Source organism: Physella acuta, unplaced genomic scaffold, assembly GCF_028476545.2.
Source record: "Physella acuta isolate Inbredline_101_S28 unplaced genomic scaffold, ASM2847654v3 ptg000454l, whole genome shotgun sequence".
Classification (NCBI taxonomy): domain Eukaryota; kingdom Metazoa; phylum Mollusca; class Gastropoda; family Physidae; genus Physella; species Physella acuta.
Genome location: NW_026731973.1, coordinates 184,892 through 447,500, shown reverse-complemented (window position 1 = coordinate 447,500; position 262,609 = coordinate 184,892). Strand labels below are relative to the sequence as shown.

Here is a 262,609-nt window from a genome sequence, read left to right as displayed (position 1 = left end):
AAACATAATCTAAATGTGTCAAACTTGATACAAATTTTCAACTGCACGTTTTTAACTTTGACAATAATACAACCAGAGGTTAATGTGTCTGGAGATACCCAAGTAGAAAATATTCAAGCAACCATATCATCTCATATGCAGAATCAAAAAGTCGAGACTCAAAACATTAAGGTATAGTCCATAGCGACTTCAGAAGACACATATTAAGAAAACGATAATGGATACAAATCTGCAATATCCAAAAGATCCTTTTTGTTTTGTGAAACACCCGTAACACCGGATCTAGTACGTTCATTACTTGAGTTTGGTCCTTGTCGACTAGGCCTCAAAGATAGTTAAAAAGATTTTCCCAAAAATTTAACTTGTCGACACTTTAGTGCTATTTGGTACAAGAAAAAAACCATTCGAAATGTTGTTGGCAAATAATACCGCATTGGTTAGTATATTCGCCCAAGGCAAATAATATGATTTATTAAGATTGTTGTCTTTTTACAAACAAGTCAGACACTTGGGTTGATCCAAAATTGGGTTGTAAGAGCTTTACAAAAGGTTCTTACACATTTGACAAACATAAAAACTCTGAAAGTCACAAGATTGCCGAGAGAGATTTTTCAATTAAGAAATTATGACTATATAAAGACAGAACCATAATTTGTGACATTTGAAAATGTCAAAAAAACAGAGTAATTCTAGAAAGAATTATAGATTGAGTTCTCTTTTTGGGAAAACGGGGATTGGCGTTTAGAGGCCATCGTGAATCCTTAAATTTAGGAGAAGCTACACTAAATAAAGGAAACTTTTTGAACTTATTAAGTTTCTATCTAAGAAAGATGGTCTGCAAAAACAACATTTAACTTTAGATGGCAGAAATGCAACATACTTAAGTCTGAGTGTGCAAGATGACTTTAAAAAGTCTACATCAGCCCAAATTTTAAAGAAGATAGTAGGTGAAATTAAATTAACAAAATAATTTGCTGTGATTTTAAGATTCAACTATTAGCATTAGCAGAATGGATCTATTTTGTCTATCCTATATGTTACTGAACATGGGGATGCCATCAAAAGATTTACTCAATTCTGTGAGCTTACTAAAGCTAGTGCAGATGTTTTTTTCAGAACGATTCTTACAGCAGATATAGGGCTGTCAACGACCGTGTGCTATGATCAGTCCTACGATGGAGCAAACACTATGTCTCATCAAATAACAAGTTAGTGTAAAATAACGAGCATTTTTTACACACTGCTGTGCTCAGAATTTAGTTTTAATTGTTATAGAATCTGTTTCATCTAATATTCAAACACAGCGATTCTATTTTTTATTTCTGGAAAGCATTTATTCATTTTTTTTACCGGAGGTCCATCTCGTCTCTATATTGAAAGAGGAGCAACGCAACATCATAGAAACATTTTCATTGATGTTTTAACAGCTTTTCGATTAATTCAGATTTGTGTAAATGAGATGAGAATCTGCAGAAATGAATTTGATTCACAATTTGAGCAGATTGATGACACCGCTGAGCTGGCTGAGAAATTTGATTTGTGAGCAACACAGGGTATACAAACGGAAAATATTCCATGACAAGGGTGCATAGGATACGCAGTTATCTGACACTAAGTTCATTGTTCAAACTTATTGTATGTCGCTGGACTAGTAGAAACACACGGTTTCAAAATTTTAAAGAAATGTCTTCCATGTTTTGTTGCTTGCCACAAAACATTTTGCATTAGATGACTGGTACGTTTGGAGCAATTAGGAGTGACCTACTCGGATGTTGTTGAAAGTGGAACTGAATTAGTGCAGGAATTCCTATCATTTAAAAATTTTACCAAGAAGTTTTTAGTGTAAGCAGTGTACACATGGGGTTTCAACTGAAAAGAAGCATCTGGAAATAGCGGTGACAATTAACAGCACTCTGAAATTCATGATAGCTAATAACTTGTCTTCCATGTATCCAAACCTGTCCACTTTGTATCGTTTATTTCTGACTTTACCAATAAGCAGTGCCGGGTCAGAAAGAACCTTTAGCCGTCTTAAACTCCTGAACACATACATCCGAAGACAGATTATCCAGCTTAGCCCTGATTACGATTGAATGGCAATTAGCTTCTGGTATTGATTTAAAACACCTTATTGATAAAGGATGTTGTAATTCAATCAAACGTTCCCGAGTACAGCATAATACAAAATTGTTATCATATGGGTTTACATAGGCCATAATAAATTAATGTTCAGTTAGTTTTCCATAATGTGGCCAATATTCAATGTCCGGTATATAATTCTAAAAGCTTGCACTGATTCGATTTATTTTCACCACGCTTGAGGATTTTGAGAAAAGTTGGGTCGTTGAGCACTTTTTGGCTAAACTGCATCAAGATTCAAATGGTTGGTTAATTCTCATTTTATATTTCATTTATATTTGATGCCATTTCATGATACACTATAATCGTAGTTTATATTATGCCATTATAATGTTGACAAGCTTTTGTGAAACGTTATCTTCTATATATATAATTCTCTTCTGGGAGACGCTAGAAAACAAGCTGTAAGCGCGCTCCCTACCACTCCCACCCCTACATGGTCTGGTGAGCTGTGGTTCACGCTAAATGTTTACCAGCAGAGCCGGGTTTAGGGGTAGATAATTTAGTTTGAAACGATTTCCAACGTAGGGGGGAGAGGGGTAACTAAGTGGAGTTTACTTTAACGGAGGGGTGAGGAGGGGGGTTATCGTCCTTAACGAGCTACTTGTAGTGTTTTAAAGAAATATTTTCAGTGGCAACGTTGGTACTGTCGAATTCACAAATTATGAATTACTGAAAAGTAAAAAAAAACAACAACTAAATAGCGGCGTATGATATGCCGCAGGTCGGCTCTTATTTTCTAAGCAGCGTCTACCAAATTTCTTTATATACGCTATCAAAGGCTTATAGTAGCCCGCAAATTTAAACTACATGTGAGCTATTCTCGATGACTTGTTGCACGGTAGGCGAGGTGGTTTATTGTGTAAGCGTAAAGATCATAGCTACTAAGAAAGAGAGAATGTTTGTGTAAAGACCCTTTTATTTAAAACCAGATTTACCCGTTCTAAGAGCCTTTTTATACTCAAAATAAATTTATACTTAGTAAATTTAACCCGACTGGACATTTGAACGGCCGGATCAGAGGTCACTGTGGTGAAACTTCGAATGCGATGACGAAGAGTTTTGGGACCAGAGACGTAGCGAGGGGGGGGGGGGGGGGCTGGGGGTACATATGTCCCGGGCGCCGACCTTAGGGGGCACCAAAATGGGTTGGGAAAATAATTATAAATAAAATCGAAAATTTGAGGGGGGGTGCAAATCGAAAGATAGAGAGGGTGCAAATTGAAAGTTTGAAGGGGGGGGGGGGGGTGAAAATTAAAACTTTGCTCCCGACGGGGGAGGGGGGCACCAAATTAAAAGTTTCTCCTCGAGCGCCGGGAAGGGTCGCTACTCCTTTGGACATTAACCCCCTGGACATAAACCCCCGCGACATTTACCCTCCCCCCCCCCCGGGCACCCCCCACCCCCCGCGACATAAACCCCTGGATAATAACCCCAGACTGAGGTTTATATAAGGAAATAATAACGATGATGAGAATTAATGAAAAACGAAATTAAATTAAATTAATGTGATTTTTTTTAACGACGATCAAAAATAGTTTCCACATAAATCATGCTATTAGAAAGTCAAGGAGTTTCCATGGTTGTATTAGATCAAAGATCGGGCACGGAAAACACATTAGACATAGGTCATCCACCTGTTGAAGCCGTGCGGATCAAAGCAACACATTTTTAACAATACAAAAGATGTGAGAGATTCACCGGCGGAAGCTTGGTTCACATCCACCTTGGCACACAGAAGCATGGTATAAATACGACATCAAATTTATTTCTCTACAAATCTTAATATAATTTCTGGAATAGAGTTCGTTCAATCTAATAAAGGCAATTAAAAGGTGATTTTTGAAGGTTGTGTTTACGTCAAGCAAAAAGATTTGGCGAAAACAAATAACTCAGTTGGGGGCTGGCACAGAAGTTTCCAGTCGAATATGGCATGTTGCCATCCAAATATTTAGAAATTCTTTGACTTTATTTAAAAGGAACCATCGCCCCAAGAGGTTTATTGTACACAGATTAAGTCAGGTCACTGTTTACCAAAACAGAAAAAATATATTGATAGCAGCACTTGAATTTTAAATGTTAAAAATTTAATGAGCCCACCATTATTGAGTATCTGCAAGGCATCGCTCACAATCTGTTTTTTTAAAGTTATGATAAAAATAAAACCCATTTTACTTTCTCGTATAGAGAAACTCTTGTAATCGTGCAAAAAAAATCGAGATTTTTACAAATCTCGACGTTTTACACCTCACTGATACGGAAAAATATAATTTTGCAATCGTGTCCGTATGTCTGTGTGTCTGTCTGTGTGTCAGTCTGTCTGTGTGTAAACACGATAACTTGAGTACCGTTACAGCTAGGGTGATGAAATTTCATATAAAAGTATTTTATCAAAATCGTAGATCTTGATCAACTTTTGAACGATTTCCGATAACCGAAAGTTGTACTTTTCTACTTTGAATTATTCAAAAGCCTATAACTTGAGTACTATTTCAGATAGATAAATGAAATTTAACATGTAAGTAAAAGATCTAATTCTCTACCTTCTGTCAAATTTTGAGTAATTTCCGTTGACCGGAAGTACTAATTTACGCTATTTCCGATTTCTCAAAAAATCGCATGTAAATTTATAAAGAACTAATAATATTGCGCACTTTTATGCACATTCATTTGGCGTTCACTTGGTGTGCAATTCTTTTTTCTACGAGATTTTGTTCTATTTTAAAAAACTTTAAGTATTTGAAATGGAGTTCCCATCCCCTGTTGTTTTATATAAGAATATTCGAGAAAGTTTAGGGGAGATCACTCCCGGTTTATTTTTCTTATTTTTGTTTTTAATTTAATTATTAACTTTGGTTCTCGTCATCTTTGGTTTTTCCTAATATAAATCTCAATTGGGTTCTTTTTTGTCCAGGGGATTCATTTCGCGGGGTTTTTTTTCCGTGGGGGGGTTGGTGGGGGGGGGGGGGTTGTCCAGGGGATTTTGGTCAAGGGGGTTTATAACCGGACACCACAATAAACGGTACTAAAAATATCCTTTTCATCTATACATTGTTTTATACACAATTCATACTTATTAATTATATTATAACAGTATAGGTAATAAAAGTAAGTGTCAAGTGCCTTCAAATGAAGCCACACAATCCTGTACACACGTTTGCCAATACGTAAGTTTAATTTCTCCATGGAGAACAAGTGCCGTAGCACGAAAATAAGTATAATGTTATAATGGCTAGTGCCTTAGCACCAAAAAACGTGTAACTCTGAAGAGGAAAGAAGGTAGAGTGACCGCACTGTGGCGTCCCTACCCAACAGGTCACATGTCTCAGGCTCCGCCCTCGTGACCGCAGTCCGAGGTCGAGGTCCGGTCAGTCTTACGATAACGCTGGACTCAGGTCCAGGTGTCTACCGTTACCTGTGGGGTAGCAAGAAGGGGGGAGAGGTGGAGACACCATGATAGATACTTATAATCTATCATAACAATAAAATAACATTATGTGTAACATTATAAGTAAATATTATAAATATAAAAAAACAACTATTTTAACTGATTGAAATAAAATGTAAACAAGCCAATCAACTAATTAGTCACAAGACTTACCTTCAAATTTAATTCGACCATGATATAATTGATGACCTGTTTGCCATGGCTCCATTGAATTGTATGCATAGCTTCTAGCTTTCATACTGTAATAATTTCAATGATTACCTTTACCATATCATATTTTGTAATGTAGTTCTAGGGCTTTTCTTCAACATTTTCATTATTCTCTTGAGTATCTGCATCATATTTTTCTTTTTCGGTACTGGCCTACATCAGTAGTTCGTCACACGTTGTGCCTGCTTCCTTGGTATATCAACCAGTTCTTTATATAGGTCATTACTATATCATAGTCTTTGAGAATTATCCTAGATTTCATACTTGTTATACTTCTGTATACATGGTGGCATTTTTTCTTATCTTCATGAGATACACGTCTCTTAACATTTCTGCCATTTTTTGTTAACTGTTTTTCGCTCTATTTGAATTACTGTTTTGTCTTCATTCTGCCTATCTATACCAACGTACAGACTTCCAATGGCTTCTTTTACCCCATAAAAATATTCAGTTTGTTGAGGATTCTTACGTTTTTGTTTAATGTATCTACTATTTGATACATTGCTTATTATTTCATTGTAAAGACATTTAATCTCTCTTTGAGTTTCATTTTATGACCATAGTTTCTTTGGGTGTGTGCTTTACCAGGTATGTTGTAGTTTCTTCTTCTAGTATCATGTTTAACTAATTGTAATTTAATTCGTAATTGCCTATAATTCACTTAGAAATGCATGTATTAAATTCTATATTTCTCTGTTAAATTTTTCTTAGTTCTAACCTAACTTTCTTAAATGTTAAATATATATATATATATATTTAGTTCTACCACATGTTTGCCTTTCTAGTATTACATTTTTCAGTGACGAATTTATGTTATAACCTTTTTAGGTATTACTGCGTATGCCATTTCATGACAGACTTGTATTTATTTAGTTATTGTCTTCTCGGCTCACTTGAGTCTTGGTTAACATTGAGTTTTTCTCTTGTCAAGATATGCAGTACATACAAGGTATATAATTTTTAAAGAACATAACAAAACCATTACAATGTATTTTAATTAATGTATCGACGCATATAAATCAAAAGTTAACATTAATATTAAGTATTGTAAAAGGACAATAATAAATGCATTAAAAATAAGAGCTTTAATGAAGGACCAATGCTTTTATTATATAAATCAAAACTGTGTATTTTCAAATGATTACCTACCATCCTAATATATTATCTATGAATTGCCTGTTTCTAGACCAATGTCTTCATTTAACTATTTCAATTTAAAATGTGCACGGAAATTTTTCTATCAAACACTACTTATTGCCTTTCATTCCTTCAATTGTGGACAATTAATATGTAAATGACCATCGTAATCAGCTTGGTCATGCTCCCCTTGTTGATTTTGATAATGTGAAAGCTTGATTAGATGTTTTGTTTTTATGATCGATTTTATTGTTGGATTAACGAATTCACTGTATTGCAAACTAAATGCATGTTCTCTCTGTTTCGTGTAGGTTTTATTTGCATGTCTCGCGTATTTTTTTATTTGCATGTGTTATGTTGTTGCATCAGCGTAGTGCAGTGTTGCAATCAATCTCACTTTCTTTTTTCGTGTTATTTGTTTGTTATATAAATATCTTAATGTGTAGCTCATATCTATTGTAATGTAATGTAGCTTCCTTAATCCTATGAATTAATAGGCTTGCATGGTTCTTGTCTGTGTTTCTTTACATTTTATATGAGCTTTCTACATCTATGTTGACATTTTCTTTAAACATGGTTATAATTGCTATGTAGGTATACACATTATCATCTCATTTGTTTTTCGGTGTTATGAAGTGTACTTTAAATTTTTATTTTTTATTTAAAGCTTTTTATATTATTCCGCCACTCGGTTGTTTTTTGTTTTATAAATTTTGTTGGCTATAGGGTTCGCCGAGCTTTGACCACATGTGTTTTGTCCTGTTACCAAAACACCTACTGCTATAGTGCAATCAATAATAGTTGAGTATGACATACATGTTGAGTAAAGCGGTTCTGGTTGTCCGCATCAACTTCCTCTAATTGGTGTCTGTGCAATTTTTTGAATATTTGCATAAGATTTAGAGGTTGGTTTTCATCATGCCTTCGATGAGTTAATGCTGTATGTGTTTTTATTGTTATCATGTATATATTTAGTGGCATGTTTTAATGGGAGGATTTCCAGATTTTAAAAATATCTCTTGAACAGCGTCTTTCCCCTCGTAATTTCCTTGTTTTTTTTTAAAATTGTAAATTATTTTATTGCATATTTAATAGTTCTACCTTTGCTCTGATGCCCGTGCTTTGGGCATTGTTTAAATCTATGTAGCTATCATAGTCTAATAGATTGTATTAAGTTTCCAGTATGCCGATTTACTTTTAACTGTGGGTGTGGTAGTGTACTAAAATTGATTTATGATCGATGAATGTAAGTGCTAGAGTTTATGTTTGATCTTGGTCACATGTGTGTTTCCATATTCTATCAAGCTTAAGTGAACCACGCCTATCGTGTGTTGTGCACATGAAGATTGTTGCTAATTCGTTGTTAACTTTTCGGTATGCATCTTTGCGTTTTAATTATATTTCAAGTATTATAATCTGATTTTTCTATTCTGCGCTGATTGTTTTTGTACGTCGCTGTAGAAGTGTTTCGACCAAAAAAACGAAATCGAGATTTTCAGAAATCTTGACGTTTATTTAATACTTACATTTTTAAAGCGATTGGTACAATGTTTTTTATCTATATATATAATTATCTTCTGGGAGCCGTTAGAAAACAAGCTGCAAGCGCCTCCTTGCAGTCCCCTCTCTTTCTCTCTATCACTATCACTACCACCCCCACCCCACCCCCACATTGTCTGGTGAGATGTGGTCACGCAAAATGTTTACAAAGCTAAATGTTTACAAATCGTAGAGCCGTAGAGCCGGGTTTCTATTAGGGGCAGATAATTTTGTTCGATTTTAAACTAAGAAATAACTAAGAGGAGGCTGCTTTCACAGTGGGTGGGGGGTGTACGGTCGGGGTTAGGGTAAGGGGGGGGTTTAGTGTTTTAAAGCAAATATTTTCAGTGGCAGCACAAATTATGAATTACTGAAAAGTAGAAAATAAAACAACTAAATAGCAGCGTATGATACGCTGCGGCTCGGCTCGTAATTTATAATATAATAGCCTATCCATCCCGCTCGTTGCCGCGGGGTTAGAAGAAAGTCTGACGAAATATTTAAGAAGGTTTTCAATAATGCATTACTAGTTCTATAGTCTTAGACGTGTTATATTGTTTACGAAAAATTAGTTATTTAATGTAAATAATGCCTATGCAATGTTTGTGGATCATAATTGTTTGGGCGCGAGTCTACATATACTACCGCCAAGCACGTTCCAAGGCGTGGTGTATTAAAGTCTTGAGAGTACGTTAATTAATCTTCGTAATAGTGAGGTAGGACACACTTCATCAACCGCCCAGGTGTGAAAGATGTTGAGGGGCGTTCTCGGCTACACTACCGCAGGGCTGATGCGTACGGCCCCTGGCTCGGTTTAATCATTGAATGTCGTGTACCACCGTGTCAACATTGTAGGGTGCGCCTTAAAACTAACGTGGCGCCATAGTGCTCATCGGTGAGATTGCGGCGCCAAATTGCATAAAATTGGGGCGCCGCCAGGGCAAAATTTCTTTTTCGCAGAAACCTCCACAGGATTATTCTTAACAAGTTACCCAAGTTTTACGGCCTTAGCATGAAAGGTGTAGTAACGCATAAATAAACGTGAAGGAATATATTATGGATGTTTCTTCAGTGCTTTACCAAATTATATTATTAGACGGGTGACCTAGTTTTCTAGAACTGAGTTTTTAAACGTAAACAATGCCTGTTGGGGACGTAGAGGGGTTCTCTATGGAGCCCTTGGTTACAATACCCCATTTGCTCCTCGTATGGTTCGTGGCTCCGTTTAATCATTAAATGTAATGTGCCACCTTGTCAATAGGAAAAGCCCAGCGCGCGAAATCGCACCCTACCGGGAGGCCGTTTATTACACCTCATTATGTTTTGTAAACGACTCTACTTCTCCATCTTATGCATAGTTTTACTCACTTTTTAAATAGAACGTAGGCGCCATGGCGCTCACGGGATATCCCGAGGCTCCAAATTACACCATGCCGGGGCTCTGGCGAACGCGCCGATTCATTAAAGTGAACGACTATAACGCCTTATATTATCCATAATCTATCTCACTGTTTAAAATTAATGTAGGTGCCATAAAGATCACGGGCAAGGCCGGGGCTCAAATCGCACTCTACTGAGGGACACAGTTGCAAATTTGAATTTTTTTTCGCAGACACCTTCTCGGGAGTATTCTCATGAAAGGTGACGAACCGCTTGCGACTTTTAATTTTGTATACCCCTTATCGAAAAAAAATCACAACCTCCCGGGTCGCCACCTTTGCGAAATAAAATTGAGGCTGAATATATTTTTCGAAGAAACCTCTCCAGGACTATTCTCAATGTTTCATGGCTATCGGATGAAAGGTGTAGTAATGCAAAAAAAGACAGACAAACAGACATACATTGCTTTATATATATAGATTTATCACTCACCTTAAATCAGAAAATTTACAATATTTGTAGAGTAGTAGGTTATTTACTTGTGTCGAAAATATTTATATTTAAAAGTTATTGTTTATTGTTAATTGTTTTGTAAATGGTAATAAAATTTAGAGAAATATTTAATTTGAAAATACACATTTAATTATTTAACTCGAAAACAAATGCTTTAATTCTAACGTCAATATGTTCCGACAATTTACAATTAACAGATCTTCCATTTAAGGAATATACATAAATTAATGTTTGTATTCATTATATTTTGGACGGCGACGGCGTGGCCTAGCAGTTGAGAGCTAGACTGCTGACCCGAGAATCTCGAGTTCGAATCCGGGTTCACAACTGTGAAGCGTCTCGGAGTCCATTCAGATTTGATGGGTAAGAAAGACTGCTGGGCTCAATGATGACCACACTATCCCTTCAAATTCCTAGGTCTCTGTAGCAGCTGACCTATGCTTCATCTGACCCATGTGTTTTCGGCACAAACGGGAAATGATGACGATTCATTATATTATGTACTGATCATGGCACGTACAATAATGAGTTCATTTTATTTTGTCTACTAAAAAACGAGATATAATTATAAAAACATTATATAGAGAGAGATAATTAAATGAATTATATAAGCAATATATCGATTTGTGGATTCATTAGAATAATAAGGTTTTTTGTTAATTACTATATATATATATATATATATATATATATATATATATATATATATATATATCTATATATATATATATATATATATATATATATATATATTCCGTAATAGTATGCGATTATTTACATTGATCTGTGAATGTTACCGCTAAGCTAACTGTGATGGGGGTGGGGGGTTTTTACAGGCGAGACGGATCCAATAACACAAGTTCAAGTTCAAATATAAAATGTTCTTTAATGAAATTATAAAATCAAGTTCTACCTAACTAACTAGCCTATTCTATACTCTCTACTACTACTGTCTGCCGTTTCCTAGATCTACCTATCTGAGCGTTCTCTTCACTAATTATCAACTTTTACCTAGCGAGCTTTCAAGTGGTCTATAATTACTATACTTGTGTTTGTGTAGGTGTGTTGATGGGGTCATCTGGTTTAAGGCTGACCAGGAGTAACCGTACTCTTTGTCTACTATCAAATTCTTTGTTACATATTCATCTGATTCCGTGTTCACTGATTTCTTCAATCTCAGCAATCTATTACTGCGTGTGTCGTTCTGCAGTCTAAAGGTATGAACATCTGCACCAATCTCGGTTGTCTTTATAGAGTGATCTCCTATATCCTCGTTAATTTCTTCTATCAACCTGTCCATTTTGAATCGCAACTCGCCTACTTTTGTGTCTACTTGTTCGTTGTCTCGAATACTGGGATGCTTGTTTATTTGTTGTTTGTGGCTCAAAAATTCTACATTAAGTTGTACATCTTGTTGGCGTCTAACACAATATCGTATTCTGCAATGTATTTGTTTGTGGCCTGTTCTATTACAGTAGTAGCATCTGACATTGTGATAGTCTTCTGATTGACTGTAGTATATCTGTCTGTTATGATTTCTCGTATTATATTGAACTGAATGAGCTGTATCGCGTTCTGGGGAAAATCTCTCGCTTGTTTCACTGGATGATTCATCTGAATACTAATATGTTGGTGCATATGCTATCTGATTGGTTGTTTGTTTTGTATTTAAACTTTGCACCGTTTCTTGTGTAATCGTTTCACTTCTACTTTGTTCTTGTTTGGCTTGGCAAAGTTCTTTAATTTTCTCTTTTTTTTACGAATTCTTTCTGTTTCTTCTTTAAGTCCGGCAATATATGTTTCTGCTTCTCTTTGTTTCTCTGCTCTATTTTGTTCTGCCAACAGTTTTTCGGCTGTCATTAGTCCATGTTTATAGGCTAACTCGGCAACTATTTTTGCATCTAATTCTTCGTCAGTCAACAGGGAGTCTGGATCCTTGGTTACCTTGTAATCTACAAGTCTATTGATCAAATCTTCCATAGCATCTGGGTCATCTAGAGTTTTTATGTCAAATTCTTTAACAGTTAGTAATAAGTCTCGATTTTTTGTTATTTTGTATTTTCCAAGCCTAATAATCAATTCATCCAGAACATCTGGATCCTCAATAGTTCTTGAGTTGCGTTTCACTTTGACTGTATTCTGAACCTTTGTGTCTAGTAACGAGTCAACAATTCTACCTGACTCTTCTAGGCCTGACTCGGGCTCAGTTTTAAGGACCACTTCGTACAATGGAGGCATTTTTAAGGGTATTGTGGTTGAAGAAATAGATAAGAAAGAGGCAGAAAAACCGCTGGCACCAAATATCCAGCACGGGTATAAACCCAAACGTTTAAAGAAATTTTTGTAAGGTACTTATCTTTGTGAACATGGTGACAGTTCCCTTGTGTTGGTAATCCAAACTCGTTCCGGTTGAAGAAACCCGCTGTTATGATGAGTTAAAGAAAGCTGTACACCAGATGTACTCAGTCATGAGTAAACCGATATACTCTCTTTCCCGTCCTGGACCTGCGCTCCACCAGTTGTGAGGGGGGAGGATTTTTAAGAGGCGAAACGGATCCAATAACACAAGTTCAAGTTCAAATATAAAATGTTCTTTATTGAAATTATAGAATCAAGTTCTACCTACCTAACTAGCCTATTCTATACTCTCTACTACTACTGTCTGCCGTTTCCTAGATCTACCTATCTGACCGTTCTCTACACTAATTATCAACTTTTACCTAGCCCTACATATCTCGACCGTCTCTGACCGCTTCCTAACACCTTCTCCACTCTTCCCTAGCTACGTATCAACTGCCGCTAATCTCTCTACTGACCCACGCCTCAGTGGTCAGCTGACCGTCCCACGTGACCGGTCAGTTCCCGTATTTTTATTGGTTTTATTGGTCTCTCTCTGACCAACTCGCTATAGCCTGTTTCTGTAATCACTTGACCTCTCCGACGCAACCTTGCGTCATCACACTAACCTTATCCCGTCCTCCTAGTCCGAACATTCACAAACTCGATTCTTTTATCAACCTCCAAACCCCCACCCCTCCAATCCCGCATGGACCTTAAAATGGACCTTCTAATGAGATTCGGAGGGATTCCGGATCTAAGAATATGATTTATGTGAGGTTTATATACTTTATTAACGGTGAGGTGGGCGTAATTGAATATTAGTTGTTGTGTAAAGTGCAGCCGACATACCTTTTACCAAAAGCAAATGTGGTGTCTAGTTAATACTATTTTTAAAAACGTGTTTAATTTATACAGGTACCAAAATTGGAACAATTACTGGAATATGCTACAGAAATAATGGCGGAATATGCAAGCATGGAACATTTTGAGCAGTTGCCGTTTTTTATCTACCAAAGAGCTTTGAATGTGATAGACAGTGAGATGTGTAAACGCCATATAGATACACGTTATACTTTATTCAAAAAACTTCATGATTATAAGTATCTAGGTACGTAAAATTGTTTATATTACGTTATCTTAAATCGTGTAGGAAGGGGATCGAAAGAAAATATCTTAATACAGTATTTTTATGGGACGATGTGGTCGAATGTTAGAGCATTCGACTGCTAACCAGAAAGTCTCGAGTTCAAATTTCGGGCTCGAGTCAGGACGATTCCACCCAACACTGATGTGAACCAGACACACTATCACATTAATGTTAAAGACAGGAAAGGTGGCTGCCTAGAGTGCTAATCTCACTATCACACTATCCTTACATATGCCAAGGCCATTAAAACAGGTGAAGTCTAGTTAAATGGCCCGTTTGACAATAACGTTCGGAAGGGCGTTTTATTTTTTAAAAATGTCACTAATGATGGAATTACATGTATCATGTATGATGCATTCAACAGCAGCGTAATGTGAATTTAATTTTAAATATGGTATTTTTATTTTCCTTTTTTATTATTTCAATATTATTTTGAAGATTTTATAACACAATCATCTTTATTATTATTCATTATCAATCAACTAAGACAATTTCAAAAAGCATATTGTCAATAAAGGCTATTCACTTGTCGTTTACAGAAATATCGATTTCGTATTTGAAAGAAGAAAATCTACTAGATCCAGCTTCACCTAGCTTTTCACTTTCCTTAACTCGTGATATGTTGAGTTTGTTCTTGACAGGCAGTGACGAAATACCAGATTTTGCGAAGGTAATTGCTTAATGTATCTTTCACTTTATTTTAAAATAACATCTAATAATCAGGGTGTAGTCGGCGAAAATGTGGCCCCTCACTGATAATTAAAACTAACATTTTTATTGTTTTATTAAAGTAGTGTTGTATTTCAATGCACATATAAGCAGCACATAGAAGATACAGAAGTAAACTTTAAATGTTACTTAATTTGCTATTTAAAAAATATGGCAGGCGGTTAATTTCTCGAAAAATTAAATGCATTAAGTTTGAGTAACTCCCAGTACAATAGTTAGGATGCGTGTCCAAACGAATTTCTACCTAAAAAGTTTTAAAGTCTAACTCATCGACGAAATGTCATTTAATACTAAGTATTCTATTGGAAAACACCCAAATTAATAACATTTTTCTTCTAGCCAAAGTTTGAAAATAAAATAAAATTGATGGAATTTGCATTAGGAGAGATACATTTTACGATTGGAAAGCTATTTTTAAATATTGTTGCAGTAAACGCCGTGTCACCCATTCATTGAACCCGAAGTTCACATACATGAAGATTGTCCTGTTAAGAGCTCGTATTAAGTTTAAAATTAAGACGGAATATTATAATTAGAGTATTAATATTGCAATTGTTATCAAGAAATGTAAATCTGATTGCATGATTTGACTGCTATAAAACAGTTGTGAACTGTTCGCTTACCAAAACACATACATGTAGATTTTTCGCCTTTTAAGCTAAGAACTGATTTAATATATGCTAATAGAATGCCATTGTTAAAGATTTCACTGTAGGTCTATGCATGAAAAAAATAAATACATACAATTACACGTTTATAGACGTAACGGTGAGTGGTGCTTGGAAGGGTGCTACATATCTCAAAGATTCATTGCGATAGATTACAATAAAAAATAGTATTTAACATATATATATATATATATATATATACATACAATATTTTTTCAGAAATTGGCTCTACATGGTGCAGTGGATTTCTTTACAGATATTATCTTATCATTTAGTCACATAAACGTAAGTCAGAGCATAAAATTATATTTAAACACAATCTCAGCTGACTCAGACCAATAACGTTTAAACTAAATATAAGTTGATTTTAATTTTTAAGTCAATTAATCAATTAATAAGCCATCTGACATACGCTTTATATAAACGCCCAACATATATATTGACAGATATATTAACAGTGAAGGAAATATGAAGTTTTGATATACAATTTAACTACAGCTGACATGTTTGTTTATAGATTGTAAATCTTATATTAAACTAATTGAACACTTATTATTTTATTTTATAAAAAACTCAGTTCTACGCAAACAACCAATAAGATCAAACTGTGGGCATTTTAATCTAACGTATGTTGTGTTTCATTGTAAGATGAAAAAACCGGTCTGGTGTAGGTAGTAATCGTGTACGAATAGCTGCCAAAAATGGAAATTATATTATATGGGGTTTCATTAAATACCCACCATAGTAGTTTATGAAGGGACATGGCGAATCTCATGGCAGGAAATGAATGCGGAGGCCTTACGTTTCATGGTACTGCATGATAAAGCATTTAGTGCAATTCACAAGGATCAAGAAAAAGACAGAGACGTAAAAACAGGAACATAATTGTAAATGACAGGATGGACGTTTAATAAAAATAGAAAAAAAAGTACATGATGTTGTGAATGGCTATGCTTCACACTGGTTTGAATCTGGCATTGAAGAAAAATTAGATGTCAAATGAGCAAATGTGTATTAGACTTTAGTGTGACATGAAAATTCTTTTGAAAAGATATATTTAGTCATATCATATGCGCATACGCTTCATTATATGTCCAAGCGATCTTCACAATAACATAACGGAAAAGCGCATTCATTTATTTTCTACTAATGCTGAACCAGGATTTACACATCATCACTTAAAAAGTAAACAATTAAAATGTCACTCTCTTGTATAATGTGTTATAAAAAGTAATTTGAAATGAATCTTTTAAAACATATTCGGAAAAAAGTCACGTTAACAGAATTTTCAATTTAATGAATGGTGTCTTCTGTTTATATATATGAAGAGTTGATTTTCAAAACGCGATAAGCGCCATTTTTGAAAAAAATGAGATAAGGTGCCCATATTGTAAAGCTACTCAGTTACTATTAGGAAAACTTAATTTTAATCTTCACGGCGCAAAATTTTCATTTTATTTCTATTTTTGAAAAAAACGTTTGGTTTCAAAACGCGGCATTGTCGATTTTATTTAGCGTCAAAATGCGGTATCGATTCGGACCAATCCGGGTAAATATTACTATTTATCTGCGCATGCGCATTAAGCATCTCTAAGTGAAACAATTGTTAAAATGGCGGACTTTGATGGTCACGACGAAAGTGTTGTACTGACATTTAAGTCCAGAAAAAAGAAGAGGTCATGCACAGAAAGAGAAAAAGAAAAGATCTTTCGTCATTCAGGAGAAGGAATGATCCCGTCCATTTCGTGTAATCATATTAAAGGATTCTGCAAGGTAAGTTGTAGATAAAACTGTAACTTATCTTGACTAGGCAGGCCTGAGTTTACTTTTTTTTTAAACACGGATACATAGATCTAGTATTACTAGAATTTAGATATCTAGCTTGTTCTTTTAATTGGTGAGTGAAGTTTTGAATGTAAATGTATGAATACCAGTAGGTCTAGGCTACTGTCAGCTCTAGCTTAACATTCCAAAAGTAGGGAGAGATTCTAGATCTAATTCTAGTCTAGATTATCTACTCTACTTGTCTACTACATATTCTAGATCTAGTATCTAGGCCTACTATTTTTACTAGCTAGACGAAAGTTTTAACAATTCTAGTCAATATTATATCTAAACTTCGATTTATCATCTAGGTTGTATGTCCTCGTTTGTCTAGTCTAGCAATAACTTTAAGCAAGGCAAGGGGCTAGCCCTAGCTACTAGATCTAACTAGTAACTAGTAGTATAATTTTTAATATAAAATTAAATCTTTTATTGTAGCAAAACATACATTTGTATTATTTATTTCAGGCTCAAGATATAACACCTGATGACCTGGTGAAATGCCATGCAGATTTTTACAGCAAACTGGACAAAGTGTCACAAGATGCTGCTATAGTAGCTTTGCTTGATGTGGACAACACGAAAAGAGTGAATGATCAGAGGAAAAAACAAGACACATGACGATCAAATACTTTCTTTGTAGTGATGGAAACAAGCTGCAAGTTTGCCAGGCTTCTTTTTGTTCAGCATTGTGTACGTAAATAGCTTTACCTTCAGTTTGCTATATTGGATTTGCTCGTACTGCAGTTACTGTCAATAAAAAACTGACTATTGTCCAGAGGTTTATCCGATAATGGAAATTCTATTTTTTCAATGTTACAGTGGAATTATCTTAATAATACATGGTTAATATATCCACTTTTTTAGGGAAAAACTGGGATTCATTCAACACAAAGGAGCCTGGAAAAAAGAACTGTGTAAAGGTGGCTAAAAAGACAGATGTTCTTTGTGTTCTCGAAGCCGTAGGAGTGGAGGAGAGAATAAAGATTTCTTATGAGGCACTGCTATGTGATGCTACTGAGGATGTTGCTCATTCTAACTCTGATGTAGATAGTGCCTAGTTTGTCTGAATTATTTATTTTTTCTTGCTTCACTCATTTTTGTTTTCAACCTTTTTTTTTATTTCATACTATTTCTTTTACATTTTATGATTGTAGTATAAACTAATAAACTTTTTTCTTCTTTTAAAACTATTTTATGTTGACTTTTTTAGTTCTTTAGACTTTGTTAACACAGTTCAACAGTAGAAACGACAAGCTGTACTCTTCAAATTAAAGTCTCTCGTTAGAGACTTGCATCATTTTGAAAATGGTTCAAATAACTGAAATTACTCAATAAAAACACTTTATAGTAACAGAAAAACATGGTACAATTGTAGTAAGATGGTAACACTGGGAATATAAGTGGGTTTTAATAAAATAATAAACTAAAATATTGGACATTAGATGTATTATCAGAAAAAAATGGATATACAGCGTTTTGTAGCTTAACAAAAGCTGGATATACCTCATTTTGCAACTAAACGCAAATTTTGGGACAAAAAAAAAGCATCTTTTTATGCAGGTACATTTCAAAAACCATTCTAGTCCTATTTATATGAGGGTTATGAACCTAAATTGATAAACAGTTTTAGCAAATTGTACAATGGCTTCGTGTAGGAGAAAAGTGCGATTTTCTCGAAACCCAAATTTTGGATATATTGCATTTTGAAAATCAACTCTTCATATTTATTTTCTATTTTTATACCTAAATTAATTAATTATTTTAATCCCCACCCTTTATCCATTTAATATTTATAATCGTAAGTTCCAATTTCTCCTATCTTAGAATCATTAGTTTTAAAGTATATATTATTTAAGGACAATTATTTCCAAACAACATGCTTACAATAGGTAAAACATGTTACAAATCTTGTCAGAGTGGATTGTTTTTACTCTATATTAAATATATGACCAAAATATAATTTGTCCTAAATATTATCATTGAGCTTAAACCGTGATAAAAGTAACACTTAATGATTGCTATCTAGTCAAAGTAAATTGTGTTTAAAGAAAATAAAAGTTAACAACAATTTTACAGAATTCCCAGTCGATATTTGTAACTAAACAACTGATTGCTATTTTACACAACATTGCCCGTAGAAAAGAATCAACTGAATTGGTTTCTTTTGACGGATTAATAAGGGTAAGTATGGTTTATTAACTAATCAAATAATAAGTGCTGGATGACATTAAGGTAAATATATAACAACACAATTATAAAATTCAAAGTTTGTTTTTTAACATTGCTTTGTGACTTTAAAATATCATCAGTTGATGCAATGTTCCTATTAGCAATCCATTGAATTTAAACTACTGTAATTTTAGCTTACTGATTGTCAATCGATTAATAACGTATTAAGAGTGAATGTTTATACAGAAACAAAACAATATGTATTTAGTATTCAGTTGAGGATCAATTTTGATTCTACAATATGCTAGTCAGGCATTAGAGTAGTATAATGGCAAGTTGTTATCAAGGAAACATGGGTTATAATGGTACCATTCAGACTTAGCAATAATTCTAACATAGTAAAGCACCAGTTTAACACATTGCGATACCAGCCTAATATAATCAATTTACAGTTAACCAAGTACACGGGGTATTAGCCATGTCCACTACGCATCTATAGTAATGATTTTTATTTTTCGTGTTGCCACAATTAAGCGTAAAGCAAAACATAATTATTAAAATTACAGGAGAAAATGCATCTTGCTTCTCTTCGATAGGAAAATATAGAAGTCGCTGCCACATTCCGCCCGTTGTGAAATAGTTTCAGTATTGAGTACATTATTTGGTCTCGGGAACAGAAGTCATGTTTTGATTCCATTAAATTAACATAAATGTTGCGTTGCCTGTGTTAAAGCACCGCAGTCCTTTGTTTTTAAATTACCAACGAAGTTTAAAGTAAACAGAGGAAGAAATTAGTGGATCCATAGTCACAGAATCTAATCTGATTATATGTTGTTACTTAGGATTGGGTTAAGAACACATTGTTTTTTTATCACGGGTCCAACTAGATCCAGTAATTTGTTTTCATATAATAATCCAGCTCGTCGACTAGTAAAGCCGCCTGTCCATATAAAATAATATAAATTCACAAATGCATATGTGACGTCGTGTTCGACCTAGAAATGAATAAAATGTGTAACATAGTTTTAAAATTATATTAACGATGTGATAAAAAAATTTAATTAGAGACATATGTTTTCATCTTGTATTAAAATGAATTTTCCCCCTCACATTTCGTTTGGCAAACATACCATGTTTGTGCAGGTACTGAAAGATGTAACACTTTCCAACGTTCGTGATTCACTCATAAAGAAGATGTTGCTCTCGTTGATTGTTGCAGAGTCTGATATTGTAGTAACAACAACTGGTATGTTGAACTATTTTCTTCTTTATATGAGTTATTTAACAGCATTAGTCTACTCGTTAATTCGAAGAAATTAAAAATAAATGACAGTATAGAACACATTAACATGACATAATTTGAAATGATAAATGTTGTATTTTATTTCCAAATTGTATCAAATTTTAATAATGATATCGATATGACGACACTTGTTGACATATGCATTTGTATTTGTTGTGTATAAAAGAGGAAATCAAAACTGCAATTGATTACATCAGACAAGCTTCTGCGGATTCACGTAGAACACATGGCGGCTTTCATATTTCTGAGTTACTTCAAGCTCTTCCGAAATTCGCGAAACACCCAGAAGCTCGCTTAGAGGTACTTATTAAAAAAAAATTGTTTTGTTACATGAATGTCTTACTTTTTGAATATTCAAGTAAGTGAGCGACACATTAGCACACAGTTTAATATATATTATAATAATTATTACCTGTTGGTGGCACTAGACACATGGGGCAGATGATGAATTAGATTTCATCTGTTTTAGAAACTGAATAAGATGGAAGCATAACGTTGTCATCGCTATGCCTAACCTTCTTTGCTTTTCCTATCATAACGTAGGTACGGCCTACCCATAAAAGTTGGGTGTCGAAACTTTCGGGTAAACAGTCTAAAACTCTCTATCGCTCAGCCAGGCCGTCCCACATAAAAGATTTAGTTACCCAATACTTGCAAACACTGGCATTTAAAAAGAAACAGCGCCTACTAATACAAACGTGGCATTATTGTCTCATTTCATTTAATCAATCGAACAACAAAGCAATCGTGATTCCACTGTAACAACGTGCAAGTATTAATATTTAATTGAATAAAATATAACAAATATATCCTACAACAAAATATAAGTCACGGGCAGGATTAATGTGATAATAAAAACAGCAGCAGTGTACAATTGTTATCTCGGGACAATTTCGCAAGAGGCAAAATAAGAACATTGGAGTTAACTTAAGATATCAAATAGGTCGGATAACAACGTAACTCTACATGTGTTTGCGACCATTAAAGCTAGGATTAGATACTTATTAATAACAGAAGTAACTGCATAAGTAAATGTTAATGTGTTACAAAAAATATTTTTTAACAACGGTATTATCATCATTCCTTTGTGGCCCCTAGGGGGCAAAGGGCTGCAACCACACATCTCCATTGGACTCGGTTTTGGGCTGCTCCCTTTATCTGTGCCCATGTGTGCCCAGCTGTTTTCAGCTTTTCTTCAACCGTTCTTCTCCATGTCTTCCTTGGCCGGCCCACCCGCCTTTTCCCTGGGGATTCCAGTCCAAAGCGTGTTTTGCGATGTTTTCTTTTTCTTTTTTTAATATATGTCCGATCCATCCCCATTTACGGACCTTGATATCTGTCTCTATTGGCTGTTGCTTTAAAGTTCGCCTCAGGTCTTTGTTGATATTTTGTCTGGCCATCTTATTTTAAGTATATGCCGTAAGCATTTGTTTACGAATGCCTGTAGCTTATTAGTATTTGTCTTCGTAACCCTCCAAGTGTCCGAACCATAGAGCAGCACTGTCTTGACTTTTGAGTTGAAAAGCCCAATTTTGCTCCGGAGTGACAGGGCCGTGGACCTCCACATCGTGCGCAGTGAGTTGAAGGCCCATCTAGCCTTGTTGATACGGCATTTTATGTCCTCGTCTGCTTCCGTCCTTATTGATCATGCTTCCCAGATATGTGAATGTTTTCGTTTCACATCTTCTTAGTTTAGCTGTATGGGCAGGTCCTGGCTGTTATTGATTCTGATGACCTCTGTTTTATTTTTATTGATTTTTAGTCCAACTTTGGAGGCTTCTTCAGATAGCCGATTTAGTTTGGCTTGCGTATGTTGATGCTTGTGAGATAGAAGGCAGATGTCATCGGCAAAATCAAGATCTTTCAGCCTTTTGGTGAAACTCCACTGGATTCCTGTGTCGTTTTTTTGTGGTTTTCAGCATGATCCAGTCGATTACCATCAAGAATATCATTGGCGATAGCATTCATCCTTGTCTTACTTCCGTCGTCACCGTGAATGGTTTGTTAGTTTTACCTTGTGTATTACTTGACTGGTGGAGTCTTCATATAGTTTCTGAGTGATAGATATACATTTGTTGGGTATTCCATAGTGGCTCATTAACTTCCAGATGACATCTCTATTCACACTGTCAAACGCCTTTTCAAAGTCGACAAAATTCATGTATAAGGGGGATTGCCACTCAAGAGACTGTTCGATAATGATGCGCAGCGTGGCAATGTGGTCAGTACATGACCTGTCTTGACGAAAACCAGCTTGTTCTTGTCTCAACTTTTTGTCCAAGGCATCTCTAAGTCTCTCTAGGATGATTCTTGTCAGCACCTTACTTGGGACTGAAAGAAGCATTATCCCTCTCCAGTTGTTGCATTGTGTAAGGTGTCGCTTCTTTTCTTTATCCGCTTTATCAGGTATCCCAGTTTCCAGTCAGATGGGATTATCTCTTCTTCCCAAATCGGTTTTAGTAGAGGATGTAGTATGTCTGCTGATATGGCTGGGTCTGCTTTTAGCGCCCCTGGTGGGATGCCGTCCGGACCAGCTGCTTTGCCATTTTTCGTGTTCTTTATTGCTCCTATTGTTTCTAAATTTGTGGGTGGATCTGTACACACATTTAGAAGTGGTTTGCAGGTGGTATATCAGGGATGTTTGATGAGAGAGGATGGTTTAAAATCTCATCAAAGTGCTGTACCCATCTGTCTCTCTGTTCTGTGTCACTTGTTAAGATATTCCCTACTTTATCCTTTACTGGTTTGTTGGGGTTGATATTCTTGCGTGATAGGGTCCTGGTTACTTCATAGAGCCTCTTCATTTTTCTAACAACAGTATTATTACGATACAAAACCCAAAGCGTGGCAAAGAGGATTCCAACGGGGTCCCATCTGTTTCGTGGAGAGGTTCCACAATATAAACTACGAATCTAATACCATACTTTCCCCTTATCTTATCTTATACGAGTAAATAACGTGGACAATCTGCACATTCTGAGTAGACAGTGCACCTGTACCACACATGTAGATAGTGGCACGCTGCGATTGACCGCTAAGTAAGATGACCACCGGGTAATGAGCTAAATGAGAATATTAGAAAGGAACAAAAAGGAACTTTCATTTTTTATGTATACCAGAGATCTTCACATGTGTAACATTCGCTTGAGGGGCTCAGACTCATATTCTGTTTTTTTCTTTTGTAATGTGATTTACTCCTCACAGTACTTTATCTTTAGCATCACTACCAGTATAGAAGCATATGGTAACTGCCAATCATAAATCCATTTTGCTTCTGTCTTAAGGGACTTAGCCATACAAGAGTTCGCATATCATTTGTATCTCTTAATAAGTCATCGTGTACACTTAAACATAATATAAGATGAACTATTTTAGAAACGTTTTGCCAGTTTATGGGGAAAAAATATGAATAAATGTTCTAACAAAACCCTTTTCACACAGCTTATTAGACAAGCGCTTTGTATTAACTACAGTGATCAACATAGGGACCGCAGAGAAAAAAACTAGTTTTTTTTTGTAGGTCTAATTTTGCTCGTGACTTGAATGTGTTAAAAAATTCGAAATGCGACTATTCAAATTTCATCAACCTATGTAATCACATGGCACCAGGAAATATTTAATTCATTGATAGAGCTCTATATTATAATGTGTTGTCTATAACTTCTAATATATAACTTGTGGACTATCTTACGGTTAAGATCAGGTGTCTGCAATAGCAATTTAACAATACTATCCGCATTTTAACCTCTTGGGTAGTTTTGTAAGTATAAACTAAGAACATTTCTAAAAGTTATTATTTTGTATATTAATTCACATAAATATGCTGAATGATTTTGATTAAAAATAGCCAGTAATTTATTGGATTTACTTGTGTGTTAAAAAGCATGGTAATAATAATTAAATCAGTAAGTGATCATTGAATAACTATCTTATAATTTCAACTCATGCATAACAAATGATTATATTTCAAAATATTGTAAACAAGCAATACCATTTCACTAAAATAAAACATTTAAAGTTAACGGCGTATTGATATCGACCATTAGTTACGATACGAGATTAAAGTACAAGGTCGACAATACTATTACAACGCTTGAACCATCAAGTAGCATTTAGACTCTCCTGTTTCTTTGTTTTTAATTATGCTTGAAATTAAATTAACTTTACGTTGATCATACCTGAACGATGACTAAACCAAACGATGTCTGAACTAAATGACATTTTTAGAATAACTTTACACCATTTATTGAGGACGGAAAGAATAGTTCAACACCCTAGCGCAACAAGACGCACACTGCCCTAAACTTATTCCCCCAGATTCAACGACACTACTCTCAAAGTTCTCGTACTTGCGTACCGTATAAAATAGTCACAAACTGTGTTTATACAAATACCTTTTATAATACTGATACGCTTTCTGATACCTTTCATAACACAATCTCTAAATGTGATAACAATAATCATTAAAAATAAACAATAAAATAGGTAACTTAGCTTTCATGTTAATTATATCCTTGCACAGATTATTTCTTTAATCGACACGTTGAAAGAAGTCATTGCTGATAATGATCAGGAGCAGCTGCAGCATGTAATGGACTTATTAAAAGAGATGACAATAGATAAGGTGGCCAGCGAGCAAATAATACAAAATGAAGGTCTCACGGACAGTTTGTCAAAGCTGGACAGTTCTGGAAACAGCGATATTTATGAACACGTCACTTCTATTTTTTGGAATGCAGGACAAACAGCTGAATGTTTTCCGAAAAATGCAGGTAAATGCATTGCATTTGATTATTACTTAAATTTACTCTTAATAATTTAAGTACACACTAAGTACAAAATAACGCCTGGCAGAATAAAAATAAATCATATAACGCATGCCGAGGTTAAAACCAGTTATTTAAATAACTCAACTGCATACATTTATATCCATTCTTTTTTTCTAAAACAGAAAGAGTCGTGTCTCTAGATTTCCCAAAAGAGTTTACAGTTGAAGCTGAACCGTTAGGTCAAGGAGCGTTTGGTAGTGTACATCTTGTCAGAGATACAAGTAGGCCTGAGGATAAAAAATTTGTCGCCAAAAGAATTAATTTTACAAAAGAGATGGTAAAACTGAAACATTTCATTTTATTCCACTCAAGGAACTAAAACTAATTTGCTTTCTTTAACAGAAGATTTGTTTGCTCAAGAGTTCTTTTACATATTTTAGCAAACAAAGTTTTTATGAAAGCAAACATATTAGATTTATATTCTTTTTTCAGTGCATTTAAATGATTGTTGCTCTAAAGGTTTTTTGTATTTGTTTTAATTTTTTTACTTTTTAGTGATTGATACCAAATGCAATTTAATAGCGGATGTCAAACATTTCGAATCAAGCGTGTAATATTAAAAAATATGATTATTTTTTTCATGAACACTGTAATAAAAAATTATGTTTCTAAACTTTTTTTTCCACTCATTTTTACATTATGAATTATGAAATCCAAAAGAATCTAAAAGTGCAAGAAATCTGTCAGGTATAAGCGATTTTCTTTGCGAAATCAGAAATTCTAAAAGTACTATTTTCAGTTAAGGGTAATCACTCGAAATCCAGCTTACTGAAACGTACAGTATGATCGCTATTTTAGAAACTATAAATGGAACAAAGTACAACTTCTGATTTTTTGAGAAAGTTATCGTAATCAAAGTATAATACCTTATTCTTAATTTTGTCCACCTGGATGAAACAGACATTGAGTAAAATACCACTTCCGATTACCGAAAATCGTTCAAAATGTAACAGAGATCTCCCCATACAATGTAATACTTATATGTGAAATTTCGTTCACCTAACTTAAAGTATACCCAAGTCACATGCAGCTCTTTTGTACTGAATTTATTTGTCAATGAAGGCTAATAAACATTAAAATGTACGTTTTAAATAAAAAAAAAAGAATATAGTATTAAATACATTATTTAATCTATACAATTAGATACAAACATTATATAATGTATTATTACATTTTATTACAGGAAGTCTGTAAAAAAGAGGCAGAAATTCTTATCAAGACAAAGCACAAACGTATCGTTCAATTTTATGGTTATCAGAGGAAAACAGATACATTTTTTATTTTTTTGGAATTTATTAAAAATGTAAAAAAAAAAAATAATTAAGAAGTTTTTTTTTTAATTTTACCAACTTGTTATTTAACTATTCATTTGCTGTGTTAAGGTGATATCCATGTTGATTTTCAACAAATCAAAGCTTCGGCGCTATCAATAGAAACTTTGTTTTGCTTTATTCTGTAAATATAATTAAATAAATTATAAAAATAAATATATGGTAGATCAATAACTATTTTTAAACGCAATAATAAAGAAAAAGAAATAAATAAAGAAAAGCATCGTTAGTATTAATATTTTTAAAAACATATAATACGCAAAAACTAAAATTAATATATTTATCGAAATTTGTCAGGGAAATCTTGCATCGCATATCTCTCTGAAAGGAAATCTTGATGAAACGTTGACTCGAGATTTTACGTTTCAAATTTTGGAGGGTGTCGATTACCTGCATCAAAAAGGCATACTGCATAGGGATATTAAAGGTATTTAAAAATCAATCAAACACAAAATAAATCTGCAATATAATTACATTATTTTTAATTAACCGTCTGAGACAAGTAAAATAGAGATAGAATGTTTTTTTTCCTTAATAAATCGTTAGGCAACAACATCCTAATGGAAGACGACATGAACATAAAGTTAACTGATTTTGGAATTTCTGAATATATTGATGAGGAGGGAGTGGCAACAGAGATAGGAACAGTACGATATATGGCTCCAGAAGTGATTTACACGGAAGGCGGCAAGATTATAAAGTACAAAAGCAGTGCTGATATATGGTAAGCAATATTTCTTTTACCTGTATGTAATGTTGATTATTAACGAACCACGAAAATAATGTGATTTATTTTAGTTATTTCAGTTCCAACATGAAGTTCAACTCTATATTGCAGTCAACACAAAAAATGTAAAATATTTAGATTATTACAATTTTCGCTGTCATAAATTTTTTAAAGCCCTATGTCATATGTAAAATACATGTTGTGTTACATTTCTAACCGTGATTCGATGTGCAAGCCGCCAATGCTATTTTTTTTTCTAAAATCATAGTAAGATAAAAAAAAATTCGTAAATTAAACAACGCCCTGCCTCATTTTTATCCACACATTAACAAAATATCTCTATTTTATTTGCGGACTTTATGTTCGAAATTATTGGTATTGCCAATTTTCATGTGTTTTTCATTGTGTTTTTTTCCGTGACTTTATTTCCTGTTACTGTTTTTTTCATTTTTATTTAATCGGGTATTATATCTCTGCTTAGTGCTGCTATTGACTTACTAAAAGCGAAGAGGAGCTCAACCGTCACGCTGCTATCAACATGTGTGGTTTTTATTTTGCTTTAAAATGTAACATTAAACTCGGATTTTATTTTCTACAGGAGTGTTGGCTGCACTGTTATAGAGATGTTGACAGGAAAACCACCCAACTCCTCCTTGATCTCAGCGCAAGCCCTGTTTAGAACATCCATGGGGGAGCTGCGTTACCAACTTCCTCCAACATCATCAGTTTACTTAAGAGAATTTTTAGACAAGGTTTTACACAGCAAAGCTAAAGAAAGACCAACAGCCAACTGGCTGTTGAAAAATGACCCATTTATCCTTGGATTCCAAAGTAGATATGATGAGCATGGTACTTTACTAAAACAAAACGGCGATTGAAAAAGAAATGAAATAATGTTAATGTCGTTCATCGTGTAGTTATATTTGTAGTGTGAAAACCTCGATAGGACAGGATAATCTGCATATATTGTGCGTCTATTACATTAATTCTTGTCACCAGTTATAGGCTAGCTGGTATGTCAGCAGTAAAAACTAGGATCCATGTGAAAGGATTTTTTTTTACTTCGTGTCACTTCGTGTCACAAATTTAGTTTTAAATATACATGCCTTGGATATGTAACGTCTACTGTAAGATCAGAGAGGAATATTGCTGAGATTGTTTGTTGGACAAATGTCCAGCTAGCAAGTTGGAGTATAATTATGTTTATATTCGATAAATAATGTGTTGTAACATGAATACAATATTTTTCAAGTTTAATTTTGTTAAATTACTATGGCAAAATTGTTTACGGAAATAATTATGTTAGAGTTTACAAATGTAAGTTATAACTTTATTTAAAAACTTAATACATGATAAATACAAATAAATACATAATTTAAAATAGGATTGTATACATGCATTATAAATTCCGTTTGTAGGTTTTACATATTATATATATATATATATATATATGTATATATATATATATATATATATATATATATAAACACTGTGTTTGACTATTTATGTCCTAAAGTTTTTAAGTAATTGTGCCTGTCATATATTATAATTTTTTCACGGAATGTTTTGTATATTCTCTACGTTTCAAGTTTAATATGTTTTAATACTACTACTTTTATTATTTTGAGACAGCGTATGTGAATAAAATAGCGCAGGACTGTTATTTTACAGTCGCCAGTTTTACTTTACATTGGACTCCGTATCATAATTACATAATTATCCACGCTCTTATTGGTACCTGATTTATGGAAAGGCTTGGCGTAGTTATGACCAACAAAGAAGCGGGAGGCGATACAATATACATTGTTTATCATTGCCAAACTTCCATTTGCGTTGTCGGTTTTTAAGTCCTAAGATTTTAATAATGTACATTTCACATTTTAAATTTGTATCACACAGTAGCGTACGCAGGGGGGGGGGGGGGAGCAGGGAGAGCGGCCGCTTCCCCTCTGGCCATTTTCAGCAAAGTGGCGCCTTTTTTGGAAACTTTTTAAGCTCAAAGTTTTAAACAATGATATTTGTTAAAAAATATTTTTGGTCGGCACATCTATGTAAATCACAAGATTTCTTTTCATGCAGCAATTAAGCATTATTGTACTAGTCTAGTAGTGTCTACGTATTTTAACAGCTGCATCAGTTTGCCATTCTAAAAATAACCATTACGATGATTTGCAATGTTTAAAAAACCTCTACGGGTAGTAAGACTTGGCAAGAGGGGTGTTAAGTTTAAGGAAACTGTATAATGTTTTTGCTAACGAATAATTGAATTAGAAAATGTTATACATAAAACTTCACACATAATTACTTTATATATACAGTTTGAATCGTGTGATTAATTAAAAAAAAATTACAATACAGAAACAAATACAACTGATGTGGCACCTCTATTTAAATTTACTTATGAGCAAACTGCGTAGTGGTGGGGAAATTTTGACAAAGTCAACAACGTCATCACGATGAAGTAGTAGTATTCTTACAGTTTGGGCCATAGTGATTACGATTACAAATTATATGAAACAGTTACAAGCCCCTCCCCCATGGACCCCTCTGTAAAAAAAAAAAATTGTCATAATACCAATGCTACTTATTTAAATCTATTTCTGTAATATGTATTTGTGTAATATATATATTTGTGTAATATATATGTATGTTTAGAACAGTCATCTAAAAACTGACGATATGTTCACTCTGAGTTGGTTATCTCCCCCCACCCCCCCCCACCCACCCCCCACACACACATCTCACCACCACAATTGTGTAGAGCGACATTAATGTCACACCTAGGTATACACTGGGTTTGAATAATTGACCTAAAGTGACCGGACAGTGGTGGATGAAGTCGAACCCACCCACCCCCCCCCCCCCCTTCCCTTCCGAACCCACACCGGATTGATCTGTTAAGTACATGTAGAAAAACGCGTAATGATGTACCAAAGTACAATGCCGCCAGAAAATTAGCTTTTTAAACGTAAAACTCTGTGAATATGGTTTTTGCAAGTACCAGTAAAAAGGTGTGTGATCAATACAGTGATCTAACCCATACATATCACCATATTAAATTATTATTTTTAAAGAACACAAAGATGCAGCAGTTAGTTAAAAATAAATGATCTGAACTAAAATACCAACATTTAGTTAAATGTAGGCTGTTATTCCGAGGGTTTTTCTATTATATCAAAAATTGTGGTTTTATACCAACTCTGATTCTAAAAACTTTCATTATGCTGTAATACTTTAGCATTTATGATGACGATATTAAATTCTGATTATAGACAAAAACATTTTGTATACACGAATAGTGTTGAACAATTTCATTATAATCTAAAGTAATTATTTATTTGTTTCGACATGTATAATTAACTGTGTAGATATATACATATTTACATTAAGAGAGTGATTATTTCCCCTATTTCACTTGTCTTAAAAAATTTCCCAGGAATTTATATGTAAGAAAATTTTTTTACAAGAATTACAAAACAGATTGTGTTACGTTCATTGTTTTTGGTTGTAGTATGTGTATATTTTTTTTGTTTAGCTTGATACAATTTTTGTTTTGTCGGCCTACATTGTGTGTTTTTTTCTTATTTCTTCAGTGCTACTTTCAATTTATTTTACATCATAGCGAAGTAATGATACAGCTAGTAATTATATATAAGTATATATATATATATATATATATATATATATATATATATATATATATATATATATATATATATATATTTATATATAATACACGCATATTGAACGTGTTAAAGATTCGGCGCATTTTTTGCTCTTTTCGCTCCCCCTACAACGAAAACCTGGATACGCCTCTGGTATCACATAATGTTTTTAAAAAACTATATATTTCAGTATTAATATGTTTTGATTCTAGATTTTTTTTCTTTACAAAAGGTGTCGTGTTACTTCTCATTTTATTTTTGTCTTTTTAGTGTATATGTAAAAGCTTGTTATTATAAAAATTGTATTATTAAAAAACAAATATAGTATAATATGACTACACTTTTAGCCATCTTAATATTGAATAGATACATACAGCTGCGTGTACAAATTACAAAATGTCAAAAACAATTTAAATAATATGATATCTTAAAGTTTTTTTTTCTTTAAATAGCGTTGTGTCTGCATTGGAAAAATGGTAAATAAAAAAAAACCTGCTGTAATATAGTGTACTTTAACGATTACCTCGCAGTTTTCCGTCTTAGTCGCATCGCAGTCTCAAAGGTCGTCTTATGTTACCTTGTGGTTCATTTCGGAAACATGGAAAATAGTAATCATTCATATGAAGAGGAATAATGCAAGAAATGTTTAAACTAGTTTTAAGCTTAAGCTTTAATGTAGTTGTTTCTGAAAACTTAACCATTTTAGTTTTTGTATTTTATATATATATACATATGGGAGGTCTTATATCACTTTTGCTGAAAATGCAACTGCAAATGACAGTGATTTTAAAAAAAATAGTCTACACAATTATTGTGACAACACACTTGATAACATGTTTTCAAATTATTGTGATGCCTGTACTTCATTTTATAAATCGTTGTTATATTTTTAAATTTAAAAAAATACTTGTCTTTGATTTATTTAAATTATTATTACATAATGCAGCCAAATATTATTTATTTTTCTTTTATCTGTAATGTTGATGACAAAGTAAAACAGTCTTCTAATGATTGTTTATCTGATTTACGTTGCATTTTTTTATTTTGTGACAAATACACAATGAAAGTATTATTTACAAAAAAAAATTAATTATTCATATCATAGTAATTTGTATAACCTTTCATTTAACGTTTCATTTGTGTTTTTTTTAGGTGGCATCTTTTAGAAACGTATAAAATAATGCATATTTACAAGCTTTTATTTAACTCACTTCCTCGTCAGTCGTCAGTCGTCAATCTAGATCGAAACGCTCGAGCAAAAATTCGGACACTTCTACTTGACAGATACGGTTCACAGTTGGCACGTGGGTCAAGACATGAAAAAATGCAATCTGAAATTAAATTTGACTTTATTGGATGCCTAATTAACTTTTTAAAGAATTAATTAAAATTTTGACCAAATGAGTAGGCATTTTTATCCAACCACACCACGCCCGACATCACGTTCAATAGCGCGTTATTACGTTTCAATACGCGTGCAAATGATTTTAGTCATAAAACTCTATTGTTAATAAAAAAACATGTAAAGTACTAAAAAAAGGTCATAAAAAACGTTTTAATAACAAGCTTTTATGTACTAATGCACTAAAAAGTAGAAAATAAATTATAGACTACTATTTAAATAACTATAAAGAAAAGCGGCGGGTCTCTTCCTAAACATTAGTAAAGGTATCCAATAAAATCAACCACGCTTTTCTTTATAGTTACTTAAATAGTAGTCTATAATTTATTTTCTACTTTTTAGTGCATTTGTACATAAAAGCTTGTTATTACAACGTTTTTTATGAAATTTTTTTTTGTTCTAGTTTTACTTTGAATTATGATACTTTTTTTTTCAATGTAGTCGATGTTATAATAAATTAATTTAGATAAGTAGAAGTAAGAGGTATACTTTTATTACGAATTGCGATAAAATTCAAATTTAGTATTTACGTTATATCTTGTTAGATATTGCAATTGTTACTTGCAGTGTGTTATTATATTTAGTGCTATCCCAGAATGTTAGGTTACTGTGTAATGTATAATCATGTAACCGTGTCGTTAGTAAATTGGCTATGTAGTATTTAGAAGAAGTCTTCTGTTTTTTTAGTCCTAGGATAGAAATAATGTAACGTACTCTTTTATTGTAGGCCTATATCGTAAAAACATGATTTAACTTGCAATTTAACGTAATGCAATTAAACTGATAAAAAAAGAAAATGGAAATTACTGTAAGGTTCAACCATGAGAATAATTTTAAAACTGCTGAGAAATCTGGCGAAAAATTTACTCTCATCTGCAACAATGCCAAGAAAAATAAAACATGGAAATTTTTACAATAACAAGAGTTTAAATACAATGAAAATTAGAAAATAAATATATTTTGCTTTCTTTGTGGTTAAGGGCAGATTGCTTTGGTAAATATATTCTTTCTAATTTTGCTTTTAATACACTTGATTTTATTATTTTAAATTATTATCAGTTATAGCCCATCGTAATCTTGTTGGTAACACCCCTACACTACATTATAGGGGAATAAACGTATAAAAAGTAAATAAACAAATTGTGTAATTACAGAGGCGTAGCGACCGTTCCCGATTTGCACCCCCCCTCCCGCCCTCAAGATTTTGATTTGCACCCCGACCCTCAAGATTTCGATTTGCACCCCCCACCTCAAACTTTCGTTTCGCACCCCCTCAAGATTTCCATTTGCAACCCACCCCCCTCAAACTTTCGATTTGCACACCCCTCAACCTTTCAATTTATTTTTCCAACCCATTTTGGCGACCCCTAAGGTCGGCGCCCGGGGACATATGTCCCCCCTCGCTACGCTACTGTGTAATTATACAATTACAATTAAGTAGAAAAGGCAATTTAAAATAAAATCCTTATACATAAATGCTGTAAATTGGCTTAAGAATAACTTTCGAATACCACAGCGAACGTTTACAATAACACATACACGGGTTTAGCATTCAGAGAAATGTAGGTCAGAAAAGTATTTTTTTCACGATCTCGCACTTGACCTAAATTAAACAGCGCGCGACACACGATAGGGACTGGGGAATGTGTACTATATCAATTGGCATCATATTTCTTGTTTGCGGAACCATTCACCAAAGCACGTTGGCAAAGTTCTACCTGAAACACCTTTATATCAGCCAGACTTATCCTTGCTATTTGCTTGCGCCTCATCATGTAATCTGGCCCTATCTAGTTCTATTTGTGCTTGTTCCGCAGCCTGAGCTCTAATCCTTTCTAATTTTAATTTTGAAGCTTCTAATTTTGTAGGATATGCAGATAAGTCCTCCATCAACTTACCTTTTTTAACTCACCCAGGTATTCTTTTACTCAAAACCTTCCTAATCTAGATATTGTCCAAAGTCATACAGCCTCTTTGTCTGCTCGCCACTTAAAAAATGTAATTTCAGCTAGATTGACTATAATTCTGTCAAGTGATTGTGCAAGATGGCGTACGACTGCTGGGACTGGTTTCCGCTGCCTACCACGTGTTATGATTTTAAGAGTACCGATTTTATTAGTCATACGGCAATAGTCACAATCACTTGACAAGAGGCGTGCATTTAGCTTCTAGTTTATTTATACATATGGTTACACATTTAGTTGATGCAAATAAACAATGTTTCCATCTTCCAGATGTGGATATTAGATTTCACACCATCTTTCTCACAATTCTTGGACGAACTCAGTATCCCACTTGAGCCACACAGGTCTGTAATGATCGCCGTCTGACAGCCGCAGATCAGGCGAGCACCCCGGGTTCCTTTAAGTGTAGATATAGACAGAGATCCTCTGGACAGAATGAACGCACCAGATACTACGTGGGCTTTTTAAAATAGTCTAAGGAAACGAACACGTAGGATTGATGTGACTCAAACTAATCGTAACTGACAAATACTATTTAATTTGTGTACAAATATATACAAATGACACTAAGTCAACTCCAAAGTATAATACAAACTAAGAGCAATAGTAATCCAAACAATCAACTTACAGATCTCTCAAAGTTAATGAAATAAATCTAACAACTAGATATAAAAATCACAGTTGAGGCCTTGGTGAAATAATACACCTAGGTAAAATATCATAAACACTGAAATGGCCACAAAACACCTTATAATAAGGAAATAAAATATGCCGCCACAAACTAAACAACTAAAAAAGGCGACTCACACACACGGCACTGTTTCTATCGGGAATAGGGTCACAAGCCGCCCGGAGACTTGCCGTGCACGAGTTTATGTGCAGATCAAAACCAAGGGAGGTTACTTTAATGTCGTAAAATTATTGGTCGAGGATCTGTTAAGGATCTTTTATGTCGTAAGACCACTGGTCGAGGATCTGCTAAGGATCGGAACAACCAATTAAAATCCAATCACATGACGTGACGGAGTTCAGGTGACCGAGGAGTTCATGTAGGTAATGTAGTAATGTAAATTATCTTTATTACTGTACTATTTCTACTATTGCTGCATGTTGCAGACTAGTTAGGTTAAGTATTTATTTAAGTATTTATTATTGTATTACTTATTGGTACTTGTTTCAGTATTGTGTACTGGTCGTAACATATTTTATTACACCCGTGTATTTGTGTAGCCTACACTCGGTATTTCCAGTGATGTAAACTATTGTTTACATTTCTTTTAAGACTAAAGTCTGTTTTCTACATTGTTTTCTACCGTGTTTTCTACTGTTTTTCTACGCTTCTACTGTCTACATAGCCAGTTGGCTTGGATGTTAATGTCAATAAAGCCAGTAGTTGACAACAACAGCGTCATTCCATTGTGTGCTTTATCTCAGAGTCAGCCTTTTTTAAATGCAACACCTCAGTGGGTAATAAGCCTTCTCATTTAGTGAGTATTACATTTGAATTGTTTTTACAGTATTTCAACTGTATGATATATAATTAACAGTAAAACGAAACTACTCTATTATTGATTTGTTTAAAACTACAACAATACGATATTTATATTTTAATATTATTTCTGCAAAGTTGTATTATTTTGTGTTAAGGTAAACTATGCAAATTGTAAAAACCATTAATGCGCAGACCTCTGAAATTTAAAAAAAAAAAGATTACATTAACAGCTGCCATACTCGACTTAGGGATTACCAAAGTTTAATTGTTGAAAATTAGGCCTTGTATGTCTTTGTAAGATCGGTTTTTACGTGTTGCTTCCAATAGTTAGATTTATGCATATCTGGTATAGCTCAATTGTCTGTTGTCATTAAAATGCATATTAACACGTCTTATTTCTTTTCTTTGATTACTTTATGCACAGCACTTAATGTAATTCCTTATCATCATTAAAAAATCGTGACAAGCCTGAAATAATTCGTCCGTAACTAAAGGTTCAAATGACGTCAACAGTTTCTGAATGTTTATTGATTTGTTCAACGGAGGTTTATTTTAGAAGGTCTTTTATTTAGTGTTCTATGATTTGGTAGACTTTTTATGTAGTGTTACATTATTTGGTAGCCACTTTATCAGGAATGTTTTGGCAGCCTCCTTCTTTATTACTCTATTAGTTTGTGGCCTCTTGATGTAGTGTTCTATTTGTTGGTAGCCACTTTATGTAGTGCTCTATTAGTTGGTAGCCTCTTTATGTAGTGCTCTATTAGTTGGTAGTCTCTTTATGTAGTGCTCTATTAGTTGGTAGCCTCTTAATGTAGTGTTCTATTTGTTGGTAGCCACTTTATGTAGTGCTCTATTAGTTGGTAGCCTCTTAATGTAGTACTCTATTAGTTGGTAGCCAATTTGTTTTGGAGCGACCTTTATTAGGTCTGTGCGCAATGGGAAACAACATACGAAATAGCCAAGCTAAATTGTACAGTGCCGTGACTCGACTTGGCTCTAACTAAAGCGGTTATGTCTATACCCATCTATAAATAGAACATGTAAAACATGGCTTGCTGGTTGCAGCTGTGCTAATCCCAGACGTGTATGTTGTAAAATGTGTGTAGTATTAGGCAGTAGCTTACCACGGTGGATTTGGTGAGAAGTGGTACCAAGGAACAACACTTCAAGAAATCGTAAAACTTTACATGGCCGTTAAATCGATTTTATCGAATATTTTTCTAATATTGTCCCCGTGAAATTACCTGGTATTTTAGATTTTAGATTTTAGATTTTAGATTTTAGATTTTAGATTTTAGATTTTAGATTTTAGATTTTAGATTTTAGATTTTAGATTTTAGATTTTAGATTTTAGATTTTAGATTTTAGATTTTAGATTTTAGATTTTAGATTTTAGATTTTAGATTTTAGATTTTAGATTTTAGATTTTAGATTTTAGATTTTAGATTTTAGATTTTAGATTTTAGATTTTAGATTTTAGATTTTAGATTTTAGATTTTAGATTTTAGATTTTAGATTTTAGATTTTAGATTTTAGATTTTAGATTTTAGATTTTAGATTTTAGATTTTAGATTTTAGATTTTAGATTTTAGATTTTAGATTTTAGATTTTAGATTTTATACGTTACTAAAACGTTAAGACACATGTGTCACCGATAAACACAAGCAGAACGTTCACTACATATCTATTTTATCGATTCTTGCAATGAAACTGAATATAATCGCCCTAAAAAACATAAACTAAGTCAGTCTAAGTGTAAACACAAATTCGTTAAAACTCAGAAAGTATAACTAACGCTGTGTTAGGGTAACCTGATATATACATGTAGTTAGTGTTTACACAACAAACATTGGGTGTATTTGGTCGACGGTGTGCTGGTGCTGTGTACGAGTTAACCTAGGCTGGTTCAACGCTGCACATCATTTATTGCAGGTAATTAATTTAACGTTATTTGTTTTTATATAATCGTTAGAAACATAAAAATAAACTGAAGCTAAATATCGTAAGAACTGTGTATTTCTAGTGGGTTTTGTAAACATGATACCAAAATATGTGTATATATGCACTGTATATATATATATATATATATATATATATATATATATATATATATATATATATATATATATATATATATATATATATATATATATATATATATATATATAGGAGTCCACTTTCAAAACCTGCTAAGTCACTTTTGGTTGATTTCGAAGAAATTGACTTTTAAGTTCTTTTTTTGTTAACTATTCTTAGGACTTTTGATATTTTACTGTTATATAATTTATTTTTATGTATACCTTTTTGAACAAAAATTAGTATACTACTTTAATTGCCACTTAATTGATAAGGTTTTAGGAGTAACTTATTTTCTTCAAAAAGTGTACTTAGCAGGTTTTGCAAGTGGACTCCTCATTATTATATAAAGATGGACTCGGTCGCAAACCGTCTAACTCCGAAAATGTTAATTTTACAGGAGAGATAAAAAAAACTGATTATTTCATTGTTGATCGCTTTAAAACAAATTGTTTTTAATTATATGTGCGAAGAAACTCTCTACCGTCTACATTGTAGCGTTTTAAAATGATTGGCAGAAGTGATAGTGGTCTGTCGTGAAAGCTCTATTTTTGTAGAGCTGATTGGCAGAAGTGGTAACACGTCTGACTTGATGCATGAAAGGCGAGACGATTTGGTGCCGTGTGGAATGGTATGTTCGGAACCCGTTGGATTCTGACTGTTCTGTCTTTACTTGGACTATATTCTGTACCTTTGGCTGTTTTGAACCGAGAATTTCGGTCTCAGCCGCGTTCGTTCGTTTTGTCCAATGAACGTGATTTAGTTATGTTTATGTTTTTAAGTTATAATTAACACTTCATAATATTTGGATTACATTTTTGGGCTCATATTTTAATCAGTTGAGTTTATTCTACTTTATGGGGTCATTTTAATTTTAGTAGAGATGTTTTAGTATGGCTTATCGCTTTTGAATGTTTATTCATTATGGCTGCATTTAGCACTGTTGAAGGCTATGCTTTATTTATTACATCTTTCTATTCTCACAGTTTATATTAGCAAATCTGGTGGGTGCTGGGTTTAAAGAATGATAATAGTAAAAATATAAACCTTATTGTCAGATGTATTATGAATGAGGCATAATACTTTAATCACATTAATAATGACTTAATGTTTACTTGTTTTACAAAATGTAACAAAAAATGTGTTTATTTTTTAAATTTATTCTTTGAATAAACGTGAAACGAAACAAAATGGCAACATATTTTTAAAATCAGACAAATCATCACCAAAATTTGAATTTATGATTTGCTTTTAGGTGCTCATATATGACAGCTTTTTTTTCTGCTCTTGTACAACTTGTCAGGGGCTACATATGAGATCATAATCTTACGACCCTAGCTTAGCAATTGCCAACTATCTGCTAATTCACTATGAAGTAGATAGTAGCATCATGGTTGTACTGCAGTGCACGAATATGTGTCGCATTGAATTATTGATATGTCTGACTGGTCTTTTGAGAGTGGCTGGTGTCTATTGTCTGTTATATGAGGCTGGTCTATTTTATGTTACGATTGGTCTGTTGAGAAAGGCTGGTGTCTTGTATAGTAAGACTGGTGTGTTGAGAAAGGCTTGTCCATTGTAGGATAAGACTAATCTTTTGAGAGAGGCTGATCTCTTGTACGGTAAGAATAGTCTGTTGATGTGAGGCTGGTATTTTAAAGGGTAAGATTGGTCAGTTGAGAGAGATTGGTCTTTTGTATATTAAGAATGGTCTGCTTAGAGAGACTGGTCTCTTGTTTGGTAAGAATGGTCTGTTGAGAGAGGCTAATATGTTAAGAGAGGCTAGTATGTCGAGAGAGGCTGGTCTGTTTAGAGAAGTTGGTGTATTGAGAAATGATGGTCTTTCGAGAGAGGCTGTTATGTTGAGAGAGGCTGTTATGTTGAGAGAGGCTGATCTGTTAAGAAAGGCTGGTCTGTTGAGAGAGGCTGGTATTTTGAGAGTAGCTAATCTGTTGAGAGAGGCAGATATTTTGAGAGGCTGGTCTATTGAGAGAGGCTGGTCTGTTATGTGGTAAAACTGGTGTGTTGAGTGAGGCTGCTCTGTTGAGAGAGACTGGTCTGTTGAGAGAGACTGATCTGTTAAGAGAGGCTGGTCTATTTAGAGGGGCTGGTCTGTCGAGAGAGGCTGTTATGTTGAGAGAGGCTGTTATGTTAAGAGAGGCTGGTCTGTTGAGAAGGCTGGTCTGTCGAGAGAGGCTGGTCTGTTGAAAAAGGCGAATCTGTTGAGACAGGCAGATATTTTGAGAGGCTGGTCTGTTATGCGGTAAGACTGGTGTGTTGAAAGAGGTTGGCCTGTTGAGAGAGGCTGGTATGTTTAGAGATGCTTGTATGTTAAGAGATCCTAGTCTGTTGAGAGAAGCTGGACTGATGAGAGAGGCTTGTCTGTTCATACAGGCTGGTTTGTTGAGAGAGGCTGTTCTGTTGAGAGAATCTGGTCTGTTGAGAGAGTCTAATCTATTGAGAGAGGCAACTATTTTGAGAGGCTGGTCTGTTGAGAGAGGCTGGTCTGTTATGTGTAAAGACTGGTGTGTTGAAAGAGTGGCTGGTCTGTTTAGAGAGGCTGGTCTCTTGTATTGTAAGACTGGTGTTTTTGAGAGAGGTTGGTGTCTATTGTCTGTTATATGAGGCTGGTCTATTGTATGTTACGACTGGTCTGTTGAGAGAGGCTGGTCTGTTAAGAGAGGCTTGTATGTTAAGAGAGGCTAGTCTGTTGAGAGAAGCTGATCTGTTGAGAGAGGCTGGTCTGTTAAGAGAGGCTGTTCTATTAATTGGTAAGACTGGTCTTTTTGAGAGAGGTTGGTGTCTATTGTCTGTAATATGAGGCTGGTCTATTTTATGTTACGACTGGTCTGTTGAGAAAAGCTGGTGTATTGTATAGTAAGACTTGTGTGTTGAGAGAGGCTTGTCTTTTGTAGGATATGACTAATCTTTTGAGAGAGGCTGCTCTCTTGTATGGTAAAAATAGTCTGTTTATGAGAGGCTGGTATCTTGGAGGCTAAGATTGGTCTTTTGTATATTAAGAATGGTCTGCTGAGAGAGACTGGTCTCTTGTTTGGTAAGAATGGTCCGTCGAGAGAGGCTGTTATGTTGAGAGAGGCTGATCTGTTAAGAGAGGCTGGTCTGTTGAGAGAGGCTGGTCTGTTGAGAATAGCTAATCTGTTGAGAGATGCAGATATTTTGAGAGGCTGGTCTGTTGAGAGAGGCTGGTCTGTTGAGAGAGGCTGGTCTTTTAAGAGAGACTGGTTTGTTGAGAGAGGCTGGTCTGTTGAAAGAGGCTGGTCTGTTGAAAGAGGCTGGTCTGTTGAGAGATGCTGGTCTGTTTAGAGAGGCTGGTCTCTTGTATTGTAAGACTGGTCTTTTGAGAGTGGCTGGTGTCTATTGTCTGTTATATGAGGCTGGTCTATTGTATGTTACGACTAGTCTGTTGAGAAAAGCTGGTGTCTTGTATAGTAAGACTGGTGTGTTGAGAGAGGCTTGTCTATTGTAGGATAAGACTAATCTTTTGAGAGAGGCTGAAATGTTGAGAGATGCTGGTATGTCGAGAGAGGCTGGTCTGTTGAGACAAGGTGGTTTGTTGAGAAATGATGATCTGTCGAGAGAGGCTGTTATGTTGAGAGAGGCTGATCTGTTAAGAGAGGCTGGTCTGTTTAGAGTTGCTGGTCTGTCGAGAGAGGCTGTTATGTTGAGAGAGGCTGTTATGTTAAGAGAGGCTGGTCTGTTGAGAAGGCTGGTCAGTCGAGAGAGGCTGGTCTGTTGAAAAAGGCGAATCTGTTTAGACAGGCAGATATTTTGAGAGGCTGGTCTGTTATGTGGTAAGACTGGTGTGTTGAGAGAGGTTGGTCTGTTGAGAGAGGCTGGTATGTTGAGAGAGTCTAATATATTTAGAGAGGCAACTATTTTGAGAGGCTGGTCTGTTGAGAGAGGCTGGTCTCTTGTATTGTAAGACTGGTCTTTTTGAGAGAGGTTGGTGTCTATTGTCTGTTATATGAGGCTGGTCTATTGTATGTTACGACTGGTCTATTGAGAGAAACTGATCTGATGAGAGAGGCTTGTCTGTTCAGACAGGCTGGTAAGAATGGTCTGTTGAGAGAGGCTGATCTGTTGAGAGAATCTGGTCTGTTGAGAGAGGCTGGTCTGTTAAGAGAGCCTGGTCTGCTGAGAGAATCTGGTCTGTTGAGAGAGGCTGGTCTGTTGAGAGAGGCTAATCTGTTGAGAGACTGGTCTCTTATATGGAAAGAATGGTGTGTTGATAGATTTTGATATGTTGAGAGAGGCTGGTATGTCGAGAGAGGCTGGTCTGTTGAGAGAAGCTGGTATGTTGAGAAATGATGGTCTGTCGAGAGAGGCTGTTATGTTGAGAAAGGCTGATCTGTTAAGAGAGCTGATCTGTTCAGAGAGGCTGGTCTGTTATGTGTTAAGACTGGTGTGTTGAGAGAGGCTGGTCTGTTGAGAGAGGCTGGTCTCTTTTATGGTAAGACTGGTGTTTTTGAGAGAGGTTGGTGTCTATTGTCTGTTATATGAGGCTGGTCTATTGTATGTTACGACTGGTCTGTTGAGAGAGGCTGGTCTGTTGAGAGAGGCTTGTCTGTCGAGAGAGGCTGGTATGTTGAGATCTGTTAAGAGAACCAGCCTCTCTCAACAGACCAGCCTCTCTCAACAGACCATTCTTACCATACAAGACACCAGCATCTGTCAACTTACAAATCTTAAAGGCACCAGTATCTCTCAACAGACCAGCCTCTCTCAACAGACCAGCCTCTCTCAAAAGACCTGTCTTACCATACAAGACATCAGCATCTCTCAACAGACCAGCCTTTTGATTTTGCCAAGCAGCTGTTGAATCAGTATTGTAAAAGGCTTAAATATTTACGTTCCAAAATTTTATAATATATATATATGTGTATTAATAAAAGCTAAAGATAGCACTTCGCGTATTTCCTGTACATCTACCTTTAGCGGAAATAAGCACTTCCGAAACTTTAAATTGAAAATATGTTCATTTTACTATAAATAAATTCGTATTGTCCATAAATAAATACACTTAGGTATAATTGCTAAGTCATTTAAATGCACGTTCACATGATAGTTAGGAAGGCCCATACGACTTCCCCTTTCTTAACAATAACATTGAAGATACCAATTCATATTCGCTATTAGATCATTGTATTCTATGCATTTCAATCGTTTATTATAGGAAAACTAAATGAGACATAAAAAACAACTAATTATTAGAAAATTACGAATCTAAAATATAGTAATATTAATACAAATATTTTTTCGTGACCTTTTTATATCTGTTAAACGCTTCTTTGACCTATGGATTTAGAGACCAAAAAAAAAAGATGAGTTGTACACACACACGACACTAGCCATTGTTTCCCATGTTAAGTGAATTAAAGGCCTACATATTTTTACTTTTATGCATATTTTGAAAAAAAAAAGTCATTTATAAATCGCTCATTGGTCAAAACGCTATGTGCTTACTACACTTCGAAAGATATTAGTGTTAAAACAAAGACATAACTAAATAGCTAATAATCAGACACATTTAATATAACATAGGCTACATTTACATATTAGGAAAATTAAAATCAAAGTATTTACATTATTAGTCAACACACACCATATTAAATGCACACACTAATTAAGAGACTTAAACGATTTCGTTAAATGGTCATATTATGTTAAAAAAAAAAGTAATTTGTATTAGTTTGACCATAGTAATTATATACATTTCATAGCGTATGCCTTGATAAGTATATTTATATTATCTAGATCTGAATCTTATTTTAATACAGTAGTTCATTTCTTCATATTCTAAAATTGGAAGATGACGCCATTAATGTTTAGTTCTTTTTAAGTTGGCAGGTTACGTCATTGTTTATTTCGTTCTTGTCACAGCTATAAACACTTTTCCGGTTGCATAAATTAAAATGTGTTTCTACATATGAATATTGCTTTATTTTTATTTTCCTTCTTTAAATAAAAAGTATGTTATACATTTAAAACATCCAACATATTATTTTTTAAACAAAGATCTTTATCTCTATGTTCTCCTTATATCGTAGAAATAACTGATATCTTAGTCTTGGGAAATGCGGGGAGAAAGAGAGAGAGAGCAAGAGAGGGAGAGAGAGAAAGAGAGAGAGAAGTACGTACATGGGATTTTATATATTTAGATTCAATACATTATTTTATTACACATTCAGGCAAAGTTAAAACTTACACCAGTTTGCTCCATAAAATATTTTGTCGATTATTATGTCTTAGTTGCGCTTCCTTGGTGGCTAATTACTGACCACATAGTTTCTTTTTCAATGCTCTTGAATGCGTTTTAAAGTATAATTCCATTGAAAATTTAAAATTTGTATGATTGCTCTTTAGTTGTTGTGATATAAATTAAATATTTGCTTTTCTATATGTACTAAAATATTAATTTATATTTTTCAGGTAGACCCATCAAACACGATCTAAATTAAGGCACCATTTGTTTAAAACGATGCGTTCAACAATGAAAAAACATACGTTTAAAGGCCTAATTCTGAACAGAGTTGACAAGAATGCACTTTGCAAATGTCACTTTTTTTTTTAATTTTAAACCTATCTATAATGGGCTTGAAGTATCTACTCAGACATTATTGCATATGTCCCAAGTTAAAATAATGCAATGCGGTGATCATATCATTAGTTTAAATAAAACGAAAAGATAGAATGACAATAATATATCTGAACATGTTGCTTATTGAACGTGGGTGAAGAAGAATTAGATGTTTTAATACCTTCATCAAGCGGTGGACGTTATAAATGAATAAAGCGGCCAAATATGAGTTGAAGTAAATATTGCGAACATAAAACGAATTGGCAGATATGATGGAGTTACTTAAAACAGACGGAGATGATAGTGTGGATGTTGATGGATTTGATTCTTTAATGATTGCAGCTAGAAATGGACATGACAACATAGTCGAAATGTTTATCAACGGCGGAGCTGATATCAATCGTGTGAATAAAAATGGAATTGATGCTTTAATGCTTGCTTCCACACATGGAAATCACAAAATAGTTGAATTGCTTATCAACGGCGGAGCTCATATTAAAAGTGTGGATGTAGATGGCTTGGATGCTTTAATGCTTGCATCACAAAATGGACATGACAAAATAGTCGAGTTGCTTATTAACGGCGGAGCTGATGTTAAGCATGTGGATGTAGATGGATGGGATGCTTTAATGTTTGCTTCACTAAATGGACATGGCCAAATTGTAGAGTTGCTTATCGAAGGCGGAGCCGATATCAAATGTGTGAATGAAGATGGATGGGATGCATTAATGATTGCATCAAACAAAGGACATTACAAAATAGTAGAGTTACTTGTTACAAATGGAGCTGATATTAAACGTGTGAACGTAGATGGAAGGGATGCTTTAATGCTTGCATCACTAAAAGGATATGAGAATATAGTACAGTTGCTTATCGACGGTGGAGCTGATTTTAAACGTGTAAACGCAAATGGATGGGAGGCTTTAATGCTTGCATCGAGATATGGACATGACAAAATAGTTGGGTTGCTTATACTAGGTGGGGCTGATATACGTCATGTGAAAAAGGATGGATTGGATGCTTTAATGCTAGCATCACGCTATGGACACGAAAATATAGTTACGATGCTTATCAAAGGCGGAGCAGATATTAAACGTGAGAATAATGATGGATTGGATGCTTTAATGCTTGCATCTAGACATGGACATGACAAAATAGTAACGTTGCTAATCAACGGCGGAGCTGATATTAAACGTGTAAATAAAGACGGATTGGATGCTTTAATGATAGCATCAAAAAATGGACATGACAAAATAGTCGAGTTGCTTATACTAGGTGGGGCAGATATTACACGTGTGAAAAAAGATGGATGGGATGCTTTAATGCTTGCAGCACGCTATGGACACGACAAAATTGTAACGTTGCTTTTCAACGGCGGAGCTGATATTACACATGTAGATGTGGATGGGTTTGATGCTTTAATGCTTGCATCTAGAAATGGACATGTAAAGATAGTCGAATTGCTTATAAATGGTGGAAATGATATTAATCGTGTGAATAAAAATGGATTTGATGCTTTAATGATTGCATCAAACAATGGACATGACAAAACGGTTGAGCTCCTCATCTCTTGCGGAGCTAATGTTAAACAAGTGAATAAAGATGGATGGGATGCTTTAATGCTTGCAGCACGTTATGGACACAACCAAATATTTACTATGCTTTGCAACGGCGGAGCTGATATTAAACGAGTGGATGTAGATGGATGCGATGCTTTAATGATTGCATCAAACAATGGACATGACAAAATGGTCGAGTTACTTATTAACGGCGGAGCTGATATTAAACGTTTAGATGAAGATAAATGGGATGCTTTAATGCTTGCATCTAGCAATGGACATGACAAAATAGTTGAATTACTTATCAACGGTGGGGCTGATTTTAGTCAAGTGAAATACCATGGATTGGATGCTTTAATGCTTGCAGCACGCTATGGGCATGACAAGATAGTTGAATTGCTTATTAAAAGAGGAGCATATATAAATAATTTTGCTGTAGATGAATGGGATGCTTTAATGCTTTCAGCACGCTATGGACATTACAAAATAGTTGAGTTGCTTATCAAAGGCGGAGCTGATATCAAACGAGGAAATAAATTTGGAATGAATGCTTTAATGCTTGCATCTAGACATGGACATGACAAAATAGTAGAATTACTTATCAAAGGCGGATTTGATGTAAGACATATGAATGAAGATGGGTGTGATGCTTTGATGGTTGCATCAAGAAATGGACATTGCAAAATAGTACAGTTACTTATTAAGGGTGGAGCTGATATTAAACGTGTCAATAAAGTTGGATGTAATGCGTTAATGTTTGCTTCAATAAACGGACATGACAAAATAGTGGAGTGGCTTATTAACAGTAGCGCTGATATTAGACAAATGAAAAATGATGGATTCGATGCTTTAATGCTTGCATCAAAAAATGGACATTATAAAATTATTGAAATGCTTATCAACTGTGGAGCAGATGTGAAACGTGTGAATAAAGATGGATTAGACGCTGTAATGCTTGCATCGGGCTATGGACATCATAATGTGTTAAAATACTTGCTTAAAGAGGTTCTTATAACGCAAGTTTCTGAAATACCATGCAATTTAAGATTAAGGCAATTTCATAGACATGCACGTATGGGTTATAACAAATATGTTACAAATAGCTTCACTATATATTTATTAGATATAATATTTCAAGCTTTTGAGAGTAAATTCTATGACATAATAGAAACAATATCTGTTTTAGTTCATAAACATTGTAACGAGCCAAATTCTAAATTCCTGATAAACTGTTTTTGTATTTCTAGTTTAAAAGGTAAGCAGTTTTTTATATTATCAAAAGAAAAGCACATATACGCGTTAAATTATAATCATATATATATATATATATATATATATATATATATATATATATATATATATATATATATATATATATATATATATATATATAATTACTTTTCCTTTAAAAAACATTAAATATGGGGGGAAAATATTTTTTATTAGTTTGTTTTGGTGTTGGAAAAAATCTATAATATAACGCTGCTGGTATTATGTCAGTCAATCGTCGCTAGAGATTTTGGAACCATCGGGGGAAGCCTCTCCCTATGCGCGGACGCCCGGGTAAACTTGTTGTTCGGCGGCGATTTAGATGACGATGTGAGTTCGGGGACGAGGGATGTCTTGGTGGACATTCGTGAGAGAGTTGTTTTTCTATTTTTTACCGTAACTATTTTTTGTAAACACCCATAATCACACACAAGTGATACAGACACTGAAGGATTATCCCACCCCAAATGCGCGGATATTCTCAGGTGCACAGCGCGGTAAACTCTGAGGATACGGACAGCCGCATAGCGCGGTGCGCTAAAAAAATATCACCCAATGCTGGGACCCCCATCCGCGCTCAGCGCGGTAAACTCTGAGGTAATATCCATATGCACATTTTGGAGTGATAAAGTGCGACGTAGTAGTTAAAACATTGATACTTTAAATACTGCCTTTAATTTGTTATATACACTGAACGTCTTGTTTACTAATTATTATTTTTAATCAATAACAGTTTAGAATCCGCTCCTAAATGACGTCTATGTTGACCGGTCATGGCTCGATTCGGCGCACTGGGTTATCCATGTAGAAGTCTCTACATGGGAGCGGAAGCTAAAGTAAAAAAAAAATTTTGCGGATGTTTAAATTACGCCGCGGTGTTGGGGAGGAGAAAGGATATCCGCGCGAACGTTCGTGAGAGCTTTACGCCATTTTATTTTTACCGTAATTTTCGTGAATATCATTATGCACCGTAAGGTGCAATCGCCACCCGCGCAGTAAAAAACCCCACCCCAATTGCGGTGCTCAAAGTTAAAATCCAAATCCACACTGTTGCGAAGCACGGGTATAACTTCCAAAAGTTTCACGGCGATGTGATGAGAGGTGAAGAAATGCATAAAAGACAAACACACATACATACATTGCATTTTATATATATAGATAAAAGTTAAGATTATTTGTGCTATTTTCTGTGCAGAGTTTTATATTTTTTGTTTTCATGGTCTCTTAAAATCACAATTGTATTTGTTTCTTTTGGTGTAATTTAAAGATATAGTAAATTAGAGGATGATAGAAAGGCTCTCTTTGAGTGAGGCCCTCCCGATAAAGCGTAATTTGATAAAGTGTTTGCGTCTGCTTTTGTGTTTGAGGTTAAATTTGCGTTTTTTAAGTTTGCGTTTGTTTGAGTTAGTTTTTGTGTTTGCGTTTGCATTTGCATTTGTTTTTGGGTTTGCGTTGTGCTAGCATTTGTGTTTGAAATTGCTTGCATTTTCGTTTGTTTCCTTTTCGTGTTTCCTTTTGTGTTTGTATTTGTGTTTGCGTTTGCCTGTGTGTTTGCGTATTGCGTTTACGTTGTGGTTATGTTTGTTTTTATTATGTTCCCAAGTTGGAACATTTTTTTTAAAAGATTCACCTTGGCAAAGCATGGGTATGCAGTTAGTCTATAATATAAGCCGCCAGTGTCGGTTCGCACTTTCTCCCACTTCCGTCATCGGTATAGAAACATTGTCTTCGCTAATAAAGCTGGTGGGAAACGTGGGGTTGGACGTGTGAGGAAAATATGTTAAAAATAAGCCGCGGGTCTGGTGGAGGAGGGAAAACTGGGTGGAACCCCGTGACAGGGTTGGCTCATCGATAAAGCCACTAATGGCAGCAATCTAGAAGAAAAAGAAGTTTGAAATACCTATACGTGCTGTTGGAAATGTCCTTTAATATATACGATGAAGACGAAGATCGATACCAAATGGCACCTATTTTTACATAGACCACGTGATATCTGGCCTATTTATGTAATTGTAATTCTATCTGCAACGGATGCTCTAGCTCTAGACAGTGCCCCCTTGCATAACTAGCTCCGGTACGTCATATGTATTGAATGTGGATCCTTTCTAGCTCTAAAACAGTTGTTTGTTTTTGAAGCACTTTGATTTTTTAAATTATTTAATGCTAAAAGCATACATTTTTTTACTATAACTAAAATCTACCTTCGTCCAGCAATATGAAGATATTCATGAAAACCGAGACTTGGTTAAGTTAGACGTTGAGAGCAGTGGCGTAGCCAGGATCGTCTCAAGGGGGGGTTCCAATTTTTACCCGGGGACAAACTTTCGATTTCCACCCCCCCCCCCCCTCAAACTTTCGATTTGCACCCCCCCCCCCCTTATACTTTTTCTATATACCGAGGGGTCTCCTCTGGTTGAGAGGAACGAGAAATATCGACAGTATGCTTAAAAGCTGGTTTCAAATGGTTCCGATTGTTGTTGCCAGAACGCATATTCCTTAACCAAAATTAGATATTTTATAACATGTTTGTAAATAAGTACAAAATTACTTCAAGTTTCATTAATGCTAAAATAGTCAAAGAAATAATTACTAGTAATATAATGGTAACTTAGCAAACACTTAGATTTTTAATTTGGATTAGTAGAGTCAGGGTGTTGTGAAGATTTGATATGATATATCATTTAATGTAAATGCAATACTGCGCTACACGTGATAGACCACTATGTGTATTTTTATCGTGAAAAACAATTGTTATGACTTGTATTCTTTTACTCTCCCTGGCAATTTCAATTGACTTCAAGGTGAGGTTGAGAGTAATTTTGTTTTAAATCATCAAGCTAGTAAATTAGAAAAATAATTTCAAGTAACTATAAGTAAGTATATCTAAATATCAATAAATTACTAAATCATGTATTTATATCATATACTCAGCATTAAATCTAGATGTACACTACTACACCAAAAACGAACTGACTTTCTCAATAGTCGATGAACAAAACAACACAGATTTCAACAATTTCAAACCGTAAGTAATTTTTGATACATGATATTTTATTCATAAACAATACTGTTAGAAAAAAAAATACGCCTTGATTTTAAACTGAGATAGGGACGGAGTGGTCTAGCGGTAGAGAGTTGGACTGCTAACCCGTTAGTCTCGAGTTCGAATCCGGGTTCAAGTCAGTAGACTGTCCCTGAGTCCACCCAACTCTGATGGGTACCTAACTAATGTTAGGGAAAGTAAAGGCGGCTGGGCATAGTGCTGACCACACTATCTCTTCATATGCCGAGGTCACAGAAACAAGTGAACTCTACTTTACTTGCCCCATAGACCGTCAGGTTTGAAAGGGAAACTTTACTTTTTACTTAAACTGAGATATGTAAATACATGCTAGTAGAGAGTCAGCGCTGCGTTGCGCGCAGCTGGCGACAATTGTGTGGATATTCCTTCAACTCACCGTGATGCGCGCGGGTTGCAAACCTCGTATGAACAACAAATAACTAAGTTATTAAACAAAAAGTTTTTAAAAAAATACAAATCTCGCAGAGCCATTCGGTGCATTGAGGTTTCACTCTGCCCAATTTTTTAAGTGTGAACATTGAAACGACAAAAATGTGCAATTACTGCTTAGGCTAACCCATGCAACATGAGTGATTAACTTAGGGGCTATCATTTTGACTAGGAACTATCCTATTAATTAGTTAAATATTCTGTATTATGCTAGTTTTGTAATAAAATGTATACAGTTTTAGTTGTATATCTCTTAAGTCCTTTCTTTTGAGTTTGTGCATCTGCAGCATGTGTAGAACTGTACTATACGTATTTTTTGTAGAGATAATGATTTTTTTTTTACAAAACTGTTTAACAATAATTTATTTAAAGACGTCAATTAAAGTAGAGATTTATTCAATTTTAGAAACTTGTTTAATTAAAACAAAATGACGTCACTTGCTTTGTTTAGTTATTGTTACAAAATGGAGGCTTCCATGGAAGAATATGTTGCCAATTCGAATGTTTAACATATTGTTAAGCTGCATTTTCTGCCGGCTATTAGCTTAACGATACATCTGTTTGCTATTATTTATAGTTTTCAACACTATTATTAATTTTGAAAAGGATACGCTTGACAGTTCCTCTAAATTTGATTATACAATAAACGTATCTTGCTCAACCGATAGGCCAAACCAAAATTAATAAGACTTAGTATTAGATTTATTAGTTAGAAACAAAAAAGTATTAAAAAACAATAGTTGAATTTTTTTTATTAAAATATTTTCGTCGTTAAATATTTGATATATATTCTAAATATTTGCTTTCTAGCTTCAAGTTAATCTAATTCGAGAATACAAGGAATTTATTTAGATCTAGATCTAGAGCTACTGAAGAACTAGACTAAAGCCAGTCGTAGATTGTGGACCTAGCTATATCTAGGTTCTAAATCTAGAATCTAGGCCAATAACGGGTTTCATTACTAAATTATTTCGGGCCTTAAATATTTTATATAAATCTTTTTTTTGTTAAGCAATGTAGTTGGCTAAATAAGGATACAATTTTATACAAACCAATATTCTTGTAGTTAAACTTTAGTATACGCTGGCTCTAATTAAATTAACAAACTAAATTTACACTCAATTATATGTAATATTTATCATGCGGCTGGTAAGAGTTCGAGACACATCATGTCAATGATATTGTTATTTTTTAATTTATGTAATTATAATTGGCTTTTTATTTTTAATGCACTGTGGGAAATCATAACACGCGATCGGTTATAATTCATTATTATTAGTTTGCGGTTAGTTCTAACAATTTATACATTTTTTATTTAAATATGAAGTTTGTGCTTAGAAAATATTATAGAAAGAAATCGGCGTTTTTAAAAGATAAAAACATGTATGCTGAATTGTAATTTCTATTATATGTAAATAATAAAGTTCCCTATCGAGACTTGGTGGGGTACTGTGCAGGGGTCGTCTATAAATGACGTCACTCTTTTTTGGCCATTTTTTTTACCCCGTACCCCCCTACGTCACACATCGTCACAAAAAGTCAGACCCACCCCTTAAATGACGTCACACTCCACAAACCCCCCCCCCCCCCCCCATTATTAACAACTTATCCAATGTTTTAAAATTTCTGTGTTTTGATCCCTTTCAAATTGCCGCTCATCGTTAATAATGAGAATGCAGGCCCCAAACATGAAATTATCAGGTAAACAAAAATAATTTCACTGTTATAGTTCATTGTAGTCTATATGATGGACCTAATGGATGTAATCTCTCACAGCAATAAAAATGACAAAGATTTTAATAGTAAAGACTCTCCACTAGAGTATTAAATTTCGTGTTTTACTGTTATCGAAGAGGATGTTGAAAAATGTAAAGAAATACACTGACTTCAATCTTAGCAAATTTTGAATCAACACACGATTAAATAATAATATAAATAACAGGTTATACTTAACCGACCATATGCATTCATATTTATCAATTTTAGCAAGATCATTAATCGAATTATGAGGGGTCGGCGTGGTCGCGTCAGTAAAGCTCATGCTTGCTAAACCAAAAAGTCTCGAGTTTCGAACCCTCGGGCAGATGAGGCTCGTTAGCTGGGGACAACAACTCTTCTAGGAAAGACACATCCAAAATCAAGTAACTGCTGCCTTGTAGTTTGTTCTTGGTTTGTCATAGGCAATGGAAGCAAATCCAAAAAGAAAAGCAGGCTAAAATCGGAGTCAATTGCCTCAATGGCGCATAACCAGTTGACACGTAATCCTTAATTTGTGATGGAGGCATGGTAGAGTCGGCATAGCTCATGGTTGATAAATTCGAAAAAATCTCGATTTCAAACCCTCTGGCAGATAAGGCTCGATCCCTTCCAACACTAAAAATTAAGAACGAAGAAGAAAGAAGAAGAAGAACCGAATTATCAAACAAAAACTACTTACAACAGTATATTACACTTTTGTCAAAACAACTTCTTGAAATAGCTAATAGTAAGAACATTACACGGTCTAAAAAACTGTACCCTTTTTAGTATTCGAAAGTTTAAAAACTTTCATATTATTTACCAAAAACTTTTTTCTATAAAACTCATCATAATTTTCTCGTGACAAAAGTTTTATTTTTGCAAGAAGAATAATTACTGATAATATGATGGCCGTTGTATAAAAAATAGATTGTTAAGAATTAAAAACTGCGAACTGAGAAAAACATTAAAAAGTAACGAAAAGAATTGCAAACGCAAAATCTTTTTAATAACGTAAAGAAATACATTACTTCTTTAACAGGATTTGGTTTATCAAATATTTTACACATAAACCAATTAGTATACATTTAGCAGCGTGTAAAACGTACACACGTTGGGTAATTATACCACCAGTATGCATTAGACGCACATTTTTTCCTCCTAGTTTTAACCGGCAAATAAAATTAAAATAAAATTTATTTAACAATGAAGCATAATATATTTATTGACACCCTAGAAAAATTAAACTAATTTCACTAATTCTCTGCTTACATCTAGATATACTGTCTAGATATTACACCGAACACTGACAAAACATAAAGCTGACTTTTTTTCTGCACGGTTGACTCCGCCATTGTTTCATAAGAACGAAGATTGCAGTTTTTACTTCTTATTATGTCGATTTTCAAAAATAAATACAGAAAAATACATAGGTAGTCGGTATATAGTGCATATACCGTGTCTAAATATATTGTTTAAATAAACAGGTCCATCGATTGTTATGTAAGGAGTGTTGTTCTAGCCCACAACAAACAGGTAGGAGATTTTTATTATATTTACCAGGCATATTACTTAGCTTCACTTAGGTTTAAAAAAAAACATTTGAGAATTTGAATGCTTAATTACTTGGTGGTTGACTGATCTATGGAGCGCTTAGCTTTAAACAGGAATGGAAATTTTATAGAAACTGCTGGAATGTTCGATCTTTATTACTTAAAAGGTAATAAAAACAACAAAGGTTCCCTGAATATTATAACTCATGAGTTATATACAGTGACTTTTAAAATTAATTACTACAATTTAATTAGGATACATCCTTATTTTTTAACACTAATCTTACTTAAATTGATGATATACTTCGTTATTTTCTGTTTGTGTTTAAAATAGTCTAGAATAGCTTGAAAATAATTTTTACAGAGCTATCTCTCTTGTAATATGAACGAATGACGTAGACTTTGTTTTTTTTTTCAAAAACAGTTGCTATGCTTATATAAGAAAATACGTCATCTGGACAAATGTTTTTTTTTTCAGACGGAAATAAAGTTTTTTGTTACCTGCCAGGTTCGTTACAACCTCACAAAATACCATTGGGGATCGAACGGCAATTTTTTTATATCGCTCATTTAAGGAGAATTTCACTCGTGGTATCTTTTTTTGCCCTAGCCTGCAAGCAGAGGCTGACCGATAGTCTATCCATAAGGCCGAATTATTTACCCAGGTTTATGGAAAAAATGAGCCAGACATACAGATCCAAAGTTTTTAAACATTGTTTTGAAAATAGTTATCGTTTTTCACCAAATTTACAATGTTTAAATGGGTAATTCTGGCCGAGAAGTTCTAAAGCTCATCCGGAATTTTCCCGAAGATAACGCCTATTTAATAGTAGCTGCCGCGGGTATTTCTACGACCTCATGAATTATGATTAAGTATTACGTCCAAATATTTGTCTTTACAAAAACAGTACTATTTATATATAAGGAAATATGGCCTCTGGTCAGTTAAAACATTGTTTCTGGATTTTCCCAAGGGTAGCATTATTTTTTTCTTATTCCCGAATGACGATGTACATGTCAAAGAGCTTTCAAATGGTTCCTACGTGGGACTTTTTTTCGATATATAGCTCATATAAGGAGAATTTCACTCGTGTTTACTTTTAGCCCTTGCCGTGCGAGCAGAGGTTTATGGATAAACCGATAGTTTATAGTGTACAGAGCTAAAGTTCCTAAACATCGTTTTGAAAATAGTCATTGTTTTTCACCATATTAACAATAATTATTTAGAGAATTCGGACCTGTCATTTCTAAAGCCCCTCCGTAATTTTCCTGAATATATAATAGTTTTTTGCCACCACCCCGAGGGTCGGCCTACGACATGAGTTCCCAAACTCGGGGTCGTCCCCGGGTAACTGGGGTCGCCAAGGGCTTTCTGGGGGGTCGCCAAGTGGTATACTAAACCATAGCAGGGGAAAAAGAAAACATAAATATTTAAAATATCTGAAATTCGGTTGTAATAACATCAATGGAACTTAAAGAGACAAGAAAAAATTATAACAGTGCAAACTTAGTCACTAAGCCTGTTCTAAACACATAGAGATCATTTCTAATTTTGAATTTTACGCTGTAGTGTAGGTCTGTCATAGTAGTGTACTAAATGAATAGGCTTTCTTTTGCAAATTATTTTGTTTGCGGGGCTCATTGTAATTTTTCCTAGAAGCTTCCAGGAAAAGCATGTTCAGAGATTTTTACCACACCAGAAAAAATAACAGACAACAATTTGTCACTAAGGAATAAGGGAGTAGGACAAGTCTGCACATTATTTTGCGTTTAGTACATTCAGAAAAAAGGTCTAAGATATGTTCACATAGAAAAACCAGTCTAAAACGTTTGAGTTGTGTTTATGTGTGAAAATTATTAAAAATTATTTTTATTGTGATTGCCATGTCATTATTTTAAAAATACAGTTTACTCCTGTTTTGTAATTATTTTTTTAAAATACCCTACATTCCTAACGGTATTTATATATACTAATATATAGTTATAAATACCGTCAAGAATGTAGGGCATTTATAAGTACTAATATATAATTGGGCCATTAAAAAATAGCAAAACTAAATTTCCTTCGACGTATGGTTTATGTGTACCAAAAAGAAAATAATAACACATTGTTTGAGAAAAAATTTCATTTAAAAAATAGTTCCGTAATTAAAGAGTTGATGAAATCATCATAGACAAAAAGATTTTTATATGAAAATGAATGATTTTTATTATGTTAGGGCCTTGGTTTACTGTAAGATTTTAAGCTGTATAAATTCTTAACTAAACTGTATTGTATTTGTGTAGGACGAATGCTATTTAATTTCATTGACACCCATCTAGCCAGATTTCCAAAACTATGCTCCAGCCCACATCAGCCCGACTATTTGCCTAAAGGGGAGGATAATTATGTAAAACTACCGTAATGTGAGAAGCTGGTTCCACGGCATCTGAGGGGGGGGGGGGGCTTGTATGTCACGGGTGTTACATTGGTGCTTTGTTGGATTGGTCGCGATTATGGAAAATAATCCTACAATGTTAGTCAATCACAATTTTGAAGCTCTTCCCATACTCAGAGCAAACGAACGATTCATTATTTATAAATATAACCAACAATGCATTCATCTTAAAATGTTTATAGTAACTAACGTTCACGCATAAATAAACGTATTCAAACAATTTATTACACTGATTTTATTTGGTAAGCCATGTTTTCCGGATACATTTCGTGGCGAAGAATTTCATTGTTGTGATCATATGTTAGCGTTATAATGACCTGTCTTTAAACAAAAATAGCCGTACTTATCGTCATCATTTTCCTTTGTGACCAAGACATATGGGGCATACTTAGTATGATGTTTTTGTTTCAATTACCACGGCACACAACTTTAGATCCGAACTTTAGACTAGAAACTAACAGCAACTTTTTGGAATATGTTTTCCTCATCAGTTTAGTAAGTAAAACGTAAAATACATTTTTTTTAAATTGTAGTGGCATGTGTATTACAGTTGATTGTCAGAAACGGCCTTTTTTGTTTATAATAAAATACATTTTAAAATAGCACCTATGAAAAATTTCAAAGCCACCCACCACCATTTTACACATATGGCAATGTACGTCAAAGCTTACATCGTTCTTCACTCATCCACTTTAACAACGCATGAATTATACATAATCTATAGACCCTATGTAAAACATAGGCATTACTTTCTGTTTAAAAAATATAATAATCAACTATATTATTAAAAAAAGTAGATCTTATAAAATTGATCAAGTGTGAAACTTCAAATTGTGTGGGTGCGTAAAATTCATTTTTGTAAAAAAAATATTGAAACTTTTGGTCCTTCGCACATACTAAAATATTTTAAAATATTCAAGTTTGTAATAAATACACACTCAATTAAATTTGTCTCTGACAAAACAACTCTTCGTGACTATGTTCACTTCTTTAATTCCGTCAAAAAAATATATATTCAAAAGTAGCCCTCGTCCTAACCGCTAGCAACTGACCCCTGACAACCATTCACTCCAGCTTTTATACCGCATTCGACCTTGGGATAACAATACACAAACACACCGGGGTTAACAATATTCTAGGGTAATCTCAACTCACACACTCACTCTCCCCTAATTCTAGATCATTCTATCCTAGTCTAGTCTAACCTACAACTGACACGTAACAGTGACTATACGCACCTCCAAGCATGCTCATTGTATTGCGGGCAGAAATCACGTGTGCCCACTCAAGCAACTACATCCCAAGTACACACTTTCTTTTAGCAACGTTTACTTCTTATTTTTTATTTACATTTTTCTAATTTCGTACAGCTATAAAAACTATATAAAATCTGGATCGCGTAGGTTATGAAGTTTTTTTGTCTGTAACAAAGCAGAAAAGTGCCAAATTTCTATATCATATAGAATACGGAGTATTTCTCTTTATAGCGTGTATATTGCATGTGTGTTTTAAATTGGTGCCTCTGTCAGGCGTATTACAATGTCTACTTCCTAACTTAAAAATAAATAGCAGTATTCGAATGTTTATTTGATATTTGTTCCAAAGGAGTTTGATGGTCTTTTCGGTCTAAGAATGGGGATTCATTTGGGGTTATAATACTTTATAACCGGTTATAATACTTTATAATACTTTATAACCGGTGGAGCTGGAATTATTTAACGTTTTATGTGATAAACAATACAGCCTCCAAACCGTTTACCAATGAAAAACGGTGTCGTCTATTTAAATTTTAAATTTAATTTTAAAAAATCATATTTCTATTTTACAGGCGCAGATATTGGAAGAATTAATGGATTATGCTACAGAAATAATGGCGGAGTATTCCAACATGGGAACGTTTAAGCTATTACATTTTTTTATCTACCAGAAAGCTTTATATTTGATACACGATGTGATATGTGCAAACTATATGGATAAACATTATACTCTATTTAAAAAACTTCATGAAAATATGTATCCAGGTATATTATAATGTTTTCTATACATTGTCTTAAATAACGTAACAACGAGATCGAATGAAATATATATTAAAGTAATGTTATGGAACGATGTATTTGAGTGACAAAGTGTTCGACTGCTAACCCGAAAGTCTCGAGATAAAATTCCGGCCTCGAGACTGCACGACTTCCTGAGACCACTTAACTCTGATACTATCTAGGCTCACCTTCGGGAAAAGTGTGGCGGCTGGGATCATTGCTAGCCACGAAGTTCTTAGATATACCGAGGTCATTAAAACAGGATAACAATATTCAACGTGCAGTTTGACCATAAGAATCAATGGTGCCTTTTTTTATTGTTACACTAATGTTGGAATTAAATTGTAAGTGCTTTAAAAAGCACATCAATATGAATTTAAATACTTATATGTATTTAACAATAATTTGGTTGTTTCCTGTTTTTGTAAAACATTATTTAATAATTATTGATTTTTAATACAATATTAAAATAGTAAACAATTTTTAACGCTATTTTCTTGTCTATTACAGAAATAACAATTTCATATTTGAAAGAAGAAAATCTACTAGATCCAACTGCACCAAGCTTTTCACTTTCCTTAACTCGTGATATGCTGAATCTTTTGATAAATGGCAGTGACGCAAGCCCAGAGTTTGCAAAAGTATTTGTTAAATGGTTTTCTTTAAATTTTTTTAAGAACATAAAAATTTGGTCTACTACAAACTCCAGAAAGACACTTGCCCAAATTCCTTTTGCTCGAATGGACACGTGCTCGTATGCTAAAAACGCTCAAATTAATACTTGCCTGAAAGTGACAAACGCCCCAATCGACACAAGCCCCAAATCGACAAATGCCCCAAAAAAACTTGCCACAAAGACGTTTGTAAAAACAAAATTGATATTCTATGATACATTAGAATACTTAACAGACATTCTAAATCAATTCACCTTTGACATTTTGATAATCAACAAAATTATAAGCGTAAAAACATTTTATTTAAATTTTTTTAAACGTATCTTTTAATTTTTGTTTTTAAATTAAGACATTGCAGTAATTCTTTAAAAAATGTAATACGAAGTAGGCGGTGGTATCTTTACATTCATTTAATTAATTTTTTAAATACCTTGTTTAGCCACGGCGATGCGGTGGTTATGTAGCGCTTATGACACAGTATGACACAGTGTAGGTAACGCTGCGTCTTGCTTCATTGAACAGATTTACGTTTGTGTAATTTGTCTTGTTATTTTAAACTTGTGTGGTGATACTTTCATTAAAAAATTAAGCAACTATATTGTATCTAGTCTATCATACTCTAAAAAACGAAAGTAGGCGCCTGATCCGTTTTACTCAAAGATAATTGCTGCCCATTATGTCTTTAGCCATGGAGCTCAAAGAATAGACGGGGCACTAAATTGCCTGTTCAGGCGCACTTGCCTGATTAAATTTAGTTAACCACTAAAACGCCCCATCTTATCCATAGTGTATCGCACTATTTAAACAAATGTAGGCGCCAACGCGCTAACGGGATAGCTCGTCGCCAAAGCTCACTAACGCGCCTGATTATGTTTATAGAACGACAATTATACCCTGTTGCACTGTTAAAGATTAAAGTTGGTGCCATAGAGCTCACGGGATAGCCCAAAGCGACAAACTGCAACATTGCCGGGTCGCCCGCAAAGATGCCTAGTAACTTTAACTGAACGTTTCATATACATATATATATAAATATATATATATATATATATATATATATATATATATATATATATATATATATATATATATATATATATATATATATATATATATATATATATATATATATATATATATATATATATATATATATATATATATATATATATATATATATATATACACCATCTTTTTCAGACGTTGGCTCTACATGGTGCAGTGGGTATCTTCACCGATATTATCGTTTTAACTGGTCAAATAAAAGTAAGTCAAGTTTTACAAGTATATTTAGACACAGATTCAAGTGGCTGGGTCTAATAACAGGTGAACTAACTATTATTATTTGATTTTGCATATTGAATTTATGAATAAATTAATATGCAGTCTGTTATAAACTTTACCTAGCAGCACACAGAAGTAAAAACAGTTCGCGCAGAGAAAAAAAACATGATCATTATTGGAGTCGTCTTACATGCGAATATGGCAATACTAAATGTCCAAGAGATATTTGCATTACCACAAAAGACGCACGCGTTCCTGTGTTATTTCCTCGCATGATATGCCAGAATGTACACATGATCACTTAAAATATCGTTTACATTGAAATGACATTGTCATGTATAATATGTAATAAAATGAATTTCTCTCCTTGCTTTTAAATAAATCTATGAGTAAAGTATGGACTCACGTCACGTTAAAATAATGTTTGTATAATGACGTGTGTCTTCTTTGTATCTACTTATTTTCTTTTTCATATCTAAATTAATTATTTTAATCACCACCCTTTATTCGTTCAATACTTATAAGCATAAGTTCCTCTTTCCTCTATTTAATAACTGTTTCTTTTAAAGTAGATATTATTTTAGGGCAATTACTTCCATACAACATGCTTACAATAAGAAAGAAATATCGTTCAAGTATAGTCAGACTCGATTGTTTTACTTCATAAAATTAAAGCAAAAGTCGTCTACAAGTCTCTGAACAAAATACGTCTACACCTAAAAGTTTTAGCTGAGCTTTAGCAGTGATTAAAAAAACTTAAATTTATAGTATGTATTCATAGTAAATAGTATTTTGAGAAAGTAATGTTACCAATTATTTACAGAATTCACAGTGGTTATACGTAATTAAACAACTGATATATATTTTACACAACATCGCTCGAAGAAAAGAAGCAACGGGATCGGTTTCTTTTGAAAGATTAACAAGTGTAAGTAAGATTTATTATATAGTCTCAAATAATAAGTGCCGGATTACATTAGGATAAATGTATAACAAGTGACTAATAAACATTCTTTATTATTTTAGACGTTAGTTTGAGACTTAAACGTGTCCGTGTCTGTTGATGTACTTTTATTGTAGCATTCAGCTGAGTTTAAAACAAGTGTAATATTAGTTTACTCTTTCTAAAATGATTAATGGGGTATTTAGAGTGATTTTTTTTATTGAGAAACAACTATGGATTTAGTATTCAGTTAAGGATCAATTTTGATTTTATAATATACTAATTGGATATCATAAAACATAAACTATATAGTACCAGACTGACTTAGTAATACTTCTAACTTAATAAGGTACCGTTTTATCTAATTAGGATACAAGCCTACAGCTATCCGTTTCGATCAGTCGCGTGTTGTCCAACTACACGAGTTCTTAAGTTATCCCTCTTTGCTTCTAATAGCTTGTTTATTTAAATATATGTTTTGTAAAGATAATTTAACATAAAGCACTAAAGAATTATTAAAAAGAGCGGGAGAAAAATACTTCTTGCTTCTCTTCACAATGAAAACAAACTTGCCACTCCTACCATCAGCCGGCCGTTGGGTAGAGTCTCGGGTATTCGGTACATCGTCTTGTCTCGGGAATAGAAATATACTACATTACATGTTACATTGCTTATGTTATAGCCCCGTGTGTAATATTACCAACGAAGGTTCAACTAAACATAGAAAGAAACTAGTGGCTACATAGCCACAAAACCGAAGCATATTATGTAAGTTTACTTAACTTAAAATAAAGTCAAAAACAAATTATTTTTTATCTTGGGGTCGGACTAGAGCCAGCAATTTGTTTCCTATTATAACACAGCGCTTCGACCTGTGAAACCGCCCATCCATATATAACAATATAAATTGACTAATTATTACGTACTGTCGTGGCCGAGAGCATATCATGTCTTCCATCCCTTGAGATGATGATATAAAAACCATTGTGTACGATTTTTTTTCATAACTGTCGGAAGACTTTGTCAGCAACAAGTTAGCAGAAGCGATGGTGTGTTTTTGCTAGAATGTTTGTTACTTAAAATAGGATTACACAATATTTATTTTTCTGTTGCTTGTCATATCATTTACATTGTAAAATTATTTTGGCGTCAAGAGAATCGGATTATGAAGGAATGAGCCAAGCGGTACTTTTTCTGATTGTATCTTCAATAGAGGGAAATCTTATTGTACAACACTGGTTACACTTTCATCGAATGTCTAATTTGTATGCCTTTTGTTTGTAAATGTCTGACTTATCATGGTTTTAGAATAACATTAAAAGACCATACTGAATTGAGATTATTTTTTTTTATTTTGTTGTAAAATTAACAGTAAAAAAAATAACGTTCGGGTGTTAAGAATATGACCTTTGAACGAATGAAAAGTGTCACATAGTTTTTACATTATATTAACAATAGGATTAAAACTTTTAATAAAGGTCGGCATATTTATTTTCACCTTATGTTTAAAATGCATTTCCTTTCACATTTAATTTGAAAACCAACACATGTTTATGCAGGCACTGAAGAATATAAGCCTTCCTCACGTCCGTACTTCACTCATTCAGAAGATGTTGCTCTCACTGATTGTTGCAGATTCAGATATTGTAGTTACAACAAATGGTATATTCAACTATTTATGACGATAATTATTTTAATAAAATTACTTGCAAGCATACTTTTGTTTTATAATAATGTATACACTTTTTTTTGCAATGCATTATAAAAGATGAAATCAAAACTGCTATTGATTACATCAAACAAGCTTCAGCAAATCCAAGTAGAACATACGGGGGCTTTCATATTTCTGAGTTACTTCAAGCACTTCCAAAATTTGCTAAACATCCACAGGCTCGCTTAGAGGTATTCATATTTTTCTTTTTTTTGTTATATCACTATCTTACGTTATAAACATACACATTAGTGTGCGACACATTAACACAAAGTATTATATAACTCGTTACATAACACTTGAAATCGCCTGTATTAAAAACACACAGAGTCTACGAATGCGCATTATTATGTTTCATTTTATTTATTAAATCAAGCAGTAGAATAATCTTGCATCCACTGTAACAAAGTGCACATTTCAATGCAGCCTAGTTTCGCCAAAATTAGCACTACTGCTATTTCAATACCCATAACTTAAACGGAACATGAATATTTTAATCATAAGTAACCAAGAAATTTCCTTATTTTTCCTCAGGTCTGTTTGTTCTAACATGTAGTCCTACGTTAAATAACTAAGAATAGTTGTTTTTTATTACTTAACACCAATGATATTGATGATCAGATGTTAAGTAGTGTTTAAGTCTAAACGGTTTTTTTCCTTTTTGAATAACAGATGAATTGCGTGCCACTAAAACACTAGAATAATGAGAATACTAAAATAATCAAAACTTCACATGCTTCGTCGATGAAATATCTCAAACATTTTATTAAATTTATTATTTAGTTAATGGCTCCATTTTTATTTTATTTTAAAAGACCATCAGCAACAACGATTGGGCTTATACATGCGGATAATTGTGTACTTTTTTTTAATTGACATATTTATATAAGGGAATATGGCCTCTTGTCAGTTATAAATGTTATCCGGATTTTCAAGAAGATAAGACCAATTTTTGATTACCCCTGGGGTCTATCTACGACCTCTGCAATTAACACAGTGTTTCTACATTGGCGTATTTTTGCAATTTTGGCATATTTTTTAGATTTTAGCACTTGCAAGCAAGTAAAGACTGACCAATAGTTTTTCCGTCTGGTCAAAACATTTACCCTCGTCTATGAAAAAATGGATGTTTACAACTTTATCATTCGTTTGAGGGTTCGGTCACCATATGCTGTTCCTTCTTTTGTATTGGAGACCTTCTCTTTACTATATTTTATTTTTTGATCATCATCACCATTATAGTGGCATATTGTAACTGCCCCCACATAAATCCATTTTCATTCTGTTATTTGTGTCCGAGCTATACTTTAGTTGGCATATCTTTTTCAGGTCTTAATAAGTCATCGTGTACACTATAACATATTATTAAATAAATTGTTTTAGAAACGTTGTGCCAATTTATGGGGAAAATATATGAATAGACGTACTAACAATATCTTTTAAAATAACTTTAAAAGCGTTAGTATTCGACACGCGCCTGTTTTAAATACATAGTACGATATTTAAGTAAACCAAAAAATACATTTCTTAAATTTTGATAACTTGGGGAAAAATTAGTTTTAAAAATAAAAAAAAATCTGAGGAGGAAAAATTAAAAAATATTGTCAAAAAGTTTAATAATTATACTGCAGAGAAAAAACTTTTTTAAAAAAGTAATATAGCTTTTGTCAAAAATGTGTTAAACAATTCAAAAAGCGAGAATCCAAATTTCATTAAGCCATATTTATCACATGGCACTGGGATATATTTAATTTATTGATAGCTTATTGGTTACAAATTTTAATGTATACATTATGGATTTACGGCTGAGATATGGTGTCTCAAACAATATTCTAACAAAAGCATCCACATCTCTAACGTTTTGAGGAAATTTCTTAAAATTATTATGTTGTATATGAATTCGTCTATATAGACTGAACGATTTTAATTTTAGCCCGTAATTTATTGGGATTACTCCACTTGTGCATTAAACAGCTTGGTAACTATAGCTAAATCAATAACTGATAGTTGAATCACTAAGTTATAATTTCAAGGCTTGCATTGCAATTGGCTTATTTTCTAAAATTAAAGACATGCAAAGTAAAATTATTCCGATAAAAAGCAGCAATTTAAAAATGAACTGCCTATTCATATCAACAAATTTTTAAGATGCGAGACAATATTATTACGGTGCATAAACCATCGAGTGACACTAAACCTTTGCTGTTTTAATTATGTTTGAAATTAAATTAACCTGACAATGACAATACCAATAAGGATGACTTGAAAGATGACTAAATCAAATGATGACTGAACAAAATTAATGACGACGGTAGCATATTTCAACTTCTTAGCACAACAACTGCACTAAACTTATTCCCAAGAAAACAACCATACTATTCTCAAAGTTCACGCGTCACACCGTCGTAATTTTTATTAATTAAAATTATTATACAACGCAAATTCTTATACGCTTGTACCCTTGCAATACTCTGATAACATTCAAACACGTCAGGGCGCGATTCGATTCTTCTCTAAATACAGGATTATAAAAATAAAAGACGATTACGGATTGACACCGTTCATCCAATCGCAATAAAACATTGGTAGTTGGTGTTTTGCAAAGGTGCTCCGGGAAGATGCGACATATGGTTTTATAAAAATTAAAAGCCGGATGCTGTTCGACACCGTTTATCCGAGTGCAATAAAACTTTGGGGAGTTGGCACGAATACTCGAAAAATTTCCGTGGGGAAAAAAGAGTGCGACTTGGCGCCCAATGCTTTTCCGTGAGCACTATGTCGCCTTTGTTTGTTTTAAACAGTGCGATAAAATGGAGGTGGGGGTATTTATAGTTGTTCACTTCGTTCTTAATTTTTAGTGTTGGGAGGGATCGAGCCTTATCTGCCAGAGGGTTTGAACTCGAGACTTTTTTTTTGAATTTATCAACCAAGAGCTTTGCCGACTCGACCATGTTTCCATCACAATTAAGGATTACGTGTCAACTGGTTTTGCGTCATTGAGGCTATTGACTCCGATTTCAGCCTGCTTTTTTTTTATTTGCTTCCATAGCCTTTGTCCAACCAAGAACAAACTACAAGGCAGCAGTTGTTTGATTTGGAGTTGTCTCTCCTAGAAGAGTGGCTGTCCCCAGCTAACGAGCCTCATCTGCCCGCGGGTTCGAACTCGAGACTTTACGGTTTAGCAACCATGAGCTTTACCGACTCGACCAATTAAGCACATCGGCAGGCACAACGCAGAGTGCTCTTTGGCGCCCTGTGTCATCATGTGAGCACCATTGCTACTACGTATGTTTTATGGAGCTGCGTCCCTGCGGTAGTGTAATTGGGGGCTCAAGTAAGCACCCTTCTACGTCATTGACACCTGGGCGTTCACCGACTTGTGTTTTACCTCAATATTACAGTGAGTGATTACACTCAAGGTAAACCCGTGCCCCAATAAATATGATTACCACGCAAAAAAATTATTTAAATTTAAATAACTCAGTTTTAGGAACACTACTAAGAATTGGTAACACGTTGATGAAATCCTTCTGATATATTTCTGCTACGTGTTTGGACCGCTCTGCTAATTAAAAGTAAATAACGAAAAACAGGTTATTTAGCTTTAATGTTAATTATATCCTGACACAGATTATTTCTTTACTCGACACATTGAAAGATGTCCTTGCTGATAACGATCATGAGCAGCTGCAGCATGTAATGGACTTATTAAAAGAGATGACTATAGATAAGGTGGCCAGCCAGCAAATAATACAAAACGAAGGTCTCACAGACAGTTTGTCAAAGCTGGATAGTTCTGGAAACATCGATATTTCTGAAGATGTCACTTCTATTTTTTGGAATGCAGGACAAACAGCTGGATGTTTTCCAAATAATGCGGGTATTAGAATTGCATTTGATTTTACATTAAATTAACTCTTGATAATTTAAATTCGCAAATTGCAAAATAACTCATGGCAGCAATAAAATACATCATAAAATATCAACGAATGCCGAGGTTAAATACAGTTATTTAAATAATTAAATTGCATACATGTATATACATTCCTTTTTTTTCTAAAACAGAAAGAGTCGTGTCTCTTGATTTCCCAAAAGAGTTTACAGTTGAAGTTGAACCGTTAGGTCAAGGAACGTTTGGTAGTGTACATCTTGTCAGAGATACAAGTAAACCTGATGATAATAAATTTGTCGCCAAAAGAATTTACTTTACTAAAGAGATGGTAAAACTGAAACAATGCAATTGTTTACATTTCAGAAAGGAAATAAAACAAATTTGCTTTCTTTAATAAAATCTTTGATCGCTCATAAGATCATTTACATATGTTAGCGAGCAAAGGTTTTATGATTTATTTTCTTATTTTCAGTGCGTTTAAATGCTTGTTGCCTTTAAGGTTTTTCATATTTGTTGTATCTTCTACTTTATTGACATTCCAATGTATGAAGTCAACACGACTAAAGATATTTGATTAAAAAACCATCATAAGTTCGCGAAATAAATATTCTATTGAACCACAGCTCATTAGACTTTTAGGGTGATCGCGTATATCGTAGTTATCTTGCTTTCTGTTATTCAATAATCTATCAGGTGATTTAATTTTGTAATCTCCCCTTAAATTCAAAATGGTTCCATAACCAATCAAACATCTAATTAAATTAAACAATATGTAGACTTTATTGTCATTAAAATGAAACGTATCTGGAAAGTTTAAACGAAAGGGGGTCAAAATTGCGTTAAAAGATTAGACACAAACCCATCAAAAAAATTAGACGTATAAATTTTAAAAAATTTTATTATTTTTACCTTATGAATTTAAAAAATCGAGAAATAATCCAAAATAGCATGAATCCCACTATAACGAACAATCAAAATTTCAGTGATTTTTCTTGCGCATTTAAATAACATTTTATGTTACTGTCCACTTTGTTACCAAAGCTTATGTTCGTGAAAAGTATAAAAGAAATCGGAAATTCAGTAACGTACTATCTTTTGACAAGGGAAATCACTCAAAATCCAGCTTACTGAAAGTACTGTATTATCTTATTTTTTTTTTTAGAAACCAGAAATGGAATAAAGTACCACTTTTGAATTAGTAAGATCACTTAGAATTGTATAATAATCAAAGTATGATATATATTATACTTATATTTGAAATTTCGTCATCCTAATGTAAACAGTACTCAATTGATCGTGTTTACACGAACATAGAGTAAATTTCCAATTCCGGTTACGCATATGCAAAAATTTCTTTCTCTTAATTAAAATTTTTACTAAAGTTATAGACAGAATGTTTGTATTGTATGTTTCAATGTAAGCATACACATAAAAATGTACGTTTTAAATTAAATAAAACGAATATAACATAAAATTAATTTACCGTATCCTTACAAGTAGTTACACATTATTTAATATATATATTATTACATTTTATTACAGGAAGTCTGTAAAAAAGAGGCAGAGATTCTTTTAAAGACAAAGCACAAACGAATCGTTCAATTTCATGGTTATCAGAGGAAAACAGATACATTTTTCATTTTTTTGGAGTTTATTAAAAATGTACACAATTATTTAAAAAGAGTCTTTACTTTTACCAAATTGTTTTTAATAATCATATTCTGAGTTCAGATGATATACATGTTAATTTTATACATAGTCGAAATTTTCGCGCTCTGTATATAAACTGTATTGTGATATATTCTCTAAATATAATTATATCAAATTATAAACATTTTACTATAGTAAAAATCAATAACTATTTCTAAACGGAAGAACAATTTTGATAAGTAAATAAAATTATTTCTGATAAATTAGTATTTTTGAATACCAAAAAATACGCAAATACTAAAATTAATATATTTCTTACAATTTTATTAGGGAACCCTTGCATCTTTTATCTGTCTAAAAGGCAATCTTAATGAAACGTTGACTCGAGATTTTACGTTTCAAATTTTGGAGGGTGTCGATTACCTTCATCAAAAACGCATACTGCATAGGGATATAAAAGGTATTTAAAAATTAATTAAACAGAAAATGCAATACAATTGCATTATTTTTAAATAACCTTCCAAATATTTGGTTTATGAATTGTTTTTAATTTACTTAATACAAAAACTGTATCTAAAACTAATAAATATATATAGCATATTTTCTTTCCTTAATAAATCGTTAGGTAACAACATCTTAATGGTAGACGACATGAACATAAAGTTAACTGATTTTGGAATTTCTGAATATATTGATGAGGAGGGAGTGGCAACAGAGATAGGAACAGTACGATATATGGCTCCAGAAGTGATTTACACGGAAGGCGGCAAGATAATAAAATACACCAGCAGGGCTGATATTTGGTATACAATGTTTCTTTTACTTTGATGTAATGTTAATTTTTAACGAACCATGAAAACAAATATCTTCAGCTGTTTTAGTCGTATTTGAAGTTCGTGTAAGTTTTCTTGCACGATTCTGTATTGTAGTCAACACAAACTAAAATGTAAAATATTCAGTTTATTACAATTTTCACTGCCATTTTCAAAGTCTAACGTCACTTGTAGACAACATATTGTGTTAAACTTTTAACCGTGGTTACGTTGTATGAAAATAAAGCCGCAAAATGATATTTAAAAAATCTCAATGTAAAAAAATAAACATTCGTAAATTAAGCAACGTCCTGCTTCATGTTTATACCATATTTGGGGACTTGATGTTTGATATTATAGTATTGACAATTATCATACAATTACAAATGTTGTGATTTTTTCCTGTGACTTTATTTCCTGTGACTTTTTCTTTTACCTTCTATCGAGTATTATATCTCTGCTATTGACGAATTAAAAGCGACAAGGGTTTTCAATAGTCACGCTGCTATCAATATGTGTTGTTTTTTACCCTTTAAAATGCTTACAACTAGGATTATTTTTTCTACAGGAGTGTTGGCTGCACTGTTATAGAGATGTTGACAGGAAAACCACCCAACTCCTCCTTGATTTCAGCGCAAGCCCTGTTTAGAACATCGATGGGGGAGCTTCGTTACCAACTTCCTCCAACATCATCAGTTTACTTAAGAGAATTTTTAGACAAGGTTTTACACAGAGAAGCAAAAGAAAGACCAACAGCCGACTGGCTGTTGAAAAACGATACGTTTATTCTTGGACTCCAAAGTAGAAATGGTGATGAGGTTCTTTAAATGAAGAAAAGGCGGTTTGAATTGTACTGGAATATTTATATTGCCGTTCATCATGGAATTTCATTTTGTAGTTTGAAAATCCCGATAGGCCACGATAATTTGCTTATTTGTTTGCGTTTATTACATTAATTCATGTCAACGGTGATATTCGAGCTGGTATGTAAGCGGAAAGACTGGGATCCACGTGACATGTTTATTTCGTGTCACAAAAGAAGTTTGGCATATAAAAGGCATTGGATGTGTAAAGTTGGCTGTACGATGAGAGATGTCCCTAAACTAACACGAATATTATTGAGATTGTTTGTTGGACAAATGTTCAGCTAGCATATTGGAGTATAAATATGATTATATTCTATAAATTAATTGTAACAACATGAGAACAATATTTTTCATGTTAAATTATCACGGGAAAATTGTTTACTGAAATAATATTGTTAAAGTTTTGAAATATAAGTTTTATCTTTATTTAAAGACTTAATATATTATAAATGTAAATAAATACATTATTTTTATATAGTACATGTATATATGCATTATGAATTCAGTTTCTAGTAAACAGATGTATATATATATATATATATATATATATATATATATATATATATATATATATATATATATATATATATATATATATATATATATATATATATATATATAAATATATATATATATATATATATGTATATATATATATATATATATGTATATATATATATATATGTGTGTGTGTGTTACGGTCAAAGCCCGAAGTGTGGCCTAAGCGCGGATTGGCCGGCAAATGCGCGCATTGGCCGGCTCTCTTGGCCAAAGTCCGAAGAACTTAGCACTAGGATCGTATTTCGGGACGTACTGGCCAAATTCCGAAGCACTTAAACTTGACAGCGTATTTTGTACATTGGCCGGCCAATGCGCGCACTGGCCGGGATGTCCTGGCCAATGTTCTATCTAGACTAAGTTGTGATCGCGTTTTCATTATTCTGGGTGCGGTTTCATTGTGAGTAACGTATTGTTTAGCTCTTGTTTGTATAGCATTTCTATATGCAAGGCGACATGGATCAAAAGGGCCGTCAGACCATGAGACAGACATAGCAGATGCTTGTCAAAAGAAAAAAATGTAAATCCATGTTACTTTCCATATATGGGCTACAACTGTATGTGATAGCCTCCTCCATGATGACAATCATCAAAGAACAAAATCAAAGACAGTCGGCGTCACCGACCACGTGCAACAAGACGGAACGTTCAAAAGACTTTGCCGCGTTCCTTGTAAGTTGAACAGTAGTGTCCAAGCGACTTGAGATGGCTAGGGCGTCAGAAATATTACCTGCAGATTATGTCACAACAAACAAGACATCATGGAACACAGGTCAGCAGCTCATACTAGCTTGCAAACTCAAGGTGCTAAGATGCTTAAAACATCAAATACAAAATTTAAAGATGCTGACAATGTACGCATCCATATAACAGATGTTGACAGAGGTCGCGGTCAGAGTTTCTTCCATGCATCTCTTCGGGGGGGGGGGGGGGTAAAACCCCCCGAAAATTTTTTACCGCCCCCCCCCCCCCCCCGGACCATGGTGCTCTAAAATAACTGTATGCTAGAAGTGAGTTTTCAATTCTTCACGAAAAACTGCTCTTAATATCGTCAGTTGGCACTGAGGAAAATCACTACGAACCATCGCATCTTCACAATCATTGACTGGGGGCCAAGGCTACACTCGCTGCAATTGCACAGCTAAGTGCACAACAAATCGCTGCAAGTGTGAAAATAACAAGCTACTATGTAATTCTAAATGCCATAAAAGTTCAACTTGTTGTAACAAATGATAATATTGATTGTTTGCGACTATAGTACAATACAAATATTTGAATGTTTCTGTCATTTACTTTAATTAATAATCAATAAAAACTTAATTTCATTATCCTTACGGCATAAAATAATCTGCTTATGATCTACTAATTCCGACTTTGGCCGGTCGTCCCTTATCGCATTACGTATTACCCACACATCGACACCTACACTTACACTCACAACTTTACAGCTACAAAAACAACATCAAGTACATCTTTATTTTCACTATTTCCTACATTTACAACCTCACCTGTATCTACACCAACCCCTACACCTAAATCTACAACTACATTTACTTCTTAATTCGATTTAAAACTTTTCATCATTTTAGATATTTTACTTAAAAATTAAAAATAGCTACGCGGTCTAAATATTTAACCGCTTTAGCCAACATCGTTTAAAAATTTGACTCGCCCCCTTTTCTCTTATGTTCTCCAAATTCTCCACCCCCGTGTAGCAAATATTCGTCATAATTCGATTGACTAATTTTTTTGCCTAAATGGTATAGTGTTTACTTTCTTGTACAATGAGTTATTAAGAAACAAGCCAATTAAACTCGACCTAATATGTAAGTGACAGACATAGGCTCCGCATATTTACTTGTTTACATGTTTTAGTTCTCTAACTTTTAGGGAGTTGTAATTTGTATTTCATTATTGTATTTGGCTATAGTTAATTTAAATGATGCACTAAAATTATTAAAGTACATCTAAGGTCTTTAAAATACTGCTGATAATTGTCTGCTTGTTCACATTAAATAGATATTCTTAATATTTAACCAAGCATGGTCTGCCAAAAGAGAAACCTTTGTCTATAGAGCCGCGTCGTTTTTTGAGCGCGTAGCGAACTATTGTTTCTACTATTGCAGTATTGGTATTTTTCCAGATTGTTATTTATTTTATTTTTCAGTGTGGTCCAAGTTTCTTGGTCGTTTATTGTGGGATCGCTGGAATAGGTTATTCCATAAATTCTGAGTTTGTCAGTTATTGTTATGTCTATGTGATAGTTATCTTTACCTTTCCATTTACCTATACCCATTACTTTTGATTTTTTTGCGTTTATTTTTCCCCCGCTTCCCAAAGTTGCTGAATTTTTCTATTACAGTCTGTATTGCTTTTTCTGTTTGTACTAAGAAAGTAGTGTCGTCTGCGTATGCAAGTATTTTCTTGCATACCGTGTTTGGAATGTACAGTCCTTTAATCGAGTTGTCCTGTCTAATGTTTTCTAGTAGGGGTTCTAAGCTTAGGATGTATAGTAGGGGAGATAAAGGACAACCTTGTCTAACTGATTTCTGTATGTGAAAAGCGCTTGTAACACTGTTTTTATTAATAAATGACTATGTGCATTGTTATATATTATTTTTATCCATGTTTTAAAATAGTATCCTAGGTTGTAAGCGTCTATTGTTTTCATTAACCATGTATGATCTACTCTGTCGAAAGCTTTTTGTTGGTCGATGCTAAGAATCGCTAGTTGTGTGTCTTTCTGCGTGCTATAATGTATGATGTCTCTGATTAAGTTCGTGTGGTTGTGTATGTTTCTACCTGGTATGCTATTCTGCTGATCGGGGTGTATTAATTTAGATATGAAAGCTTCGAGTTTTTTAACTAAAGTTTTTGTCAATATTTTATAATCACTGTTAAGTAAAGATATAGGTCTGTAATTTATAATTTTTGTCCTGTCCTTATCATTTTTGGGAATGAGTGTTATTTATGCCCTGTTAAAATCTGTAAAACAATCCTCTCTTTCATGTATGTCTTGAAATGTAGCGTGTAAAATGAGTATTAAGTCATTTTTTAAGGTTTTATAAAATTCATTGGTTAGTCCGTCTGGTCCTGGAGCTTTATTTAGTTTTAGTCCGTCTATAGTCTTTTGGATATTTCATCTTTAGTAATTGGCGCGTTGATTTTGGTACAGTCATCGTTGTCTAGCCTTGTTGTGTAATTAAGATAATGTTCTTGTATTTCATAGTCTGTATCTTCCTTATTGAAGAGGTTTTGATAGTATAAAGTAAACTGACGTTTTATAGTTTCCAGGTCATTTGTTATAGTCCCGTCGTCATCTGTTATGCTACATATCTGTTTACTGTTGTAGTATATTTTTTCCAAAATTGTGTTGTAATGGGAGGGGTCTTCGTTGCCTATCATGTCTATTCTACTACGTATTAGCGCTCCCTTGTGTCTATGTGTTTGTATTTTGTTTAATTCTGATTCTACTTTTTCAATTTTGTACTGCGATGCATTATGATTAACGTATCTAGTTGTGTGTCTAGTAGTTCTTCCATAATTTTCCTATCTATATTTATTTGCCTTGCTATTTTGATAGAGTATTCCCGTACCATATATTTAAAATCTTCCCAGAGCTCTAGTGCATGTGTGTTTGATGCTCTCTGTGTGAATTCTGATGCTAGCTTCCTTATTTCTGTGATGTATTCGCTATTTTCTAGATGAGTGTTGTTGAGTTTCCAATATGTATTCTTTGTTCTGTGAGTGGGGTTAATTTGTAGTTGAGCAATAACTATTTTGTGGTCTGTAAATGTAAGTGTCTGAGCGAGGTGTTTTACTTTGTTTACCGTTATACTTTCATGAGCATATATTCTGTCTAGCCTAGCTGCGCTATGATGTGTTCTGCTGTAGTGCGTTGTTTCGCTGAAATTTAGTGTATTCTTGTAGGTGTCTTTTAAGCTTGTCGTTTTTATTATATTGTTTAATGTATTAATTTGTTCTTTATCGTGTTTTAGCCTTTTCGTTTTCCTGCCATCTTGTCCTATTAGGTCTGTATCATCAATGACCATATTAAAATCACCTGCTAAAAGTATCGTCTTGTTTTTGTATTCGGTATTTATAAGTTCATTAAGCGTGTGGTAGAAATGTTTTTGTTCTTGTCTATGTGTTGGGGCGTATATATTGATGATTGTTATTTCTATATTATCAATATTCAATGTGATGCAAGCTATCCTGCCCTGTTTATCCGTGTATGTACTTTTAATTTTGTGTTTGTCTGATGTACAAAGTATACTGGTTCCTCTGCAGTTGAAACCAGTACTGTGCAGTGAGTTTTTTAATACCGATATATGCATCTAGTTTATTTGCTTCTTCTGTAGTTGCAATGTTAGTTTCCTGTAAAAGTAAGATGTCTATATTGTGTTTATTTATTATGTTGTTTATATAATGTGTTTTGTCCCTAGCCCCCCTGATGTTCAATGTTGCCAGAGTTAGCATGAGTTATTTTCTTTCGAACATCTGTTTCTGGAGGGCTGGATGGTGGTGGTCTTTAACGCCAAACTTTCCAGCCGCTGGTTTGCTATCCCGTTGGGCCCTGGTCACGACCCTTTTAGGTGGCTTTACTGTAGGTAATTGTTTTTTACTTGAACTGATTGCTTGACTATATGACAGTTGACCTGATACCTTTGTTGCTGATATACTTTGTGAGCTTTTAATTTCCTTTAGCGGTTTCGTTATGTTTTCTGAACTAGTGTTATCTTGAAGAATATCATTTATTGTTTCGTCGACTGCCTCCAAATTTTCTTGATCCCCATCTTTTTTAGACCCTGTTACTATGGAATTTCTGGTCGCTATTGTCTCCGTGGCTTCGGCCTCTATGGTGGTTTCTGCTACGCTTTCGTTAACTTGCTGTGGTGCTACAGTAGTATGATGTGCTTCAGTTTGGTCATTTTCTCCAAAGGCATCTTCTACCTCTCTATGCCTTGCTTCTCTAAGCATTTCATTTTGTCTTTCTCCGTCAACATCATAACTGTCCCAATGCTTTAAGATATTTTTATTGTTACTTAGATGCTTCCTAACTTCTTCTTTATCATATGCATCCCAAGGCTCAATTGCCCTGTACTGTCTACTAGCTGGACGCCGTCAAGAGCGCGAGTCCTCAAATGCTCACACATTTTAGGCAGGTGCCTGTCTGTGTTGCAGTGGCAACATTGCACCCTCCTCCCATTGAGGATTATAAGGACTCTGCTCTCCTTGTTGGCCTCATTTGTAAGTATAATATAGTGTGGAACACTCTCCACATCTTCTTTCTCCAGAGATATGGTGAATTGGACCACATTTGATTGGTCTATTCTCTTAAATGTTGGTGTTGAGTCCTGACTGCTAATAGATTTCAGAATCGCCATTATATCATCGTCACTTGTCTTGGAAGGCAGCCATTTCAGCATGCCGCTTTGCCCAGATTTATCGGCGTGGGTTATTGATATTCTCAATTATTCTCTGCACTCTGTATCTGGATGTTACCCCAGGTGGCAAATCTCTGTGAAATTCTTTTAGGTGCATTTTCTCATATAGTTCCTTTGATCTAATGTTGACATACTATTTACGCAGTGTCCCGTAGTTATACAGACCTTCAAATTCAGCTGGTGATAGGCTACATAACATACATAGCTCTCATTTTAGTTCGTCAGCTGTGAGGGTAGCTAAAGAAAAACCCTCTTCTATGAAAATCTCTAGAGTTTTTGGCGCATGTCCTGCCATGCCAAACTTAGGCAGGAATAGCCGTTTGATGTATTTTTCCGACATAGTTGTGCGTGAGGCAACCCGTGGCCAGGCAACACACACAAGAAATAAAAAAAAAATAGTACTTACAATGTATAAAATGTGAAAAAAATAATAACACACACAAGGTTCCAAATGGAAATACACACAAGTTTAAATAAGTAGAGATGAAATAAATCCAAAGTCATTGATAATCCCAACTCTGATTTGGACCTGAGCACATATTGAGTTCTAGTTGAAATAAACACACTGAAACAACACTAGGTAGATCTGGGAATTGAAGATAGGAGTTTTTCGTCTTCCTCTACGAAGTTAAGTGCTCTCCCTTAGTACCGCGAACCTGAATGGTATAACGCAGGGGTCGGCAACCTACGGCTCGCGAGCCGCATGCGGCTCTTTTGATGTCGAGGTGCGGCTCTTCAGTTCCATGGACAAATATTAATAATTATTTTATTTTCTTCTTGAAACTAATAAAAATATTAGCCTGCACACTCGGTAATGAACGATATAATAATAAATATAAACAATAAACACTCGCTATTCTATTTGCGAATTTGACATTTTATTTTCGCAAATATCTCCACATGAGTATTCTCAACAGCTTCCTAAAGTTTCATGGCGATCGGATGAAAGGTGTCGTAATGAATAAAAGACAGACAGACAGACAGACAGACAGACAGACACACACACACTTACATACTACATAAATTGTTTTATATATATATATATATATATATATATATATATATATATATATATATATATGTGTGTATGTATATATATATATATATATATAATATATATATATATATGTATATATATATATATATATATATATATCCTAATCAAAGATCGTTATATTAAAATAAAAATGTTAGTGGCTCTTTAAAAGCTGAAAATTTTTGAAAATTGTAACTTTTGGCTCTTCCGTCTCAAAAGGTTGCCGACCCCTGGTATAACGCTAGCCTTTCCGTGGAAATCTTTAGTAAAAGGCAACCGAGCTACACAGAGAGTTGTGTTGCAATCACAAAAAAATGTGATGAATTGTTTAAAAATGATCTTTCTCATTATATCTACAATTCAATTCTTTAAGTCAGCTAGCTGTTTGCAATTAAAATGTGAGCCTGATAACAATCAAAAATTACAAAACAAAGGCTAAACAATTATTTTTATAAGAAATAAAAGTAATTTTGTTTTAATTTACCCGGTAAACGATGTTTTGTATCTTTTAAAATTATTTATGAATTTCTTTGTACATTTAGCCATTTTTGGGAGCAAATTTATAGGTTATCCTTCTTGGTTAATTTAAATTTATAAATGGAAATTACCGTAGGCGAATTAATTAAATACATTTTCTTGATTCGGATATAATTCATCTGAAACTTAAAAGAGCAACATATACGCCTACATTTTTCATATAAAAATGTATCTATGAATATAAAGGCTAAAGTGGGAAAAATGTTTCTTAGTTTGTATTTGATAGTCAAATGTGTGGCTATGTGTTTAAAGCAAACTGACATCTTCATAAATAAAATAACATTGCTAGTTTGATGCTGTTTTTAGAGGCGTTCGAATACAGGCACTTCCTTGTCTTCTCTACAGTACCATTATATTTATACCTCTTTGTAGAGAACATTGTATGCTGAAAATAAACATATTGCTGGATAACTAATAATATTTTATTGCTTATCTCTTATATTAGCTTTTCAAAGTAATTTAACATTAACAAAGAGTTAAACCTGAACCGAGATTCTATCAACAAAACTGTCAAAATAAAAAATTAAAAAAAACAAGTTCGCTATCAAGGTATGTAATCTTTGCAGTGATTAATTTAACGCCAGTACAGTAGTATCGATCTAGTAGTTAGATTCGATATCCAACATGAAAAGTATACATTATATTTACTAGTTGTGTACCTTTTATCAAAAATGCGCTGTTTTCAAATAATTACATTTTGTGTTTGTTTTATATGGAAAATGTAGGCGTATATAAAGCTCATTTAAATTTCAGATGAATTATATCCGAATCAAGAAAATGTATTTAATTAATTCGTATAATTTTTTTCTATGGTCAAAAGTAAATAAAAGTAAAATATTTTCTCAATTTAATACTTGTTAAGCCGTCTACCTTAGTGCTGTAAAACAAGTTAGATTAACATGTAACTGAAAATATTCTTTATTAAATCAGTTGCGCTGTATTGAAATATTTAGTGCAAAATTTAAACTCAAAACGCGTAAGGTCATTAACAAGCAACCAAAACTATAGATTATTATTTTCTAATTGTTGTTACTATTATTTTATTATTATCTTTATTATTATTTACATTATTATTATTATTGGTAGTAGTAGTAGTAGTGGTGGTGGTAGTAGTAGTGGTGGTAGCAGTAGTAGTAGTAGTAGTTTAGTTTTTTTTAGCATAATAGGCATAATAATTATTATTATTATTTCTTAAACGGTATGTAACTGCAACTCTCGAAGATAGGTTAACTAGCCAACAAAAAATCTTGAATTTTAATTTAAGATTTTCTGTTGTTTTGGTAACTCTGCGTATTATTATTATGTTTTTATTTATTTTTGTTAAATACTTTTTACTATTAAAAAAGCTGATTTTAAATTAAATAGTTAAATTCCTTTCAGGGTAAATAACTCTTAACATTTTTCAGATGGTCTGGATTTTCATTATTACGTACCTTTGACCGTAGACTGCTATTCAATATAAAAACTGCATTACAACTGTTTACAACTGCATTTCTTAAATATGAATAGAATTTTCTTTGTTACATACCTTAGACCGCATTCTACCTATTATTTGATTTTAAATTCGAAAATTTGTTTATCGAGTAGTGGAGTTTACCTATTTCTTGCGACCTTGGCATATGAAGGGATATTATGTCCAGCATTATGCCGAGTCGTAAAGCTCATGGTTGCTAAACCGAAATGTCTCGAGTTCGAACAATCAGGCAGATAAGGCTCGTTCGCTGGAGAAAAAACTCCAAAATCAAACAAACAACTGCTGCCTTGTAGTTTGTTCTTGGTTGGACAAAAGCTAATCCAAAAAGTAAAGCAGCTGAAATCGGAGTCAATGGACTCAATGGCACTAAAACAGTTGACACGTATACTTAATTGTGTTGGAGGAGATCCCTTCCAAAACTAAAATTAAGAACGAAGAAGAAGAAGACAACACAGTACATCATTTTACTATAATTCAAATTTTATGCACAACACAACGTGCAATAAACAGTATTTCCTAATAAAATATATTCTTGACTTGTGTGTTTGGGCTAAACTCGCGAGTTAGATGAAACTAAGGGGAGGTAATAATTTCTGCTTGAGTTTTCTTATTGAGGTGTCATTGATTTGCTTTTGAAATATAAAACAATAATCTTTTAAAAAATTAAATGATATATTACGAAATTTTGCCATGCTTCATTATAATGTTTTACATGTGATGTTTTTTTGTTGTTGTTTTTTTTGTTCATCACAATTTAACTTCTGTTAGACTAGGCGATTACATGATAATAATGTATTCTAAGTTTGATTAAGTTTTAGACATTAAAATATGCTGTTCTAAATTTATTAACACTGTAAATAAATTGTTATATATATATATATCAGAGCAAAGGTGAAACTATGTGAGTATTCGTACCTGCATAAACTATCTTTGTACATCATGAAAAAAAAAATCAGAACAAAGGGAGGTAGGGATACATATTTTACTGAAATAAATATAAAATACACTGATAATCAACAGTACTTTAAACCAAAAAAATGGTAAATTGTGTCTTATAAACATAAAAGCCGGTAGAACATCCACGCACAGATTCGCACACAATAAAATAATACAAAATAAATCATCCATTCACCCGCTCACATTACTAAAGGGAAGTACCTATTATTATATCACAAACAGTTAATAAAAGAAAAACATGTCACTATTTTTTTATCTTAGAAACATCTATTTATTTTGTTGATATTTCATAAATATTATACCACTTCCTATAACAATATAATAATTTGTATATGTTAATTAAAAGAAATATTAATAAATTGTGGTACTAAATATTTTAATTTTTGAATCTTTAGTAAATATTTACTCGGTAAAAACACATGTTTTTCAAAGTATCAATTTAAGAAAATGTCTTTTAAGATATAAAAACAAATGTGATTCTAACGCTAAGATAGATTCAGAATATAACTAAAGTATCACCTATTTGCACACTATTTAATTGGTATGAAAATATGGAAAGCATCACAACACAACACTAGAAGTGGCGACGTAGGTATCATTTATAAAGAAACGCTAATAATAATGTTCCCAAGAGAACATTATTAATACATGATTGTGGGAAAAAAAACACAACATATAATGTTCTAACCAAACAACAGTACAATAGACTCGGCCTAAACCTAACCCCTTGTCTCAGAAATTAGAACGAGGAGATGGAGATGGCTGGGCCATGTCCTACGCATGAGCAAAAAAAGACTCCCCAACATGGCGCTGAAGTGGAACCCACCCGGAAAGAGAAGTAGAGGAAGACCACTGGGAACATGAAGGAGGGAGATGGAAGAAGAAGTACAGGCTACTGGCAAAACCTGGCATGAACTAAAGTGGCTCGCCCAGGACAGGGTGGAATGGCGGAGATTTGTTGTTGCCCTATACTCCACAGGGAGTGATGAGGATTAAGTAAGTAAGTAAACCTAACCCCAGTCCTTATCCAGCCTCGGGTTTTAACCCAACAATGTTTAATTGTGAGCTTTACCTTTTCTTTATTTAAGCATGAATACAAATGATACGTATTTTTAAAAATAAATCAACCCATTAACGCCCAAAAGAAAGCTACATGTAAAAATTACTTTTAATAGTTATTTATTATAATATATATGGGTAGATTAGAACATTTATTACAAAAAATACAGAGAAATTCACATAATCAAAAAGGTAAAGGGTGTACACAGCCGAGTACACTGAGCAGATTAGGAGTAAAATTGCCCAAAGCAAGGTCATCAAAAGCTCATCACAAAGTTTTTTTTTTTTTTCATTTTTCACATCGCCAGCGCATCCGGCAATGGGAAATAACACAATGCAATTAGTTGACAATTTACTCCGGATTATGACGATCATTTTTTTATCCACTGTAGGAACTAGTGATGATGTTGGACGACTTTTTGTACTTTTCTCTCGTAAATACATTTGTGCAGTTAATCGTTTAAATTCTCATTGATCCATTTATGGCAGCTCATCAGTCATGTTAATCAAAACATGCAGCAACCAAGCATTACAAATGGCCATATCCAGTAGATAAGTAAAGATAACCCACCACCATTTTTTTCTCTTATAGACACTGGTCAATAGTACCTGGTACATTTATTCACAACAGCAGCCATTATCCCTTCAAGAGCTTCTTCTAGCCCTATATAGTTATTTTGACTTGTACAGATACGACGGGATGCTATTGTAGAAACTGTGTAGCTTAATATTAATATTTTTAGTACAGATCTGCCCAAGTACTAAATTACCATATAAATGTCAATCTCAATTCAATTTACAATATTATCTGGATTAGTGATGACAATAAATACATTTCAAGGACAAACATTAGAAAAAAAAAATTTTGGGTAGCCAGATTTTACATATGGTCTGTGTGAGTTATACACTGCAGACAGTAGAGTTTGATCATATGATTTGAGATTCTATACCTCTAAATATAATGATTAAGGACATTTAGCAAAAGATGAAAAAGTGTTTATAAAAAAAGATTGTCTGCTCAGAAGTTTTGATGTCACTGTACCTGTTAGCCAGATGCCACTGTGACTGCTGGCCTGATGTCATTGTACTTGTCTAATGCAGGTTGTTTTACCTGTCAACCTGATATTCTGTCATGTTGCTGTATGTGTGACTGAGCTGTTTGTAAGTAGTGTAAATGTGTAAAGTTAAGAATGAGAATTGTGTAACAGTAGGGCCTACATATATTGTAAACATCTAGTAAATGTAAATAAATGAATTGAACTTTGTGTTTTATTTTAGTTAGCTTCTGTTATTGTTAATAATATGTGTAATTGGTTTGAGCATAATTAGTTCACTTCCTTGTCTCAATGAATGTGAATTGTCAATTTTATATAATGTGAAAAGAACAGGCAAATTAACTGTGTGACCTGAGCTAAACCATGCCGATATAAAAAGAAAACCCTAGGTTTCTAAAGCTATAGCTTAACTTACTTTCAACAAAAATAACACCAAAAAAGTAGGTTACATAAAGAAAAAAGTTGTACACATGCAGCTGACATAATAGGATGCTATTTCCTTTTACAGTCAGAATACAACTTCTTTTCAGAGTATGTATAATAATTGATATAGTATACTCTTTGACAAAACAACCTTTTTATAATACAAATATTAAAATTAATACACTATGGATGACTACTAGTTAAAGTTACGTGAAGAAAACAAATTATAACAAGATATTCAATAATAATTTGATCTAGAATTAATTATTTATGTTAAAAATGACATTAAATTGGTTTTTAGTAATGATGAATTTCCTGGCTTACCTCTAGAATGAATTATTTATGAGTATTTAAATTAGATAATTGACAAAATCTTTTGTGACAAACATCACATTCGTGTGGCTTGTCTCTTTAGAAAAATGTTTATGTGAAGATTAAACAAGAAATTTTAGAAAACCTTGTATGTCAAATATCACATTCAAGTAGCTCATCTCCTGTATGACCTTTTTCATAGGTAGTTAAACTAAAATAGTGAGTAAATTGTTTATAGCAAACATTACATTCATGATTAAAGTGGACTTTCTCCTGAATGATCCTATTTATGCCTTTTTAAATTAGAATTAGAGAAAACCTTTTATGCCAAACATTATATGAATGGGGCATTACTCCTGAATGAAACTTTTTATGATTTCTTAAATCAGAACTTTGAGAAAACTTTCTATGACAAACATCACATTCATATGGCTAATCTCTTGAATGAACATTTTAGTGATGTGATAAATTTACCTTCAACATAATTTTTTTTTGACAAACATCACTTTCATGTGGCTTATCTCCTAAATGAACTTTGGGAAAATCTTTTATGACAAATACCAGATTAATGTGGCTTGTCTCTTGAATGACTTTTTCAAGTGCACTTAAATAAGAACTTTGAGAAAATCTTTAATACAGACAAATGGCTTATATGCTGTAAGAACACATATGTGGTCTCTATTAATGAATTTTTTTGTGTGTGAAGATAAACAAGAAATTTGATAAAACCTTGGATGTCAAACATTACATTCTTGTAGCCTTTCCCCTGAATGAATCTTTTTATGTCTTAATAAATTAAAACTGTGAGAAAACCTTTTATAACAAATATCACATTCATGTGGCCTTTCTCCTGAATGAACCTTTTCGTGTTTTCTTAAATTAGAACTTTGAGAAAACCTTTTATGACAAACATCACATTCATAGGGTTTATCTCCTGAATGAACCTTTTTATGTGCTATTAAATTAGAACTTTGAGAAAACCTTTTCTGACAAACATCACATTCATGTGGCCTTTCTCCTGAATGAACCTTTTTATGTTTTTTTAAACTATATTTTTGAGAAAACTTTTTATGACAAACATCACATTCAATTGGCTTATCTTCTGAATGAACATTTTTGTGATGTAATAAATTTATCTTCTGACTAAACTTTTTATGACAAACATCACATTCATGTGGCTTATCTCCTGAATGAACTTTTTTATGTGCACTTAAATTATAATTAGATGCAAACTGTTTCAGGCAAACCCCACATTTATGTGGCTTTTCTCCTGAATGAACCTTTTTATGACTTAATAAATTAGAACTTTGAGAAAACCTTTTATGGCAAACATCACACTCATGTGGCCTTTCTCCTGAATGAATCTTTTTATGTATTCTTAAACTAGAATTTTGAGAAAAAATTTTATGACAAACATCACATTCATATGGCTTATCTTCTGAATGAACATTTTTGTAATTTGATAAATTTATCTTCAGACTAAACTTTTTATGACTAATATCACATTCATATGGCTTTTCTCCTGAATGAATTCTTTTGTGTCTACTTAAACTAAAAATGTTACTGTACCTTTTATGACAAACATCACATTTATGTGGCTTATCTCCTAAATGCATTTTCACATGTGTATATATTCTACATCGATAAGAAAACCTTTTATTACAAATATCACATATGTATTGCTTATCTCTTGAGTGGTCTTTTTTATTTTTACTGAAATTACAGCTTTGAGAAAGATTCTCATGGCCACCATCATATTCAACTTGCTCATTTCCTTCTTGACCTGTTTTATGTTTTTTTAAGTTAGAACTTTGAGAAAACCATTTGTATTTTTGACTAGAAACAATCTGATATCTTTTGTCTCTAGAAAACTGGAGATTTTCTTCAACTTGAAGTTCAAGCCCTTTTTGTTGTTTATCCTCAAAAAATAAAAATCCTGTCAATAAATCTGGTTTTGAATCTTTACTACTTGATAAAGTTGTGACTTCTGATTTGTTATCTTCAGATGTTGATAATGTTGATACAGTAGGCTTTTTATCTTTCCAAATTAAAAACTCAGTTGTAACATCAGGTTTAACATCTTGCAAGCTTATAAATGAATTGTTGGGTGTAAATTTATCAAAAGATGAAAAACTTGAAAATTCTGTTTCTGTGTCTTTAGAAGATGAAAATTCTGTTGTAGTATAGGGTTTAACATCTTGAGAAGCTGTGAATGTCATGTTGGGTTTTGCATCAACCATAGATGAAAATGTTGTAAATTCTGTTTTTATGTCTTTAGAAGATGAAAATATTGTTGATAGATCTGGTTTCAAATCTTCAGAGTTTAAAAATTCTGTTGTAGTATAGGGTTTAACATCTTGAGAAGCTGTGAATGTCATGTTGGGTTTTGCATCAACAATAGATGAAAATGTTGTAAATTCTGTTTCTATATCTTGAGAAGGTGAAAATATTGTTGATAGATCTGGTTTCAAATCTTCAGAGTTTAAAAATTCTGTTGTAGTATAGGGTTTAACATCTTGAGAAGCTGTGAATGTCATGTTGGGTTTTGCATCAACAATAGATGAAAATGTTGTAAATTCTGTTTCTATATCTTGAGAAGGTGAAAATATTGTTGATAGATCTGGTTTCAAATCTTCAGAGTTTAAAAATTCTGTTGTAGTATAGGGTTTAACATCTTGAGAAGCTGTGAATGTCATGTTGGGTTTTGCATCAACAATAGATGAAAATGTTGTAAATTCTGTTTTTATATCTTGAGAAGATGAAAATATTGTTGATAGATCTGGTTTCAAATCTTCAGAGTTTAAAAATTCTGTTAATTTGTGTGACTGTTCATCTACAATAGATAACATTGCAGCTAAATGCTCTGTTTCCTCTTCCATTCTTGACTGCTTTTTTATAAATCAACTGATGATTAAAAAGTTAAAGTGAAAATTGGTGATTATAAAGTCAGAATAAAGTATTATTATTAAAATGGCAAAATTAATGGCAGAAGGTCAGTTAATCTTTTCACTCAGTCTGATGTGATCTAAAAACAGATTGCCAGTAATGCCAAGGGGTTCCATGACAAATGATCTCAGGACAAATGATCTCAGACAAAATATCTCAGACAAAATATCTCACGGACAAATGATCTCATTTTATTTTTATATGTCAAAAGATACTTGTTTCATTAATTCAGCTAAAATTCTTAATATTTGTATTGAAAAAAATTAATGCTACTTTCTTAGACAATTTCTAGCCCTGACCTTTTTTTTAACTTAGCCATTAACCCTCAATCCAACCCTTGACCCTAAACTTAAAGTATATAATGCATTAGAGAAATAAAATACTTACGTCATTAGCACTAATAACAAAAAAACTCAAAACAGGTTTCAAGTGTAAAACGCATACTTGATATTTCTTCACACTAGCCATTCTACCATGCAGTGCTCGAAATAAATAGTAAAAATAATAATAATATATAAAATTAAACAAACCTCTCTTAATAATTCTAAAATATACACTTCAATTAAAAAATTCTAAAAATATGTAAGCCTACAAATAGAAGCAAAATATAACCTCAAGATGTAAGAGGATATAAAAATGATGTATTTTATCTATTGTTGGTGGCTATAAAATAAGTATTTCCATTTAATACATTATTCAAGTATCTAAAAAAATATTAGTAATTCCTAAAAATATACTTGCATGGCAAACGGTCATGTGATCTGTTTGTCTTTTTTGTACATTATAACAAGGCTTTTTAGGTGCACAAACAATTGAGCAAAAAAAATTACATAGCTTCTCATTAGTTCCCCATGATTCTTCTAGGCCTGTAAGTTATTAAAAAAAAATTGCTGCCACAAAACATAGTCTACATTTAGCGACTTTTTCAATAACATTGTCTGCTTGGAACATGTTTGCAAAAAAAAAATAATTCTTTAATTCAATTATTTACATTCAGCTATTGCATGTAGCATTTGTTTTTCAAGTTAGAGACTAAATAGTAAAGGCCAAGGTTATTCTCACCTGGTTGAGAATAGCACTATTTGGGTTATTTCCAGCAGACTAGGAATAGCATCCACTGCTATTCACAGTCAGCTGTCATTTTTGCTAAATACGACTGGGAATAGGCCTAATATTTTACGATAACAAAAGCATTTATTGTGACTGGGGAATGAAGTATCAATTACGTGTTATTGTTTTATAAAAAAAAAAAAATATTTTTAGTTTAGCCTTTAGTTCATATGTGCTGCGTAGTATGGAGGTCTTAGTCTCAGTGATCAATTATAGACTCTAACTAAATCTATACTAATCAACCAGGGCTTTCTATCTGCAAATATGTAAGCAATCATGTCACAAACAGAAAGAAAAAAAATTAAAAATTAACAATTGCAAAAAATACAATTTGGACAACAGGTGGTCTATATCACGTGGCATCCATATATAAAACAAAACAGTCATTACTGTGAATAGCCTTATTACTGCTATTCCCAGTTCAACAGTTGACTGGAAATAGACACTTTGAATAGTAAATAGACTAGATTAACATAAAAATATTGAATCAACACTAATCCTAGACTTTTATCTTATTATTTACTTATGTATATAGCTTTTAATACAATGTTAAGGAGGGAGCTTTCTGTGGCAGACCAATGTGAATGGGCAAAATAGGAAATCATGTTGTAAGCTATCACTACTCTTTCACTATCACTGACTTTCAGTGATAGTCTTTCAAGCAAGAAACATTTAAATAAATTGTTTTCCTTTAATTTCATCATGATTTGTGTGCAGATCAAGAATAGATCTAGATGTTTAATAATACAGTGTTAATAAATTCATAGAAATTAAAATTTTGTAAAAGTAGGGCCTATTGAAAATATTGGAACTGTAACAAAGGAGAGATAGCGAGCATCGGCTGTGTTTATAGTTACAGCCGCTAGATCTTTTCTTGATCTAGTAAGTTACAAACTGTGGCTTAGATTACTGGCTAATATCAATGCTAACGCTGTCCTTAGCCCTAACCCTCGTTAGTTACTATGAGTAGTTAGTCCTACCTTACGCCATAGGCCTTACATTTCTAATCATAAAATAATCGAAGTGTCTATTAACAGTCGACTGTGAATAGCTGTATTGAAGCTCTTCACGGTCGTGGCCATTTTGATAGATTTAATGTTAAAAATACCCAACTGAGCATGAAGATGTGTAGTCGAGCAGTCATGGGGAGTGGCTGTCATGCCAGAAGGTGCAGGTTCAAATCCATCAGATGTCATATTGCAATGACCCTTAATGTATGTCTTTTAATCTTATTAACAAAATATTTTTTTAACAGTTACTTGAGCTACTCATGGAAGGGTTATTTTTGCTAATTTTTTTTCTTTTGTGATGTGATTGTTGGCATATCAGCAAAAAAAAAAATAAAATAAAAAAAGACCTGTCCCGTAGATTTTTGTTAAAAGAAAAAAACAGAAAAGTGTGATGGAAACTGTGAATTATATTATAGCTGATGAAAAGGTACATCCCATTTCACCTGATATTTATTCTATGTGATAATATGAATTTTTAATGGTAATTGATAGTTGAATAGCATTGTGAACAACCAACTAAACTGATGCTTAATTAGTAGGACTATAATAGGCCTACTAATATTTATTTAAAAATTACTAGATCTATTACTATTATTCTAGTGTATAGATTTAGAGTGCATAATTGATCATCTATGACCTACGTACTAAGTACATAGCCTGTACAGATATGTCTGTTGTGAGCCTAAACTAAAAGCTTAACTTAACTTTAACCGACTTTAACTGTAATAACTTTTTTATAAAAATATAATAAAATAAAAATAGCACTGCTCTCTTAATTAGTCTTACTCTTAATCTATACCTCACTCCCCAGTCACAATAAATGCTTTTATTATTTTAAGATATTATTCACAGTCGTATTTATTTAGCATGAAATCACAGCAGACTGCAAATAGCCGTATTGGGCCATTGGGGCTATTCACAGTTGGCTGGGAATAGCCTTGCCAAGGCTTGGCCTACAATAATAATAAAATTAGTCGAGAATACTACTAACAACCCAACACACCTATTTTATGGATGAGTCTATTAATAGTATTATCAGACATCGGTAACTAAAATCATCCTGAATGAATATTACCATGCAAGTGCCAGATAATAAAATATTAAAAATAATATAGATTCTAAGTAATATAACTTAGGGTAATCTATCGTTTTGGGTACGTAAAATCGCCCGCGGCTATTTATGTACGAAAACGTTACCTCATTGTCAAGGCTTTAATAGAAGTATATTGTCATACTTTTGTGTCAAATATTATAGATAAATGAATAATAAACCTAAATCAATGGCTAAATATATCGATATAGGCCAGAAATTAACTTTAAACAGCAGTGTCTGAGAGCAAGATTTGCTATATAAACGGCAGCCATTTGTAAAATAGAGTGGCTTCCCCCTGAATCTGGCGCTAAAGCTTATAAAAATAAAACTTAGACAAGATGGCTGCTATAGTAAATGAGCATGGTTGCATCTGTTGGAAACATCGCTAGTCTTCATTTATTACGGAAAAGTTTTAATTCAATTGTTTAAAAACAGGTACATAAATGAATCAAGGAAACATTTTTGAATTTTTAAAACATAAATCCTCCTCAAAATGTGAAATAATTATTAAAATTTAAGGAGTCACCTGTTTTTCACATTACAAATCGCGGGCGATTTTACGTACCCAAAACGATAGATTACCTAACTTAGGCCTATTTATTTATAAAAATATAGGCTAACATTAACAAAATAAAAATAGCACTGCTTTCTTAATCTATTCCTTACTCCCCAGTCACAATAAATGCTTTTATTATTTTAAGATATTATTCACAGTCGTATTTAGCATGAAATGACAGTTGGGAATAGCCTTGGCCTAAAATAAAAATAATAATAAATTAATAAATTAGTCGAGAAGACTGCTGGGATTAGGTGCCATCTTTATTTTAAAATGTTAATACTGTACGGGAAAAAAATGTCAAAAATATGAACAGGAACAAGAAATACTGAAATAAAACAAATATTATTTTTGTTCGTTTTTTAGCGCAATTTCAAAAAAAGAAAAATTAATAGCGCAATTTCAAAAAAAACAACAACAAGGTAATTAAAAAGTCTAGTGACAATTTTAGCGCAATTTCCTTATGTTATCTAAAAATAGCTCTGTCGTAGCGTAAATCAAGAGCAGGGTTAGTAAAACCATTGGTTAGTTATTAAAACGTTTATTATTATTTTTTTTTCAGTATTTTACATGTTTTATTTACAATAGAGTTACATGACTAAAAACCATTGCGCGCCTAGCTACTGAACGTGATGACGCAGCCATTGAACGTGATGGCGCAGCTATTGAACGTGATGACGCGTGTGGTGTGGTTGGATAAACATGCCTACTAATTCGGTCCAAATTTTAATTAATTCAAAAAAAAATTTGTGACCGAACGAAAGGATATTTTTGAAAACTTTCTTCGGCAATATTGTTCTAAATTATGGCAGGAATCGATTGGTAAATGTTTCAAGTCGCTAAGTGGTCTGGTTTAAGTCGTATCTCCTCCTCAACGAAGCAATATCGAGGACTAGTTCCAAAGCAAATATGTTAAGCAAGTTCCGAGGATGAACATAGGCCCAAAAAATTCACAGAATTCCTTCCTGGATTTCCCGGAAAAGCCAAAAAACCTCGGGAAAAAATGCTGTTTTTTGCCCATATCTCGGCAACCAGACCACTTAGCGACTTGAAACATTTACCAATCGATTCCTGCCATAATTTAGAACAATATTGCCGAAGAAAGTTTTCAAAAATATCCTTTCGTTCGGTCACAAAAAATTAATTTCTTCTAATTTGTATTGGCTAAGATTACTAAGAATATACAAATATTTCTACCACCCAAACCAAGCACACCGGCTGAGGCAGTCGCTAGTGAGAGGTAACGTCTACACACGCTGCCATTGGCCAGACTCGCGCAGATCTCGCGAGGGGGCGGGGACCAGCTCTGCTCGTGTGGTTTAAACTGATCATCGTGTAGGAGTTTATATTTATAGGATGATTTACTTATTAACATAAGGAAATTGCGCTTAAATTGTCACTAGACTTTTTATTAACTTGTTTTTTAATTTATACAAAAACTGAAATCTCATTTAAAAACACAGTTAAGGGCATTTTTACAAGCTTTTATTTAACTTGATTCCTCGTTTTTTTTCTGTCGTTTTATATAGAAAACATATTTTTACCAGTGTCCGCTCCCCCCCCCCCCCCCCTCCGGTGAAAAAAAATTTGGAAGAAACACTGGCAGGGCCGGCGCTACCTATAAGGGCACTATCCATAGGGGGGGGGGGGCGCAAAAATGTGTAATCACCATCAGTAAAAGGTACCTCATGATTAATAATTTTGATTACATTTTTACTTTCTCGTATATACGAAGTATAGAGAAAGTATTGTAATCGTGCAAAAAAATCTCTTGAAATTTTAACAATTATCACCGTATTACACCTCAGTCCTTCATCACATCCGAAGTATAGAGGACTTATTTTAATCGGGCAAAAATTATCAATCCAGATTTTTCAAAATTAAGAGGTTTTATGCGTAATCCATTCTGAAAAACTGGGCTTTGCAATCCTGTCCGTATGTCTGTGTGTCTGTCTGTGTGTCTGTCTGTGTGTGTAAACACGATTACTTGAGTACCGTTACAGCTAGGTTGATGAAATTTCATATATAAGTATTTTATCAAAATCGTAGATCCGTATCAACTTTTGAGCGATTTCCGATAACCGGAAGTGGTACTTTTTCTACTTTGAATTTTTCAAAAGCCTATAACTTGAGTACTATTTCAGATAGATAAATGAAATTTCACATGTGAGTAAAAGATCTAATTTTATACCTTCTGTTAAATTTTGAGTAATTTCCGTTGACCCGGAAGTAGTAATTTACGCTACTTCCGATTTCTCAAAAAACTAATGTACATTTTTAAAGTACTAATAATATTGCGCACTATTATGCACTTTTTTATTTGGCGTTCACTTGGTGTGTAATTCTTTTGTCTACGAGATTTTATTCTATTTTTAAAACTTTAAATATTTAAAATGGATTAAAAATCATGTCTATAGCCCGAGTTCCCATCCCCTGTTGTTTTATATAAGAATATTAGAGAAAGTTTAGGGGAGATCACTCCCAGTTTATTTAAACTATAGACATGTTAATATACAAAGGCTGAGCGATCTATTTCGGTGCCCAGGACGAACTATCAATTTTGCATCCCCTCCTCAAGAGATGCCTGGAAGAAACTCTGTCCCCGACCAAGTTTAAACTTAGAAATCTTTTTATTTTTTAATAAAATGAAAAGAAGGAAAATCTGTATGGCATTCTAAGTGTTGTCGCACTTCTAGCGTGAGGGGGTGGGGAAATCCTAATTTGAAGTTCGGTGGCGATTTATAAAATATTAAAGTTAAAATCTCTGTTGGTGTTGTGTTAGGCGGGTTAGGGTTCGCTTGGAGTTACAATTAATCTAATTGTGTGTTAGAGGCAGTCTATATATTACTATAGATTACATATTCTAATTTTATTTAATTCAGTTAAGTTTAGTTTAGTTTAGTTTAATTTAGTTTAATTAATGTTCAGATTAGATAGTGATGATCTATGTTAGATGTATGTTTATTATAATCATACGCGTTGATATATTAGCTTGGAGTTGTGTTAGATTGTGCTTTGGATGAAGAGTTAGGTTAGTTATGGTTTTGATTATAAATATTGTCTAGTAAATATAAAGTATGGGTTGGTTTTGCTTTCAACATTGTATAAGGGGTAGTCCATAAATGACGTCACACTCGTAGGGGGAGGGTGTTATGGGTCAGTTGTAGGTTACATAGAAATAGGTTAGAATAATCAAGAATTAGGGGAGAGTGTAAGTTGAGTTTACCCTAGAGTATTGTTAAACCCGGGGTGTTTATGTATTGTTATCCCGAGATTGAATCTAATATATAAAGCTCAGTTCTGTATGTAATGCATATGTTTGTCGTTGGTCTTGGATGGATTTAAGTGTTAGACAATTATCGTGCGCATTTGTCTAAATTTATGAGTTAAAAAATTACTATTGAAAGTGTTGGGAAATAATTTTCATTTTTCAAATTATAGTAATAATTGTCGGCATGTTCATTCAACATAAGTTTTAAAAAAATATCATCTTTTACAACAATTCTAATTATGTCTTTATTTAGTCCTATAGCATTTACTTCCCTTTGATAAATTAGGAAAACACAATTACTTCCCTTTATAAAACCATTGCATTTTGTGGAAAAGAATTTACTTTTCAATTACTTTGTTTTGGTGTTGGGAAAAAAAATAATTACATAATTAGCGGGGATTGATCAAGTGCAAACGTTGTAGGTATTTTACGGATAAGCTTGGAGTATTATAATTGTTCATCAAATTGAAACAGGCGCGTTCGTTTAAGTGAGTGCAAAAGACTATGAATAAGTTGGGGTACTATAGTCGTTCATTAAGCTAAAACAGGTGATTCCGCCCCGGGCGTTTATGTTCGCGTTAGTGTTTTCTTTGTGTTTAGGTGGGTTTGCGTTAGTGGTTGCGTTTGGATTTGGTTCGTTTTTGTTCTTTCTTTTTTCGTTTTTGTTTGTGTTTTTTTCTTTGGGTTTGTATTTGTGTTTTTGGTTGGTTTTGCGTTTGGATTTGGTTTGTTTTCGTTTGCTTTTTCGTTGTTTTTTTTTTTGTTGGTATTGGTGTTTGTGGTTGGGTTTGTTGTTAGGATTTTGTTTTCGTTTGCTTTTTTGTTTGTTTTTTCTTTGTGTTTGTATTGGTGTTTGTGGTTGTGGTTGGGTTTGTTGTTAGGTTTTTGTTTTCGTTTGTATTTGTAATTGTGTTAGCGTTATGTTTGCGTTTTGTTGTTTTGGTTTTGGTTGGTTGTGGTTTGGGTGGGCAATGCCGGGTTTATGATGATTACTAAACACACAGGTGATGGTCTTTAACAGAAAGGTTTTTCACAGAAGCCAGAGCAGGGCCTGGCCGGGACGGCTAGTGCGGTATAAAAGCTGGAGTGAACGGTTGTAAGGTATTAGTTGGTAGCTGTTAGGGTGAGGGCTACTATGTTATGTGAAGAAATGAGTCCAAATAAAAGTATTAAAGTTAACCACGAATCGTTTCCTGAGTCAAACTAAACTCGGACGCAACAGAGGGGGTCCGTAACTTTGTGACGCTGTGTGATGGGGGGAGGGGGTTCAGATGGTGTGACGTCACTTTTTTTAATTATAGAAAAGCAATTGTAGAAAACGAATTTTAGCCATTATTTAGTGTTTTAGAAAACGGTTTAATAAATTGTAATAAGATTTAATAAAATACTCTGTGTTGAAAGAGTTGTGACAAGATTTTGGAAAAATATCGATCTTTTACAAAAAATTCAACAGCAATTTTGAGGGGCGCGGGAGGGGGTTGTAGGCTGAGGCGTAACGTCATTTTATGGGAGATCTGGCTTTTTATGACGACGTGCGACGGATGGGGTGGGGGTAAAATCGTCCAAAAAAAGCTTGCCGTCATTTATGGATGACCCCTAAGTCGCTTTGTTTCTCTAAGCTTCAGAAAACGATTGATATAATTTAATTTATTGTTGGTTTTTTCACGTTTATGCATGATTTGGCTTAGGGTCAATATTTGGTCACATAATTAAGTGAACAAAAAATGTATGTGGGAGGGGAGGTGTCCTTTTTGCATTATTACACCTTTCATCCAATCGACATGAAATGAAAAACTATGTGAATTTTGAGCATACTCAATCGATCAATGGGAGGTTTCTCCGAAGTGCTGCCTGGAAGAAACTCTTGATTCAACGCCGGCCTTAGTATATTACCTGCCAACTCTCGGCGGATTCGTTATTTTTTAGTTGAACATGCATATTAAATCAAAAGCCTTTCCCCATAGCGCAGCAATAGGTGCAGTTTTTCTTCCAGACTTTTTTTCTCCGGGGGGGGGGGGGGGGGTAGACTTTCTTCGGGGGGGGGGGGGGAAGAGATGCCTGGAAGAAACTCTGAATAGGTGACGGGTCAGTTAGTGCTTAGATGTGATGCATATAGCTCCGAGAACCTCACTACAATTAGCATAATTTATAGAGTAGACCCGTAAATTTAGGCGCATAAAAATCTTGTTTATCTTTAGCTTATAGCGGAAAAAAGACTTTTTGTCAGTTGTAAAATATGTAATTTATGAAGTCATTGAAACACATACGAGTTAGAAACAAAATGAGCAGAAGATTATTTTATTTCGTCATCCATTTATTAAGTATTTCACTTAGATCTAGGCCCTTCTTGTATTCTCAATCTACCTTTGCAATTATTGCGTAGCAAACATCGCAAATACTCCCTCTATCAAGCAGGTCAAATGCCGTGTGTAATAGAGGCGTAGCGACCCTTCCCGGCACCCGGGGACAAACTTTCAATTTGGCGCCCCCCTTGGGCTGCATTGCATATTTTATTTTTTACCTGTGAAATGTATGATTAATTAGCACTTTAAGAAAAAAATCTGGAATCATTTTTCTACATACAATAAAATGCAAACTTAAACATCTGCAAATGCCGCTATACAAACATAATTGTACTGTTGCTAAGTGTAAAGCCAAGCGATAAACTTGGACAAAACATAAAATTGCTATTTTAAGGGTAGAACTAATGTTACCACCATCTTGCCTACGACCCCCATCAGCTACATGTCCTATTACTTCCCCCTCCTTGGTTAACTACATACCATGGTTCATCCAACGACCTCTGACCTGGCCAATCTTAGTTGCAATAAGGGCCAATAAGTATCAATACATTTTAACAATATTTAAACAATATTTAACTACAGGCCGAAAACAGACGCCATTGAATTGTCTCGTGGTCATCAGACCTGTTTTATTTGCTGGCCCAAAACCCTTGTTGAGTGTTCATCTGACCTGGTTGTAATACATTGTTTTAGTCTGTATACTACCCACATAGAGTGTAGTCTAGTCATCGCACTTGTATGCCATTATAAAGCAAACTAAGTGTTACTTATAATTTATAGGACATGTAGATGTTACAATATTATTTTTACACGAAGAGCTTGTCCTGCTTGTGATTTAATTCACGAAGACCTAAGCGGTCATTCATAAATGACGCCACGCTTCGTCACATGTCGTCACAAAAGGCCAGAACCCCTCCCCAAAAAGGACGTCACACCTCAGCCGACAACCCCCCCCCCCCCCCAAATTGCAGTTGAATTTTTCTTAAAACATCGATATTTAAAAAAACTTGTCAGCAAAGAGTATTTTAATCACTTCCAATTGCAGTTTATTAAAATCCGTTTTTTTTTCTAAAACGCGAAATAACGGCTAAAACTCGTTTTCTAACATTGTTTTTTAATAATTCAAAAGTGTGACGTCACACCATCTCAACCCCTCCCCCTCATCACACACCGTCACAAAATTACGGACCCCCTCCCCCCTACGAGTGTGACGTCATTTATGGACGATCCCTTTCAACATCGAAGTTTCACGGAGCATTAGACGAGTTATGTTCAGAGTTCACCCCCCCCCCCCCGACAAAAGTCAGAGTAACCCCCCCCCCCCCCCTGGAGAAAAAGTCTGGAAAAAACACTGGTCATGTTATTGGTGTATTTATTATATTGGTCATTACACATATAAGAATGTTATTCTGATACTATTGACATTTATAATTTCTTGCTGTACATTGACCTTTTGAAAATTATGTTTTATTTTTTGTTATATAACATCAACACGTTTTGAAGAGCCAATTAGATATTTTAATTTTTTTAAAAATTCTTCAGAAGTAATTTTTTTCTGAAGAGCTTGATACTTACTTATATACTAACCCAACCACATGTCGATCAATGAATTCCAATTTTACATTTAAAAAAAAAATATGCACTTAATTAAATAGCTTTGTTAATGATCAAGTTAATGCCCTTGATTCTATCTGTCTCACTATTCTTCTAAAAAAGAACTCCTTACTCATTTAGCTCCCTTAAAATAAAATTAATTGTATAAACAAATGTAATAGTAGTAATCATTGGGATTGTGCACTTTATGTAGTCTAGCTATAGAAATTTATGACACAACAATCATTTTTTTTTTTAGAAAACAACCCAAGACTGCAGGATATCCCAAAGTCATTCATTTTTTTTAAATTTTATTTTACTTCTTGTTGATAAAAAAATTGTAAAACAAGCGTTTGCAATTTGAAATGTTCCACTAACAAGCATAAGTTGACCTTCACATACCTGGCACCAGTAGCGTACGCAGGTGGGGAGCAGGGGTAGCGGCCGCTCCCCCTCTGGCCATTTTCAGCAAAGTGGCGCCTTTTTGGAAACTTTTTAAACTCAAAGTTTTAAACAATGATATTTGTTAAAAAAGATTTCTTTTTATGCAGCAATTAAGCATTATTGTACTAGTCTAGTAGTGTCTACGTTTACAACACGTATTAACAGCTGCATCAGTTTGCCATTCTAAAAATAACCATTACGATGCATTGCAATGTTTAAAAAACCTCTACGGTAGTACCACTTGGCAAGAGTAATGTTAAGTTTAAGGCAACTGTATAATGTATTTGCTTACGAATAATTGAATTAGAAAATGTTCTACATAAAACTTCACACATAATTACTTTATATAAACAGTTTGAATCGTGTGATTAATTTTTAAAAAATTACAATACAGAAACAAATACAACTGATGTGGCACCTCTATTTAAATTTACTTATGAGCAAACTGCGCAGGGGTGGGGAAATTTTGACAAGGTCAACAAAGTCATTACGATGAAGTAGTAGTATTCATACAGTTTGTGCGATAGTGATTACGATTACAAATTATATGAAACAGTTACACCCCCCCCCCCTCCCCCATGGACCCCTCTGTAAAAAAATATTGTCATAATACCACTGCTACTTATTTAAATCTATTTCTGTAATATACATTTGTGTAATATATATTTGTGCAATATATATGTATGTTTAAAACAGTCATCTAAAAACTGACGCTATGTTCACTTTGACTTGGTTACCCTCCCCCCCCCCCCCCCACACACACACCTCACCACCACAGTGGTGTAGAGCGACATAAATGCCACAACAAGGTATACACTGGGTTGGATAATTGACCTAAAGTGAACGGACAGTGGTGAATGAAGTTGAACCCCCCCCCCCCCCAGCCCACCACGAACTGATCTGTTAAGTACATGTAGAAAAACGCGTAATGATGTACCAAAGTACCATGCCGCCAGAAAATTAGCTTTCTAAACGTAAAACTCTATGAATATTGTTTTTGCAATTACCAGTAAAAAGGTGTGTGATCAATACCTATCACTATGCTAAAAAATGATCTTTAAAGAACACAAAGAAGCAGTAGTTAATTAAAATATATGATCTGAACTAAAATACCGATATTTAGGTAAATGTAGGCTATTATTCCGAATGTTTTTCTATTGTATTCTAAAAACGTGGTTTTATACCAACTCTGGTTTTAAAAACTTTCATTATGCTGTAATACTTTAGTATTTATGATGACGATATATTAAATTCTGATTATAGACAAAAACATTTTGTAAACACGAATAGTGTTAAACAATTTCATTATATTCTAAAGTAATTATTTATTTGTTTTCACATTTATAATTAAATGTGTAGATATATACATATTTATATTAAGAGAGTGATTATTTGTCCTATTTCACTTGTCTTAAATAATTTCCTAGGAATTATTATGTAAGATTTTTTTTACAACAGTTACAAACAAATTACAAATGTTACGTTCATTGTTTTGGTTGTAGTGTATGTAGGCCTATATATATATATATTTGTTTGTTTAGATTGATACAATTTTTGTTTTGTCGGCCTACATTGTGTGTTTTTTCTTATTTCTTCAGAGTGCTACTTTCAATTTATTTTACATCATAGCGAAGTAATGACATACAGCTAGTAATTATATATATATATATATATATATATATATATATATATATATATATATATTACACGTATATAGAACGAGTTAAAAGTTCGGCGCCTTTTTTTCCTCTTTTCGCTCCCCCTACAACGAAAACCTGGATACGCCTCTGCTTGGCACCTACAGGCTTTGGAGCATCACAAGAGAGAAAAACATACCCCAGCATTCAAAACCCTTTGGTCTCATTGGAATTTATACATACAGAAAGTGTTGATAGAAATACAATAACAATAAAAAAAAACAATTTAGCTATTTTATTTTATAAAATGTTCATGTTATAATGTTATAATTTCTAAAGTCATTCATTTTTTTTAAAATTTATTTTATTTATTGTTGGAAAAAAAATGGTAAAACATGCGTTTGAAATTTGAAATGTTTCCCTAATAAGCATAAGTTGTCTGACACTGACCTTCACATTCCTGGCACAGTACAGGCTTTGGAGCATCACAAGAGAAAAAAACATAGCATTCAAAACACATTGGTCTCATTGGAATTTTTACATACAGAAAGTATTGATAGAAATACAATAACAATAAAAAAACAATTTAGCTATGTTATTTTATGAAATGTTCATGTTACAATTTCTTGAAACTAAGATACCAAAATGTAACAATTGCTGCTTAAGAACAAAGCAAGCATTAGTCACTGGAACAATAATGAGCATCTTGTTTATACATCTTTATGCTATTAATTGTAAAATATTTAATGAATCCACACTTGGTTCCTAATAGAAATTTAATTTATCCAGGTACTAAATTACCATTTAAAATTCAATCTCAATTCAATTTATAATAATATCTGCATTAGTGATGACAATAAATACATTTCAAGGACAGACATTAGGAAAATTTTTTTTTGGGGGGGCAGTCAGTTTTTACATATGGTCTGTGTGAGTTATACATTGCAGACAGTAGAGTTTGGTTATTCTATACCTCTCAATATAATGATTAAGGTCATTTAGCAAAAGATGAAAAAGTGTTTATAAAAAAAGATTGCTCAGAAGTTTTGATGTCACTGTACCTGTTGGCCAGATGCCACTGTGACTGCGGGCCTGATGTCATTGTACTTGTCCAATGCAGGGCGTATTAACTGTCAACCTGATATTCTGTCATGTTGCTGTATGTCTGACTGAGCTGTTTGTGAGTAGTGTAAATGTGTAAAGTTATGAATGAGAATTGTGTAACAGTAGGGCCTACATATATTAAAAACATATAGTAAATGTAAATAAATGAATTGAACTTTGTGTTTTATTTTTGTATTATTGTGTTATTGTTAATGTGTAATTGGTTTGAGCATATTTAGTTAACTTCCTTGTCCCAATGAATGTGCAATGTCAATTTTATATAGTTTGAAAAGAACAGGCAAATTAACTGTGTGACCTGAACATAACCATGCCAGTATAAAAAAAAAACAACCCTGGGTTTCTAAAGTGATAGCTCATTTCTCCTATCATTTACATTTACAAATAACACAAAAAAGGTAGGCTACATAGTGCAATGGATTACTATACAATCCTGTGGGTCTGGGTTTTTTTTCCAGACTTTACTAAGAATTTTATTATACACATTGCAAGCTAAATAAACCGGGAGTTATCTCCCCTAAACTTTATCGAATATCTATCTATCTATATATATATAAAGCAATGTATGTTTGTGTGTCTGATTGTCTGTTTGTCCTTTATGCATTACTACACCTCTCATCACATTGCCTGGGGAGGTTTCTGCGGAATTTTTTTTTTTAAATTCGCCGGGGTGGCGTCCCGGAAGGGCGCAATTTGTTTTTTCTGTATATAGGCCTACGGTATATAAAAATAAAACTCGATTTTGGTTTGACATCGTTCATCCGATAGTCATGAGACTTTGGGGAGTTCATTATAAAACTCTAGGGAAGGGTTCTGTAAAAAAAGTCATTTTTAATTTCGTAAGGGCGGCGCCACGGGAGGCTGCGATTTTTCTCTATATATGATTTATAAAAATAAAACTTGGATGCGGTTCATCCGAGTGCCATGAAACTTTAGGAAGTAGATGAGAATACTCCCGAGAATATTTCTGCGAAAAAGAAAACTAAAGTTTCTTTTGGGCGGTGCCATATAGGGTACAACTTTCGTCAATACACGGTTTGGCGCCCAGAGTTTTAGAGCGACTATATTGGAACTTGGCATCCGTTAATCGAGCGTCCTGCATAGCGAGTAAGGGGTACTACTATATTCAGCGGTAAAACTACAACAGGCTTCTAAAAATAACTTTGTAACGCGAGGAAATCCTTCTGTACAGTTTCGTCTTCTTCTTCTTCTTCTTCGTTCTTAATTATTAGTGTTGAAGGGAATCGAGATTTATCTGCCAGTGGGTTTGAACTCGAGACTTTGTTCGAATTTATCAACCATGAGCTTTTTGCCGACTCGACCACGCCTCCAACACAATTAAGCGTTACGTGTCAACTGGTTATGCGCCATTGAGGCCATTGACTCCGATTTCAGCCTGCTTTTCTTTTTGGATTTGCTTCCATAGCCTTTGTCCAACTAAGAACAAACTACAAGGCAGCAGTTGTTTAATTTTGGAGTTGTCTCTCCTAGAAGAGTGGCTGTCCCCAGCTTACGAGCCTCATCTGCCCGAGGGTTCGAACTCGAGACTTTTCGGTTTAGCAACCATGAGCTTTACCGACTCGACCACGCCGACCCCTTTACAGTTTCGTCACCTTGCCAAAGATGAAAAAATGACTTTTTGAATATGAAGAGCCTACTGTAGAGTTTCGTCACTTTGCGAATGATGCATCTATTATTAGACGATCCAGTACGCTAGTTCATAGTAGTTCTTATATAAAAAAACAACAACATACCTGTAACGGTATTCATGCTTACAGACACACATACACACAGACAAGATTGCAATATTATGTTTTTCCGTATCAGTGAGGTGTAAAACGTCCAGATTTGCACGAATCTCGATTTATTTATTTTTGCCCAATTACAAGACTTTCTCTATATTTCGTATATACGAAAAAGTAAAAATGTACACATGCATCTGACATATTAGAATGCTATTTCCTTTTACAGTCAGAATACAATTTCTTTTTAGAATATGTATAATAATTGACATGGTATACTCTTTGACAAAACAACCTTTTCATAAAACAAATATTAAAATTAATAAACTATGGCCAACTATTGGATGACCACTTAGTTAAAGTTATGTGAAGAGAAAAAATTATGACAAGATATTCAATAATAATTTGCTTTAGTATTAATTATTGATGTTAAAAATGACATTTAATCGGTTTTTAGTCATGATGAATTTCCTGGCTTACCTCTAGAATGATTTTTTAATGAGTATTTAAATTAGATAATTGACAAAATCTTTTGTGACAAACATCACATTCATGTGGCTTATCTCCTGAATGAACTTTGAGAAAATCTCTGACAAATACCAGATTAATGTGGCTTGTCTCTTGAATGACTTTTTCAAGGGCACTTAAATAAGAACTTTAAGAAAATCTTGTATACATACATATGGCTTATAACTTGTAACAACACATAGATCATAACAAATTATTCTTCTGAATCAACTTTTTGTGATAAATATCACATTCATGTGGCCTCTATCTTTAATGAATTTTTTTGTGTGAAGATAAACAAGAAATTTGAGAAAACGGTTGGATGTCAAACGTCACATTCACGTGGTCTTTCTCTTGAATGAACCTTTTTATGTATTAATAAACTATAACTGCGAGAAAACCTTTTATGACAAACATCACATTCATGTGGCCTTTCTCCTGAATGAACCTTTTTATGTCTTAATAAACTAGAACTGCGAGAAAACCTTTTATGACAAAAATCACATTCATGTGGCCTTTCTCCTGAATGAACCTTTTTATGTGTTCTTAAATTAGAACTTTGAGAAAACTTTTTATGACAAACATCACATTCATGTGGCCTTTCTCCTGAATGAACCTTTTTATGTGATCTTAAACTAGAACTTTGAGAAAACTTTTTATGACAAACATCACATTCATGTGGCTTATCTTCTGAATGAACCTTTTTATGTGTTTTTAAACTATATTTTTGAGAAAACTTTTTATGACAAACATCACATTCATATCGCTTATCTACTAAATGCATTTTCACATGTGTATATAAGCTACATTGATAAGAAAACCTTCTATTACAAACATTACATATGTATTGCTTATCTCTTGAGTGCTCTTTTTTATTTTTACTGAAATTACAACTTTGAGAAAGATTCTCATGGTCACCATCATATTCAACTTGCTCATTTCCTTCTTGACCTGTTTTATGTTTTTTATAGTTAGAACTTTGAGAACACCATTTGCATTTGTGCCTAGAACTAGAACTAGAAACAATCTGATATCTTTTGTCTCTAAAAAACTGGATATTTTCTTCACCTTGATGTTTAACTCCTTTTTGTTGTTTATCCTCACAAAATAAAAATCCTGTCAATAAATCTGGTTTTGAATCTTCACAAGTTGATAAAGTTGTGACTTCTGATTTGTTATCTTCAGATGTTGATAATGTTGATACAGAAGGCTTTTGATCTTTACAAATTAAAAACTCAGATGTAACATCAGGTTTAACATCTTGCAAGCTTATAAATGATTTGTTGGGTGTAAATTTATCAAAAGATGAAAAACTTGAAAATTCTGTTTCTGTGTCTTTAGAAGATGAAAATTCTGTTGTAGTATAGGGTTTAACATATTGAGAAGCTGTGAATGTCATGTTGGGTTTTGCATCAACAATAGATGAAAATGTTAATTCTGTTTTTATGTCTTTAGAAGATGAAAATATTGTTGATAGATCTGGTTTCAAATCTTCAGAGTTTAAAAATTCTGTTAATTTGTGTGACTGTTCATCTACAATAGATAACATTGCATCTAAAAGAACTGTTTTCTCTTCCATTCTTGACTGCTTTTCATAAATCAACTGATGATTAAAAATGTTATAAATGTTAAAGTAAAAAGTGGTGATTATAAAGTATTATTATTAAAATGGCAAAATTAATGACAGAAGGTGTAATATATTGAGAATTGTGAAGTCAAAGGAACTCTCTCTTCTTATATTTATAATGTTGTTTTGAGTGATGTCCCTTGTTTTGTCATGTGTCTTCCGGTTTCGAATAAAGCCAGATATACAATCAACGTGGCTCTATCGTCCAGTGTATAATAATAGAAACATCAATCTATAACATTTGGCGACAAGGATAAATTATCCACAGAAAAAGAGCACATGCTTACTTAAAAAGAAGCTTGCTAGAGCATATTGGCTAAGTATTTCTAGGATAATGGCGCTGTATGGCCAGATAAAAGAATTTAATTCGAATGACGAAACCATTCATGATTATCTAGATAGGTTAAGCTTTTACCTTGAAGCTAACGACGTGATGATAGAAGCCAAAAAGAGAGCTGTTTTGTTAACAGTCATAGGGCCTCAACAATTTAGGCTATTAAAGGACTTATGCGCACCAGCTAGTCTAGCTACCAAGAGCTTTAATTAACGAGCTGAGCAAACTGCTAACAGACCACCATGCACCCGCACCATCAAAGTTCCTGTGTAGAGCCAGATTTGACGGTAGGACTCGTCAACCAAACGAATCAATATCAGAATATGTTGCTGCTTTACGTCATCTAAGTGAATTTTGTGAATTCGGGGACACGCTGTCTGACAGACTATGTGAAAAGTTTGTGACAGGTGTAAACAGCCCTGATGTTCAAATACAGTTGCTTCTCGAGTCAGATCTAACATTGGAAAAAGCAATACAACTTGCAACTTCATTCCAGCAGTCATCCGAGGCGGTCAGATTTCAAGTTCAAGTCAGCAACTTGTTATAAGTGCAGTAAGCAAGGTCATATTGCCAAGGCCTGCTTTGCAAAGTCTTCGTCTGTTGCTAAATCTAGCCAGTCGAGACAGTACCGCAACCAAAGGCAGCACTATGTTCACTGTGTTACGGCCACCTGGGGTTTGTCCTGGGCTGACCCGTATGTTGGGGTAGCGACCCCACGCTCATCCATCAACCTGGCGGTGGTCAGAGGCTGACCAGTGCTGGCCGTGGGAATCTTTGGGTCGTTTCGGCCCCCACGCGGATTGGGTCTTACGCTGTGGGCGGCGCATACCTGGTGTCTTGGGGACTCGGCTGGTAACGACCAACAGCCCGTGATTTATGGCTGGGAAAGCTTTTCTGGACGGACGAAACCGTGGGGACGGTCATGTCCTGACTTGACCTGACCTGGGGGGGTCAGGCTCGATTAACTAGGTTCCCACACTAGTCAGGGACGACTGGAGAATATTAGGAGGGCGATTGGTGAGACCAGTCAGTCAGGGCATAGCAGCACACCAGTTAGGACGTGTAGTTGTATATAGTTTAGATAAGGCTAGGTGGTAGGATTTTCGTGTTGTATTTTGGTGGCGGTTACTTTTACATGTTGTATCTTTGATGTAAGAATTAAACTTGAGCAAGTATTAAAGGTGTTCATTAGTTTTGACGTGTGTTCTTGTCTACCTCCCCTCCTAGATCGAAAGGTCTAGGTAGCTCGGGGCGTAACAATTGGCGGCTAGCGTCTGGGATTGGACAGACAACGAGTTGAATAGTTTCTTTTGATGCCATTTTCAGTTGGGGGCTCACGAGCTTGTGTTTTAGTTTTAAGTTTTAGAAGTAGTGACAATAAAGTTGCTCACGGAATCAGGAGAGTTTTCCAAACATTGAGTAAGTAGCGAGCTTATCACCTTTGTATTGACACTGAGTTTATTTTTCTTGATTTTTATGTTGGTCCAGTAGAGCTGGAATCTTTATTTTTATTCAGTATAGCTGGAGGGATTAATGCCCAGTATACTTGAATGTTTTTTGTGTGGTCCAGTTGAACTGGAGTGTACGGGTTTGTTCAGTACAGCTGGAGGGTCATTCCCAGGTACGTGAATAAATTCGTAATTTTTGTTTGGTTTGCTCAGTATAGCTGGAGGGTCAATTCCCAGTATACGTGAGTAAATCGTTTGTAATCCAGTGTAGCTGGATATCTTAGTTTGGTTGGCCCAGTATAGCTGGTGTCTACCTATTTGAAGTGTCAAAGGTGATAGCCCTACTTTTAGTGTTTTAATTGTACTTGTAGCTGTGAGAGTAAGCCATTTAGTTTTGTTTTTTTAGTTAACCGCCACCGTTTAACCTTAACAATGGATATAATGAATTTTTTAGAGCGTCCAACATTGGAGGTGTTAGATAATTGTAAACGCGTAGAATTAGTGGCCATCGTGCGCAAGTTAAATATGTCTTTTAAAGCTTCATCTAAAAATCGGGCAGTGCGTGACGAGATTGTGGTAGAGCTAGTGAACCTTGGGTTGTTAGAAGAGGAGTGTCTGGACACCATTGAACAGAGTGATCCTACCTCTGAAGCTGTTAAATTAAAGAAACTTGAGATAGAGAGTAAAGAGAAAATGGAGAGGGAAAAGAGAGCTTCCGAAAAGGAAATTAGGCTTAGGGAATTAGAGCTGCAATCTTTCGCCTCTACATCTCCTCCTATAAAACTCACTTCCTTACAGTCTAGTGTTCCGAAGTTTAGTGAAGAGGATTTAGTTAGGTTTTTCAAATCATTCGAGTTCGTAGGTAGGAGTTATGATTGGCCCTTAGACAAATATACTACACTACTTAGTCCTGTGTTAACTGGAAAAGCTGCGGATGTTTTTACATCCCTTAGCCCTGACATTCAGTCCAACTACCAGCTTGTTAAAGAAGCTATACTGAGAGCTTACGAACTGACACCAGAAGCTTACAGAAGCCAGTTTAGGAGCCTAAAGAAAGCTCCAGGGGAAACTCACGTTGAGTTCCTCTACAACAAAGAAAAGCTTCTATACAGGTGGTTGACTGCTGAAAATGTAACTACCTTTGAAGACGTTTGCTCCTTATTCCTACTCGAAGAGTTCAAAAACTGCCTTCCAGGTAGAATACGAGTTCAGCTGCAAGACAACGGGGTCAAGTCGACTCGTCAGGCGGCCGAGATGGCTGATAACTACACGCTGAACCACAGGGATTACTATGAGACACCAATACAGAAAGGTTCTCATAGACCAGCCCTGGGTAGAGCAGGCAATTTCCCAGGCCAATCTTCAGTCCAGCAGCCAGTCAAATCTAGAGCAGGCAACTTCCCAGGCCAATCTTCAGTGCAGCAGCCAGTCAAATCTGAATCACATGAAGTTGATGTTATCTGCTACTACTGCCAAGCAAAAGGGCATTTGGCTAGACAATGCAGTAAACGCGTGAAGGATAATAGGGTGTACCCAACATCTTGTCTACAACAATCGAGGGATCACCTGGATCGGGATCTAGATACCACCCGAGGTTATGGCTGTATTGAACAAATTAGCCAGCCGGTAGATCTGCACAATTCTAAGGGGTGCATCCAAAACCCAGAGGACACTCAAGAAATGACAAGCGTCGAGCCTGCCCCTAAGCCCATCCACAAAGCTGTGAATGCTCATGTTGGTGTGGCCGGTGATGGTATCACAAGCCGTGAGGCAATATCAGTCGAAACATTGCAGAGGTTCCAGCCTTTCATCTTCGACGGGTATGTGTCAATACCCGGAGATGCATCGCCTCCACGACCCATAAAAATTCTTCGCGACACCGGTGCCTCCTTGACCTTGCTACGGGAGGGAATCCTTGCTGGTAATTCGTTTACTGGTGACAACGCTATCCTACAGGGCATCGAGTCAAACCAAGTGAGCGCCCCTCTCCACACCATACGGCTAGACTCAGGTCTAGTTACAGGTGATGTCGTTGTTGGAGTGAGGCCGCACTTACCCCTGCCAGGGATTGGATTACTCCTGGGGAATGATCTTGCGGGACACAAGGTGTTTCCAGATTGTTTTTATGGTGAACATCCGCTCACCCAGTCCACCAGCGATAACACCAACAAACAGTACCCTTCATGTGTGTTAACTCGTGCGGGAGCTAAGAAAAGAGAGTCACCGCTGGAAGTGACGAGCGAGGATGAGGCAGTGAATTTAAGTTCAACCTTCTTCGATAGAGTCACTGATCTCTCTCTCCCTCGTGATCAAATTCGTGACACTCTCTCTCCCTTGAGAGTCTCATTTGACGATTTCGTGCAGGCGCAACAGAACGATTCGGAAATAACTGAACTGCAAAACGAGGCCTTACCTCAAGCTGAGGCCGAGAGACAGGGGAACTGTTTCTACCAGCATGATCACATCCTCTACCGACGATATCGCCCAGACAACGCCTCTGGTGAGGTTGCCGGGCATGACCGCAACCAAGTCGTGGTACCCAGAATATATCGGCTTGACCTGATGTACATTGCCCACGACTCACCCCTGTCGGGTCATCTAGGTGTAAGAAAGACATTGTCAAGACTTAGAGAACATTTCTTCTGGCCGGGAATGAAGAGAGAGGTAACGGAGTATTGTAAGACATGTGAAGTTTGCCAACGCGTCGGTAAACCTAATCAGGTTATCCCTGAAGCTCCACTGTGTCCTATCCCAGCTTTTGGCGAGCCTTTCACCACAGTTCTCATCGACTGTGTAGGGCCTTTACCTAAGACAAAAGCCGGAAACGAGTACCTAGTCACCATGATGTGTGCCTCTACTAGGTTCCCAGAAGCTATTCCTTTGAGGAATATTAAAGCCAAGAACATTATAAAAGCTCTTACCAAGTTTTTCACTACCTTCGGTTTCCCACAGGTGATACAATCAGACCAAGGCACCAACTTCACCAGCAGGGAATTCCAGAAAGCTATGCGTTCATTTGGCATTAACCACGTTAAGAGTACCGCGTACCACCCTCAGTCTCAGGGCGCACTCGAGCGTTTTCATCAAACGCTAAAGACTATGATGCGCACCTACTGTGTGGACCACGCTGATTGGGATGAGGGCGTACCCTTGCTCCTGTTCGCAGCTCGAGAAGCAGTCCAAGATTCCCTCGGATATTCACCGTACGAACTTGTGTTCGGTCGCACTGTTCGCGGCCCATTAAAGTTACTGAAAGAAAAGTGGACTAGTTCCAGTGAAGCGGTGCCACAGAACTTGGACATTTCAAAATTCAAAGAGAAACTGAGTGCTATCTGGGAGTTGGCAAGGGTTAACTTAACCCATGCTCAAAGAACGATGAAGAATAAGTTCGATCGAAAGACTAAGGCTCGCAGCTTCCAACCTGGCGACCAGGTCCTAGCGTTTCTTCCTGTCCCTGGCCAACCACTCAGGGCCAAGTTTTTCGGTCCATATACGGTAGATTCTAAAGTGGGTGAAGTGAATTATATGATTAACACTCCTGGTCGCAAGAAAACAAAAAGGTTGTGTCATATTAACTCTATTAAAAGATTTTATAGTAGGACTCCTCCAGCCGCCTCAACAGAGGTGGTGAATGTTGTTGTAAAAGAGGACCATGGTGGGGTCGATGAAATCGACCAAGACGAGTCAGGACACATAAAGTTGCATAACTCAGAGATTTTATCGAATCTCAATGATAAACTGTCTCACTTGACCGAAGATCAGCGAACCATCATGGGCAATCTTATTTTTGATTTCTCTCATGTGTTTCCAGATGTTCCTGGAGAAACTAATTTAATTAGCCATGATATTGATGTTGGTAATGCTACTCCGGTTAAACAACACCCTTATCGGGTTAACCCTGAAAAGTTGGCACTCATTAGAAATGAGGTCAAATACATGCTGGAGAATGACATAATTGAACCCATTCAAAGTAGCTGGAGTGCCCCATGTCTTCTCGTCCCTAAAGGGGATAAGACCTATCGGTTTTGTACCGATTTTAGAAAGGTTAATTCCTTAACAAGGGCTGATTCCTTTCCCCTCCCCCGTATAGATGATGTAATTGACAAAGTTGGACAGGCAAGGTTCATAACAAAAATGGACCTTCTGTCTGGATACTGGCAGGTACCCCTGACCCAAAGGGCGAAAGAAATTTCTGCCTTTGTCACCCCAGATGGCCTTTATCAGTACAAGCGTATGCCCTTTGGTTTGAAGAATGCCCCTAGCACTTTCCAACGCATGATCAACTCAGTAATTGCTGAGATAGATAATTGTGACGCGTATATAGATGATGTTGTTATCTATAGTCAAACTTTTCAGGAACACATTAACCAGTTGTACCAATTGTTTACCAAGTTAGCCTCGGCTAACCTAACTGTAAATTTACAGAAGAGTGAATTTTGTCATGCCACCCTCACATATCTAGGGCATGAGGTGGGGAACGGGAAGGTTAGACCTGTCGGGACAAAGGTGGAGGCTATTGTTGGGTTGCCCCCGCCCACCGACAGAAAACAGTTGAGGAGGTTTCTGGGAATGGCGGGGTATTACAGAAAATTTTGTAAAAATCTCTCCACCATTGCCGAGCCACTCACCAATCTACTCAGAAAGAACATAAAGTTCGAATGGAAGGTGGAGTGTGAACAATCATTCCAGGAGATTAAATACATATTGTCAAACTCACCTGTCCTAATGGCGCCAAACTTTGGAAAGCCTTTTAAACTGGCAGTTGACGCTAGCGATTGTGGCGTTGGGTCTGTCCTCATGCAAGAAGACAAGGAAGGCCTAGAACATCCAGTCGGGTATTTTTCAAAAAAATTAAATGCTCATCAAAGAAATTATTCAACTATTGAAAAAGAAGCATTTTGATGTATACGTGAGTTCCTCCCCTTTGGTAGTGTATACAGACCATAACCCACTAACTTTCGTAAGCAAACTCGGGTTGAAGAACCAGCGACTGCTCCGCTGGTGTCTGTACCTACAAAATTTTAATTTAGAAATCAAACACATTAAAGGGAAAGATAACATTGTGGCGGATATGTTATCTCGGGGATAACTTTTCAGTAGGATTATGTTAAGGATAACAGTAGTTTCTTCTATTTTTGTCTTTTTTTAAAATGTATTTTTAAATGTGTTGGATGCCATGTTTCTTGTTGTAAAACCTGAGTCGATGTTTGATGTCATTGTTTCGCAAAACCTGTTGGTGTGACTAAAATCACCACTTTTTTCGCCCCTGTTAATTATGGTGATGTTTTAATTAATTTGGTCTGGTGTGTGATCTTGACATTTTGTAACCCTACTTTTGAGGTATATTGAGACGGGGGGTGGTGGTCTAGGTGATATTCAATTAATTCTCCATGCGGTGAATTAATCTCTCGAAGGGAGGAGGTGTTACGGCCACCTGGGGTTTGTCCTGGGCTGACCCGTATGTTGGGGTAGCGACCCCACGCTCATCCATCAACCTGGCGGTGGTCAGAGGCTGACCAGTGCTGGCCGTGGGAATCTTTGGGTCGTTTCGGCCCCCACGCGGATTGGGTCTTACGCTGTGGGCGGCGCATACCTGGTGTCTTGGGGACTCGGCTGGTAACGACCAACAGCCCGTGATTTATGGCTGGGAAAGCTTTTCTGGACGGACGAAACCGTGGGGACGGTCATGTCCTGACTTGACCTGACCTGGGGGGGTCAGGCTCGATTAACTAGGTTCCCACACTAGTCAGGGACGACTGGAGAATATTAGGAGGGCGATTGGTGAGACCAGTCAGTCAGGGCATAGCAGCACACCAGTTAGGACGTGTAGTTGTATATAGTTTAGATAAGGCTAGGTGGTAGGATTTTCGTGTTGTATTTTGGTGGCGGTTACTTTTACATGTTGTATCTTTGATGTAAGAATTAAACTTGAGCAAGTATTAAAGGTGTTCATTAGTTTTGACGTGTGTTCTTGTCTACCTCCCCTCCTAGATCGAAAGGTCTAGGTAGCTCGGGGCGTAACAACTGTCACCAAGACAACCTAACCCAACCAATGAACCACTCTACCAGTGAAAATGCTCAAACTGATCCGCAGCAGGAGTTCAACCTGTTCTCTGTGAAATCAACAAGTCATACTCCCATCAATGTACCAGTTGGTATCAACGGTAAGAGCATCATCTTCCAACTTGACACTGGAGCATCTCTAACCGTCATCACAAAGAAGGACTTTGATGCTGTCACAGGAGGATCAGTGCCTCTACAACCATGTCACAACTGCCTAACAACATACACAGGTGACAATGTTCCGGTGATAGGAGAGTGTATGGTTCATGTAAGCTATAATGGTCAAAGTGTTAAACTTCCTCTTCTAGTGGTTGAAGGAAATGGACCACCATTACTAGGTAGGAACTGGTTAGTTGATCTTAAGTTAGACTGGGGGAGTATATTTTCAGTGAACAAAGCAAGAGAATCTAGTTTTACTTCAATAGATAAAGTTGTATCTGAAAATGAAGGTGTCTTTGGTAGTTCAGGGTTACTAAATGATAGGACAGTGAAGATAAGCATTAAAGACACAAATCCAAGATACTGCAAAGCTAGAGTTCCACCTTATGCAATGAGGGATAAAATTGAAAATGAGCTAAGTAGATTGGAAGCTAATGGCATCATAAAGAAGGTAGACTATTCTGATTGGGCAACGCCCATTGTGCCAGTGTTAAAGAAGGATGGTTCTGTAAGAATTTGTGGAGACTATAAAGCTACACTGAATAAGCAAATAGAGCTAAATAGGTACCCTATTCCTAACATTGAGGAAATTTCTTTGAATTTGGCAGGATTAGACAATTCACTGAATTAGACTTTAGTCATGCTTACACTCAACTAGAACTTCATCCAGATTCAAAAGTCTATACGACAATAAACACACATAAGGGACTCTACCAATATGAAAGACTATGTTTTGGTATATCATCTAGCCCTGGAATTTTCCAGGCTGTCATGGACAGTATTTTTCAGGACATTCCAAATGTTTGTGTTTACTTTGACAATGTATACATAACTGGTAAGAATGACACTGAACATCTTAAAACACTTGATAAAGTCTTGAAAATAGTTGGTGAAAAGGGTTTAAAGATAAACAAAGATAAATGTCAATTCATGCTGACAGATATTAGTTTTCTTGGTTATAATTTGAGCAGACAGGGTCTCAGACCTCAACCTGAGAAAACAAAAGCCATTAAAGAAGCACCCAAACCTGAAAATACCCAACAGCTAAGAGCTTTTTTGGGCTTGATAAATTACTATGCGAAGTTCATAGGGAATCTGTCTGGTAAACTATCACCACTGTACAAGCTGCTGCAGAAAAATGCAACTTGGCACTGGGGTAAACAACAAGATGCTGCTTTTAATGCAGCAAAAGAAGCTTTGTCTTCAGACACCTTACTAACTCACTATGACCCAGTGAAAAGACTTATCTTAACATGTGATGCTTCACCAGATGGTGTAGGAGCAGTGTTATCTCACATAGATGAAAATGGTGACAGACCCATTGCTTTTGCCAGTAGATCTTTGAACCAGGCTGAGAAAAATTATTCTCAGTTAGATAGGGAAGGCTTAGGCATCATTTTTGGTGTTAAGAAATTTCACAAGTTTCTGTTTGGTAGGGAGTTCACCATCTTTACAGATCATAAGCCATTGCTGGGTTTGTTTGGGGAAAACAAACCCCTGCCTGAGCATGCCTCACCAAGGATTCAAAGATGGGCTATCACACTAGCCGCATACAATTATGAATTGAAATACAAACCTGGATCTGAGAATAGTGCAGATAGTCTTAGTCGTTTACCTTTAAAAAACCAAAGCCTTAGTTATGTACCAGAAGATGTATTTGTTCTTTTCACTATCATGGATAACTCCAATATAAATGTGAATGATGTTAAGAGAGAAACACAAAAAGATGAGTGCTTGATAAAAGTATATGAGTACTGTAAGAATGGTTGGCCTGACAAGTCAGTGAATGATGATTTAAGGCCATATCAAATGAGAAAAATAGAGTTAAGTCTAGAAGATGGATGTGTGCTATGGAGGTCAAGGGTTATTATCCCTAAAATGTTACAAAAAGAAGTTTTAAGAACTTTACATGATACTCATCTTGGTTCTTCCAAAATGAAAAGTCTTGCACGATCGTGGTTCTGGTGGCCACATATGGATGCTGATATTGAAAAATATGTAAAGCTTTGTTCAAGCTGTGCACAACATTCAAATCAACCAGCTACAGCACCTTTGCAAAACTGGGACTGGCCAATCGAACCATGGAAACGTATACATATAGATTTCGCAGGACCCTTCATGAACAAAATGTTTTTAATTGTTATTGATTCACATTCTAAGTGGTTAGAAGTTAAAATCATGAACACAATCACTGCAAATGATACCATTATAGAACTTAAGGAAATATTTTCAACTCATGGATTACCTGATCAAATTGTTTCAGATAATAGGCCTAGTTTCACTGCTCATGAGTTTAAACTGTTTTGTGTAGCAAATGGCATTGAGCATATAACCACATCACCCTATCATCCTGCTGGGAATGGTTTGGCTGAAAGAGCGGTAGGCATATTCAAAACCGCTATGGTAAAAATGAGTACCGGTAACAAATTTTCTCTCAGGGAAAGAGTAAACAGGTTCTTAGCCAAATACCGCACAACTCCTCATATAACAACAGGTGTTGCACCATACGAATTGTGTGGTAGGAAAATTAAAACCCACCTTGACCTACTACATCCAACTATTCAAAGGTCTGTTTCCCAACATCAACATACACAAAAAGTAAATCATGACAAAACATCCATTGAGAGAGAATTTGGAGTTAATGATAATGTGTATCTGAGAAATTATGGGAGAGGGGAAAAATGGATGCCAGGTCAAATTGTTCAATGTACAGGACCTGTGTCTTATAAAGTAAAAACAAATGATGGACTTATTGTCCGTGGACATGCAGACCAGTTAAAAATAACTTGTGCAGGTAATAAGTGTGAATCTGTCAATCCCACCAAATCTGAACAGTTCACACCAACTCAGTTTGTTCCACAACCAAGTTCTGTTGATATGAGTGAACCAAGTACTCTAGAGTCAGAAAATGTAAATTCTGGAATTAATGATTTAGATCCTGGACTTCCTGAGCTAGAGAGTCCAGATGGTCAGAATCTTGAGTCACCAAATCAAAAGCCACTGAGAAGGTCAAACAGGACAATCAAAGTCCCAGATAAGTTAGACCTATGATTTTAAAGGTCAAGAGGACTTTGACATCATTGTTTTGTATTTTAATTATGTTGTAGCATATTTTGCATTTGTTTGTAAGGATGTAATCTGCCAAATGATTCAAATCATATAATGTTCATGTTGCAATGTATTTCGTGATTTTAGGATACTATCATTTGTTTTGTTGAGAACTGTGTTGTTGTTTACTAAGGGTAAAGGGATGTAATATATTGAGAATTGTGAAGTCAAGGGAACTCACTATTAGTCTTATATTTATAATGTTGTTTTGAGTGATGTCCTTTGTTTTGTCATGTGTCTTACGGTTTCGAATAAAGCCAGATATACAATCAACGTGGCTCTATCGTCCAGTGTATAATAATAGAAACATCAATCTATTACAGAAGGTCTGTTAATCTTTTCACACTGTCTGATGTGATCTAAAAAAAAATTGCCAGTAATGCCAAGACTATCATTAGATTAGGACTGCATATTAATATTCTTTAAATATTCTTAAAAAACACAAATTTGTAATCCAGTACTGCTAATTTTGGCTAACGATTGAGAAATTACCAAATGTGCTTAGATCCTCTCACATCCAGTCTAGGTTATATTTATTGTCACTTTGTTGACAGGAAACAAGAACAGCGTTCATTTCTTTGAAAAGATGAGAGAAGATAATGCATATTTCTTGGATCATAAGACTTAATTGGCAGATGAAAAACAATGACACATTTTATATGTCAAAAGATACTTGTTTCATTGATTCAGCTAAAATTCTTAATATTTGTATTGAAAAAAAAATGAATGCTATTTTCTTAAACAATTTCAAGCCCTGACCTTTTTTTAACCTAGCCATTAACCCTCAACCCAACCCTTGACCTTTAACTTAAGTAAGATATAATGCATTAGAGAAATAAAATATTAATGTCATTAGCACTAATAACAAACAAACTCAAAACAGGTTTCAAGTGCAAAACCCATACTTGATATTTCTTCACAAAAGCAATTCTACCATGCAGTGCTCGAAATAAATAGTAATAATAATAATAATATATAAAATTAAACAAACCTCTCTTAAAAATTCTAAAATATACACTTCAATAAAAAATTCTAAAAATATGTAAGCCTACAAATAGAAGCAAAATTTAACCACAAGATGTGAGAGGATATAAGAATGATGTATTTTATCTATTGTTGGTCACTATAAAATAAATATTTCCATATAATACATTATTCATGTATCTAAAAGAAAAATAATATAGTAATTCCTAAAATATCATACTTGCATGGCCAACGGTCATGTGATCTGTTTGTCTTTTTTTGTACTTTATAACAAGGCTTTTTAGGTCCACAAACAATTGAGCAAAAAAAATTACATATCTTCTCATTAGTTCCCCATTTATCAACCATAGATGATTCTTCTAGGCCTGTAAGTTATTAAAAAATGTTGCTGCCACAAAATATAGTCAACATTTAGTGACTTTTCCAATGTCATTGTAAGCTGGTTGAGAAAGCACTATTTGGATTATTTCCATCAGACTAGGGATAGCACCCACTGCTATTCACAGCCAGCTGTCATTTTTGCTAAATACGAATGGGAATAGGCCTAATATTTTACAATAACAAAAGCATTTATTGTGACTGGGGAATGAAGTATCAATTACGTGTTATTGTTTTATAAAAAAAATTATTATTAGTTTAGCCTTTAGTTCATATATGCTGCGTAGTACGGAGGTTTAAGTCTGAGTGATCAATTATAGACTCTAACTAAATCTATACTAATCAACCAGGGCTTTCTATCTGCAAATATGTCAGCAATCATGTAACAAACAGAAAAAAAATTGAAAAAAAAATAACCCTTTCATTAGCAATTGCAAAAAATACAATTTGGACAACAGGTGGTCTATATCACATGCCATCAATAAAAAAGCATTTGATGGGTTCAAACCCACACTATCTGGCATGGTAACCATCCACATGTCCACTCGACCACACTGCTTCATGAACATTTGGGCGTTTTTAACATTATATGTATAAAACAAAACAGTCACTACTGTGAATAGCCTTATTACAGCTATTCCCAGTTCAACAGTTGACTGGAAATAGACACTTTGAATAGTAAATAGACTAGATCAACATAAAAATATTGAATCAATACTAACCCTAGCCTTTTAACTTATTATTTACTTATGTATAAGTATATAGCTTTAATACTATGTTGAGGAGGGAGCTTTCGGTGGCAGCCCAATGTGAATGGGCAAAATAGGAAATCATGTTGAATGCTATCACTACTCTTTCACTATCACTGACTGTCAGTGATAGTCTTTCAAGCAAGAAACATTTAAATAAATTGTTTACCTTTAATTTTATCATCATTTGTGTGCAGATCTAGAATAGATCTAGATGTTTCATATTAGGCCTACAGTGTTAATAAATTGAGAGAAATTTTTTTTAAAGTATTGACAATATTGCAGCTGTAACAAAGGATAGATACCGAGCATCGGCTGTGTTTATAGTTACAGCCTGTAGATCTATTCTAGATCTAGTTAAGTTAGAAACTAAGGCATGACCATGTGACACAGAAGGAAAGTCCATTAAATTATAATATAAAAACATATTAAAACAAAAAATTCAATTTAAATAGGCCTATAAATCTAGATATTACTAGATAATACTTAATAATAGTAGTTTCAGTACTAATTAAATGAAGGGGGAATTTATATACCAGCTTCTGATAATAGAAACTTCTTTAAAAAGGGTGTGTTAGGTTACTGGCTTATGTCAATGCTAACCCTGTCCTTAACCCTAAGCCCAACCCTAGTTAGTTACTATGAGTAGTTAGTCCTACCTTACGCCATAGGCCTAACATTTCTAATCATAAAATAATCGAAGTGTCTATTCACAGTTGACTGTGAATAGCCGTATTGTGGCTATTCACAGTCGTGACAGTTTTTGGTAGATTTAATGTTAAAAATACCCAACTGAGCATGAAGATTTGTAGTTGAGCAGTCATGGGGAGTGGCTGCATGCCAGAAAGGTGCAGGATCAAATTCATCAGATGTCATATTGCAATGACCCTTAATGTATATCTTTTAATCTTATTAACAAAATATTTTTTCACAGTTACTTGAGCTACTCATGGAAGGGTTATTTTTTTTTTCTTTTGTGATGTGATTGTTGGCTAATCAGCAAAAAAAAAAAAAATTAAAAAAAAGACCTGTCCCATAGATTTTTGCTAAGAGAAAAAACACAAAAGTGTGATGGAAACTGTGAATTATATTATTATTATAGCTGATGAATTAGGACATCCTATTTCACCTGATATTTATTCTATGTGATAATATGAATTTTTAATTGTAATTGATAGTTGAATAGCAATGTGAACAACCAACTAAACTGATGCTTAATTAGTAGGCATATTATTTATTTAAAAATTACTAGATCTAGATCTATTATTCTAGTGTATAGATTTTGAGTGCATAATTGTATTAATTGATCATCTATGACCTACGTACATAGCCTGTAGCAGAAATGTCTGATATGAGCCTAAAAGCTAAACTAAACTTTAACCGTAATAACTTACTTATAGGCCTAAAAATATAGCTAACAAAATAAAAATAGTAAATAGCACTGCTTTCTTAATCGGTAATCTATCGTTTTGGGTACGTAAAATCGCCCGCGACTTGTAATGTGAAAACCAGGTGACTCCTTAAATTTTAATAATTATTTCACATTTTGAGGAGGATTTATTTTTTGAAAAATACAAAAATGTTTCCTTGTTTCACTTATGTACCTGTTTTTAAACAATTGAATTAAAACTTTTCAGTAATAAATGAACACCAGCGATGTTTCCAACAGATGCAACCATGCTCTTTTACTATAGCAGCCATCTTGTTAAAGCTTTATTTTTATAGACTTATAGCGCAAGATTCAGGCGGAAGTCACTCTATTTTACAAATGGCTGCTGTTTATATAGCAAATCTTGCTTGCAGACACTGCTGTTTACAGTTAGTTTCTGGCCTATATTGATATATTTAGCCATTGAATTAGGTTTATTATTCATTTATCTATAATATTTGACACAAACATATCACAATATACTTCTATTACAGCCTTGATAATGAGGTAATGTTTCGTACATTAATAGAAGCGGGCGATTTTACGTACCCAAAACGATAGATTACCTCTTAATAGGCTTTTTGATGAGAATTACAGAATGATTTTTTTTATTAAAAATGTATCAATAATAGCTAGAACACTAGTAAACTAAGCTAATTTGGCATATTTTAACTTTCTGTGCAAAGTCATTTTTACTGAAAAAAATTCCAAAGTCAGGTCAGCCTGTGGCACCCTCCACTGAACTTGACAGAAGGAAAAAAAACTTGACCCGTGACCCTCATTAAAACAGAATTTGCTTTTGTTTTATTTTTTATTTTTAGTAAACATGTGCTTTATCTTATCCAATAAGTGATAAAAATTTGAAAATTAATTTTAATTACTGTTGTAAAGTGAGATAAACAGCTTAATAAACACGTGTTTTCTTGAGGGGGTGTGACCCGGGTGTGTCACATCGCAATTGGAACTTTATATTTCTGTGTTTTATGACTATATTTGTTTACAATTAGCATGCTATGCTTTTAAAATTGATAAAGCGTAAGTATACCAAGTTACAAAATCTGCAATCTAACTAATAATTGTTACTTTCAGTTTAAAAAATATTAAAAACGATCATCAAAGAAGAAAGCGTAAACATTCTATTTTTAGGTGTGACATAAAAAACAGTCATAAATCTAGCCAAATGATTGGATTCTTGCGCGGCACACATTTTCCCGCGCCTCGTTTTCACCAAACAAGATTATAATAAAATGGCATTATTGGGGGTGATCGTTTTCCCACGAACACATCTCATAAACCCAAGAAATTATTACCAGATAATTGTAATGTGTGTTAAATTAATAGTTTAAAGTATTCAAGTAACATAGGCTGGGTTCCAAGGAATGCGATATTTCAGAGTTATTTGATTTAAAAGACAAGAATACATAGAGCTATTTTCACTTACGCGCTGCTTGCGAGACAAAGAAATTAGGTCAAAAGTACATCTGGGAATTCTTAAATAACAGACTGAAATAGAAACGGATAGTTCCGTTTTCTAAAATTAACGATGGCATCGTAATCAATAGTTTTATCCCTCTACCGTTTAGAGAAAGCGAAACTGGTCGCCATTTTAGTAAGCGCATGAGCCGTGAGATGCCACGAAAATGACAAACCCGGAAGTGTTGAATCGAACGGCTTACTCTTAATCTATACCTCACTCCCAGTCACAATAAATGCTTTTATTATTTTACGTAAGATATAAGCCTATTCACAGTTGTATTTAGCATGAAATGACAGCTGGGAAAAGCCTTGGCCTAAAATTAAAATAATAAAATAGCCTAGACTAGACCTCATAGTCTAAATAGTAGGCCTGGCCTAATAAAATTATTAAAATTAGATCTAGTTAGATTCTAGGGTAATCTATCGTTTTGGGTACGTAAAATCGCCCGCGATTTGTAATGTGAAAAACAGGTGACTCCTTAAATTTTAATAATTATTTCACATTTTGAGGAGGATTTATGTTTTAAAAAATTCAAAAATGTTTCCTTAATTCATTTATGTACCTGTTTTTAAACAATTAAATTAAAACTTTTCCGTAATAAATGAAGACTAGCGATGTTTCCAACACATGCAACCATGCTCATTTACTATAGCAGCCATCTTGTCTAAGTTTTATTTTTATAAGCTTTTAGCGCCAGATTCAGGGGGAAGCCACTCTATTTTACAAATGGCTGCTGTTTATATAGCAAATCTTGCTCTCAGACACTGTTGTTTAAAGTTAATTTCTGGCCTATATCGATATATTTAGCGATTGATTTAGGTTTATTATTCATTTATCTAAAATATTTGACACAAACATATGACAATATACTTCAATTAAAGCCTTGACAATGAGGTAACGTTTTCGTACATAAATAGCCGCGGGCGATTTTACGTACCCAAAACGATAGATTCTAAGATTACCGGGTAATCTATCGTTTTGGGTACGTAAAATCGCCCGCGGCTATTAATGTACGAAAACGTTACCTCATTGTCAAGGCTGTAATAGAAGTATATTGTGATATGTTTGTGTCAAATATTATAGATAAATGAATAATAAACCTAAATCAATGGCTAAATATATCAATATAGGCCAGAAATTAACTTTAAACAGCTGTGTCTGCAAGCAAGATTTGCTATATAAACAGCAGCCATTTGTAAAATAGAGTGACTTCCGCCTGAATCTCGCGCTATATGTCTATAAAAATAAAACTTAAACAAGATGGCTGCTATAGTAAATGAGCGTGGTTGCATCTGTTGGAAACATCGCTGGTGTTCATTTATTACTGAAAAGTTTTAATTCAATTGTTTAAAAACAGGTACATAAATGAAACAAGGAAACATTTTTGTATTTTTCAAAACATAAATCCTCATCAAAATGTGAAATAATTATTAAAATGTAAGGAGTCACCTGTTTTTCACATTACTAGTTGCGGCCGATTTTACGTACCTAAAACGATAGATTACCGATTACCGATTCTAGATCTACTAACAACCCAACACACCTAGATCTAGATCTATTTTAATATTATTTTATAGATGAGTCATTTATCGGACATCGGTATCTAAAATCATCATGAATGAATATTACCATGCATGCGCCAGATAATAATTTAGATCTAACAGCTATGTTTTTTTGAACTACCAATAATCAATATTAATATCAACATCACCCGAAAAAGGTGCCATCTTTATTTTAAAATTATTGTACGGGAAAAAAATGTCTAAAATATGAACCGAAACAAAATATACTGAAATAAAAGAAATACTATTTTTTTTTTTTTTTTTTTCATTTACAAAAATTGAAATCTCATTTAAAAACACAGTTAAGGGCATTTTTACAAGCTTGTATTTAACTTGATTCCTCGTTCTTTTTCTGTCGTGTCTGGGTCAGAGTTTCTTTCAGGCATCTCTTCTGGAGGAGGGGGGATTTTATATAGAAAACATAGTCCCTACTTTTACTAGTGACCGGTCCCCCCCCCCCCACCCCCGGTGAAAAAAAATCTGGAAGAAACACTAGCAGGGCCGGCGCTACCTATAAGGCAGCCTAGGTGGTCGCCTGGGGCGCTATCCATAGGGTGACGCAGAAATGTGTAATCGCCATTATTAAAAGGTACCTCATAATTAATAACTTTGATTACATTTCACTATTTAAACTATAGACATGTTAATATACAAAGGCTTAGAGATCTATTTCGGTGCCCAGAACGAACTATCAATTTTGCGTCCCCTCCTCAAGTTAGGACTATATATAGTTTTTCTCTCATTCTCTCATTTTGAAAGGTCGGGGCGCTTTTTCAAGTGACTTTTTCGTTTTATTTTGGTGTTACGCAATAGATGTAGAAAACAATAATTTATTCTGTAATTACTAGTGTGAGCGGCTGGAGTGTGTTTATCTGTTATTATAATTATTTGTAATTAAGAAGGCGAATGTCGCTTTTTATGTTCCTTTGAGGATTGTTGTGGTTTTTAGTTAAGTAGTCCGCTATTATGGCGCTGATATGATTTTGATTTTACAATGGTTTGTAGCCTGGTTATTGTGTCTTGTTTATATTTTAATGTTATTATTTATGCAAACTTTGTTTTGGATTGTTGCTCCACTTTGCTTTATGTCCTGAATGTTACTTATTATTGTATTAGGGACTATTTTCTTGTGCGTAGCATTGGTTTCTTTGTTCTAGTATTGGTTTCTTTGTTCGTGAATGTGGTGTGTCGACAGGGAGGGACATTCGGCTGGAATGTCGAGGCCTGTGTGTTGAAGAGTTTCTGTGTCACGTTTATGTGGTGTATGGACGGTGGTCCGAAATTGGGTGTTTTGTTTCGTTGAGTTCTGTTGTTTTGTATGTCTTGAGTGTTTTATTTTGTCTAGATCTAGATTCTAGTTTTCTTATAATAACTTTTGGTTCCATATTTTGCTAAATAAATTTTATATTATTTGTTAAAGATTTTTGTGTTGTTATTTAGACTAAGGTTAGGTTATTAACCAGTCTGGGTTTATCCGGGCTTGCACTGACCGGACAGTAGTTAGTTAGATAAGCCTAGCAGTGTTTCTTCCAGACTTTTTTCTCCGGGGGGGCACTTGAAATTTTCGGGGGGGCGGTAGACTTTCTTCGGGGGGGGCGGACACTGTTAAAAGTATATATTTTCTATATAAATTATATAAATTTCATTTCGTTCGGGGGGGCGGTAGAAATTTTTCGGGGGGGGCTTCGCCCCCCCGAAGAGATGCCTGGAAGAAACTCTGAAGCCTAGGGAAGGGTAGGTTAGATTTTAAGGTATCCCCCCCCCCTAGCAGGGCTGACACTAGTAGCAGTCAATATTCTCTATTTCAGCTGTATAAAATTCAGTGATTAGCTTTTTATACTATTGCTATAAGGGCTCGAAAAATCTTTTTGTGGGAGGCGTTGCAGTAAGTTTTGTCTAGGACGCTAAATAACCTGGCGCCGGCACTGATCACTGGTCTGAGTGGAAACTTTGCTAACAAAATTACACCCTAACCGATGTGTTTTAAACTTGAATGTCACTTAGGTTAAGATCTGATAATGCAATGTGCCACGAACTTTTACATAATTAGAGATGTTTCGTTCCTTTTTAAAATTAATTAAATATTCCCATGGCCTATAGTGCACACTTGCTTATAATTTAAGGCCTATATATATAATAAATATAGGCCTTAAAAAAAAAGAAACACCTAAATAGTAACAAAATATACGCGTGCACTAAACAGATGTACATCTAGAATCTAGATCTAAAACATAATGACAAAAATTTATTGTTACACTTTAAACATATAATTGCACCATATTTACATAATTGCTCGTGACTATATATATACACCCTTCTGCCATGCATAAATACAGCGACCCATGCTTTATTTTATATAGTTGGTTTATATAAAATGTGGTGCATTAATTATTATGTTTAAAGCTGAAATTGGAATTCTCCGACCAAGTTTAAACTTAGAAATCTTTTTATTTTTTAATAAAACATCTTCTATAATAATAGTTTCGCTGTCTGTCTATGTATCTATGTATCTATCTATCTATCTGACAAGAACGCTCTAGAGAAAACACAAGCAAATTAAAAACTTTCACAGTAAAGCGAAAGCGAAATATGACGTCATATTCAGCATATTGTAGAAAAAAGTCGACAGCCGGGAGAGTGCACAAAATAATATGACGTCATCGATTCTCGAGTAAACATTGAATAAAAAGGCTATTTTGTTTAATCTTAAAAGTGGTTTGCGTGAAGAGTTTCATTCATACAATTTCAGACGAAGCCCCGCCCAGATTCTTCCTTTAGTTTGTATGATCTACAAATACGACCAGTGTTTCTTTCAGACTTTTTCCTCCCCGGAGAGGGGTGGGGGTACTTGAAATTTTCGGGAGCGGGGTAGAATTTTCTGGGAGGGGGCGGACACTGGAAAAAGTATATAATTATATTTCGTTGAATGGGACGGTAGACATGTTTTGGAGTGTGTGGGGGGGGGGGGGGGGGGGAGGGGGGCGAAGCCCCCTCCTCCCAAGTAGAGTTGCCTGAAAGAAACTCTAAATGCGACTTTTGTCATGAATGAGATTAGGTGCATGGTTTAGGGATATGCCTAAGACTATATTTTGTATAAATTAAAGTACCGAGAAAATAGACAGCAATATCAACATAGCGCCCGTTCTATCCTTTCTCAACGGACAATTTTTTTCGTAATTACTAAAAGGAAAAGAAGGAAATTCTGTAAGGGATTAAAGTGATGTTGCACTTTTTGTAATATATTGAAAATTGTGAAGTCAAGCGAACTCACTCTTCTTGTATTAGTCTTATATTTATAATGTTGTTTTGAGTGATGTCCCTTGTATGTCATGTGTCTTCCGGTGGTAGCTGAATAAAGACTAGATACATCAGCATTGTTTCATTGTCCAGTGTATCATTATGAAAACAACAATCTATTACATTTGGCGACGAGGATAAATCAATCCACTAAAAAGAGCACATGCTTACTTAAAAAGAAGCTTGCTAGAGCATATTGGCTAAGTATTTCTAGGATAATGGCGCTGTATGGCCAGATAAAAGTATTTAATTCGAATGACGAAACCATTCATGGTTATCTAGATAGGTTAAGCTTTTACCTTGAAGCTAACGACGTGACGATAGAAGCCAAAAAGAGAGCTGTTTTGTTAACAGTCATAGGGCCTCAACAATTTAGGCTATTAAAGGACTTATGCGCACCAGCTAGTCCAGCTACCAAGAGCTTTAACGAGCTGAGCAAACTGCTAACAGACCACCATGCGCCCGCACCATCAATTTTCCTGTGTAGAGCCAGATTTGACGGTAGGACTCGTCAACCAAACGAATGAATATCAGAATATGTTGCTGCTTTACGTCATCTAAGTGAATTCTGTGAATTCGGGGACACGCTGCCTGACAGACTATGTGAAAAGTTTGTGACAGGTGTAAACAGCCCTGATGTTCAAAGAAAGTTGCTTCTCGAGTCAGATCTAACATTGGAAAAAGCAATACAACTTGCAACTTCATACCAGCAGTCATCCGAGGCGGTCAGATCTCTGTCGCCCTAGGGATCCATGCAGTAGACAGCAGGTTAGTCAACAAACACCAACCCCATCAGAGCAGTTCAACTTATGCTAAACAGCCTGCAAGTTCAAATCCTAGATCTAAGTCTAGTGATAATTATCAAAAATGTCATCGATGCAACGGTCCCCATGCATCTCATCGATGCAAGTTCAAGTCAGCAACTTGCTATAAGTGCAGTAAGCAAGGTCACATTGCCAAGGCCTGCTTTGCAAAGTCTTCGTCTGTTGCTAGATCTAGCCAGTCAAGACAGTACCGCAGCCAAAGGCAGCACTATGTTAACTGTCACCAAGACAACCTAACCCAACCAATGAACCACTCTACCTGTGAAATGCTCAAACTGATCCGCAGCCGGAGTTCCACCTGTTCTCTGTGAAATCAACAAGTCATACTCCCATCAATGTACTAGTTTGTATCAACGGTAAGAGCATCATCTTCCAACTTGACACGGGAGCATCTCTAACCGTCATCACAAAGAATGACTTTGACGCTGTCACAGGAGGATCAGTGCCTCTACAACCATGTCACAAGTGCCTAACAACATACACAGGTGACAATGTCCCGGTGATAGGAGAGTGTATGGTTCATGTAAGCTATAATGGTCAAAGTGTTAAAACTTCCTCTTCTTGTGGTTGAAGGAAATGGACCACCATTACTAGGTAGGAACTGGTTAGTTGATCTTAAGTTAGACTGGGGGAGTATATTTTCAGTGAACAAAGCAAGAGAATCTAGTTTTACTTCAATAGATAAAGTTATATCTGAAAATGAAGGTGTCTTTGGTAGTTCAGGATTACTAAATGATAGAACAGTGAAGATAAGCATTAAAGACACAAATCCAAGATACTGCAAACCTAGAGTTCCACCTTATGCAATGAGGGATAAAATTAATTGAAAATGAGCTAAGTAGATTGGAATCTAATGGCATCATAAAGAAGGTAGACTATTCCGATTGGGCAACGCCCATTGTGCCAGTGCTAAAGAAGGATGGTTCTGTAAGAATTTGTGGAGACTATAAAGCTACACTGAATAAGCAAATAGAGCTAAATAGGTACCCTATTCCTAACATTGAGGAAATTGCTTTGACTTTGGCAGGAGGAGACAAATTCACTGAATTTGACTTTAGTCATGCTTACACTCAACTAGAACTTCATCCAGATTCAAAAGTCTATACGACAATAAACACACAAATAGGACTCTACCAATATGAAAGACTATGTTTTGGTATATCATCTAGCACTGGAATTTTCCAGGCTGTCATGGACAGTATTTTTCAGGACATTCCAAATGTTTGTGTTTACTTTGACAATGTGTACATAACTGGTAAGAATGACACTGAACATCTGAAAACACTTGATAAAGTCTTGAAAATAGTTGGTTTAAAGATAAACAAAGATAAATGTCAATTCATGCTGACAGATATTAGTTTTCTTGGTTATATTTTGAGCAAACAGGGTCTCAGACCTCAACCTGAGAAAACAAAAGCCATTAAAGAAGCACCCAAACCTGAAAATACCCAACAGCTAAGAGCTTTTTTGGGCTTGATAAATTACTATGCGAAGTTCATAAGGAATCTGTCTGGTAAACTATCACCACTGTACAAGCTGCTGCAGAAAAATGCAACTTGGCACTGGGGTAAACAACAAGATGCTGCTTTTAATGCAGCAAAAGAAGCTTTGTCTTCTGACACTTTGTTAACTCACTATGACCCAGGGAAAAGACTTATCTTAACATGTGATGCTTCACCAGATGGTGTAGGAGCAGTTTTATCCCACATAGATGAAAATGGTGACAGACCCATTGCTTTTACCAGTAGATCTTTGAACCAGGCTGAGAAAAATTATTCTCAGTTAGATAGGGAAGGCTTAGGCATCATTTTTGGTATTAAGAAATTTCACAAGTTTCTGTTTGGTAGGGAGTTCACCATCTTTACAGATCATAAGCCATTGCTGGGTTTGTTTGGGGAAAACAAACCCCTGCCTGAGCATGCCTCATCAAGTGTTCAAAGGTGGGCTATCACACTAGCCGCATACAATTATGAATTGAAATACAAACCTGGATCTGAGAATAGTGCAGATAGTCTTAGTCGTTTACCTTTAAAAAACCAAAGTCTTAGTTATGTACTAGAAGATGTATTTGTTCTTTTCACTATCATAAATAACTCCAATATAAATGTGAATGATGTTAAAAGAGAAACACAAAAAGATGAGTGCTTGATAAAAGTATATGAGTACTGTAAGAATGGTTGGCCTGAAGAGTCTGTGAATCAGGGGCGGAACTACCATACCGCCAGACCCCGCAATGCGGGGGGGGGGGGGGGCCCAGGACGTTTAGGGGCCCAGTTCCGACCAAAAAACAATGCATTTTTTTTTCAAAAATTATGTTTTTCATACATCTTGAAAGTGGTTTTGTAAAAAAAAAAACAGGTCTACTATAGCAGAGATTGTTGCGTAGAAAAATAATTTAAAATCTACAAGAGCTATAGTTTGAAAGGTAGGTAAACATTCACACTACTTCCATGACTTACTGCCCTTCTTTAAAATAGGGATGCCCACGAAGCTCTTTTAATAGTTTTGTACTATGTATATTAAAAAGCAATTAATTCTCTGAATTGTTACTTAAATAAGACGTACTATACAATAGTATAGCTATAAAAATCAATGTTTTCAAAATTGATATTATAAAAGCCAAAAATGAAAAAATAAACATAACGCGAGAAACCATTCACGAATCAAGCTAACGTCTTTATATATTTTTGACGATCATATTTATGATCTGCTCGTAACTCATGATAATTGGTTTGGACTATATTATTTCTGGTTTGTTCTCACAGAATCGTTATATATTGCAATGAAATAGGCTAAATTACTCAGTTAGGATATAGATTATATATATATATATATATATATATATATATATATATATATATATATATATATATATATATATATATATATATAGGGGGCCCTAATTTTTTCTTTGCGGGGGAGCCTTTTTTTTCTAGTTCCGCCACTGCTGTGAATGATGACTTAAGGCCATATAAAATAAGAAAAATGGAGTTAAGTCTAGAAGATGGATGTGTACTATGGGGGTCAAGGGTTATTATCCCCAAAATGTTACAAAAAGAAGTTTTAAGAACTTTACATGATACCCATCTTGGTTCTTCCAAAATGAAGAGCCTTGCACGATCGTGGTTCTGTTGGCCACATATGGATGCTGATATTGAAAAATATGTAAAGCTTTGTTCAAGCTGTGCACAACATTCAAATCAACCAGCTACAGCACCTTTGCAAAACTGGGATTGGCCAATCGAACCATGGAAACGTATCCATATAGATTTTGCAGGACCCTTCATGAAAAAAAGTTCTTAATTGTTATTGATTCACATTCTAAGTGTTTAGAAGTTAAAATCATGAACACAATCACTGCAAGTGATACCATTATAGAACTTAAGGAAATATTTAAAACCCATGGATTACCTGATCAAATTGTTTCAGATAATGGGCCTAGTTTCACTGCTCATGAGTTTAAACTGTTTTGTGTAGCAAATGGTATTGAGCATATAACCACATCACCCTATCACCCTGCTGGGAATGGTTTGGCTGAAAGAGCGGTAGGCATATTCAAAACCGCTATGGTAAAAATGAGTACCGGTAACAAATTTTCTCTCAGGGAAAGAGTAAACAGGTTCTTAGCCAAATACCGCACAACTCCTCATATAACAACAGGTGTTGCACCATGCGAATTGCTGTGTGGTAGGAAAATTAAAACTCACCTTGACCTACTACATCCAACTGTTCAAAGGTCTGTTTCCCAACATCAACATACACAAAAAGTAAATCATGACAAAACATCCATTGAGAGAGAATTTGAAGTTAATGATAATGTGTATCTGAGAAATTATGGGAGAGGGGAAAAATGGATGCCAGGTCAAATTGTTCAATGTACAAGACATGTGTCTTATAAAGTAAAAACAAATGATGGACTTATTGTCCGTAGACATGCAGACCAGTTAAAAATAACTTGTGCAGATAATAAGTGTGAATCTGTCAATCCCACCAAATCTGACCGGCTCACACCAACTCAGTTTGTTCCACAACCAAGTTCTGTTGATATGAGTGAACCAAGTAGTCTAGAGTCAGAAAATGTAAATTCTGGAATTAATTATTTAGATCCTAGACTTCCTGAGCTAGAGAGTCCAGATGGTCAGAATCTTGAGTCACCAAATCAAAAGCCACTGAGAAGGTCAAACAGGTCAATCAAAGTCCCAGATAAGTTAGACCTATGATTTTAAAGGTCACGGGGACTTTGACATCATTGTTTTGTATTTTAATTATGTTGTAGCATATTTTGCATTTGTTTGTAAGGGTGTAATCTACCTTATGATTCAAGTCATATAATGTTCATGTTACAATATATTTGGTGATTTTAGGATACTATCATTTGTTCTATTGAGAGCTGTGTTGTTGTTTCCTAAAGGGATGTAATATATTGAGAATTGTGAAGTCAAGGGAACTCACTCTTCTTGTATTAGTCTTATATTTATAATGTTGTTTTGAGTTATGTCCCTTGTATGTCATGTGTCTTCCGGTGGTAGCTGAATAAAGACTAGATACATCAGCATGGTTTCATTGTCCAGTGTATCATTATAAAAACAACAATCTATTACACTTTTAGCGTGAGGGGTGGGGAAATACTAATTTGAAGTTAGGTGGCGATTTATAAAATATTAAAGTTAAAATCTTTGTTGGTGTTGTGTTATGCGGGTTAGGGTTCGCTTGGAGTTTAAAACGGTTTAATAAATTGTAATAGGATTTAATAAAAATACTCTGTGTTGACAGAGATGTGACAAGATTTTGGAAAAATATCGATGTTTTACAAAAAAAATTCAACAGCAATTTTGAGGGACGCGGTAGAGGGTTGTAGGCTGAGGTGTAACGTCATTTTATGGCAGATCTGGCTTTTTATGACAACGTACGACGGAGGGGGTGGGGGTAAAATCGTCAAAAAAAAAGCTTGCCGTCATTTATGGATGACCCCTAAGTCGCTTAGTTTCTCTAAGCTTCAGAAAACGATTGATATAATTTAATTTATTGTTGGTTTTTTGCACGTTTATGCATGATTTGGCTTAGGTCAATATTTGGTCACATAATTAAGTGAACAAAAAAATGTCTGTGTGTATGTATGTGGGGGGGGGGGGAGGTGTCCTTTTTGCATTATTACACCTTTCATCCAATCGACATGAAATGAAAAACTATGTGAATTTTGAGCATACTCAATCGATCAATGGGAGGTTTCCCCGTAGTGCTGCCTGGAAGAAACTCTTGATTCAACGCCGGCCTTAGTATATTACCTGCCAATTCTCGGCGGATTCGTTATTTTTTAGTTGAACATGCATATTAAATCAAAAGCCTTTCCCCATAGCGCAGCAATAGGTGCAGTGTTTCTTCCAGACTTTTTTCTCCGGGGGGGGGGGGGCACTTGAAATTTTCGGGGGGGGGGGGGGGGGTAGACTTTCTTCGGGGGGGGGGGGGAGAGATGCCTGGAAGAAACTCTGAATAGGTGACGGGTCAGTTAGTGCTTAGATGTGATGCATATAGCTCCGAGAACCTCACTACAATTAGCATAATTTATAGAGTAGACCCGTAAATTTAGGCGCGTAAGAATCTTGTTTATCTTTAGCTTATAGCGGAAAAAAGACTTTTTGTCAGTTGTAAAATATGTAATTTATGAAGAAGTCATTGAAACACATACGAGTTAGAAACAAAATGAGCAAAAGATTATTTTATTTCGTCATCCATTTATTAAGTATTTCGCTTAGATCTAGGCCCTTCTTGTGTTCTCAATCTACCTTTGCAATTATTGCGTAGCAAACATCGCAAATACTCCTTCTATCAAGCAGGTCAAATGCCGTGTGTAATAAAGGCGTAGCGACCCTTCCCGGCACCCGGGGACAAACTTTCAATTTGGCGTCCCTCTAGGGCTGCATTGCATTTTTTATTTTTTACCTGTGAAATGTATGATTAATTAGCACTTTAAGAAAAAAATCTGGAATCATTTTTCTATATACAATAAAATGCAAACTAAAACATCTGCAAATGCCGCTATACAAACATAATTGTACTGTTGCTGGGTATAAAACCAAACGACAAACTTGGACAAAACGTAAATTTGCTATTTTAAGGGTAGAACTAATGTTACCGCCATCTTGCCTACGACCCCCCATCAGCTACATGTCCTATTACTTCCCCCACCTTGGTTAACTACATATCATGGTTCACCCAACGACCTCTGACCTGGCCAATCGTAGTTGCAATAAGGGCCAATAAGTATCAATACATTTTAACAATATTTAAACAATATTTAACTACAGGCCGAAAACTGACGCCATTGATTTGTCTCGTAGTCATCAGACCTGTTTTATTTGCCGGCCCAAAACCCTTGTTGAGTGTTCATCTGATCTGGTTGTAATAAATTGTTTTAGTCTGTAAACTACCCACATAAAGTGTAGCCTAGTCTTCATCGGACTTTCATGTTATTATAAAGCAAGCTAAGTGTTACTTATAATTTATAGGGCTTGTAGATGTTATAATATTATTATTACACGAAGAGCTTGTCCTGCTTGTGATTTAATTCACGAAGACCTAAGCGGTCATTCATAAATGACGTCACGCTTTTTTTTGGACGATTTTTACCTCTCCCACCCTCCCCTTCGTCACATGTCGTCACAAAAGGCCAGAACCCCTCCACAAAAAGGACGTCACACCTCAGCCGACAACCCCCCCCCAAATTGCAGTTGAATTTTTCTTAAAACATCGATATTTAAAAAAACTTGTCAGCAAAGAGTATTTTAATCACTTCCAATTGCAGTTTATTAAAACCCGTTTTTTTTCTAAAACGCGAAATAACGGCTAAAACTCGTTTTCTAACATTGTTTTTTTAATAATTCAAAAGTGTGACGTCACACCATCTCAACCCCTCCCCCTCATCACACACCGTCACAAAATTAAGGACCCCCTCCCCCCTACGAGTGTGACGTCATTTATGGACGATCCCTTTCAACATCGAAGTTTCACGGAGCATTAGACGAGTTATGTTCAGAGTTCCCCCCCCCACCCCCCGACAAAAGTCAGAGTCCGTCCCCCCCCCCCCCCTGGAGAAAAAGTCTGGAAAAAACACTGGTCATGTTATTGGTGTATTTATTATATTGGTCATTACACATATAAGAATGTTATTCTGATACTATTGACATTTATAATTTCTTGCTGTACATTGACCTTTTGAAAATTATGTTTTATTTTTCGTTATATTACATCAACACGTTTTGAAGAGCCAATTAGATATTTTAATTTTTTTTTAAATTCTTCAGAAGTAATTTTTTTTCTGAAGAGCTTGATACTTACTTATATACTAACCCAACCACATGTCGATCAATGAATTCCAATTTTACATTTAAAAAAAAAAAATATGCACTTAATTAAATAGCTTTGTTAATGATCAAGTTAATGCCCTTGATTCTATCTGTCTCACTATTCTTCTAAAAAAGAACTCCTTACTCATTTAGCTCCCTTAAAATAAAATTAATAGTATAAACAAATGTAATAGTAGTAATCATTGGGATTGTGCACTTTATGTAGTCTAGCTATAGAAATTTATGACACAACAATCATTTTTTTTTTAGAAAACAACTCAAGACTGCAGGATATCCCAAAGTCATTCATTTTTATTTTACTTCTTGTTGATAAAAAAAACTGTAAAACAAGAGTTTGAAATTTGAAATGTTCCCCTAACAAGCATAAGTTGTCTGACACTGACCTTCACATACCTGGCACCTACAGGCTTTGGAGCATCACAAGAGAGAAAAACATACCCCAGCATTCAAAACCCTTTGGTCTCATTGGAATTTATACATACAGAAAGTGTTGATAGAAATACAATAACAATAAAAAAAAAACAATTTAGCTATTTTATTTTATAAAATGTTCATGTTATAATGTTATAATTTCTAAAGTCATTCATTTTTTTTAAAATTTATTTTATTTATTGTTGGAAAAAAAATGGTAAAACATGCGTTTGAAATTTGAAATGTTTCCCTAATAAGCATAAGTTGTCTGACACTGACCTTCACATTCCTGGCACAGTACAGGCTTTGGAGCATCACAAGAGAAAAAAACATAGCATTCAAAACACATTGGTCTCATTGGAATTTTTACATACAGAAAGTATTGATAGAAATACAATAACAATAAAAAAACAATTTAGCTATGTTATTTTATGAAATGTTCATGTTACAATTTCTTGAAACTAAGATACCAAAATGTAACAATTGCTGCTTAAGAACAAAGCAAGCATTAGTCACTGGAACAATAATGAGCATCTTATTTATACATCTTTATGCTATTAATTGTAAAATATTTAATGGATCCATACTTGGTTCCTAATAGAAATTTAATTTATCCAGGTACTAAATTACCATTTAAAATTCAATCTCAATTCAATTTATAATAATATCTGCATTAGTGAAGACAATAAATACATTTCAAGGACAAACATTAGGAAAAAAAATTTTTTGGGGGGCAGTCAGTTTTTACATATGGTCTGTGTGAGTTATACATTGCAGACAGTAGAGTTTGGTTATTCTATACCTCTCAATATAATGATTACGGTCATTTAGCAAAAGATGAAAAAGTGTTAATAAAAAAAGATTGCTCAGAAGTTTTGATGTCACTGTACCTGTTGGCCAGATGCCACTGTGACTGCTGGCCTGATGTCATTGTACTTGTCTAATGGAGGTTGTTTTACCTGTCAACCTGATATTCTGTCATGTTGCTGTATGTCTGACTGAGCTGTTTGTTAGTAGTGTAAATGTGTAAAGTTAAGAATGAGAATTAAGTAACAGTAGGGCCTACATATATTAAAAACATCTAGTAAATGTAAATAAATGAATTGAACTTTGTGTTTTATTTTAGTTAGCTTCTGTTATTGTTAATAATGTGTGTAATTGGTTTGAGCATAATTAGTTCACTTCCTTGTCCCAATGTATGTGCAATGTCAATTTTATATAATTTGAAAAGAATAGGCAAATTAAATGTGTGGCCTGAACATAACCATGCCAGTATAAAAAAAAAACAACCCTGGGTTTCTAAAATCATAGCTCATTTCTCCTATCAAATACATTTACAAATAACACAAAAAAAGGTAGGCTACATAGTGCAATGGATTACTATACAATCCTGTGGGTCTGGGTTTTTTTTCCAGACTTTACTAAGAATTTTATTATACACATTGCAAGCTAAATAAACCGGGAGTTATCTCCCCTAAACTTTATCGAATATCTATCTATCTATATATATATAAAGCAATGTATGTTTGTGTGTCTGATTGTCTGTTTGTCCTTTATGCATTACTAAACCTCTCATCACATTGCCTGGGGAGGTTTCTGTGGAAATTTTTTTTAAAAATTCGCCGGGGTGGCGCCCCGGCAGGGCGCAATTTGTTTTTTCTGTATATACGGTATATAAAAATAAAAGTCGATTTTGGTTTGACGCCGTTATCTGATAGCCACGAGACTTTGGGGGAGTTGATTAGAACAATTCAGGGCAGGGTTCTGTAAAAAAAAAAAAATCCTTTTTTAATATCGCAAGGGCGGCGCCACGGGAGGCTGCGATTTTTCTCTATATATGGTTTATAAAAATGATTAGATCACTCAATGGTAGGGTTCTGCAAAAAAATATGTTTTAATATTGCAAGGGCGGCGCCCCCAGGGGGAGCGGTTTTTTTTGTCTATACACGGTATATAAAAATAAAACTTGGATGTGGTTCATCCGAGTGCCATGAAACTTTAGGAAGTAGATGAGAATACTCCCGAGAATATTTCTGCGAAAAAGAAAACTAAAGTTTCTTTTGGGCGGCGCCATATAGGGTACAACTTTCGTCAATACACGGTTTGGCGCCCAGAGTTTTAGAGTGACTATGTTGGCACTTGGCATCCGTTAATCAAGGATCCTGCATAGCGAGTAAGGGGTACTACTATATTCAGCGGTAAAACAACAACAGGCTTCTAAAAATAACTTTGCAACGCGAGGAAATCCTTCTGTACAGTTTTGTCACCTTGCCAAAGATGAAAAAATAACTTTTTGAATATGAAGACCCTACTGTAGAGTTTCGTCACTTTGCGAATGATGCATCTATTATAAGACGATCCAGTACGCTAGTTCATAGTAGTTCTTATATAAAAAAACAACAACATACCTGTAACGGTATTCAAGTAAACATGTTTACAGACACACATACACACAGACAAGATTGCAAAATTATGTTTTTCCGTATCAGTGAGGTGTAAAACGTCCAGATTTGCACGAATCTAGTTTTATTTATTTTTGCCCAATTACAAGACTTTCTCTATATTTCGCATATACGAGAAAGTAAAAATGTACACATGCAGCTGACATATTAGAATGCTATTTCCTTTTACAGTCAGAATACAATTTCTTTTTAGACTATGTGTAAAAATTGACATGGTATACTCTTTGACAAAACAACCTTTTCATAATACAAATATTAAAATTAATAAACTATGGATGACCACTTAGTTAAAGTTATGTGAAGAGAAAAAATTATAACAAGATATTCAATAATAATTTGCTTAAGAATTAATTATTGATGTTAAAAATGACATTAAATTGGTTTTTAGTCATGATGAATTTCCTGGCTTACCTCTAGAATGATTTTTAATGAGTATTTAAATTAGATAATTGACAAAATCTTTTGTGACAAACATCACATTCATGTGGCTTATCTCCTGAATGAACTTTGGGAAAATCTTTTATGACAAATACCAGATTAATGTGGCTTGTCTCTTGAATGACTTTTTCAAGTGCACTTAAATAAGAACTTTGAGAAAATCTTTCATACAGACATATGGCTTATAACTTGTAAAAACACTTATATGCCATAACAATTATTCTTCTCAGTCAACTTTTTGTGACAAATATCATTCATGTGGCTTCTCTCTTTAACGAATTTTTTTTGTGTGGAGATAAACAAGAAATTTGAAAAACCCTTGGATGTCAAACATTACATTCCTGTGGCTTATCTCCTGAATGAACCTTTTTATGTTTTCTTAAATTAGAATTTTGAGCAAACCTTTTATGACAAACATCACATTCATAGGGTTTATCTCCTGAATGAACCTTTTTATGTGCTATTAAATTAGAACTTTGAGAAAACCTTTTCTGACAAACATCACATTCATGTGGCCTTTCTCCTGAATGAACTTTTTTATGTTTTTTTAAACTATATTTTTGAGAAAACTTTTTATGACAAACATCACATTCAATTGGCTTATATTCTGAATGAACCTTTTTATGTGTACTTAAATTAGAACTTTGAGAAAACTTTTTATGACATACATCACATTCATGTGGTCTTTCTCCTGAATGAACCTGTTTATGTGTTTTTAAACTAGAATTTTGAGCAAACCTTTTATGACAAACATCACATTCATAGGGTTTATCTCCTGAATGAACCTTTTTATGTGCTATTAAATTAGAACTTTGAGAAAACCTTTTCTGACAAACATCACATTCATGTGGCCTTTCTCCTGAATGAACTTTTTTATGTTTTTTTAAACTATATTTTTGAGAAAACTTTTTATGACAAACATCACATTCAATTGGCTTATATTCTGAATGAACCTTTTTATGTGTACTTAAATTAGAACTTTGAGAAAACTTTTTATGACATACATCACATTCATGTGGTCTTTCTCCTGAATGAACCTGTTTATGTGTTTTTAAACTAGAATTTTGAGAAAACTTCTTATGACAAACATCACATTCATGTGGTCTTTCTCCTGAATGAACCTGTTTATGTGTTTTTAAATAAGAATTTTGAGAAAACTTCTTATGACAAACATCACATTCATACGACTTATCTCCTGAATGAATTCTGTTGTGTTTACTTAAGCCAGAACTTTGAGTAAACCTTTTATGACAAACATCACATTTATATGGCTTATCTCCTGAATAAACATTTTTGTGTTGTAATAAATTTCTCTTCTGACCAAACTTTATATGAACAACATCACATTCATGTGGCTTATCTTCTAAATGCATTTTCAAATGTGTATATAAGTTACATTGATAAGAGAACCTTTTATTACAAACACTACTTATGTATTGCTTATCTCTTGAGTGCTCTTTTTTATTTTTACTGAAATTACAACTTTGAGAAAGATTCTCATGGTCACCATCATATTCAACTTGCTTATTTCCTTCTTGAGCTGTTTTATGTTTACTTGAGTTAGAACTTTGAGAAAACCTTTTGTGTTTGTGACTAGAAACAATCTGATATCTTTTGTCTCTAGAAAACTGGAGATTTTCTTCAACTTGAAGTTCAAGCCTTTTTTGTTTTTTATCCTCAAAAAATAAAAATCCTGTCAATAAATCTGGTTTTGAATCTTCACAAGTTGATAAAGTTGTGACTTCTGATTTGTTATCTTCAGATGTTGATAATGTTGATACAGAAGGCTTTTTATCTTTACAAATTAAAAACTCAGATGTAACATCAGGTTTAACATCTTGCAAGCTTATAAATGATTTGTTGGGTGTAAATTTATCAAAAGATGAAAAACTTGAAAATTCTGTTTCTGTGTCTTTAGAACATGAAAATTCTGGTGTAGTATAGGGTTTAACATCTTGAGAAGCTGTGAATGTCATGTTGGGTTTTGCATCAACAATAGATGAAAATGTTGTAAATTCTGTTTTTATATCTTGAGAAGATGAAAATATTGTTGATAGATCTGGTTTCAAATCTTCAGAGTTTAAAAATTCTGTTAATTTGTGTGACTGTTCATCTACAATAGATAACATTGCAGCTAAATGCTCTGTTTCCTCTTCCATTCTTGACTGCTTTTGATAAATCAACTGATGATTAAAAAAGTTAAAGTTAAAAGTGGTGATTATAAAGTCAGAATAAAGTATTATTATTAAAATGGCAAAATTAATGGCAGATGTGATCTAAAAACAGATTGCCAGTAATGCCATGGGGTTCCATGACAAATGATCTCAAGGACAAATGATATCACGGACAAAATATATCAGGACAAATGATCTCAGACAAAATATCTCACAGGAAAATTTTAATAGTGTAGTTGATGATTTTAGTTGATCTGAACTTTTTTTATTGACAGTTAATATCGGTTGTTTACTTTTTTACGCATAATAATTGTGAATAAAATGAATTTGTTAAACCTAACAAGCCATCAAAAGATTTATCAAACTTTGTCGTAGCATTTGATTCGAAAAAGTAAAAATTACAACAAACTTACTCCTTTAGCCTGAAAGGTATAATAAATGATAATGTATAAAACAAATAAAGTAATGGTTGTTATACAACATTAAGGTTCAAAACATGCGAAATATTTCTCAAAAATGTGAATGGGTCTTCAGGTTCGTGACGTTAAACTATTGTTTTTATAGCATCATCAACCCAAACATAACGTTTACGTTTCTTTGCTGGTACACTGTTTTGATCACACCTCTCCAATACTATGTGATCATCTATTGTGTGAACTCTTGCTCGACATGTTCGCTGTTTGTTTAAATAAGTATTTGTCACCTGATCATTAAGGTGTGACCGACGCATAACTATTGACTTTAGATGAGAGTTGTATTGTCCATGGAGGGTGGATGTCTTTCCCTTAAGGCATGTCTCTCCTATCAAAGCGGGCTGCAACCTTGAAATGAAGGTGTGTCTTTATTGTTATTTCATTCTCTTTGATCTAGTTTCGTCCACCTGACGTGGTAGGATTGTCTCATGTTTGTCAAGCTCACCTACGCTGTCTATCGAAAAAAATCTTTAATCTTCGTATACTATATTACTAATACTAACTTAAAAATGTTTAGTGCAAAATGACAAATTTATACTCCAAACATTTCTTACAATTATTATATAGGCCTATAAATAATATTAAAACTTAATAAACAAAACCATATGACAGTCAATAAAAAAATATTTCAGATCAGCTAAAATCATCAACTACACTATTAAAATTTAGGTGAGAGATATTTTGTCTGAGATCAATTGTCCGTGGTATCATTTGTCCTGATATATTTTGTCTTGGTATCTTTTGTCCGTGAGATCATTTGTCCTTAAGATCATTTGTCCTGAGATCATTTGTCCTGTCACCTGATAGGGCTATCATTAGATTAGGACTGCATATTAATATTCTTTAAATATTCTTAAAAAACACAAATGTGTAATCCAGTACTGCTAATTTTGGCTAACAATTGAGGAAGTACCAAATGTGCTTAAATCCTCTCACATCCAGTAGAGGTTATATATATTGTCACTTGGTTGGCAGGAAATAAGAACAGTGTTTATTTCTTTGAACAGATGAGAGAAAATATTGCATATTTCTTCGAACATAAGACTTAATTGGCAGATAAAAAACAATAACACATTTTATATGTCAAAAGATACTTGTTTCATTAATTCAGCTAAAATTCAAAATATTTGTATTGAAAAAAAAATTAATGCTACTTTCTTAGACAATTTCAAGCCCTGACCTTTTTTTTTAACTTAGCCATTAACCCTCAACCCAACCCTTGACCCTAAACTTAAGATATAATGCATTAGAGAAATAAAATATTAATATCATTAGCACTAATAACAAAAAAACTCAAAACAGGTTTCAAGTGCAAAACCCATACTTGATATTTCTTCACACTAGCGATTGTACCATGCAGTGCTCGAAATAAATAGTAAAAATAATAATAATATATAAAATTAAACAAACCTCTCTTAATAATTCTAAAATATACACTTCAATTAAAAATTTCTAAAAATATGTAAGCCTACAAATAGAAGCAAAATATAACCTCAAGATGTGAGAGGATATAAAAATAATGTATTTTATCTATTGTTGGTGGCTATAAAATAAGTATTTCCATTTAATACATTATTCAAGTATCTAAAAAAATATTAGTAATTCCTAAAAATATACTTGCATGGCAAATGGTCATGTGATCTGTTTGTCTTTTTTGTACATTATAACAAGGCTTTTTAGGTGCACAAACAATTGAGCAAAAAAAAGTTACATAGCTTCTCATTAGTTCCCCATGATTCTCTAGGCCTGTAAGTTATTATAAAAAATTTTGCTGCCACAAAACATAGTCTACATTTAGCGACTTTTTCAATAACATTGTCTGCTTGGAACATGTTTGCAAAAAAAAAATAATTCTTTAATTCAATTATTTACATTCAGCTATTGCATGTAGCATTTGTTTTTCAAGTTAGAGACTAAATAGTAAAGGCCAAGGTTATTCCCACCTGGTTGAGAATAGCAGTATTTGGGTTATTTCCAGCAGACTAGGAATAGCATCCACTGCTATTCACAGTCAGCTGTCATTTTTGCTAAATACGACTGGGAATAGGCCTAATATTTTACGATAACAAAAGCATTTATTGTGACTGGGGAATGAAGTATCATTGTTTCATAAAAAATTTTTTTTTTAGTTTAGCCTTTAGTTCATATGTGCTGCGTAGTATGGAGGTCTTAGTCTCAGTGATCAATTATAGACTCTAACTAAATCTATACTAATCAACCAGGGCTTTCTATCTGCAAATATGTCAGCAATCATGTCACAAATGGAAAAAAAAATTGAAAATATTAACCCTTTCATTAACAATTGCAAAAAATACAATTTGGACAACAGGTGGTCTATATCACATGCCATCCATAAAAAAGTATTTGATGGGTTCAAACCCACACTATCTGGCATGGTAACCAGCCATATGTCCACTTGACCACACTGCTTCATCAACATTTGGGCATTTTTAACAATAAATGTATAAAACAAAACAGTCACAACTGCAAATAGCCTTATTACAGCTATTTACAGTTCAACAGTTGACTGGAAATAGACACTTTGAATAGTAAATAGACTAGATCAATATAAAAATATTGAATCAACACTAACCCTAGCATTTTAACTTATTATTTACTTATGTATATAGCCTTAATACAATGTTAAGGAGGGAGCTTTTGGTTGGCCAATGTGAATGGGCAAAATAGGAAATCATGTTGAAAGCTATCACTATTCTTTCACTATCACTGACTTTCAGTGATAGTCTTTCAAGCAAGAAACATTTAAATAAATTGTTTTCCTTTAATTTCATCATGATTTGTGTGCAGATCAAGAATAGATCTAGATGTTTTATAATACAGTGTTAATAAATTCATAGAAATTAAAATTTTGTAAAAGTAGGGCCTATTGAAAATATTGGAACTGTAACAAAGGAGAGATAGCGAGCATCGGCCGTGTTTATATTTACAGCCTCTAGATCTTTTCTAGATCTAGTAAGTTACAAACTGAGGCAAGACCACATGACGCAGAAGGAAAGTCCATTAAATTATAATATAAAACAATCGGCCCTAAAACAAAAAATTCAATCTAAACAGGCCTATAGCCAGTATAGGGGGAATTTATCTACCAGTGTCAGATAATAGAATCTTATATTATTTAAAAAGGGGGTGTTAGGTTAATGCAATTAATAATGGTAGGGTAAAATCTCGATATAGCGTCGGTTATTAGTCCGGAACTGTACAGCACTAAAAAACAGTAAAACCATGGCGTAGTCAGTCGAGCCTTTACAGAAACCACCAGAAATACTGTAAACCATCATTTATTTGCCGCCATATTATTGTTAATACATAATGTTTAAAAATGTGCAAGGATTGATTTTAGTTGCATTTTAAATAGTTTTGCTAATTATTTTATAATTATTTTAAGTGTATGTGCTGATTATTGCTGCTACTAAACATTATTCTAGTTCTTCTTACTACTTTTAACTTTAGTAAATCTAATCGTCTTATTTTACTAACAGAACTAGAGCTGGTTGTGGCAAATCTTCTGCAGGTTTTTTCTGTGTTTCTTAAAAAAAAAAAAACATTAATTAATAATTACTACACTCGACTTTATTAATAATATTTAGATTTACTAATTGTTGGTAATTTTTTGTCAGTTAAACATTAAATTAAGTTAAAACATTAATTTAATGCACTTGACTTAATTTTTCTTTCAACGGTCAAATAAACTATGGTTTACAGTAACAAATGTTACAGAAAAACAACGAACATTACCAAATAATTTCCTACGCTATATCGTGATTTTACCAATGGCAGTTATCTAAAACTAAATACACATGTGACATTGCTGACTGATGTCAATGCTAACCCTGTCCTTAAGCCTTAACTCTTAACCCTAACCCCAAACCTAGTTACTATAAGTAGTTTGTCCTACCATACCCCTAACTAACATTTCTAATCATAAAATTATGATAAAATCTATATATATAATTCTCTTCTGGGATCAGTTAGAAAACAAGCTGCAAGCGCGCCTTTGCAGACCCCTCTCTATCACTATCACTACCACCCCACCCCCACATGATCTGGTGAGCGGTGTTCACTCTGTTTACATTTTACAATCACAGAGACGGGTTTGGTGACGGCTATTAGGGGCAGATAATTTAGTTTGAAACGATTTTAAACTTAGAGGAAAGCAAATATTTTCAATGGCAGCATTGGTACTGTCGAATTCACAAATTATAAATTACTGAAAAGTAGAAAAAAAACAACTAAATAGCGGCATATGATACGCAGCGGGTCGGCTCGTAAATATTAAATAATAATAAAATAAATTAGTCGAGAATATTAGAAGTCTAGGTAATCTATCGTTTTGGGTACGTAAAATCGCCCGCGATTTGTAATGTGAAAAACAGGTGACTCCTTAAATTTTAATAATTATTTCACATTTTGAGGAGGATTTATGACTTAAAAAATTTAAAAATATTTCCTTGATTCATTTATGTACCTGTTTTTAAACAATTGAATTAAAACTTTTCCGTAATAAATGAAGACTAGCGATGTTTCCAACAGATGCAACCATGCTCATTTACTAGAGCAGCCATCTTGTCTAAGTTTTATTTTTATAAGCTTTAGCGCCAGATTGAGGGGGAAACCACTCTATTTTACAAATGGCTGCTGTTTAATTGTTTATATAGTAGCCAATATAATATAGCAAATCTTGCTCTCAGACACTGCTGTTTAAAGTTAATTTCTGGCCTATATCGATATATTTAGCCATTGATTTAGGTTTATTATTCATTTATCTATAATATTTGACACAAAAGTATGACAATATACTTCTATTAAAGCCTTGACAATGAAGTAACGTTTTCGTACATAAATAGCCGCGGGCGATTTTACGTACCCAAAACGATAGATTACCGAAGTCTAGAACTACTAACAACCCAACACACCTGATTTATGGATGAGTCTATTATCGGACATCGGTATCTAAAATCATCCTGAATGAATATTACCATGCAATCGCCAGATAATAAAATAACAGCTAAACGGATAAGTTTGTCTGAATTACCAATCTCGACAACATCCGAAAAAAGGAGCCATCTTTTTTTAAAATGCGCCGTATTTCACAGAAAGCGCCGGTAGGTGGCGCACAGGTTAGCAACAAAGCGACGTGTAAAGCGTTAAGTGGCGAAACGGAAGTAAAGAAATTTTAGTATTGTCCGTATTGGCGAAATTCTTTTTTGGGATTTAAAATATTAGATACGAGCCGGCCCGCGGCATAACATACGCCGCTATTTAGTTGTTTCTAATTTTCAATAATTCATAATTTGTGAATTCGACAGTACCAACGCTGACACTGAAAATATTTCTTTAAAACACTATAAAAGTAGCTCGTTAAGGACCATAACCCCCCCCCCCTTCCTTCCCCCCCTCCCCCCCTACGTTTAAAATCGTTGGCTCTGCTTGTAAACATTTAGAGTGAACACAGCTCACTAAAACCATGTAGGGGTGGGGAGGTAGGGAGAGCGTTTGCAGCTTGTTTTCTAACGGCTCGAAGAGGAGAATTATATATATAGATAGATTGATTATACTATACTTATAGTTATAACCGTTTTTGATTTCCTCAAAATATATCACAAATGCAATATGTAATTTTGTGTATTGAAAAAAGGATAATCGCAGCGCAAATCGTTGTTACAAAATAATCGGACGTGTTAATACTCAATTATTATACGGAGAAAAAATGTCTAAAATATGAACCGAAACAAAAAATACTGAAATAAAATAAATATTATTTTTGTTCGTGTTTTTTTTTAATTTACAAAAACTGAAATCATCATTTAAAAGCACAGTTAAGGTCATTTTTACATGCTTTTATTTAACTTAACTCCTCGTTCTTTTTTCGTCATGTCTGGGTCAGAGTTTCTTTCAGGCATCTCTTCTTGGGGGGAGGGTGATTTAATGGATTTTATATAGAAAACATACGTTTACCAGTGTCCGCTTACCCCCCCCTCCCAGGTGAAAAAAAAATCTGGAAGAAACACTGGTCTGGATGGAAACTTTTCTAACAAAATTACACCCGAACCGATGTGTTTTAAACTTGAATGTACTTAGGTTAAGATCTGATAATGCAATGTGCCACGAACTTTGACATAATTAGAGATGTTTCGTTCCTTTTTAAAATCAATTAAATATTCCTATGGCCTATAGTGCACACTTGCTTATAATTTAAGGCCTATATCTAATATATAAAGCTCAGTTCTGTATGTAAAACTACATATGTATATCGTTGACATACTTCCATGGATTAAAGTGTTAGAATATTACCGTGCGCATTTGTCTAAATTTATGAGTTAAAAAATTACCATTGAAAGTGTTGGGAAATAATTTTCATTTTTCAAACTGAAAGTAATAATTGTCGGCATGTTCATTAACACAATTTTTAAAAAAAATATCATCTTTTACAAAAATTCTAATTATGTCTTTTTTTAGTCCTATGGCGCTTACTTCCCTTTGATAAATTAGGAAAACACAATTACTTCCCTTTATAAAACCATTGCATTAGTGGAAAAGCATTTACTTTTTATTACTTTGTTTTGGTGTTGGGAAAAAAATAATTACATAATTAGCGGGGATTGATCAAGTGCAAATGTTGTAGGTATTTTACGGATAAGCTTGGAGTATTATAATTGTTCATTAAATTGAAACAGGCGCGTTCGTTTAAGTGAGTGCAAAAACTATGAATAAGTTGGGGTACTATAGTCGTTTATTAAGCTAAAACAGGCGATTCTACCCCGGGCGTTTATGTTCGCGTTTTCTTTGTGTTTAGGTGGGTTTGCGTTAGTGGTTGCGTTTTGATTTGGTTCGTTTTTGTTCTTTCTTTTTTTCGTTTTTGTTTGTGTTTTTTTCTTTGGGTTTGTATTTGAGTTTTTGGTTGGTTTTGCGTTTGGATTTGGTTTGTTTTCGTTTGCTTTTTCGTTGTTTTTTTGTGTTGGTATTGGTGTTTGTGTTTGGGTTTGTTGTTAGGTTTTTGTTTTCGTTTGCTTTTTTGTTTGTTTTTTCTTTGTGTTTGTATTGGTGTTTGTGGTTGTGGTTGGGTTTGTTGTTAGGTTTTTGTTTTCGTTTGTATTTGTAATTGTGTTAGCGTTATGTTTGCGTTTTGTTGTTTTGGTTTTGGTTGGTTGTGGTTTGGGTGGGCAATGCCGGGTATAGAATGATTACTAAACACACAGGTAATGGTCTTTAACAGAAAGGTTTTATTACAGAAGCCAGAGCAGGGCCTGGCCGGGACGGCTAGTATAATAAATATAGGCTTTTTTTACTTTCTCGTATATACGTAGTATAGAGAAAGTATTGTAATCGTGCAAAAAAAAAAAATCGAGATTTTTACAAATCTCGACGTTTTACACCTCACTGATACGGAAAAACATAATTTTGCAATCTTGTCCGTATGTCTGTGTGTGTGTGTGTCTGTCTGTCTGTCTGTCTGTCCGTGTGTAAACACGATAACTTGAGTACCGTTACAGCTAGGTTGATGAAATTTCATATATAAGTATTTTATCAAAATCGTAGATCCGTATCAACTTTTGAGCGATTTCCGATAACCGGAAGTGGTACTTTTCCTACTTTGAATTTTTCAAAAGCCTATAACTTGAGTACTATTTCAGATAGATAAATGAAATTTCACATGTAAGTAAAAGATCTAATTCTCTACCTTCTGTTAAATTTTGAGTAATTTCCGTTGACTGGAAGTAGTAATTTACGCTACTTCCGATTTCTCAAAAAACTAATGTAAATTTTTAAAGTACTAATAATATTGCGCACTATTATACGCGTTTTTATTCGGCGTTTGCTTGGTGCGCAATGTTTTTTTTATGAGATTCTATTCTATTTTTAAAAGTTTAAGTATTTAAAATGGATTAAAAATCATAACTATATCCCCAGTTACCATCCCCTGTTGTTTTATATAAGAATATTCGAGAAAGTTTAGGGGAGATCACTACCGGTTTATTAAAAAAAGAAATACGTAAATAGTAACAAAATATATGCTTGCACTAAACAGATGTAGATCTAGAATCTAGATCTAAAACATAATGACAAAAAATTATTGTTACACTTTAAACATATCATTGGATTATATTTACATAACTGCTCGTGACTATATATACACCCTTCTCCAATGCTTAATATACATACAACCCATGCTTTATTTTATTTAGTTGGTTATATAAAATATGGTGCATTATTTATTATGTTTAAAGCTGAAATTGGAATTCTCCGACCAAGTTTAAACTTAGAATTATTTTTATTTTTTCAAGCTTTTATTTAACTCACTTTCTCTTCAGTCGTCAGTCAGTCGTCAGACTGTCTAGATCGAAACGACGGAGTTAAATTGCAGGCACTTCTACGTGACAGATACGGTTCATAGTTTGTAAGCAGAGTTTCTTCAAGGCATCTCTTCGGGGGTGCGAAGCCCCCACGAAAAAATTCTACCGCCCCCTGAACGAAATGAAATGTATATAATTTATATAGAAAATATATACTTTTAACAGTGTCCGCCCCCCCCCCCCCCCGCGAAGAAAGTCTACCGCCCGCCCCCGAAAATTTCTAGTGCCCCCCGGATAAAAAAGTCTGGAAGAAACACAGTAAGTGGGTCAAGACATGAAGACAAGGCATCGTGACATTCAGTTTGACTAAATTGGTCGCATAATTAATGTTTTTATAAATTAATTAAAATTTGGACCGAATTAGTAGGCTGTTCTGTCCACATGCGTCATCACGGCAAAAGCGCGTCATCACATTCGATAGGCGCACAATGGTTTTTAGTCATGCAACTCTAGTATAAATAAAACATGTAAAGCACTAAATTTTTTAAAAAAAAAAACGTTTTAATAACAATCTTTGACTAGACTACCTGTTATCTAGTTAGATAACTGTGTGTTTCGGGGGTCATCCATAAATGACATCACGTCTGTCACTCATCATCACAAAATAACCAGACCCCACAAATTCAAAAAGACGTTTTTTTATCTTTTAAAAACACCGATTTCGGTTGAGCATAGGTCTGACCACACTATCCCTTTATATACTGACGTCACATGTGACCTACTTAAATCTACTTCATCTTCCCAGTGTTCGGCCAAGTCTCAGACAACATGTTCTTGTCGTTTAAAAAAACGATTCAGGCCGAGCATGTCTCTGACCACACTATCCCTTCATATTCTTAGGACAAGGAAGCAGTTGAACTCTACTTCACCTGCCCTGTATCCCGCCAAGTTTAGATAGGCAACTTTATCATTCACATTTTTAAAAAATTAAATTTAACATTGACGTGATGTGTCTAGAACCCGTGCCAACCGCATGAAAGCCTATTACACTGACAACTTAGCTATCTAGATTCGAGACGTCATTGATGTATTTTTGTGTTATAATTTAATACTTCGAGTTTCCATATGCAACATTTTTTGCGCGCATAGGCCTTATCTAGATTTAGTAACTTTCAAATTAAATTTTATCTTAAATTAGCAAATACCATAGCTAAAAAAAAACAAAGATTTATATAAAACTAGCCGTCCCGACCAGGCCCTGCTCTAGCCTCTGTGAAAAAGAAGCTATCTGTTAAGGACCATTACCTGTGTGTTTAGTAATCATCAAATACCCGTCATTGCCCATCCTAACCACAACCAACCAAAAAAAAAAACCGCAAACATAACGCAAACACAATTGCAAATACAAACGAAAACAAAAACAAAAACCTAACAACAAACGCAACCACACCACAAACACAAATACCAAGAAAAAACAAACAAAAAAAGCAAACGAAAACAAACCAATTCGGAATGCAAACCCAACCACAAAACAACACAAAGACAACACAAAGACAACACAAACATAACACAACACAAACACAAATCAAACACAAACACAACACAACACAACACAAACACAACACAAACACAACACAAAACAACACAACACAGTTTCTAATACTGTTGACTCTCTACAAGCTCCCTAATAAAAGTCAATAGTATTATCTAATCAATAGTAATATAACTTTTACTTCGGCGCCCCACGTTTTTCATCGCTTATAGTAGAGTGATCGCTTGCATTATTGTGATGTATAGCATTTATTTTCTACTTTTTAGTTCAATCAGAAAACGTGGGTTTTTAAAAACTTTTTTATTGATAATTATTTTCTTCTTTGTTCTAAATTTTAATGTTACCCTTGGAGGGGATTTTTCCTACACCAATGAAATGTTACGATTACGGATTTCAGCCTTGCTGTCTTTCTGAATTTGCTTCAATAGCCTTTTTCTACCTAAGAACAATCTACAAAGCAGCAGTTATTTGATTTTGGAGTTTTCTAACGTACATGGGTTGCTGACCAAAGTTAACTAGCGTATGTGTTTTGTTAACAATACTTACTTGCTTGTATGAATTTTTTTTACTTACTTGTGTTATCATTAATATTTGGAAACCGTTTATGACATTTAATAAACATTATCTATGTATCGTTTTATGTTACTCAATTGGTTTTAAACTTACATTCTATATACATGAAAAAACATACTTTTTAAAAATGAATTTTTAAAATTTTAAAGTTTATTTTTTTAAAATGTATTGTTACGTTATTGTAACTGATCAGAGAAAATGATTTTGTTTGATCTAAAAAAAGCAGAAAAAAAGACCATCGTGGCAAGACCCTTGGTAAAGAAAACCATTTTAAAATGTGTTAAAAAATGTAAAGAATCACAACAGAAATATATATCTGAAGAGCTCAGAGCTGTTATTTTGGACAACTTTTATTGTATTGCAAGTGCTTGGAATGTAACATCGATGATTTTTCAGTTCTGAGATAAAATATGCAAAACAGATGATGGATCTTCAACACCCCCCCCTCCAACCCGTTCTAGTTAAGTACAACAACGATGACATTGTCAAATACCTACTCAACGATTACCAACTATTGTACACACGCTTTAAGTAAAGTGTATCATAGATCAACCCTTAAAATACTGAGACATGTTATTGTATGAACCAGAAAACATTTATTAATCAACTAAAAATAAACAACTATATATAGCCTACATACAAATCCCGCAGCTAGGCTGGAATCTATAGAAGTATGGAAAACACAGCGCGTAGTGAAAATATAGAAAAAACTCCAAACTGTTTTTTTAAATTTATCTTTAATAAACCAACACTGACTCCAATAGTTTAAATCTACAGAGAAACCTTATTACACATCTAAACCCAATTATGAAAATAAAAAATTGGTATTCTTTTTAAAAATCTTAAATAAAGTATTACTTAAAAATGCATCATAATTCAACGTATTTCAATAACAAAAACGTGTATTTACTTTTCCTACAAATTCAGAAAAAGAATCTACATTAAGCTGGGTTTTTAAAAGTTATTTTGACAAAATTGTTTCACTTGTTACTCTTGAAAATTTAATAATTTTTATTTGTGCTTTGCACAATAGCATTAAAAAAAAACCCAGAAAAAATACTTGGCCCAAACAAACCAAGACAACATTTTATTTCAAGAGAAGATTAAGCAGTTTACTAAATCCATTGTATGAAGGACGGAAGTCTTATAACTCAAAACTGTGAAAGGAAACACATTTACAACCGTGTCAATGATACTTTATAAAAAAGATCCCATTACAGCGTGTTTTAATGCAGCTTTTTTCGAGCCCGGAGAAAGCAGAAACAGATTATTTTAGTTAATTTGGTTTTTAGTATTAGTTTATTTATTATTGTTATTGTAAACAAAAATTGCAACTGTATGTATTAGTATTTGAAATAGTGTGCGTATCTAATATATATATATATATATATATATATATATATATATATATATATATATATATATATATATATATATATATATATATATATATATATATATATATATATATATATATATATATACACACAGACATATATATATATATATATATATATATATATATATATATATATATATATATATATATATATACATATATACATACATATACATACATATAAATATGAAGACCAAAATGTTTCAGCTAGCTATATATATATATTTATATTTATATTTATATATATATATATATATATATATATATATATATATATATATATATATATATACATATATGAAGACCAAAATGTTTTCGATAGGGGTCTCGTTCAACCGCCCCTGGTAACAGATATAGCCGTATAAACGAAAATGAAACCGAAAAATATCATTGGACCTTCTAATGTTTAAAAATAAAAACTTGAAACTTGAAAAGTTTCGCTTTCAGTATGTGAATACCTTACACTAGCAATACTGCATACTACATAATTTCGGGGATTCATTATTGAAAGATCTCTAGGAACTGTTTAAGATGACATCTTTAGCATCATTTCAGTGCACTATCAGGCGTATCTCATAAAATAAAATAACGATTAAATACAATTACTTTTAAATCTAGTTCTTTAACACTTCGGCTATCCAGGTCAACCTTTTACACTGCTATTTCATTATTTACAACAATGTATCAGTCAAGTATCAGTTTTGTTGGATTCGGTACCATGCAATCATCTGTTAACGGTAAGTTGTTTTCACTAGAAAAACTTATTAAATATTATTAGATCTAGTAAAAAATGAACTATAAAAACAAAGGAAAATAAAATGTATTGCCTAATATAGTTCATTTTAAAAATACTTTAGTTACTAGTACATACTGTTTTATCTAGAACGTACACAGTGGTCATTTTATAAAGTTATATTTAAAAGCATAGATTCAAGCGTTTTTTTTAATTTTTCAGGTACACAGCGAAGCCGAGACATATGTGAATATTTTAGGTAACAATGTTAAAAATAATGTTTGTTTATTGTTCGTTTACTAACTACATTTAAAAAACAAATACGTTAGTTCTAATGTTTGTTTAAATTGCTTTTTAAAAATACAATCAATCATTATTAATAAGTTAGTTTTCCAAGTACACTAATTCTACTTAGAGTACACTCCAAAATACACCCAAGAGGAGTTTGCGGCCATCATCAAATTTTAAATATTACATGGGCGTCACCACGGCAGTTTTGTAATTTGGGCGCTCAGAAATAGCCATATTTTTGCTATTCTACCAAATGGGGTCCGATGATTGAGCTGCAAATGGGTTCAAAGATACTTTGTCAATTAACGGCGCGGTCGATTTGGTAAATCTCAAGTGTTTCTTCCAGACTTTTTTCTCCCGGGGGTGGGGCACTTGATATTTTCGGAGGGCGGACAACATTTTCTAGGGGGGGGGGAACCGACACTGGTAAAAGTATTTGTTTTCTATAAAGATTTCATTTCATTCGGGGGGGGGGGGGTAATAGACTTTCTTCGGGAGGGGGGGGGGAGTTTGGGTAGCTTTGCCTGGTAGAAACTCTATAGAGCTCGTGGTTGCTAAACCGAGCAGTTACGAGTTCGAACTTTTGGGTAGATGAGGCTCGATAGCTGGGGAAAGTTACTCTTCTAGGAGAGATAACTCTATAATCAAACTGCCGTTGTTTATTCTCAGTTGGACAAAGTCTAGGGAAGCAAATACAAAAAGAAAAGCAGGTAGAAATCTAAATCAACAGCCAATATGGCGCGTAACAAGTTGGCACGTAATACTTAATTCTGTAGAGTGGGAAATCCTTCCAACTCTAAAATTAAGAACGAAGTAGAAGAAAAAGAGTTAAGTGCCAAAATATACCAGGTATCTCATATGTACGTCACGCAGATGGAAGTATGATCCTCAATGCCCCTGACTCTCCCTTGAACACTGTTGTGGATACATTTGTTTTAAAAAGTGCACATTGCACTTGGGATAAATAAAAATGTAATATGTCTGATTGTTTCTAATTATTATTGTCAATGATTCATAATAACTTTCTGTCCATAACTTTCTACATAACATTAATAAATGTAACATATGTCCAACAGGGAGCTAGGGATCGATCCTACAGACTTCTTGATGCCTGAAGTAGATATGGATATAGCCAGAGGTATTTTCAAATGTTTTCAAAGTAATATGGGAAACTTTACCGATTTGACGGTCAACGTTGGCAACACAAAGTTCAAATGTCACAAGTTTGTGTTAGGTTCCTGCTCTGGATACTTTGAGGTTTTCGCAAGAGATAAATCTGAATCAAGCTGTACAGTATATGGAATCTTACCAGAAACATTTGCTCTTATACTTGATGCTATTTATAAAGGGACGAACGTTTTAAATGAAGGTAATATGCTGCAAATCTGGCATGCCGCAGATCGACTGGGGATCAATTTGTTATTAATGGTATGTGAAAAGTTTGTGAAAAGTAAGATAACGGTTCTGAACTATAGAGATGTTTTAACGATGGCGAAAATATTGGCCTCATCAACTGTTATGGCAAAGATAAAGGAAGTGTTGGTAAAATCGTACTTCGAGCTAGTATGCTTGGATGATTTTATGAAAGTTTCACAAAAAGAATTGATGGAGATTCTTAGGAGCAATCAGTTAAATGTATGCCCGGATTTCCGTGTTTATTCCGTCTTGAAATGGGCAAGCGCTGATTATAATTCAGCTCACTTTACAGTGCGGATCATTGGAAGTTCAAATGAAAAGAACTTTAACGACGCTGCAACTGTGTGGGTCCGCAGACTTTGCCTTCATCAGCTACTCGCTATAATCCCACTCCAGAACATCTCAACTGACTGCCTCTCGCAGCTAATGAACAACAAATACATTCTAGAAGACAAAAATGCAATGGGAATCGTAAACGGCATTGCATCAAGAAGGCTTGATGTCTATGCTTATGAGAGAAACAACAGGTATGAAGAATGCAAACACTGCAATGGGTGGGGGAATTACAGTAGATACGGACGAAGCAGATACTTCAATCAAAGAGCTCTACCGTCTCGTTCTTCTAGATGGGACTATTAATTTAGTTTTCAAAATTTAGACAAAAGCTTGATGGCTCAAGTTGAGTAGAAAAACCAAAAACTCATGTTAGTAGTTCGATATTTGATTAGTAAATATTTTATTATAAACCAAAAGAAATGGGTATGACCAAATAAAGTAAATAGTTTTAACTTTTATAGAAGTGAAATTTTTGTTAGGCAACAGGTCTGTATAGTTTTAAAGAAGGATTGATTGATATTAAAGTCATATCGCCTTACTCTAGTACCGTATTAATACTGCTATCTAATGCGATAACTGTTTTTTGTCTAAGGTTAGGTTAGTGCCCCCATAGTTAAATGTTATATAATACACCATTGTTAAATTGTATTAATGTTATATAATACCTTGGTCATACTTAGGGTACAGTAGAAAATTTATTTATTTATTTTTCATTTTTGTTTTGTTTACTTTACATGTAGTCCATTAGATATATTATTTTTTAAAATGAATATCATACTTACTTTAGCAAAGAAAATATAATGATTTTATTAACCATTTAAATAAATTTATTGATTTTTTTCACTAAATAGGATATTGTTATTAACACTTACAATAATTTTATATCATTTTTTATAATTAATACAGTTTACCTACAACTTTAAATTCTCGGCTTCTAGTTTTACCATTAAAATTAAAACTGTATATAAAGCTTTAAAAATAACTTGACTAGCTGCATTTTTAAAATTTATATATATTTTTATATTCATATTTAAATCTACAATAATAAAAGAAAATATTACTTACATAACGTGTACTTAACTGCATTCTTGTAGCTTAGAACTCATTTTTGTCATACATTTCTAATTAGTTATGCTTTTGTGTGATCTGTTTTGTTGAGAAATATACTAATTTAAGTGTTAAATTACACAATACAGGTCTTACATAACATGGATATAAATGGCGTTTTTTAAAAGAATTACAGTTTTAGAGATTGAGTTTAAACCTTGATATAAGTAAATTAAATGTACTTCGTAGATCGAGCCTGATAGATCATACGTATTTTAAGAAGTAGGCCTACATTCGTCGTAGCCTTGTCAGGTATTCTGTCTGAAACAGCTGTTGAAAAGAAAATCAGGTTTGATTTTTGGCATCCTTTATGACCTGAAATCTAATGTATTTTTTTTCTAATAATAGCCGCAGGGATGAGAAGGAATATTTTCAACTTTATGGCTCCAAACAAGGCTTCCAAGATAACGTTGACGTCACGCTAACTGACTCAGTAATCAGCAATGTCGGTGCTTTGATCACGTTTCAAATGTATTACATAAATCACATAGTACACATACGCGGCTTATACAACTTGTAACAACATGAATATTGTTGATTGGATGATACTGTTGTTATTGTGGGTTCGTTCATCCACGAATACGATCAACAGTGCTTTGTAACTTCAAACTTTATTTACATTGATCCATAAAAAAAATTAATAATATTCCACAGTAGAAAAATGACCATTACATTATAGTCTAGAACAAACTGACGTGTTGACATCTTACATTTTACTACACAGTCACAGGCAAGCACCCTCGTTCACCTTGCGCTCCCCCTTTTATACACAATTTTCTCTCCCCTTACGTCAATGAGCGATCTCACAAAAGCATGGAAAAATACACGACGAGTCGCTCAGACAGTCCTTCCGTTAGCCAGGTGCTCTAAATTCATGCAACTTCATGTAAAACACAATATAATAAACATTCTCAATAATACAGTCTCTGAAATTATACAATACATTTCTCTAGATCTACAGATCAGCTGTCGAAGTAAGAAAATGTTATGAATCTAGAATTCTAGATCTAGATCTAAATCTAGGTCACAAGACTTAACGTAAATTCTAGATCTAGACTTAATGTAAATTCTACACCTATTATCTATTTCAGGCCTTAATTATTTATATAAATCTTTGTTTAGCTTCAATGAACATCTAATTCGAGAATGCATGGGATTTATCTATCTAGGTTCTTGATCTAGATATAGTAGGATCATTCGCAAACTTGGAGGCGTGGTCGGTTGCTAACAACAATGGCGTCCGGAGCGGACGCATGACTTCCGACCATTTTTAGGCCATGTTTACCACGAGCAAAATGGCGGGTTTTCACGTTAGAGTTAGCAATTTAGAGTCTGAGCTTATGTTATGCACATTCGTTTATTTTATTTTAAATGCAAAGTTATAGTTCGGCCATTGGACATGAAGAAGTTGCATCGCCTCTGCTTACTCATAATTAACTGTTAATTTCTTTAGTTTTTCCTTCGATGCCCACTTCGTTCACAAAAATCTTTTCATAAAATCCAATTGTAACGTTTCTTATACGCGGCTGCGCAGTTTGTTTTAAAAAGTTAAACTGGTGTTAAGTAAGGAGATAACTAATGAAGAAAATATTTAATATCCCTTAAATGCATATAGCTACAGAGCTGCAACATACCAGTTACTTTTCTATGAAATAATAGCCTAAGCATGTTTGATTCTGTGCATCGCGTTGTTTGACTGCTACATAGTTAACCATACAGCCTGCACATTTCTAAGTGACCTAGAGTTTTACTATCGTCAAGCAAATCTCAAATTCGTGCATACATACGTTTTCTATCCTAGCATTTGTCATTGGTGTTTCGAAGTTTAGCGAAATTGGATAAACATGTATTGGGATTTTTAAAAATATATTTCTTATTACTTAAGGCTAGTATTACATACTGTTTGTGTTTTTTTAATCAATTCATAATTTATTTATAAATAAACACAAAATCATTGTTGCAGTACTGCAACTTCATACATGTTGGCCTACTTTTTCACTATTTTTTTTTCTTTCAGCCAGGACCCTGGATCTCCAGGACCCGTGTGAACCCTTGAAATCCAGAACCAGTTTGGACCCTGGATATCCTGGACCAGTATGGACCCTGGATCTCCAGGACCAGTGTGGACCTTGGATCGCCAGGACCAGAGTGGACCCTGGATATCCCAATGGCATCTTTTATCTTTGTTGTAACAAGATCAACTACTGTCTTAAAAATTATCTCCTTACTACATAATTGTTGCAGACATGCAACAATTAGTTTTTTAATTAAAGCACATGTTTAAACTAAAATTATTTTTTACTTGATTATACTCTCCACATAACCACTAAAACAATATAAATATTTTTTCAAGCATTTTTAAAAATCATGTATTTAAGGGATATATTACCTTGCGTTTTATTGGTACATCTTGCTTGAAGCTGTCCAGTAAACACTCTGTATTGTTCTGAAAAAGCATGAGATTTTTAACATATCGTTCACTAATCATATAAAACTAGGGGAGCAGAGAATAGGTCTTATTACCATGGTATATTTTTATAAAGCGGAATGGTTGTGGTGTTTTGTTAAAATGTGTGTAACTTTCTATTAATTTAGTTTATTTTTATTTGTTATCGAAATGTAACAGTCCATTTTATATTACGTTTACGTTCTACCAGAAATAAATAAAAAAAAAACGTGTGTGCGTTAAAGTTGGGTTGTCAATCGTAAAAACATTCAATAATATTTTGTCGTTATATATAGCGTCATTTTACAGACACTTTCATATTTGATAACATTATGATAATGTCCATTTTTTGAACATAAATTGGATAATAAATTAATCTAATAACAAGTAATTTCTAATATGAAGTAATTATTGATGACTTAAACATTTGGTCACGAGGAGGATTTGTTTCGCGACTAAGAGCTGGCCACGGACTACAAAAGGGAAGATAATTTTCATTTAGAGGCCGCAAGCGACTAAAAATCAGAAAAGCGTTTGCTTTCTTTAAAAACATGATTGGGCGCTCGTGAAACCTCTTAGGTATTTTAGCGACTGATGCTATTTTAAAAATAGAAAGCTGTTTTTTTACGTTCAGTTCAAGTTTATATTTGTCGTATGTTGAATTATGAAATGACAATAAAATATAACTCAGCTTACTAGTAAAAACATTTCTTAATTGTACCGAAACATAATTTTAATGAAATGTATTTAATCAATGTTAAATTATACAACTTAAACAATCATCAAACTTTTAGATTTATTATGTTTGTTTTTATATATTATTAATAATATTTAATTATATTTACAATAACTAAATGCAATTTCATTCCTCATAATAGGAGTATTTAACTTCTGAGATGAGAAGTAAAAATTTGGCATGCTTCATAAATGTATTTAAACATTAAAATTTAGGGCCTACCTCCAATACGCTAACGTTTTGTTTACAAAGTCTACTTTACAACTAAAAATTAAGATCCGTTACACTAAATTTCATAAAAATCAAACAAGCATACATATGTATAATTATTGTATAATCTAGAGTATCAGAACATGAATATCATCACCTCCGTATCAATATTTATTTATAAATTGGACTTTTTATTACCAAAGCTAAAATTGAATTATCCATAACATTTTTAAAAAATAACGTGAAATAAAAAGCTTTAATTTTAGAAAATAATTTAACAAGCATGCAATTATTAATTAATTAGTAATACAACATATAGTGTTAGTTACGTCACAAGTTAAAGACAGTTACAAATACTTTGGACGTTTCGGCCCAAGGTCTTCGTCAGCACACAACAGTGTGGTTTCAGATTAAACATAAAAGGCAATTGGTAACACAAATTTTGACTTAGCTGGACAGTGAAAACACCTCTTGCCTAAATGCCACGATATCCAAAATTACTAATTGAATTAACCTCACCGCAGCTACCTTTTATAATTATTTATTAATAGTCAAATTTGTAGTCTCTCTGTGAACTTCAACAATGACGATTAAAAAATAATCTTTCACGACAAAAACCTAACAAAATGTATTAAAAAATTAAAATTACATAACTTAAAAAAAAGCTAAACAACTAGGTTACATGACTATGCCAATGAACATATATGCCAACTTTTAAACATAATTCAAACCCTACCCCTAACGTCAAATTTAGTCTTAAAATCGGTAAGACCATAATGTGACGTCACTAACATCTGCCCTTCTAAATTATCTTGATTCGGACGGAAATCTGCGTGTTTGTCGAAATGTCCTTCCTTTACAAAACACAAATTAAAAGCTTCATCACATGTTTTATCTCTATCTCATATTTTTTCTCACACATGTACAAAACCACATAACCATGAACTTGAAAAGGGTAGGCCTATATAAATCATGTAATAACAATTAAATAAAAACCTGTTAAATTTACATTTGTAAAAACTTCGCATTACTAATTGAAGAACCAAGTTTTAATTGTTATAAGCTTCACACGTCTGCATTGACAATTAAAGGAGACGTAATATAATTTAACGAAATCCCGAAACTATTTGTTGGTATAAATGTGATGAAATTGAAAATGAAATGCAACGCTGGAATAATTCTATTTTCACACAACGGGAATGCAACATTTTGTATCAGTTTCAAAATCACGAGCATCTACGTCGCAATAATTGCTTGACACCGAAATTTAGATTGATTTTTAGTGTTTGATACCTGCAAATATGTTGGATGTTGTTTTTTACATTATTTTGCACTATGGAAAAGGGGATTGAGCTTATAAAAAATGCAGGTCTATTTTTTTAAATAAGTAAAGTATTTTGTATTGCTTACAATAGCAAGATAATTATTTTTTTTTTAAATATAGGATAAACTTACAATGTTAAAATGTTTGTTTTTTTTGCTTTGAATGCGTGATAAAATTTGAGAAAGGAGGAACCGAATCCACACGTTTTACAGTGCATCTAAACAACTATATCGCTTTGTTTGTCTCTTCTGCATTACTTTCATACATCAGCATTATCTTTTTCCCGTTTGTGCCCATGACACAATGAATAGATGAAGTACGGTTAATCTGTTTCTATTATCAAGACATGAAATAATAGTGTTGTCAGCACTATGACTAAACGCATTTGCGTTCCCTAGCGTTAGTTAGGTACCATCAGATCTGAGTGGACTCAGGGACGTACTGCAGTCTGAATTGAGATATGAACCTTGGACCTTCGAGCTAGCTGACAAACCGCTCACTTTCCTTCCGATTGCCATGAAACTTTAAAAGTGAATGAAAATGCTCATCGGAAGCTTTCTGTGTAAAACATCTTTCGAATGGACAGGGTTTGATTTTGCGCCCAGAGTTACCCAATGGCTTTTTAGATCTTTTGATATGAAATCCTGCGCATAGTAATCATGTATACTACTTGAGTTAACTGTTAAGCAGTATATGACATATATCTGCTGGTCGGGTGACTCGCAGCACCCTGGACTACGCCGTTAACACTAGGGTACCTACGTTCGTTTCAAAAAGTGCCTTACATTATGGATAATTTGGGCTACTAAAATCGTGGAATAAATCAAAATAGAAGCGTGCACAATCGAGACGATAGTCGTGTGACCGGGAGCGCTCCATGATCTTCTACGAGCACCATGTTGTTTTCTACCTCACTTCGTTCTACGTAGTTTCAAGGTCTGGGATTTTTTTCTTATGCAAAATGCTTCTGTTACTACAATGATAGCGATAGTGTGGACAGAAAAATACGTCACACGTCTAAAAATACATTTTGGTAACAATAATTTAGTTTAAAAACCCGGCTGTTCAATGCTATTTATGTGGTTTTTAAAAAGTAATTTGTATTAGTTCAGGCCGAGATAATTTTATACATTTCATTTTGTACGTCTTGATAAGTAGATCTATAGATCTAAATCCAATTTGAATCTTCTTCTTCTTCGTTCTTAATTTTAATGCTGGAAAGGGTCCCCTTCCAACACAATTAAGGATACGTGTCAACTGGATATGCGCCAATGAGGCAATTGACTCCCATTTCAGCCTGCTTTTCTTTTATTTTTGGATTTGCTTCCATAGCCTTTGTCCAAACAAGAATAAACTACTATGCAGCAGTTGTTTGATTTTGGGGTTGTCTCTCCTAGAAGAGTTGCTGTCCCCTGCTAACGAGCCTCATCTGCCCGAGGGCTTGAACAGTTTAGCAGTCATGAGCTTTACCGACTCTGCACGCCAACCCCCATTTATATTGCGTAGGCTACTTTTTAATTATGTATTTATTTATGTATTTATTTATTTTACATTTAAAAAAAATGAGTACTTTTATTTGCAATTTAAAACAAATGTAAGAACATCAACCTATTTTATAAAATTTAAATATTCTTATGAAACGAAGTATTTTAACAAATGTACGTATTGAGATGGATTTACAAATGTATGCAATAAAAAATAAAAAGATATGTTGTCTAGAACATTTTTAACTATATTTATTTAAAAAATGTATACAGGGATGTAATAAATAATGAGCATGTACTAGTGAAAAATTCAAAGTCGAATGAGAGGAGGGTTCAAGGTTATGTTACTGATTATAAGCACTTTTTCGGTTACATAATTAAAAATGTGTTTCTACAATCGAATGCTGCTTTATTTATGTTTTTCCTTCTTTAAAGAAAATTTAGTTTAATAGGCCTAAATCCAACATATTCTTTTCAACAAAAGTCCTTATTTTTAAGTTATCCATATATTGCTGTAGATACTGATCTCATAGCCTCGGGACATGCAGAAAGGGAAAGAGAGAAAAGTGCACACATGGGCTTTTATATAATAGGATGCACTAAGAAGTAGAAATAAAATTATTTTCTTTAAATACATAATAATACACTACTAATTTATAAATAAATAGATTACAGGATTGGATCGCTTTGGCAGTGAGGTTTCCAACTCTGATTTTATTTCGCTCTTTCTACACTGCTGATTCCAAGTTGTATCGGTATGCTCTGTCCCTTGAATCCATAAGCTTTGTTGAGAGATGGTGTCTATTACATTGTGGACATCTAACTCATCTGTCTAACTGCCCAGACCTTGCGCTTGGATTTCCAAAGCAGAATTTAATAGTTGATTTTACTTTGGAAACAAAGTATCATGTTATTTAATGTTCTTATGTTGTTGTTTTGGAAGCCCATAAGCTTTTTTCGGCATAGTTTTATTTTTATTTTGGGGTTCTTTTACTTGGTTAGTGTTATTATTTATTTGTTTATTCTTTAATTTTCTTACTTACCTGTTTATTTATTTTGCTTACATTAATTATGAATTGATTTTTGTCCAAAACATCCTCAACGGGTATTGCAATCTCAATTAACGTTCCACTAATACAATGCGATTGAGTTACAACCTGATTGGTAATACGATGATTTTAAACAGTGTACAATCAATAACCAATGATATTGAGATTTTTACATTTTCCATTTCTTTAAATTGATATTTTAGAAACAGTATATTCTGTACGAACGTATATTTTGATACACCATACAGTTTGGGTTTGCATGTGAGTGATACACAATCCATGGTTAATTTGTTTGTGTAATAATTGTAAAGATGTAGACTTATATTATTTAAAGACCACCTTCAATAATTTTCTAATTCTTTCTTTCTCTCTCCCTATCCTACACTATCTCTTACCCCCTTACATTATATATAAAATTGAAAGCAAATGTACTATGTAATGTTTTACTCACGATCATGTGATATTAAGTAGAGATTTATTGATTAATGCGTATGCAGTGTATGAATCATGCATATAACATAGAAGCAATTTCGAAACTATTTCAATATTTTGAATTCCCGAAGAGTAAAATTATAACTCCAACACGGAAATGTGTCAGTTTCAATTTCATAATCTGTATGCAAGCAAACAGATAAGGAGTTTCATTACAAAATTTTCCATTTTCCGAGATTTGCAGCGACAGACGTGGCAAGCTTTCATATCCAAATCAGAGTGTTTATATAAAACATTGTTTATCAATTTAGTGACGGTAAGTGTTTTAACACTCTTTAGAGATTGTGATTAATTGTGTATTAGACCAAGGGAAGATAGTGATTAAAAAGTGTGATGGTGCATGTGTATTGTAATTTTTTAACACGATTATTGCGGCAGGTATATTTGAAGCAGTTTGAAACTTTGCGCTGTCTTTTTAGGGCGGTCTTGAATTTGAGTGACAGCCTATTATAAGCAGATGAATTATTTGAACATGGGCTAAAAACTTGACAAGCTTCTGATGTTGCATGTGTTTATCTGGTTAATATTTTAAGTTGTAATTTTAACTGTTGTTTGCCTTTTAGCTGCATCGTTGTTATTCTTGGAAAATCTAAATTTTTTAATTTCATTTTATTGCCTATTGTTTAATTTTCATTCCGCGTTCATAATGAACATTTTGCTGAAATAAACTTTATAATTTATGAATATATATTGGTGATAAGGTGTTGATATCCATTCTCATAGTTTTAAAAACATGACCAGGAAGCAAATTAAATAAACGCTTGTTATAAAAGCTTGTAAAAACCTAAATGTAATACTTTCAGGCCAGCAGGTCAGCCATTTACACAGTCATTTATATATTATCCTCAATGTATTATCACCAAGAACAAGATCTTCTCCAAGGATTAAATACAATGTTCAGTAAGTCTTATTTGTCTTACAAAGAAAAATTACTTTTACTTTGCTGATACTACTGTTCCGACTAAATAGAATGTATTTAACATGTTTTAAACTTTTCCTGAAATACTTATATTAAATAATTTTGAGGTTTAGACTGCTAAGTAAAGAACGTATACACCGCTTATAATAAAATAGTTCTAATTATGTGTATATATACTATCCTATTTCAGTTGTAGACCAGAGACTGAACCAGGACGATACATCCCAGTTGAGGTAATGATACTGATATAAATGTTTTGGATATTTATCGGTTAACCACTTACGAATATTAAAAATATTTAATAATTAGTTGCTTTTTTAAAAATATATTAGGCCATATATATAGATAAGTTTACTAATGAGCATTTCTCAATTCTCGCATTGGCTGGCTCGCTGGGTCAATGTCTGAATAATTAAAAATTGGGAGTGTCGTTTGTAAACTGTCGTCGCGAGAACTACCCGGTTACTTCAATTCCATTGTCCCATCTAGATGACGGTAGGATGACGTTTAAATTATTTTGGCTGCTGTTTTAATGTAAGCAATGTGCTCCTCGGCTCATTAAAAAAAAGAAAGGTAACAAAAAGTGTCTTTAGCATTAATGTTACTCCATTATGGAAAATATCAATGTAATAAGTACCGGCGGGTGTGAGAGAGGGGGGGGGAGACAGAAATTAATGTGTGTTTATGTTTGTAACTGGCGCGCAGACCCTTGTAAGTCTCTAAACGTCGCAGTCTCTCGGTGCTTTTCGTGAGACGAACCATTTCGGATAATGATGAACGATTGGGTCGGCCGAAAACTGTAACCAATGATGATAACTATGTCGCACAAGTCTACCGAAATGGTCATGTACACGTTGTACTTAAAGAAATAACAAGGACAATGATCAGTCTAAGTGCCGTGCTTGCTGACTCCGGTCTAAAACGTGTTTGACTGAGCGTTTACCCTGCCCTGTCTGACAGGTTTTAAACATCAGAGCATCATAGGAGGAGTGATAACCTAAAATTTAAATTATGTATAGAAATTAAATATAATAATTGTAATACACACATATGCTTTAAATTATAAGATTGTAAAAATGTCAGACCATCCTCGAATATTTATATATAAAGGCCTATATATGTATTTATAAATATATTATATAATATATATATATTATATAATATATATATATACATACATACATATATATATATATATATATATATATATATATATATATATATATATATATATATATATATATATATATATATATATATATATATATATATATAATTATTTATATATATTAATATATGTATATATATATATATATATATATATATATATATATATATATATATATATATATATATATATAATATTATATATATATACATATATATATATGTGTGTGTGTGTGTGTGTGTGTGGGTGTAAGTATATCTACATAAATATATATTATCTCAAATTATGTTAGCATATCTTAGCTTCGCTTTGTTTAACTTAGCTTTCGAATAATATATTTCTATTATTTTTTAATAATTGATTAACATTATTTTTATAACGAAATCGATTATCGAAATCATGTACCAAAAAGGATTATTATCAACAGGGACCTAGAGATCAATCAGTCAACTACCATTAACTACTCGATACCTCAAGTGGACAAAGATATTGCAACAGATATTGTCAAATGTTTTCAAGACAACATGGAAAACTTTACTGACTTCACTGTCAACATTGGTGATTTTCAGTTCAACTGTCACAAGTTTGTTCTCAGTTCCTGTTCTGGTTTCTTTGAGGCTCTCATGAGGACAGATATGAGAGAAAAATCTGAATCAAGCTGTACCATAGAGGGCATCTCACCAGAAATATTTGGTCTTATAATGGATATCATTTATAAAGGGAGAAATGTTTTAAATGAGGCTAATATGTTGCAAATCTGGCATGCCTCAAACCAACTGCAGATCAAGTTGTTAACGACAGCAAGTGAAAAATTTGTTCAAAGTAACATAACTGTGATAAACTACAAAACTATTTTAACAAACGCAGAAATGTTGAATTCTTCAACTGTTATAGCAACTATCAAGGAAGTTTTGGCAAAATCGTTCTACGACCTTGTATGCTTGGAAGACTTTATGAAAATTTCCTTTGAAGAATTGCTGGAAATTCTTATGAGCTGTCAACTAAATGTTTGCCCAGATTTTCGTGTTCATTCAGTCTTAAAATGGACAGGCACTGAGGATAATTCCACTTACTCCACAAGACAAATCGTGGGAGACTTTAAGGATAATTCATGTTATAACCCAACAAATTTCTTACAACGCAGGACTTGCCTAAGTATGTTATTAAAGGCAGTGCCACTCGAGAACACGACCACAAAGTGTCTCTCTGAGCTGATGAACAATGAGTACATGCTGGAAAACAAAGAGGCGATGAGGATAGTAAACGGAATCGCTGCAACCAGGCTGGATGTTTATCAGCAAGATAAGAAAAAAGGCAATAAAATGTATGCGGAATGTAAACACTGCTTTCAGATGAGGATTTCACCAAAACACCAGAAAAGCTGGTGTTTAGGCAGCATACACCAACTTGATTTAATTTTTGATTAAAAGAAAAGATAATGTTTAGGTTGTAAAGAGCACACATGCGTTAACGTGAATAAGTAGAATGCGTGCGTAGTAATCATTTTACATTAAATCAAAATAGATCTATTACCACAAAAGTCGAAAAATATTAGACCGTTACATAGAAGTAACATTCAGATTAGGCACAGTTGTATTGCTTTAAAGACGGATTAATTCATATCATATTCATATCACATCCTTCAGTTGTAGGATGTATTTATATTTATATATATATATATATATATATATATATAGAGATATATAGAGAGATATTATAATGTATATTTTGTTTGCCTCAATACAAATATTTAAGACGCTAACAGTTTTCATCTAGTGTTTGTGCGCCATTGTTATAGTTAGTGTAATACATAAGCCCATGCTTAGGCTATTAAAAAGATTTGATTTTACATGATTTTATTTACTTTATTTACATGTCTTTGTGGGAAGCCCAGTAAGCCCTATTACCCCATTGAATATCGTATTTAATACAGTATAGATAAGATTATAATAGGATATGGCAATGTAGTAAGTTATCACTTTTTTTCGAGATTCTGGTATCATAATAAACTCTTTGATGTGTGTTATTTTATTTTCTAATAACTAATATTATTTAACAGCAGTTATGATTGCAATACCACATGCTTTACCATTAAAATTAAAAACAAAATTGACCATAGTTTGTTTCATTTCATATATCGTTATCTTTTTACAAACGTTTTCAAGCACTGCTTGGTAGAATCTATTGTTTGGCTGCAAACAAGAAATTATCAGATTCGGAAAGTTTTCGAATTTTAAAAGTTTACGTAGGAAATAAATATTGAAAATAATGCCATGTTTCAGAAAGTCTGCTTCGCGATATAAGAATCCTGAATGTGAAATAAATAAAAATTAGAAATAGGTGCTACGGGTCATTTAGAGTTTAGGTTAGAATTGTCTAGAATAGAAACTAGGGAAGTGTGTTTGTGTGTTGAGTTTTACTGCGTTTGTCTATGTATTGTTATCACCAGGAAAAATGCGAATATAAAAAGGGGTGTAAGTGGTTAGGCAGTTGGTATAGATAATTAACAGCTAAATGAGGGAGTTGGAGGAGAATTGCAAGAATTTAAAGGAGAAGAATAAACACCTTATACACTTCTTGTTGGAGTGTTGTGTTTTTGGTGCGCTTTTAAAAGTTGATGTTAACAGGAGGAAATTCCAAGTTTTTGGAAATCGGCGCTGATTCATTGAGATGAAAGAAGAAGAAACCTTATGGACACTTAACCCAAACACTTCTTCTCTTGTTGCTGCCAGCATTCACGAAGAATTATATGATGAATTTTTGGAGGAGCGGAAAGAATCCCCCGCAGGTACCTTGTTTAATGAAAACCTTTTCATTATGCTGTGTTATGTACCATTCATGGACAACATGTGAAGATGCTTCTTTTTTAAGTTTTAATTCCGTTTGTGTCTACGTAATTCAGTGCGATGGGATTTCAGAAATTCTCCTTAAAAATAAAATAATCAAATACATTAAGAGCTATGAATTACATTAAGTTGTCGTTAACAAAAAAATCAATCGCGAATTTATATTTTGCATGCGATTTCAACCAAAGCATTAAATCCATTTACAGATACGAGTTTTTTTTAAATATACTAGTAAATCTAATTTTAGGTATTACATTATTAATTATTATTAAATTAAGTCTATTAAAATTGCTTTTTTTTATTGTATGGGGGTCGCTTGACAATAGCTTTTAAAAACGTTTGTGAATCAGTGTTCTATAATATTTAAAAAAAAAAAAGACTACTCGGACCAAGTACAATTTAATAATCGAATAACATAAGTATCTTGTAAGTTAGTTTTTAAATTAGGTCATGGGTGTTTTAGGTAATTGAAAATCAGTGAATCATTTGAAAAAAAAATTATTAATATTATTCGTATTTTTTAAAATTGCAACACTCAATCTGACAAAAAGCTACTATTTTGCTTTAAAATGGTGATAGAACTGCTTCAAGCAGTTGATGAAAACATAGGTCGCTATGTATTGCAAACTCTGTCTATGATATTTGTTTCAAAAACATAACAAATTACGGCAATGATTGAGGACAAGAAGGTCCAAAAAAATCTATTAATATTCATTCGGTTTTTATTGATTTGTTTGTTATTGTCAAAATAAACATATACATGTATATGTTCTTATATATATATGTATATATATATATATATATATATATATATATATATATATATATATATATATATATATATATATATATATATATATATACATTTTAAATAGGGTTAGTGTTTCTATTATGATATATTGTCATGAATGTAATTTTGATGTGTAAATTTTTGGAATCATCAATTATCTTGGAATTCTTACAACTGGAAGAAACGCTTGAATACCAAAGGTTCAACTTAGATGATTTCCACTGATGGTATACTTCTCTCTCTCTCTCTTTCTCTCTCTCTCTCTCTCTCTCTCTCTATATATATATATATATATATATATAAGCATATACATATTATATATATACATATATATATATATATATATAAATAATAGGCATATGCCATATCCGCAATCATAGAGACTTGAAGTAAACAAAAAAGATTGAACATTTAAATTTCAAAATGAAACAATTTTGCTTTCAGTTTTTATATTCATTACTAGCGCAGTACAAGTATTTTCGGGAATTCTTAAAGATGAACTGTTCTAGGAAACGTTAAGCAGACATCATTATCACTTAATGTTTTTAGTCGTATTTATTAAACTAGAAAACAACATTTTTTAAACTTTAAAAACGCAGGGTTATAATCCCATTCGGGTCTACCACCTATTCTGTTATTATTTATTGTATACAATGCATCGTCAGCGTGAAGAAAGATTCTCAAATGCACCTTTCGATAGAAATCGACGACAGCTATGGGGTATGTTGTACTTTTTGGCAAATTATTTTTACTGTTTTTTGATAAAAATAAACACGAAAACAAAACAACGAATAAATAATAAAAGCTATGTTTAATTAGATTGTATTTTAAAAAGATGCTTAGAATGTTTTATTTACTCTTCACGCTTTATATTTTTAAACTTTTAATCCTAAAATATTTTGTCGATAAATTATGCATTATTTATACCTAAACGTTAAAAGTATTTGGGTAACTTCGTGTTACGCTTTTTCAGATGGCGGAGAGAGACGTGACAATGAAGAAAAATTAAAATTAAGGCAAAGGTATTTTTTAAAATTCTTATGTTTATAAACCTAATAATCAGGGGCGTAGCCATGATCTTCTCATGGGGGGGGGTTCAATTTTTTTCGCGCATATATATATATATATATATATATATATATATATATATATATATATATATATATATATATATATATATATATATATCACATCAGTGATTTGATATTTGTTTTTAATACATTGGCTGCATTTTCTTTTGATAAAACAAATAATGAGTTGATTGGTCACAAAAAATGTCTTTTACATTTCCTCTTTCATTTCTATTTAAATGGTTGATGGTAAATAGCTTTGCAAAATAACACTCTAAAGTTATTATTCTGGTATGTGCATTAGTCTATTGAAGTCCATTATATAAAAAGTATTGTGTTACTGTTTGTCTTTTTCCGTCTAATCTGTAACCACACTGTTGTGTGCTGACGAAGACCTTGGGTCGAAACGTCCATAGTAGTAGTAACTCTCTTTAGCTTGTGAGGCAACTAACACTATCTTTTTATTACTAATTGAATTAACCTCACTGCGGCTACTATTTGTATTAAAAACAGTACATCGCTAAGCTTGATCTCCATTATATGAAGAGAGTTAAAGAGTATTTCTATATGTTGCTTACAAAACCTAATGAGTGAATCTTTTACCTAAATCGTGACCATTGTTATTATTCTCGTTTGTTATAATTCTGATTCTTGTGGCTGGTCGATTCTAAGCAATACTAAACAAATGTATTCAAAGGTATTCTAACACCTAAGAAAAAAATTAAAATGAATCCTTATCCAAAATAAACTGGGAGTGATCTCCCCTAAACTTTCTCGAATATTCTTATATAACGCTACGTGGGATGGCAACTCGGAATATAGACATGATTTTTAATTACTTAAACTTTTAAAAATTAGAATAGAACTGCACACCAAGCGAACGCCAAAACAAAATGTGCATAATAGTGCGGAATGTTATTAGTATTTTATAAATTTACATGCGTTTTTTGAGAAATTGGAAATAACGTAAATTAGTACTTCCGGTCAACGGAAATTACTCAAAATTAAACAGGAGGTAGAAAATTAAATCGTTTACTTACATGTGAAATTTCATTTATCTATCTGAAAAAGTACTCAAGTTATAGGCTTTTTAAAAAATCTAAGTAGAAAAAGTACCACATCCGGTTATCGGAAATGGCTCAATAGTTGATCAGGATCTACGATTTTGATAAAATACTTATATAATAGGGTTGTCAAAATTAACGCAAAAACAAAAACACATGCACGAATAAGTGCATGTTCTTAACTATAATATTTTAACTGCAAAACACATAAACTAGTAGCAGTAAAATATTTCTATCTAATAAAATCTAAGAATAACATTTTTAACTACTTAGTTATATCAAGCAACGAAAAACCAAATGTAGATTGTTGCACATAAATCCCATTTATGGGATACTCACAAGAAAGAGAGGCGTAAATGTTTATGGTAAATGATTTTTACGATAAACCAATGGTTATCTTTGTTAACTGTTGACTTTGTGATGTGAAGTAGTATTTAAACATATTTAATTACGGTCTTAACTCAAATATCAGTTATATATTATTGTATAAAGTATTGACATTACATTTTTACTTTCTCGTATATACGAAGTATAGAGAAAGTCTTGTAATCGTGCTAAACAAAAAATCGAGATTTTCACAAATCTCGACGTTTTACACCTCACTGATACAGAAAAACATAATTTTGCAATCTTGTCCGTATGTCTCTCTCTCTCTCTCTCTCTCTCTCTCTCTCTCTCTCTCTCTCTCTGTGTGTGTGTGTGTGTGCGTGAGTGTGTGTCTGTGTGTAAACACGATAACTTGTGTACCGTTACAGCTAGGTTGATGCAATTTCATATATAAGTATTTTATCAAAATCGTAGATCCTGGTCAACTTTTGAGCCATTTCCCATAACCGGATGTGGTACTTTTTCTATTTAGATTTTTTTAAAAAGCCTATAACTTGAGTACTTTTTCAGATAGATAAATGAAATTTCACATGTAAGTAAAAGATTTAATTTTCTACCTTCTGTCAAATTTTGAGTAATTTCCGTTTAACGGAAAAACTAATTTACGCTATTTCAGATTTCTCAAAAAAACGACGTAAATTTATAAAGTACTAATAATATCCCGCACTATTATGCAAATTTTATTAGGCGTTCACTTGGTGTGCAATTCTTTTTTTTTTTTACGAGATTCCATTGTATTATAAAAAGTTTAAGTAATTAAAAATGGATTACAAATATTGTCTATGTCCTGAGTTGCAATCCCTCATAGTTTTATATTAGAATATTCGAGAAAGTTTAGTGGAGATCACTATCGGTTTATTTTACAAGCGTCTTGTAAGTGGGACGCTAACAGTATATGGGTTAAATCGTTTTTTATGCATTTTTACTTTCTCATATATACGAAGTATAGAGAAAGTATTGTAATCGTGCAAAACGAAAAATCGAGATTTTTACAAATCTCGACGTTTTACACCTCACTGATACGGAAAAACATAATTTTGCAATCTTGTCTGTATGTCTGTGTGTGTGTCTCTGTGTGTGTCTGTCTGTCTGTCTGTGTGTAAACACGATAACTTGAGTTTCCGTTACAGCTAGGTTGATGAAATTTCATATTTAAGTATTTTATCAAAATCGTAGATCCCTATTAACTTTTTAGCGATTTCCAATAACCGAATGTGGTACTTTTTCGACTTTGAATTTTTCAAAAGCCTATAACTTGAGTACTATTTCAGAGAGATAAATGAAATTGCACATGTAAGTAAAAGATCTAATTCTCTACCTTCTGTCAAACTTTGAGTAATTTCCTTAGACCGGAAGTAGTAATTTACGCTATTTCCAATTTCTCAAAGAACGCGTGTAAATTTATGAAGTACTAATAATATTGCGCACTATTATGCACATTTTGTTTTGACGTTCGCTTGGTGCGCAATTCTTTTTTCTACTAGATTCTATTATATTTTTAAAAGTTTAAGTAAACAAAAATCATGTCTATATTCCGAGTTGCCATCCCACGTAGTGTTATATAAGAATATTCGAGAAAGTTTAGGGGAGATCACTCCCGGTTTATTTCAATACTATAAGTGTTTTATACAGTAGACTTGCAGGACTAAAAACAACTGCGCTCTAAATTGCGCGTTAAATAGTACTTTTAAAAGGAAACTTAAAATTATTTTTTAAACATAAATTAGGCATCCAATTAAGTCATATTTGATGACAGATTGCTTTGTCTTTGGGTCTTGACCCACGTGCCAAATTTGAAACGAATCGGTAAGTTTAGAAGGGGCTGAAATTTTGTTAGCCAGTTTTGATTGATAATAGAAGAAGCACAACAGATAGACAGAAAAAAGACAGAGGAACGCAGTTGAATAAAAGCTTATAAAAACATTTTTATTGCCCGATTGCACTGAAAGTCCGTTAACAATTACTTTTATATAAGAATATACGAGAAATTTAGGAGGATCTCTCCACTTTATCACATGCATATTTTTACGTAAAACTATATACAACAATAAAACAAATGTAAAAAATTTCAAAATAAGAATTGTAGCTTTCGGTTTGGTTTTGCTGTACGAACACAGACGTTACTAAATTAACATTTCTAAGAACAAATTTTACAAAATGTGCTGTTTATAATGCAATTTGAAGCAATACGGATTATTGATTAGTGATTATAACTTCTTTTTGTTCTAAAATGAATGTCACATTTATAAATGAAGCATTTTATTATGTTTGGCAGGGAAACAGAGGACAACCAGCTAAGTATTACTGGCAACATGTTACCTAAAGTAGATCTAGAAATAGCAACAGATGTTTTCAAATGTTTTCAAGACAGTATGGAAAACTTCACTGATTTCACTGTCTTGGTTGGCGTCACCAAGTTTAACTGCCACCGGATCTTTCTCAGTTCCTGCTCTGGTTTCTTTGAGGCTCTTATGAGGACAGATATGAGGGAAAAATCTGAATCAAGTTGTACCATAGAGGGCATTTCACCAGATATATTTGGACTCATTCTAGATGTTATTTATAAAGGGAGAAACGTCTTAAGTGAAGAAAATATGTTGGAATTGTGGATGGCAGCAAATCAACTACAGATTCAATTTTTAATAACAGCCTGTGAAAAGTTTGTCACAAAACATGTTACGCCTCAAAATTATAAGTTTGTTTTAAATAACGCAGAACTGTTACATTCGTCAACTATTATTATGGAGGTTAAGAATGTACTCGCTAGATCCTATTTTGATTTGGTATGCTCTGATAATTTCATGCAGGTATCTTTAAAAGAACTGCTAGAAATTCTTCGGAACAACAACTTGAGTGTATGCCCTGACTTTTGCGTCTATTCTGTGTTGAAGTGGGCGAGTGCAGATGATTACTCCAATAAGCCCGACGAACTGTTAATTGTTCAAAACGGGCGTAGTGTATGGTCAAATAAGGGTGATTACCATGAAGATGCAGAAAGTATAAAGCACCGTAGATCCTGCTTAAACAATTTACTGGATGCTATTCAATTAAATCGCGTCAGCAAAGAATGCCTCTCTCTGCTCATAATTAACAAGTATATTATCGAAAATAAAGATGCGATATTTAAGGTAAACCTCATTGCGGCAGATAGGATAATGAATAACGATGTATGGTATCAAAACACAAGAGGAACATGTAAACACTGTTTTCTACACTAAGTTCCGACTTCTACATTCGATGATAAATACACATAAAACACAGATTCAAACCCCGATTTTTTAAATTTATTGTTGTTGTGTTTTTTTGTTAATTTTTTGAAATGGCAATGCCGCTTTAACATCTAACTTATTATCTAGAATACACTATTTTAGAATTATATTTTTTGGGTACATTCCTAAAGGTTGTAAGTTATTGCCCGTCAAGATGAGTTTTGGATTTTTGTATATCGAAGACACTATAATACGGGAGATCCTGTTAATTATTTTGAAAACCAAACTGTACTATTACTGAAATTAAATTAGCAAATTAATATCTATTACAAACAAATACATTTGAACGTGTAATTTTGTTACTCATACACCATGTTTTATCTCTGCTAGTAACTTTAGATAAAATAAGAGTACATGAGTGTAAACCATTATACCAAATGCGCATGGTCTGCATAGGTTTTCCCAAATAGAAATCTAAATGCCTGTATCGAATGTGTTCATGTTTGTTACATTTTAGGTTTTGAGTTGGGCAGTTTATAATTCCATAACCGTATTAATCCGTGTCTGGATGCTTACATACTGTTAAGTAGAACTTTGTAAATATAATTTGTAAAGATATTTCATTGTAATCATCGCTTGTTATAATAATATAATATAATTATGTAAAAGTTTGTTTTATGTGCTTGGGGGTATAATGCTAAATGGGGTCGAATATTTATCTCGGGCTTTTAAGATTTGGGTTCTGTGCTGGAGGATTAATTGAGGAGGGAGTGTGCAAGTGTGTGCAAACTGCAGTTTATGCTATATGAAATAAGATCCTTTGAAAGGCTGTAGAGGTACCATGTATGTGCTTTTCAGTGTAAATAGAGTGTTTGTAGAATTAAAACACCATTATGCGTTCTTTGTGATTTTTTATTGCTTATCTTCAAATTATATCAATTGTTTTATCTTATCGTTATACAAATATTCAGATTTAATATGATCTTGTATTATCAATAAAACAATAACCTAGCCATAGGCGTCGAGAAATAATACGTATTTTCAAAAGTTGTTTTCATTTAATTGATCTTCCAAAAGATTATAACAATCATTAAAAATAAACTTTGAAATACAAAGTAATTCTTCGTTGTTGCTTTTCTAGTTGTTTTTTAAAGCATAGACAAAAGGTATAGACAGAATGTTTTATTACAGATGGTTATTTCTATTACAAAAGTTATCACTATTTGAGGTCTACAAATTCAGACTGTATATGAAACATCACCGAATTTCATCTTTTAAAAGCATGAAGAAATAATTAAAAAAAGACTTTACAGAAGTTGTAAATCGGTAACTATGAAATATCAACCATACTTTTCATTGCCCAAAATACATTACTGACTATTTCATGGCTTAAACACTATCAATAAAGGCGAAGTAACACACATGCAGTGAAGAAAATCTATCCAAAAAAATAAATCTTCAAACAAGACTATTGAGTTTTTTTTACTTTTAGAAGTAATGAGACAGTAAAACGACATGTTTACAACGGCGATTTCTTTCCAAATGTCAAACTTCTATAATTAGACCTAATATATATCAGCTGTTAAATTTTTGTAAAAAAAAAAAGCCAACAAAAATTATACCTGTTCAGTTTTTCTTACAGACTTTTTTTCTTCGGGGGGGGGGGGGGGTCACTTGATATTTTCGGGGGGGGGGGGGGGGGCGGTCAACATTTTAAGAGGGGGCGGACACTGGTAAAAGAATAAATTTTCTATATAAATTCTATTTCGTTCGGGGGAGGGGGGGGGGGGGGGTTGGGGGGAGGCGGTAGACTGTTTTCATCTTAAGAGATGCCTGGAAGAAACTCTGTACCTGTTAACAAAAGAATACACTACGAGAAAGTTTGGAGGAAATGTGTTTAAAATATACAAAGTAAAAGGTTTTATAGCAAACTAGTAAATCAGTGACCTTGTCCAGCGCTCGGGCGGAATATCAACATTGTGCGCCCTCTCTCTACCATTTATATATATAGTACTTTCTGTTTGTGAAAAAGCACCCACCCCCACCCAGTTCTAAATTTATGTGGCACTTCTAATCTGTTACTATCCCGCAACATTGTCATTTCAGTGTCACGAAAGTGCTAAATCAGTGTGTAATTTAGTTTAAAGCCCTGAAGTAATTTATGTTCGTAACTTTGACTGTGTATAATTCAATACTTCAGCTTAAATTATTTAAATACATTTTTTCTTCCCCTTTTGGCGCCCCCTTATGGTTGACGCCCGGGGTGGCCACCCCACCCGCCCTCCCCTAGCTATGCCATTGAGCGAGGGTAATTTAGTGTAAAAAAATCTCTAACAGAGTTTAATCGCTTTAAACACACGTTGATACAAATGAATGTTTCCCGATACCAATTGTAGTATTGCGACAAAAATGAATCTACATTGTTTGTTGCTGGTCTAGATTTCTCTGCTCGTGGATCCGCGGTTACTGTTCACGCTTATAGACACTAAATTGAAATCAAAAGGGAACTTTTTATAAAGATGAGAAGGATATGCCAGGATTTTTTGATGTCATGTTTAGAATGAATAATGAACAGTCTTATATTTAAAATAAATTATAGGATTAGGTTTATTAACATTTAAATGACGTGTAACCCTCACCCAGTGGGAATGCTTTTACCCACTGAGGTGTTGTGGTTAAGACGGGCTGACCCTGAGATTAAGTACACACTGACACCGACAGTTGTTGTCAAGTACTCGCTTTATTTACAGCATCGAGCCATGACGGTGATGCAACACAGTAGTACAAAACAAACTAGCCAAGAAGAAAAATAACCAAAAGACCAAAAAACTGTAGCCCTAAAACAAATGTAAATAAAAAAGTTACATTCCTGACAACACCATGTGTAGGCTACAATATACACGGGTATAATAAAATATGTTTTGGCCAGTACACAGTACTGCCAACAAGTACCAATAAGTAGTACTACAAATAAATACTTATATTAATACTCACCCTAACTAGTGTGCACATGCAGCACTAGCAGGAATACACAAATAAGTATTTTAACAAACATAATTTATATAACTACCTTCATTAGGTCTACATCTTGGTCACCGTGTCCACAGACAGCAGCCTTGTGTGTGACTGACACGGCTAGGCATGAAACTACCCACAGTCCCATGTCACATGACATGGAACACAGGTAACATCGCTCACCAGAGCATGAAAAACAACTAGGGCCACGACCCCACAGGGGCCGCAACTCGATGAATTAAAACTTCATATTTTTACCCCCCTTGGCTGGTAACCATATGTGTTACACAGCCCCCTTCACAAATAAATGTACAATGGAATTCACATTTACATTTACAACTCATACATAATAGTACTTTAAAAAAGTTCAGTACACTAGTACACAGACATTAAGTCCTTTCAACTTAAATACATTATTCCCGGCAAACCTGTGCTGGCTCCAGTGCTGGTACTGGTCACCACTTGATGCGCCAGGTTGAGTCGCTCGACGGGTCGTCGTTGACGGGTTGACCTCCGCAGCTCCGCTGGTGGTTCTGGGTTGATCCAAGAGTCATCCTCGTCCGATGCCTCGTCCCTCGCATTCACCTCATCCAGATGTGAGGCTGGCCTGACCATCACCTTGTTTTGTCCGTCCCGAGCGACCACCTCTGGCACGAAGGGCGTTGCCTCCGGCCGAAGTCTGGTTGGGACCACTACCTTGATTGTCAGTTCCTCACCTTCATCTGCCTCACTGGTTGGGATGATCTCTCTCCGTCGCTCCCCCTCCGCCGCAGTGGGTTCAGCACTCGACCTAGCATAGTCGGGTCGCTGCCAACCACGGCGGCGTCCACGACGTAGTCGGCCTCTCCTCCGGCGGCGTCTCCGACCTCTGCTTGTGTCATGTCTGTCTCCCAAGCGACGATCTTGCTCGCGCTGAGACTGAAATTCATGGTGTGGCTGTCTACCCTCCTCACGCGCACCCTCCGGCTGCAACCCTCCTCCACGGCGGAACACCCGACAGCCGTACCTCCAGCCGCTAGGCGAGGTAACCTGAGCTGTAGTTGCTCGACACTGTGCTGATCTCGGTGGCGTAAACTTGGGCTGGGAGCTTGGCAGAACACGCATCAGCATCCGCTCCCCGACGCTGATAGACTGGCATTTCCCCTGCTGCTGACTCCGTTGCCTAGCTGCTTTACTCGGACAGTCACGGACGAAGTGCTTCCTGGACCCGCACCCGTAACAAGCTCCTCTGTAAGGCCGTTGTTTCCGGGCTAGGATAGCTGCTGCCACCTTCTCCGCCAGACGGTCCAGCTGTTCCTCCGTGAGCATCAGCGGCGTCGTCTCCTGACGACCAGCTACCGTTACTGCGTCGACCTTCTCCGCCAGACGGTCGTGTTGTTCCTCCGTGAGCATCAGCGGCGGCGTCGTCTCGTGGCGAACAGCTGCCGTTACTGCGTCGACCTGGATAGTCCTGTTAGCTGCTGCCGTGGCTACGACTGGGGACTCAGTTGTCCCGTCCAGCCTTTTAACAGCTTTCAGGACGTCCTCCACCTTCGGACTGGCTTCCCCTGCGAAACCAAATGCGCCGTGAAGTTCGAGCGCCAGAAGAGGTGAAACCCCCTTGCAGAAAGTGTGATACACCTTCTTCTGGGCATCGGCCTCAGTAAAGATACGCTGCTGGTTTAGCTTCGTTATCTCTGACCACAGTCGGCAGAGAAATTCCGACGCTGACTCTCTTGAATGTGGAGTGAGTCGGCTGAACTGCAGATACCTGTCTTCGGCACATCGGGTGTCGCCAAAAGTGCTTTGTAGTTGTCATAGCACTTCCTCTGGACTCGCAGCCTGCTTCACCCGCTCATAGGCAATCCCTCTCAGGCTGCCTAAGACGCGTGGCAACGGGTTCGGAACGATGGTGTTCCGCAGCAAACATCGCACGGGTTTCCCATTCCGGGAAACTCACCTCCCCTCCTCCAGTGGGTGGAAGGCCGGTGAACACACTCAGCTTGCTGTTGTGTGCTGGAGCACATACCTCCACAGTCACGGGATGCTGCGCACTTGTCTGTTCTAGCTCCGCCATCGTAGCCCTCAACTTGGCCAGCTCCTGCGACAACTTCTCGATGGTCGGATTGGTGCTTTCCATGTCTGCCTCTCAAGGTCAAGCCCCACGTTGGGCGCCAAATGTAACCCTAACCCAGTGGGAATGCCTTTACCCACTGAGGTGTTGTGGTTAAGACGGGCTGACCCTGAGATTAAGTACACACTGACGCCGACAGTTGTTGTCAAGTACTCGCTTTATTTACAGCATCGACCCATGGCGGCGATGCAATACAGTAGTACAAAACAAACTAGCCAAGAAGAAAAATAACCAAAAGACCAAAAAACTGTAGCCCTAAAACAAATGTAAATAAAAAAGTTACATTCCTGACAACACCATGTGTAGGCTACAATATACACGGGTATAATAAAATATGTTTTGGCCAGTACACAGTACTGCCAACAAGTAACAATAAGTAGTACTACAAATAAATACTTATATTAATACTCACCCTAACTAGTGTGCACATGCAGCACTAGCAGGAATACACAAATAAGTATTTTAACAAACATAATTTATATAACTACCTTCATTAGGTCTACATCTTGGTCACCGTGTCCACAGACAGCAGCCTTGTGTGTAACTGACACGGCTAGGCATGAAACTACCCACAGTCCCATGTCACATGACATAGAACACAGGTAACATCGCTCACAAAAGCATGAAAAACAACAACTACGTCCACAGGGCCACAGCCCCACAGGGGCTGCAACTCAATGAATTAAAACTTCATATTTTTATCCCCCTTGGCTGGTAACCATATGTGTTACAGACGCTTATGTAATACTGACTGTCTATTTTAAATATAAAATAGTGAATTAAATATCAAAACATTACTTAGTTTTGTTTAAATAATAAACGTGGATATTATCTGTAATGCACCTTTAAAAAATATGTTTAAAAGACGTTTTATATTTTCCAAACACAGGTAGATGTGTTTAATTTGTACATCGCTGAGGTGCCGTTTTTTTTTGGGGGGGGGGGGGGGGGTGACTTGTATCGATATAATTTAACTGCATAACAGAAATTGCACGTTTTGTCTGCAGATAATTTGTCCGTTTGGGTAGGCTACAGGAGAGAATCTGCACTAAGTGTAGAGCTGTAAAATAGTAATTAGGTAGAGAACAATTTTGTTTTTTAAACAGACTGTTAATCACAAATTAATTTTTTAAAGGCGTTATTTATAAAAGTTCAGAGCAATGACTTTACTTATAGTGAATAGTGACGTCACATGATTTATTTACTTTTTACAACAATAGTGGCGGCTACCGTCGAAGATTTTGTTGCCTATTCAAAACAATAGTGTATTATATAGCTAATTTTATGTCGGCTATAGCTTTATCGATGCGTCCGTTTGATATTTTTATTTGGTTTTAACACTAGTATCAAGTTTTAACAGTTCTTTTTATCTTAGTATACCATAAATTTCTCTAGATCGACAGATCAGCTGTCATTATTTTATATAAATCTTTATTTGTTTAGTTATTGAATTGGCTAATTTACGAAAAAAATCAATTTGAAAAATACTAGATTTACATCCTATTGGCATAAATCAAGTTTCTTTAAGCAGACTCAAAGTATTAAGGGGATAGGCTCCCGAAAAAAAACGGGGAAAAAAACTTTTTAATTAAAAAGCCTTTTACATTTATTTGTGTATGTATAAGTAAGGGTACTTAAGGAAAAATATTTGGATGTACCAGGGACTTTTCGGAAAATATGGTTGCCATGGAAACGGCGGCCATCTTGGAAAAAACTACCTATGTGGAGTTCTAAAATTTCCTAAAGTAACATATAAACCGTCCATATAATCATTGATCTTTATTGTACTAACACCAATAGAGCCAGCTGGCTAATATTTGTAACCGAAAAACAGCTAGACATATTTTTTTCAAATTTTCAAAAATTTTTTTGGTGAAATTCCATTTAATTTAGCATTATTTTCATTGGAATTTCGTCAAACCAAATTTTGAAAATTAAAAAAAAATATTTCTAGAGTGATTTCTGTTACAAAAACTAGCCAGCTTACTCTATTAGCGTTAGTACAAGAAGGATCAATGGTTATATAGCCGATATTTATGTTAGTTTATTAAATTTTAGAACTCCAGAAAAGGATGTTTTTTTCAAAATGGCCGCCGTTGCCATGACAACCATATTTTTAAAAGAGTCCATGATGCATGGAAACATTTTCCTTCAAGTACCCTAACTTAGATATACACAAATGAATCAATAAAAGCTTTTAATTAAGAAGTTGTTTTTTTCTGGAGCCTACCCCTTAATATATAGCACAACAAACATAATTAGTCTAGATAGCTTAGTTGTTAGTGTAATAGGCTTCCATGCGGGTGGCACGTGTTTTAGACACATCATGTCAATGTTAAAAAAAAATCATTTTTTTTTTGTGAATGATAAGTTTGCCTATCGGAACTTGGCGGGATGCAGGGCAAGTGAAGTAGAGTTCATCTGTTTATTTGTCCTCAGCATATGAAGGAATGGTGTGGTCAGAGGCCTGCTCGGCCGGAATAGTTTTTTAAACTAGTTTTGTAATAGTTTTTTTTATATGTTAGTTTCCATATATGGGCTACAATTGCATTGTACAACCTCCTCCGTGATGACGTGGTGAGACAATCATGAAATAACAAAATCAAAGACAGTCAGAAAACCAAGGCATAGCCAAAGCCAAGGTTCAGTCGAACGTGCCAACCAAGATGTTCAAAACGATGTCCATGCTATTTGCGGAATACCCAATGAAGCAGACGAAGGGTACGGAGGAAATATTACCTGCAGATTGTGTCACAATAAACAAGATATCATGGACAACAGGTCAGCAGCTCATACTAGCTTGCAAACTCAAGGTGCTAAGATGCTTAAAACAGCAAATACACAATTTAAACAAGCTGAAGTATGAGATACCATATGTTGACAGAGGTCACTGTGATCCCCGAAGCGTCGCTGCAGTTGGCATGAACGTCGAGGGCGCTTTCTACAAGTTAGGAATGGAACATGGTGTTCTAAAACAACTGTATGCTAGAAGTGAGTTTTCAATTCTTCACGAAAAACTACTCTCATTGTCTTGAGTTGGCACTTAGGAAAAATACCTACGAACCATCGCATTTTCACAATCATTGACCGGCGGCTAAGGCTACACTCGCTGCAATTGCACAACCAAGTGCACAACAAATCGTTGGAAGTGTAAAAATAACAAACTACTTTGTAATTATAAATATCATAAATGGTCATCCATAAATGACGTCACAAAAAGCCAGACCCCCCCCCCCCCCCCCTAAAATGACATCACACCTCAGCATACAACCCCTCTCAAAATAGCAGTTGAATTTTTTTTTAAACATCAATATTATTTTTTCCCAAAATCTTGTCTGAACTCTGTTAAAATAGAGTATTTTAATCTATTTCTATTACAATTTATTAAAAAAGTTTTCTAAAACGCGAAATAACGTCTAATATTCGTTTTCTAACATTGCTTTTTTACATTGCAAAAGTTTGACGTCACACTATCTGAACCCCCCCCCCCCCTCCCTCTCATCACAAACCGTCACAAAATTACGGACCCCCCTCTCCCCTACTAGTGTGACGTCCTTTATCATCATCATCATTCTTTTGTGGCCCCTAGGGAGCAAAGGTCTGCAACCACACATCTCCATCGGAATTGGGTGTATCTGTGGCCATGTGTGCCCAGCTGTTTTTGACTCTTCTTCAACCGTTCTTTTCCATGTCTTCCTTGGCCGGCCCACCCTCCTTTGTCCCTGGGGATTCCAGCCTAGTGCATGCTTTGCGATGTTTTCTTTTTTCTTTTCTTAATGTGTGTCCGATCCATCCCCATTTACGGGCCTTGATATCTGTCTCTATTGGCTGTTGCTTTAAAGTTCGCCACAGGTCTTTATTTGATATTTTGTCTAGCCATCTTATTTTAAGTATGTGTCGTAAGCATTTGTTTACGAATGCCTGTAGCTTATCAGTATTTGTCGTCGTGACTCTCCATGTCTCCGAGCCATAGAGCAGCACTGCCTTGATATTTGTGTTGAAAATCCCAATTTTGCTCCGGAATTACAGGGCAGTGGACCTCCACATCGGGCGCAGCGAGTTGAAGGCACGTCTAGCCTTGTTGATACTGTGGCGTAGCTAGGATTTTCGCGCCCTTATGCAAAAAATTATCAGTGGGCCCCCTTCGTCAGCCTTTAGGCTACAATGGAGTTAAACGAAAAAATCAACTGCTACTTATGATGGGGAATTTTAAAAAATTATATAAATATTCTGTGCATTTTATATTTTATACATCCGGATTGTGTATTTATATTATATTAGTATGCAGTTTTGTAAAAAAATATTAAAGGCTTAAATAAGTTAATTTGTTTTTTTTTAAGTAAACAAACACAGTAGCGTCACAAGTCGGGGGCAGAGGTGCGGTCTACATCGCATGAAAACATTAATCGTGGCACCATCACAAGACATTGTAAATTTCCTGTCAAAACTATGTTGTATCCAGCTAAAGTAATAAAAGATTAGTGAGAGAGGGTTAACACCCCTCCGGAAATGCAAAATTGCAAAAATTATTAAACACGTAGGGTAATATCCGACCTTGTGACGCTACTAACCAAATAAATTTATTTTCAAAAATTGCTCATAATTTAATTAGATCTGTTTTTTTTTATGGTTTTAATTTTGTAAAATGATTAATAAGTTCATTGAGAGCTACTTTAGCTGCGTCTATGTGTACGATTCTGAGAATGGCTGAGCTACTGACCCAATGGCCATACAATTATCTAAAATTTATTTCATAACAAATAATATCATCATAATATCATCATAATGAGCAATTAATGAGAACCATCATAGACACCAATTTCCCCTTCCCGATCACCGTGGAAAGTTAAAGAATGTTTATACTAACTAGCGTGCCCGTTCCACATATCAGGGTAACAAAACAATTTGTAACGGTTTTATCGACGCGTTACCAATTGTGTATTTTTAGTCGTGTGACATTGTTTTCTAAAACTGATATAGGTTTAGTTAAAATGTAAACAACGTCACTGCTATTTTTTTCGGAACTTTGTTGCGGGGGCGCGGGTTGGTTCACACTACCGCTCAGACGCCCCTGGGCGTGCTGTATGAAAGCATTGAGTGTACGTTAATCATCTTCCGTAATAATGAGGTTGAATACCTTTCGGCGACCTAGGTGTCAGGGGTGTCGTGGGAGTGACTGGTTACACCACCGCATGTAGCCAGATGCAACCTCTGTCCCATGTGGAATACTTGTGTGATTGGTGTCATTGAACGCCGAGGGCGTCGAAAGCCTCCCCTGTTGCAGTTTGACTGTTGGAACAAGTAGTACCACTGACTCTGCAGGACGTCCAATTAACGGATTTCGTGCACTCAGGAAGCCGCAGGGTAACACGGGGGCCCAACCGTTTCTATTGCTGATGCGCTAGAAGACACCTCTTATTCGATTTAGTAATAGATTTTAGTATCCCGACATATCCCTAGTGTATGGCGATCATTAAAACGAATATAGGCGGCCGACGGGGTGCCGGCTGATGCGCCCGTACAATTTGACCGCTGAATCGAGTAGTAACGCTGACCCGATGCGCCGGACACCCAATCAACGAATTCCACTACTTGTAAAGTAAGAAAGGACTTGGGGCCTTTTTGTAACTTTTGACGGAATTTTCATTTTATGTTTAAAATTATTTATATAAATGAAATATTAAAATTCCAACGTAAAAAGTTTTAATTTTTTTTAAGAGGGGAAAAGGGCCCTTAAATGCCTTGGGCCCCTATGCCTTGCTTGCGCTAGCTTTACGGTAGCTACGCCACTGATTAGAAGTGATTTCGAAACTGAAACCAAATTTAGAATTCCGAAGACTAAAAATAGAAATTCTAGTAGATGTTTTTAAGTGTACATATTATTTACAGGTCAGTAGGAAATAGTCACGGGTTACCTGATAAGGAACTACTTTTCTACGCATAACACGTAACAATCATGCCCAGCCCTACATGTATTTAAACGAACTATCAAACGGTAATTTAATTCAGTCAGTTTTTAGAAAATAACATTTTCTAAGGTTTATTAATCATCAGTGTACATTTTACCTCCGAATAGATTAAACTGGTAACATTTTTATGTTATTATTTTGGTAATTGATTGCAATGCTTTTAATTAAATCAACCTAGCTAGACAACAGGTAACAAAAGCACATTTAAAAAAAAAATATTTAGGGGTCAAACATAAGTTACACTTTTCTAGGTTTCTATAGTTTGAAATCATGTTTCAGGTAGAAGAGGTTTGTAGTATTTTAGTTAAACTTTGTTGCATCAAGTTTTGGTATAAAGTGTAGGTTAAGGATTAAGTTAATTCAAGTGACAACAGATGATTAGCATATAAACAGTGTGGAAAGTCTGTAAACAATGTAAAACACATCCACCTATCTCCCTAACCCTACAACTCAGCCAGCATCTTTATTTAGCTCAAGTAGCAGAGGCGCAGCGAGGGGGGGGGGGTGCGGACCGCACCGGGTGACACAATTTAGGGGGGTGACACCAAGGAAAAAAAATAGTAAAATATATTTAGAGAAAAGCTTAAGGGGGGGGGTGCAAATCGAAAGTTTGAGGGGGGTGAAAATCGAAAGTTTGAAAGTTTGTCCCCGGGAAGGGTTGCTACGCCTCTGGGGGGAGGGGGGTGACACCATTAAGTGCCGCACTGGGTGACACCCGACCTCGCTACGCCACTGTCAAGTAGGCTAATTTTTAATAGGAGAGGGAAAGTAAGTAACAAGAAGTTATCTGTTTTTGTGGCAACATCGACGAATAATAATAAAAAACAAAACATTCGAAATTTCTAACATGGAAAAATAAATAGGCTTAGCATCGACCATTTGCATTCAGTGTTTTCTTTTCATACATAGTACTGGTAAGACCAACGTTATTTCAGGAATTAATTTCAGAAACATCTACATCACTTATACTGTCCAAACAAGCAACTTTCTCATATGATCTATATTGTTTATTGTATTTATTTAACTAAGATACTGATCAAAAATTTTTCAAACTGTCTGTTTGATTCTCAATAAAGTCAGATCAACCACCTTCACGGCAATCTAATTATTATCTTCAAAGTATTATCCACGTAAATCAACTAAATGATGAAAAGCTCATATGCAACAAAAAATGTATGAACACAAAAAAAGTAATATAATGCATATTAAATGTTTATGTCTTTACCGATGCTCAGTGACATGTATAAAATACTTTTATCTAGATTTTAATATTTATAGCGATTAAAATTCGTACTGCAAATCATCTACTCATTGATTATTAATAATTGTGATTACATTTTTTTCAGTAACTCTACAGAGACGATACGAAATGGCTAGTAAACAATCATTGTTTCGGTAAAGTCATTAAAATCTTTGTTCAGTTTTAGCTTCGTTTTTTTAGTATACTATAGGCTTAAACTGTTAGAAGCAAAATATTATTGGTTCAAACTAGATAGTTCTGAATTAAATTGGCACTTTCAGTAGGTTCAACGACAAAGGCCGGTGAAGGGAACAGGGATAATTGTAGCTATTGGTTCCATAACGAAAAAAGTAAATATAAAGTTGTTGTTTTTTAATTACTTCATCAAAACATCTGATATAAAATGAGGGGCATCGTGGTGGAAATAAAACGTCGTGGTCAATTGGTAGAGTGTTCGACTGCTAACCTGACGGTCTCGAGTTCTTATTCCCGGCTCAAGTGCTTATGACTTCCCCTTAGTCTACCGATCTTCGATGGGTACATGACTCATGTAAGGGAAAGTAAACGCGACTGGGCATATTACTGACCAGCTGACCAGACCATCCTATCACGTGATAAGGTCACTGCAACAGGTGAACTCTAAAAACATTTTTAAAGTAACAAATAAACGTTTAATTTGACTTAATTTTATTAGGCTTTATATAAGTTTAGGCATTATATTTCGTTCATTCTTTGCTTTCTTATAATAATTATTTATATACTAATTTTAGTAAGAATTAATGCAATTCAAAAATGAAATTTCGTTTTCGTTTCTCGTATTAGTAAGAGGTAATATTTAAATGCGTAGAATTTAGAACTAAACAGCCCCTCCTATCAAATGTGTCCCCAAAAGTTGACTTTTTCGAAGTCCCTCACCTGCCCGGTAGGACTTCATAAAATTGGAAAACGATTAGAAATATGTATTACCAATAATTGTAACGATATAAGTTTTTTGACAAAGTAGATCAGTCTTAAGGTGAGTACCGGGTGGTTTGCAGTTTGGGTGTGAGAAGAAGGATTGGGGTGGTCTAGGTGGGAGTGAAGCCGACATAACGTTTCCCTTATAGAAAAGTTGGTCGAATAGTTTACTTTAATATCTTGAGTGTGTATATCAATTCTTGGTAATAAAATCTATTTATAAAAAAACAACATATAAATAAAGCATTTGCTTCACAGGGATCTGAAGATCAAGCAAACAATTCCTACAGAATGTGTTTCGTCTGAAGTAGACATGGATATAGCAAAAGATATTTTCAAATGTTTTCAATCCAACATGGAAACCTTCCCCGACTTTACAGTCATAGTTAGCGACTTTCAGTTTAACTGTCACAGGTTTGTCTTAAGTTCCTGCTCTGGTTTCTTTGAGGCTCTCATGAGGACAGATATGAAAGAAAAAGCTGAATCAATCTGTACCTTAAAGGACATCTCACCAGAAACATTTGGTCTCATACTTGATGTTCTTTATAAGGGAAAAAATGTTTTAAATAAAGAAAACATGCTGGAATTGTGGAAGGCTGCTAATCAACTGCAGATTAACTTGCTAATAACAGCCTGTAAAAAATGTGTTAAGAAAAATATTACGATTGAAAACTGTATAAATGTTTTAAAAACTGCAGAGCTTTTGCAATCGCTAAGTGTTATTGCAAAAGTTAAAAATGTAATGGTGACATCTTACTTTGATTTGGTATACTCTGATAATTTCAAGCAGGTATCTTTAGATGAACTGGTAGAAATTCTTCAGAATGATCAACTAAAAGTATGCCCAGACTTCTGTGTCACTTCTGTTATGATGTGGGCAAGTGCAGAGGACTATTCCCATTTGCCCCCAATTAAGTCTATAGATGAATTTTGTCAAAGAAAGTGGACGCAAAATTCTACTTACAATTATATTAAAGACTCAGGAAGTGCAACTTACCGTAGATCACGCCTAGATAAACTACTCAGTGTTATCCAGCTACAGTGGGCAAGCAAAGAGTGTCTCTCTATGCTTATGAGCAATGAATTTATCATCGGAAACAAGAATGCAATATATTTGGTCAACCGTATTGCTGCAGCGAGACTTGATGGTGTAGATGAAGTAAAACAGCCACACCGTGTAGGTATGAGCTATAAAAAATGTCAACATTGTTCTACAAAACATAATGGATATACGGACGCATTCTATGGATATTCAACATATGAATGCAATGACAGTGAATGGTTGTTAATTAATTAACTTTCATGTAAAATCAGTTTTGTAATGATGAAACAGAAATTTTAAACTTATCAGCATTTTGTAAGCTATCTACAGACGCAAACACAACAATCAGAAAACAAAGCGTCGCATAAACTGTTCAATTAATTTGATTACAGTAGAAAGAAGTATTTAATACACTACATATGTATACTTAGTGTGCTAGTTTTTTTTAAAGCACATTCTTTGCTATTATTGTTGAGATACAATTACGCGAATGAGAGTGTATATTGTTCTTATATCATCCACCCAGATTATGTAAGTTCGTGGAGAAAAGATATCTAAACAAAATGTGTTCTTTTCCACATTAGTATTATCTAGACTTCGACTTCGAGACTTTTAAGTTCATTTAATGTTTTACTAATTTCTGGGTGCTTTTATATGTAGGCTAATGTTATAGTAGAACTGTGTATATTTTGTTATGCAATTTCTTTTATAATGTACAAGTGTGGCTTTTTTCCGCTTGAAGGGATAATGGGGGCTATGGTAACGGGTTCAGTATGAACATGACATTGTAAGGATGGGTCAAAGTCATATGTTAAAATTCACGTTTATTTATTTATTTATTTTGTTGGTACTTTGTGTGTGCGATTCAGTTTACTTTATATAGTAATATTGTGATGGTAATATTTGCAGAAATAAAACGTCATTTTGTGTTGTTTTTTTTCAATTCTAAAACATATCTTTTGGAAAAGTTTGTTTTCATTCTTTATCACAAAAAGTAGAACATATATGTGATTACAAGGAGACGTAAATAGTCAGATGGGCGATACTGTTCTAATAATCTATTTTATGTCTCTATTCCTTAAGGTCAACTCCCCTCTTTATGTTTGGTAATATACTAAGCTACATGAGATATAAATTATATTATACAAAATAAAATAAAACTAATTTAATTTCGTATTTGCCGATTTGATAAATTGTTTTTAGCTCAATGTATTGTTTTTGTGCATGCGTTTATTTTTTGTGCTTTAAAATGTTGAAAGCAAAATACAACTTAAGTGCTGTTTATTGATTTTATTTTGTTTATGATTTTAATCTTACATTTTAAGTGCACAAATGTAGGCTTAGGTAGTAAGCTAGTCTTTTTATATAGGGGAACAATGTTATAAGAAGCTTTTATAGTGATTGCATACAACTTCAAATTAAATGTAGGATTTTTTTTTAGTAAATAGCGCTATACGCGACACTTATGTTGCCTACTACAAGTATAAAATAGTGTGAAATATAAAAATAGTTTAAATGAAATTTGTTCCGAATAGTTAACGTGAATGCTTAATCTTGAATGGTCTTTTCTTTAACAAAAAATGCATGCATTTAAATAGTTTCCAAAAATCATCCAACACTGGACAGCTCGGAGAGGGGCGGAGGCAGTTTGGCTATTAAAAAAGTAGCCTCCCCGAATAAATTATAACAATTGGCTGCTTCCATTAGCCTAGATGGCCGATAGTTAAGAGTAATGGATTTTAAACACAAAAGGCAGGAATTTTTGCCATTAAAATGTTTCACTACCTCAATGGAGATATGGTTCAATGATCTCCCACTGAGGTGTGTGTTTACGGGCTGACCATGAGAGACAACAAAATTAAAGAAACTGCTTGCTTCTGGATCCTTATTTATAGCATACACAGCATTGAATAGAATAGTTCAATTGCAAGTACATAAATAGATAGCCCTAAAATAATGTAAACAAAAAATAGATTGCGCTCTGAATACACAACCGCGTGCAGGATCTAACATAAATAAACGTATGCCGCGGCTTTCCAAAATAGCGTAAAATACAGTAGAAAGCTACGGCCAGTATAACAATATACTGCCAACAAGTATTATAAATTTAATTTACTTTACATATCTAGTCCGCAACCAGCAACGTAGATAGGGGTGGGCGGGTGGGGTGTCAGCCTCGGGTGCCGACTCAATGGGCACCAAAAGGCGTAAAAAATAACAATTAAAAAGCTCATTGTATTAAATTATATATAAAGTTAAAGAAAATAAACAACAACAAGGTTTTACACACTAATTCAACTGTTTTCTACATCAATTGTAAGGCACCACAATAAAAATTTTACGGGATAGTAACTGGTAAGAAGCGCCAAAAACCTTTCCAACATACATATTCAATTACACATATATACTGATTCAGAAATAGATTTAAATAAGTAGCAGTGGTAATATGACACTATTTTTTTACAGAGGGGTCCATGGGGGAGGGAGTTTGTAACTGTTTCATATAATTTGTAATCGTAATCACTATCGCCCAAACTGTCATAATACTACTACTTCATCGTGATGACGTTGTTGATCTTGTCAAAATGTCACCACCAGTTTGCCCATAAGTAAATTTAAATAGAGGTGCCACATCAGTTGTATTTGTGTCTGTATTGTAATTTTTTTTTTAATTAATTACACGATTAAAACTGTACATATAAAGTAATTATGTGTGAAGATTTATGTATAATATTTTCTAGATCATTTATTCTTAATTAAATATATTAAATACATTATACAGTTGCCTTAAACTTAACACCCCTCTTGCCAAGTGGTACTACCCATAGAGGTTTTTAAAAATTGCAATGCATCGTACTGGTTATTTTTAGAATGACAAACTTGATACAGCTGTTAATACGTGTTGTAAACGTAGACGCTACTAGAATAGTACAATTCTGCTTAATTGTTGCATGAAAAGAAATCTTGTGATTTACATAGATGTGCCGAACAAAATCAATTTTTACAAGCTTTTATTTAACTCACTTCCTCGTCAGTCGTCAGTCGTCAGTCTAGACGGAAACGCAGGAGTGAAAATTCGGACAGTTCTACTTGACCGACACGATTCACAGTTGGCACGTGGGTCAAGACATGAAGACAATGCAATCTGAATCTAAATTTGACTTAATTGGATGCCTAATTAATTTTTTATAAATTAATTAAAATTTGGACCGAATTAGTAGGCATGTCTAGCCAACCACACCACACGCGTCATCACCTTCAATAGCTGCGCCATCACGTAATGGCTGCGTTCAAAAACAATTGCGCGCCTACTGAACGTGATGTTCAGTAGGCGCGCAATGGTTTTTAGTCATGTAACTCTATTGTAAATAAAACATGTAAAGTACTGAAAAAAAAATTCATAAAAAACGTTTTAATAACAAGCTTTTATGTAATGATGCACTAAAAAGTAGAAAATAAATTATAGACTACTATTTAAATAACTATAAAGAAAAGCGTGGGTGTCTTCCTTAACATTAGTAAAGGTATCCAATAGATACTAAAGTGACCCACGCTTTTCTTTATAGTTATTTAAATAGTAGTCTATAATTTATTTTCTACTTTTTAGTGCATCATTACATAAAAGCTTGTTATTAAAACGTTTTTTATGAATTTTTTTAACAAAAATCATTGTTAAAAACTTTGAGTTTAAAAAGTGTCCAAAAAGGCGCCACTTTGCTAAAAAATGGCCAGAAGGGGAGCGGCAGCCCTGCTCCCCCCTGCGTACTGCTGTTTAAAGTTAATTTCTTGCCTATATTGATATATTTAGCCATTGATTTATATGTGTTATTCATTTATCTATAATATTTGACACAAATATATCACAATATACATATTAAAGCCTTGAGGATGAGGTAACTGTTTCGTACATTACTACTAGCCGCGGGCGATTTTACGTACCCAATCGATTTTCGCTATCACTATCACCGTTAGGTCGCTTTCAGTATCGAGTAAAATGGCGGCTACTTCTATCAATGAAACATTTAAATCAGGGGTCTCCAAACTTTTCAGCCCGAGGGCCGCATTAACTATCAAATATTAGTTCGGGGGCCAGTGTTTCTTCCCGGCATATATGCGGCCCCCCTCCCCCCCCCCCCCGAAGAAAGCTACAACCCCCAACGGATATATATATATATATATATATATATATATATATATATATATATATATATATATATATATATATATATATATATATATATATATATATATATATATATATATATATATATATATAAATTTCAAGTGCCCCCACCCGAGAAAAAAGTCTGAAAGAAACACTGTCGACAACACACTCGAGGTCCAAGTTTGTTCTCAAATTGTTCTTCACGTAGGCCTACTTCATTTTTGACAAAGTTTGTATGTTGTTCCGAAATTTGAAAGGTACTTTGATGCAAATGTTTTAATATTAGGAAAGTCTTCGTTGGGCAAATACTTATGTAACCCACCCGCCCTTATTTGGACTGGCCACCTTTACTTCAATGGTATTTGCACCTTATTCTACATTTTCCGTTTGTTTTGAATTTTTTCTCAGCCATCTCTAACAAACATTTTTTTTTCCGTTGACAAAAAGATCTCCGAGGGCCGGAAGAGAGGACCTCGCTGGCCGCATACGGCCCGCGGGTTGGATCAACCCAGAACCACCAGCGGAGCTGCGGAGGTCAACCCGTCAACGACGACCCGTCGAGTGACTCAACCTGGCGCATCAAGTGGTGACCAGTACCTGCACTGGAGCCTCTACCGGTTTGCCGGGAATAATCTATTTGAGTTGAAAGGACTTAATGTCTGTGTACTAGTGTACTGAACTTTTTAAAGTACTATTAAGTATGAGTTGTAAATGTAAATTCCATTGTACATTTATTTGTGAGGGGGGCTGTGTAACACATATGGTTACCAGCCAAGGGGGATAACAATATGAAGTTTTTATTCATTGGGTTGCGGCCCCTGTGGGACTGCAACTGAACTGTTGACGTTGTTTTTTTTTATGCTTTTGTGAGCGATGTTACCTGTGTTCCATGTCATGTGACATGGGACTGTGGGTAGTTTCATGCCTAGCCGTGTCGCACACGCAAGGCTGCTGTCTGTGGACATGGTGACCAAGGTGTAGACCTAATGAAGGTAGTTATATAAATTATGTTTGTTAAAATACTTATTTGTGTATTCCTGCTAGTGCTGCATGTGCACACTAGTTAGGGCGAGTATTAATATAAGTATTTATTTGTAGTACTACTTATTGGTACTTGTTGGCAGTACTGTGTACTGGCCAAAACATATTTTATTATACCCGTGTATATTGTAGCCTACACATGGTGTTGTCAGGAATGTAACTTTTTTTATTTACATTTGTTTTAGGGCTACAGCTTTTGGTTTTTGGATTGTTTGGATTTTTTGGATCTTTTGGTTTTGGTTTAAAGCAAGCTGAGTTTAGCTATCAAGACTTAAACCCCATTTTTATTGATCTATGTTGGTATTTATCAAACTTGTGCTTAAACAGTTAGATTTTAAAGTGTATACTGTACCTTAGTTCAAATATGTGTTTCTTTTATTACTAGTCATATCCAACACAACATTTTACTAAATTACTACATATAGCTAAGGTGGATATTAGGTCTTTATGCACATTTACATATGCATTGTGTACTGTTAATTTAAACAAAAAAAACATAATGAAAACAAAAGTATTTCTGCTTTTCCTTACTAATTTTTTTCATATTGCTGATACTGGAATAGTGTAATTTTTCAACTAACTTGATGCACATTTTAATGAGGATTTAAGCCTTCAGTTTTAAAAATTATATTAAAAATGTGTATAGAAAATCAAGTTAGTCTGCAGTGTTACCGATATTATTAGAAGTATTTTTATTAAGAATTATTAATAAAACTTATTATTCATTTATATATATTTACAATTTTTTTTATAAAATGTCACATGAAATTTGAAAAACATTATAGTTCTCCATTAATAATCATTTTTCATTATCGAAACTGTGTATTGTATTTAAAGTTGTCAACTAATAAGCTGTATTATGAATAATATCATCATATTGTTTATCAATATTTTTCCCTGTTTGTTTTTTTAGTTATTGTTAATTTCTTAAATAAATATTGACAAGTTTTTTGTCACAGCAATAAAATGTGATAATTTTTAGATTCTTTTTGAGTTGTTGTGTGTTGCAATCAATTTCTATTTCACCATTATGCATGTGACATGCTTTTAGCTGTGTTGTTAAATGAACCAACAATTTTCACAATACTAAGATTAAATAACTTGGGCAAGGACAAACTTACAAATGAGTTAACTCCATTGCTCAGTCAGGATAAAACAGGCTGTTTGTAAATCGGACCTCACTGGGTGACCCCAGTTAGGGGAGTGACACCAAGAAAAAATAGGGCAAAATGCATACAGAAAAATGATAATTTCACTTACATAATAATTAGAGTAAGTTAAATAGTCTTTCAAGCAAAAAGTTGATCAATCCCGACAAGGGCGGAGAGGGGGTGGGGAGGGTGACACAATGACATAAACATGCTAATGATAGAAAAAACATGCTACATCCAGCTGAATTTATAACCGACTATAGATAAAAATTGTTAGTGTTATCTGAGCACAGATTGTGCACTTCTTGTGCAGTTGGGCTATAGAAGTTTTTGGCAAAACCATTTTTTTGAGAAAACGACTCACTACTGCAGAACATCCATAAGTCAATTATTTTTATAAATTTTATTTTACTTGTAATTGATAAAAAATAGTAAAACAAGTGTTTAAAATGTCAAATGTTTCCTTTGTAACTGGAGTCCTAACAAGCACAAGTTATCTGACACTAACCTTACCTAACTTGCAGGTACAGGGTTTGGAGCATCACAAGAGAGTAAAATACACCCCAGCATTCAAAACAGATTGGCCTCCTTGGAATTTACATACAGAAAGTGTTGTTAGAAAAACAATAATAATAAAATTTGACACTCACTTTAGCCATTTTATTTCTTAAAATTTTCACGTTACAATTTCTAATAATTCACTACATTAGAATTTACATTACAAGGCTATTTTTTTAATAGTAAGCAATATAAAATTAAATAACAACTAGTCAAAAATTACATTATGTTAAAACTAAGATACCAAAATGTAACGATTGCAGCTTAAGTCTTTCTTTTCTTCAAGTTCTTAATTTTTGCTGTTTTTGTAAAAATTTAAATGTTAATTTACGACATTAAAATGTGCGGTTAATCTTTAAATTGTATAGCCTAAATGAATATGTGAAGAAAATTATTTTATACTCTTTTCAATCACATAGCATGCAAAGAGGAGTCTGAGATTTGGCATAAAGTTCATATTGAGAAGGTGTGAAGAAAGATAAAATTACATATAACAGGTTACAATTGCATTTAAATAAAATTTAAAAAAAAACAACATTTAGCAAAAGTAAGGAAGTGAACATAATCCTTGCAATGGTTGGAGCAACATGAAGCTGGGGGTTAGTTCCATAAGACATGTAAATAGTGGGGAGGGAGAGGAAGTTTTAACATATAGTCTGTTTGAGTTATACATTGCATCCAGTTGAGTTTGGTCATAGGATTTGTGATTCTATACCTCTAAATATAATGATTAAGGACATTTAGCGAAGGATGAAAAAGTTTTTACAAAAATATTTTGTCTGCTCAGAAGTTTTGATGTCACTGTACCTGTTGGCCAGATGCCACTGTGACTGCTGGCCTGATGTCATTGTACTTGTCTAATGGAGGTTGTTTTACCTGTCAACCTGATATTTTGTCATGTTGCTGAATGGCTGACTGAGCTGTTTGTAAGTCGTGTAAATGAGAATTGTTTAACAGTAGGGCCTACATATATTGTAAACATCTAGTAAATGTAAATAATACATTGAACTTGAACAGCGTGTTTTGTTTTAGTTAGCTTCTGTTATTGTTAATGTGTAATTGGTTTCATCAGGTTTGGCTAACTTCCTTATCCCAATGAATGTGCATTGTCAATTTTATATAATCTGAAACAGGCAAATTAACTGTGTTGCCTGAACAAGACCATGCCGGTATAAAAATAAAATCCTGGCTCCCTAAAGTTATAGCTTACTTCTCCTATCATACATATTTACAAATAACACAGAAAGAAGCCGAATACATAAAGAAAAAAATGTACACATGCAGCTGACAATAGGATGCTATTTCCTTTTACAGTCAGAATACAATTTCTTTTTAGAGTATGTATAATAATTGACGAGGTATACTCTTTGACAAAAGAACCTTTTTATAACATAAATATTTATTAACTATGGGCCACTATTGGAAGTTATGTGCAGAGAAAAATTATAAGAAATTTAATAATAATTGTAACACATATGGTTACCAGCCAAGGGGGATAAAAATATGAAGTTTTTATTCATTGGGTTGCGGCCCCTGTGGGACTGCAACTGAACTGTTGACGCTGTTTTTTTATGCTTTTGTGAGCGATGTTACCTGTGTTCCATGTCATGTGACATGGGACTGTGGGTAGTTTCATGCCCAGCCGTGTCGCACACGCAAGGCTGCTGTCTGTGGACATGGTGACCAAGGTATAGACCTAATGAAGGTAGTTATATAAATTATGTTTGTTAAAGTACTTATTTGTGTATTCCTGCTAGTGCTGCATGTGCACACTAGTTATTTGTAGTACTACTTATTGGTACTTGTTGGCAGCACTGTGTACTGGCCAAAACATATTTTATTATACCCGTGTATATTGTAGCCTACACATGGTGTTGTCAGGAATGTAACTTTTTTTATTTACATTTGTTTTAGGGCTACAGCTTTTGGTTTTTGGATTGTTTGGATTTTTTGGATCTTTCTTCTTGGCTAGTTTGTTTTGTACTACTGTGTTGCATCGCCGTCATGGCTCGATGCTGTAAATAAAGCGAGTACTTGACAACAACTGTCGGTGTCAGTGTGTACTTAATCTCAGGGTCAGCCCGTCTTAACCACAATACCTCAGTGGGTAAAAGCATCCCCCCTGAGTGAGGGTTACAATAATAATAATAAAAAATGACTTTAAATTGGTTTTAAGTCATGATGAATTTCTTTGACTATATAAAGTAAATTTAAAAGAAAACATTTCCTTACCAACATCACATTCCTCTGTCTTACATATAGAATGAATTTTTTAAGAGTATTTAAATTTGAGAAAATCATTTGTGTAAAACATCATTTAGACTACAACTTCTAGAAAACCTTTAATGACATATACCACTTTCATATAGCTTGCCTCATGAATGAACGTTTTCATGTGCACTTAATTAAAAACGTTGAGAAAACCATTTACGGCCAAAAAAAGTTTTTTATGTGTATTTAAACTATTCTGAGTAAATCATTTATGAATCTTTTTATGTTTACCTAAGTTAGAACTTCGAGTAAACCTTTTATGACAAACATCACATTCATATGGCTTATCTCCAGAATGAACATATTTGTGATAACTTAAACCAGAACTTTGAGAAAACCTTTTATGACAAACATCACATTCATGTGGCTTATCTCCAGAATGAACATTTTTATGTCTTTTTAAATCAGAATTTTTAGAAAACCTTTTATGACAAACATCACATTCATGTGCCTTTTCTCCTGAATGAACTTTTGTATGTTCTTTTAAATTACAATTTTGAGAAAATCTTCTATGACAAACATCACATTCAAATGGCTTATCTCCAGGATGAACATTTTTGTGTCGTAATAGATGTGTCTTCCGACCAAACTTTTTATGACAAACATCACATTCATATGGCTTATCTCCAGAATGAACATTTTTATGTATTTTTAATTCACAATTTCTAGAAAACCTTTTATGACAAACATCACATTCATGTGGTTTATCTCCTGAATGAGTCCTTTTATGTGCCCTTAACTGAGAACTAGAAAATCTTTTATGACAAACATCACATTCATGTGGCCTTTCTCCTGAATGAACCATTTTATGTTCTCTTAAATGAAAACCATGAGAAAACCTTTTATGACAAACATCACATTCATGTGGTTTATGTGCAGAATGAATAATTTTATGTTGTAATAGATCTTTCTTCTCCACAAAGATTTTATGACAAACACCACATTCATGTGGCCTTACTCCTGAATGAATCTTTTTATGTTTACCTAAGGTACAACTTCGAGTAAATCTTTTATGACAAACATCACATTCATGTGGTTTATCTCCTGAATGAACTTTTTTATGTTTTCTTAAATTAGAACTTATAGAAAACCTTTTATAACAAACATCACATTCATGTGGCCTTTCTCCTGAATGAACTTTTTTATGTACTCTTAAATGAGAACTTTGAGAAAACCTTTTAAGACAGACCTCACACTTATATGGCTTATCTTCAGAATGAACATTTTTATGCATATTACTTTTAGAACTTTGAGAAAATGTTTGATGATAGTAAACAATTTTATTTCCGTTGTCCCCAGACAATTGTAGATTTTCTTCAAGTCCATTTTCTTGTTTATTCTCAAAAAGTGAAAATTCTGTTGTGAAATCTTGTTTTAAATTTTCAGTAGGTGATAATTCTGGTTTTAAATTTTCAGATGTTGAAAATACTGCTGATGCAGCTGGTTTCTTATTATTATTTTCAATTGAACATATAATTTCAGGTTTTACATCTTGAGAAGTATTAAAAAACATGTTAGGTTTTATATCCTGAACATTAAAAAATGATAATTCTGGTTTTATGTCATTAGAAGAAGAAAATTCTGAATTAACATCAGGTTTAACATCTTGAGAAGTTTTAAATGACATGTTAGGTTTTATATCCTGGAAATTAATAAATGTCAATATTTCTGTTTTGATGTCAGCAGAAGAAGAAAAGTCTGGTGTAACATCAGGTTTAACATCTTGAGTGGTATTAAATGTCATGTCAGGTTTTATATTCTGAGAATTGTAAAATGACAATAATTCTGTTTTGATGCCAGCAGAAGATGAAAATATGGCCGATAGATCTGGTTTCAAATCTTCAGAAGATGAAATCTCTGTTAATTCATTTGACTGTATATCTACAGTAGATGAAACTGCAGCTAACACATCTGTTTCCACCTCCATGCTGGACAGCTTCTTAGATATGAACTGATGATTAAAAAAGGTTAATGTTAAACTGGTGATTAAATAACCAAAACAACTTATTACTAATAACATGGCAAAATTTGTAACACATGCCAGACTTGTCTGATTACAAATGATTACTTAGTCAGATGTAATTTTAAAATAGACAACCAGTAATGCAAAGCCATCAGGACTGCAGATTAATATCTTAAGCTACCAGTTTCTTAAAATTATTTTAAAAAATAGGAATACTGGGATATTAATAATAACAAAAATTAAAACTTGATTTGCTTTTGTTAGTTTCTAAATGTAAGTAATAAGGGCTTATCTTATCCAAATATGTATTAAAAGTTTGAAAATAAAAATTTTTTTAGTTTTGTAAGTTCTTGTTCTCTCTCACTTAAATTCAAGTCCTGTTAGCCAGGGAGAGTTGAAAAAATTTGAACTAAATCAATTGTTGTGAACGGGATTACTGTTGCTCTAATCAACTGGCTTAGCTTTTTTAAACTACGGAAAGAACACAACACTAATGGTGTCATCTTCCAGTTTTAGAATATAAAGAAATGGACTATTTCATTCAAATTGGATTTAGATCTAGATTCTATTTAGGTGTCATCCATAAATGACGTCACGCTTTTTTTGCCGATGTTTACCTCCCCCCCTCCCCTCTGTCACACGTTGTCACAAAAAGCCAGACCCCCCCCCCCCTAAAATCGCGTCACACCTCAACCTACAACCCCTCAAAATTGCAGTTGAATTTTTTTAAAACATCGATATTTTTCCAAAATCTTGTCTAAACTATTACAATTTATTAAAACAGTTATCTAAAACGTGAAATAACGTCTAAAATTCATTTTCTAACATTGCTTTTTTATAATGCAAAAATGTGACGTCGCAACATCTGGACCCCCCTCCCACATCGTCACAAAATTACGGACCCCACCTCCCCCCTATGAGTGTGACATAGGGGCGAGGGGGTCAAAGACCTACACTATGAATTGTATACTAATAGAGAGGTTGCACACTTGTTTACATCCGCCACCATGTTGAAGCCCTAGCCTAGCACTGGTCTTCTCTATGTATTTTATTGTGCTAGTCCTAAGTTTATTTTAAAAACTTGCAACCAGCAGAACAGCAACAATATTTGAAGAAACTTTAATTATTCAGGAACCTTTTTTTTTTGCTCTTTGTCCAGCTGATAGACAATATGAATGTAATAAATAACTGACCAAAATGTAAACATCTATCGGAATCTATCCAATCCAAAGTGAAAGCCAGAACTCCAGAGAGTCAGACTCAAGAATACCCAAGATTCTAGAATTTAGATTTAGACAAACATTTAGTTGTATGATAGATCATTTTAAATACACAAAAAAGCACTTAACTTGACTTTACAGATGATTATTTATGAAGACATTAGATGCCTAGGGCTAGCAGTTGTGGCCAAAGTAAGATCATTCTTTATTACTTAGATCTAGTAGTTAGTATATTTAATTTCTTATATTATATTCTAGTGCCCAGTACTAGATCTACACTTGTAAGCTGTAACACTGTTAGGATTAGGGATAGGGTTAGTGTCTTACTAAATACTAACTGTTGGAAGTGGTATGTAATTAATAATTAACTAGCTAAGAGAAGAGTTATGATGACTATTATTATTATTTATTAATATTAGATTATTAGGCCCTATTATTATGAGATCTTCTCATCTATTTTTCTCAGCCATCGGCATAATTTTACCCCACTACGTCAGTGTGTTTTTATTGATTGTAGGAAAAAAAGTCACAGGAAAAAAAAACACAGGAAAAAAAAACACAGAAAAAAAGTCACAGGAAAAAAAGTCACAGGAAAAAAAGTCACAAATATATATTTGCATGGAATTTGTTAATACTTGTATGTATTAAATATTCAGAGAGTGCAAATTAACTTAGGATTAATTAAATGTAATGTAATGTGTGTAGGCTGTATACGCATAGTAATTTTTATAATTCACCTAAAAATATTTAGTATGAATTATGTAGATTGTAATTATGTTAAACATAATATTTATAGCATTTAATAGAATGTCCACGGTTTTCATCGTGTTTTTTTTAAGATTAAATTACCGTGAAATGGTAAGGTCATCTGAATTACTGCCCTCAACTCAGCGCAACAATAGTTATGCTTAGTTCAACCACCTTTACTGCCCACATTTATCACGATCATTACATAACAAAACTTAGGATCAAAACAGAGAGCCGACAAGGTTCAAAGGCTGTCAACAACACAAAATATGTTTGGACAATGCCTACTGAGGGGAGGCCGAGCAGAGAATAGCCTACGGCGAAACATATGCAAAACACAATGATGTGACTAAATTTCTTTTATAGTTAACTTTTCTACTGCGTATTTAATGAACTAAATACGTAACAAAAGTTGAGATTGTTGTGTAAATTATCTTAGAGTATTTTTACTTAAAATTTTTATAAACCATAATGCTTTTAACGTCTATAAATAATTCATGCTATTAAAAAATACAACCCACAACAATAAACATACAACATTTTACAATTCTTAACAAATAAATCAAAATATTTCTAAAAAGATTTTTGTGACTTTTTTTCTGTGACTTTATTTCTGTGACTTTTTTTCCGCTAAAATTTTTCCATTGTGACTTTTTTTCCTAGCAAAAACTGTGACTTTTTTTCTGTGTTTTTTTTTCCTGTGACTTTTTTTCCGTTTACCGTTTTTATTAGCCTATTACTCAATCAATCAATCCGTCAAAACCCTTCACCTTTACCGGAATCGGCGTTTAGATTATAAAATGTCGTCCTAGATCTAGATCTAGGAGGTTTTTAATTTGGTCATCTGTACGGGCAATGGTTTGTTTCGACCGTTGATTTATTATACAATTCTATTTTTATATCAAAGTGAAGATGTTATAATATTATGTACAAAAAAAAAAGTCAATTATATACGCACTTGCTTTAGTTTATTTTGACTTCAAGCACAAGCTATTATAAGAGTGATATTCCCTCGTCTGTCTCGTGAAAGACAACGAAAGAAATCAGAATTATTCGCCGGGTAAATACATGGGCAGTTTCGATACAAATCTATCCGACTACGATACGATCCTTATTTATAAGTATCATGTACTTCATGAGAAAGAAATGATTCGATATTTTATATGTCCGCTCAAAACACGGTGGCCACAAAACCGCGAGACCGAGACTTCACGAATCAAAAAGCCTATCTAAGGCTAGCCTAAAGTAGATCTAGATAACTAGATCTAGATCTATAAATGTTTGTAAAAAAAAAGTTTGATCTTTCTGCATAATCTGAAATGACCAGAAATGAGTCCCAATCTCTACTTAACTACTTAGTACTTACCTCAAACTTAACTAACTACTAGATTCTAGATCTAGATTCTTAGATTCAAACTACTTTACTTTATTAGTTATTAGTATTAGTAGGCTACTAGACTAGATCTAGAATCTATCTAAATCTCTAGATTTCTAGATCTAGAGTCTACTAATAAATTATAATTCTAGAATCTAGATCTATCTAGTTCTAGAAAATCTAGATTCTAGGGCAATATCTAGAATCTAATGCTAGGGAGGCCTACTGGTAATCTATAGTTTTAGGTACGTAAAATCGCCCGCGACTAGTAATTTGAAAAACAGGTGACTACTTATTACTTAAATTTTAATAGTTCTTTCAGATTTTGAGGAGGATTTATGTTTTAAAAAAATACAAAAATGTTTTCTTGTTTCATTTATGTATCTGTTTTTAAACAATTGAATCAAAACTGTTCAGTATTAAATGAAAACTAGCGATGTTTTTTTTTCTTTTCATATAAAATTCAATTTCAATATATTCGATGACGGTAAAAAAACATACACATGTTTCGCACAAAGCATAATATAGTATTTTAGCCAGCTCTACTAGGATAATAAAATAAAATAATATAACAAGCCCTATAGCACTATCCTTACCCAATTTAGAAGCTATAAATAACTAAAAAACCATGTCGCTCACGTCAACTTTAAGTAGTATGGATGTCTATCATTCAGTAGTCATGTTTATTGTTTAATTTGAAATTTGGGTAAATTCTAGATTTAGATCTAGATCTAGTAAGAAAAGCTGGTAATCTATCGTTTTGGGTACGTAAAATCGCCCGCGATTTGTAATGTGAAAAACAGGTGACTCCTTAAATTTTAATAATTATTTCACATTTTGAGGAGGATTTATGTTTTAAAAAATTAAAAAATGTTTCCTTGATTCATTTATGTACCTGTTTTTAAACAATTGAATTAAAATGGCTGCTGTTTATACAGCAAATCTTGCTCTCAGACACTGCTGTTTAAAGTTAATTTCTGGCCTATATCGATATATTTAGCCATTGATTTAGGTTTATTAGGCCTATTCATTTATCTATAATATTTGACACAAAATATAATTCTATTAAAGCCTTGACAATGAGGTAACGTTTTCGTACATAAATAGCCGCGGGCGATTTTACGTACTAAAAACGATAGATTACCAAAAAGCTATAATATTTAACAACAAGATTTTCTTCAGTGCTAGACAGTCTAAATTTTACAATAGTTGGGCTCCATTACTGCTTAGATAAGTTACTTTTTAAAGTTACTATTAGTAACATTTTTCCCGAATATTTTAAATACTAGTAAAGGTTATTTTATTCAGAAGGTATTTTTATATGTGTCAGTGTACTAATATTTAATCCATTAGGGACTAATTTTGAAGTTTTTAGTTCGTTTTAAACTAAATTACTTAATTTAATATTTATTGACACTCACTGCCATGGACAACATATCCCTCCATGACAACTCTTCTTACCCCTGAAGGCACTTGAAGCTAAAGAGAACCACAAATGCGGTTAGACTTTTTAAGTGGCCATGTACCCAGAGTTCCCCACTAGTGATCATCAAATAGCGGTCACGTGGTCAAAAAATTTTTAAAAATTTGGTTGTCATTTTTTTGGCCACTCTTATTAAAAAAAGGGTTGACTATATTTGATTTATTTTTTCATAGACTGATAAAACTAATAATGCTTTAGTAGGGAAATCAATTTTGTAATAGGGAAATCTATATTTAAAAAGTTCTAGTATTTTTGATGAAACCAACTTTTAAATTTAGCCTTCATTCTCCAACGCAAATTTTAAAATGCTTTTCTGGCATATATAGCCCTGCCACCTATAGCTTGTTGTTATAACGTGAAAGTCCCGCCATTTTGCGCGTGGTAAACATTTTAAAAACTAATTAGTAGAAGGTCTCTGGAATTTGGCCGAAAAATCGTCGGAAGTCAAGCGTCCGGTCCGGGCGCCATATTGTTGTTAGCAACCGGCCACGCCTCCGGGTTAGCGAGAAATTGATAAATATCATTGTTTGTGTTTCCCTGCAAGGACTATAAAAATATTTCTCAATCAGACTTTTATTAGAAGAACCTTAGTTGTCAGTAACATTTTCTGTCATTTCTAATATTGCAAGAACTTTACATTTTTAATTTAAAATAATTAAAGAGTATAAAATATTTCTCTTTCAGCCCTAAATGTTTGGTCAAGTGGATACATCAAGAAAATGACAGAGCAAGTATGTCACTGTGACATTTGTTTAAGAAAATTTTCATCTTTTGAAAGATTACGAAAACATTGGAATAAAAAGCACACAGAAGTGCAAGCCATAAGCTGTTGTTTTTGTGATTTTATAGTTAAAGAGGAGCCGTTGTTTGCTATACATAAAAAAGAATTTCATCCAAAGGATAGGATGGCATGTGAGTTTTGTGGTTATACCACCGGAAAATGGAGTAAGCTGAAAAAACATCACATAAAAGTTCATGTGGCTCTATCAAAAGAAAACATTGTTTCTGATTTACTAAAGGACAATTTCAGAGAGGAAACCTTGATATCTTCATGTAAATACCCACCAGATTACAGATCCACTTCTTCAAATTGTGGAAATGTAGAAGTCAAGTGCTCAATACTGAAGGAGAAAGAAAATGTATCATTAACTAATGAAAAGTTAGCTGAGTTGTACCCCAATATGTTCAAAACATGTGAAAAGTTGCAGATAAATCATGAAAATAAAACAACTGAACCTCAAAAGTTACAAAATTTAACTGGGCAAAAATGTGAATGTGCTCTGGAGAATTGTACAACTTGTCAACTATACCATAAAGATAAACAGAGAGGCAGTGATCCTCCAACTGAGATTTCTGTGTGTGACATTTGCCAAAAAAGTTTTAAATCCTTACCTCATTTGGCTTCTCATAAAATTGTACACACTCCATTGAAATGTTACATATGTTGCCACTGTGATAAAAGTTTTAACATTGGAGATGAATATGATCTACACTTAACAACACATTTTAGGTATAAACCATTTAAATGTGAATTTTGTGAAAAATGTTATGCAAATAAACATTATCTTAAAGTTCATAATAGATTGCATACTGGAGAATCAATTCACACATGTGAGAAATGCAGTTACACTACGCCTCATCTGTCTCGGCTAAAAGAACATCAAAAGATTCATCTAAATGTTCAATCAGTTGTTGGTGTTGAAAATGTACAAACTTGTGATAATTGCCAGAAAAGCTTTCTTTCTTTAGCTCACCTGTTGTCCCATCAACTGATACATACACCTTTGAAGCTTTACATATGTAGTCATTGTGACAGAGGCTTTAACTTACCAGAAGAATATGATCTGCACCTTGTAAAGAGACATTTCATGTACAGACCTTTCAGATGTTCATTGTGTGAGAAATCTTTTACCAGCAAAAAACATTTAAAAGTTCACATGAGCATACACACTAGGGATTTACTGTATAAGTGTTCAAATTGTGACTACACAACAAACGATAAAAGTCCTTTCTTAGAACATAGGAGAGTTCACATGAACAGTAAGCCTTTCACTTGCAATGCTTGTGACTATTCAACAGCTTCTAGAAGTTCTCTAAGATATCATTTAAGGACTCACTCGGGTGAGAAGCCATTTTGTTGCAACCTATGTGATAAAAGATTTAATAGACATTTCCATTTACTCTCCCACAAACGACTTATTCATCTAGTGTAATGATTCCACTGAAAACACACTATGCATAGGATAAAACTGCTGTCACTTTAATTTTTTTTTATACTGACATTAATGATTAATGACATTGGTAGTAAAAATACTGGTGATTTTTTTTTGCATGCCACCAATTCTGTTTATACCCAATCACAATTAGATGCTAATGGGGGGGGGGGGGGGGTAAAGTGTTAAAGCTGCTCAAGTTACAGCTATTTCCAACAGTGGGCTTGTGTCTCTTTCAATGTCATCGTGCCACAAAATTGTTTTTTAACTTTCAAAAGTTTTTTGTAAAAGCTTGTCATATAGTGAGTAGCCTAATGTATTTTGTTATGTATTTGAAGTCAGTGTTATCTTCTTTCTATTTGAAGCTTACCTGAAGTTTTGGTAACTGTATTTTCTTATATAACTTGTAATTTTTTTATGTAAGCACCTTTGAAGTTAATATTATTTCTGAAAATAAACTATAGATAGTATAAAGAGCAACAATTTAATTTTTTTGTTATCAGTATTAGCATAATCTGCTTGTCACATATAAAGAAATGTATTGTGTTACTTATTGGAAGTCTGTGTTACCTTCTTTCTATTTGAAGCTTATCTGAAGTTTTGGTAACTGTATTTTCTTATAATATATAACTAGTAATTTGATTTATGTAAACACCTTTAGTAGTGACAGTTAAGCTGTTTAGGCTTATATGTTCTTTTCTTTATCATATGATAAAGCTTTTCTATTTGTTATGATACACATTGAAATTTATTAGACACATAAGAAAATAAACTTGTCAATCAACAGTTGTTATGAAATATCTGCAGTTATGTAACACCTCGTTGATCTCTGTTGAGGATTAATTTAAACCTATAACCAGACAAATGATGTTGAAAAATTACACACTTGAACACTTGATTCTTAATGCCGTCCCATCAACCTGTGCAACTTTATATTTAGTTATTGTAAGAGATTTTAACTTAGCTGATGATTAAGATATTTAATACACTTAGCATAAACACATTAAAAGCAAAAACCTTTAAAATATACATTATGCAAAAAATGTTTTACTTGGAAAGATACTCTAAGACTTCACACAAGCACACACACCAGGAATATACTTATAATATAAGTGTTGAAAATGTCAATACACAATAAAAAAAAAAAATTAGCATTCTATGTCCATCAGTGAATTCACCAGAACACAAAATCACACATGCAGTTCTTGTCACTATTTCTGAAAGTCCTGTACAAAATAATTTAGCGACACTCTTAGTGAAAAGCCATTTTATTGCTACCTATGTGATAAGCTATATATCCAGTGACAAGCCTTAATCTACCACATGCTAGATGTTCATTTAATCACATGAACCTGGATTAAGACTACCAGATTTATCTATGTATCTTAGTATTTATAAAAAAAAATACAGCATTTTGACAATAGTGACAGTATGATTTTGAATGGATAACATAACCGATGACTATTGTGTTTGCCTTTTTTAAACTTTTTATATACAACTGTATTGTTTATTTAATAAATACATGTAACTACTATGGGAATTTGCTCTTCACTCTATGTATGCTGGTATTTGACTGTATTCATTATTTTTACATAAGCAGAAGAAAAACCATGATAAAAATAAACAATTCTGCTTTTTCTTTTACTTTTTAGAAACATTGCAGAGATTATGTTTGAACAAATAACTTAGTGTTTTAACACTATCTTTATCGAATTCTCTTTGTTTTTATAGAGCTAATAATTACACAATGATTAAAAAAAAAATTAAATGAACATTATATTTGGTTTCAAATAGTCAATTAATAAGTTACATTCTGTTTGATCTGAAATATAAGCCTATTTCTGTTTCTTTTTATTTACCTGTTGTATTCTTTAAAATTGTTCATTATGTTTATAAATTTTGAAATAATTTTTTGAGAAACATTTGTAGTTGTGTTGGTGTTAAGATTATATTTTTCATGTTGTATGTGGCCAGCTGTTAACTCTTTTGTTAAATAAACCAGCAGTTTTAAAAAAAATAAGTCTCGAGTTTGAATGCAGGTTAAATTAAAGTCAGTGTAACGTTCCTGAGTCCACCCAGCTCTGATGTGTGCCTAACTCATAATATTATGGAAAGCAAAGGCTGCTGAGCATAGTGCTGACCACATTATCCCTTTATGTACTGAGGTCTCTGAAACAGATGAACTCTACTTCATGTGTCTTGGGCACGAATGGAAAAAGAAGAGATGATTATTTACAAAAAGACTAAGAACAAATGACCATATGTCATTTGATGAGACCAAACCTATGTAATTGACCATTTGAATGTTCAGTCAGGATTAAGCATGGCTTTTTAAAACTATTTAACAGACTGTAGCAAAGATGTAACTTGTCCATTTTTACAGCATGGCCTTCTAATACTGTAAATTGTTTGATACATTTTTAAATCATCACCTCTCCCCCCACTCCACCACCTAGTTAGTAAAAAATTCTGTTTTTTTTTTTCTCTGGCTGGCTGTTACTTTTCTCATTTCTGTTACCTCACTTCACTAAGTCTTCACTGCAAATATAAGGAGGATCAAGAATGTACACATACACTTATGCACTTGTGTCAAGAAGTGATTATTAAAATGCATAATCAAGCATTAAAATAAAAGAAAGTAATAAAATAAATATTTTATCGAGCTTTTTCACGTTCGTAACCAAGACACATGCGGCAGATGAAGTTGAGTTCATCTGTTTCTGGGACCTCGGTATATGAAAGGATAGTCTTGTCAGCACTATGTCCAGCCACATTTTTTTTCCCTAGGTACCCATCAGAGCTGGGTGTACTCATGGTCATTCTACTGACTTGAACAAGGATTCAAACTCGAGACTTTCGGGTGAGCAGTCTAGTTTTTAACTGCTTGGCCAAGCCATCCCATAATCATTTTACAGAAGAAAGGAAAAACTTAAGACAACACAAGTAGTGTAATAAGATAAAGGAGATTTGAGATTGAAGCGAATCCATGTTTACGTTGCAAGCAGTTTCTTCCAGGCATCTCTTCGGGGGGGGGGGGGGGCGAAGAAAGTCTAACTCCCTCCCCCCAAACAAAATTTATTATATAGAAAATATATAGTTTTACCAGTATCCGCCCCCCCCCCCCCCACCCCACAGAAAAAAGTCTGGAAGAAACACTGGTTGCAAGTATTAATATATTACAGAAAAATTCAATACAAAGATCCGCTTAGGAACGATACAAGTCTGCATTGCTCTTTTTACCACAACTCACATAACCCATACATCCAAGTAGGAGTTCTTGAATGTTGGTGAAACAATGAGAGAGAACCTTTAAAATGAAACAAATAATACAGTAAAAAGTAAGGCTACTTCCCTTTTATTTTAATAAACAGAATTGATTCATTTTCGAATTTTACAAAGAATCTTTCTTAAAAAGACACAGATCTATATATTTTTTTTAAAATGAAGAATTCGTAAAATGTTATTTACTTAAAACATAATCTTATTTAGTATAACATCTCGCTGATTTTTAAATGCATTGTTACAATGATTAACTTTGGAAGACAATTTTTGGTTTTGGTATTAAACAAATCTACTCATGGGACGGTGTGGTTAAACCAGTGGCGTAGGCAGGGGGGAGTTAGGGGTGGGTTATAACCCCCCCCCCCATAGACCCCTCGGTATATATACAAAGTATAAGGGGGGGGGGTGAAAATAGAAAGTTTGATTGGGGGGGGGGGTGCAAATCGAAAGTTTGAGGGGGGTGCAAATAGAAAGTTTGTCCCCGGGTAAAAATTGGAACCACCCCTTGAGACGATCCTGGCTACGCCACTGGGTTAAACTGTAGAGCGTTCGACTACTTACTCTCGAGTTCGGATACCAGGCTCGAGTCCGTTGGACGCCCAAGAGTTCACAAAACTCTGATGGGTACCCCACTCTCTTTAGCAAAAGTAATGGCTTTTGTGCGTAGTGTTGCCCTCAATATCACTTAATATACTGAGGTCACAGAAACAGGTGAACTCTACTTCACCTACTGCATGGCACGTCAGGCTCGAAAGTGTTGTTTACCAGACGAATCGATGCAAAACGACCATGGTGATTTACAACATGCTACAGCTTAAATATCCGTGTTTGTTATCACATGGGTTAGGTTGGGTGAGGTTGGGTTGGGTCAGTTATCCTTTTCGGGACAGCGGCCGCAAATGAGAGCTTTCCAGGCATCTTTGTCTCTCAAGCTGTCCCAAGATGTATCCCATTTTCTTAAGTGTAGGACAAGAGTTCGACATCCAAAAGGCCGACACGATATGGACAGTTTGCGATTCTAAAATGCGGTTTGACGTTTCTTGAATACACATATCCAATTGAAACACCCTATCCTTTAAAGCTCTTTCTTCTCCATCCCACACTACCTCACACATACTCTCATTCACCAAAGTTTATCTAGATCTAGAAGCTTTTGAATAATATTAACAAAATCACACGGTTTGAACTTTGACCTGAAATAGTTTTGTGCAAGAGTGTAGCAGCTATTGTTCTAGACATAATAGCGTTAGGCAATAGTTAATCTATATATATATATATATATATATATATATATATATATATATATATATATATATATATATATATATATATATATATATATATATATATATATATATATATATTTCTCTTCTTGGAGACCATAGAAAACACCAAGCTGTAAGCGCTCCTAGCAGCCCCATCTTCCTCTCTAGGCATATCCCTACCACCCCCACCCCCACATGGTCTGGTGAGCCGTGGTTAACGCTAAATGTTTTCAATCGTAGAGCCGGGTTTAGTGACGGCTATTAGGGGCAGATAATTTAGTTTGAAACGATTTTAAATTTAGGGGTAGGGGGAAAATAGAGTGTGTGTGTGGGGGGGGGGGGGTTATCGTCCTTAACGAGCTACTGACTGATAGTGTTTTAAAGCAGATATTTCCAGTGGCAGCATAGGTACTGTCGAATTCACAAATTATGAATTACCGAAAAGTAGAAAATAAAAGAACTAAAAGTGGCGTATGATACGCCGCAGTTCGGCTCGTACTGTATAATTCATGTGGCTAAAAGTCACAATTTTGTCTATTTGTGATATTTGACACTTTTAGAATAAATCAATATTAATTAGACTGTACAAGATGCAACACATACAATTAAAAAAAACCAAACAAGCTGAGCAACTAAAATAAACTTAATCATTTTTATTTTTAAAATATAGTTGAAACATATGTTTTGGTCAAAGTCTTTACCAGTGTTTCTTCAAGACATTTTTCTCCGGGAGGTGTGCACTTGATATTTTTGGGGGTAGGGGAGTGTTATACATTTTTTGGGGCGGCGGACACTGGTAAAAGTATATGTTTTCTATATAAATTCAATCTCTTTCGGGGTGGGGGGGGGGGGGTGTTGACTTTCTTCAAGAGATGCCTGGAAGAAACTCAGGTTGTTACTTCACGCCCCATGCCTAGACAGGTTGACATAAGGCATAAGGCAAAATCTAGCAAAGTTACTTCTAGGTAATCGAGTCACCAAAACTTAATGAAACTAAAAACAACTAGTAGTGAAGTCTTTTATAACAATATCAACACCCATTTACGTTTTCACCACTGTTGAAATTACTTAACCCAGTCTTGTCACAATTTTAGTTAAGTGTACACGGCCTCGTGATCACGAAAGGTCATATTTCACCCCACACTCAGAGAACTGGAGGAAGTGCGCTAAAAGTGTATTGCGTGTAGAGGTGGACTTTTCGCCCCTTGGTTTTGGCGTCTAGATTACACCGACAACGAACGAAACAGCGAGTTTTTTTTTAAAGGATCTATTTTGATTGTGTGTTCTATTATTTATTTGCTGAGCTTTGTTTTGTTCTATAAGGTATGTAAAATATTAAAAACAATTTTCTGTACCTGATCAATGTTTTTAAGAATGACATTCCAGAAATGTAATAAAACTATGACGTTAAAATTCAATACGCCCGTCTGTAGCTGTTCTGCGCCACTTCTGGTTTCATACGTCATAGTTGAGTCCTCCGATAATTTTTCTGGAAGCCCTACTCGATCATCCAGTCCTTCAAGGATAGCTTTAAGAAAATTGTAACACTGCTTTCTATATTTAATACACCGTACTTATTAAGTCTTATCCGGACTATCACGGAGCCCAAGCGAAGAAAGTCTACCGCCCCCTCCCCCGAAAACAGTGTTTCTTCCAGACTTTTTTTCTCCCCGGGGTGGGGGCACTTAAAATTGTCGGGGGGGGGGGGATGACTAAAATTTTGGGGGTTTGGGGGGGGGGGGGCGGTCACTGTTAAAAGTATATATTTAACTATATAAATTCCATTTCGTTCGGGGAGGGGGCGGAAGAGATGCCTCATCCTGAAAGAAACTGCCCGAAAATGTTGTCCGCATCCCCCCCTCCCCCAGAAAAAAACAAGTGCCCTAAAATATAGAATAAAGTGCCTTGCGACGAAATGGTGCGGATGTAAATTCGTATTTAAATTAATCATCCTAGATCTATATTATAAAATTAATAGGCTAAATTTTTAGGGAAATACTAGAATACCCGTCATCCGTTGGATAACTGTGGGTTTCGGGGGTCATCCATCAAAAAACATCACGTCTGTCACTCAGAGGCATAGCGACCCTTCCCGGCGCCCGGGGACAAAGTTTTCGATTTGAACCCCCCCCCCTCAAACTTTTGATGTGCAATTCCCCCCCCCCCCCCCCCCACTCAAACTTTCGATTTGAACCCCCCTCAACCTATCAATTTATTTTTCCAAACCATTTTGGCGCCCCAACATATGTCCCCCCCCTTCCCCCTCCACCTCCCCACCCCCGCCTCCCCTTCCCCCCCCCCCCCGCCTCCCCTCCCCTACCGTCCCCCCCCCCTCCTCGGTACGCTACTGCAGTGTCACTTATCGTCACAAAAAACAGACCCCACTGTCATAGCGTAGATATAAAGAATTAGACGACTAGTAGAGGTTACAAAGGACGGTGCGAACTTGACTGTAGACGATTTGGTGCAAGAGTATTGTGCGCATGTTGAATACAATATTTGTGGCGCGAATGTGACGTGAGCATGACACGACAATGTACCAATGACGTAGACCGCGGCAGTAACGTGAGTTGGGGGTTAGTAATGGTAGGAGACGGAGGTATTCTTTGATATTGTGCAAATAAGTGTGTATTAATAAAGTTAGTGTTCTTTTCATAAACGAAATGGTTGACTTTTGTTAATTAGTGTCTGCGGAACATAAGAGTGATTCCCGTCCTACTCACAAGTATAATAGTTGTCGTATGAATAGTAGCAGATCAGAATATAGAAAAGATATCGAGAAGATATAATTATATAATATATATGAAACCCCCCATCACATATTGGTGGAGCACAAGTGGTCCTTAATTCCGCAAGTGGTGTTTTAAAAAGGATTCGAGTGAAAAGTTGTGAAGTTTGAAGCGGATTCGTGTTGACCAGAGGTGCTACTAGATCATCGCAGGGAAGCAAGATAAGTACCTTCCTCTGATTTTTTTTAAGTAACCGGGATTGTTTGGATCCTGTGCTGGTTATTCAGCAGTTTTTCTTCTTCGTGTTTGTTATTCTTAAATTGGCTGAGGCTTCCTAACGATAGGACACACTGAGTGTAGGCCTGCCTTTTAAGAAGTACATATTACTATTAGATGTAGAAGTCCTGTTTGTACTGCCGTTCTCTACCTTCTATTGTTACCGTAGGTCCTGTATTATTGTTGTGATTATCGCGTCAGTTATCTGTGCCGTTTATCGCTGTTTGTATAACACTTTAGTTATTTTTGTGTGTACGATTATTTTGTGTGCGTTCATTCAAATTATTAAAATTCACACACCATGACTGACCTCGCTCAGTTGTATAAGCTAGGCAAGACGCTTGAAAAAAGTGGTGCTGAGCTAGAGGCATGGGTTGAAGAAAAATATAGAGCTATCACGGCTGATAAAGAGCGGTTGGCCCAAATAGACGCAGACAAGTGTATTAGAATTGAAATGGAACGTGGAAAACTGGAGCTAGAAAAAGACAAAGAAAGGACAAAAGAAAAATCAAGACTGGAATTGGCAAAAATAGACCTTGAGAAAGAAAAGGCTAGAATAGAAATGGAGAAAGAAATTGAATTAAAACGGTTAGAAATCAACAAAAAAAGTACACAAGCAGAGCAGGTTGAAGCACCACCAACAACAACCAATTCTTCCAGAAGCATGCTATATAAAATGCCTAAATTTGAAGACAAAAAAGACGACATAGATGCTTTTATTCGACGGTTCGAAACGATCGCCAAGTCAGAAAACATAGCCGACAATATGATGAGCCAACACCTGCTCACCCTGGTTGGTGGAAGAGGACTCGACGCCTGCCACACCCTGACTGACGAGGAAATAAAAGACTACAAGACATTGAAAAAGACCCTACTAGAATTCTACCACCTGACAGAAGAAACTTACCGACAAAAATTCCACCAACTTCAACCTAACAAAAATGAAGATTTCAAAGTGTTTACTAATGACTTAAAACTTACACTGGAAAAATGGATTGAGGCAGCATCTATTAACAAAACTTATGAAGATCTATTCCAATTCGTCCTGGTCGACAAAATATTAAATTCAGTCCACAGTGACTTATATTCCTTTTTACAAGAAAGAAAACCTAGAGATATAAAGACTGTCACAGAAATGACGCAGAAATTCATAGCGGCCCACCCGACAAATCCAGTATGTAAAAAGTACGACGAGACAGAATTAACTTCAGTATTCATGACCCATGTTGCCGACGGAAGCAGGGACAGAAGTAAATACAAGAACCATATGCAGTTCAAACCCGACAGACAACAACAGATGCATCAGTCGGACAAACGATGTTTTTATTGCAACGGCCTTGGTCATTATAAAAAAGACTGCAGGAAGGCCAGAAGACCAAACTCGTTTCAACATAATAATCAGTTCCGTGCACACAGTGCGAACGGTCGCTACTACAACAGAACAGAGCATGTTCATTTTATGAGAACAATAGGACACCATAAACTGCCGAGCTTCCAATGTAGGGTTAATGGACAGGTGGTGAACGCAATCAGGGACACAGGCTGCAGCACACTGGCCGTCAAAAGCAGTGTGGTACATCCCAACCAGTATACGGGTAAACATATACCTGTCCAGGGATTTGATGGTAAAATTTCCCTTCACCCTACTGTACGGATAGACGTTCACACACCATATATATCAGGTAGATATGCCGCTGTTGTTTTTAATAAAGGACCATACGACCTGATCATCGGCAATGTGATTGACAATCAGACGCTACCTCAAGGTGACATAGATAAGTGGCTGCAAACGGAAATAGTTCAGTTGGTAGAAACGAGGGCCCAAACTGCTGCTAAAGTTATAGAAGAAAGTAACAACATACAAAAACCCTGCAAAGAAGAAGATGCTGAATTACCTGCAACAGTTGTAGACAATGAAAAATGTATTGAAAATAAAAATGGTATCCACTTAGAGAGCGAAATACACGAAAAAGAGGTGCCTATTAATGAAATACAAGCAGGAATTACTGAATATCTTGGGGAACATGAAGGTTTTAGTGCTGTTATAAACCAAAGGTACTCTGATTTCATTGTGAATGAAGTTGATTTAGATGGAAATGAGGTGCATTTAACACAAATGACATGTCCTGTTGAGGAGACAGATGAAGATAAAAAAGCTGAAGATAATAATGACAAGATTGTGTTGGAGAAACCAGATGTGATTAGTGATGAAGATCTCTCCAAGATTGATAACCTTGTTAAAACAGGACTATCATTTCACAGTTGTTCCCATCCCGGGAAAACAGAACCGACTGGCTGACATATTGTCAAGAAACTAAATATAGCTTACACAGTCACAGGCAGAGAGCTGCTCCTGCACTACAGATATGTGACACGCAATACAACACACATGTCTTTTCTTTGTGTGTAGTAGATCTCTTTCTATTTTAATGCTAGTCGTGTGTAGTTAATGATTTAGTAATGTAGTTGGTATTTTGTTGATAATTATAATAATGTAGTTACTATTATTATTATGTAGTGTGTCGTGGACAAATAACCAGCATATCAAAATTTGGTGGGTTTTTCTTTAAAAGAGGAAGGTTATTTGTCCGACGGGCACAAAAACGCTTAGCTGGCATATGTTTAAGACGACATGTCCGCTCATATTTTCTCAGAATCTGACGTCATCTTCGTGAATGCTACGCACTGATGCCCAGCTTAAATGCAGCGGTCAAACGACGAGTACATCATGAACGTGAACATATGAAACACATCGTCAAGGACACGTCCGCAGGATCACGACAAGTAAAACATCTAGAGGAACCAAATTAATGTGAGATGGGTCATCCTAACCAGATTACTGAAGCCTTACGCATGGTCGCGGTCAATTTCCGACCAAGTCGTAACGGCAAGAAGGGTCACCATAACCAACTAACAAAAGCCTTACGCACGGTCGCGGTCAATTTTCGATCAAGTCGTAACGGCAACTTCAGCTTATAAATATTTGTTTTTCAGTCACAGTGTTGCCAAGTTTTGTGTTTATAAAGCTCAAGGGAACATTTAGACGTCAAGTATAACAGGGAAAACTGTCTATACAGATGATAAACGTTTGTGGAACTGTCTCTACCGAAGATAAAGATTCATTGAGTGACGTATATTTTGTAAATTTGTCTACACAGATGATAAACTTTTGTGGAACTGTCTCTACCGAAGATAAAGATTCATTGAGTGACGTATATTTTGTAAATTTGTCTACACAGATGATAAACGTTTGTGGAACTGTCTTTACCGAAGATAAAGAATAAATTGACTGACGTTTATTTTGTAAATTTTTCAATACAGATGATAAAGTTCTCTACTGGCAGTTCAAGATGCGGCATGACATTGTTGTCGTTTGTTTTTTTGAAAATGTTAATGCTGGAATTGTTGTTATTGAAATACTAATGTAATTCAGTCATTGATGACGCTATGACTATGTATTTATACGATGATTGACTAAGAAGACAGAAAAAAAAACTAATAGTATTAGTTTTTTTTAATTGTAGGGGGGGAGGAGATGTCATAGCGTAGATATAAAGAATTAGACGACTAGTAGAGGTTACAAAGGACGGTGCGAACTTGACTGTAGACGATTTGGTGCAAGAGTATTGTGCGCATGTTGAATACAATATTTGTGGCGCGAATGTGACGTGAGCATGACACGACAATGTACCAATGACGTAGACCGCGGCAGTAACGTGAGTTGGGGGTTAGTAATGGTAGGAGACGGAGGTATTCTTTGATATTGTGCAAATAAGTGTGTATTAATAAAGTTAGTGTTCTTTTCATAAACGAAATGGTTGACTTTTGTTAATTAGTGTCTGCGGAACATAAGAGTGATTCCCGTCCTACTCACAAGTATAATAGTTGTCGTATGAATAGTAGCAGATCAGAATATAGAAAAGATATCGAGAAGATATAATTATATAACATATATGAAACCCCCCATCACACCCACATTCAAATATATGTTTTTTATCTTTTAAAAACACCGAAAACACCGATTTCGGACTATCCCTTCATAAACTGACGTCACAGGTGACCTACTCAACTCTACTTCACCTGCCCAGTGTCCTGCCAAGTCTCAGACAACATGTTTTTATCGTTTAAAAAACAATTCCAGCCGAGCATGTATCTGACCACACTATCCTTTCATATGCTTAGGACAAAGAAACAGATGAACTCTACTTCACCTGCCCTGTATCTTGCCACATTCAGATAGGCAACGTTATCATTCACATCTAAAAAAAAAATTGAAAAAAAAAATTTCATTGACATATTGGTCTAGAACCCGTGCCTCCTGCATGAGAGCTGACTACGCTACCATTTTAGCTATTTACTCGTGACGTCACAAGTGAATTTTTATACTATACTATGTGTCTCCTTATGCAACTTGATTTACGCGTATAGATTCTAGATCTAGATCTAAAAATAAGTCTAGTAGTACTAACTTTCAAATTAAATTTTATCTTAAATAAGCCAAACAAAGATTTATATAAAATAATTAAGGCCTGAAATAGATTCTAGATGTAGAATTTACATTGAATCTAGTGACCTACATCTAGGCTAGATCTAGATCTAGGCTAGATTCATAAATTTCCTTCGATAGCTGATCTTTAGATCTAGAGAAATTTATCGTAAAACTAAATGAAAAAGACAGTTGAAAATTGATATAAGTGTTGGAACGTAATAAATACAGCAAAAGGACGTATTGTTTAAGTTATAGCCGGCAGAAAATTAGCTTTGTAACGCGTTAAACTTTTGAATGGGCCACAAAGTCTATGATGGGGTCCGCCATTTTTATTGTACCAAAAATGTAAACACATCAAGGGACGTCACTATCCCCACAAAGTTTATTCAAAGTATTAACATTTTTAAAAAAATACGGTTAATTTAACTATGAATAAATCAATAAATTAATTAACGTCTTTAAATAAATTTGTGATCAACAGTCTGTCTGCATTAAAAAATTATTCTCTACCTGCATACTATTTTACAGCTTTCCAGATAGAGTCGAACATATCACAATAGTCGATCAGGCAAACAAATAAATATTCAAACATGTAAACAAACTTGACTTTTAGTAGTATATAGATTTCGAAGAAAATCATTCTCTTTTGTATGAAAAGTAAAATAAAATTAAGTATCGTATGCACAGATTGTAGCTTCAAAAACAGAAGAGCTGAACTCAAATTATATACAACCTTTGACCTGATGACTAGATCTAGAAATCTAGATCTAGATCTAAATCGAAAAATCAAAATAGGCCTTCTTTATGACACTAGTCTAGTAGTACCCTTGCTAAATTTAAATCTAATTTTCATACTGATTCATAATATTATTATTGATTTATTATAATTAACACAATATATGTAGATCTAGATCTAGATCTATATTTAATAATAAATAAATAAATAACAACTAACTTTAAACTTTAAACTTAGTTAAACGACTTAAACGATACACTAGCTACACTCAGCTACAGCTAATCTAGTAGTAGTGAGTCAGTGACTAGTGAGTAGACTAGTAGTCTTGTAGTACAGAACAGAGAAGCCGAAGGTGTGTACACTACTACACAGTACTACTGACTCAGTTACTGAGTGTCAGTGTAGATCTAGACACTAGTAAGTTATTAGTTAGACCTATACTGCCTATAGTCCACTAAAAATCTATGGTAATCTATCGTTTTAGGCTTTAGGTAGCCTACGACTACGTAAAATCGGCCGAGGCTAGTAATGTGCGACAAAGTTGCCTCATTGCATGACACTCAATGTTAAGGCTTTAAATTAAAATAGAGGTATATTGTACTATATTTGTGTCAAATATTATAGATAATTGAATAGGCCTAATAAACTAAAATCAATGGCTAGATTAGATATATCAATAAAGGCCTGACATTAACTTTTAACAGCAGTGTTTGCGAGCAATATTTTCTATAGGCCTAAGTATAAGTATAAACAGCAGCCATTTGTAAAATAGAGTGGCTTCCCCTGAATCTCCCGTTATACATTTACCAAAAAAACTTAAACAAGATGGCTTCTGGAGAAAACGAGCTTTGTCTGTTCTGATGAAAACATAGCTCGTCTTTATTTATTACTGAAAAGTTTAAAACAATTGTTTAAAAACAGGTACATGAATGAAACTTTGAAACATTTTTGTAGCTTTCAAAACATAAATCTTCCTTTTCACATTACTAGCCTCGTCCGATTTTACTTACGTACCTAAAGCGATAGATTTTCCAATCTATAATTTAATCGATTCAAGATCTAGAATAATTCAATATATTCTAAATTAAAATTCTATAGGCCTTCCTACTAATTTCATTATTAATTAGGCCTAGACTCTAGAATTCTTAATCTGTAGTTTATAGTTACTTTAGTACATGATGTAGTGCTCCTTATGATACTTTTGAAGTTAATGAATGAGTGGTGGGACAATATTATTTTTTATCAAGAGTAAGACTAGATCTATGAGGCTAGATAACTATGAGGCTTAGACTAACTAACTGGTTACAGACACTTGAAACTAATTATTAATTATTTCTCTAGCCATATGCTACTATTCTAGCCTAATACTTAAAGTGAATTAGATAATCTTGTGATTTAGAACTAGAAAATAAAATTACAGTAGACTCAGTTAAGAATTTGATCATTTGTGGCTAATAGGGTGCTTCACAAAAGTAAAAGTTTGAATTAACTTTAAATATCTTGGCTTGAAAAGTCTTAGCCTGAAGAAAGAGATATCTAAATCTAGAATCTGGTAATAATCATGGTATTTGTTATACCAGTCTGATATTGCCACAATATTAGAATCTTCTTTAAAAATGAGTATTAGAATATTCCTTGTTTTTAACTAAATACAAATATGTCTTGCTAATGGCAATTCTAACCTTATCATTAATCCAAGTTCTACCAGAGCCGTAACGCGCTAACCCTAATTTCTGACCATGCCACTAATTCTGATATTACAATACTAGGGCTTCCAACAACATATAATTATAAATTAAATTATATTAAACATGTTGAAACAGGCAAACACAATATAAATGATGTTTCAATTTTTTAATTATTTTTTTATAATTATCAGACATTAGTACATTAATGAGCCTTAATGAAAAACATGTTATTTTCAGACAGCATTGCGCTTCGAAATTATAAATACTGAAATTTAAGACATACTTTTGATACATTTTTTAAAGAGTAGTATTTTTTAACATGTTTCTCTTCTTCTTCTTCTTCTTCGTTCTTAATTTTTAGTGTTGGAAGGGATCGAGCCTTATCTCTCAGAGGGTTTGAACTTGAGAATTTTTTTTTTGAATTTTAACAACCAAGAGCTTTGCCGACTCGACCCCGCCATCAACACAATTAAATATACGTGTCGACTTGTTATGCGCCATTTAGGCCATTGACTCCAATTTCAGCCTGCTTTTCTTTTTGGATTTGCTTCCATAGCCTTTGTCCAACCAAGAACAAACTACAAGGCAGCAGTTGATTGATTTTGGCGTTGTCTCTCCTAGAAGAGTGGCTGTCCCCAGCTAACGAGCCTCATCTGCCCGAGGGTTCGAACTCGAGACTTTTCAGCTCAGCAACCATGAGCTTTACCGACTCAACCATGCCGACATGTTTCAATTTTACATTTTTTTTTCTCTTGACCAGATCATGGTCCTGGAGGACAGCCTTGACCTGAAGAAGCAGCGCATGCTGTTGTTAGTGTCCCTGTACACCGTGCTAGCCTTTGTTGTTTACAGCTACCTCTATGACATCCTTGTTCTTCTGGTGCTGCTGCTTACCCTGTGGCTCATTCATGACCTGATTAAAAATTATACCAAGGAGTATGTGGATCCCTCTGGGAAGTATGTCTACATAACAGGATGTGATTCAGGTAATTTTGTTGTGATTACTGTTGTGTTAGCCTATGGCAATATGTTCAGCAATCTGTGCTTAATGAATATGTTGGTATGGCTAAATTATTAGACTAGTGCTTATATTAGCACTGTGGTAGAGTGATATGTTTACATAACAGGATGTGATTCAGGTAATTTTTTCTTGATAACTATTGTGTTAAGTTTCCCTTTCAAACCTGACGGTCTATGGGACAAGTGAAGTTCACTTGTTTCTGTGACCTCGGCATATGAAGATATAGTGTGGTCAGCAAATGCCCAGCCGCCTTTACTTTCCCTAACGTGAGTTAGGTACCCATCAGAGTTGAGTGGACTCAGGGACGGTCTACTGACTTGAACCCGGATTCGAACTCGAGACTTACAGGTTAGCAGTCCAGCTCCCTACCGCTAGACCACTCCGTCCCATACTGTTGTGTTAGCCTATGGCAATATGTTCAGCAATAAGTGCTGAATGAATATGTTGTTATGGCTTAATTATTAGACTAGTGTTTATATTAGCACTGCGGTAGAGTGATATGTTTACATTACAGGATGTGATTCAGGTAATTTTTTCTTGATTACTTTACTGTTGTGTTAGCCTATGGCAATATTTTCGGCAATATGTGCTGAATGAATATGTTCGTATAGCTAAATTATTAGACTAGTGCTGATATTAGCAATGTGGTAGAGTGATATGTTTACATAGCAGGATGTGATTTAGGTAATTTTTTTCTTGGTTACTGTTGTGTTAGCCTATGGCAATATGTTCAGCAATATGTGCTGAATGAATATGTTGTTATGGCTAAATTATTAGTAAAGTAAGTAATAAAGATCCCTCTTTAGACCTAACAATCCATGGGACAGATGAAGTGGAGTTCATATGTTTCTTGACCACAGCATATAAAAGGATAATGTGGTCAGCACTATGCCCAGCTGCCTTTACTTTCCCTAAGGTGAGTTAGGTACCCATCAGTGTTGGGTAGACTCAGGGAAGTTCTACTAACTTGAACCCGGATTTGAACTCGAAACTATTGGGTTAGCAGTCTAGTGCTCCACCTCTAGGCCACTCTGTCCCATGGCTATGTTATTAGACTAGTGCATATATTAGCACTGTGGTAGATCTCCGGGCTGGTAACCAGAATGTTTGGAGTTCAGATCCTGGGCTCAAGTATCATAGTATGTAAGATGTCACTAATCCACCCAATGCTGGGAGGTTACCTGACTCATGCTAGATTAAGTAAAATTGGCTGGGTATAGAACTGACTACAATGTCTCATTGTCTTTTTAAATTGTTCAGTTTTTAATAGGTTAATTATGCTGATAATATATGCATTTGTTTCTTATCTTTTAAGTTCTATAGACACTGAACTAGAAATTTTAACTAACATGTTATTAGGTCATAGCTTTAGATAAGCTGGCCTACTTTGTGTCAGGTAAACTTTATTGTTTGCTTCAGTTTTTTTTAAGTTTCATTTTAAAATTATAAATGAAAATTTGAAACCAGATTAATTTTTTTTAATATCACTATTTGTTGTAATAATAAAATATAGCTCATTGTCTTTGTAAGTAAGATTCGTCTTTAGTGATCCATTGGGCAGATTAAGTAGTTTATAATGTTTCTTGACCTCAGCATATGAAGGGATAATGTGGTTAGCGTTATGTCCAGCCACCTTTACATTCCCTAATGTGAGTTTGGTACCCATTAGAGCTCGGTGGACTCAGGGACTTTATACGTACTTGAACAGGGATTCGAACTCGAGACTTTTGGATTAGCAGTCTGCCTTCAACTACTTGTTCCCTCTCATTGTCTAAATCTTTTCATTTTAAATTTGATCTTTATTCCAATCCATGTATCTGTTTCCATCACCAGGTTTTGGGCTAGAGGCTGCCAAAGCCTTGAGAGAGATTGGCCTTAACGTTATAGCTGGCTGTTTCTATGACAGCAGCCCTGGGGCTGTGGAACTCAGGGCCAGGCCGTGGGTCAAGAAAATTGAGGTGGTCATACTGGACGTGTCCAACGAGGCAAGCGTCCTGGCCTGTGCTGAAGAGGTCAAACACATCTGTCAGGATCAGGGTTAGTGCCCTTTATAAAATTTATTTTATGAAGTAGTAGTAAACTGTCAGGATAAGGGCAGATGCCCCTTTCAAAAATACAATTAAAATACAAGTCATTGTTAGTGTGCTTTTAAAAAAAAACCTAGTTTGTTTAGTAACTAGGAATATACTGTCAGGGTTAAGTTTATTGCCCTTTTTAAAAAACAACGTCACTAATAATAATCTGTTAGTGGGTTAGTGATACTTTTTTAAAACTTAACAGTTAATCAGCCACCATTTTTTAATGAATGAGTTGTTGTCCCTTATTATATTAAAAATAACTTATCCATTTCCAGTAATTTAGTATGAGTGTTAGCGCCCCTTTTAAAAATACATATTCAATTAATCAGTAAGCTAGTAGCGAGGTCTGTGGTGTTTTTTTTTTAGTTAATCAGCCAGTAGTAATATATTGTCCCTGTTTTAAATAATCAGTCACTAGACTTAACTAGTAAGTTACAATACACGATCATTTCTTGCACAAAACCCCTGGTGTTATGGAACTAATTAGTCAGTATATAGCGTACAATAAGGGGCTAGAATTAAGACCCTAATAATGTCTTGGTCTAGTGGTAAAGCACATAATTACTAACCAGTAAGTCTAAAGTTCAGTTCCTGTGATATAGTCTGTAGGTGTCAAAACAGCTCTAATATATACTTGACTTGTATAGGAGTAAAGAAAAGCGACAGGGCTTTGTGCTAATAGCAACACCCTTTTCAGATGTTGAGGTTAAAAAAATAATTAACTTTATACCTGCCCGCTTGAAGAGTAGCTGAGATTTACTTTTATTAAGTTTTCAAACAAGAACCATGTTGTTTTAATTTATCAATTTATCAATTGTATTTCACCCTTCTCCAATGCCACTAAGAATAAGCATTAACCAAAAAGAAGCCAAATATGAGCTCAATTAGCCAGCATCAATCAAAATATTAACAATCAGTATGAATATACTAAAATAGCAAACATGCCTGCTTTTCTAACTAGATTCATTAATTTTTAGCGCAATTTCCATTCTGGAGAATTGCGTTTATTAACTCGTCTTTTCTGGGAATGGATGTGTGTCCGCAGCTTTAAGTCGTATCTCCTCCTCAACGAAGCAATTTCGAGTACTAGTTCCAAAAGCAAATATGTTAAGCAAGTTACCAGGATGAACATAGGCCAAAAAAATTCCGGGTTTCTTTTATGGATTTCCCGGAAAAGCCAAAAAACCTCGAAAAAATGCAGTTTTTGGCCCATATCTCGGCAACCAGACAATATTGCTGAAGAAAGTTTTCAAAAATATCCTTTCGTTCGGTCACAAAATGTTTTTTGAATTAATTAAAATTTGGACCGAATTAGTAGGCATTTTATCCAACCACACCACACGCGTCATCACGTTCAATAGCTGCGCCGTCACGTTCAGTGGCTGCGACATCACGTTCGGTAGCTAGGCGCGCAATGGTTTTTAGTCATGTTACTCTATTGTAAATAAAACATGTAAAATACTGAAAAAAAAATTAATAAAAAACGTTTTAATAACTAACCAATGGTTTTACTAACCCTGCTCTTGATTTACGCTACGACAGAGCTATTTTTAGATAACATAAGGAAATTGCGCTAAAATTGTCACTAGACTTTTTTTAATTACTTGTTTTACTTTTAACTACTACAGGCATCTGGGCTGTGATCAATAATGCAGGGATCAACTGTTTTGGCCCAGCAGAACTGGTAACCATGGAGATGTTCCACAGGTGTGCCGAGGTCAATCTGTTTGGTGCTATCAGGGTCATCAAGTCAGTGCTGCCTCTGATTCGACAAGCTGAAGGTAACTTAACATCAGGTTATGTCCCCTGCATAGCTAGATCAGCGGCATTGTTTGTTTCATAACGTTATCTTAAATTTATGTTTTACTTACAGTTATGGAAGAACTGAATTTTAAAGTTTCATGGTTTTATTTCATTCTATAAACATATATTTTACTCTTAGTTTTCGTTAGTATTTTTAATTCTTGAAAATCTACAGTACTTAACTGGCCTAATATAATTAAGTACACTCCTTACTGAATATGATTTAGCCTCACTCTTTTCAAATAGATCACAATAAATCTTTATTGTATCGCCATTAGTAAATTATTTTGTAATCAGATAAGGATTTTTTTTTTAAATAAATTTTAATTTGAACATAGAATATTAATTTGTAAATCACTCTTATTTTTTCCAACAAATTTGATATTCGTCATTGTAGAAGAATCTTCTATAAAAAGTTTCTGTAAATCTTAAATAGATATGTATTCAGTTATGAATAAGTTTGTGTTAATTTTCTTGTTTTAACTGTAAAATTTTGATATACATATGATTACAACACCTATTTAAGAACAGGTTTAGGATGAGGTTGGGTTCACTTAGCATTAGGTCTATAATGAAAACTAGCTGTATGTATGTCTGATATGTGGCTTAATGTCAAGTACCAACTACCTCAGGTCGAATCATCAACGTGACCAGTGAGGCTGGGTTCAACCCCCAGAAGGACAGGTCCCCGTACTGCACCACCAAGTTTGGCCTGGAGGCTTTCTCTGCCTGCCTGCGTAAGGAGATGGACCCATTGAATGTTAAGGTCATCACGGTGGCACCTGGGGAGTTTGCTGGGGCAACAAGTGTGGCCAAACAAAACATTGTGAGTTGTCTTTATTTTGGTTTGGGTTTGGTGGTGGGGTTGTCTTTGTTTTTAAATGCATTTATTTAACTTGATTTCTCATGCTTTTGTCTTTATGGGACAAATCTTTTTAGTAAAATTTCACCCAATTTTACCAGATGTATTACAAACTTGACAAATAGGTCTAGATCTGATGATAGTGCAATGTGGCATAAACCTTGACTTAACTAGATATTTAAAAAAAAATTATTAAATAATAAAAGATTGCTTTAGAAAGTGCATATCGTTACCTTTTCAAGTTGTATTTACACATCACTATATTTTTTTTTTACTGTGACTACATTGACCCTTAAAGCACGCACCATGGCATTACGTGTTATAAGTTATGTAACAGCAAAGCCAGGCTTTGTGCTTTGTGCGCTTTCAGGGTTAAACAGTTACATTAACTATGTATGTTATCTCTTTATTTCAAAGCCCCCCAACTGCCCATATTTCATCTTTACTGGCACCTCCAGATCTCTGCGCCAGTCAGCCCTAACTCACTTACTGGCTGTCTACTCTGCTATTTATATTGCACTTTGAGCAATCAACACAAATCTGAATTTTCTTATAAACATTACATTACAACCAAGATTTCTCTCCTCTAACATACATAGATAGATATTTATATGAATATTTCTAGTTTGCTTGTTTTGTTAGTTATCTCCTTTTATATTTTTGTCTTGTTTTATTTTGTTATTTCTTTCACAGAATGACTCCATGGTAGATAAGCTACTCCAGTCCCATTGAAATAAATATTTCTAGTTTGCTTGTTAGTTAGTTATCTCCCTTCATTTTATTTTGTTATTTCTTTGACAGAATGACTCCATGATAGAAAAACTCCTCCAGTCCCATTCAGCCTTGTCCCTACAGGACCAACAGAACGCCTACAGGAAGGAGAACATTGTAGGGATGAAGGACAAAGTGCAGGCGGCCATTGAGAGGTCCTGCTGTAGTTCTGAGCCAGTGGTCAATGCTTATGTGGATGCTGTCCACAACGCTGACCCACTGCGGTGCTATATGGTGCATGGGCTTAAAAGGAAGTGCTTGGATCCATTGATTGTAAGTTTCTTGTTAAAGAAGTTGCCTAGTCTATTATTTAAGTCAGGTAGACTTTTTTTTGCCTCAGGTATGTAATCTACAGCGTCAGTTTACCTTGCCATGTTAGCTTTAGCATTAGTTTTCATCATTGGCTTATGAGGACTGATACAGATTTATAATAGTAATACCCTCTTTCTGATATGTACTTTCATTCATTTAAGATGGTTTACTTATAAATAATACAGAAAGTCTAGTTACAATTTTAATTTTTAATCCTACTAAACTGGGAGTGATCTCCCCTAAACTTTCTTGAATATTCTTATATAACACTATTGGGGATGACAACTCGGGATATAAACGTGATTTTTTTTGAGCTTTTATTACTCCATTTTTATTTATTTAAACTTTTAAAAAAGAATAGAATCTCGTAGAAAAAAGAATTGCGCACCAAGTGACGTCAAACAAAATGTGTATAATCGTTATATAATCGTCATAAGAAATCGGAAATAGCGTAAATTACTACTTCCGTGCATCAGAAACTACTCAAAATTAGAAAGAAGGCGGGGAAATAGATTTTTTACTTACATGCGAAATTTCAATTATCTATCTTAAATAGTACTCAAGTTATAGGCTTTTGAATAATTGAAAGAAGAATAAATCCCACTTCTGGTTACTGGAAATTGCTGAAAAGTTTATACATTACTACAAATTTGATATAATTTTTATATGAAATTGTATCAACCTAAAACACCTAAATTTTGATAAATCTAGATTTATTATTTTTGCCCGATTAAAATAAGTCCCCTATACTTAGAATATGATGAAGTACTGAGATGTAAAACGATGAAAACTGACAATTTTGTTATTTTTGTGCACAATTACAATACTTCCTCTATACTCTTTATACAAGAAAGTATAAATGCACATGTGAAATTAAATGACAGTTCAACGATGTGGGTATTTTTTTTCGCTTCCCTTCTTTTCTCTTTTCTGTGGGGTGAGTTGATGGGGTATGGGGTAATAAGTGGAGCTGAAATAAATTTTGGGATTATAGAAAAAAATATTAATATTTAACAAAAAAAAAATAAAAAATAGGAAGTTTTTTTTTCCCGTGGGGTGGGTTGAGGGGGTATAGGCTGATAACTAGTTGCAATAAATTTGGGAAGTAAAAAAATATAATATTGGTTTTTTATTAACCTAATAGGGCTAGTAACCAAGTCATCCACTTCTTGTTCCTGCATTTGCCAGCTAGTATTTTTCAAACCACATATCAATATTTTTTTATAAAATTGCTTAAAAATTAATAAATAGATTAGAAAAGTTACTACCGTTATGGTTAAGTTATATAAAATAGTAATCAATGATTACGGTGATCGACTACAAAATGTAGATGAGATAAAGGAAAGGTATATCCTAAGTTAAAAAGTGTACAGTTTGTTATTTGTATAGGAGACCTTGACACTTAGTCCCAAACGTCGTAGGACTAATGGTACTTAATTTGATTCTATTATTGGTATAAAAAAATTAAAATTGTTGTATTTTGAGTACACTTGGTATTTTAAAATCTTGAGGGAGATAAAGTATAGTAAATTTCCCCTTCCGAACCTAACGGCCTATGTAGCAAGTGAAGTGGAGTTCACCTGTTTCTGTGACCTCGGCATGTTTAGGGACAGTGTGGTCAGCACTATGCCCAGCCGCTTTTACTTTCACTAACGTGAGTTACATACCTATCAGAGCTGGGAGGATTCAAGGACAGTATACTGGCTTGAACCCAGATTCGAACTCGAGATTTACAGGTTAGCAGTCTAGCTCTCTACCACAGGGGTCGGCAACCTTTTGAGACAGAAGAGCCAAAAGTTACAATTTACTTAATTGCCAATTTTCTTAAGAGCCGCCAACATTTTTATACTATTATTATTAATATTATGATCTTTAATTAGGATTTGAAATATATATATATATATATATATATATATATATATATATATATATATATATATATATATATATATATATATATACATAAAACAATGTATGTGTGTTTGTGTGTCTGTTTTTCTTTTATGCATTACTACACCTTTCATCCGATCGCCATTAAACTTGGAAAAATTGTTGAGAATACTCCCATGGGGGGGGGGGGGAGAGGTGCGATTTTTCTCTATATGTGGTTAAAAAAAAAGTTGTATGCGGTTCGACACAGTTTATCCGAGTGCCATGAAACTTTGTAGAGTAGATAAAAATACTCCCGAGAAGATTGCTGCGAAAAAAAAAATTAAAGTTTCTTATGGGTGGCGCCCGGGTGGTGCATTTTTTGTCAATACACGTTTTGGCCCCCAGAGTCCCAGAGCGGCTATATTAGTACTTGGCATCCGTTAATCGGGCGTTCTGCATAGCGGGCAAGGGGTACTGCTATATTCAGCGGCAAAACTGCAACAGACGCAACCGCCAGCGCCTCGTCCATTGGGCGACCCTGCGAGCACTATAGCGCCTACATTGTTTTTTTTAAAGGCTGTACACTATAGACACAATGAGCGACAATACGTTCATTTTAAACAGCGCGATAGGCTATGGGTACAATAGGTTGTTATAGTCGCTCACTAAATTGAATTAGGCGCGTCCTCCGGCGTCACTGCAGGGTGCGATTTGGAGCCCAGGGCTATCCCGTGAGCACTAAGCGCCTACCTTAGTTTTAAGGAGCACCCTACAATACGACATTGGATAATTAAACCGAGCTAGGGGCTACGCGATGCCCCGGCGGTAGTGTTATCGGATTCACGAGAGCGCCACTTACCGTCGGTGAGTGATTAACGGTGATATTACGGTGAGTGATTAACTTACACTCAAGGCTTTCACACAGCACGCCATGGTGGTGGGCGCTAGTGCCCCGATAAATATGATCCAAACACAGGCATTCTTTATATTTAAATAATTCAGTTTTAGGAAACAAGGTAAAAGGTCTAAATTGAAATATCGAGTCACTAAATATTCTAATAGAATAGCGAGTGTTTACTGTTTATATTTATTATTATATCGTTCATTTCTGAGTGTCGCAGACAAATACTTTTATGAGCTTTAAAAATAAAATAAGTATTTATATTTGTGCATCGAGCTGAAGAGCCGCATCTTCACATCAAAAGAGCCGCATGCGGCTCGCGAGCCGCAGGTTGCCGACCCCTGCTCTACCACTAGGCCGCCCATCCCTCAAACAATTTTTTTTTATCAATGGGAATTAAGTTTACAATAATAAATATAGATCTAGTACTGAACTTATAATTCATCAGCAAATGAGATTTATTTTAAGCAGAAAAAAAGAGGATAAAATATATCAGCCCAATTGACAACACATTAGGAAATTATTATTTTTTATATATTTAAAAAATAAAGTTATGTTTTTGAATATGTTGAATTTTTAGGTAACTTTTTGTGTACCATATCAACAAAATAAAATCATTATTTTTTATTACTTTTATACAGCACAGTTTGTTAAATTTTTACATGCATGGTATAATTTTTTGCTTAGCTGTCACAGTGTATTGAGTTTTAATTTTTTTCCTCAATTATGTCCCTTGGCTACAGCATTCTTTTGTTTAACCCAAATACTAGAGTTATTTCCCCGTCTTGTGTTCTCTTGACATTTGTGTTCCCTTGAGATGGCTGGTCATAGTGCTTACAAAACTGGTCTTTCTAATACCAAAGTCACAGATAACTTTACGTCATCAACCTCATTGTCTGCATTGGTTAAGGAAATTCGCTTTTTTTACTTTGTCATTTACAAAGTATAAAAGAAGTAGTGTAATCGTGCACAAAAATCACATCAAATTTTGACAGTTTTCACTGTTTTACATTTCAGTACTTCATCATTTATGGAGTAAAGGGTACTTATTTTAATCAGGCAAAAATTCAAAATCCAGATTTATCAAAATTTTGACATTTTGCATGTTATTGTCATCAAGTTGGAAAAAAGTTAGTTTTACAATATTATTTGTGTAGATGTGTTTCTGTAAACACAATAACTGGAGTACCGTTACAGCTTGGTTGATGAAATTTCATATATAAGTTCTATATCAACTTTTCAGTGATTTCTGCTAGCCGGAAGTGGAACTTTTTCTACTTTTGGTTTTTCAAAAGCCTATAACTTGAGTACTGTTTTTGATAGATAGACGAGATTTCACATACAAGTAAAAGATCCTATTGTTTTCTTTCAAACTGAGTAATAATCTAGTGACAAGAATTATTACTTTATGATAATTTTTGATTTTTAAAAAATGCATATGAATTTATAAATTACTAATGCTCCGCACTATTATATACACATTGTTTGCTGTTCACTTGGTGTGCAACTCTTTTTTTCTACGAGATTCTATTCAATTTTAAAAAGTTCATGTATGTAAAAATTGATTTAAAATCATGTCTATATCCTGAGTTGCCATCCCCGTAATGTTATATAAGAATATTCCAGAAAGATTAGGCGAGATCACTCCCGCTTTATTTTAACTTTACCAACAAGATGTTGATAACAGCTTGCTGGAATAACTTTTAACACTTTTCTTTTGTTGTTGTGTCCACAGATCATGGCCCGCTGCCGTCCATTCATTCCAGAAAAATGTGTGCACATTGTGGAGAAGTTCTTCTTCGCTATTCTTAACTAGGGACTAACTCATTAGACTATCAGCGACTCTGAATGTGACTACTCTTCAGTTCATGTGTAGTGTTTTAAAAAATTGTATTATCTGTAATACAAATATTATGGTACAATAATATTACAGGTAATATTGTACAATAATGTTACAGATAATATGGTATGAATATCTTGTGTTGTGTTCCACTTGCGTCACCATTCAACCCTTTTCTATTATTAGTCAGATTTTACATCTTTTCATTTTATTTACCTTTTGGTAGAATGGTTATTTTTCTTTGGTGAATGAAAATTTTTTTTTTACATGAGAAAAGGTTTTGCCTCTATAATTAAACAAGATTTTTTATTTTAAGGTATGTCAAACAAAATGACTAATAATAAAAAAAAATTAATTAATAGCTGTTAAGCTGTTTAATTATTTGTATCTTTTTGTATTTGATTTAGCAACATTTTCTTCACTGTAATGAAACTTTTTTTTTTGTAAAATCCATATTTTGACAAGAAATTTAAAAACCCACTTTTAAGATTAGCAATTACTGCTTTTTATTTTTACTCCCTCCACAATATATATGCCATGAAATGAGATTACAATCTAGTCTGCTTTAAACCTTATTGGAGTGTCTTTTACATTGTCGTAATCACTTTTTATGCTTTTTTATTACAACATATTTCTAAACGGCATAAAAATATAAGCAGTGAATATGAAAAGTATTTTTTTTTAAATTAAGAATCTAAAGCCTATGAATCTTCAATGAATAATGGTGCAATTTTGTACAAATCAAATGTAAATAAAAATGATTTTTTCAAACTGCTTTGCTAATTAGAGTATTATGTGTGATTGTAATGTATTTAGGATATTTTAACAAATACATTTGTTATCCCCTTTCCCCTTCCAACGCTTAGAACGTTGGATATAATTAGTTCATATTTTAATAAATAAAGGTAATTTTGTTATAAAGATTTGACAAGGCGCTCATCTATTAATTATAAAATAATTTTTCATAGCAACAGTATAAGTAGTTCTGAATATTAATAATATTTTATCTTTACGTCCATAATTTTCAACTCTTTTGCTAACAATTTTTTGTAAAACATTTTATATTTAAAACTTTGGAAATCTATTTGGTGTGAAATATGCAATATGCCTAAACTAAAAGCAGGTAAAAGCTGCTTTATTAATTCATCTATTTAATTTTTTTAAACACATTTATCAATTATTCTGTTTTTTAACTCTTAGCCAACATGATTGAAAACATTAGTCTCGAGTGCATTATTGAAGCATTTTAAGAATGTCATGTATTTTTAACTGCCTTTTTGCTCTGCCAGTTGAAACAGAACTAATTTTGTTAGGCTAAATGTGTTAATTAATTTATTACTTTTAATTACTGTTAATATTGGCCATATGTAGTTTCAGTAGTTTTACTAAAGATTTTTAGACTTTCTTGTAAAAATAATTTCATTTGTAATGTTAGTTGCATTTTAGAAAGTCATTTTTAGATATAAATTTTAAATTTGTGTTAAACTTGCTGTTGTATGTCACATATATGTATTTATTGTTAAAAACAGCACTGCCATACTTTAAATCAGTTCAAACAATAACTCAACTGTTTTTTGGTGTAATTATTTCTGACACGTTTTTGCTACTTTTGCCTTTTTGCTTGTTGTTTTGTTACTTTAATCATTCCCACCTGATTGTCAAACTATGCTATATTAAAGTGCTTACAAAACCATAATTAATTTTAACACCACTGCTAATGAAATATTTCATGATTTTTATTAATCCAGTTCTAATCATATTTCGTACTTGCCTAGCAAAACTCATATTTTATATTTGTTCATAAGCTGGAAAAATCCTCTGTAAATTTCTTTATATTAGCAAAATACCAATAAAGCTGTTTATCTAGTTTGTACTTAAAATGCATGAAATGATATGCTAGTATTTCTTTTTATCCAAAAGCTATAGAAATATAAAGTTTAAAAATCCGCATTACCTTAGTACTATGTATTAGCTTTGATCCATTTTATCTGTAAGAATTTACAATCTCATGTGGCATGAAAAGCATTACTGTATATCTTTATTTGATATTTTAAGATTCTATTAGGTCTACTCATCATCAACAGGAAATTTCATTCAATTCTATTGTAATGAATAACATAAATTAAAAAAAAAAATTTTAACTTCAGATGTAGACAAAAACAACTAAAAATAGAATATGAGAGTAAAGCTGTGATTGCCGCTTAACATGAATTAGGGACTGTTGTTGTGTGACATAGATTCAGTCATGTGTAACTTCACATTTTACATGTGCGACATGTATACTTTATATTCACATGTGTACTCATTTGAAAATTCAGAACACGTCTAGTGTTTTTGCTTGAGCATAAACCTTAGTCCAGAGCACAAAAAGGGGTGTTGTTTTGTGTCCAGCGACTCTGAAGATGTTCCATATACCTATAACATGTATAGTATACATATAATAGACGTAATGCAAGTATAAATCAGTTGGTATTCTGAAACGTAAACAAATCTCTTTCAGACTACCTTTCACCACAACCACCACACCCCCCCCCCTCCATAGCTTATGAACATTTGTATGTTTGTGTTTGTGTTATTCATGCTTCAGCTGCTTACACTGTTTGGGTTCAACTTCAAACTTTATCAGGTTATTTTTAGCTTCCAGCCATACTCTACTAATTTTAACCTTTCTGGCGACTTAATTTTCTGTAACTTGATTTATTAATGTGACTTGTGTTAATTTTAAAATACACAACATAAGCTCATGTGTGGTGAAAATAAATTATATTTCTATTTTAAATGAATGATGCTTGTTATTAGTTCTATGCTGTCGAATCATGTGAATCTATGATTTTGTGCAAACAACACATTTACCTAATAGTAGATAAATTATGTTAGGGAAGCCATTGTATTCTTTATCACCCTGTTTAAAACTTTGAAAACTAAATCATGACTAGGTTCTTCTTCTTAAAAAAAATATTGTGCCCCTCTATTCCTGCAGTTGAATGCTCTAACCAAAAACTTACATGACAATCATTCACCAACTTTTTAAATGTAAATGTGTAGCATATTTTTTTAATGTTTTAAAGAACGTTTAAGGCTACATCAATACACTCAATGCTGCTCTCTAGGATAATATTTTAACAATTTTTGCCTTTTATGCCACAATGTGTATTCTAATTCTCTAGCCAAACATTTCAAATAGACATTCTTGCAGTAGATTTTTAACCTGTTAAATTTTTAAAAGCTATTAATTTTAAGGTTTAAAAACAAAACCAGTGAAACCCTTATATTTAACAGACACAAAAATAAAATGGCTCTCTATTCAAAGAAAAATGAGCAGTCTAATTAATAGGCAAACAGTTCCATTATACAATGATCACCATTTAGCTTGATACACACAAAACTTCTTTGCTTGTGTTCTAGTTTTTAACTACTTTATCTGCTGCTTACAACTTATGTTTTATAACTAGAATGTTATTTTGTCATGGATTATTTGTGATTGAAATAAATCTTCCTAATTATCAGGGTTAATGTCATCCATTTTGTGAACAGACAACAAAATATAATGTAGCTATTAAAAAATGTGATCTAGTATTTTGTTTGTGTAGTAAAAATGTATGTACTTGTCATTACTATACCATGTCTACTAACATTTGTCAGTTAAATTGACAGCTATTGTCACAACAGTGTAATCAAATATGTAAGACTGACATAGTGAGCTCAAATAAGTGTCACAGATGTAATCAAATATGTAATCAAATATGTCTCAAAATATTACATTGTAAAAAAAAACAGTTAATACAGCCATCTTAAATTTCATGAAAAAATTGCTTTTTAAATAGATAAGTAATGTAGTTGTCAAAGAGATATCATAAAATGTGTTGTTTTCATAGGCCGAATGTTTATGTCACAAATCTTGAGAAAAACATAAAACATCTGTCAGTTTTCTACTTTTAATGTCCATCTAGTAAATGAAATTTTCCCTTTAGAAAAAAATGTGTATTTTTTTACTAGCAGTTCTATAGAACTTGAAGTAAATTTCATTTGAATTTTTTGCTTGTAAAAGAATTATAATCCTTCACTTGTAAAACAGCTTTTGATGGTGTCATAATTATAAATCTTTACTTGTTAAACAGCTTTAATTTTGTATTAGGTTTTTTTTTTTTTGTTATATCCTATATATAAAATGCAGCATTATTTTGCCTTTTATTTCCTTAGTATATAGTGTAAATTTTTACTGATTTTTAATGAGTTGTTTTCTGCAACCAGGGACATGTGTGATTTTCCTTTTCCAGTTTTGTTCCACCAAAACCAAATTAAATGTAATAAAAATTAAAGTTTTTATTTTTTCTTTAAAGAAAACTGTCATAGCGAGCTTTGTTTTGTGTTTATTGTAATCTGTCAAGATGTAATCAATATAAGCTGTCTTACTGCAGCTCTTATACTGACTACCATTATATTATTGGTATCTTGATGGCTAGCTAGATCAAAGATAGACATTCAGATAGATAAATTCATTAGATGGGCAGATGGATAGATAGACAGATGAATAGGCGGATTGACTAATAGATAGATAGATATATTTTTAGATATAATATATATATATATATATAGATATAGATATAGATATAGATATATATATTTCTTATATATATACATATGTGTTATATATTAGATAAGATTGATAGATTAGATAAGAGAAGCAGGCAGAATGACAGACAGATCGATAAAAATAGAAGTTTATTTCAAGGTTTAAACTAAATCCTGTGATAAAGAGACTAAATTATTTTATTCTTCTGCCACACTCAGGCCTTTTATTTAATTTAGTCTACATGTTATGTTAGTGATTCAATATTTGTAAAATTTAGCCCTGAAATAAATACGTTTTCCCAAAACAGAAAATGTAAACGGGAATTTTTTTTTTTAAATTAATAAGGCGTGTAGAACACTTTGTTTTAACGTCAGCCATTTTCAAAGTTAGGGTGGGCAATGGGGGATTTATTGATTTAAGAAATAAATAAACTAGGCTAATGAAAGATTAAATATCAGCAACTTTAAGTTAGGTACATTAGGTGGGTGTAGGGTCGCTGGATAGATCAATACTGTTATAGTTGGTGACCTATCGATCGTTTGATTCATTGATCAGCAGTGTCAATATAACAAAAAAAGTTCCATTTTCGAACCTGACGGTGTATGGGGCAAGGGAAGTAGAGTTAACCTGTTTATGTGACCTTGACATATGAATTTAAAAAAAATTCCCGTTTTTAAATAATTCCCGCACTAATTTGTTACTAGCATATGTATAAAAGCTAGAATGTACTCTTAATGCCGCGTTAGTCGTTTCTTCTTATCTTATACGGGTAAGGTAGTTAAAATTATTTGTAAGCTGTTGTAACTAATTAAAGAATCTCTGTCTACAATTGTGTTTCCGGTCATATTTGAAAACAAATAAGAGCCATGCCAAATTTGAATAGTTTCATATCATGGTAGAGGATTAGTGTATCAAATATATGTGTATTGAATACTTAACTCTACAGATTATTTTGACTGTGTCACTACCCAGTTTCTACGTGATAAAAAAATGTACCGAAAATACCTCAAAGTATTAGCTGAAGGACCAACACTTAAGAATATTATTCTCTTCCAAAATTCACTGCATTATACCTCGAATAGTATTGTAAACGATAATGTAGCAAAATGTAGCAATTAATTTTTCTATAAATGGACTTAAGTAATTTTAATGAAATATAAAATATTATTCCGTTTGTATTTTTTTTTTGTAAAACAATTTGTATTGGATCACATTCTAGTTAATATAATTTACAAATCTTAATTTAAATTTTGATTTAAAAGAAAAAAAGTTAGCCTATTTGAAATGTGATCTGTCTCCGATTTCGATACTTCTTTAGAGAAATCTAAAACAATAGTAACTGCTTAGAAGTTTATAAATCTATTAGTTCCATTATAGTCTATAAAAATAATTTAAATTTTAAATTTCGAAAAGCTTTTTCACTTCCATTTTATTCCTTTCTACTCTACGTCCTAAGTTTAATTGCATCCTAATAAAACGTGTATCAAAATCCTCAGGAATATTAGAAGTGGATGTGACGTTCGATGACGATGATACCATAAAAAAATGTATGAAGGTTTCAGAACACGACAAATTTATTCCAGCAAAGTCGTTTTCTATGTCGCATCTGCCGGATCTACAGAAGAAAGGAACTGTTTTTAATTTGGTTAAACATCAGATGGACTTGACGGTCGCTATCAAAGCCCGGGGGGTGAGTAAGGATAGGCCGGACTTGTACCCGGGCACGGACTTTGATTACCCGGGGTGCAAGGTGAAAGGTACATCTGTCTCAAGAAGCGGAAGCGGTTTTGTGTGTAGGGTCGTTCGACATAACGCCGTTGTCCCTCTATCGGAAGTTAAAAGTGTAAACATAAATCAGTTATGCTTCAATCAGTCAGAAGGTAAACAGTTAAACGGCACTCAGTCGAATATCAATATATCAAACCACAATCCGTCGAATAAAACTCAGCAGAACGCTAACCTTGCGAGCATGTCAAACATGAATCATACACCTATCCAATACTGCCGATGCGAAGAATGTAAAAACTCCGATAACCCGCGAACTGACTGGGGTGAAATCAACGTCTTCACGAATGTCCATGTCGTCTACGACGCCAGCGAGGCGGAACACACGACTTGCAGGTTCTTCTACGACGCCAAAGACAGTCGGAAAATCGAACTGAAAGCTGAGAAAATCGTGCGGTATAACGTTAAGAAAGACTGGTGTCGGTTGAACTGTCTGACGCACGATACAACACTTCTAAATAAACTTCAAGAAACCCTTGACAAATTCAACCACTGTTGTGAAGTTATATGGAACTACCACCAAAACAAACACATCCCGTCGAATTTCGTGGCCATTGTCTCGCATCCTCACGGAGAAGCTAAACAAGTTTCCTTTGGTCGATGGCAGGATAAAAACAGGGACGGGAAATACGGAAACCACGAATATCTTTACGACGCCGCAACATGCGCTGGTAGCAGCGGCGCCTATGTTTACATTTACGGTGGTGGGATTTACTCTTATGATTATTTACACAAAGGCTACTCTTCTGATGTAAAGCTAGGCTTCAGTACTAGAGGGTGGGAGTCTTTGTAAACTAGCCTTACAGTCAGAGGAACGCCAGTGTTCTAATGCACTGTTGGGAGCAGTGTTTCTTCCAGACTTTTTTCTCCGGGGGGGGGGGGGGGGCACTTGAAATTTTCGGTGGGGCGGTAGACTTTTTTCGGGGGGGGGGACACTGTTAAAAGTATATATTTTCTATATAAATTATATAAATTTCATTTCGTTCGGGGGGGGGGGGGGGGGGGGGCGGTAAAAAAATTTCGGTGGGGGGGGGGGGGGGGAAGCCCCCCCCTGAAGAGATGCCTGGAAGAAACTCTGGTTGGGAGGTTTCTACTGAGAATGGAGCTGTTGTTTTCTTGATCTGAATACACGCAGAACTTTCGATAACGGATGAGAAACAAAAAAGACCCAGGGATCCTGAAAGGCGACAAATAAATGTTTCAGAAATTTCTTCAAGATCTGAGAGAAAGAAAAGGTCACAGAAAAAAAAAACAGTTACAGTGAATAAAAACAATTATACAGAGAAATAAAAAAAATATAGAGAAATAAAAACAGTTACATAGAAAAAAAATTCATAGAGAAGAAGAAAACAGGTACGGAGAAAGAAATTCACTAAGAAATAAAAGCGATAACAGAAAAAAAAGATTCTAACAAGACATGAGAGAAACCTCTCAAACTTCAAAAATTAAATAAAGAAAAAAAGATTAAGTGAATGCTTTTAAGATAGGTTTCATGGACAACTTCAAATACCTCCTGTTTACGCCACTGTCTCTAAGTGTTCGAAGGAATTATTTGAAGTATTTTGAAATTGGATCTGAGGCAGCTTTACCAAAGCACTCGCTGTATGTTCAAATACTGGTAATGAGAAAATAGCTTTATTGGAAATTTGTTTAATCCGCCCCGCCAGTCTGGACGATAACTTGATTATTGATTTTTTTTTTAAATTTTTGATATACATTTCATAATTGGTTACAATTTCTAAAATGATTGTTTCTTAAACAGCAAATTTAAAACAAAAATTTATTTTTAACAAAATGTTTTAATGTTTATGGTTTGTTGATAATATTTTTGAAAAAAAAACATGTTGATAGTGCGATTGAAAAGGTGGGAAAAAATAAGTTGTATTAACGAAAAACATTGATATTAAAGAGAACGATATTCAAAATGCCGACTTCACATACACTGTGCCATCATCATTTTTTATTTCACATTTTACAGCATTTGTTGCTATTTAAAATCTATTTTACAATTTTTTTACAAGCTATTTTTTTTTGTGTCGGTAAAAACGTGTTTTGCCCCTTCTACAAGAACGGAGTTTCTTTCATGATGAGTAGCATGCCCAAAAACTCAATGGACGAAATAGATAAAAATAATTAAAAAAAAAGATATGTTTTAAAGTTGCCCCTCCCCCACTCCCAGAGCACGTATATCTTCCCTACCTCCCATTGACAAAAGAGAATAATATATATATATATATATATATATATATATATATATATATATATATATATATATATATATATATATATATATATATATATATATATATATATATATATATATATATATATATATATATATATATATATATGCGTGTGTGTGTGTGTGTATAAATATATCTGTATATTCTAATAAAATACTTAACCCCCCCCCCCCCCACCCCACTACTTCTAGATAATGTTCACAGCCAACCCCATGAAAAAAGTAAAAAACATGAACGATTTTATTTTACTGACCCCCCCCCCCCCCTCCATCCAATGCCTAAATTTCAAGTGCCCTTCTCCCACAGACTACCGAAGGAGCAATATGTCTGGAAGAAAGATGATGTCATAGATTGTTCACAATTCCTTCATTCATGTGTTTAGTCTTGTTACAATTCTATTTGTTATTAGGTTTATATTAACAAATGCAACTCCACACATTGTCATGAAAGATTTATTTGGCAGGAAAATGATTTGTTATTTTTGTTATTTACTGACTTTTTATTTTACCATTTTTCGTGTAAGCAGCATTTTCCTCAATTCATCTCACCACAATGACCAGGTTCATTGCATTATGTCTTTCATTTACATTTTACAAGAAAAATAAACCGGGAGTGATCTCCCCTAAACTTTCTCGAATATTCTTATATAAAATAACAGGGGATGGGAACTCGGGCTATAGACATGATTTTTAATCCATTTTAAATACTTAAAGTTTTAAAAATAGAATAAAATCTCGTAGTCAAATTAATTGCACACCAAGTGAAAGCCAAATAAAAAAGCGCATAATAGTGCGCAATATTATTAGTACTTTTAAAATTTACATTAGTTTTTTGAGAAATCGGAAGTAGCGTAAAGTACTACTTCCAGTCAACGGAAATTACTCAAAATTTAACAGAAGGTAGAGAATTAGATCTTTTACTTACATGTGAAATTCCATTTATCTATCTGAAATAGTACTCAAGTTATAGGCTTTTGAAAAATTCAAAGCAGGAAAAGTACCACTTCCGGTTATCGGAAATCGCTCAAAAGTTGATACGGATCTACGATTTTGATAAAATACTTATATATGAAATTTCATCAACCTAGCTGTAACGGTACTCAAGTTATCGTGTTTACACAAGGACACACACACAGACAGACAGACAGACACACAGACAGACACACAGACATACGGACAAGATTGAAAAATTATGTTTTTCCGTATCAGTGAGGTGTAAAACGTCGAGATTTGTAAAAATCTCGATTTTTTTTTTTTGCACGATTACAAGACTTTCTCTATACTTCGTATATACGAGAAAGTAAAAAGGTTTAATAACAAGATTTTATGTAATAATGCACTAAAAAGGAGAAAATAAATTATACACTACTATTTAAATAACTATAATGAAAAGCGTGGGTCTCTTCCTAAATATTAGCAAAGGTATCCAATAGATACTAAAGTGACCTACGCTTTTCTTTATAGTTATTTAAATAGTAGTGTGTAATTTATTTTCTCCTTTTTAGTGCATTATTACATAAAAGCTTGTTATTAAAACGTTTTTATGAAATTAATTTTTTTAGTACTTTACATGTTTTATTTACATTAGATTTACATGACTAAAAACCATTCCGCGCCTATTAAACGCGATGACGCGTGTCTAATAGCGCGGAATTTTTTGATGAGACAGCCTACTAATAATTTGGATAACATTTTAATTAATTCGAAAAAAATTAAGTAGGCATCCAATTGAGTCAAATTTAATGTCATGTTGCATTGTCTTTATGTCTTTACCCACGTTCCAACTACGAACCGTATCTGTCAGTTAGAAGTGCCAGTAATTTTGCTCGGGCGTTTCGATCTAGACGGCCGACTGACGGACGACAGAGGAAGTGAGTTAAATATAAACTTTTAAAAAGTGTGTATTCCCGTAGAGCGAAAATAGAAGTTTTCAATGGGGAAGTGTAAGTTTCAAATTCATGCTTTATATAGCACCAAATAGTTTCGGGATTTTGTGAAATTATGTTTGTCACCTTTATTTGTAGAGACATACGTGGCAAGTCTTTACAGCCGAGATTTTTCAATCAAACTGTGAGTATGTATCAATTACTTAATGAATCTGAGTGTTTGTTTGAACTATTAACAGAGTGTTTATGTAATGGTGGTTCAAAGTAACATCAAACTTCTAAACACGATGAATGTAGTAAATATTCAAAGTGTTGTGAAAATAGGTAAATTTAAATTAAATTGGTGTGTTGTGTTGTTTATGTATGTCTTCAGTAGTTAATGGATATTATGATTTTTGTTTTTATCATAGAATTGCGTCGGAATAAATAATTGTGTTCCTAATAAGCGAAAAAGTATAATAAAGCATAAAAAGAATACTTTATAAAGGAAACATTAATATCTTTTTTGAGAAATCGGAAATAGCGTAAAGTCAAACTTCCGTTCATTGGATACCACTTACGTACCTATGTATACAAATTTGTTTCGCTAACTGAATCTATGCTCTAGTTATTAGGTTTTTTAGTAATTTTATTGATCATAAAATTAAAGAACCGATTTCTTTTATCGGAAGAACTCAATAACTAATTGTGATCTAAATATAATATTTTCTGCTTATAAATGCAATTTCGTTTCAATCCTAATATATAAAACGCCATGTGCGCTCTTCTCTCTCTCTCTCTCTCTCTCTCTCTCTCTCTGTCTGTCCGCAAAATATTTTCGCCGGACATCACGTCAGAAACGGCAGCGATATATGGAGAACTTTATACGGACTTTCGTTGAAAATAATATGTTAGATGTTTTAAATGTATAACCACAATTTTATTTAAAGATGAAAAATAAAAATTGAAGGCGTATTCGAATGTAGAGAAACAGTATTATTTATTGTCACAGACTGTATTATTATGTATCCTTATTATATTGTGTTTTGCATGAATGAAGAGTACCTGGCTAGCGGAAGGACTGTCTGAGCGATCGTCATGTGTTTTTCCGTGTTTTGGGTGAGATCGCTCATTGACGTAAGGGGAGAGAAAGTTGTGAATAAAAGAGAGAGCGAAAGGTGAACGGTTGTGGTGTGCTAGAACTTGAACCTGAGGACTGTGGCTGTGAATGTAGGATGTTACTACGACACTTTGTTTCTTGACTGTGATTGTACTTATACCAGTTGTGACCATGGATTTACTATGGATCTATTAATTCTCTGTACAAAGTGTAAATAAAGTTATTGTTTCACAACTACTGTTGCTCGTATGAGTATATTGAAGAACCCACAATAACAACAAAGAATTCATGTTGTTACATATGGTGTCAGAAGTGGAGGCAATAAAGTGATGTTGCTACATTGTATTACTGTTACTTATGATGTCACAAGTGGTTGAAGAATTGGTGCTACATATGTCAGAAATGGAGATATTACAGTCTGTGGTCTTCCACTGTTTACCAAGTACGTCAAGTTCTTGAAAGTCATCTATCTACACTCAAGTCAGAAGGGTTGCTGTAGTCAAGTCAGACGTCTTGTTCAAGTCATCAACGTGATAATTTTTATCACCTTATTTCGATATTGTCTCACCAATGTCGAGTAAATATCGTCTGTGTGTTTTTTCTGTTTGGATTTAGCCGATCAAGTCTTAGTGTTTCTTTTCTACTGTTTGGATTTAGCTGTTCAAGTTTTTTCTATATGGATTAGCTGTTCAAGTTTTTCTACTGTTTGGATTTAGCAGATCAAGTTTATTTTTGTTACTGTTCCTAAAGATGTCTTATCTAAAACTGGACAAATTTCTACTCTGTAACAGGCTACTAGAACTATTTTGAATTTTTTTCAACTTTTTGGAATCAACAAAGTGAACTATTTTTGTACTATATATGTACTATGAACTTTTCTTGGATTACTAGATGTCTCTAATCAACTGAACAAAGCCAGAATACAAGAAAGGGTATTGTAAATTAATTAACATTTATCTATTGTCAACTAATGAATTTATATTTTATGTCATAGAAAATATATCAAAATGTTATGTTTTGAAGAATATCTAGCACTAGCGAGGGCGCAAGGCATTAAGAAGATGAAGAAGCAGATAGCCTGGGCAAACACTCGATTTGACCGAGACATAGAAAAAGCATTAGAAGCATGGGACGAAGAAAATGAACAACCCAGACTAGCTCATGGAAAAGTAATAAGAGAATTAGATGGTGAGACAGAAATAGTGCGTAATAGATCAAGAGCTATTACAGAGGTGCAAAAAGAAGAAGAAATGTCAGATGGAGATAAAGTAGAGGAGACTGTACAATCAAAAGGAAAGCGGAAAAAAAGAAACAGAAAACAGAGAGCAGATAAAAGGGCTGAAACTTTGGAAAAACAAGTAGGCCTACATGAACTAGAATATAAACAAGAACTATTAGAAATGAAAGCTATAACAGACACAAATGAACCAAAATTAGAAAGTGAACAGACAGAATTTAAAGCAGAACTTGAAGAAGTAAATATTGGCAACCTTTGGAATGAAGAACTAAGTAACATAGTCCAGGAAGAATTGAAACCCAAGGATAAAACAGAGGTTGAACTTAATAATGATTTAAAGGTGACAGATACATTAGAATGTCTTAAGATCGACTCTTTATTGACTCAAACGCAGGTACACGAGAATATTATTGAAAGGTGTATCACAAGTCCATCAGAGAATGGTAGTCAAAATGATTTAATAAGCCCATCAGTTAATGGCAGTGATGATTTAATAAGTCCATCGGAGAATGGCAGGAATCATGATAAACTAATGATGATTAATGAATCAGTGAACTTAATAAGCCACAATGAAGAGAACGTACCTATTGAAGATTTACTTCGAAAATTGGAGTCAAACTATAAAGAAGATATACTAGAACTCAAGAATAAATTTAACAAAGAAATGGAGAAATTAACACAGAAATTTATGTGTGAATTAGAATCAATAAAGAAGCACAAGGAAGTTAAGAAAGATGAAACAGTAACTAGAAACTACAATGTCATTGGTGCACAGAATGAAAGTAAAAGAAATTTAGCAAACTATGAATACAGTCAACATGTTAATAAGAATGTCATTAATGTCATTAATGCACAGAATGAAAGAAAAAGAAATTTAGCAAACTATGAAAACAGTCACCATGTTTATAAGAAGCCAAAATCTAGATGTTTTTACTGCGGAAAAACAGGTCATTACCAAAATCAATGTTGGCATAGATTGGCAAATCAGAGAAGAAACAATTATGTACACAGAAAGTCATGTGAGAAATACTGTAATTTAAGAAATAATGTATCAAGTTCAATTCAGAATAACAAAAGTGTGAATAGGTATACTAATGGAAGTTACCGACGCAACACATATTATGAGAGGCCAAAGCAATGCCATAATATTTATATTGAGTTGGTTGATGAACCAAACGAACGTACACAAAGTAAGATAACTACTGACGTTGTTCAGAAAGCAGAAGAGAATATTAAAACAAATGAAGTAACACAAGTTTCACGAAGTCTAGGAAATCATTATGGTAGCAAAGCTAAAAGCTACAATTTGAGGGAGAGATGGCATACAGGTCATCGTCAACTGCACGAGAACGATTACTCATGCTATAGAGGATGCTAAGATTAAATTATCAATTGACAGTTTATTAATATTATACAGTCTGTAACTGTAATATATAAATATCAAACAATTTGTATCAGTAAATATAAATTATATAAATTGTGTAATATTTCAAAAGAATGAAAACTGTATTATGTTAAACCTATTCTATACTATTAATTAACAGTGAATAAAGTAAATCAAGTAAAAGTTAGAGACTATTTATTCCGCATAACAATAAGACGGAAGTCTCAATGATGAATTGTATCAGTCGATACCTGTGAAAGGCAAGAATGTTGTGTTGTGACCTAGATATGACTGAAATGGGTCGACTAGGGGAGACAACAAAGTATATTACTCATGCGTGGTAATAACATACCTTGATGATAAGGAAGTTTTTTTACTACATAGGATATAGTTATTTAAATTATGAGTTGAATTAAGTCTTTGATAATTTCAACTATGTATTATGTTTGGTAATAAGGTCATGTACCAGACTCGTTTGGTAATTTATTAAACTCATTTGTCTTGTTTATACTACAGTTATTGGGTAATTGAAATATTTTTTCCTCCTATGTGAATGTATATTGATACATTAAATATTAAATATAATGCTTGTACATTTAAAGTTTTTGTTCAAAACACTGACATATTTTAATTATCACTGATATAGTCACTACATACTGTTGTATTTGTATGCACTATACATTTATGACTACAAGTGCTTAGTCTAAAATGAATATATTTTACTCTACTTTGAGTTGTACACAATTTTTTGTTGTCTGGCACATGATCCTGCCCTACCAATACTGTATTTATAAATTTTGTTGTCTGGCACATGATCCTGCCCTACTAATATTGTATTTATAAATTTTGTTACACAAAATTTTATTCGAAGGGGGGACGTGTCACAGACTGTATTATTATGTATCCTTATTATATTGTGTTTTGCATGAATGAAGAGTACCTGGCTAGCGGAAGGACTGTCTGAGCGATCGTCATGTGTTTTTCCGTGTTTTGGGTGAGATCGCTCATTGACGTAAGGGGAGAGAAAGTTGTGAATAAAAGAGAGAGCGAAAGGTGAACGGTTGTGGTGTGCTAGAACTTGAACCTGAGGACTGTGGCTGTGAATGTAGGATGTTACTACGACACTTTGTTTCTTGACTGTGATTGTACTTATACCAGTTGTGACCATGGATTTACTATGGATCTATTAATTCTCTGTACAAAGTGTAAATAAAGTTATTGTTTCACAACTACTGTTGCTCGTATGAGTATATTGAAGAACCCACAATAACAACAAAGAATTCATGTTGTTACATTTATGCAACCGGAAAAGCATTAATATATGTGAAAAAGAACGCATAAAACGGTGACGTCACTAATGACGTCATCTGCCGTGTTTAGAATAAAAAGAAATGAACTATTTCATTCAAATTTGATTTAGATCTACGTACACTATGGAACGTATACAATACAATTTTTCCGGCCTAAACTCATAAAATTTATTTTATGTATTTGGATTCTAGATCTAGAGATTCTAGATCTAGACTAAATCTAAATCTAAATCTACGCAATAACTAGATCTAGACGTAGACGCTAAGATCTAGATTTAGACTCTAACTTCTCTAAAATGAAAATCAATTCCAAAAATAAATTTCTATATTAGGACTAAACTATTTCAAGACTTATTTATTTTATTCAAAATCTTTGTTTGGAACTGGCTAATTTGGGATAAAAAAATTAATTTGAAAGAATAGGCATATTCGCGTAAGTTAAGATTTTAAAATACGTGTTTCATTCCCCGTTTTTTATAAATAGCGAAGATGTTAGTGTACATTAAACCACGCAGGTGGTGCGGGTTCGAGACACACCAAGTCAACTTAGATAATGTATTTTTTTTTTATTATGCTCGGGCTAAACTTAAAAAAAAAATTCTTTTAGGAATCTAGATCTAGATTGTCGGGTGTCCGATATGGCACTTCCCGGCGCCGCAGGCGCTTCAAATTTGGCAGGATCTTGCCTTGGGGCGACAGAACACGGGGGCCGGTTGGCCGAAAAGTCTACGATGAGGGGGTCAAAACTGACCTCGACTGACCGGTAGGCTACCTTATATGAGCTATAAATCGAAAAAAAATGTCCACGGAGGAACCTCTTCACAACTCCTGAGGTCGTAGACCGACCCTCGGGCGAATTAATTAAGCATGCAAATTCTCAATGTTTTCGAAAGCCTAAGCGAAGCTGGGCAGCATTCCTAGTTTATAAAGAAATGCCCAAAGTTATGTGTTGCAATAATAAATTAACGAGCCAACAACCTACTAAATACGTTTTTCATAATGTGTGCACAAACCTTAAATATGTTATGCAATTTTAGAACTCTACAGAAACATTTGGAAAAAGCTACATACGAGATAGAAAAACGTTTATATTAAGATGTACAAACAACAGCTAATTAGGTAATGATTTTTCTTCATTTTTCATCAGTAGCTTTTAAAAAGCTGTAGTTACACGTTAATTATAGGCCTATATATTTAAATGTTATGCTTATCTGAGAAATATATTATATAAAATAGTTATTGGTAAAAACGCAATGTGCTTTATTACACGCTGAAAGATATTGGTGGCAAATCAAAGAAATAAATGTAGAGCTAAAAATCCGACATATTTAAAATAGCATAGGCTACCAATACCCATTAGAAAAACCAAATTATATACATTATTAGTCAATACAACACCATATTAAATGCATAGACTGATCGAGACACTTAAATGATTCCGTTAAAAACCCGGCTGTTCGGTGTTATTTATGGTTTTTTTGTAAAAAATAATTTGTATTAGTTTCGGCCGAGAAAAGGGTGTAAATTTAATAGCGTACATCTAGACAGATAGATCGATCGATCTTAATCAAATTTGTATGAAATAGTTCATTTTATTCATGTTCTAAAATTGGAAGATAACGCCATTAGTGTTGTGTACTTTCTGTAGTTTAAACATGTGACATGTGACGTAATTGTTTTTTGCGTTCTTGTCACAACAATAAACACTTTCCGGTTGCGTAATTGAATAAGTGTTTCTACTTTCAAATACGACTTTATTTTTATTTTCTTTCTTTAAATACAATTTGGTTAATACATTTAAAACATTCAACATATTATTTTCAACAAAAGTCCGTATCTTTAAGTTCTCCATATATCGCTTAACATACTGATCACATAGACTAAAAATGTTGCGGACAGAGAGAGAGAGAGAGAGAGAGAGAGATAGAGAGAGAGAGAGAGGTAGAAGGAGAGGAAGAGAGAAAGAGAGAGAAGTGCGCACGTGGGCTTTTATATATTAGGATACATAGTTACAGCTGAGCATTGTGATAAGAAACCATGGCACACAACGATAAAACGGATATTCAGTGTTTAAACAAAATACCAAATTACAGAATTCGCCCAATTAGACTAATTACAAAAGATGTATATCCGCCATCATATTGTATTTGGCTTCATTGGAAATTTGGTTTACTCATGTATTTGATAATCTTAACTTCCATAATATCAGAAACACCCAAAGCTTTCAATCGGCTTTGCAGTTTACACAGATATGGTATTTTTGTGACCTGCTTTTCGTTACTTTTTGGCTGTTTTTCTAAGTTCGCAGGTTTCTAAAAACTGAAAAGCCTACTTCTTTTTTTATTTATTAGCCTATACCCACCATATTTTCAGTAATAGTTCCTCATGCAAAAATACAATTTTTGTCGCGAGGGAATTGTGATGGCTTTCATAGAAAAAAAGTAAATGGTAAATAATGTGCAAAATTTGAAACTTTTGAATACTAAAAAGGATACGATTTTTTTAAACCTAGTAAAATTTCTACTAGTAGTAATTTCAAAAAGTTTTCGTGACATAAGTTGTAATATATACTGAAATATAAGCAGTTTAAATTTGATTTAAGTGTATGAATTTAAAAAAATCCATAGTATTTTTTGAAATACCGTAAACATTCATAAAAATGGCGAAGGTTTTTTGGGTTTCAATGAAAACCACAATTGTTTTCAACCCCTTTTTTGCTGTTTAATACTTACTTTCATGTGTCAAACTTGGTAAAAGTATTCACAAGGCTTTAAATATTAAATTGTAAAAAATAGAAAAAAAACGGAGCATATGCCCTTAAAGTATATTTATTGGTCCGCTATTTGATTATCTAATGGAGTACTATGTGCCCTGTTACGCCCCGCGTTTTGAGCTATTTCAAGGAGAACCATGAGCCCCTTATTTACGTGCGCGTAATGCACCAAATTCTAAACATGTAAACGGAGCTTTGTTTCCTCCAACATATGAATATTAAAAGAAGAGCTGTAAGCCATAGAATTACTGTGAACGTTTGAATGTTGTTTACACTAGAGGCCGTGAATCGTTGTTTTTTTCTACGCATTAGTGTTGGTTTGTGATTGCAGGATAGTCAAAATATTGTTCATTTAAAATGTAATTTTTTTCTACAAAATCAAAATCAAGGTACAAGAAATACAATTAATTTTTTTGCAAAAAAAAATGTCAGTTTTGTCGAACTCTTTTGCTACCAAAACAGCCGGGTAACTACCTCACCCGGTCCCCTAAACTGCGGGTTTCTGTGTGCATATTTGTTTCTCCCTGTATATACATGAGATCAAACATTAGTTATATTTGTCATTCTTGTTTGTGTTCATTATAGTTTATGCTTAGGTTTCTCGCCGCATGGTTGTTTTGCTCTGTATAAAATTATATGAAATGTTATTTTTTTTTTGTCATTCCTTTTTGTGTCCATTAATAATAAATATTTTCCTTACTCAAATAGGTTATCACAATTTGAAATGTAACATGTTTCACAGAGAATCAGAGACCAAACAACCAACTCGTGTAGATAATGTGGATTTGGAAATAGCAGCCGACATTGTCGGATGTTTTAAAGCCAATTTTGACAACCTCACAGACTTTACGGTCAACGTTGACGACACCAAGTTCAACTGCCACAAGTTTGTCTTAAGTTCCTGCTCTGGTTTCTTTGAGGCTCTCATGAGGACAGATATGAGAGAAAAATCTAAATCAAGCTGTACCATAGAGGGCATCTCTCCAGAAATATTTGGTCTGATACTTGATGTTATATATAAAGGGAGAAACGTCTTAAATGAGGAAAATATGATTGAAATTTGGCATGCAGCAACCCAATTGCAGATTACATTATTAATCTCAGCTTTTGAAAAGTTTGTTGAAAAAAGGATAACTTTTGAAAATTACAAGATGATTTTGCAAAACGCAGAAATGTTAAGTTCATCGAAGGTAATATCCAAAGTGAGAAATGCATTGGCTTCATTTTACTTTGATTTAGTATCCTCTGAAAATTTCATGGAACTAACTTTAAACGAGCTGCTAGATATTCTTCAAAGTGATCAACTCACAGTATGCCCCGACTTTTGCGTCACTACTGTGTTACGGTGGGCAAGTGCTGAGGATAATTCCAGTCAGCCCGTCGTTGAAACGTCTCAATGTTCTCATCCAGATATTCCGCAGATAAAGTCCATGGATTTAGAATGTGTAGATTCCTCAAATCAAATTGATCGCAGATCCTGTCTTGATAAGTTGCTCGCTGTCATCCCACTCCAAAACACCAGCAAAGAGTGTCTCACTATGTTGATGAATAATGAATTCATTACTGAAAATAAAAAAGCGGTATCAACAGTAAATCGAATTGCTGCTACTAGACTTGATGTTTCTGAGCAAGAGAGATCACTAAAAGTAGGAAACCAGCACGATATGTTTGGACTAGGAAATGTAAACAACACTTTTCCTCCACACAATATAACATGCAAACACTGCAATCAAAAGGCTATAACCAGCGGTCAACTGGATTGATATTTCCTTAATTCGAGTTCCAATCCGACTTTTATGGCTCATATTTTTATACATATTCTCAAAACAAGCCAAACGTAATTCCGAAGAAAAAAGCGTGGATCAATGTTGCTGTTCATGTAAACAATTTCCAAGCCAAATTTCTTTATAGCTACTATAGCATGAGTGGTAGTCCACATATGAATCATATCATCCTTCTACCTATAGTTTTAACACTGCTCCCGTTCGAAAACTGCTACTGCCCGCTGCCGCCGATTTCATTTCCTTTTCATTTAGTCTTGCGGAATTTTGACCGCATAACTGAAACGGTACTCAGGTTATAATGTTTATATACAAACTGACAGACATAAGGGCATACAGACAAAATAAGTTTAAACATTAGAGGGAGGTGTGAAACGACACGATTTGTAAAAATATTGATTTCGATTTTTTTTTTTTGCAGTTTTACATTGCTTTATGTTGTGAATATAAGAATGTTTTAAAAATTATATTTCTTGAATTATTTAAAAGTTATTTTTCTTCTTTGAATTTGAAATTGTGCCATTTGAGGGGATTTTCTCCAATATTATTGAATGTTTCGCGTTACATTGTTATACGTCCTCTAGCTTATTGACCACAGATTCAGCCGTACTATATTTCTGGATTTGCTGCTATGACTTTTTTTCTACCTAAGAATAATCTGCAATGAAGCAGTTGTATGATTATGGAGTTTTCTAACGTACATGGGTTGCTGTCCAAAGTTAACTAGACTCATATGGTCGTGTATGTTTTGTTAATTGTACTTACTTTTTAAAAAATTGTTTGTGTTATCATTAATATTTGGAAACCGTTTATGACATTTTATAAACATTATCTATGTATCGTTTTATTTAATTCAATTGGTTTTGAACTTATACTTTATATGTATGAAAAGTATAAAAAATGAATTATCTAAATTTTTGTAGGTTTTTGTTTTTTTAATGTGTTGTTATTTTGTTCAAACTGGTTAGAGAAAAGTATTGTTATGAATATGATAAAGGTCTGAAAGAAAGACCATCTTTACAGTTATTTAAATAGTAGTCAATAATTTATTTATTAGTGCATTATTACATAAAACCTTGTTATTAAAACGTTTTTTATGAATTTTTAAAAGTATTTTACATGTTTTATTTACAATAGTTACATGACTAAAAACCATTGCGCACCAACTGAACGTGATGACGCCCATGGCGAATACTATCCTATAGTTTATATAATATAATCAAATTTATTATTGGGCACTTTTTAATAATGGTGATTACACATTTTAGCGCAACCCCCATATGGATAGCGCCCTAGGCGACCGCATAGTTCGCCTTATAGGTAGCACCGGCCCTGCAAATAACACCACTTTTTAAAAACTACACATGATTTTTTGCATCAGTTTTTTTTCTCATGCTTTTAATTTTGCAAAATGATTAATAAGCTCCTTGAGATATATTTTAGCTGCTTCTGAATGTTAGATACTTAGGATGGCTAAGTACTGACCCGATGGGCTTATCTACAATTAGTTTCAGAACATCTTAATATCATTATACTAAACAAATAATGAGATTAAAAAAAAAATCAATCATAGAAATCAAAATCTCCTTCCTGGTCACAGTGAAATTTTAAAGAATGCTTACACTAACTAGTGTACCCGTCCGCGTTGCTGCGATCTAGTTTTACAAACAAATTTGTAATGGTATTATCAACGCGTTAATAATTGTGTATTTTTTAGTCGTGTGGCCTTATTTTCTAAAACTGAGATAGTTAAAATGTAAACAACGCCACTGGTTTTTTTTTATCCTTGTTTCTTGGGCGCTGGTTTGTCCACTTTACCGAACAGACGCCCTTGGGCGTGCTGCTTGAAAAACCAACTGTACGATAATCGTCATATGTTATTGTGTTGTTGAACACATTTCAGCGAACCCATAAGGGTGTCGCGGGAGTGACATGTTACCCTACCGTATGTAGCCAGATGCTACACCTGGTTCGGTTTTAATCCGCCGTAAGGTGCTCCTGTACTTGGTGTCATCTGTAAACCGGGGGCGTTGAAGGCCACTCCTGTTGCAGTTTGATCGTTGAATAAGTAGGAAGCGCAATCAACGGATCTCTTTCACTCAGGTAGCCACTGGCTATCTCGGGACGCCCAACCTTTTCTACTGCTGATGTGCTGGAGGACACTCCTTATTCGATTTAGGTATCGATTATAGTAGCCCTCCGTATCCTTACTGTATGGCGCTCATTATAACTAATGTAGGTGCCGTAGAGCTCGAGGGGAAGCCCAGAGCGTACCGGATTACGCAACCGCCTGGGTGCGGGCTGATGCGCCTGTGGATTTGACGCTGCGCCGGATATTCAATCAACGGACTCCAAGTGCAAAGATATATAGTGTTAGTAGCACCAAATGGGCCCTGTTCGACTACCCCCCCCCCCCCCCAAACAGACACACACTGAATGCCAATGTTTGTATAGTAAGAAAGGACTAGGGGCCTTTTGGAACTTTGAATTATTTCTACAGTAGAAAAGAAACTGGATTTCCTTTTTACTTTCTCGTATATACGAAGTATAAAGAAAGTATTGTAATCGTGCAAAAAAAACAATCGAGATTTTTACAAATCTCGACGTTTTACATTTCACTGATACGGAAAAACATAATTTTGCAATCTTGTCCGTATGTCTCTGTGTGTGTGTGTGTCTGTGTGTGTGTGTGTAAACACGATAACTTGAGTACCGTTACAGCTAGGTTGATGAAATTTCATATATAAGTATTTTATCAAAATCGTAAATCCGTATCAACTTTTGAGCGATTTCCGATAACCGGAAAGGGTACTTTTTCTATTTTGAATTTTTCAAAAGCCTATAACTTGAATACTATTTCAGATAGATAAATGAAATTTCTCGTGTAAGTAAAAGATCTAATTCTCTTCGTTCTGTCAAATTTTGAGTAATTTCCGTTGACGGGAAGTACTAATTTACGCTATTTCCGATTTCTCAAAAACGCATCTAAATTTATAAAGTATTAATAATATTGCGCATCATTATGAACATCTTTATTTAGCGTGCACTTGGTGTGCATTTCTTTTTTCTACGATATTATATTCTATTTTTAAAAATTTGAGTAATTAAAATGGATTAAAAATTGTGTCTTGAAGTCTATATCCCGAGTTGCCATCCCCCATAGTGTTATATTAGAATATTCGAGAAAGTTTAGGGTTATCGGAAATCGCTCAAAAGTTGATACGGATCTACGATTTTGATAAAATACTTATATATGAAATTTCATCAACCTAGCTGTAACGGTACTCAAGTTATCGTGTTTACACACGGACGCACACACAGACACACACACAGACACACAGACATACGGACAGAATTGCAAAGCCCAGTTTTTCAGACTGGATTACGCATAAAACCTCTTAATTTTGATAAATCTGGATTGATAATTTTTGCCCGATTAAAATAAGTCCTCTATACTTCGGATGTGATGAAGGACTGAGATGTAATACGGTGAAAATTGTTAAAATTTCATGTGATTTTTGTGCACGATTACAATACTTTCTCTATACTTCGTATATACGAGAAAGTAATAAAGCTTCTAGAAAATCAAATTGTGTGTTGCTACTTGTTCATTAATAAATAAATTTAATAAATATAATGTGTATCTACAGTTGAGAAATAACGGAGTCGCCCCATCAGAGGCCTAGCGAGGGGGGGGGGGGGGCGGATCGCACCGGGTGACAACATTTAAGGGGGGGGGGTGACACCAAGGCGAAAAATAGCAAAATATATAGAGAAAAATTTGAGGGGGGTGCACATCGAAAGTTTGAGCGGGGGGGGGGGGGGGGGGGGGGGGGGGGAAGGGTCGCTACGCCTCTGGGGGTATGACACCATTAAGTACCGCACCGGGTGACACCCGACCTCGCTACACCACTGCGCCCCATTCTTCGGACTTTATATACGCCTCCTTGCTCCCGACACTATTATATTGTATAAAGTCCACAGAACACCTCCAATACCCATTCCCAATATATCCACGATTAAAAAAAAGTCCATTAAAACTAAGCCCACTAAAGAGCTCACGTACGTTGAGCAACATGAACACACAAGCTATAAGCCCATTAATCCAACAGGGTTTCTTTCCTACTTTTTTTCTCCGTAGTTAGTGGGTCGTGTATGTATTATAATATCTCTTGGCAATCAAAACCTGCGCGGGCGTGCACTGTTTATATTATACGAGCTGACCCGCTGCGTATCATACGCCGCTATTTAGTTTTTTTTTCTACTTTTCAGTAATTTATAATTTGTGAATTCGACAGTACCAATGCTGCCATTGAAAATATTTGCTTAAAAACACTACCCCCCCCCCCCACGTGAAAGCAGCCTCCTATTAGTTACCTCCTCTAAGTTCAAAATCGTTTCAAACTCAATTATCTGCCACTAATAGCCGTCACCAAACCCGTCTCTATGATTGTAAAATGTAAACAGAGTAAACACCGCTCACCAGATCATGTGGGGGTGGGGTGGGGGTGGTAGTGATAGTGATAGAGAGGAAGAGAGGGGACTGCAAAGGCGCGCTTGCAGCTTGTTTTCTAACTGATCCCAGAAGAGAATTATATATATAGATATTTTCTATATAACGATCTATTGTTTTTAAATATCTTTCGATTGTGAGGGAGGGGGTAGCGGTGGACGTACTCCATGTGTGTGAGGGAGAGGAGGGGGGGGGGTTAATAAATAAGCATTCAGCAATTAACCCTTAAGACGATAATTCTATCGGGCAATCTCAACTCTTCATAGACAAGTTTATAGTTCAAAGGTCATGTTCTGCAATCTTCATATTTTCAGTATTGCGAAATAACACCGTTTGTTCTGTAAACTACCATCACTAACGTTATCAAGCGCTTGACGAACAGTTTTACATGTTCTAAATTTCTCATTCGCTCTATATTTGGTAAATATATTATGGTAAACATGGAGCCAAATACGATTACTTATTTCTGAACTACGTATGCGAACACTACAACAGAATCACAGAATCAAATTGACAAAATAAACAACGCAGTAGAAATATAACATTGGGAAATCCCGTTGTGAATTTCTAAATTTACTTTAGACTATATATGGTCTGACTTAGACGACCCTCAGTGTTTGTGACGCCTGTACCATACACACATAACCTGATACTAAATGATATCGTGTTTTTTGGCTTAAGTGGAATGTAGAAGCATGAATCAAGTGTAGTACAGTGCAAGAAAAATAAAATGGTGATACATTGTGAGAATCATATCACGTACAGATTTTAATAAAAACCCTCCAACCTAGTGGTTGATCCATAAATGACGTCATGCTTTTTTGCCGATTCGTACTCCCCCCCTCCCCTCCATCACAATTCGTCACAAAAAAGCCAGACCCCCCCCCCCAGTAAAATGACGTCACACCTCAGCCTAAAACCCTCCTCAAAACTGCAGTTGAATTTTTCTTAAAACATCAATATTTTTTAAAAATTTTGTCTGTACTCTGTCAACATAGAGTATTTAAGCATTTTTTTTAATTTTTATTGCAATGTATTAAAAACAGTTTTCGAAAACACAAAATAGCGGCTAAAATTCGTTTTCTAAAATTGTTTTTTTTATAATGCAAAATTGTGACGTCACATCATCTTACCCCCCCCCCCCCCTCTCTAACAAACCGTCACGAAATTACAGACCCCCACCCATCTTCGAGTGTGACGTCATTTATGGACGACCCCTAGGCAAAAATGGAACAAAAATGTAGTATGTACAGAATCACATTTATTAATCAGACTACGCCCTCATTCCTAGATATTTAAGGGTCTACACCCCCACCCCCACGGAAGTATCAAGAAACCCCGCAACCTGTCTGAATGTCTAAAAGAAACACTTTATCTAAGAAGTTTATAAAATCATGGTTCTCATCTTAGCCGTCTTGCACATCATATCAGAAATCATGCATTACTATAAGTTAGTAGATAGAGCTGACGATAAGCGTATGGTTAGCAAATTGTAACGAGCGATATGTAATACACATGAGTGAGCAGACATGGAAAGTAGAGACTTAATAAATAAAACAGTGTATGTTAAAATTGTTCAGCCAAATTTCTGTTTATGTTTTCAACAACTGTCTTTAAAAAATAAAAAAATCCAATATAAAAATGTTGTTCTTAGCTCTTTTATTTCTAGATTCTATGTGTAATTTACTTGGAAGACACGGCTTTTTTTATTAGCTTGACGTCAACACGGGACGTCAACCAACTTAATAAATGAAAATTTAATAACTTTCAACACATTCATATAAGACACGCAGGTACCTACTTTTGTTTAGCTAATATTAAACACGTAACGAGGAATAAAATAATCACACCTATACCACTAGTCACAGATAAATGTAATCCTTAATCATCATCTCTTGTTGAATGACTGCCTATTAAGTTGTGATAAGATCATATATAATGATGATGGCTACTTGATACCTACATCACTGTCACGCGGATATAAAATTAGAACAGGATATTCCCACTTCATTTGTATGTACAATAGACACGTTTATTTACGTTTTAGAACATCATAAGTGATTTAATACCTTAGAGCAGGGGTCGGCAACCTTTTGAAGCAGAAGAGCCAAAAGTTGCAATTTTCAAAATTTCCCTGGTTTTAAAGAGCCACTAAGATTTTTTAAATTTCAAATATTTTTTTTGATTAAGATTATTAGTTTTTTTGCAAGGAGCTGAAGAGCCGCATCTTGATATCAAAAGAGCCGCATGCGGTTCGCGAGCCGCAGGTTGCCGACCCCTGCCTTAGAGAAACAAGTTTTTATTTAACACCAATCTTGAAAGAGATCGAGTACTATGTGAAATATAGTAAAGGTAGAGTTTCCTTTCGAAATTGACTGTCCATGGGGCAAGTGAAGTAGAGCTCACCTGTTTCTATGACCTCGGCATGTAAAGGGAAAGTGTGGTCAACACTATGCCAAGCCGCCTTTAATTTCCCTAAGATGAGTTAGGTACTCGTTAGAGCTGGGTGGGCTCAGGGGTGTTCTACGTACTTGAATCCGAATTTCGGGTTAGCAGTCGTATTCTCTACCATTCGACTGCATCGTCTTTTATTTTACGTATCGGCAGCAGAATGAAAGCTTGGGTATTTTCAAATATATAGTGTCTTTCTAAAATGAAAGATCAACAATATATTAATGAAATTGATACAGGCGTAGAAGGGGTATTATCATATGTTATAAGTTGATAAATTAATATCAATTTATACTGTAATAGGTAAAACGTTCTTTATTTTATTGTGCACCTTCGGTTTTGTAAAGGAAAAGAATAGTCGCAACCAAAAGGACATGTTAAATAGAAACTCTGGTATGATTAAAAGCCTATTCATTTGATTCAAAGGTAGTCATTTAATTGCCCATGTATCTCACTAAAAACTTTCTCTCCCCCTCCCCTCACAACAAGAAAGTGTACAGCCTCCCCCCCCCCCCCGAAGGAGATGGAATTTATATAGAAAACATACTTTTACCAGTTTCGCCCCCACCCCGGAAAATATCAAGTGCCCCCCCCCCCCCCCCCGGAGAAAAAAGTCTGAAAAAAAAACACTGGAGTTGGAATATAATTCTAGACTCTTCTAGATCTGCCCTTGTCATAAAAAATAACTTCTGTACATGCCGCTATAAGACAGAACAGGTGATTTAAGTAGAGCTTTGTGTCGTCATTGTACATGGGGCGGGGGCAGTGTTTCTTTCTGGCTTCTCTTCGGGAGGGGGGTTGGGTACAGAGTTTCTTTCAGGCATCTCTAAATGACACATAGACAAGTGTAGCTGTTTTACAACACCCCCCCCCCCCCCTCCCGAAGAAAGTCTACCCCCCCCCCCCCCCCGAACAAAATGGAATTTATATAGAAAATATATACTTTTACTAGTGTCCGCCCCTCCCTCCCGGAAAATGTTGACCGCCCCCCCCCCCACCGAAAATAACAAGTGCCCCCCCCCCCCTACTCGTAGAAAAAAGTCTGGAAGAAACACTGGTTGGGTACATATTAAAGACACTTTCTGTATTATCATGGGTGTGTGTCTAACCGAAATGAGGGACAATCTCACGTTTGTAAGCAATGGACGTGACTACAGCTCATATAAAACAGTGGGTCTACGCGGGAATGTAGGGCAAAGAATAAGATGAGGGGGAGGAATGGTTGGAGGTTTACAACGGCTACAGACTTTCCTGTAAGGGAGGTCACTGTTTTTATTATTGTCGGAAGCTAACGCAATCACCCCTGAGTCACGTGACTGGCTTCACCCCGCAACGTGTTCGTCCTCAAGGCGCTAACTAGGCAGTGCGTGGGGGGGGGGGGGGGGAAGGGGAGGACATAAACAGTGTACCTAAAACTGTAAACAAACAGCGAGAACCAAGCAAGCTGAAATAAGTTAAAATGTCTTTGCTTGTTTAGACTCTGCACTAGTTCAAGGCTGACGAAACGTATAATTTTATCATCCCTGCCCCCTCCCCCCCCCCCCCCCCCCCGTTCAATGATAGCACAAATTTCACGTTCTATTTATAGCGCACTGCGTGACGTGATATTTAGACCATCCATTCAGAACGCGAGACGAACATCGTACGATTGCATCACATGCCGGTCACTCGTGTTTCTAGCCGGCGAGCACAAGTGAAGTCTAAATTAAACCCTGAGCTGTGTATTGGCCCAGTAAACTTGTTGTAGCCTCCACTACTAAAAGTGCAGGCTACGTTTTTTTTTCTTCAAGAAAATGTGTTTTATAGCAAGAGAGATAAAGGGTCTTGTCCAGATAAGCCTCTCCACAAAAGCAAAAAGTGTACGCGCGAAAAGTTAAGCCTCGCCAATAGTGAAGTATTTCTGATGATTTGAATACCCTCGAGTGTTAGGGTTACGGTTGGGGTTAGAGTTGGGGGTTAGGATTTAGGTTAGGGTTAAAAGTCCCAACAATCAAACATTTTCATGCAAATTATTACTGACTAGTCAAAAATTCCCCCTCTTCAATAAAATCTAAAAAGTACCAGTTTCGTATCCTCTTCTTTATAATCCTTTTTCTTTAGATGGCGAGGGTTAATTTTTTGCGTGGCTTATCCAGACAAGATCCAGATAAAAAATATCACTTGCTTTCAATTTTTACAGGATGACTAATCTACACCATACCATTGATTTAATCATAACGTGTGTTTTTGTTTAGAGGTTCGTCCAAAAATAATTTGACGTAATTACAATCACCCGACCTTTACTATGTCACACATCGTCACAAAACCTTACACCATCATAAAAAATGACGCCACAAAACCCTAGACAACGACATTTAAATGACGTCCCAAAATCATAGACCACCATGACACGTAGATGACGTCACAAAACCCCACACTACCACGACACTTAATTTACGAATTTGGAATTTTTTCATCCTTCGTCTATCAAACAGATAAATAATATATGCAATATAATGTTCTTTTTCTTAATCGCTCAGTCACCCTCCCCTCCCTCCTCCCACCGATTCCCCTGCCCCTAAAAGCAAAACATCAAAAACATCAGAAACCCATTCCGAAGTCGTTGTGTATGAACCTCATTCTACTAAGAAAAGCTTTTAATAAATCTTGCAATTAATCATTCATAAAATTCGACCCATTTCTAGTATAAAAAC

The 262,609-nt window shown here is 34.2% G+C and overlaps 17 protein-coding genes and 1 pseudogene across 38 annotated transcripts; 13 read left to right on the top strand and 5 right to left on the bottom strand.

Annotated features, from left to right (window-relative positions):
- Positions 1-1,543, top strand: part of LOC131943392 (ankyrin repeat domain-containing protein 29-like) — a 17,445-nt pseudogene extending 15,902 nt beyond the window's left edge.
- Positions 1,544-16,579: 15,036 nt separating this feature from the next.
- Positions 16,580-17,695, top strand: LOC131943391 (uncharacterized). The gene is made up of 2 exons (XM_059303490.1): positions 16,580-17,023; positions 17,543-17,695. Exons 1-2 carry the CDS (start codon positions 16,862-16,864, stop codon positions 17,693-17,695), a joined length of 315 nt encoding a protein of 104 aa, XP_059159473.1. The 5' UTR covers positions 16,580-16,861.
- A 2,434-nt stretch (positions 17,696-20,129) lies between these two features.
- LOC131943390 (uncharacterized) lies at positions 20,130-22,893 on the bottom strand. Its single transcript, XM_059303489.1, has 2 exons — positions 22,564-22,893; positions 20,130-20,186 (listed from the first exon to the last, which is right to left on the bottom strand). The coding sequence occupies exons 1-2, from the start codon at positions 22,891-22,893 to the stop codon at positions 20,130-20,132; spliced, it is 387 nt and encodes a 128-aa protein (XP_059159472.1).
- A 1,540-nt stretch (positions 22,894-24,433) lies between these two features.
- Positions 24,434-28,314, top strand: LOC131943389 (mitogen-activated protein kinase kinase kinase 2-like). The gene is made up of 7 exons (XM_059303487.1): positions 24,434-24,454; positions 25,072-25,321; positions 25,501-25,655; positions 26,562-26,651; positions 27,007-27,136; positions 27,256-27,433; positions 28,035-28,314. Exons 1-7 carry the CDS (start codon positions 24,434-24,436, stop codon positions 28,312-28,314), a joined length of 1,104 nt encoding a protein of 367 aa, XP_059159470.1.
- A 16,588-nt stretch (positions 28,315-44,902) lies between these two features.
- LOC131943388 (ankyrin repeat domain-containing protein 50-like) lies at positions 44,903-68,420 on the top strand. The gene is made up of 9 exons (XM_059303486.1): positions 44,903-45,035; positions 45,123-47,197; positions 58,529-58,721; positions 59,247-59,377; positions 63,197-63,299; positions 63,406-63,539; positions 66,979-67,228; positions 67,414-67,568; positions 68,403-68,420. The coding sequence occupies exons 1-9, from the start codon at positions 44,903-44,905 to the stop codon at positions 68,418-68,420; spliced, it is 3,192 nt and encodes a 1,063-aa protein (XP_059159469.1).
- A 367-nt stretch (positions 68,421-68,787) lies between these two features.
- Positions 68,788-70,843, top strand: LOC131943363 (mitogen-activated protein kinase kinase kinase 2-like). Its single transcript, XM_059303447.1, has 4 exons — positions 68,788-68,902; positions 69,221-69,350; positions 69,516-69,693; positions 70,271-70,843. The coding sequence occupies exons 3-4, from the start codon at positions 69,530-69,532 to the stop codon at positions 70,527-70,529; spliced, it is 423 nt and encodes a 140-aa protein (XP_059159430.1). The 5' UTR covers positions 68,788-68,902; positions 69,221-69,350; positions 69,516-69,529; the 3' UTR covers positions 70,530-70,843.
- A 9,741-nt stretch (positions 70,844-80,584) lies between these two features.
- On the bottom strand, positions 80,585-89,562 carry LOC131943415 (zinc finger protein 3 homolog). Of its 7 annotated transcripts, none has more exons than XM_059303538.1 (3): positions 89,496-89,552; positions 86,760-87,238; positions 80,585-86,330 (listed from the first exon to the last, which is right to left on the bottom strand). In XM_059303538.1, exon 3 carries the CDS (start codon positions 86,303-86,305, stop codon positions 84,164-84,166), a length of 2,142 nt encoding a protein of 713 aa, XP_059159521.1. In that variant the 5' UTR covers positions 86,306-86,330; positions 86,760-87,238; positions 89,496-89,552; the 3' UTR covers positions 80,585-84,163. The 7 variants fall into 7 exon arrangements, with proteins under 7 accessions (XP_059159521.1, XP_059159522.1, XP_059159518.1 ...); XM_059303539.1 differs by lacking the exon at positions 89,496-89,552 and adding an exon at positions 89,292-89,343; XM_059303535.1 differs by lacking the exon at positions 89,496-89,552 and having other exon boundaries at positions 86,760-86,854; positions 87,110-89,258.
- A 94-nt stretch (positions 89,563-89,656) lies between these two features.
- On the top strand, positions 89,657-233,177 carry LOC131943413 (D-beta-hydroxybutyrate dehydrogenase, mitochondrial-like). 3 transcript variants are annotated; one of them, XM_059303530.1, is made up of 7 exons: positions 89,657-90,020; positions 222,183-222,408; positions 224,277-224,480; positions 226,150-226,302; positions 226,957-227,150; positions 227,988-228,230; positions 232,778-233,177. In XM_059303530.1, exons 2-7 carry the CDS (start codon positions 222,186-222,188, stop codon positions 232,856-232,858), a joined length of 1,098 nt encoding a protein of 365 aa, XP_059159513.1. In that variant the 5' UTR covers positions 89,657-90,020; positions 222,183-222,185; the 3' UTR covers positions 232,859-233,177. The 3 variants fall into 3 exon arrangements, with proteins under 3 accessions (XP_059159513.1, XP_059159514.1, XP_059159515.1); XM_059303531.1 differs by lacking the exon at positions 89,657-90,020 and adding an exon at positions 220,059-220,151; XM_059303532.1 differs by lacking the exon at positions 89,657-90,020 and adding an exon at positions 220,495-220,655.
- On the bottom strand, positions 101,710-122,234 carry LOC131943412 (zinc finger protein 723). 6 transcript variants are annotated; one of them, XM_059303525.1, is made up of 5 exons: positions 116,704-116,971; positions 115,992-116,075; positions 114,637-114,759; positions 114,301-114,505; positions 101,710-104,363 (listed from the first exon to the last, which is right to left on the bottom strand). In XM_059303525.1, the coding sequence occupies exon 5, from the start codon at positions 104,337-104,339 to the stop codon at positions 103,086-103,088; it is 1,254 nt and encodes a 417-aa protein (XP_059159508.1). In that variant the 5' UTR covers positions 104,340-104,363; positions 114,301-114,505; positions 114,637-114,759; positions 115,992-116,075; positions 116,704-116,971; the 3' UTR covers positions 101,710-103,085. The 6 variants fall into 6 exon arrangements, with proteins under 6 accessions (XP_059159508.1, XP_059159509.1, XP_059159510.1 ...); XM_059303526.1 differs by lacking the exon at positions 116,704-116,971 and having other exon boundaries at positions 115,992-116,591; XM_059303527.1 differs by lacking the exons at positions 114,301-114,505; positions 114,637-114,759; positions 116,704-116,971 and adding an exon at positions 122,146-122,234.
- Positions 131,929-144,653, bottom strand: LOC131943409 (zinc finger protein 883). Of its 4 annotated transcripts, XR_009386889.1 has the most exons (3): positions 144,456-144,653; positions 134,254-139,057; positions 131,929-132,139 (listed from the first exon to the last, which is right to left on the bottom strand). XR_009386889.1 is itself a non-coding variant. In XM_059303512.1 (2 exons), exons 1-2 carry the CDS (start codon positions 144,519-144,521, stop codon positions 137,201-137,203), a joined length of 1,923 nt encoding a protein of 640 aa, XP_059159495.1. In that variant the 5' UTR covers positions 144,522-144,653; the 3' UTR covers positions 134,162-137,200. The 4 variants fall into 4 exon arrangements, 3 of the variants coding, with proteins under 3 accessions (XP_059159495.1, XP_059159498.1, XP_059159497.1); XM_059303512.1 differs by lacking the exon at positions 131,929-132,139 and having other exon boundaries at positions 134,162-139,057; XM_059303515.1 differs by lacking the exon at positions 131,929-132,139 and having other exon boundaries at positions 134,162-139,057; positions 144,519-144,653.
- On the top strand, positions 151,888-157,288 carry LOC131943387 (kelch-like protein 41). Its single transcript, XM_059303485.1, has 4 exons — positions 151,888-152,094; positions 152,313-152,349; positions 153,458-154,324; positions 157,258-157,288. Exons 1-4 carry the CDS (start codon positions 152,037-152,039, stop codon positions 157,286-157,288), a joined length of 993 nt encoding a protein of 330 aa, XP_059159468.1. The 5' UTR covers positions 151,888-152,036.
- LOC131943414 (kelch-like protein 40b) lies at positions 163,167-166,716 on the top strand. Its single transcript, XM_059303534.1, has 4 exons — positions 163,167-163,237; positions 163,785-163,881; positions 164,091-164,133; positions 165,496-166,716. The coding sequence occupies exons 2-4, from the start codon at positions 163,830-163,832 to the stop codon at positions 166,493-166,495; spliced, it is 1,095 nt and encodes a 364-aa protein (XP_059159517.1). The 5' UTR covers positions 163,167-163,237; positions 163,785-163,829; the 3' UTR covers positions 166,496-166,716.
- LOC131943386 (kelch-like protein 6) lies at positions 173,475-174,443 on the top strand. The gene has a single exon (XM_059303484.1). The coding sequence runs from the start codon at positions 173,475-173,477 to the stop codon at positions 174,441-174,443; it is 969 nt and encodes a 322-aa protein (XP_059159467.1).
- On the top strand, positions 188,042-189,025 carry LOC131943385 (kelch-like protein 40). The gene has a single exon (XM_059303483.1). It carries the CDS (start codon positions 188,042-188,044, stop codon positions 189,023-189,025), a length of 984 nt encoding a protein of 327 aa, XP_059159466.1.
- Positions 195,669-204,903, bottom strand: LOC131943410 (zinc finger protein 883-like). 4 transcript variants are annotated; one of them, XM_059303516.1, is made up of 2 exons: positions 204,683-204,903; positions 195,669-199,907 (listed from the first exon to the last, which is right to left on the bottom strand). In XM_059303516.1, the coding sequence occupies exons 1-2, from the start codon at positions 204,695-204,697 to the stop codon at positions 198,162-198,164; spliced, it is 1,761 nt and encodes a 586-aa protein (XP_059159499.1). In that variant the 5' UTR covers positions 204,698-204,903; the 3' UTR covers positions 195,669-198,161. The 4 variants fall into 4 exon arrangements, with proteins under 4 accessions (XP_059159499.1, XP_059159500.1, XP_059159501.1 ...); XM_059303517.1 differs by having other exon boundaries at positions 204,723-204,903; XM_059303518.1 differs by lacking the exon at positions 204,683-204,903 and adding an exon at positions 203,858-204,097.
- Positions 204,207-207,102, top strand: LOC131943411 (zinc finger protein 658B-like). Of its 3 annotated transcripts, none has more exons than XM_059303521.1 (2): positions 204,207-204,230; positions 205,429-207,102. In XM_059303521.1, exon 2 carries the CDS (start codon positions 205,464-205,466, stop codon positions 206,955-206,957), a length of 1,494 nt encoding a protein of 497 aa, XP_059159504.1. In that variant the 5' UTR covers positions 204,207-204,230; positions 205,429-205,463; the 3' UTR covers positions 206,958-207,102. The 3 variants fall into 3 exon arrangements, with proteins under 3 accessions (XP_059159504.1, XP_059159505.1, XP_059159503.1); XM_059303522.1 differs by lacking the exon at positions 204,207-204,230 and adding an exon at positions 204,243-204,345; XM_059303520.1 differs by lacking the exon at positions 204,207-204,230 and adding an exon at positions 205,237-205,337.
- LOC131943384 (uncharacterized) lies at positions 214,811-218,421 on the top strand. Its single transcript, XM_059303482.1, has 2 exons — positions 214,811-217,757; positions 217,840-218,421. The coding sequence occupies exon 1, from the start codon at positions 214,811-214,813 to the stop codon at positions 216,806-216,808; it is 1,998 nt and encodes a 665-aa protein (XP_059159465.1). The 3' UTR covers positions 216,809-217,757; positions 217,840-218,421.
- A 10,442-nt stretch (positions 233,178-243,619) lies between the features above and the next one.
- LOC131943408 (kelch-like protein 26) lies at positions 243,620-253,351 on the top strand. Its single transcript, XM_059303511.1, has 2 exons — positions 243,620-243,692; positions 251,880-253,351. The coding sequence occupies exons 1-2, from the start codon at positions 243,620-243,622 to the stop codon at positions 252,932-252,934; spliced, it is 1,128 nt and encodes a 375-aa protein (XP_059159494.1). The 3' UTR covers positions 252,935-253,351.
- Positions 253,352-262,609: the final 9,258 nt, after the last annotated feature.

Coding starts and splice junctions, on each gene's coding strand:
- LOC131943391 (XM_059303490.1), top strand. CDS start 16,862: ATGGCGGACTTTGATGGTCACGACGAAAGTGTTGTACTGACATTTAAG. Junction 17,024..17,542: donor ATATTAAAGGATTCTGCAAG/GTAAGTTGTAGA, acceptor TATTTATTTCAG/GCTCAAGATATAACACCTGA.
- LOC131943390 (XM_059303489.1), bottom strand. CDS start 22,893: ATGCTTCTTTCAGTCCCAAGTAAGGTGCTGACAAGAATCATCCTAGAG. Junction 20,187..22,563: donor CCAGTCAAGTAATACACAAG/GTAAAACTAACA, acceptor TTATATGGACAG/GCGGCTTTACTAGTCGACGA.
- LOC131943389 (XM_059303487.1), top strand. CDS start 24,434: ATGGTAATAATAATTAAATCA. Junction 25,322..25,500: donor ATGTTTTCCGAAAAATGCAG/GTAAATGCATTG, acceptor TTTCTAAAACAG/AAAGAGTCGTGTCTCTAGAT. Junction 27,434..28,034: donor AAAAGCAGTGCTGATATATG/GTAAGCAATATT, acceptor TATTTTCTACAG/GAGTGTTGGCTGCACTGTTA.
- LOC131943388 (XM_059303486.1), top strand. CDS start 44,903: ATGATGGAGTTACTTAAAACAGACGGAGATGATAGTGTGGATGTTGAT. Junction 45,036..45,122: donor CGGCGGAGCTGATATCAATC/GTGTGAATAAAA, acceptor TCAACGGCGGAG/CTCATATTAAAAGTGTGGAT. Junction 59,378..63,196: donor CAAGCCCAGAGTTTGCAAAA/GTATTTGTTAAA, acceptor ATGTTTATGCAG/GCACTGAAGAATATAAGCCT.
- LOC131943363 (XM_059303447.1), top strand. CDS start 69,530: ATGGTAGACGACATGAACATAAAGTTAACTGATTTTGGAATTTCTGAA. Junction 69,694..70,270: donor ACCAGCAGGGCTGATATTTG/GTATACAATGTT, acceptor TTTTTTCTACAG/GAGTGTTGGCTGCACTGTTA.
- LOC131943415 (XM_059303541.1), bottom strand. CDS start 86,305: ATGGAAGAGGAAACAGAGCATTTAGCTGCAATGTTATCTATTGTAGAT.
- LOC131943412 (XM_059303527.1), bottom strand. CDS start 104,339: ATGGAAGAGAAAACAGTTCTTTTAGATGCAATGTTATCTATTGTAGAT.
- LOC131943409 (XM_059303512.1), bottom strand. CDS start 144,521: ATGGTAATATTCATTCAGGATGATTTTAGATACCGATGTCCGATAATA. Junction 139,058..144,455: donor TAGACTCATCCATAAATCAG/GTGTGTTGGGTT, acceptor TTTAATCATCAG/TTGATTTATCAAAAGCAGTC.
- LOC131943387 (XM_059303485.1), top strand. CDS start 152,037: ATGTATCAGTCAAGTATCAGTTTTGTTGGATTCGGTACCATGCAATCA. Junction 152,095..152,312: donor CATGCAATCATCTGTTAACG/GTAAGTTGTTTT, acceptor TTAATTTTTCAG/GTACACAGCGAAGCCGAGAC. Junction 154,325..157,257: donor GCTTATGAGAGAAACAACAG/GTATGAAGAATG, acceptor TTTTTCTTTCAG/CCAGGACCCTGGATCTCCAG.
- LOC131943414 (XM_059303534.1), top strand. CDS start 163,830: ATGTATTATCACCAAGAACAAGATCTTCTCCAAGGATTAAATACAATG. Junction 163,882..164,090: donor AGGATTAAATACAATGTTCA/GTAAGTCTTATT, acceptor ATCCTATTTCAG/TTGTAGACCAGAGACTGAAC. Junction 164,134..165,495: donor GACGATACATCCCAGTTGAG/GTAATGATACTG, acceptor TATTATCAACAG/GGACCTAGAGATCAATCAGT.
- LOC131943386 (XM_059303484.1), top strand. CDS start 173,475: ATGAAGCATTTTATTATGTTTGGCAGGGAAACAGAGGACAACCAGCTA.
- LOC131943385 (XM_059303483.1), top strand. CDS start 188,042: ATGGATATAGCAAAAGATATTTTCAAATGTTTTCAATCCAACATGGAA.
- LOC131943411 (XM_059303521.1), top strand. CDS start 205,464: ATGACAGAGCAAGTATGTCACTGTGACATTTGTTTAAGAAAATTTTCA.
- LOC131943384 (XM_059303482.1), top strand. CDS start 214,811: ATGACTGACCTCGCTCAGTTGTATAAGCTAGGCAAGACGCTTGAAAAA.
- LOC131943413 (XM_059303530.1), top strand. CDS start 222,186: ATGGTCCTGGAGGACAGCCTTGACCTGAAGAAGCAGCGCATGCTGTTG. Junction 227,151..227,987: donor GTGTGGCCAAACAAAACATT/GTGAGTTGTCTT, acceptor TTTCTTTGACAG/AATGACTCCATGATAGAAAA. Junction 228,231..232,777: donor AGTGCTTGGATCCATTGATT/GTAAGTTTCTTG, acceptor TTGTGTCCACAG/ATCATGGCCCGCTGCCGTCC.
- LOC131943408 (XM_059303511.1), top strand. CDS start 243,620: ATGGTGGTTCAAAGTAACATCAAACTTCTAAACACGATGAATGTAGTA. Junction 243,693..251,879: donor TCAAAGTGTTGTGAAAATAG/GTAAATTTAAAT, acceptor TTACTCAAATAG/GTTATCACAATTTGAAATGT.